Source organism: Microtus pennsylvanicus, chromosome 14 (assembly GCF_037038515.1).
Source record: "Microtus pennsylvanicus isolate mMicPen1 chromosome 14, mMicPen1.hap1, whole genome shotgun sequence".
NCBI lineage: Eukaryota > Metazoa > Chordata > Mammalia > Rodentia > Cricetidae > Microtus > Microtus pennsylvanicus.
In genome coordinates, this window is record NC_134592.1 from 15,588,304 (window position 1) to 15,845,793 (window position 257,490).

At 49.3% G+C, this 257,490-nt stretch overlaps 4 protein-coding genes and 1 pseudogene across 6 annotated transcripts; 2 read left to right on the top strand and 3 right to left on the bottom strand.

Annotated features, from left to right (window-relative positions):
• The first annotated feature begins 428 nt into the window (after positions 1–428).
• Itpk1 (inositol-tetrakisphosphate 1-kinase) lies at positions 429–134,819 on the top strand. 2 transcript variants are annotated; one of them, XM_075947667.1, is made up of 11 exons: positions 429–665; positions 32,455–32,479; positions 78,828–78,953; positions 97,831–97,948; positions 113,500–113,598; positions 114,075–114,115; positions 117,504–117,669; positions 121,231–121,356; positions 122,465–122,532; positions 128,434–128,596; positions 132,906–134,819. In XM_075947667.1, the coding sequence occupies exons 1-11, from the start codon at positions 571–573 to the stop codon at positions 133,262–133,264; spliced, it is 1,386 nt and encodes a 461-aa protein (XP_075803782.1). In that variant the 5' UTR covers positions 429–570; the 3' UTR covers positions 133,265–134,819. The 2 variants fall into 2 exon arrangements, with proteins under 2 accessions (XP_075803782.1, XP_075803783.1); XM_075947668.1 differs by lacking the exon at positions 121,231–121,356 and having other exon boundaries at positions 432–665.
• A 3,715-nt stretch (positions 134,820–138,534) lies between these two features.
• Positions 138,535–150,218, bottom strand: Chga (chromogranin A). The gene is made up of 8 exons (XM_075947805.1): positions 149,867–150,218; positions 149,102–149,148; positions 146,790–146,883; positions 146,009–146,077; positions 143,470–143,601; positions 141,684–142,085; positions 140,734–141,194; positions 138,535–138,973 (listed from the first exon to the last, which is right to left on the bottom strand). The coding sequence occupies exons 1-8, from the start codon at positions 150,132–150,134 to the stop codon at positions 138,890–138,892; spliced, it is 1,557 nt and encodes a 518-aa protein (XP_075803920.1). The 5' UTR covers positions 150,135–150,218; the 3' UTR covers positions 138,535–138,889.
• Positions 150,219–203,068: 52,850 nt separating this feature from the next.
• Golga5 (golgin A5) lies at positions 203,069–239,490 on the bottom strand. 2 transcript variants are annotated; one of them, XM_075947410.1, is made up of 13 exons: positions 239,373–239,490; positions 236,366–236,927; positions 233,186–233,413; positions 231,797–232,016; positions 231,088–231,211; positions 228,632–228,835; positions 223,675–223,845; positions 213,402–213,530; positions 212,037–212,135; positions 209,444–209,669; positions 207,360–207,465; positions 204,683–204,746; positions 203,069–203,489 (listed from the first exon to the last, which is right to left on the bottom strand). In XM_075947410.1, the coding sequence occupies exons 2-13, from the start codon at positions 236,904–236,906 to the stop codon at positions 203,409–203,411; spliced, it is 2,193 nt and encodes a 730-aa protein (XP_075803525.1). In that variant the 5' UTR covers positions 236,907–236,927; positions 239,373–239,490; the 3' UTR covers positions 203,069–203,408. The 2 variants fall into 2 exon arrangements, with proteins under 2 accessions (XP_075803525.1, XP_075803526.1); XM_075947411.1 differs by having other exon boundaries at positions 236,366–236,924; positions 239,373–239,480.
• LOC142835191 (protein DEK pseudogene) lies at positions 218,876–219,511 on the bottom strand (annotated as a pseudogene).
• Positions 238,232–245,605, top strand: LOC142835233 (uncharacterized). The gene is made up of 3 exons (XM_075948544.1): positions 238,232–238,244; positions 239,047–239,721; positions 245,492–245,605. Exons 1-2 carry the CDS (start codon positions 238,232–238,234, stop codon positions 239,643–239,645), a joined length of 612 nt encoding a protein of 203 aa, XP_075804659.1. The 3' UTR covers positions 239,646–239,721; positions 245,492–245,605.
• The last annotated feature ends 11,885 nt before the right edge of the window (positions 245,606–257,490 follow it).

Consider the following 257,490-nt stretch of genomic DNA (forward strand, 5'->3'; position numbering starts at 1 on the left):
AAGACTCAGCGGCTCCCCCTGGCGGCCGCTCGTGCTTCCTCCTTCGGGAGCTCTGCTCCAGGCCCCCGCGTGTGCGCGAGCACCGGGGCACGGAGGGCGGGGGACGCGGCGGCGCGCGCCCCGTGGGGTCCACGCGCGCGCGAGAGGCACGCGCAGGGGGGGGGAGCCGGCGCCGCGGGAGGGCGTGCTCCTCCTCGGGCTCGAGGCACGGGTGCGGTCACGGGCCGCGGCCCCGGGATCCCTGGAGCCCTCAGGCGGCGCGCGGTGCTGCGGGGCGCACGTCCCGGCGCAGGCGAGCCCCCCGGGGGAGGAGGCGGGGCGGCTACGGTGCGCGCCCACCCGCCGGGCCCAGCCAGTGGCGCGGCGCGCTGAGCCTCCGCCCCCCGGCCACTGCCCCGCCCCGGCCCGCCCCGCCCGCCGCCCCGCCCGGTAGGACCGCGCGCTATAGCCCGCTCCGCGTCCCCGCCGCCGGAGGAGGTGCCCGCACGCTCGCGGCGCGCGCCGGCCCCACACGCTCGGCCTGTGGGCGATTTCCTCCGGACCCAGGCTCCCGGGCCGAGGAGGAAGAAGATGCAGACCTTCCTGAAAGGGAAGAGAGTTGGCTACTGGCTGAGCGAGAAGAAAGTCAAGAAGCTCAATTTCCAGGCCTTCGCAGAGCTGTGCAGGTGAGGAGGGACGCGGCTCGGGGGACCCCTCGCCGCCGGAGCCCGGCTGCTCTCGGCGGGCGCGGGGCAGGCGACGGCGACCCGGGAAGGAGCGGTGCGCCCGGAGGCTGGTTCCGAGCAGCCGGGGGACCGCGGGGGGCCGTGGGCTGTGTCTGAGTGGAGCGTGGCCGCTGTGGGCGATGGACTCGGATCGCAGCTCTCAGGTGCACCGGGGTCGTGCCGGGAGCTCCCCGATCGTCCAGGGCGGCGGAACCCGGGAAATCGGGGAGTCCACGCCGTCAGTCAGAGGCTTGAGGGTACTTTTTGGACCGGTGTGTTTTTCTTCCTCCCTTTCCTTCCCCTTAGCAGATCAGGGTACCCGCGTTTGTGTGGAGCCTACTACGTGCCTCGCGTGTGCACAGCTCCTGAAGCTGTCATTGCATATCACCCGGTTTAAACCCAGTTGAAATGAGTAGCGATACTTGACTTGTCTGAGTTGATTTGCTGTCTCATTAGAGCCTCGCAGTAGTCTTGCAGATCAACCAGGGTGGTGATTCTGGGCCACGTGTCTGAGAAGAGGGACACCCATCAACAGAGAGGTGGGGTACCTGCCTGTGGTCCCAGGGCCAACGAGTGGCAGAGCGTAGAGAGTGATGGGCGGACCCGTGGACGGTAGAATTGTCCTCTGCCCTCTGGGCTGACCGCCTAGTTCTCACTGTATCGGTGCTTCGGTGGCAGAGACCGGGAATTTTGATAGATCTTGTTCTTAATACATTACAGAGGTGCAGAGTGCCTTGAGTCAGGTGTGCCTTGCCTCTCTGAATAGCCGCTGGTCACAGTCTCCTTCCAAAAAAAAAGCCTAAGAGAATCCAGTCCCCGAAGCCTTCTGCAAACTCGGGGCGGAAGCCCTTTGTTAAATCATGTTTCCACTTGGTAGATTTGACTTTTGAAAATGGACTTCAGTTGTACTTTTATTTCTGGTGGGCTCCCGAATCTTGGAGAATTGAGCAGTTGGTGTTCCTTATCCCTTGGTGCACAGAGGTGAGTAGCAGTCTGGGCTGGCACAGAGAGGCAGGCCTGGCAGCATTACTTTGCCCCTCATAGCTGTCCAAGAGCCTGCTGCTCCCCCCTCCCCCAAGATGGGATGTGCCTGTTTATAAGGGGGCCCTGGTTCTGCACCCCTTGGTCCCCTTGTGGTTTTGGAGGAGTCTCCCAGACAGGCCTCTTAGGAGAAAGCAGGCTTTTCATGGCTGGCTGGGCATTCAGTGCATCCCAGAATTCACAAGGAAATCAAGAGGAACTCAGAGCCAGAGCTTTGGAAAAGCCCAGGGCTTATGGACCATTTTTTGAAAGGACAGTTGGACGTTTGTACCGTAAATAAACACAGTGTGAAACGATGCCCTAGAGAGCAGAGAATTTTGGAGAAGCCCCTCTGACATGTTCTGGAAGTCCAGTTCTGATGTGAGGGGACCAGAGCTCCCCCTGCTGCCATATAATTCTTGGGAAATCTCAGTTCATCCCTTGTACCTTGTTTATTGATAGCAGGAGGGGTCACCCTTCATCTACACCTGAGGCTTGGCCTTGACCTGGCCTGTTTTACTCTGAAATTAGTAGACTGCAGCAAAACAGTCCTAGCTGAAGCTTAAGGGTTAAGTACTCACTGCCTGACTTGCAGTTTGGCTAGCTCTTCTCCTGGGCTCTCCTGTCTTTAAAGAGGCCAGGGGAACCCAGGGCACCCCAGGGTGTCAGCCCATTGCAGGAAAATGTTCATCAAGCCTTCATTTCTCAGGAAGGGTTGTGAATTCGAGGTCTAGTTGCCTTCCTTTGCCCCAGTATTGGCTTCAGAGAGATGGCAGAAGGTCCCCGGGCCCTTCTAGCAGTCCAGGAATGTGGGTTTTTTATTAGTATAGCCTTAAGATGCTTTGTAGCTGAAGCTTAAGAAGGAAAACACCAGAAAGAGTTTTTCTGTTGCTTCGGTACTTTCAAGGCAGTGCCCCCTAGTGGCCGTACCTTTAACTAAACAACTGTTGAGATAGTGCCCCCCCCCCCCCCCCATCCCCTTTACTGTGTTTTGTTTATTGTGAATGCAGGAGTTGTCTGAGTGGCATCGGAGACATTGTGAACGGGCACCATCCTGTTCCTGACATTCAGAGGCTGGAGGGCAGCGCTTCTGTACTGGCGGATGGTGACTTGTCTGTGAATTTCCTGACGAAGAGGGCTGGGGATGTTGGGAAAAGACTTGAACTCTGTTCCAAATGTTTGGAGCAGTATCTGTGCAGGGAGGACTCCTAGGCTGCACTGGAATGAGTGGTTTAATGGCAGGCCTTGTAAAAAAAATCCTATTTCGGCCAGAGGAGATCGCCTCCTCCAGCCCTTATTTTACAGACAGGGAAGTGGGTGCCAGGGGGGCAGGGTCCATACTTCTCTTTTTCTTTAAGAGCTCACAGTCCACCCTGGAGACCTTGCGCCTGGCTCAGAGGGCAGAGCCTCTCCTTTCAGGCACTCCTACCCTTGTTAATGTCCAAGGGTTCAGCTGCTGCTCGTAGTCTCTAGGGACACTTTTCCTTGCAAGGCTGAGCTGTGTCCTCAGCAGCTGACACGGTCTGTTTTTCCTGAAGGGGGTGGGCAGGCCACTTCCATATCCTGGGAGGTGCCCCACCTGTCATATAGGCAGGTATAAAAGTCAACCTTTTAATTATCTGTCCTGATAGGATGGGGCCTCTGGCTGGCCAGCAGATGAGCTTTGGACCAACTTGTTACGACGGCCTTGTTTATTCCCGTTGCTCCGGAGTCTTTTCCCAAGCACAGGAGCGTGCTCTGGTTGCGTCTGGTTGCCCTTCCACCTGCCTCTCTGTCCCTCACCTAGGAGTGCCTGGGGAGCCCCCTCATCCCTCCTCTCTATGGCTTTTCCAAGATGTGCAGCTGAGGTTTCAGGGGAAGTGAAGAAGAGGAGCTGGCTTGGGCCTTGGGCGTGTCCAGCTGAGTATAGCTACCCTGGGTTTCCTTCTTTGATGCATAAGCCTCTCCTTCGGTTCTTCTCAGTCTTTCTCCAGGGGACTGTTGTAGGTAGTGGAGGACCCTTTGGTGTGAGGTCGTGGTGAGCCTTGTCTGTGCTCACTGCCATTCTTGTTTGGTTTGAGACAGCACATCACTCTACCAGACCCTTCTGGTCTCAGACTCACGAGGACCTTCCTGCCTCAGCCTCCTGAGTGCCAGGCTTAGAAAAGTGAGCCACCACACCCAGCTCCACTGTAGTTCTTAACGATGTGACTTAGCTCTTGCAAGCTTTCTAGTAGAAATGGGGAAACCGAGGCTTGAGAACTGTGAGGACCCGTGCCGCCAGTTGGAAGGTTTCTGTGAGCCCAGGCTACCCTCTCTCCCTCCCTCTTTTCTTTTGGGTTTTTGAGACAAGGTTTTTCTGTAGCTTTGGAGCTTGTCCTGGAACTTGCTCTGTAGACCAGGCTGACCTTGAACTCACAGAGATCCTGCGATCTATCTCTGCCTCCCGAGTGCTGGGATTAAAGGTGTGCGCCACAACTGCCCGGCTAAGCCTAAATCTCTCTCTCTCTCTCTCTCTCTCTTTATTTGTCTATTTTTTCCTTTCTTTCTTTTTTCTTTCTTTATCTATCTTTCTCTTTCTTTCTTTCTTTCTTTCTTTCTTTCTTTCTTTCTTTCTTTCTTTCTTTCTTTCTTTCTTTCTTTCTTTTGCATACAATGTGCTGCTGGCAAGGAAGACACCAGGTCGGGAGCCACCATGTGGTTCTTGGGAATTGAACTCGGGACCTCTGGAAGAGGAGCCAATGCTCTTACCCTCTGAGCCATCTCTCCAGCCCAGTCTAAATTTCTTTATTGGAGGATGCAATCTCCTTGTTTGCCCAGTGTCTCTTCCTTGCTAAGCAGGGCCTTTTTGGAGGCCTTTGCAGTGTGTCTGGGAGGCTCTTATCCTTGAGAAGCCTGGAGGCCATCGGGGCTAGCTTAGCGTTTAAGGAATGCGTTTATGGGAGACATCTCAGACCAAATCATCTCACTGTCCTTACCCACCAGGGCCCTGTTTATACGGTTCTCGGGAAGGACCCAGGAGTTATGTGTACCAAGCGCTTTCTGGAGTCCAGGCTAGGTATCAGGCAGTGCAGTGGAGTACAGTGGTGTTCATAGGGCTTGGAATTTGGTATCAACTCTAACTTAGTCCTGGAGAGTGCTTTTAGGCCTGCCCCTTCCCGTTGGGCTCTACATCCCTCCTCCCCCTTGGAGACAAAGTCTCACTATGTAGTCTAGGCTGGCCTTAAACTTGAGTTCCTAGCCAGGTGGGCGGTGGTGGAGCACACCTTTAATCGCAGTACTGGGAAGGCAAAGACAGGCAGATCTCTGTGAGCTGGAGGCCAGCTTGGTCTGCAGAGCTAGTTCCAGAACAGACTCCAAAGCTACAGAGAAACCCTGTCTGGGGGGGGGGGAGAAAAGAAAAAGAAAAGCAAACCAAAACAAGCACACAGAAACTTGAGTTCCTTCTGCCTTGACCTCCTCCTTAGTGCTGGGGTTACAGGTTTTCCAAGAGTACCTTGCAGTCCTTGTGTTTATGCCGGAGTGCTGCTAAGCTACACCCCAGCCCTATTTCATCCCTTAAAACAAGGCCATCTGGAGCTCGCTCTCTGCTGGAATAGCTTAGTATTCTGGGCTGGGATTCTGGGAGACTGCAGGACGACTGAATGAGCTGGTCTGCGGCTCGGGCTCGGCTCTTTCCCGTGTGTTTCAGTGGCTGGCTCTGCCATGGTCTCAGAGCCGTGCAGGAGGGAAGCACCCTGAGTCAGGTTCACTTCCCAGCAGCACATGAAAAATGTAACCCAGCCTTGCAAATCAACCCTTTCCCCCCAGCCCTTCTCTGTTGACCTGCTGTGGGGGAAGACATCCAGTCTTTGATAAAATTGCCTAGGCTTCCAGGTCTGACTTCATAATTCACCGCCCATGTGATGATGCCCGTTTGACTCTGTAGATTTGGTGATTTTGGATTTGGCAGTTTGCCGGCAGGGTCTGTGGTATGGGCTCACTGACCATCTTGCTAGGGGATGGGGTTGGTGTAACTGAACCTCCGGTTGTTGGATCAGGTCAGGAGTGGCCCACTCTGCCTGATGGCTGTTCTTTGCCACTTGGCTCTGGTTCTTACAACCCCCTTTGGCAGGCTGCTGCTGCCTCCTAGCTGGAGAATCTGAGAAAATTATGAATGCAAAGGAGGTAGTCTCATTGTTTTTTTTTTTTGGATTGGTCATTCAGGAGAGTTCATTCTATGCGTTGTGAAAATGCCATCTTCATTAATAATCCTGTTACTATTATTATCTAACAGTCCTGATTTTCTCCTTTTTAAATATTTAGGACATGAGACGAAGCTCAGTCGGTAGATGGCTTACCTGCCTAGTATGCAGAGTACCTGGGTTTGTTCTCCAGCACTGCATAAAATGGGGTGTTGTGGTTTATGCTCCCATAACCACAACACACCCAAGGTGGAGGCAGGGTGATCAGAAGTTCAAGGCCAGCCGTGTAGCGTGTTCAAAGCCAGCCTGAGCTATATAGCCCTGACTGACCTAGAATTTGCTTCGTAGTTCAGGCTGGCCTCAAACTCACAGAGATCTGCCTGCCTCTGCTTCCCAGTGCCGGCATTTAAGGTGTGCGCCACCATTCCTCCCCTCCCCCGCACTCCTTTTTAAAATACAGGCACATGCTGCAAAATTCAGAGGGCCTAAAACACATCATGAGAAGCCAGCCTGTTTTTTCTTGGCCCCGAGTTCAACTTCTCAGGGAACTCAGCAGGCTGTCTCCATGGGTGTTGATGTGACCAAAGGGACGCATGCAGCCAGCCCCCATTCTCACAGTGGTTACAATTGCTTGGTGCATGGGGTTGTGTGTCTTGGAGAAATTCCACATTGCTGCTTCCTTTGGGGCTTCTGTATCGTTGCATGTGTGTGTGCGTGTGTGTGTGTGTGCGCGCGTGTTTGTGTATTAATGGCAGTGTGGTTCAGCTCTTCAAAGAATGGACATTCTTCTTCTCCTGGGGTTGGCTTCTGCTGGCCTGGCCAGTCTGACAGTGGGTGCCCCATTCCTTGTCTGCCTGTGCATTGCCAGAGGAGTGCTGCTGGGTCAGAGGTCACAGACGCTCTGCTTTTTCTTGCAGTTCTGAAGCAGTTTTACTGTTTCAGTTCCAGTGGGTGACAGGGTGGGCGGGGACACAACCCACATGCTTGCCGAGTGCACAGTGCCTGGCCAGAGGCAGGGGTGAGAAGTGCTGTTCTGAGTTCGCCTCGTGAGACTGAGGGGTTTAGCAGGCACGAGGCACAGCTGGGCTCACCACCCTGGGTGTCCCGTTCCTAATCATCAGGTCTCCCGGGCTCCACTGGTTTCTGTCACGTGAATTAGCAGGTTTGGGACGGTCTGCGGAAGCTTTGTGGTGTGGTTCCTGACTGGATGTAAGGAGGGGTTTTGTTCTTGTTCGCTGTGGTAAACAGGCTTCTGAAGAACGCTCTGGCACATCCTTTTTTAAAAAAGTAATATTCTCTTTAGAAAGTAGATCCTTCGCCGGAAGAGCCGTGTTTTGACGGCCTTCTTCCTTTCTCTTGAACCGGGTCTACCCCAGCCTTCCTTCTCAGTGCTCCTGAAGAGTGGGCCTTAGGGAGGGTGTTGGCGAGAGAAAGCGAGACCCGCTGGGCGAAGAGGGTGGTACCAGCGCACACAGTAGGCCCTGCTTTAAGGCCCATGCCCCTCCTACCAGCTGGAACTACAGTCTCCTAGCAAACAGGCCCTCCCTGGGAGCTGGGAGGGAGGGTGTAATTGTATGGGAGCAGGTCTGGCCATTCCCATTGGGCTATTTGAATTTGTCTGGGGCTTTGTCTTGCCTGCTCTGAGCCTTCTCAGAAAGCAGCCTTTGTGGCCTGCACCTCCCCAGCAGGGCCTCACAGGCTGGTGTCTGGGCCCCTTATGGTGCCAAGCTGCAGACTGTGATACCCCCTCCCCCATCCCATAGTACCCTCCCACCACCTGCTTTGAAGGTTCAGTAGGGTAGATCTGTCTCCAGATCTGTGAAGATTTGAGAATCACTCCCAGGAGGGACTCCCCCCCACCAATTCTCAGCACCTCTGTGTCTTTCTTAATCACCTCCCCATCCAGGCCCATGCATGCTGGGTGCCACACCCTCTAAACCGCTCAGAGTGTCCCAGGGCACACCTAATGGACTCTGCTAAGCCTCCAGTTATCCCTGGAGGGTGAATCAGAATCCACGAGCCAAAGGCTTTCCCCGAGAGCTTCTGGGAGATACTGTTCCTCTTTCATGGCATCTGCTCTTCCGTGAGCACCCCCAGCCCCATGGCTAGGCTTTGCATCTTGTCTGTCTCTTTAAAAAAAAGGAGACTCCTTGAAGGGAGAGATTGGGGTGCCAGTAAGTACAGCAGCGCTCATGGTTACTCAGAGGAGTAAGATGGGGCCTCTGTTGATCTCTGTGGCTGAGCTGAAGCTTGTGACCCTGAAGTACTCTGGTCAGGAGGGAAGCCCCAGAGGTGGGACTGTGGAAGGAGGAAGGGATAAGGCCTGGGTTAGTTCAACAAATCCCGAGTGTCTGCCCAGTGCACCTATGCTGGATTCTGCTCTTTAGCCGCCGGTGCCTGCCTGCGGAGTGAGCCCCCTCTCAGGCATGTCACACATTGCAAGGTGCCCTGAGAGCCCGGATGCTTGCAAACTGGATAGGATTATGCCGGGTAGCTGAGGCCACTTAGTGCTCTGATAAGAGAAGGTGTCTCTGGGGAGGTGGTATTTAGTAAAAGGGGCTGAGAGGCCCCCGGAGGAGGAGACTAAAGACTCACAGAGACCAAGTCCCCTGCCTAGGAGCTACAGATCTGGCTGCTTTGGTCACGGCTGTGAGTTCCACTTGACAGAAGGGAGTTATCTAGGAAAAAGCGGGCATCTTTGGGTATCATTGCAGGCTGGTGCCCACATCCAGAGCCTGTTACTTGAAAGTGTGATAGAGGCCGTGTGGTGTGGCCGTGTGATCTTCCTACCGTCTGAAGGAGCTGCCACCATGGTCTGGGCTGAAGACAGGAGGGGGCACACTCTCCTACAGTTTGCCTCAGTTAAGCCTTTGTGTTCAGGAAATCAGGAACTGTGTGTGGGTCCAGGGGTGGGATGGGTGAGCTGACCTTGCACAGAGCCGAGGGCTGGTGGGAAACCCAACTGATGCTTGCGCCTTTTGGCTGTCATTTATTTGCTACTGACCAGTGCTTGCCCAGCTTGCCCAATCAAAGACATCTGGGCTGTTGGGGAGACACATATATCCACATCTTCATCTTCATCTAGCCTTCTCAGAAGGTGCAGCCTCTCCAGGAAAGCGGGCTGGGGATCTTCTTGTGGATGCCCTGGTGGATTCTTCTGGAAGATGCAAGCTGTCATCTTCTGTGTTACTGGACCTCATAGCAAAACTCTCACATATAGGCAGCACTGGGCTGAGTAGGCTAAACCAAGACTGGGCAGGTCCCTACTTCTTGGGACAGAGGGTTTTCAGATGGGCACATTGGAAGCAGAGGTCGCCAGGCAGGTGGTCTGTGCACATAGTCTTTGACAGTGGGATCTTGATGCCTGGATCTCTCTGTCCCTGCTGGGTGCTCACACGAGGTCTACCACGAGCTCAAGATCATTGAGATCTGATGCCTTGCTGGTGCCCTGGCCCACGGGGGAGAGGCCAGGAGGGTTACCAGGCAGGTTGCCACATTTTGGGAAATCCATTCTCCACACCTTTTAAGATTTCTTGCCTTTGGCTGCTAGTTTGCCTTGGAGTGTACTGGTGGGGCCGGAAGGAGACGTTCCTGGGGCCTGGCCCTGGCCACATGTAGTACCGGATATCTGAGGAACCACAGGGCTTGGGGGGGAGGCGGAGATGAGAACACAGCCCCAAGGTGTTTTCCTCTGTAGCTTCCAGACGCTTGGCCAGCTGACTGTGTGGTTGGTATTCATGTGCTCTTCGACCCAAGCTGGGAAACTGGGAGGGTTGGCTTTGGGCATGTGGCTGCCAAGCCTCTGAAGGGCTGTGTTTTATGTACCTCCTCTCTTCTCCCTTATACACGAGCAGCTCACGTTAGATCTCAGAGGTTGCTGGGAACCTACGCAGACCTGGCGTGATCGTAGATGGAAAACCGACTCTCCCAGGTGCATGGTGCATCTGTGTTTGCTAGATGAAAATTTAGATTTAGGGAGAGTCGGGATTCCCCCTTGGGGCTGGTTGACTCTTGAAACCACATTGCCTCCACTCCGCCCGGTCACCTTGCCTGAAACACAACGTCTACTCATCCACCATCCACTCCACTCGGTTGTGAGCTGAGCATCCTGGGTGTGCATTTGCTCTCCCAGAGGGTGGTGGGCGGTGGAGACGGCACTGAGTTCTGAACTCAGGGCTTGGCCAGCTGGCTGTGGTGACTGCTTGCTATTTCTCCTCCCTGTCTCTGCTCCTGCCGCCAGGGCTGGCGAATGTGGCAGGAGCTTAGTGCAGGAAAGATAGAGTCTTCTCCTGGGACTAGACAAGAGGCCTGCGGACAGGCAGCCCTCACTCCTGCAGGCTTTTTCTGGGGGCGCTGTCCACTGTTTTCCAGGGGGCTGAGCGTGGCAGGTGGGTACCGGGGTCAGGGAGGCCGCTTCCTTGGTTTCACTTTCATTTCTCTCCTGCCACTGCTCTTTCCACCAAGCCGCCAGGCCCGGGCTGTGGGGGTGCCCAGGGGGATGGGCCTGACGTCCTAGGGACCCATAGCTACCTGTGCATAGCAGCCACCCCTGGGGTCAGGACGGCTGAGTGAGTCCTTTTAGGGCCATTGTTTGGCCACAGCGTGCCAGGCTTGGGGCCTCTTAGGACCTGGGATCAGGGTTTCTTTACAGAAATAAAGCTTTATGGGCCTGTTGGTGTCTGGCTGGATGAATTCCTTATTGCCCTGCACGTCCCTGCCTGTCTTTGGGACGTGGAGAGGATTCTCTGAAGGATCGAGTAGTTAGCCCTGTTCTAGACTCAGCAGGCAGGGAGCTCAGATTCGAGCCTATCTGGGCTCTGATGCTACAGCTTGAAGATTTTGCCGGGGGGCTGGAGAGATGGCTCAGAGGTTAAGAGCACTGACTGTTCTTCCAGAGGATCCGGGTTCAATTCCCAACACCCACATGGCAGCTCACAACCGTCTCTAACTCCAGTTCTAGGGGATGTCACACCCTCACACGACCATTCATGTGGGCAAAAGCACCAATGCACATAAAATAAAAAAAATAAAAATTATTTTTTTAAAAAAGATTTTGCCAGGCTGTAGTGGGGCACACCTTTAATTCCAGCACTCAGGAGGCAGAAACGGGTGGATCTCTGAGTTCAAGGCCAGCCTGATCTATAGAGTGAGTTCCAGGACAGGCTCCAAAGCTACAGAGAAAACCTGACTTGAAAACAAAACAAACAAACAAAAAATTACTAGGTTTCTAATATTCATCATGGGATTCCCGGGGCCTGCTGCCTCCATCCTGGGGCAAGCCTGGATGGTGATGTATCCCTTTCCTCACCTTGAACCAAACTCAGCCACATGGTAGTCTGTGTTCAAGGAGGTTTGGGTACCCAGTCCCTTTAAGTCTCTAGGGGAAGGCTGAAGCTGTGGGCTGGTTAGAGAGGCCCACTTCCAGCTTCTGACTTTTGAAAATCTGCAGGTGCCCCAGTTGGTGGGGTGTGGTTCCTTCTTGGGGTGGTAGAGCTGTCATGGGCCGCATAGAGTGCATGGGGTCAGAAGATCTTCCTGTTAAAGCCACGGGAGCTGAGCTTCCTGGACACATGGCAGCCCTCTACAGAGCCTTGCCTTGCTTACTGCCGTATGAATGGATGTTCACAATGCCATCCACTGCTCTCTGTCTCTGCGGAAATAGGCTCAGAAGGATCCCTTTCTGGGGCTTTATGGTTGGTCCCTCCAGTGTGTGAAATTTGAATGTCAGTATTGGCAACTCCATAGCCCACATCCTTGGCTATACATTGCTTGCCAGAGGGTGCCAGGTGCTGATTCACCTGCACTCACTCTGGTGAGGGTGCTGGGTCTGCCAAGGAGCCCTGCCAGCTGTCTGACGGACTGTCCTGTGGTGCCGAGCTGCCCTGTTTGTAAATGCTGTTTTAAACTTTGGCCTGGGTAGATCCCAGTGTCCTTACCTGCCATGCCCTGAGCTCTTATGTACAAGGCTATGAGATCTACTCTCCTTGTTAACTTCTCTTCATGTGTTTTCTGGAGGCCAATTTTGGGGACCCTGGAACCGTATCCACTCGAGCTAGATCCTTAGAAGGTTTGGGAAACCGTTTACAAAGATCTCCCAAATCTGGCAGTCTCTTGGGACTGTTTCTTTGGGAGGGTCGTTCCTGGGGCCTCAGAAGGGTGGCTGAGGGATTCCTATGTGTGTTTCTTTGGGACAGATGGCGTGGGTGGGTGAGGGCATCTTCTGGCCAGCCTCAGCCAGTGGGAACTGTTACACACAAGCTGACCTGAGACGGTGACTGCTTCCTGGAGCTGTAGCTCCAGTATCCTTGGAAGGAAGAAAAGATGGGACAAGGGAGGGCTGTAGCCTCAGAGGCCTCTTGGCTCGGTTCCTGTCAGACCAGGGGACAGTGGGCAGCTTGCTCCTTGGGGATCGCAGCCCCGGTGTTCCTCCTCGGGTGACTCGGCTGTGCTTCAGTCCTCTCTGGGCCTTCATTTCCTCCCTGGTTGGACTTGCTCCTGGTTCCTGTGCATCAGAGGTATTCAGTACGTATAGACTTCCCTCCTCTCTCGTAGACCATAGACTAGCCCAGGAAGGAGCTGCCCCTCAGGCAGCTGCTTCACACGTGTCTAGGTAACCTTCTTCTGCAGGGTGAAGGGTGCTTCGAGATAGAGGAATATGGTTTAGGACCTTTGAGTTATGAAGGTTTTGGCAGATGCAAGCTCAGAGGGGCTTCGTCTCTACAGCTCTGGAGCCCTCAAGTATCCCTCTTTTGAATTGAACAATGCTCAGTCAGGGTCAGTTCTGTTTTTGGCCATTGCTGGGGGCTGGAGAGCTGGGTGGGCTGGTGGTTTTCTCTGTGTACCTAAAAGGTCATGCCCCAACCTGGTCCAGCCTCTTAAAGGTCATTGACTGAAGGAGGTTCCCCATCAATTTATGGGTTATTTTTGTTGATGTTCTCAAGGTGAGTGGTATCCCTTGCCTCAATCTAGTGGTCTTTCTTTTGGCCTTGCTGGGGATTCTTTGATTTTGGGGTGTTCTCATGGGCAGGGAGGATGTGGCCGGTTCTGTGGGTGCCTCGAACCAATAAGTATGATGAGTTGTGGGGATGGGGTGATAGTCTAAGGCGCAAGTTGATAGTATGGCCAGTCTTGCAAGCTGAAGGGTGGATCGGTTCTGAGAGAAACCTGGGTGCTGTCTGGGTCCTGTGCTAAGGGGATGTGCTGGCTCTTGTGGTATTTGATTCGTGGAGAATCTGCCTTCAGGACCTCAAGTGATGGTCCTTGCTGCCTGCCTCCTGTCTGTTTCCCCGCTGTTATCTACCTCGTTAAATCTCAGGCCCACACATGGTGTGAGGTGAATCCGCACAGCTGGCTTCTAGTTTGTACAGAGAGTTGGACTGAGTTCCTTAGTGTGTTTCCTCATTTGTCCCATGTCACAACCCTGTGAAGGCCGTGTTTTCAGTACCCTAGTTTCCTCATTGAACTTGCCTGGGGTCACAGAGCTTGTGGGTGTTGGAACTGGCTCAGAGTTGGCCTTGCCAACTCTAGGGCCCCACTGGGTCCTCAGATCCAGGTTCACAGGGATGGGGATTCATTGTGACCTGTCCTCCTGAGCCATACACTGTGTCTGAACCAGGCCTTCACCTAAGGAGTGATGTATGCTGGGGGTTGGGGATGGGACATTCCCGCCATAAGGTCTCAGTGGTGACAAGGTGAACCCCCAAAGAAGCTGCTCTTCCTAGAGGCAGTGGGATGAGGTGGCAGCCAGGTGGGGGAAGAGCCTCTCTGTTTCTGGGGTTCAGTTGCCAGCCATGTGAGGACAAGGAGTACTATATCAAGTCTGGGACTGTGAAAACCCCAGGTGAGGGCCTTGTATTTCACACACACTGTCTAGAGCCTGGAAACTTCCTAAGGGGAAAAGGGTGAGTGCCCCCAAAATCAGAGCCCAAAGCAGAGCCTCAGGACTGGCCACTTGTGTCTTTAAATAGCCTGGTCCTGGTTTGTTCTATGGTCAGTCTACACAGATGTGGCCAAGGAGCTGGGGTCCAAGGTTGGTGGGTGGACATCCTTGGAGAGGGGCTGGAATCTTCCTGCCGAGCTCACAGGGTCTTGGGGAGGCTTCCCCACACCTCAGAGTGCAGGAAGAGGTTGCTGTGCGGACCTTGGGGTGTTGGCACTGAAGTGTTTTGGAGTGAAACAGTCCATGTGTTCTGTAAACACACCGGCCTGTTGCCATTTGGCTGTGCTCTGCTTGGGGAGAGTTGAGCTGTCTATCTGCCAGGATCCCTGAGGATCCTGTGAGCCAGGAGCAGCTGTGACCAATCAATTGGGTCATTGGATCCAGAGGGATTGCTGGTCTAAGAGAGGGGGGGACCTTGACCTGTCCGGGCCTCAGCTCCAGTGATGTGTCAACCCGGTCCTGGTGACTTGCTACTGAACAAGTCCCATGGGAGCTGTAGGAGCTCCTCTGGGGACATCTCTACCCAGAAAAGTGAAGGCAGTGGTCACCAGGCTGCTGCTGGCCACAGACCCCAGCCGTCTCCCCACCCTTGTGCAGGGTGGACAGGTAGCAGGAGAGATGCTTAGTCCAATGGGGCCTGGCCAGGGTTTGAGGCCTCATGGTCCTTCCTGGAGCCAGGGGAAGAGGAGACCTGTTTGGAGCCCATCCCCAGGCTTGCTCAACCCCTACTGGGTGCTTCTCCTGGGTGGCCCTGATTCCTAGGTGTGGACCTTTGTAGAACAGCCAGGTTCCACAGCTATGTAGGGGATGTGCTGTGGAAACTCTGAGAAGAAGGGCTTCTCCAGCCCTTGTCGCTGCGGTCACCACGGACATCAGGACTTGCCTCACCTTTGTCCTGACCTCAATCCTCTTGGGCCTTGAGCTGCCCAGGGAAGCAGAAACCGGGGTCAGAGCTCAGCCCACTCCGCGTCTGGCTGTGTGGGGATGTCACAGGTCCCCTGTGAGGATCCAGCTCAAAGGTCCTGGGAAGTGAGTTCTCCTTCCACTAAGCTTCTGCTTAGCTGTGGCAGCCTGAACAACCAAAGAACCTCAGGGCAGGACCAGCCCTGACTTAGGAGGCCATGGGAGGTCATGAAGAAGTCATGGGAGGTCACGAAGAGGGTCGTTGGTTAATCAGCTGATGAAGTCAGAGCTCTGGAAACTGAAACCAGGCTCGGTAAGTCGGTGCCTTGACCCATGCAATTCTGAGAAGGCTTTGGGGCCTGGCCCTGGCTCAGGCAGACTGTGGGAGATAACCCACAACCTTGGTTAAAAGGTCCTACCCACAAAGAAGGAGAGATGGAGTGGGGGGTGACACACTGACAAACCACCAGAAGTTAGGTGTGGTAGTCCGTGCAGTAACCTGGGGAGGTTGAAGCAGGAGCATCTCCAGTTCAAGGCCAGCCTGGACGATATAGTGAGACCCTGTCTTACAGGAAAAAAAGAGCAAGCGAGGGAGGGAGGGAGTGGGGGGAAGAAGGGAGGGAGGGAGAGAGAGAGAGAGAGAGAACAAACTCCCGATGCTCCCAAATCAAATGGCACCAAGGTCTTGTGGGTAAAGTGGGTCCCCTTACACTAAACCAGTTCCCGGAGGCAGTTGTGTTGCTACTGTGTGTGTTTGTGTGCTCAGACCTGGTCTTTGTTTTTAGAAGCAAACATGAGAATGGACATGTATGCACTCATGCAGGCACCCGAGGCTCTTCTACATTTTTTTCTCTGCGTTGACTTTGAATTGTCGGTGCTTAGGAAATAACACCAGAAGATAGGTTACCTTTGCTATCCTTGAGCAACACTGGGCTCTTGTCGGTCTCCTTCAGAGGCTAGACCTCCCCCAGCACTCACAGTGACCCTTTCCCCTTGTTTTAGCCAGCTTTGACTCCTGTAACAAATACCACAGCCTTGGGACTTCAGACAGATTCTGTCGACCCACTCAGAGACTCGAAGTGCGGGGAAGGATTGCCGAGCTGGCTCCTGATGAGGGCTTTCTTCCTAGCTATAAAGGCTCTAATCCCACGTGGGAGCCCCATTCTTATGATCTCAGCTAAACCTAATTCCCTAAGATCTGTCCCCAAATATTGTCTCATTGAAGAGTGAGGCTTCAACTTGTATGAGTTCTTTGGAAAGACACAGCCTTCAACGTGACCCCGCACTGCAGAGGGGCTCCATAGCCTGAGCTGGTGCCCTCCCTCATCAGGCTGGGAGGGGCTTCAGGATCTGGCCTTCACATCAAATGGGTTTCAGCTTCCAGCTGTGTGCATTTGGGGATGACGAGGCTCCTACCGAGTTGATGGAGGTGGGTTCTAGCGTAGTGAATGGTATGATTCTGATTTATTCTCATCGAAACTTTTTTTTTCCCTAGCTGAAAGTGCATTTGAAGGCTGATTGTTATTGTCCATCTCAAGATTGGTCTAGGGCAGGTGGCTAGTGTGGCCCTTAAGCAGGAGGGGCCTGATCTTGGGCCATGACTCTCTCCTGTCTTATGTTAGGGTGGGGAGCTGAGGCCTGTGGAGGGTTGAGAGCGCCTAGGAGGGATCTCATGTGGTTGGTGAAGACCCAGCAAGGCTGACTTCCTCAGTGTCCCTCCCCCATTTCAGCAATGCTTCCTCCTCCCATTTGCTTGTGAGAAGAGCCCCAGATGCCCTGGCTTGCCCTGAACCCCAGTTGAAGAAGACAGACAGGTGTCATCTCCTCCCTGAAAAAGAGCCCTCTGAAGACAGCTTCAAGCCAAAATCTGAAGAGACTTCTCCCCCATGCCTGCCCGCATGTCTTTCTTGTGTGTTCTCTTTGGTGTGTGCTTGTCCCGGACGCCAAGCCATTGTGCTTGTAGCATTTTGGTTTCTGATTTCTACACCTGTCAGTGTGGTGTAAACAGAGTCCATATTTATACTTTACACTGTCTGTAACCCTGTCTTGCTCCCCTGACCTCTTCTCTCTTCCTCCCGCCCTCTCCTTTTGGTGTTGCTGCTGGTACATTAAGCACACGGTCTCTAATAGAGAATGTCTTGGTGACCAGAGATCTACTGGCCTCCCACTGAGCACAGCCCCCAGACCCATAGAATTGTCTTAAAATTTTTATTTTGGGGGCTAGGTATTGTAGACTTAGGAGGGAGAGAGGCAGGTGGATCTCTATGAGTTCCAACCTGGTCTACACAGTGAATTGGATCTAGAGGGATTGCTGGTCTAAGGGGGGACCTTGACCTATCCCGGCCTCAGCTCCAGTGATGTGTCAACCCGGTCCTGGTGACTTGCTACTGAAAAAGTCTCATGGGAGCTATAGGAGCTCCTCGGGGACATTTCTCCTGGAAAAGCGGAGGCAGTGGTCACCAGGCTGCTGCTGGCCACATAGCAGGAGCTACATAGTGAGTTCCAGGCTAACCAGAGCTACATACAGAATGAGACCCTGTCTCAAAACAAAACAAAAAATTGCTTAACAAACAGAAGTTTTATTTTGCTCAATTTTTATTATAAAAATTTCTAACATAGCCAGGCAGTGGTAGCACACGCCCTTAATCCCAGCATTTGGGAGTAGAGGCAGGCGGATCTCTGTGAGCTCGAGGCCAGCCTGGTCTACAGAGCGAGTTCCAGGACAGGCTCCAAAGCTACAGTGAAACCCTGTCTTGAAAAACTTAAAAAAGAAATTCAAAACAAATAATAGAAAGATGAATAAAATTGGCACTGTTCCTCACTTCCCCCTTTAGTCTCTAGCAGGTGCTAACTTATGCCTGTTTTTATTTTATTTATATTTGAAGCAAATCCTGACGTCTAATTTCATATATAAATTTTTTTTTTGTGAGAAAGTATAAAACTTCCCAGAGGATAAAGTTAATAGAGAATGGCTATTTCTAACTGCTGTAGAGTGGATCTACATACTACCTGTGTTAGGATTTGTTGAGCTGTAATCTTATTATTGAGTTTTTAGGGTTCTTATTGTTTTCTTGCCAAGGTAGATAACAGTACGCACACATCACTATGATTCAAGTATCTTCCTTCATTTTATGACTCCTTTTAGTTAAATTAAATAAAGAAGATTGCTGGGTGGTGGTGGCACACACCTTAAATCCCAGCATTAAGGAAGCAGAGGCAGGCTGCTCTGAGTTTGAGGCCAGCCTGGTCTACAGAGAAAGTTCCAGGACATCTGGGGCTACATAGGGAAACCCTGTCTCAATGAAAAAAGGATTTATGTTTTTTTTTTTTGTTTTTTTTTTTTGTTTGTTTTTTCGAGACAGGGTTTCTCTGCGGTTTTGGAGCCTGTCCTGGAACTAGCTCTGTAGACCAGGCTGGTCTCGAACTCACAGAGATCCGCCTGCCTCTGCCTCCCGAGTGCTGGGATTAAAGGCGTGCGCCACCACCGCCCGGCTTAGGATTTATGTTTTTAATTATGTGTCTGTGTCTGTGTCTGAGTGGGTGTGCACACATGGAAACAGGCGTCTGTGGAGGACAGAGTTGTGAGTGTCCCATGGAGCTGCAGGTGGTTGTGAATCTGGCTGCAGCTTTACTCTGGAGGCAGGTGGAGCAGAGAACAAGACTGTTGAGAAGTTAAGGGGGGAGTTTGGGCTGGGACCAGGAAATGGACAACAGAGATAGGAGCCTGGGGGCAATCCCCACTGCAGTCAAGAAAGGCCTTTCCAAGCACTAGAGTTCTGGCTGCTCTCTGAGCAGTAGGAGAGGAATTAGCTTCAGAAAGGCTGGAATGGGGCATCCCAAGCCTCAAATAAGTTCTAAAGCCTGAGCTATGTCAGGGGAGCTGAGAGCTTGTGGGGGATGAGGTGATGTGTTGGAACAAGGTCTATGGGGGGGGGGCTAGAAAGGTCGGCAGAGGTCAGTGCTTAGGAGATTTCAGACCGTGGAGTACCTGAAGGGCAGAGCAGCTAACCCTATAAAGCCGGCCGTTCATGGGCGCCTGGTGCCCAGGCCCTGTGCGTGCTATCCCTCGGGATAGTAGATACCAAATGAAAAGTCTCTCAGCATCCTTGGTCCTGCACACCCTCAGTGGGTGGTGCTGTCCTGGAGCAGGCCTCTCTCTAAGTGGGTGGAAAAGCCCCCTCTCCCTGGCACGAGATTCCTTTGCTCTCAAAGCAGCCTGGGCTCCAGCAGCCAGGAACCTAGGTGTGTACTTGGCTTTTACACTCCCACAAAGCTGTGGCTTGCGGCACATCGTTGAGCTTCCCCGAGCCTCAGTTTCTACATCTGGAACATTAGAAAAGCCCTTCTGTTTTAGTCGCTGGTCTATTGCTGTGAAGAGACACCGTGACCAGGATACCTCTTACAAACTTACCTAAGTATTTTCAGTTTTTGGAAGCTGTTATGAATTGGTCCCCCCGCCTGTTTCTTTCTTATTGGTATGTTGAAAGACTATTGGTTTTTCCATATGTTGAATGTTTACCCTTTTACTTTGATGAAATATGTATCAAACATATGAACTTCTTGGTGGAATTACCAGGAACTTTTAACCAGGATCATGTTATCCACAAACAGTGGTTCTTTGAGACACTGAGCCTGCCATGGGCACTTAAAATCTCATCCAGGGGCAACCCTCCTCTACAAGGCGGCAATTCCTAATCCCTTATTCCTTTCAAAAGTTCATCCACTCACTGTGGCTAAGCATTCAAATACAGGAGCCTATGGGGGCCATTCTTTTTGTTGTTGTTGTTTTTGGAGACAGGGTTTTTCTTTGTAACTTTGGCTGTCTTGGAACTCTCTGTAGACCAAACTGGCCTCAAACTCACAGAGATCCACCCGCTTCTGCCCCCTGAGTGCTGGGATTAAAGGCGTGTGCTACACTGCTCAGCTACAGCTTCTTAATGCATACAGTGGAGTTGATAGGCATAAAGCCCCGAAACTTACTGCCTTGATCACAAGGAACGAGTGCACCGTTGAGTCCCCTTCCTGAATGTGGGTGTCACATAATATTTGACAAAGGGCATGGAGTCTGGAGGTGGCTTCCTGTCTTGGAACCTGACTGCCCTGCTGTGGTCAGGTGGCGTCTCAGGTCCAGTATGAGACCAGTTGAAATGTCCCTGGATAAGCCCGTCTTAGGAGCTGTGTCTCCTGGATAGCCTCTCCTGGCTAGCTGCGGCATCCACAGGCTGGCCCTGGGGCTGCCCCAGACTCCCCAGTTGGCCCATGTTAGTTTCTGGGCAGGTGACGTTGAGGATTAGTTTAATATTGGTTTTCTTTCTTCCAGAAGTTGCTTGACCATCTCAGATCCTAACTTGCTCCCCTCCCCCAGGGGACTGTCCGTAGGGAGAGTTAGCCCTCTCCTACACAATTGAGGAAGTAAGGCTTCTCAGAGGAGTTGAGTGACCTCTGTTGGCCCCTAACTCCCATCCCACCCCATGCAGGGAAGGTGAACTGGCAGGAGTATCCTAAAACAAGGAAAACTTGAGTCTGCTTTGAGCTTAGCTTTTGGGGCAAGTGTTGGAGTGAGCCCGTTACACAGTATCTCACCACCTTGGCTGTGGTCATCCTGAGCCTGGGGCTTTGTCCTGTGAAGAATGCTGCAAGCCCGGAAAGCCTGTTGCCCCTGGAGGGCAGCTGAGAAGACAGCAGGACTGGGGATGCGTGTCACTGCTGTGTGTGGCTCGGGCAGTGAAGTCTAGATGTTGAAGTGGCTGCCGAGATGGACTGAGGTTACTCAGGGTATCATCCAGGCAGGCTCCCTTAGTACTCAGAGTTCATGAGAGCTACAAAGTAGCCCCACACCTCCTACATAGTGTCCCCACACCTCACATCCACTGGCCCAGACAATGACTGGGCGGATGGGTCTGTGTGCCCCGTCTGTGCTGAGAAGCCCAGAGCGGTGTTTTCCTAGTCTTCAGAACCCAACAAGGACCCAGTGTGATGGTAGCATGGATTTAGATTTGGTCAGACCTAGGCTGTATCTGTAGCACAAATTCTAGTAGGTCTTAATATAAAACCCAGAGTCAGATATAGGGGCTAATGCTGAAGACCAGAGAATCAGAGAGAACTAGAGAGTTCTTTTACCTCTACCAATGCTCAGACCTAAGGGGACGATCCTGTCCTCAGACAGTATCTCCAGACTCTGTCTCCACCAAACCTCAGATTGCACGGAGCTCCTGTCTCTTCCTGCCTTATATTCCTCTCTCTGCCCAGCCATATCACTCCTGTCTCCACCTCCCCAGTGCTGGGATTAAAGGCGTGGGATCCCAACTGCCGGCTTCATTTTTGTACGATCTCTGTTTCTCTTTCAGATAGATTCAACCTTGTGCAGCCCAGGGTGGCCTAGAACTCACAGAGCTCCCTCTGCCTATCTCCTGAGTCCTGGGATTAAAGGTCGTGCCACCACTGCCCGGCCTCTAGAGGCTTAGCTCTGCTCTCTGATCTTCCAGCAAGCTCTATTTGTTAAAACACAAACAGAATACCACTATATGCATCTGTCTGCTTGTCTGAGCTGATGGCTGCTTAGCCTTCACCTTCTGCATTTGAGTACCCGTCACTCCTCTTGTGGAAGCAGAGTGGGAGGGGCTGGTGGCCCTGAGTGGTCGCTCCTTTACCTGTCAGTCCTCGTTCAGCCTCCACCGGCATCTTGAGCTATCCACCTCTAGCATACCCGTTTTTCAGATGGAGAGACTGAGGCATAGAGCACAACCTGGCTGTAGGAGGCAGGTGGTTGGGGAGGTTGCCCTTCTTAAGGTCTGGCTGCTGGTAGCGTTTAAGCCTGTGAGGAAGGGAACAGGAGGAAGAAGGAAGATTGCCAGGTGCTATGTAGGGAAGGCCCTAAGCTGGATGTGTGTTTCTCCTCAACTGGTGGTGCTTTCTCGGGGCCACTGGAAGCACTGGTCTGGGTGCCATCTGGCCCTGGCCGGCTTCATTGGCTCCGTTCTTTTTGTCTGCAGGGCGGGGCTTGGGCTGCTGGTAAAACATTTGTTGGGCTGATGGTGTAATCACTCTGCAAGGACACTTGCAATTATATCTGCATTTGGGAAGCTAATTTTCAAGAGCTTTTTTTCCTTCCTAATTATGTGCAATCAGCCAACCAGTGCTCTTGGGATCCTCTATCCTTCGGCTGAGAGACACCTGCTTTTCTCTTCCTGCCTTCCCTTCCAGCTCTGGGCTGCCAGGACACCACAGAGATGAGAGACACAAGTAGGAAGGAGAATGGGCCCAGCTCTGGCACGGCTCCAGGTTGGAGGCTGCTGTCTGTCTTCCCCAGTAGGCAGAAGCTGATGGCGGAGCAGCTGATGGCAGGTGACTTCTCAGTTTGGATATGGGGCAGCAAGTGACAGCAAAACCCGTTCAAATGAGTTTAAGGCCGAAGGCGAATTCCTGGATCCTTGCAGTCTAGCCATAAAAGGACTGGCTCCTAAGGCCTCAAATTGTTACTTCTGTCCTTCCCTACTGTGGCTCGGCCACTGGGGATCTTTTCTTAGGTCCAGACTCTTTCCTCTCTTTCCTCTCGCTCCACCTCTGGATCCTCCTGGTTTTGGAAGCTGGTGCAGCCCTGCTCCAGTCTCTCCTGGTCCTACCCTGTGCTTATTTCAGGGTTTCAGGGCTTGCATGTTTACCTGTTGTTTTCACTGTTAGGTTCCATTGGTGAAACTGCCTGGCACCTGGTCAGTCTTCAGAAGCACGGAAAACGTGAATGGTTGAATGAGACAATCTTAGTAGAAGGGGGCTGAAGGGAAAGCCAGCAATCATCCGGAGGACTTTATTTTGAGAAATCGAAGGTAATTAATCGATCTGTTGTGAATTAGCCCCACGGCTCCCTCTTGACATGGCTTCTGACATCTGGGGTCATTCTTGCACACCCACCGGCTTCCTGAGTGGTATGCAAGTCACAGCTGACCGTTGCGTGGTCCTTAATGGAAGAGGTAGGTCTGGAGCAGGCCTCTGGCTGATGGCCTCCGCAGGCTCCTGGGCTCCATGGTAGCCCCACTCCTGCACCCTTTGAAGGGTCCTTCCTGGGACAGGATTTAGCGGTCGATAGGAAAGGGTGTGTCTGCCGTTGGAGTAAAATACAGGCAGGTGGTCAGTGTGTGTGGGAACCGGCCTGTGGGTAGGGCACAGCAGACAGGGTGTGGACTGTGGGTGGGGTGGTGACATCTGTTAGGGGCCTCAGTGCCAGGTGGTAAGAGAAGCTGCACGAAGGCATGATGGGGCAGGACAGCGAGGTGAGTCATGCTTCTGAAGTGGAAGGTCATTGGCACGAGGTGGACAGGTAGGGCAGCAGGGAGACCATCTAGAGACTGTCTGTTGGCCCACAGTACACAGGTATGTGCCTCTTGCATACGTTGCTCCCGGTGCCTGGCAGGCATTCCTCCCTCTCCTTTCTCTACTTCTACTAGGAATAAGATATTCCTGTTTTTGCCATTTCTTCTGCACAGGGCCCTGGCTCTTGGCATTGCTGTATTGGCTGCTGTGACCCCCGTGTCGGGCTTGAGGGATTATTGCAGATGTTTGGGGCCTGTTGTCATGACTCCCAGCTGCAGAGCCTGGCAGGGCATGAGCACTGGGAAGGAGGGAGGTGGGGGGCATGTGCCCGCCTGCTGCGAGCTGGCTCTGGAGCGTGACTCTGGGCAGTGGGGTCCTCTGAGGCCTCCGTGTCACTCTCACTTCTTCCAGAGGCCTTCCCATCCGTGCCATAGGAGTGCGATGCAACTGATTTTTCTCTCATTAGCAGATGCAGAAGCCTTTGGAGGTTGGGTGGTATTTGCTAGATTTTTTTTTTCTTTTTCAAGACACGGTTTATCTCGGTAACCATCCTAACTGTCCTGGAACTCGCTCTTGTAGACCAGGCTGGCCTCAAAGTCACAGAGATCCGCCTGCCTCTGCCTCCCGAGTGCTGGGACTAAAGGCGTGCGCCACCACCGCCCAGCCTATTCTGTGGATTTTTGTCGTGTCATTTTTCCCATGCACCAGTCTCCTCTCCTGACCGGAGGTATCTAGAGCCTGCTTGGTTGGATTCCTCTCTGCACAGGACACTCACCTCTTAACAGACAGTCTTTTGCTCTGAGAGCCAACCACCTCTTTTGTGGCTTAGCAGACATCTGCTTTCTCATCCCTTTTGTTTCTTTGAAGGTTCCTTTTGCTTGGAAAGTCAGCCTCGTGCTGAGGGACAACCAAGGGGACCCAGGCTTATCCTAATTCTGGACCTTGGATGCTGTAGGGCATGTCCAGGCTATATACTCCCAGATGTTTGAGTGAGGCCAGTCATACCTTAGGGAGTGTCTTCTGTGCCCTTGATAGCCTCAGTCAGGGCTATTCCTCAGGTGTGGAGGACTCTTCCCCCTTGTGAATCCAGGCTCCAAGAGAGGATTTTAGCCAGGCTTGGGGCAGGGATGGGCTGAGGGACCAGAGCCAGCTCTGTCCTTAACACTTCTTCTCCCAAATGTCCCAGAGTTCTCCTAGCAGACCTGAGCTCCATACAGCCAGGTATATAGCCCCATACAGACCACGGTACATGGCTGAGTTTGAGAGACAGTGCTGAATTTAGACCACGGCTGTGCTCTCTGCTTGCTCCCAGCCTTGGGCAAGCGTGTTAATGACTCTGAACTTGGCACATGAGTGTGTGTTGGTCCCATGCAGCGGGGAGGCTATGGGAGTGTTCAGTGTATGAGCAACGCCTGGTACTCACAGGCACCTCCTTCACCTCGTCATCATCCCCTCCTCCCCATCCCTTCTTTCCTGTGGTTTCAGGGAGCAGGCTGAGTGGGGATGAGACAGCCCAGGTACTGCAGGTGTTGGCCTAGCATTTGGGTCATGCCCAGGCCTTCGGAATCCTCTGGAAACTGGAGAGTCTCAGACAGCAGATCAAGTTACTACTTTTTGAGTTGAGGTGCTCCGTGCATTTGGGATAGGGACTGGGGCCGGGTCCCTACACCCCCAGAAGAAGCCTGACTGGCCCCTGCAGGGCCCTGGTGTGCCTGGTGCTGGCACAGTTTTAGGTTCCAACTGGCTCCACGTTCTGAGAATCTGTTACTACACACAGCGCTTGGCAGAGTCCAGGGTGGGACCTGTTTCTGAGCCAGGAGTTGGGTGTGGCTGGCCTGGGCATCTTTCCTTGACCTCAGTGTGACCCTGGAGTCAGGATTGTCAGCCTTCTTCCCAATTCATAATCCAGGTCTGAGGCCTGGGTCCTTACGTTTCCAGGGTCCCCTTTCCAGGCCTGCTGTTCTCATCAGGGACCCTGGAAAAGCTCATTGACCCCGTGGGTACTGTGTGAACCTGAGTGCCAGTTTCTTCTTCCCTTGGCCATCTAGATTCCCTTTGAATTTGTGGGCAGGTTTTCCTATGTCTCCCCACCCTGGGCACTTCAAGGAAGTGTCTGGGCGTCATAGGGAGGCAAAGCCGCTGAACAAAGAAACCTTGGTGCTGTAGCCGGTACAACAAGGTGCCTAGCAGAGGTGGCCACGTCCTCCTGTTCAGAGGGCAGGGTGTCATCACGGGGGCGGGGGCAAGGGGATCCCGAGGCGGGGAAATTGCCCTGGATTAGCTGAGTGAACCCAGGGCAGTGACCAAGGTCCTGATAAGAGGAAGAAGGAGTGCCAAAGAGAGGAGATGAGGCAGTACAGTGGAGGCCAGTCAGTGATGTGGCTGGGAGCCAAAGAGTGTGACAGTTTCCAGAACCGGAGAGGACAGGCCAGGGTCGAGTCCTCCCATCCTGGGAAGGGAGAATAGGCTGACCCACACCATGGAAGGTTCCATGTGTTCAGTCATTCACTGTGTGGATGGAATGCTGTGCTCGTCCACACTGCCCATCTCAGGCTCCGGGGTGGCGCTACAGCCCCAGAAAGCAGTTTCGGGTCAAGGTCACAGCTCTCTGTGGCCAGGCGGGTATCAGAGCTAGGCTTCTTGGCTCTCTACCGTACCACAGGCCAGTGCTCCTTGGGATTTGCCATCCCGAGGTGCCTGAGGTTTGGCAGTATTTAGACAATTCTCTGAGATGGGAACAGGGCGCGCTCTGGCCCGTGTTTGATGTAAACCCTCAAGTGCCTCCTGCTGGTGAGGCTAGTGAGGACATTGGCTCAGCTTGGGCCTCCAGGGCGCACACAGCAGCTCCTGGTTTGTACTCCCCCACCTTTCACGTGGCAAGGCCTGTGGCTTAGGTGTTCCTCTGGGCCAGGGTTCCACAGAGAAACCCAGCACATGACAGTGACAGTTGGATGGGGAAAATCTATGTCCAAGAGAAGCCCCTTTCCCCAATGTCTGTGGCTTCAGGATCCCCTCTGGTGGTCCTGTGACTAGGGGCCAGGTTGAGGGGTGTGTGGTTGCTCAGGAGGCAGTTTGGTTACGGGTGTGCAGCTTTTCTGAGTGTCAGTGCCTTGCATGCATGCAGCATGCATGCAGCATGCATGCAGCATGTATGTAGCATGCATGTAGCATGCATGCTACGTCCAAGCCGCACTGCTGTGTAACAGCACAGCAGGTGTACCCTGAAGGCTGCTGTTAGGAAAGTGTGGGCCGACGTCTCCCGTTTAGAGCCCCTGCAGCTTGCCTTGTTCTCCAGGCCGAGACCAGGCTGGGATTCTTGCATTCTTGGGACTCAGAATTCTGCATCCAGGGAGCAGGCTGCATTGCAAGCCTCAGTAAGGTCGGCTGGTAACCAGGTTGGAGGAGGCCTATGGGTAGCTCTTCTTATAGTCCGTCTCTTCCACTTGAGGGCCCAAAAGACTTCAATTAGATTTTCTTTACTCTAAAGAGGTATGTCAGAGCTTTGAAGGGTCAGGTCTGATACCTTCGTGGCTCACCCCAGCTCCATTCTGATTCTGCTCTGGAAACTGAAGAGTGGCTTGCACGGGCATTGTAGCCCCAGATGTCTCCTTTTCCTGAAAGAGCAACAAGGGTGAGTCACTTGCTCTGCCAGCCAGTGTGGGTTCACTAGGAAGAGCCACTTCCGGGGCCCTGGCTTGTTCAAGGTCTGAGGGGTTGATGAGTCAGGTTGCTTGTCTGTACTGAGAAAAAAATAACACCTGGGCCTGCCTCCCTCCCTTGGGTGGGGCACCTAGTGTGGGCAGGGTCTTCAGGATGCTGACCTTCCAATTAAGGGAAGGAACCCTCCTACCCCCCCATCCCATAAATAAAAAAGGACATATGGCAGGTTTCAGTTTATCTGGTTTGTCTCTGGTGCTGTCCAAACAATTCATATGTTTGTACTGGCTTTAAAATTCTGTTCATATGTTGTCTTTATATCGGGCCATTTCAGTTCCTGGCACTGTTAATAGGAGGAAAATCCAAATCACAGAGCAGTCGGCAAGGAAACAGGGATTCCAGCGAGGGAACAGGCAGCACCTTGCAGACTGCATTCTCACACGCGCGTGGCCAGGACTTATTAAAATTCGGGGGCATGTAGATAGGGCATACCCCTGCTCCCTGAGGAGCAGGTGTTAGTCAGGACAGGCTAGGTCAGGCTGCAGGGACGGACGTTCAAGAGGGCAGAAACGTCAAAGGCCTGGCTCAAACTTATACAGAGTCCACTGTGGATATGCCTACTCCATGTTCCCTCGGCAGTGGTTCAGTGCTGTGTTCCTTAAGCCACTGTGGTCTCTCTAGACACTGTGGTTACTTTAGATCAGGCAATTCTGTCCTGTCCATTACAGAGCCCTGTTGTCCAGATGCCTGGGACATGCTTCCAGTTGGCAGTGTCCCCTGTTCTCATGGATGGGGTTGGGGGAGGCCAGTCTCAGACTCATAGTCTTCCTGCCTCAGCCTTCCACATACTGGCTGTGGGTCCTCCTGGTGATTAGCCTCTTCCCAGACTGGGACCTTCTCACCCTTTATGTCCTCAGGTCAGGAGGACTAGTTGGAGGGTCTGGTAGTCACAACGGAATGCTGTTTCCTGAAGTACATGCTAATTCAGTTCATGTTTCGTTAGCCAAGGCAATTACTGTGGGTGTGGCTGAGCAAGATGGGCATGAGGGATAGGCCGTTGTGGCACTTAGGCGTTCAAGAGAGAGGGCTACTGCTGTGGACGGTCACCGTCCTGAACCAAAGGAGGGACCGTCCTTCCTCTCTGCAAACCGTTAGTTCCTATTCCTTCAGGGTGCACGCTCCCTGGAGTTCTGGGGAGGGGCCCTCCTGTCATTGGTGTTCAGCCGGAAGACAAGATTATGAGTTTGAGTAGACCTCTGCCCCAAACTTACTAGTGCAGATTTTATCAAGAAAGTGAAAATTGCCCCTAGGCACAGGCTTTTTAATAACATTTAAATTATTAAACTTTTTAACTCTTATTGTTCCCTTTCCCGTATTGTTGAAAGTAAATAAATTTGCTCATGACAAAAAACAAGGACGTGGCTCTAGGTCATCCACTGCTGTGCTGTTGTGGTCCCCCCTCCCCCACTGAGCACTGTAGCCTGGGCCCCTGTGACCTGCCTTCCGAGGACCCAGATGTTGACACTGTTCTACAGTCTCAGTGTCTAATGTGACCATCGTGTGACCCCACCATGGAAGGACTTGGGAGCCCGCCTGATGTTCCATCCGCCCGCTGTCAAGGATGCAGTGAAAGAGAAGTCTGCCTCCTCTCTAGCCCCTCCTCCAAGCTGCCCTTGCCCTTGACCTGAAGCCTCACTGAGATCATTTTCTTGTGGTACTTAGGATTCATTTTGTGTGCACAAGTACCCATTCTCCAGGACATTGCTCTCCACAGAGCTGTGTGAGGCACCCGGGGTTTCTGCGCCCCCCAGGCTCTCCTGTGGCCTTGGAGTTGTCCCTGCAAGATCCTGCCTTCCTGGTCCTCTGTGCTGCCTTGTGCTGTTTCTTCAGTGGCATCTGGCTTCTTGGTGGTGCGTCTCCTTTCATGTAGTCTGCTCTGGTCTTCTGCACTCACGGACAGTTTGACAGCTGGCATCCCAGAGCCCGCAGCATTCATACGCCTGTGTCTGGGTGGTGCGGTAGGATGAGGGAGTCACTCCACAGCCAGATCCCTAGTTTCTCCCCACTCCCCTGACTTTCATAGTCCTCTCTTCTCCCACTCTTTGGGGTCATGATTTCCTTTCTGAACTTTCTGGTTGCAGCAGGATTTCAGAGTCTACACCTTGGGACTTCCTGATGAAGAATTGAATTGAGTCCGACAGGTTATTTCCCTTGAGGTAAAAGCAGTAGGAGAAATGGTTTCTATGAACCTTCCTGCCTCGCCTCTTCTCTAGTCTACAGAGGGCTTAGGGGCTCAAGATCTGTTGCCCAGAGGATGAAAGTTTTTCTTGCCTCCCTGGGGTTATGTCCAGTTGTGTCGCACCAGTTTGGGAAACTTTCCTGAGCCTTTGAGCATCATCCTGTCCCAACTTCAAGTAAAGGGGTAATCCGGGCCCCCTCCTTGTGGGCCTGCATGTTGCCAGTGAACAGTGAAGGGCCTGTGGTGTGTGTGCGTGTGTGAGCGCGTGCGTGCATGTGTGTGTGTATGCGCGAGCGCGTGTGCGCTTGTGTTCTGAGGGGACACTCTAGCAGTCCCCAAGTCCCCATTTGTCTTCCCCCCTTTTTTTGTCCTCCTTCCTAGAGCTCTGAGCTGGATGACCTGCTGGGGCTCTTAGAGGAGCTTGGCCTTTGTAAGATTTCAGTCAACCAGACGTTCTCAGTTGCTTTCTTGTGGTATGCATCCCATCTGTTTTAAAGTTAGAGACCTCCCCATCTCTTTGAAAGGATTGGGGTGATGTAAAATGAGGCCCGATGGGAAGTGACTGCAGATGTCTCAGCAGGTAAGGACCACATGTTGAGATCATCTGGATATGAGCAGATTTCCCCATGGGAATCTTGACCATAGGGAGACTAAAGGCTGTGGAGAAACTGGTCCTACCAGGTGTAGGTGATGTGTGCCCATGATGTCTGCCTTTCCCATCAGGTCCATGTTTTGTTGAGATTTGAGAACCCACCTTGAGCAGCTTTAGGCTGTGTGACCTGGGCCAGGTTCCCTCGCTCAGGACAGTAGCTATAGTTTTCTTCTCTCTCCAGTTGTGCTGGAATGATCTGGGAAGGAGACAGGTTCTCAGATTGCTGAGCCTCCTCCTGATGCGGTGTGTCCCCTTGCCTTGGGCACGGGTGGCCTGAGGCCTTGTTGCCATGTATCTGGCCTCTGCCTTGTGCGGTCATGGGAGCAGGTGACGCTGGCTGTCATTCCGTCAGCAAGTACAGGGAGATGGAATGAGAACCCCCGAGCTATCAACCATAGCATTCTCTCATTGGGTTCTTTGGGGCCAGCTTCTGTTGGAGCCTAGGGCTGAAGGAAGGTTAGCCACATGTTTCCTCTGGCTGACCCAGATGGTTACAGTGGTCCTCATCCCTGCTGTCTGCTGGTTCCTCTGTTGGACCTCGGGAAGCATTTGCTAAGCAAGTGGCGAACATGTAAGAAGTGAGGACGATGACGTCAGCTGAGGGAGATCCTGCCTGCTTCCTGAGGCTGCGAGTACCCAGGCTGGCTGTGGCATTTATTGTGCCAGGGCTGGGAGCTAAGCTGCTTTTCCATATTTATAGCTCTACTGGACATCAGCCCTTTATGGACAGCTGTTGGCGGGTGGGCACCAGAACTTGGCCAGGGGCACAGTTTTTAATTTTACACAGTCCCTGTTTCAAGGAGTCTAGGTGAGTGAACCGTAGGTCCCCGGTTCTTCCTGGACCCCAGCCTTCTCTGGGCCCTTTCCTTGGTAAAATACACACATGGGCTGCTTCAGTTCCTGCGGGCCTGGTTTGACTCTTTCTTCCTGAGCGACAGCAGGGGCTAAGGGCTGGAAGAATGGGAATCCAGGTTCATGGGCGTGTTGTGTGAGTGTGTGGAGGAGGACTCGAGTGAGCTGAGTCCTGAAGGTTGGGGATGGCAAGTGCACACTCTGGAGAGGGATAAGACAGCCCTGTGTGCCCCACCCCAGGGAGGCGGGGCCTAGCTGGGCTTGCAGTAGAAAATGCGAGGCAGGTCATTGAAGGAAGGTGGGTAGCCAGCAGGGAGCCTTAGTGTGGCACGCTCTGGAAAGATGTCCACGTAACCCGTGAACTCAGATGGGACGGGTGAGACGAGTGTGATGGACAGTTGGCCGTGGGACCGTGTGGGAAGGTGGGGGAGAAAGATGGAGGACGCAAAGCCCAGGCTAATTCCACAGTGAGAGAAAACATATTTGTCTTCCCGAGTCTGGCTTATTTCATTTAGCACAGTGATCCTTAGTTCCATCCGCTTCCCTGCAAACGCCATAGTCGCTTTCCTCTTTACAGCAGGCTAAAATTCCACGGATGTGTCTCTTCATGCGTTACTCCATGGGCAGAGCTTCAGTCTGGTCCCATACCCTGCCTTGTGTGTGAATGCTCAGCAGTAAACATGGGCATGCGGGAACGTCTGTGGTGTACTGACATTATGGAGGGGTAGATGAGGGGAAGAGGAGGGGAAAGTGCAGCCTCCATTTACAGGTAATGAGGGCAGTCGGATATGCGTGACATGGAAGCAGGAGGGTGGGGAGGAAGGTGACCAGCAAGGGGCCGGCATGAAGAAGGAGTAAGAACAAAGGATAGTGATGTATATGTATTAAGTGTCCTGGTGAAGCCTGTTTCTTTGCATGTTAAAAATTAGTAATAAACCAGGTGGCAGTGATGCACGCCTTGAATCCCAGCACTTGGGAGGCAGAGGCAGGCGGATCTCTGTGTTTGAGACCAGCCTGGTCTTTCGAATGAATTCTAGGACAGGCTCCAGAGCTACACAGAGATACCCTGTCTCAAAAAACTTAAAAAAAAAAGGCTGGTGTGGCGGTGCACGCCTTTAATTTCAGCACTTGGGAGTCAGAGACAGGTGGATTGCTGTGAGTTAAAGACCAGTTTGGTCTCCATAGCAAGTTCTAGAGCTGCACAGTGAGTTCCTGTCTGAAAAACAAAACAAATAAACTCAAACTGAGAAAAATCTTGGAGTTTTGTCAGGTAGCGTAAGCACCCCTCCCCCAAACCCAAATACCTCCCCCAACCAAGTTAAGGGTGAGAGGGATATGGGTTTGCTAGAGACCAAGGATGGTAGGAAGGATGTGGTGGCCAGGAGTGGAGAAATGCAAGTGGGAAAGTGGTTAGCTGGTGATAGGCAGACCCGTGGCCCAGAACAAGGCATTCAGAAAGTGGTTAGCTGGTGATAGGCAGATCCGTGGCCCAGACCAAGGCATTCAGAAAGTGGTTAGTTAGCTGGTGATAGGCAGACCCGTGGCCCAGACCAAGGCATTCAGAAAGTGGTTAGTTAGCTGGTGATAGGCAGGCCTGTGGCCCAGAACAAGGCCTTTGGATCATGGCGAATGTTTTGGGGTTCTATCTGTGATAGTTGAGGGAAACAGGGGAGTCTTGGGGCTGTCCAGGCCAGAGGTTTTGTTGCTGAAGACCCAGCCTGGCTCAGAGTTAGAGGGCTCGGGGACTGATAGTGGTTGCCAGCTCTACAGGATTCCAGCCCAGTTTCCCTGGGAATCAGCTGTCTCTTCTAGGTTGTGAAGAGAACTAGGGGCTCAGGGCTCAGTAACCTTGCCTTCGAAAGGAGGTCCTTCTAAGGCTGCTGGCCGGAGAGGCCTGAGCGTTGAGTGTGCCGCTCTCTCGGTCAGTCCCACTCTGGCTCTCGGCTGGCTGTGGGGTGGTCTGGCGAGGATGCTTCTGCTGGCTGCAGTAACACCTGTCTTCTTTGTTTTCTCCGCAGGAAGCGAGGGATAGAGGTCGTGCAGGTGAGTACAGATTACATCTCCACGTTTCTTCTGTGTGGTGACCTCAGCATGCTTAATCTGTCTTCTTGAGAGATTGGGTGGTCGGCCGCTTTTTATGGGTGCCTGGATTGTGACATCCCGTCGAGATCTGGCAGCTTCTGTCCCCAGCTGGGTCCAGACTCAGGCTGGTGGCTGCCAGCGTTTGGAGAGTTTACAGTGTGAGGAATAGGCAGGGCCGGGAGTCCTGGGGATCATGGCACTTGGGTTGGTGTTAGGAAGGGCGAGGGGACAGTAATGACTGGCTGTGTGTCCTGCCATCCTGTCCTCTGCTCAGTCTTGGGCTCCTTGGCTGGAGAAGGAAGAAGGCTGGATGGAGGAGAATGAACGATGGGAAGGGAAAGAGAGTACAGACAAATGAAGGAGGGCCAGAGAAGAATGGGGGGATGGCCCTGAAGTGGCTATCCAGGCACCACCGCAGCCGCCTCAGGAAGGTCGGCAGGTTCGATCTCTCCGAGAGAGCTTGGGCATGGGATTACCTTTTGATATTCTGGTAAAAGACCTTGGCCCTTACGGTCATGTCTTTCCAGGGATGGTGGAGTGGTGTTTACCTCCATGTATGCCCAGAAATACAGACCCACAGTGAAGGGCAGGTTATGACAGGTGCACCAAGCTGTGCCTGATTCCCTGTGTCGCCTTCGCCGTCCCTGCCAAGATGAACCTGACTGTCCTGGTTCTAGGCTGTCTGCCCTCCCGTTTGCTTTGATAGCAGTATCTGCCTGCCCTGCAGAGAGCGGGTCACCCAGGATGGGGACCTGACCAAGGCTGATGGCAGACATCTAAAGGAAGCGTCTAGAAAGCCTGCTGCAGAGTACTTAGAGCCCTGGTTTGTTCAGTTTCAGGAGGTCCCTGCTCAGCAGCTGTAGGAAAGGGTTTCCCCACCCAGACAGGCTCTTCCCTGGCATGCCTGAGATCTCTATACTCTGGCTGGGGGTGGAGCGGGAGCCTGGAGCCGTGATTTAGCAGGTGCCAGGCAAAAGGGCTCTGAAAGCTTTCAAGATGTGTCTGTTGTTCATTTGGGTGATGATTTGAGGGGAGGAGTGGTGGCTGGGGACAGAGTGAAGCCAAACCCGGTACTTTCTACTCTGGCCTCTAAAAGTCCATGGTGAAGCCTCTCCCCGCACCTCCTCTTGGCATCCCAGAGAGTCGCGAGAACTCTGAAACACGAACACGAACACACCGAGGGAGACTCTGCAAGAAGCTGGAAGCCAAATACCTTGGCTTGGTTTCCCGAATCAGCTGGGCTTTTGTGCACCACATCCCAGTGAGAGGTAGGCAGGGCGCCAGTCACTGGGTTAGGTGAGAGTGAGTTAGAGGATTAGGGGGACCATACCCCACCCCCTCAGCATCCATCTCCTTTGTCAGGTCCTGATTTTATGGGAGGGGGTATCTCACGATGTTGTAGCTTTGGAGACGACAGCTGCTTGGTGGTGAAGTGAGGATGAAGTTTGTCTGGCTAGCCTGCTCTGTGGTCATCTTTCTGTGTTAGTGCATGACCGGTTTACAAGCTACTGCCCTCCTGGTGTTGCTGGTCTTTCACTATTGTCTAAATGGATAGGCCTTGGGTCCAGGACCTAAGCATGAGGAACCTGGGGAAGATCCTGCCTGTTTATCCAGGTCCCAGAAGTCATTTCTCTTTCTGTTATCTCTTGGCAACTGCAGCAGCATCAGTGATGGACATTTATGGGGACTGTGGTGTACCCAGGAAGTGGCCCTTTGTTCTAAAGAAGCTTTGGTGTGTAACCTTTCCCAGGCGTGGGTGTGCACACGTAGTGTGCAGCAGCGAGAACTAGCAGATTGCCTCAGCTACTCCTGCCAGGGAAGCGTCTCTGGAGATGAGGAGCAAGGCAGCCGGGGCAGTCGGCAGACCTGTCCCAGCATCGTGGAGGACTGAGTCAGTCCAGGTGACAGGCTGGCACTGGGCCTGGCAGGCAGAGGCTGGTGCCCTGAAGACCTGTGCCCAGTGTGGGACCACAGGACACAGCCCTCCGTCATCAAGGGAGGCAGCAGGTCGTTGTAACCCCTGGCAGTAATGACTGGAGGTGGATCCATGGTGCTAGTAACAAAAGTGAAAGAGGGCCCGGTGGAGTTGGCTGCTGGCTGGCTCACGGGTGATGATTCATCTCCCCTCCCCGTGAGTTTTAACACTTGTTCCTATAAAAACTGAAAACTGGAGATAGAATTAAAACTCTAGCAGTTGGGAAGACTCATTTGTGGTTGCGGGAAATGACTTTTTAAAAAGTCCCATCCGTCTCCTCAAAGTTGCACGTCTAATAAAGTTTTCTTTTTATGCATATCATTTGTTTTGAGCATATGTTGGTCATGTCGATCAATTACTGATAATGATTTAGTTCGGAGGAAACTTGTGCTGTATGTGAGAACTTTATGACCGTACAGAAAGCCTTTGAAGGGGGAACAGTTATATACATAGCTCAGCAGTGTGGTAGAAAAACACGTGAGAAACTTTCCGTATAAAATACCCTGACAGCTTAGCCATCTCCAAGGGAAGAGGATTGGAAATTAGTCTAGAAGAAAAAAGAGTAGTTTTTGGTTTCGAGCTGTCTGAGAAGGCCCTGATTATGTAACCTGGAAATAGATGACAGTGGACTGCAGATCACCAGGGTATTTAGACCATGTTGGACCATTTAAAAGAGAAATAGTAACAGTTTTATTTTCTAATGTTAATATTTATATCATGTTGGATATGACATCCTCTGCAAGTATTTAAACTTACGGGACATTTCAGATGTCAGCTTAAAAACGTGCCGATGGAGACAGTTTTAAACATTAATTTTGGGGTTTGGTTTGAAGGCTGTTTACATCTCAGAACCAGGTACTTCCTCAGACAGGGATGGCGACAGGCCATCGAGAGGCTCTGCAGGTCCTCCTAGGGGGACTGGTGAGCTGTCCTTGGCTGCCTGGCCTCTCCTGATCTGATTTGCTGTGAGTTCTGCCACTCTCTGTTCAGGTTAGCTCAGGAGCTCAGGAGGGGGAGGAGGCTGCCCGTGTGCCCCATGTGGGTCTCAGGAGGAGCAGGAGCCTGCTTTGTGTTGGTGCGAGGCACTGGGCAGGACCCAAGGGATGAGTACAAGGTGAGGACTGAACAGGCATTGCTCTCTGTTTGACAGCCTGGACACCTGTGTGGGCCAGTCTACAGTAGGTGACCAGGGGCCCAGAGGGGCAGAGATATTGGGACCTTCACCCCATTTGTCAGGAAGTCTTCCAGGGAAGGAGCCTGACTGGTGGGGGTTAGTTGTATGTCCTATCTCAGTAGGGCCTGTCTGAGAGGCATGGTCCAAGCCCACAGACCCATCAGGACTTGCCTACCCCCACCCCTTTCTGAAAGGTTCTAACATAGTCAGATAGATGCTAAACTGGCCAGGTGCTAAGTACTGAGCGGAGACAGCCTCTGGGGATGGAGGTTACTGGATTCAGGGTGGGTCTTGGGCTTCTCTGAGGGCTCATTAGAAACCTTGTGTTTCTTTGGTCCGGTCTGTGACTAGTTCAGGAGAGCCACTTTTCTCTGCAGGATTTCATTACCCCAAACTCAGTGTAGCAAGACCCGAGAAGACCCTGCCCACCTGCAGCTGGCGTGCTGGCAAAGCCCCTGTCCCAACAGAAGCCTGGCTTCCACCCCACGGGTCTGTTAGCCTGGGCTGTTATTTTCAAATGCAAATGAGTAAGCCACAAGTGTGAAAAGTACAGTAGCCAATTGTAGATTCCTCCTTCCAAATTCTTGGCAGATTCAGACATTGTGAAACCTCGTCTTGGGGCAGCCACTGTTTGCCAGGCTGGCAAGTAAGTTTTCCCCAGATGGGAGCAGGGCCTCTCTCCGAGTCCTTCCCAAGCCATCACCCACTTGAGATACTTAATTTATTTTTTAAATGTGTCTGGATGTTTTGCCTGTACCTATGTCTGTGCGCCACATGCATACAGTGCCTGCGGAGGCCAGAAGAGGGCATTGGGTATCCTGGGACTGGAGCTACACATGGTTGTGAGCTACCACGTAGGTGCCTGGAACTGAACTGGGGTCTTCTGGAAGAGCAATCAGCCTGCCCTCAAAGCTGGCAGACATCAAGCATCCAAGGGAAGGCAAGACTGAGTGAGAAGCAGAAGCTAGCCGACCATATAGCTCCAAGGGGGCAATGTGCTCAGGGCTGGAATAGAGCTTTGTGCCTTGCTGGTGCAGTTCAGGGGTGGAGGTGTAACATGGGAGTTGAGGGGCAGGCCCTGTGGATGGAGCAGGCTTTCTGTGGTCTGTTGGGGCAGTGAGGGGATGAAGCAAGGAAGAGGTAGGCGGCAATGGGAAGGCCCTGTAGAGGAGGTGATAACCTCTTCATGAGGAGTGATTGAGGCCTAAGTGTTATGAGACATTACTAGGTTGGCATCATGGGACATAGAATAGCCTGCATCCAGACTTGGAGGCTGGGAAAGGTGTCTGTTGGGGATTAGTAGTCTAGGGAGATTGGGCTTTGGGTCCTGAGGGGGTGGACAAGAGGCTGAAGAGAATGGGAGAGTCCAGATCACCGAGGAGCTGGGTGAACTTTGGTGGGGGCAGCGTCTGGCACTGAGGGGCATCGGATGGGAAAGAAGTGCACTGTGATTGAGTGTGGGGGGGAAGAGCTCCCTGGAGGGCACAGGGAGGTTCTCAGGAAAGAGCCAGTCTCTAGCAGGAACCTGGGGTTACAGCCTGTTAAGGGGAGATGCAGGCTGGCTGTAGTTACTATGGCAACAAAGGGCGGTAGGCCAGGTGGCAGATGTGGTACCCGAATGGCCCCCAGGTGTTCCTTGTTCCTAGGTTCCAGGGTTCCAGGGGCAGGAGGAAGGACAGCCAGGGAAGAAAGGATGATGACAGGCAGCTGTGCTGAATTCAGGGGACAGAGTTCTCCGATTCGGCAAATGTTTTTTTCATTGTTTGGTTTGGTTTTTTGAGACAGGGTTTCTCTATGTAGCTCTGGAACTCACTCTGTAGACCAGGCTGGCCTCGGACTCAAAGAGATCCGCCTGCCTCTGCCTCCTTAATGCTGGAACTAAAGGCGTGCGCCACCACTCCCTAGTTCAGCAAATGTTACTCATAGAATGTTTTTGCCTAGTTTCGGGTGTATTTTAATAGGTTTATTAAAGGTATAGATTGGTCAGCCCAGTTAGGTTTCCTCTGCTGTCTCATTCTCTCCAGTGTCCCCAGTGCCAGGCCGTGTTTCCAGATGGAGATGCCGTTCCTTTAGCTCTTCCCTTTTCCCCGTGCTCTGGAGCTCATTTCAGTCTCTTCCCTTAGAGCAGGAAAGAGCCTGTGGGAAGCTTCTGGTCACTCCCATTGTAGTGACTTTCTGGGGACCACCTGACCACAGCTGACCCTCAGCAGACCAGTACCTCCAAGGATGACCACCACAGGCCTGGGATGTTGGCGTTGAACAAGAAGGTTCATGCGGCCATCAGAGGCCAGTAACGGACAAGATCTGGCTCTCTGAGGAGGTCTAATCCTGGGCCATATTTTCTGCCAGTTTGATTTCTGGGTGTGGGATTTCAGCTTCTTCCTCTTTAAAAGAGGTCGATACTTGGCACCCTGACAAGTGCTGGAGGAATAGTTGTCACTTTACGTCACCTTCGCAGTGAGCACGGTGGCCTGTGAAGGGGCAAATGTGTTTTGGAAGAAGCTGGGCTGCCTCACCAGAGGGAACTTTTGAATTTCTAATTATTAAGGATTTTAGCTTGCCAATTTTTTAAGACAAATTTTATGTGTTTTGTTTCAGTGAAGGTATGAATTATTTTTTTATAAATGCAGAAAATTATTTTCACTCAGCTACTTATTTGGATATGTTAAGTAACAAATTTATGATCATCATTATGTTTTTTTTAATAATGACACATGGGGTGGAAATGTTATGTAAATTAGTGTCTGTTTGTACCAGGTTTTTGTAGCCATAAAAAAAAAAATTCTTATTTTGGAAGACCTTTAATAGCAGCACGGTGGAACAAGGGGCAGGCAGATCTCTGTGAGCTCAAGACCAGTCAGGGTTACGTAGTGAGACCCGGTCTCCATAAACAGAACAAAACAAAAAAATCCCATCTTGGAAGACAGTGTGAGAACATTCTAAAGATGGCTGCTGAGTGGTGTTAGCATTTGCCAGGCGGCTTCTGTTCTAGTTGGGGTGTTTGTGTGTGTGTGCATGAGTGTGCATGTGTGTGCGTGTGTGTGTGTGTGCGTGTGTGTTTTGCTGAGGATGGACACGTCCTAGCAAATGCCCTGCTGCTGAATTACCCACCATGCAACCAACTTTATCTTAACCCTGCTTTCCCAGGCTTCCTGGAAGGGACGCGTACAGTCCTGAGTGGTCCTGAGTGGCTAGCAGGTTTCAGCTCTGTCTAACCTTTCTGTTCTCCAGCCTCAGACTCACTGAGTCACCAGGAGAAATCCTTAAAACAGAAAAGCTCTGCTTCCACTGTCCAGATGGGAGAAGGTGGCTAGGGAAGCAGGCTCCCTGTGCCTGCCTTGTCTGCATTCACAGGCATCCGGAACCCGGGTCTTCCTATGCTACGCTGAGCTGAGCTGGGACTGGGCGTCCACAGGATCTACTTGCCCCTGGTCTGCTGTCAAAACTGTCCTTGAATGGAGTGTGGCAAGCAAGTGTGTCACATAAGACTAAAGAGAAGCAAAAGGGGAAATAGAAAGGGACGGAGGGAGCATTTGGAAGAGGCGGAAGCAAGGGTATGTTGGAAGGTGGCCTCCAGTTCTGGGGTGAAGTCACTATTCTAAAGTGGTTCTTGAGGTGCCATCCACCATTACTGGAACTGTGGGAGGCTTTGAATGCCCCAGCCCCATCTGAGTCTGTGATCTTGGTGCATCCTACAGCTGGAGACATTTGGTGCAGACCGTATGAAGCCACATGGGACTGGGGCACCATTATGGTGAGCACAGGGGCAGACCTGCTGCTAAAGGAATGGTGTATTGATGTGACAGCTGTCTGTCACAGTTGCAGGCAGGAGGCATGCATGCATGCATGGTCTTCTGCTTACCTCCAAACAACACCAAGTACCTTGTCTTTCTATTGAGTAGGAAGGCTGCATCTCCCTCCCCAGCCCCGCTGCTATTTCTCTGTGTGCCTTCAGAGCTGCTCAGGTATCCTCCTGCCTGTGACCCCTCCCTGCTTCTCCTGCAGATGGAACTGCCTCTTAGTTGTCTTCCTGAGGCTGGAAGTTGATGGTTCTGGGAAAGCTGCTGGGTCCAGCCTGTGCCCTGTGCTTGCAGGATGGGTGAATAGAGAGTCAAGCCATTGCCAGCACTGGTTGGTTAGCAGCAGTTCTAGATTCTTCTCTCACTTCTGAGTAGCGTGTTCATGTTGGATGGATTTCTGGAAGTAACCTTACCGAGTTTGAGGCATTTAGATCCTAAGGTGCCACGGTGGCACGGTTTGCTTGCATTCTGAGTGCTCCCACCCAGTGTCTACCACAGTGTCCCTCATGCCTGGGTCTGTACTAGAAGTAGGGCACTAGGCAGCCCAGGGAGGCCCAAGGCGGTTCTAGGATGGCTTGTGGTCACCCTCTCAGCGTCCTGCCTCTGGGTAATGACCTTGATGGAGCACACATTTTTTGCTGTGGCATAAAATTCCATGTAAATTTATTCAGGTCCTCATATATAGTTCAGATAGGCTTATAAAATTGTCATTTGTGTTTTAAACGAGGAAACAGAAAAGGCAAGTAGTTGCCTCAGGTTGTGGGGAGGGGAAGGAGGAGAAGTTGTTGAAGGCAGTCGGTAAGATTCTAGTTTTGTTTATTATCATGTTTAAAGCTTTCTATTATGGGAAAACCACACAGCATTCCAAAGTTGGGAGAGCATAGCCTAACGCGTCTCATATGCCTTCCCCGGAGCTTGCGTGTGTCCACATATGGCCAGCACCACTTCAGGGAGACCTCCCTGCCGCCAGGTTTCTATGCTGTCTCAGTGTCCTGTCACATCACCTAGAGATGTTCTGATAGAGACTGAGACTTGTCCTGCCCTCCTGGGAAGTCGATTGGAAAGGGTGGGCTGCCAGGTGGCCGGGCTGTATCCCACTCCTCCTGCTTCTGCCTCTGCCTCTGGGAGGCGAGGAGAGGATGGTGCCCAGCTGTAGAGTCTGGGCCTTTGGAGTGGTACTCAGACATGTGGCTGGAGTCACTGGGCCCAGAAGGCTTGTTTGCCATGATATCTCTATAGGAGCGCTTGCTGTCACAGAGATGTGGCCACAGGAAATGTGCACATTTATTTTGGGATCTTTCCCCCAGCAATTAGCTGGGATTATAGACACATGCCACTACACCAATGAATTCAGATTATTATTTTAAAAAATTATTTTCAATTTACTAGGTGTGTTTGTGTAGTGTGTGTGTGTGTGTGCGTGTGCGTGTGTGTGTGTGTGCGCGTGCGTGCGTGCGTGCGTGTGTGTGTGTGTGTGTGTGTGTGTGTGTGTGTGTGAATGCAATGCTGGTGTGCCAGGGAGTGCTTGTAGAGGTCAGAACCCAGATCTCAGGAGTTGATTCTCTCTTACTGCCTTGTGGAGTTGTTGGGCCTGAGCATAAGCCCCTCCACCCACTGAGCCATCTCTTAGGTTCCTTAATTAATTTATTATGCTATATTTACTGAGAGCTCACGCGCGTGTGCATGTGCGTGTGTGTATGCTCACTCACATGTATATATGTATGTGTGTAAATCAGGGCCTTACGTAACTGGGGCTGGCCTTGAACTCTGATCCTCCTAAGTGGAGATTACAGGTGCGCACCACAGTACTTGTCTTGAGTTTGCAAGTTTAGCCTTTTCCACATTAGTGTAGGCTGGCTCAGGTAGCACAGTGTCCTCCACGTTGTCACCTGACCCTTAGACTCCACTGCTGGCTTTGTGTCTTTCAAAGCCAGTGCTTTTCTGCGGTCCCGTTGCGCTGGGGCATTGTGGTCCCTTGCCTGCACTGGGCCCTTCTACTGCACGGCTATTAGGTGTCCCTTCTCAAACAAGCCCCGTGTTGTTTCTGTTTGCCATTGTGCCAGGGCATAGAGTTCAAGGGGTCAATGAAACCCTTGTAGTTGATCCTTGCTCCAGGAAACCCAGCTCCAGTCCCAGCCACATGTGTGACTTTAAAACACACTGTACAGAGCCCTAGTGTCCCTGAGTCTCCCTGAGACATGCCCTGTTCTCCAGACATTCTGCTCTTGCAGCCGGCCACATCCGCCCCTCTCCCATCCGGTGGGCACACGTTGTTCTGTCAAAACCAGGCTCACAGTCACCAGCTCCTTAAAGCCTTCTTGGGCTTTCCCTTTCCAGGGAGCTACCCCGAGCACCCAACCTTGCAGGCATCTGAGCTCTCTCATCTCAGGGTCTCATCAGGCTAGGGGCTTTCCCTGCCCTTTTCTGTAAGTTCTTTAGGAATATGGGTTACATCTTGTTCTTCTGGGGGTTTTGGCTGCCTAGTGTACATTCTGGCATTTAGGAGCATTTTGCCAAGAAATCTTTGGAAATCAGCAGGAAACTGATTTAATATTACAGAAATAATGACTGGAGACCGTCCTAACTGTCTCATTTCCTCAGAGTGGTTACCATTGCCTTCTGCTTTCCTGTACTTTACTAACTTATTCTTTTCCCCTTTCCCTCTCTGGTTCTGTAACACCTATTTTATGGTTTCAAACTTGAGGCTTTCAGGGTTACCACGCTGGTTGTGGGGAAGGTACCTTTCATTGCTGGGGATAGTGGTGATGCATCTCTGTGCCATGGAAGCTGCGTGATCTATACTTGGTGGTGTATGTAGCCTGCTGTTGGGCGAAGCTTGCTGTTGCTTTCCTGGGCATGGGCTGATGTATGTTTGGCATCATTTTCAAAGATCCGTCATTTGGGAGACTGATTCCAGAAACGCCGGTGGGTACCAGAATCCCTTGTAAAGAGCATATAGTGTTTGCACGTAACCAGTGCACTCCAGCCGTCTCTGCCTGCCTATCACATCTAGTGCAGTGTAAACACAATGTCGGAAATAAGGAGTAAGAACAAACATAGTCTGTTTGTCGTAAGCATGCTTGTAATATTTCTTTCAAATATTTTTGATCTGAAGTTTGGATCTTGGATGCAGAACCTTCCAGGCACAGAGAGTCAACTGCATACATGAACTGGAAATAATTTTCTTTCTTTAAAAAAATTTTTTTTAATGTGTGTGTTTGCCTGTATGTATGTATGTACACCTTATGCGTGCAGTGCTTCTAGTGGCCAGAAGAGTGCATAGAGTTCCCTAGATGTGGAGTGACAGATGATTGTGAACCACTTTGTGGGTGCTGGGAGCTAAACCCAGGCCCCCTGCAAGAGCAGCCTGTACTTTTAACCACGGATCCATCTCCTTAGTCCCCATTTTCTCTCTTCTTTTACAGTACTAACTTGTGAGGTAAATTGCCATTTAATTGTTCTCGGAAAGGGGTGGCTGAGTTTTTGCAGTCTAGAGTGGCAAGGTTTCTGGTATTTTGTGTGTTTTACTTTTTACCTCCTCCTCCCAAGGAAACTCTAGTAAATAAGGTGGTTACAGGCAGCGACAGGAGAACACCTCCGCTATGAGAGCACACGGGGCAGTTCTGAGCCTCCTGGCAGCTAGTGCGTATGGGAAAATGGGATTAGTTACCATGGTGAAAGTCCCCAGGAGGGAGAATAAAAACCTTGGATAGGACTTGGGTGCTGGCACATGCCTATAATCCCAGAAATCAGGCGGTGGAAGTGGGGGAGATTGTAAATTCCAGGCCAAACAAACAAACAAACAAACAAACAAAATGACAGGCTGTTTCCTCAGCACGTTGAAGAACCATGTAAGTGTTACAGAGAGGAAGTTTTAACCTGGGGAGGAAAAGAGACTTAGAATAGAAACAGGAGACGGTAGCCAGAGCCCATCTGGTCCCAGCCTCACTCTCCTGCTCTGTCTGGCCAGCTGCAATTCTCCAACGTCCTGCATCTCCGAAGCTCTTCTAGGGGGACTGGTAGGATTGTATTCAGCTGTCAGTAGGGGACTAGAAATGTCAGTGACCAAAGCAAACATGATGCATTTGTCTCCCACTCTAAAGATGCCAGAAATAGACAGCACAGAGCTGTGGGGGCTCCAGAGTGCTACACCATTGTCTGTGACATCCCACCCTCGCTGCTGGCCTTGTGTGGCTTCATGTTGTTGGAGCAGCGGCCACGTTTGTTCTCACTCTGAGCGGAGGAGGCAGTGTGGGAATAGGCCCCCTCCGAGCACTCACCCAAACCTGTTCTCATTTGGTTGCCTTCCCAGAAGTCCCTGTGTTACTGCTTCTGCCCATGCCTGGGTCAGAATCAGAACTGAGCCTCACCTGGTGTCAGTGGGCAGGCAGGGAGTGTGATGTTTTCACTGGGCACATTGTCACCTCCAGTGACCTTAGGATGCTGTTACTGAGGAGAACGCGAAGGCGTGGAATGGGCTTTAATTGGTGAGCCCCCTGAAGTGAAGCTCACTGGGCCTCTCTCTTAAGAAAGGACAAGTTACTCACCTCCCCGAGTTTCCAATTCCTCCCCTGTAGAATGGGAGTATTGGTTGACGACTCACTCTCATGGTTTCTAAGCATTGAGATAATGCCAAGTAAGTGGGCACAGAGCTTGATATGTGGTTTGTCTTGGAAGCAATAGTCCAGTACCATTTGCAAGTTCTAATATAGTTGTCATTAGTGGCCTGTAGAAAATCCAAGTATAGGCCAGGCGGTGGTGGTGCACGCCTTTAATCCCAGCACTCGGGAGGCAGAGGCAGGCGGATCTCTGTGAGTTTGAGGTCAGCCTGGTCTACAAGAGCTAGTTCCAGGACAGGCTCCAAAGCTACAGAGAAACCCTGTCTTGAAAAAAAAAAAAGCAAGTATAAAGTGTGTGTGTGGGGGGGGTGGGGGATGAGCCACAATGAAGGGATCAGACACACCGGTCAAGTCTACACTCTTTTCACTTTGCTCAGAGTAGGGCTGACCAGAAATGATTCTCCGTAGTGGTCCGACTTGTGGTCTCTGCTTCTATTTGGCAGCCCAGATCTCGCCCCTGTTTAAGGGTGGATGCTGTGCGGTCTACAGTACCTTTGAGATAGGAATGGGGTACATTAGTGGGCAAAGGCTGATTCAGTTCTCTTTCAGCAATGATAGGGTGCAGAGATGTGGATGCTAGGCCCTAGTTTCAAAAACATCACTTTTCCCCAAACCCAGCATGCCATTTATGGTTCTCTGGGGAGGTCCTAGGGAGTCCCAGGCACAACAGTTAATTGTCTTTTCCAAAGGGTTTGCAAATCTGGAGTTATAGCTTGGCTCTGCCTCTCTCTCCCGACTCCCTCGGGAACCAGAATGGCCCTTCCTTCTCCACAGATCCCAGATGCTGGGTATAAGAGCAGGCAGGGAAAGCCTTTCTGCAGATGCTCTGGGGACTTGAGCTCTCCAGCATCACTGTCTGCATCTCTCTCGCTTCTCTTGAATTTTGTAGAATGGCTATAAAGCATGCCCTATAAGGAGATGCCGGCTTGCTGGGGCCCAGCCAGCAGCCGCGTCCCAGAAACTTGGTGTTGTGGGGCTTAGTCACCCTCCAGAGCTGCTCAGGAAGCTATGCTGATCCAGTGGAAATGAGGTGCAGGGCCTGGGCTGGGACCTTGTTCAGGGCATGAAGGGACACCCTGAAGGAGACAGCACTGAAGTCTGGGAGCTGAGACATACCTGTGGAGGAATTCCAGAATGCCTTTGTCATTGGGCCGTACCTTCATGAACGAGCCCTGTAGCAAAGGGATAGGCTCTCTTTGCCTTCCCTTGCTGGCTGCTTTTGTTAGTAACCCTTTTAGGCAAGGCTCAGGCTTCCCGTGTGGAGCCACCCTTGCTATGTGCTGCCCAGTGAGCCAACAGCGGAACTGGGCTGGGTTTCGGAGGAAGGTGCTCCTCTGTGTCTCACTAGCCACTGGCTAGGATTCACCCCTAGTTCCAGCTGTACCCTTTTGTAGCTGTGCAGTTCTGGGCAAGTGGATACACCCTCTCTAGGACCCATCGACCAGATGGGGGCAGGCTGAAGCTTGAGATGAGGCAAGAACAGATGGGAGGAACTTGTGTATCTCAGTCCCACTGCCATGAGGCGGCTCAGGTGGGCATTCTGGACTATGCTGGGCAAGGACTTTATAGCAGCTCATCTTCTACCAATATGACTCTGGTCTTATGAAACCCACCCATGGCTAATTGAGAATTTGGCTTTGACTGGTGTGTCTCCACTCAGGTGGGAGAGGGGTGTGGTTTCCTGGTGTGGAGGAAGTCCTTGGTTTCCCTCCTCCCATCATTCCCAGTGTTTGACAAGGTCAGTGGAAGCCAGGTTGGGCAAGGATGCCTCTGGGACTGAACTGAAGGCCCAGGAATAGGGCAGAATCAGCCTTACGTGGGGGAGGGTGGTGGGGCACACAGTGATTGAGCTTGGGAGACTAGTGGCCTGGGCTACTTCTCAGCCCAGGCAGCAGAGCCTAAGAGAGTAACAGCTGAAACTATTGGGTACTTGCAGGATCTTCTGGGTCCATCACTCAAGGGGATTCTGCAACTTTGATATATGTGACTTCAGTGTCTTTTCTAAGCCAATGGGCATAGGGACCCTTGCCCATCCATATTCTAGGGAGAAGATGAAGTGTCTTCGGTCCAATGGCCGGAACTCAGCCTTGACTGTAAGCTAGGGAGTCCCTACAGCTGGACTGTTAATGGTCCCCTTTGCATTTGAGACAGCACACAGCTGCTGTAGGATCAGGGCTCCTCTGGAGCTGCCTCTCTCTATGTGTTCTGACCTTCTAGACTTTCTTTAAATGGCTTTCTGGAAGATCCATAACGTCCTATGTGGCCTAGAGGAGCAGAATCCATTTCTTCGCACTCCAGGGATCCAGTGGTCACACATCCTTCAGTTGTAGAGACAGACTGTTCATTGACACAGTTTAAACAAATTACGGCCCAGATCCTGGAATCTGCTCTCACAGGGCACCTAGCTGCCGTGAGTGCTGCCTCCTGCTCTATCTGTCTGTTGTGGTTATTTGATTCTCTAGGTGGGTGTTGGCCCCAGTTCTCCTCTGTTGCTGTGAGTGTCCAGCTCTCATGTTGTGGGGGCAGGGCTGTGATAGTTACTGTGTGTGCTACAGAAATATGAATATTTGTTGGTTTGTAGCTTGTTAAAGTAACCTATACTTCCTAGGGGACACGTAACCTGGGCATCTGGGGGAATAGTGGAGAGTGAACACTGTGTTGGATGCCTGTGTCACGTGTGCTACCGGGATGAACGTGACACATGCTTCTCTCTCCTCCTTCCTGTGTCACTCACAATCTAGCTGCTCCTCTCTGTCCCCTGGGGTTGGCAGGTTGCAAGGCAAGGCGTGAATGTGGACAGGGAGGGGTGGACCAGGGAGGGGCGATTGGCTCCCTGCAATACTCCTGTTGCTGGAATTTACCCAGGACTCATTGCCAGGCTCTTGGCTGTCCTGTGAGACTCTGACATGACCAAGCTCCTGACTCACTCTCTTCACCTGAGGCTTTGGAAGATGGATGGCCGTATGATTACATTGTAAAGATGGCAAGAAGGGTGGTTCCGGCCTGATGTTGTCTCCTGCCAGGACCATGTGGCACCTGCTCTCCCATCACTCTACTGACCCTCAGGTCATGATCCTTCTCCCCACCGGGCCTGACAAGAATGACCTACTGCACATCTTTGTCTCCCACAGAGAAGGCCTCAGTTCAAGGCTATTGGTTCCCTGACTGCCCCACAGCCTATCCACTGCCATTGCAGTGTGGGCTGCCCTGGTTGCCTCTCTGTAAAGAGATTGTTCTGTCTCTTGGGTCCCATCTTTTTTTTTTCTTTTTACTACTATACTAACGAGGATCTTGGGTCCCATCCTTGTCAGCCTTTCCAGAGCTCTGACTCTTCTGAAAGTGAGGGATCTCCCCACGGAACCATCCCTTCCTGTTGCCCCAACCTTTTATCTCGATGCCGTGTTCACACTGCAGAATCCTGGGATCTTAGCCCTCCACCCTGTGGGTGATGAATGTGTGAGAATTTCTTGATCTGCTCGAGGCTAGCCCCGTGGAAGATCTCAGTAGGGCGGATTGCCCGAGAATTCAGCTAGCTCCCCGCATACAGCCTCACTTACGTGTGATATTTTTGTGTACATTAGGTTGTGTGCATGCGTGCAGGAGCTTTGGAGTTGGGCTGACCTGCAGGTTTGCATCTTGCTTCTGACCTTGCCTGACCTTGGGACCTAGTGTCAGTCCCTGTTCCATTGGCTGACTGCCACGGTCACACACACCTGAGTTCCTCATCCTTGCCTCGCTGTGGCCCCCCTGGCTTGGAGAGGATCAGGTGAGAGAGTGCGGGGGAGGAGCAGGCGCATGCGCACTGTAGCGTGCTCTTGGTGTGGCGGCCCAGGAGGCATTCCCCACCAGGCCAGCTTTTAGCCTCACATCATCATGCTCCAAAAATGCTCGCACACAGTTTATTTAACTTTAAGTGGGGCAAATTCTGAAATGGGTTGTTTATTGTCGAAGTTGAAATTTTAATTTCTCATAAATTCCCCACAAATTGCTGTAGTACATTTATATTTATTGAATCTGTCAGGGTTGTTTGTAGGACTGAAGCCCGGGCTCCCCGTGTTTGTGGGCTGTTGCCACAGCAACACTGGGGTCTGAGGCTCTGAAGCAGAGGCCTTGTTCTCATATGGTTAGAAGGTTCTGGATTGAGCTCTGGGTGGAAAGTATTGCTGTAGCCAGCTCTGGCTGGGGTGAGCTATTTAAGATGCCAGATTGTGTTTTAACTTTGTTCCTCTTGTCTGTTTCCCCTTCCCTCAGGGTGCTTTGCCTGTCACCTCATTCTGCTCCCCAGCTCTTGAGGGATGCAGATTCCCCAGGAACCCGGCTGTTTTTCCACAGAGACTTCTCACTGTGGGCATGGTGAGGTCCACACCTGCCTCACAACCTTGGATGACCTGAGGCCTTGTCCCGTTGTTACCCTACCCTGTAGTCTTTCTAACTCCTTTCCCTTTCATTTTTATCTGCTAGGAATGGGTTCTGCTCAGCTTTGCCACACCCAGTCCAGTCCCAGTAGCTGCTTGTACTGGCCTTCTCTTTATAAGAGCTTTGGAATAGGCCACCATAGAGCTACCACTGCCATGAAAGTCTCCCTGTTCCCTCAGACCAGGTCAGGTGCAGTTTCCAGAGCACCTCACCGAGCAGGCTCTCTGCCTCTCCTTCTTCACTGCTCCTCCCCTGAGTGGGTGCTCTACCAATCTTCTGGGTGCTCAGCCACCACGTGGTGATCAGGAAACCCGAGGCTGGACTTGTCTCAAGAGCCACTGTGCTTTCTCTCTCTCTGTCCCAGGGACTGCAAGAATGACCGAGGTCCCTCAGCTTCAACAGAGGCCTCGCTGGCAGCAAGGTCTGCTTGATGAGGTCAGAACCTTGGGCCTGGCCGTCTCTGGGAAGAAGGCCTCTTAGCGGGGAAGGAACCCGAGGGACCCCATAAGAGCCCTCGCTTGTGTCTCTAGCTATCCAGAGCTTCTGCTGCCTCTGTCCTGGGCAAAGCAACACCCAGGGAACATAGCAAAGAACCCTGTCTTCTTGGAGCACACATGGATTACAGGGCAAGAGACCGAAACAGTAATGAGTGTGGGCAAAGTGTGAAGAGGGAGACAGGAGAAGCCCAGCAGGGCATGGGGCTCACTGGGGTTAGAGAGTGTGGCTTGGTCAAAGCTGAGCACAGGCTACCCTCTGACTCTGTGGTTCTGCCATAGAGAGGGGGAATTGGCTGCTCTCGGGTGCAGCACATAGCTGAGTCTCACGGATGTACCTAACAAAGGAGCTAAGCTGAGAAGTGTACTCAGTGTCCCTCCCTTGTAGGTGAAGGTTGTGGGGAGGCAAATCTGTGCTCTGGAGGTAAGGGGCAGGCCAGAGGTGGACCACCGGGGGGATAGGGTCCTGGGTGGGTACACAAGACAACTGCATGCATTTGTGTCTCAGTCTCGGCCCAGGGTGTCCACTTACACTACCCTTTTCCTTTTTCCCCCTCCTTTTAAAAGATCCCCCTTTATTTCCATGTAGTACTGGGAGTTGAATCCGGAGTGCTATTCTTATCGTATGTTTATGCTTTGGTAAAAAGCTTATGGAGAATAAAGGCAAGACAATCCTTGGAGGCAGAGCCTGCTGCTTTCCGTAGTTTGTACTGCTGGGTTCTCTGAAACAATGGTTCTCCTGCAGCCAGGACCAGCAGAACAGGAGTGCTCTCTTCCCAAGGCTGCTTGCTGGGAAGGCCTCTCTGCTCAGCAGGACCCAGGCTTCCCATAGAAGTCACCTGCTGGAAGCCTGCAGTCTCTAGGCATCCTTGCTCTCAGCTTCTGTAGTTGGAGCCTGGTGTTTGCTTGGGAGTAAATGAGCCGTATTTACAGGATGAGGGGATCCGTGTCCCAGTGACTTCTGCTACTTTGGGGAGCGTAGGCTCCGTTCTGGCTGGGCAGTACAATACAGTCCCCCCTTTGATTTCTGTCCACCCTCCGGTTCGGAGTGGTTGTGGCAGGAGCTGAGGCTGTCTCTTTGATGCTGCATTCCCTGCAACAGATGCAGGCGCTCAGACCGCTGTCAGGCATTCCGAACACGGAAACTGCGTGTGCCGTGTGACCTTGTGCCTGGCTGAGCCTCATTCGAGCTCAGAGGTCAGACCAGTGCACACCAGCACTGGCTCAGGTTCCATACCCAGGTGGGCCCTAATGACCCCATGGGGAGTAAGTCCCCAGGCTGTGCCAGGGAGGGATGAAGGCCACACAGGAAAGAGCGCGTCAGATTCAGGATGGGAGCTTTCAGAGAAGGTATTTTCCTGCCCTTGTTTTTCTTCCACCTCATCCTTCTTCCTTTAGCCACCAGGTTGACTTTCTCTTCCTTCCGGAAGTTTCTCTGAGTGCCCATGCTGTTTTACCTGTTGTCCTGTCTAGACTCCAGGCATTGGTCCAGGATCCTCACACAACCAGAATTACAACCACCTGGGAGATTGCTTTATTTATTTTTCAGTTTTTAAAGAAAAGCTCTTTTGTTAGCATAGGCTAGCTTCCAGTTCATTCTTTAGCCAAGGATAGATGGCCTTGAATTTCTGAATCTCCTGTTTCTACCTCTGAAGTTTGGGGAGTGTGGGTGTGTACTACCACACTCATTTTATATGGTGCTGGGGATTGAGCCTAGGCAGACACTCTCCTGAGTTATATCTGCAATCTTTGACCCGGGAGGTTTAAAAACAACATGTAAATTTATTTTAGCAGCATTCGGAAAGACAGTGCAATATGCAGTTGCCATATCCCTCCTCCGTATACATCCCTCACTGCCAAAATCTCCCCAGAGTGGTGCATTTGCTGCAGCCATCGAACCTTCTTGGACACATTATTGTCATTCAGAGTCCATAGTTGGGATCAGAGTCCGTCCTGGTGCCGTGCCTGCGGCATGGGCAGTCTGCAATGATATGTACCTGCCATCTTGGCGCTGCACGGAGCACCTCCTCTGTCCTGAGCATCCTCCATCCTCCAAGAACATCTAAAGAAGCTTTGAGGGGAAGACACTGGTAGAATGCTGCTTTCTGGGGTGCATCCTGACATTGGAGTGCTCTGAAGTTCTCAGGAGGCTCTGACTGCTATGCAGCTGAAGAGGGGGCACGGGTTGAAGCTGTGGTTCTGAGTTGAGGGTGTGTCCAAATGCCCAGAGTGTACATTCAGATTGGTGGCCAGGCTCACCCATGCACCTGCAGATGGATGGTGTGTGTGTGTGTGTGTGTGTTAAAATATGTGTCCCCTGTCTGAGTTGCCCTGCTTGAGGACAGTGTTGAACAGTGATGGGGAGGGATGGACTCATGTTCTGGTTTTTCTCCAAAAGAGACCATATTGACCCCCGAGTTCTCAGGCCTGGTGTCTAGAAGCTGACCCTTTTTCAGATCGCATTGCCTGCTTTCAGTAGGGGACCAAACCAGTGGCATTGCCTGCACCACCAATCTTGGGGGGACTTGCTTTGGCAGGAGGGTTGTGGGAGTGCAGACTGCATCAGGTGAGACTTAGGTTGTACTCTAGCCCATTCAGTCTCTCTCAGGGCATCTCTGTCCTCCCTAGGGACAAACAGAACTTCTAATATAAAGACAATCTGGATAGGTCTTCCCAAGTAGAGGTGGAAGTCAGGAATTCGCAAGACCTAGGCTTTACACAGTGCCCAGGATCCGACAATCCCGTGGGAGAAGCAGCCTGTTCCTCAGCCAGGCCTGCCCAGGGTGCCTGGCATCAGTCACAAAAGCCCTTGAGTAGAAACCGAGTCGGCTCCTGGGAGTCCAGCAATAAAATCAGTGTAAATACAGCTAACATTTGGGAGAACTTTATAAAGTACTTGAAAAAAATCCCTCGCATAAACCCAAAGCCAGTTCTACAAGCTGTAAGGACAATTAATGCCCTACCTTTTGGCTGTAGAGACTGAAGTTCAGAGTAGTTCAGTTGATTTCAGAGCTGTTAAAGGAGCAACACTGGGATTTGCACCCAGGACTCTGTTGTTTCCTGCTCTCTCAGCTCCCTCTTTGGTGGCACCCTCCTGCCCGTATGTGGGCTCCTCCCATGTTCTGACTACAGAAGGGTGAGGGGGCTGGTACTCTCCTGCCTGGAATATGGGAGAATTTCTTGTGACCCACTTCCTGAAGTATGTGGTGGTGGTTCTTGACACTTATCTCTACAGAGAGACATGGAAGTGTGTCCTGGTGTGGGTGGGGGCTCGGAGGTCTTTGCACGGACCAACCAGCTGAGGAGTCTGCCGCCTCGAATGTTCTCTAAGGTCCTTAGATTAGGGGTATTGGGAGCCTTGACTCTTATCAAGCACACTGGGGGTCCTAGAGCAGGCACCTGTTCTTGGTGTCCCAACCTTTATTTATTTACAATGTCAAGAAGGACACACAGTTAGAGAGTATAGGACCCTCTGGTGTGGAGTGGGATCCTGGATGCATGGCTTCTCTGTGCAGGAGATGGGAGGTCCCTGTGTGTGCCGAGTGCTGGGAGCCTGCCTGGTGTCAGACCCCAGAGAATGGCGTCTGTGGTATGGAGAGACAACAGACTGCCTCACCCTCTTCCGCCAGGCGCTTCCACTTTGGTGAGGAGACCAGATGTCTCGGGTGAACTTGGAGCTCCCTTCAGTACCTTCTGGACAGTTTCACCAAAGCATTTTGCCTTCTGCTCCCTCACAGGTCCTCCTGAGGGGGCAGCAGAACTCTTCCCCTCGTGTCCTTTTTGGTAACAGTCTCTCAGTTAGCTGACTTGTCTTCCTCTAGCTGAGCTTAGCCACCTGTGCTGAGACTTGCCGCCTTTCTGACTGGGTGAAGGAGCTAAGCAGCTTGCAGGAGCCCAGGCAGGCCCTCCGAGTGTACTCGAATGCACTGGGAGGCCTCTTGTCGCCATTCAGTGCTGGCTCGAACTCTCCTGTCTCAGAAAGGAGGGAGTCGCTTGCCTGGGGGCTCTTGGAGAACCGTTTGGCGTGTGTTGTGTGTTGCTTAATCGCTGTTGGGTGGCTCGTGGTCAGTGTGCACAGACAGCAGCAGGTACTTTACTGTGGATGTGGAGAGCAGAACCTCCTCGGAGCTCTGTTTTATGGCTGGCGTAGGTGGTAGACCAGCATAACCACTGGGCTTTCTTTAAAGTGCTGCAGCCCGCAGCCCATCCTCCCCTGCAAGCTCTCCACCAGCCCTGGCTCGCTTCTATTTAAGGCAGGGAGCGTACTTCCTCCAGCCTGCTGCCCCTGGCCTTTGCTTGGTCCCAGGAAGCGTTCCTCACAGAGACCTTTTAGGGCTGGGCGAGGCAGCTGGGAGCTGCCTTCTGGGGAGGGGGCTTGTTTGGAGGCCTACTACTCCTGGAACCCTCACGTACCTGGGTTTGGAGGGGCTGAGCCAAGCAACTCCAGAACCACGGTGTCCCTGTTTGCGCGCTGTCCTCGAGCCACCTTGGCATGCTGCCACCTTCTCCAGACCCAGGCATGGGGCATACCAACTCCCCTGCTCCCTGGCTGCTGTGTGCTTCCTGTGCCAGCCTCAAGAGTGCTCTCTCTCTGCAAGTTTTGCGGGCTCCTGGCACTCACCATAGTACCTAGCAGAGGCCCTGGCACAGAAGAGGTATTGGAAAAAGATTCCTGTGAACTTGTTTACTCTACCCTAGCGCCAACTTAGAAGTTGCAGAGTTATTTTTAAGAGGATTTCAAAGGGCTAGTAGGCTCTCTTAGTCTTCTTTTCTTGCTTGCTTGCTTTTCCAGTCTGAATGGTAGGACCCAGGACACATGCAAAGCAAATGCTCCGAGCTACACCTCAAATCCTTTTGTAAAAATTTGAGACAAACCCTCATGAACTCACTCTGTAGCTCAGGCAGGTCTCGAACACATGATCCTCCTGCTCAGTGTCCTGCGTAGCTGGGATGAGCAAGCCTGGTGATTCTCTTGTCCTTCGCTGTCTGTAGACTTAGCTTCCCACCCTGTCTTCACTCTTACCTTTCACTGTCTCTGTTTGTTCGGGTGGCTTTGGGTTGGCCCAGGCTATCCATGCACACACCACTTCCCTTGCATTCTAGTCTTCCTGGCACTAAGGGTCTGTTTCACCTACTTCTGACCAATGAGATACCAGGGAAAAGAGCATCTACTCTTTTATAAAAAATACGTGTTTGGTCATGTGCCCTTCCTTCCAGATACCCTGTTGTGGGTATTTGGAGCTACGACGGTCATTTTATGACGATGAGGTGGACCAGGTTCACCCATGGTAAACATGACAGAATGGAGATTTGGGGAAAAAAAGAAGCCCCAGTTTTTGCAAACATCAAGCTACTGAAGCACCTCACATCCCTTAAAATCAAGCACCTCTTTACTTATGATTCTGAACTTGGAGGAATTGGTTTTTTTTTTTTTTAAGTCCAAACTTGGCAAGGTGATGAGCACACCCTTAATACCAGTGCTTAGGAGGGAGAGGCAGGTGGATCTCTGAGTTTGAAGCCAGCCTGTTCTACAGAGCAAGTTCCAGGACACCCAGGGATACACAAGAAAAACCAAACCAAGAAAGAAAATTTGAGTGTGTCTTTAGGATGAGGATTAGCCACCACAGAAAAGAACTTTGAAAGGTGAAGACTCTGGCCATGGAGAGCCTGGCGCCTCAGGATCTCGGTACCTGTGTGGAAAGCTTAGGTCCCTCAGGGGATGATCGCTGGGTGTCGTGTTTCTTCAGACATACTTTAAAGCAGTGGTTCTCACCCTTCCTAATGTTACAACCCCTGACCATAAAATTATTTTCATCACCACTTCATAACAGAAATTTTGCTATTGTTAAGACTCGTAACGTAAATGCCTATGTTTTCTGTCGATCTCTTTGGAGTCGCGATCCACAGGTTGAGAACCCCTGCTAGAGGCATGTGATGCTCACGTATGAGAAAATGTGAAGGCCCTGGAGGGCATTAGATACCTTGGGCATAGGTGGAAAGATGGAGCAAAAGCTTCAGGCGGGGGCACACCCGTGTCCCCAAGGGTCCAGAGGTAGTGCAAAGACTCTTCAGGTTATTGAAGACTCATGTTGTCTCTTTGGAAATACTTCCTCGGGCTCGCTGAGAAAGTTATTTCAGGTAGGCCCTGCCAAACCATGAGAAGATGGCTGCCAGCACTGTATCCCCTTGGCTTATCAGCTTCCCTGAGCCAAGACACAGCTTGAAGCTTGGGGCTGGCTGGGGTAGTTGGCTCTGGTTGATCCAGCAGGTCCTGCAGCTTTCATCTGAGACTGAAAAGAACTGAAGCTTTTTCTCAGCTCCGGGGGCTAGGATGAAGTCAGGGTGTTGACAGGACCAGGCTGCCCCCAGGACCTCCTGGAACAGGCCCTTCTCCAGCTGCAGATGGTCCCATGGTCCCATGCTTTCCTGACCTGCGGCAGCATGGTTCTAGACTCTGCTTCCCTCTGTCCCTGTCTTCCTGTGGCGGCGACCTTCTGTGTGTATGTCTGTGCTGTCATGGCTTTTCCTCCTGTGTGTGTGTGTGTGTGTGTGTGTGTGTTTGTGTGTAGGCCAGAGGACACCCTTGAGTGTTAACCTCAGGAATGATAGCTATCTCCTTTTGAAGGGTGGCCTTGACAGAGCTGGGACTATAAACGCAGGCCACCATACTTTTTTCTTTCCCCACTTGAGTTCTGGGGATCCAGCTGAGGTCTTCGTGCTTACGAGGCAAGTGCTTTCCTCTGAGCTGTCTCCCAGCCCCGACCTTTCTTTTTCTGAAGATCAGCAGGACCATGGTGACATCACTTACTTTAGTCTGATGCTATCTGCGAGACCCTGTTCTCCAAACACAGTCACAGACGCAGCTTGTCTTGCTGAAGGACACCGCTCAACCCACGTGTCAGTCATCAGTCTGTGCAATGTGATGTCATTGGCCAAGCCAATTCTCCTAGAGCTTTCCCCTCCCCCACTTCCATCCTCTGACTTGGTGAGAAAAGGGTGGTTAGGAAGGAGATAGCTGGAAGAAAGAAAGCTAAGCCAACAGCAGAGGCCTCTTATGTCACTCCCTTAACCTCACTGTGTCCTCACTGGCTGAGACTTAGCCTGAGGCTAGCCTTGATGCTGGATGTGCATGTGTAGACACACACACACACTCATACACACACTCACACATACACGCACACACATGCATACACACTCACACATGCACACTCACACGCACGCACACTCACATACACACCCCTTACAGAGGCTCCTCTGAAGAGCACTGTTATAGTACAGCTTTAGTAGGTGATGTCATCAGAACGCTGGAAACTGATGGACCCTCCAGTGCTGTTCTTATTTATTGACAGGTTTTCCATCTACCTTGGGAGGCAGAGAGGATGTCGTGAGGCAGGAGAAGGTGCACAGGTCATGGAGAGATGGTGGGAAAATCCAGGTTCCCCAGTTTCCCCAACTTTCCAGTTGGCCACTCATTTGCTGATGCATTTGACTGCTGGGTTTTTGTTTTTTTCTTCTTCCCACCCAGTCCTCTGTGGAAGGTCCTGGAAGCCCCAGAGCGCTTGGTATAAAGCCTGAGAAATGACCTGGGCTCAGCATGCTCACCACTTCCTGTATGCTGGCCTTATCGCCTTTGTGACAGGGAGGTGGCTCACAGTTTCCTTTTATTTAGGACACATGGGGTGACATGTGGTAGAAGAAACTGGAACCAGGCTGACCCCACGCAGATCCTGGTGCTACCATGGGGCCCTGAATTCGCATTCTTTCTCTGAGCCTGTTTCTTCCCTATGAATAGGAAATGAGAGTAGCCCCCAGCCTGTGCAGTGATTGTGATGTCCCTGAGCTGATGTCCCGCAGGCTGGTGGGTGTCCATCTTAGACCCTGAACCCAGGCCCCAAGAGCCTTGTCCCAGAAGCTGAGTTCATAGCACGCTGGGAGGGAAGGGAGAGGTGTGTGATGGACTGCCCTTCACTCTGGACCTCTCCGGTGGAGGGCGCGGTGTGGAGGCCGAGAGCTTTGTGGAGAGCCCGAACCAGGTGCCCAGACCAGGAGTGGACTGGTCTGACCAGAGAAGTGAGCCGCTTTGGGAGGCAGTTAGGTGTGAGTATGGAAGGGAGCTAGAGGGAGCAGTGTGCCCTCCTTTAGGGCAGTGGGGAGTCGTGGAAGATTTTTTTGAGTGGGTGAGAACATTTTCAGAAGGAAAGGTATTTTGGCAGTTCTTATTCAAGGTGGGTTGGCTTTTGCCCAAGTTGGAGACTAGATTCTGAAGTTAGTTCTGAAACAGGAAAAAAAAAATAGAAAAAGCATAAAGAAAGTCTGAGCTAGAGGGTATAACTACTACATTTTAGTTCCGGTCCTCTGCATCGGCTCTCTGACGGCATGCAGGCAGAGACCCTGGTGTTTTTGTAGATTTTGAGGATTACAGTAGGTCCTAGGCAGGCCCACTCTTTGCTTTTCTGTGACCTGTGTTCTGGTCATTGGTTATGGAGCCCTGTGGGAGCGGCATAGGAAACTCTGGCCTCCTTGTCCTTGGCAGGACTCACAGGGGGCCTCAAGGGAGCTGAATTAAAAGGCCTCACTGACTTGGCCCCGTGGCTTCCTGGCTGATCACCTGGCTCAGCCCTCAGTGGGGCTCTTCGAGACTGAGCATTGACAACTGGCAAAGACAGAGGACCTTGAGGTTTGACCACAGAGGGAACTGGTCCCTGTTTACCCTTGAGTAGAAGCCCTCAGGTCTGGCTGGCTGTGCATGACGAGCTAGGCCCTGGTGCCTGGCAGGCTCCTGTTGGACTTGGACCGTGAACCTGCTGGACATTGAGCGCAGGCAAAGGCTCTAGGCATGGGCTGTGAATGCAGGGTTCTGAAGGGAGGTAGATCTGTCTGCTCCTGCCCTGCCTTAATAGGGGTGGATCCAGGCCCTGGGTTACAGTGTCAGAGGGCTCCTTAGCTGCTGCTGCATGCTTAGCCTGGGTCTCTCTCCTGGCTAGACTGAGGACAGAGACCACGCCCTTCTTCGTACCCTTGGGCAGCTCCTCCCCTCCTCTTCCTCCTTCCTTTTTCTTCTGAGATCTCTGGCCCCCAGATGGTGGTGCTCAGCCAGACCCCTGGTCAGTTACTGCTTGGGTCCTGAGTTTGCAGGGCCCCGTAACTCCAGTTCCAGAGTCTCCATCAGCTGTCAGTCCTCCTGCAGTCCCTCAGCTTTGCTAGCCAGGGCTGTGAGTTAACTGTTACGCTGCCTTTCTCAGTAATTACCAGCCTGGTTTAGTCACGGTCCCCTTCCTTTTGACTGGGCCTCAGCTTCCCTTTTCTGTGAAGAAGGGGTTGGACTCCATCACAGACTGGTGACTCAGATGTAGCCGGCCCTCTCCTAGCTCCTGGGTCCTACCTAAGGGTTTTACATTTTCCTTTAACTCCGTTGACAGTATGTGAGCCTGTTTTCCCTTTTCTTGCACTGGCAGCCTCATGGCCGTGTCTTGTGTGGACAGTGCAGGTTGCATTGTCTGTGTGTGCTGAGGCTCCCCTGTAGCCTCTGGCCCCGACTCCCAGGGTGATGAGGCAGTGAAGAAAGAAGTGAGGAACTGATTGTTTCCCAGAGTGACTGTAGCTGAGGACCTGGGCTTGATGGAGGAGTCTTTTCATCTGACCCACACTTAGGTGTGGGAAGGAATATGGGTTAGTGGACTTGGTAGCTAGAAATGTCTTAGGAATAAAACAATCAGGATGGCAACAAGGTGCATTTTGGGGGGCCACTGTGAGAGAAAGAATGAGCAAGCAATGTGACAAGAACCTCCAGCATGTTGCCCTGCAAGGCTCAGCCAGCACACCAGCTCTCTGCTGCAGGCAGGTTCAAGTTGTGGCCTAGGGTGTCGCTTGGAACTTTGGTGTACTGTGGCCTAGACCTAGCTTTGGCAACACTGCAGCCTTAGGGGTCAGATTTCCATTGAGCCCCACATGGTTCTCGCCACCTCCTACTTAGCTGAGGCCACCCAAGTGTGGGCACATTGTCCACGTGTGGACACAGTCCTCTGGTGTGCCCTTGTTCATCTAGGCAGCACGGGGTGGAGAGACACTTTGCACCCCTATGTCATTGGCTGTGTTCCAGGTGTGCGTGGATCTCCCGTCGGAAGTAGCTCCTAAAGGAAAAAAGTGGTCAGAGGAGTGAGCTTGAAGCCCTTCTCTGTGCGTACCGAGATAGAGTTGCATCCCTGCACCCCCGCTGTGGGATCTGTTGAGCTCCTGCTCAACACCTCTGCGTGCTCAGAGCTCACCTGTGGCCCACTTGGCCACCCAAGGCCAATATTTAAATAGATGCCAAGAAGTTTCAAAAGTTTTCCTCAAAGCACAGGCTCTGGTGGGAAGCTGGCCATGGCCGCATAAGAGAACACAGGCGTCTCGGGCTTCCTGCAGTTCAGAGCTGCACAGTGGTCTTGAGGTGAGCCCCTTCGCTACTCAGGCCAGCCCTGTGAGTTCTATCGCTTGCGTTCTAGATGCAGGACCCCTAGGATTTAGAATAACACTCGCTGTGCACAGGCTACCCTGCTCAGAGAGAAGAAATGCCTCGGCTGCCAGCGGGGAGGATCCTGGAAGGGTTTTAGGAGGAGGAAATGCTTGAAGTGGAGTTTTGTGGCTCAAGGGTTCGGAGCTCCAGGGACGTTCTGGAAGATGCTGGACCTTGTTCAGTGTTCTGAAAGAATATGGAATCTACACATACAGAGGATTGCTCCTTTCATGGGCTTCATTTGCTCACGGAGGTCATGGAGCAGGGTCAGCCCCCCCCCTTACATACATTCCAGCTTGCCAGTAATAGCCTGGCCCTGGCCCAGCAGCTTCTTTGAATCTCGCTCCTTTCAGTGAATATAAACGACAGTAGTGTTTGAGGGCTGAGGCCTTGGGAGGAGAGGACACCTTTGAGTATGGAGCCCAGGCTCAAGAGTCAGGCCTCACACTTGGCCTATTGGCCCCGCATGTCTGCATGGATTGGGACAGGAGGCCAGGGGTCGGGGTGCCTGTCTTATCTGACTGACCTACTCACACTTTGTGAAGTGAGCCAGCGTTGTCGTCCATCCAGGTGAGGGTGTGCAGCTTTTCCAGGCCAGCCCAGCCAGCAGCCGCTGTGAGGACTGTGTTTGGTTCTCCTGCCTCCCAAGCCCGACTGGTTCCCACCATTTCACGGCCTGACCCGAGTGTGATGGTCACAGAGAGTGAGCGTGGCAGGGATCCAGGGTAGGCACAGAGCCACTTCCTGCTCAGGGAGTGCCAAGTGACTTCCTTCTTCCCAGAGTGCAGGGAGCATTTAAATGGCCCCCAGGGAGGCAGGGTGCAGAAAGCAGGTGAGAACTGGAGGAGGCAGGTGTCATTTAGGGGAAGTCCTAGGCCTTGGCGTCTGTGGTAACTGTGGGACGGCTGGGCAGGAATGGTGGGCCAGAAGCTGCGCACTCAGGTTGACCTAGAACTCACTTTGCAGGGGAGTATGGCCTGGTGGGCAGAGATCTGTTTGTCTTTCCCATGCCCTGTCTTGCTCTCACACCTCAAGAGGGTTGTGCTCCCTCAGACCTTGCTTTGAGAGAAAACAGCAAGTCTTGCTTCGTGAAGCCAGTCTGAGCCCAGCTGGGCCCTCTGTTCTCTCATATAGGTTCCCTTAGTCCTCAGTTTTCCTGCTCTGTGAAGTGGGTGTGAATCCTGTATTGTACTTTTCCTCTGGGTAGTGAAGACAGATAATAGTTTCTAAAACGAAGACGGTTCAATCTCAAAGGAAGGTGACCTTGTTGGGATTCACAGATAGGCCAGCACCGGCCTCTGGTCTGAGTGGGAGGAGCAGCCCATTCCTGCCCTAACCCCTTCCTTAGCCTCTCCCTCTGGTGACAGGAGGGGGCAGTGTGGTTAGGGTAAGGTTGGGGGAGAGCCTTCTCAGACACAGCCATGAGCAAAAGGCAAGGCCTGAAGGGAGAGGTAGGTGGGTGCTGGTGTCTGGCACCCAGAACCTTGGCTTTTCTGTGTAAGAGAAGGCAAGTCTGTGGTGTTGAGCATGGTGACGGACTCTGACATCTGGGGGTGATAGGGCCTGGGCGGTGATCAGGGAATTTATTCTCAAACTTGGGGATATCCTTAAGGGCTCATTTCGGAGGTGGGGGTTGGGCAGGAAATAGCCCAGAACTTTTAGGAAGAATTCTCAGAGAACCTTATTTTCTGGCCTGCCCTAGAGGGAGCCGCCCCTGTCCCCTGGGACCAGGTTTCAGGTGGCTGCCTGAGCCGGGCCCTTTGTGAAAAGTTTTTCAGTCCTAAACTCACCCTCTCTCCGTCCCCTCTAACAAGGGCATATGGGTGTAATTTCCTTTTCCTGTGTTATAATTGTACCATTAGAAGCAGCTCAATGTTAAATAGTGGGAATTGGTTCAATAAATGGGACTGTATTGACCTTTTGCTGGTAATGTTTTAGCAAACACGAAGTAGCCTAGGAACGAGTTCCTTATATCATGTTATTTAAAAGTGGCATCTAAATTTGATTCCCTCATCTTTGGGGGGACATTTAAAAGAGTTAGAAGGATGTGCAACAAAATGCTATCAAATATCTCAGAAATGAAGTTGAGACTGTTTGGTATGAGTAAATGGGGATTTGATTTCTTCTAGTGAGTGTAAGTTAAATTGATAAGGAGAAAAAGATAGTTTTTGTCAAGTGGCATGGGATTCTGGCTCCCCCAGGCTGCCAGTGGAAGTGATCCCCTAATCCTCCCTGGCTGGAGCCCTCAGACCTGCCCGTATCTGGAAGCTGGGTTTGAATCTCAACCCTTAGCATGGAGTTTCAGCTCAGCCTTGGGTTCCTGAGGGGACTGGGGACTGGCCGGCTCCTCAGATGATTGCCCAAGTAGACACAGAAGGCATTCTCATTCCAGGTTACTTGGGCCGACCACTAGGGCCCAAAGCCTTGTGGGCCTTTAGTGTCTGGCTGCCATTTCCTTCCCATTGTAAGAATCAATCTCTGTGGGTCTTGGAATACTTTAATAATTTTTAGTAAACTATAAATTTTCATTGGAAGTCAGTGTGAGTTTGGCTCATAGTCATCTCTGAAAGGAAGGCATATATACCTGTGCTCTGACCTGTCCGTCGGTTTGTCTGTCATCATTGTTCCCCAACCCAAACTCATAGAGATCTACCTGCATCTGCCTACTGAATGCAGGGATTAAAGGCGTGCGCCACTGTACCGCAGCTGTGACGGTTTTATCATCTGTCAGCACCAAAAGGCAGGGGATGGCTTCTTGAAGGGTAAAGCTGGTGGCCAGGAAGTTTGCTCTGGATAGGGACTTCTTCCGTATTTCCCAGTAATTAGAGCAGTAACCACCCAGGGAGCAGGGGAGCAGGTCAGCAGCCTTCAGGGCTCTCTGGTCTGGTAGCCTGGTCCTGCAGACTCCTTTGACAAACAGGAGTCCTATCAGAAAAGGAGCATTGCTGATTTTACAGCCATTGCCAGAAGGAGACTTCTCCAGCACTTCAATAATTGTAAGGAATTAGCTAATAACAGCAGGTCCCTTGTGACTGCTAGTGTCTTTCAGACCTAAATCCCTCTCTCAAACCTCCCCTCCTGGACCTGCCTGCCTCCCCGAGTACCTAGCAGGAGAGAAGGCAGCTTGCTGTTGGTGATGATCCTAGAGTGTCAGAATAGGGCAGTGTTCCCTGGGGAGAGCCCTCAGCTGGTCCAAGGCTGAGTCTGATGAGTCATGAGCCACATGGATTTTAAAAAGCTGATGGTAGGTTGCGGGTGGGGAGCATGGGGAGACTGTCACCAGCAATGATAGGTCTCGGCCATATGGGGCCCGTATCCCTGCCAGCGTCTTGGGAAAAGTCCCGTTTTGTTTGGACTGTGTTGGTACGAAGGGAGCTGATATTGGGAGCCAAGGCACGTTGCTTTCTCTGTATCTTTGGTCTTATCTTGATCTTTGAGAGATGCCTGCAGTTCTTCTCATACTGTCTTAGAGAAGCAGCCCTGGTTGCTGCAGGTGACCTGGGTCAGGAGCGGCTGCTCCCAGCAGTGACTCTATGGTTCTGTCATCTGCTCCCACAGCTCTTTGGTCACAGGTTCCTCTGGGAGGGCCTGGTTCACTCACTGGGGCCTGGTGAATACCTCCCAGCATGACTGCCTATTTCCAGACTCTAAGGATATTACTTAGGAGGGAGAAAATGTTGTTAGGCACCCTAGTGCTCAAGGTAGGTAAGCTAGGACAAGGTGTCCACTTAATTTCACACGCCCATGTCTATCACTTGCAATGTGCAGCCCACTGCTCACGTGACCCGAGGTGCTGGCCTTCTCACCTGCTGGGAACAGTGGGGCCGGCAACTGAAAGGGAAGTTCTGGCAGAAGGCTACTCCAGTTTAGCTGAACCTTTCCTGTCTCTTGCTACCAAGTAGGACTGGTAGTCTATGGTGCTGCCGGGTGCTAGGTTCCCATTAGCTGGGCCCACCCTCTACAGGGTTAGATGTCTCGGGTAGACTGCGGCTTCCACTCACAGGGCCCACAGCAGCCGTGCGGAATTGTGGTGATCCCAAGTTATTCTTCCTGTTTCCCAGGCAATACTGCCTTTTGACTCTCTCTTGACCTTCCATTCCTCTGGCTCCACATGCAGGGTTCCATAGAGTTTGTGCTGTTTGTTTGGGACTTTATGCTTGTTTATGTTCAGTTATATTCACCTCCTCTGAGTGGGGGTACACTTGGGCCATCCACCTCATTGCCCCAATGATGCACCGTGTGTGCTCTGAAGCACCCATCCCCCCATTATCTTGGTGCTAATTGTGGAGTAAGCATTGGCCACCCGGTGTGAATGAGAAACTGACACATGGTGACCAAGGCTGGAGGGCAGAGGAGCAGCCCACTCTCTTAGATACTCTAGATAGCCCAGTGGAAAGAGAGAGAACGGCCCCAGAGAAGCCACTGAACTAGACTGAAGCCTGTGACGTGGCCAGGGGTCAGTGCTTCTGGTCCAGGGGAGGCCAGTTAGGCTGAGGTGATAAAGTGGCTGGAGGGTCAGAATGCTAGGGTGGAGGGGACCCTGGAGGCTGGGCCCAACAGTCCAAACCCTTGAGCATTGGTGTTGCTCACTGCCCATTGTGTTGGGCAATGCCAGCTGTCCCTACTGCCATCCACTGCTATGATTCCCATTTGACCCTTTGACCCTTCTTGGTGGGTTATTATATGTCTACACAGCCGGCAGAGACATTCCTTGTGTCCCCACTTACTGCATGACATGAAGGGTCCCAAGGCATCCTGGCAGCAGACCTTGTCCTCCAGAGGAAAGCACAGTGCCCCAGATGGCCAGCTGCCTCAGTTTCCATCCTTGGGGAGGGCTCTTGCAAGCATACAAGTGAATGAGAAGGTAGAGGTGGGAGCTGATAGAGGAGCTGCGGTCACCTTCTGAGGAGGCTGCGGGATCCCTAGAGAGATGGATAATATTTGGCAAGGAGCATTTCTGAGTCCGAATTGGGAAACTTGGGAACCCATCTGCATAGTGGTGCATGTGATGGCTTTGCCCTTGATTGCGTGGACTTTCCACAGTCAGCTTGCTTCTGTAGGGCCCTGGAGGGTGGTTGCCATAGAAACTCTTGGGCTCTGTGGGTGGCGTGTGGCTGAAGCCACCTCCCAGTTCATTCCAGTATGAAGGGGGGGGGGAGGATTCTGAGAGGGGCCATGGGAGGAAGGCCTGGGGCTGGGGATGAGGAAAGTGGAAAACACTGATTTGCTTTTGGATGTGGACTTGGGACCCCAGCATCAGAGCCCATCCCTCTTCAGTCAGTTTCTGACAGTTGGAGAAAGTCAATGAGCCAGACCATACCCCCAGCCCTGAGTGATCCAGTCCTGAGCTCCTCCACACTGTCCCCAGCCCATGGTCTGGCCATTCAGCCACTGTCTGCTGTCCCTTTCGGTGTCTTCCTGTCTGTTTGTGTTCTTGCTCCAGGCCCATCCTTGCTGCAGAGCCCCTCCTGCCTCTTCCCCAGTCCTGCAGGGCATCTCACCTGCTGGCTGGTCTAGTTCTGACACAGTATCCTCCCTGGCTCCCAGCAGGACACCCCTGCTGGACCCCGCCAGCTTCTGTAAGGGTCCTGCTCTGGGCCTTCCTCCCCTGGAAGCCACTGTACTCACTGCAGCGGTTTTCTCTGGCCACTGTTGGCACTGGATGGGAAGGCAGTCTCTTTTTGACAAGTGAAACCCACAGGCTCTGTGGGATGTTCCCCCCAGTCCCACGAGGCACAGCTCTGCTGATGGGTCATGGGTGGTTCCGTCCATGAGAACCCCTCCACCCTCTCCCTGCCCACCCTAGGCTTAGTGAGATCAGCCAGGGTCCCACACTTCCTTCTGTGATTGTCATGATGACAAATGACACATAGTCACAGGCCTCTGAGAGTAAATTAGGGTCCTGCGTGTTGAGTATGTGGGTGTCACTTGTAGAGACCTGGTGAACCTCAAGCCTAGCCTGTCTAGACGGTCCAGGGTACAAGCACCTCCGTTGCCATCATCCCTGGGTCAAAGCCTTCTTAGTGACTCACACTGATGCCCAGGGAGATGGAACCCTCCAGGCCCTTTGCCAAAGGCCCCAAGTCCACTCCAAGGGAGAGGGAGTGGCTTCCTAGGGTATAAAATTGTTGCTGGTGTTTGTCACCTGCTGCCCTAAACTCTCAGCAGCGTCTCATGGCTGTAGAGTGCAGACACCCTCCTTCTCACAAGTCTTAGTGATTTGCCACTGTCACAGCTAGAGCCAGGGTGACACAGGTCATCTAGGATGAAGCTCATTGGAAGCTGCTCTCGCATCACTCTGTGTGTGTGTGTGTGTATGTGCGTGCGCGCGTGCATTTGTTTGTCTATCTGACTGCCTCTATGTGTGTGCGTGCCTGTGTGTACGCATATGTATGTATGTATGTATTATGTATGTATGTATGTATGTATGTGTGTGTGTGTGTTCCACAGGGATCCTCACCTCAAGAGGCAGAGAGGCGAGGGTTTAGTTGGATCCCAACATTTTTTTGAATTCTGTGTCATTCTCTGGAATTCTCCCAGGTGAAGGAGGCAGGTTTTAGTGTTGCCTGTCTCTAGTGCACCAGCCTGTTAAGAGACCTTTAATACTCCTTCATATTATGAGAACTACCAAGTTGGACATGGCCCCCAGGGATGCTGTCTTTGAACTGAGAAGTGAATGTAGAGAGAATACCACCCAGGGCTTTGGAAGAATCTATGCAGGCTTTGTGGGACTTAGGCTCGGAAATTTCTGCTTCTTATTGTTAAAGAGGGTACAAGGAGATTATTTTAGGCTTGGAGAATTCTCAGCCACTGGTGGTGGGGGCTGCCAGTTGCCATTCTGGGAGGAACAGGGAGATAAAGGAAGCATTGAGATGCTGAGATGTCTTTCCTTGTCGCACAGAAAAACATCCTGGGCCCAAAGCCAGGGCAGAAGAGAAGGAGGTTTGGAGCACAAAGTATGGATCTAGCTGGGGGTGGGCAACTGTTCTTAGACCACCAAATCCCCAGACCCAGAACATGGGTCCTCATCTTCAAACTTAGACCTTAGCTTCACACAGGGACAGTGGTGGCCCAGGTTCACACAGAGACCCCTGCCCACTGCTACCTTCACAGCCTCATGGTTTGGGGGTTCTTACCCGAGCCCCACACTCCATGGAGCCATAAAAGTGACATCTCTAAGCCTCGTGTGTTTATGTATCCCTTGAGACACAGATCACATGTTGGTTCTTGAAGCTTCCAGAGTCATCTTGTGTAACGGGGATTGTCCAACACCTTGCTGAGCCACCAACATCTTCCCACCACCCTTGGAATGTTAACTTGTAAATACTTTTTTATTTAAAGTATTTTATAGGGCTAGAAAGTTGGTTAAGAGCCCTTGTTCTTGCAAAGGACCTGAGTTTAATTCTCAGCACCCACATGGAAACCCACCACCTCCACAGGTACCAGGCACACTTGTGGAGCGTAGACATACATACAGACAAAACCCTCGTACACGGATGTGTGTGTGTACACATGGAAAGTCAGAGAACGACTTTCAGGAGTTGACTCTCCTTTCACCTTGTGGGTCTTGCAGGTCAAACTCAGTCATCTCTCGGGCCTACTTTTTTATTTTTTGAGACAGGGTCTCACTATATCGCACTGGCTGGCCTTAAACTCAAGGAAGTGCTCCTGCCTTCGCCTCCCAAGTGGTAGGTAGGCTAGTAGGTACCACCACGTTTGGCTAGCCAGCTTCTAATCCCATTCCCTCAGGTCTGAGCTCGCTTCTATGCTGCCCCTCTTTCCCCTTGTCTCCCTGCTCTGGAGCCTACACCGCTCACCATGTTCCCCAAACACCCAGATGCACCCGTCTCTCCTGGGTCATTCTCTTCAGGCCTTACTCCCTGTTGCCTCCTTGGGTTGGGGGTGGGGCTGCATTGCTTGGTGGGGATACTGTGACAAAGTGCACAGTCCGAGTGGGATATCACGATGCTCAGGATGCTTAGTGCCTGGCAAGGTGATTTTCCTGAACTGCAAGGGGGAGTTGGTGCCGGGCCCTTTCGGAAGCCTCTGGAACTCTGGCGGATCCATCTTTGGCCTTCCTTGATTGCAGATGTACCTCCACGATCTCTGCCTCCGTTGTCAACTTGTGTTCTCCCACTTTGCAAATACTCAAATGTCTCCTTCTGACAAGGACAGCAGTTCTTTTGAAATGAGGGTCCACCCCACTCCAATATCTTATCATCCTAATTATATATGCAACGACTCTTTCAGAAAAGGCCACATTCTGGGGTGATGGAGGTTAGAATCTGAACGTGCTGTTTCTGTGGAGCCAGTTCCAATTGGATCAGGCCTTCTGTGGCGAGTGGCTGCTCTCCCCACAAGGCATGCCGACTCTCTGACCTCGGCCCTGACTTAACCATATTTCTTTGTTCGCTGACGCCCTCCCTGTTGTGTTGCTGGACCAGAGCCGTGCCAGCACTAAGCAGCCGTTCAGGGGTGGCACTCGGACTCAGGAAACGCAGAACAGAATAAAGAGCCATCTTTTGTGGGTGATTTGTTGAAGGAACAGTGTGTTTCTTTTCTGTACATGTTAGACAAAGGACGGGAGCGTAGAGGGCCGCTGTGAGTGCTTGGTGTTCTTAGCGTTCGTCAGATGTGCACACTCTCCAGTCTGCTTCGTTGAGGACAAACGTGTCCTTTTGCACCGGGTGTCCCCTTGACCTCAGGGTCCACACTTCCTAGCGAGCTAGAATGAGTGTGGTTTGACTGAGCCTGCTGAGGACGTAATCTAATGAATGGGAGGACTGCAGTTAGCCTCTGGGAGGGTGGTTGGGATCTGGACCATCCAGCCTCATCCCACAGTGGAAGATGCAGGGAGGGTGGCCGTCTTGTATGGAGTGGAGTTTGTATGTCCCAGTTTATCTGGCTAGGAGCTCAGGAGTGCATGCTTCACCATGAGCCACGGGTTCACTTTGTGTGGCACTCGGATATGGTGAGGGAGCGGATGCCTCAGGGACTGTCGGCTACTTCTTCTGATACCCTTTCTTTATGTGTAGGACTGTCCAGTCTTCTAGATGGATGCTGAGGGGGAGGGTCCCCAGATAGTCACGACTCTCTTGGAATGAGCCACACTGATGGTCGCTCCTTCTGCCTCTTCTTTGGTGTCTTTGGAAGCCATGGCTCCTTTAGTTTTCCAGGTCATGGCTGCTGGTGTGGCCGTGAGCACAGCTGTAGGAAGTCCCTGGGTCTCTTGAACACCCTGTGGCCACCTCTCCTTCCTAAGGACTTCTGCAGGGCTGGAACCAGGTAACTCCAGGGCACTTGCTTCTTCTATAGCCCAGAAAGCCCTGGGATTCTCTTCCCATGCTAGGACAGAGTCTGCAACTTCCCCCCTGAGCCACTTGGACTTGCAGATTTTGTTAACTGGATGCTTCTGTGGTGGGACTCAGAGGAGTACTCCTCCCCACACCGAAGCCCAGCACGGAGGCCTAGATCTGGGAGCATTATGGAGAGAGTATAGGTAGGAGATCAGAAGGTATGGCTGCGGGGAAGGCAGTGGGTGAGGGTTTGTGGTCAGAAAACATTTAGGCCTGTCTCTTGTGGGGCAGTGACGTTTTATGACTGACCTAATCCCTCTCAGGCATCATTCTCCCCCAGTGCAAGAGAGGGTAACGTTGGTTTGGAGGGGTGTTTGTGTAAGTGCCTAGTACCTGTTATGTGGAGGGGTGGGTGGCATGATGAACGGGTGGGCCGCTGTTGCAGAGCCCTCTTGTCCCCAGGTGCTTCTTCAGGGCATGTTTGCTGCTCTGGTGGGAGCAGACGATGCCAGGCAAAGCAAGGACGAAGGGAGAAGCAGGACACAGTCCTGACCTTGGAGAGGTCTCAAAGACGGGCCAAGAAGTTCTTTTGCAGCTTACCGTGGGTATGATTGGCCAAGCCAGACTGTGTCAGTCCCTCTGAAATAGGATGCTAAGGGTGCCTGGGAGCCGGCGTCATGCCTAGGCCCCTGAACCCGAACCTGACACTTCCTGTTGGTCATCGGAAGTGGTGGCTCCCCCAAGAACCGAAACTAATGAAGTGTTAGGGAAAGTGAAAGCAGAGAAGCCCCAGGACACGACCTGGCATCTCTGCGGATGGGGCCTCCTGAGAGCCTGCTCGGCTCTGGCTCGTGGCTGAAGCTTTTCCAATATCGCTTTGTCCATTGAGAACTGTAGGAGCAGATGCCAGGGCTCCGTCAGGCAGACGAGGAAGCAGTCTCAGGTGGGCTGAAGGTCACTGCTTATGGCTGCCTGCCCTCCTTCATCAATCACAGTCCCAGGATCCAAAGGCCCCCACTGTCATGGGATCCCAGTGAGAGACCCCCCTTCCAGCCCCGCCATCTATTAATGCAGTAATTCATGTTCCGTGCTTACAGGTTGGCCTGACATAGAGCAGCTGCTCAATGGATGTTAGCCACTGACTAGATTTGAGCCCAGGCCTCTTTGCTTCTAACCTTGTCCTCTGCACTGCTAACCTGGTTACTTAAAGTCAAAGAAGTAAGATACTGGGCTGGTCGAAACTCCCAAGTAGCATAGCGTACCGTAAGAAGACTCATCTCACCTGGTCCATAGAGACTCCTGTTACTCCCCCCTAGGGGAGATTACTGCTTATATCAATCCTTTGGGGGGTGCACTGAGATGCTATGGGCATAGGCAGGGAGATGTCTATAGTCTCTGCTCTTACACTCCGCAGTGTACTACACCGAATCATTTCCTAAGATTTCCTATGGCAATTTGATATCCCACACATCCCTTCTTGGTGGATTTGATTAATCAGTTTTGGGTGTGTTGGCTTGCTAGCAGGATGGAGATACCCTGAGTCCCATGCTTCAGGATGCTTCCATGGGCTGGGAGTTTGGGGGCCTTGTGCTTCCTGATGAGCGATCAGGAAATAGCATTTTGCTGGAGAGGTCAGTTCCTCCTACTGGAGTTTCAGAATCTAGAGCTGTAAGACTGACTAAGACCCCTGTGGCCGAGATGCCCAGGCAGACGCTCTCCCACAAGTAGGCAAGAACTCCCTAGGATGTAATCTATGGCCACATTGTCACCGCCTGTCACTTCCAGAAGTGTCTGGCTAGTACCCTTCTGAGGAAAGCAGAGGGGCTTTGAAATTGCATCTTGGAGCACAGGGACAGAACTGGAGTGTGGCCACTCCCCTTGCTTACTGGCCGTCCAATCTCAGCTCATTGTTTGGCCTTCTGGAATCTTCTTCGCCTCACATGTAAATGGTCACCAGACCTCAGCTGCTCCAGACTGGGAGATTAGGGGAAATAATGTCTGTGATTTGCTCAGTTCGGCACCTGGTATGGGACTTAGATTCCTACGGCTCTGGGGAAGGGATTGCTTGGATCATCCTGGCGGACAGCCAGCAAGAATTAAATAGAAGCTAGAGAAAATCTAGCCTCACGTGATCTCGGCTGAAATCCCTGCTGCTGGCTCTGCTCAGAGGGATTACTTGATGTCTGGGCGCTGCTGTGTGCTATGAAAGGGTGTTTACTTGTCTCTGCTTTGCAGGTGAGGAAGCCAGTCTGAGGGTGAAGGGTGCTCTCTCCCTAGGCCTAGGCCTGTGCATTCAGACTCAGCCCCATTCTCTAGAGCATCTTTTGGTTTTCCCAGGCGTGAGGTCGTCCAGGAGGAAGATGTTTGTTAGGGAACTGAGTCAAGAGGACCCTGGGAGCCCCTTTCTCCAGTCCCAGCATATACTGAGAGGACAGCCAGGTTTTGGGGTGTGGCCTGTGACTCCATTGTATGTTGGTCCACTTCTGCCGGCTCTTGTCTGTCTTTATTTGCCAGTTTGTGAAGTGTGCCTCTCGTCAGGACAGGAAGACAATGCCTGGTGGTAGGGCGGGGTTACTTCCCATCCTGCTCTCCTGAGCCCTGGGGCACCACTGTATACAGTAAGAAGACAAGCAGCCAACTTGGCCAGCCTGGCTGCCTTCAAGGGACTTGTGGGCAGGTGGAGGGGACTCTAGGATCTCTCCTGGATGTTCTCCTGGAGAACAACCGGGTTCCTGTGTGGCTTATTCAAGGTTTCTGCCTAATGATTCTAAAAGATCAGGAAGTATTTTTCCCTTGCAGGGTAAATCTCTGTTGGTAAATTCTATATAGAATTGAAACTATAAAACTATAGTTTAAAAAGCCCATCCAGGGGCTGGAGAGGTGGCTCAGAGGTTAAGAGCTCTGACTGCTCTTCCTGTGGTCCTGAGTTCAATTCCCAGCAACCACATGGTGGCTCACAACCATCTGTAATGAGATCTGGTGCCCTCCTCTGGCCTGCAAGTGTACATGCAAGCAGAACACTGTATATGTAATAAATAAATAAAGATTTTTAAAAACAAATAATAAAAGCCCATCCAAACCCCACCAGGGCTCATTAGCTAGCATTTAACATGATCTTTGTCTCAGTAAATGAAGAAAGATTTGGGGTAGGGGAACTTCCTGCCATATCAGTCACATAAATGTGTGTTTCTGGGTTATCAGGTGACCTGGTCCAGGGGACTGAAACAGTGACATCCACCTATCCCCACTCCTTTCACCTGTCACAGGGCCATCAGGAAAGAGAGAGAATCTCTTTCTAAAGGGAGACATGGAGCACTTCCGCCACAGGTCCTAGCCAGAGCGCATCACACCTGGTTGCTGTGGAGCCGGGGACGCTGTGTTGACCTGTGTCCCAGAGAGTGGAGCTTTGCTTTCCTCCTCCTCCCTCCTCAGTTCGCAGCAAATGTCTCCACTGGGACTTCTCTGCTGCCATCTCAGCGACTTCCGAATATGTCCTTGAGGTGGGCATGCCCATTGTTGTACCAACAATCCCCATCTTTTCACCGGGGTCTCGTCCACATGGGTGTTTTCCCTAGACATCTAGGAGTGGACTTTCTGAGACAAACGGCTTGGCGTGAGGGTTTTCAGTCTGTTCTTCACCTTGGCTCCCAGGCACTGGGCTTTGGCTGTCCTTTTTCTTTTTAGTTTTTTTGGGTGACAGGGTCTCTATCCATAGCCTTGACTGTCCTGGAACTCACTCTGTAGACCAGATTGGCTTTGAACTCACAGAGATCTACCTTCCTCTGCCTCTCAAGTGCTAGGATTAAAGGTGTGTGGCACCATACCCTGCTATGCTTTTGCAGCTTTTATGATTACTGTCAATTGTCTTTGTTCCTCGTTCTCTCTCTCTCTCTCTCTCACACACACACACACACACACACACACACACACACACACACTCACTCTTTTTCTGTGTGTATGTCTGTGTGTGTATCTGTGTTTGTGTCCTTGAGCACGTGGAAGACAGAGGGAGACGTCAGCTGCCTTCCTTGATCATGCCCCACCTTATTTTTGAGGTAGGGTCTCACTGAACCTGGGGTTTGTCCATTCAGCTAAGCTGACTGGCCAGTACGCTGTGGGGCTCTTCTTGCCTGCCTAACTCCTACCTGTAGCCCTGGAGTTACCCACGTGTGCTCTTTACCTGCCCTTTACATAGGGTCTAGGGATTTGAACTCAGGTTGGCTTATATAGCAGGCACTTTTCAGACTGAGCCATCTTCCCCTGCTGCTCAGTGCTTTTATTTTTTTTTCCTCCCTCTTCAGTTTTAAATGTGTTAATGACTGTGATGTAATTGGAGCTTTCAGGGGCAGAGTCTGGACTCCAGCTTCCAGCAAGCTAGGTTTGCCCACCCACCTACTGATTAGACCAAGGAGTAATGATAAAAAGTAGAGAAAGATTTCTTTGTGGCCACGTGGGGGAGAAGAGGAAGAAAGAGGTCCAGTGACCATTCCTGCCCCCTCCAAAGTCCATCTCCAGGGTTCTGACCTGAGGTTCAGGTTTAAATATCAGGTAAGAAGTTTGCATAACTGAGCAGTCCTGGCCAAGGTGTGGCTCCACCCATCATTGTCTTGGCCGCAGTCTCTCCTAGAAGCTGGCCCGACAGGCTGTTAGTTAGAACTGTATAGAATCTCTTCACAAAAGACAAGTTGTTTCTCTGACGGGCACTCATCAAGCTCAAGCCATGTAAAATCCTGGCTTGGAGAGCGGAGGTAGGCACAAAGGCCACCCATAGCTTTTGGTGATTGATAACCGTCGGGCGAAGTGTGTGGCCTGTGGTAGGTTGGGCATGCTTCAGTGGAAGGTCACACATCCCAGAGCCTGTGGGCAACAAGAAAACTAATAAAATGAGAAAAAAGACTTACAGTCCATTGTTTTTTTAAAAAAAAATTAACTAAAAAAATAACCTGTGTGCCATATTGTATGATGATGTAACTGCCCTGTCAAAAAGGAAAATGGTTAATACAATTCTTTTTTGTTGTTCTTAATTAGTTACTTCATTTTTTATTTTATGGCATTGGTGTTTTGCCTGCATCTATGTCTGTATGAGGGTGCTGGATTCCTCTGTATCTGGAGTTACAGACAGTTGCGAGCTGCCATGAGGGTGCTGGGAATTGAATCTGGGTCCTCTGGAAGAGCAGCCAGTACTCTTAACCACTGATCCATGCTGCTGGATGACCCTATCTCTCAGAATGTTGCTGGAAATGTTAAGGTCAGAGCATGGACTCGGGCAGGCCTGACAAGCTGTGCTCACAGTTCCTCAGCTGTTAGTACCGTGAGGCACTGTGCTTGTCTGTTCGCTGTCTCAGTTGTCTTAGCCCTCCTCTGGGGTAAAGTGTGGTCCATTCCTCTGCCTTAATTGAATTTTCCCATTACCCTAGTCCCTAGGAACAGTCACTGGGGAACTGGGGAATTGGGTCAGGGGATACAGGCACCGGCCTGCCTCTTTGATCTGGAGCAGAGGCCATTGAGATGACCAGTATCTCCCTTGGCTTAGTTTACAAATTTGGGTGGCCAGACTCAAGCTTCTGATGGAGGGACGACTCGTGACACTCCTTTCTGGGTGCTTATTCAGGAAGTGCCCATGTCCTCCCTCCGACTGTTTTTGGAATCAAACCCACAGGAAGACCCTGCTGTCTCTCCCTACTTTGGGGTCTATCCATGAAAGGCCCAGTGCTAGACTGCAACCTCAGGGCAGGCTCTTCTGCCAGATCCCAGGACTCTCAGAGAGCTTGGAGATCTGCATCAGGCCTTTGATCCAGGCCATTTGTCCCACTCAGCCTTGGCTTAAGACAAAACTTTTGATGTAGTGGATCCCATTTGAAGTCACAGCTGAAACTCCCTCCCCTCCCACCCCCCCAGGCTGCATGCAGGGAGGAGAGGTGGAAGAAACCCCAGGTACCCAGCATGCCCTTTGGTGTGAACAGAGCCTGGTGTCAGCAGGAGAGAAACCTGGGTTTCGCCGGAAGCTCCGTGCCCTTGGGCATGTCACTGAACGAACCCCTGTGTGGCTCAGTGTCTTCATCTGCACCCCATGTGCTCCGTGCTTGTTAGGAACACAGTGCGTAGCTCCCCAACAGCACCGCGTGGGTGACAGTTGTCATTAACAACCACAGAGCTGAGGTGTGGGAGCACACACTTTGAGGATGTTACTGTGAGCCAGCACCCGTGCTGACTTCTTGTGACATGCTACAACCGAAGGGTTGGGGTTTCTGTGTTGGTCATAATACAAACAGTCAGGAAAGGGAGATAAAACACCTGACCTTTATTGAGCCTACCTGGTAACCAAGCTGGGTCCTGACACTGCCTCCATCCCAGGTACCAGCACCTAGAACCAGCTAGATGAGAACAAGGCCGGGAAACCCACCTAACCTCTTATCTCTGGGTAGCCATGAGCATCTAAACCACACTGTACTTCAGTTTCCCCATTCATAAAATGAGGATGCTGTTAATTAACTCTTCCACGTGCTGCCCAAGGCTGTGATTCTTGACTCACCTTGCAACCAACAGGAAGAATTCATACAAACAGTAAGGGGAGGGAGATAAAACAGCAGACCTTCATTGAGCGGGCCATACTCGTTAGCAAAGTACCATTATCGTGAGCAGGAAACTGCTGCCCTGGTGTTCCTCTGCGGGGAATTTGGATCTCTGCGTATAACGAGCAGGGTCTGATCACGTATACAGCAGCTGTGTGTGCTACGGGCTGGTGAGGTTTCTTTAGGCAGTTGAAGCTCTGAGAAGGCAGTAGCCATGGAGGCCGGTCCTTGTACCTGCCTTATTCCTTCCTACTCCACCTCAGTTGTAGCTTTTGAACTTTGAAATCAGGAATACCCTACCATGGATGAAGCTTAGCGGCCCCGTGTCTTCATGGCCCTGTGTTGGGGACATGCTTTGCAGTGAAGAGCCCCTGAGGGGCCCAAATCAATGAACAATCCACACCATGGGCATAGGGAAGAGTAGCCCTGGGGAAGCAATGCAAAGTCAGGGGGCGGTCCTGTGGGAATGGGTGACTCAGAAGGGAGAATCAGAAGGATGCCAGCCAGCAAGTTCGAGACTAGCATGAGCTATAAAAAAAGAAAAGATAGGGGCTGGAGAGATGGCTCAGCGGTTAAGAGCACTGCCTGCTCTTCCAAAGGTCCTGAGTTCGATTCCCAGCAACCACATGGTGGCTCACAACCATCTGTAATGATATCTGGTGCCCTCTTCTGGCCGCAGGCATACATGCAGACAGAATACTGAGAATACTGTACACATAATAATAATAAATAAAAAAAAAAAAAGAAAGAAAAGATAGCTGGGTGTCAAGGCTCTGAAGACAGCAGCGTGCAGATCTCTGTGAGTTCAAGGCTATCTTGGTCTACATAGAGAGTTCCGGGACAGCCAGGGCTACATAGAAAAACCCTGTGAAGAGGGGATTTGGAGGGGGGAGATGCCATGGCAGGAGGCGGGCTGGCCATGCTGCAGAGTGGAGCCTGCCAGGCCTAATGTGTGTCCCAAGTTGCTGTTCTCGTGAAAGGGCTTTACTGGCATAAAAATGCTTGGAAAATACACAAAGGAAGGTGGCTGGCTTCCAGACTCAACTGTTTACCTTTTGCAGAGCAGCCAGGAACACAGGGAGCTTATTTTCCAAACAGCCCCCGGTTGTCAGGTCTACAGCCCTCAGGCGGATGCCCACCTCCTTCCCCGAGCCTCAGAGGGTCCCTGACTTTTCTCTGGCTGGTTTCTGCTCCTGCAAACTCCAGTGGCCCAAGAGCCATCCCCAACCTCTAGAACAACAGTAATTAACATAAGCATGCCCTATGCAGTAATCAGTTTAGGCTCTGACACTATGCCCACTTCCCCAGTACATTCCAGGGAGGACTGGAGATGTGAAGACCAGCATGGTAGTTCTGTCTGAACTTGGGTATTGTGCCTGCTGTTACTCTTGGGATCTCTCTTCTTAGTTGTCATGATCTGTTTGTGGTGTCTGACACAGTGGAACCCAGCAGGCATGGCTGTAGTTCCTTGGGTGCCTCTTCTTGTTCTGGTAGCTTCTCCACTTCCTTCAGATCCTGTTGGGGTTGGATAAGAGTGTAGTGTGGAATCAGTGTATAGAACCAGAGAGGCCCTTTCAGTTTTCTCAGAGGAAACTGAGGCCGAGGGGCCGACACTGGCATTTCTGCTGGGCCTCAGTCTGCTCCCAGCTACACGATGTGGTTGGTCCTTTTGTCTCCCTAGGTTCTTGGTGTTCTGGTCCTGGGAGATAGGAATGTCATCCCCATCTCCTTGCCTTGCTGTGAGGTCTCAGAAGACACCCAGGAGGCAGAGTCAGGTGATCACCTTAAGTTTGAGACCAGCCAGACCCAATTTCAAATAACAACAAAAGACGCTTGGGCTGCGTCCTTTCCGCTCCTCAGTCTGGTATCTTGGCTGTATTTGTTTTGTTTGGTATACAAGATTGTCACCATGGGAGGGAAGCATGGTCCTTGATGAGTTCTCATTGGGAGGTCTCTGGTACTTTTTTTTCCCCCCTTAAAATAGGAGTGACCTTTTAACATCTGTCCTGGCAGACCATAAAAAATGGAGCTAAGGTCAGCAGGAAAGAGCTGGCAAATTCCAAAGGCTTATCAGAGAAGTTAAAATATGGGTGTATCTGCAGCAGGTGTGAGTGGGGCCTGAGGGGCCGACAAGACAGAATACATAGTATGAACAAGTGTGGGGAATTGTTACCATCCATAGGCCTGCTGGGACAGGGCAGCCAAAAATGTAACTATAGCCACAGAAGATGGGCTGTGCAGAAATACCAGGATTGAAGGTGGCATGAGGCCCAGGTGCAGGGACCAGAGTCCTAACCTGCCTTTCTTCTCGCCCTCCTCCAGGGCCCCTAGCTGTGATTTTGTTAATGGACAGCAGCTATGTGGTTGTGGGTTTTGAGATCGTGACAGCAGGGGACAGAGTGGACAAGGGGCAGAGGATAAGGGTGGGCCGGGAGATCAGATCAGTTGCCTCAGGTCTTACTTTGCTTTCGAGCCGAACTCTTTTTCACCCAGATCCATTTTAAAATTCTCTGCCCTCACTTGCTTTGTTCGTGGTACCCTTTCCCATAGAGGTTGGGAATAAAAGGAGACAGATATGTATGTCATTAGTGTGCCGTCTCTTCAGAATGACCATTTGTAGCAGCTTTGTGTCATGAATGACGTGGGCACAGCCAGCCCTGAATCCTGGAACTAGCTGCACTTGAGGATGGGGCTGGCCAGAGACGCCTTGCTGAGGCCATGTGGGGGGTCAGCCAGGTGCCTGCGTCAACTTGCCCCCAGAGTCTGGCCTTGCAGGTGGTGGTGGCTGTCTGCTGGCGGCAGACATCTGGTGCATCAGGAAGCGCGCGTCCTCCGGCCGCCCCGGCTGTTGGCAGGTGCTCTTGGCTTGGGGTCAGGTGATACTGAATATCAACTGGTCACTCCGGCTCTCTTGAGGCTTGATCTTCCCAGCCCTGTGCTCTTGAGAAAACAAACACATTCCTCAGCGGAGCAGGGCACACAGCGCACAGCCGATCAAGGCAGCTCTGTGCTCGGGCACCCCTCCACTGTGGGTGACACAGCCCGGTCTCAGGGTGGAATGCAAGTGCCTGCCTTCTCAAGGCAGCGACTCCCACGCTTGCCAAGGACATCACTCCTCCTTAGAGGGGAAGAACGTGTGCTTAGACGGAGTTTTGACTGACTGGTCATTTCTCTTTATCGCTCTGGTTGCCCTAGTTGGTTGAGCCGTTGAGGTGTGTTTAATAAATGCTTTCTCCGTACAGCCAGGGTATGGCATCCCCTGCTCGTGTGTTTTCTCCCTTTGGGGGATCCTACGTATAAACATGGACCTACATGTTAACATCCTCAGCTACCACGAATGATGAGTAGTGGGCCCATGAGCTCTCGTTCTGTCGGTCCAGTTGATTGCCCTCTGGGGTGCTACCGAGACCCAGGGGTCCCAGATGTGGACTCAGGCACTGAAGCGCATCTTATGTTTCCACCTTGCAGCTGAACCTCAGCCGGCCAATCGAGGAGCAGGGCCCCCTGGACGTCATCATCCACAAGCTGACCGATGTCATCCTCGAGGCTGACCAGAACGACAGCCAGTCCCTGGAACTGGTGCACAGATTCCAAGTGAGTGAGGGTGCTGATGCCTGGCTATGGGGCCTGTGGGGGTTGGGGAAGGCCAGGTTGGCCATGCAGCTTAGAGCTGTGGCGTCTGTAGAAATGGCTCTGCCCCCGGCAAGCTGTGGTTTCCTGAGCAAGTGCTCAGTTGCAGGCTGGACCTCAGGCTTGAGTGTAACCCAGGTTAGATATCCTGATCATGGTCAGAGAGCTGCTGAGCCCAGGAGGTTTCTGTGTCTTCAGGGCAGGTATGCTCAGCACTGGCTGGTGACTCCATTTTGACCCCAGGATGGGACCCCTCTTTTGCACCTGGGGTCAAAGGTTCCTTAAAATCTTCGAACCTTGTTCTGCGTTTGTGGATAACGCCCCTGTATAATTTGATATTGTGTATGCCTTGCTTGACCTTTCTCATGGGCCTGAGGGGTATTCCCTGCTCCCTACCCGTTTCCCCAGCAGCTCCAGATCCTGACCCCTGGATGATCTGCCTGTCACCTTCGGGTTTTCAAGTGGGGTGAACTGCTGCTGTTGCCACTGCTGGCTTGCTCCATGTGTCCTCTTTCCTCTGGCAGACAGCTCGGGGGTCATGAAACAAAGTCATATTATCAGCAGAAATGCAGCTGAAATAGTGGCCGTTCTCGGGCCTCCCTAGGACACGGGTGCTTGAACCAGCAGTTTTCATCAGCAGCAATTGGAGGCTGGAGAGCCTTTCTTCGGCCAGGACAAAGGGACTGTTGTCACACAGCAGCCATCCTGCTGACAGTGTTCCTCTCTGCCACGTGTTCAGGGTTGGTGGCCTCAGCCCCTTGAGCATCTCACGGCTCTCGCCCACTTCCTGGAGACCTCTTGCAGCTACTCCTTGCCCTCTGTGTGCATTCTAGGGCCGCCCGCAGTGAGGTAGGGATTGTCCCCACGGGCCTCTTTAAAAAGTCCCTCTCATTTGCTGAGCTCCATCTTCTCATAGGCTGAGGCTGTGGCCATGGTCCTCCTCCCCTTGTGGAACCTCAGTTTTCTTGTTTGTAAAATGGGTACTTGCAGGGAGGAGCAGCTGGGCAGTGACAGAAAGTGCTTCCGTGCACGGTCCTGGAGGGTGCTCGCTGCTGGCACGTGCTGTGCTTACTGCCTGGGTTTCTGCTGTGCAGTTACTTCTTCAGGCCCTTCTCTAGAGTGAGTCAAGCAGGAAGGTTTGCCCTGACTGACCCCCTCTCCGCGGCATGGACTTAGCCCAAAAAGCAGCCAACCTGAGCCCATTTTATCTCTCTATCCCTCAGGGCAGGTCTCCTGGTCTGCTTTGTTTTATAACCAGGAAACAAAGGCTCAGAGGTGTGTGGGGTGTGGCAGGGTCAGGGCTCAGAATTGACTTCCTGAATCCTCCGCTTGTTCCCTGTGGGTGGCTTTTACACCACCCTCAGTGACCAGGTATTCTTCTGCCTTCACCACCATCCTATAGGTGCTCTGGTCACTGAGTGAAGCAGCCACCTTTGTCACCCCCCCACTCATGCCTCCTGTCCTCTAGGAGTCTCCTAGTGGCTAATTCCTATGCCTGCAGCTCCTTAGGCACTGCTTCACTGGAGAGACATCAGAGCCTGGGTAGTTGTGTAGACCCTTGAGGCCGAAATGTCTGCCAGTCCCACAGAGGACAGTGCTGGCACCTTGCAGGGACCCTGCCAAGTCTTGTCTGAGAACAGCAGGCCAGGTATAAGGAGAGCGTTGACTCCAGCAGGAGATAGTCACTGCCACACCGTGTGGGCTCTGCTGTAAACTACCCGACTGCTGTAAACTACCCGACTGCCTCCAGGTGAGGAAGGGGGTGCAGGTTGGGTCATGTGGGACTCACTTTTTTGTTGCTGTGGAGACACCACAACCAGAGTGACTTACAGAAGGGTTTATTTTAGCTTCCTGTTTCAGAGGGAGAGTCTGTAGTGCCGGGACAGCACTGCAGTAGATGGCAGCCTAGCGGCCGGAGTAGGGAGCTAAGAGCTCACACCCTCCACTCAGCTATGAAGCAGGGGTGAACTGGAAGTAGATGAGGCGTTGCATTCTTGAAGCCCACCTCCAGCCGCATCCTTCCTCCATCAAGGCCCTACTACCTCAACCTCCCCAGTGACACCATGTATTCATGTGCCCGAGACTACAGGGGACATTTCTCATTTAAACCACCACAGGTATCTCTCTCAGGTCCCTGCAGTTAGAAAGTGATCGGGTATCATTGGAATCATGGCTGGTGACCTTGCTGTCCCCCTGCCCTGCCACTTCTCCAGAGACAAAGGAGAGGAAGGGCTCCATAGTTTAAGCACACGGAAGGTGGAGCCAGCCTCTAAATCCATGGGCCTTGTAACCCCGACAGTATACATTTGTCATCATTAGGATGGCACACTGGAGCTAGAGGGGGCTCTGTGGTTAAGAGCACTGGCCGCTCTTCCAGAGGACCCAGGTTCGTCCAGCACACACATGGCAGCTCACAACTATTTGTGAATATTGTTCCAAGGAAGACAAAGCGCTCTTTCTGGCTTCCATGGACACCAGGCACACATGTGGTGTACAGACATGCATGCAGGCACAACAGACATATGCATGCTGCTGCTGATAATAAAGTTCTTTAAAACTAATAATAATAATGAGGAGAAGGAGGAGGAGGCACCTTCTTCCTGAGCAAGTGTGACCCAAGTGCCTGTGATTTCCCGGGTGTTGCCATGGTCATGTTCATTCCCATCAGTTTCGTTTTTCTGTAAAGGCTTAGTCTGGCCAGTATTTAGCTCCGTGCCCCTTCAGGGCACTGACCCCTCCCCTGTACTCCAGATACAGGAGAGCCCTCAGCCTAGGGCAGCTGCCCTAGGTGAATGAAAGAACATTCCAGAGAACATGTGCTTATGGACTGTCTCGGAGGGAGGGTCTTGGCTGGTCCCTGGAGCCTGACATTTGGGGAGCACACACGTTGCTAACCCCTTGTCTAGGATGGGTATTTCTGGGGAAAATTCTTAGAGCAGTCTGTTTCAGCAAGAAGCCAGATACATGATAAAGGCCAGGACAGTCTTCCTGGGGAAGAGACCAGCTCTTTTTGAAAAAGCATCAGGCTGCATTCCTCAGAGGCCCCAGGAGGTTAGCAGGAGTGTACGTGGTGGTGGAGGGGGTGCGCGATGGGATGATAGGGACACAGTGACACCAGCCTAAGATAGATTGAGGGACTCAGGATGATATCTGGGGATTAGGACTCTTGGGGCAGGGTGCTTGGAGCTGTCAGTACTGACCTGATCATCTCCCTGAGAGGCACAAGGTCAGAAGCCAAGCCACAGGGACCTGGGATTTGACACTTGACCTTGACCATGCCACAGCTTTCATTTCCAAACTCTTGTTTAATTTTGTCTGTTGGACATTAGCAAGAAGGCATTGGCTTGGGACCCAGGAGGAACAGGGATGTCATAATAGGCATATTGATTTCAGGAGCAAGAAGCGGCACCCAAAGCCCGGTGTGCAGAGAGAGAGAGAGAGAGAGAGACCCCTCCTTAAGTGTGTGTGCAACATAGCCAAGTAAAGGGGCCCTGCCCCAGTCAGGGCTCTGCCAAAAGGGCCCCATCTGTATTCAGGTCCCCAGGGAACCGTTGTGGAAAATGATGGAGTTTGGAGATGTTCCTGATAGCCCTAGAGCACAGTGTTCTGTGGATGGTGTCCCGAGCCTCTGGTCCTCAGGGAAGGGAGGTTTGTAACTATGGCCAGCTCCCTCCTTGTGTCCAGGTAAGCAAGTGGGCGGGTGTGGGCCTGGTGTGTATGCAGGCCAGGCAAGTTGGTTGCCATGGGAACCACTTCCAGTCAGTTTTCTTTTTGGATTAACCTCACAATGGAGGATCACTGGGATGAGTCAGTTGTTTTTCTGTTCCAAGGGTCATGCGGAACCTGCAGTCTGGCGCCTTTGCCCACTGCCTGAGACTTGGTTATCTGTGCACAGACATGGGCAAAGGTCCCCCAGGGCCCTCCTGGGCCAGTGGGGATGGGTGTGACTGGTACAGAGGGACCTTGGGCCTCTTGTCTTTTCCTTCTGTCTTGTCACTTTTGATATCAACTTTCTAGTATGATTGCAAGGGTATGGAGCCTTTGGGCTCCAGAATCTCCCTAGGTAGAGTATGCCAGTTGTCACCCACTAGGCATGTGGCTCTTTCGGGGGTAGTCCCTAATAAGGTTAAAGGGGAACCTGAATCCAAACTGATGCTTTTTCCCCATCATTTGTGTGTGTGCGTGTGCTCGTGTGTATGAGTTTGTGGGCATGTGTGTACATATACATACATCGTGATGTGACTTTTTTGTGTTGATTCAGGGTCTCTCTTTGGCCTGGAACTTGCCAAGTAGGCTAGATTGGCTGGTTAGCCAGCTCTAGGGATCTGCCTTGCCAACACTGAGATTTTAAGTATATGCTGCCATGCTTGGTTCTGTCTCTGTCTGTCTGTCTGTCTGACTCACTCACTCACTCACTCACTCACTCACTCACTCACTCACTCACTCACTCACTCACTCACATCCTTGGGATTGAACTTAGGTTCTCATTCATTGTAAGGTGAGCATTTTACCAATTTGCCTGACTCCTCAGCCCTTCCTCTCCATATTGATCATCTGGAAGGAGGTCAGTTGTCTCCAGTATTCCTGGACACCATCTGTTTGTCTGTTTTTTTTTTCTGTTTTTCTTTTTTTTTAAGACAGGGTCTCACTACATAGCTCAGGCTGGCCTCGAGCTCAGCAATCTGCCTTTGTCTGCCTCCCAAATGCTAGGATTAAAGGTGTGCGACACTTTGCCTGGCTCTGAACACATTCTTTAAAGTCAACCTCATGTGGTCCTCCTAACTCTTCCTTGCCACACTAACTTTCCACAACAGCTGCTCAAGCCTGACTCTTGCCTGCCCTGTGCGCAGGCGTCTCTTACAGCCAAGATCCCCTTCCTGAGGACCTCCTTCCTCCCAATAGTAGATACAGCTCCTGTCCCAAGCCCTCCCCACCCTGGCCTTTACTTCCCATCATTTGGAAATTAATAATTCATCATCTGCTGTTGTCCCTCCTGGGCTACCTGCTGCCAGGACCTTTGTTCTCACTACTGCCCTCTGCACAAGTTCCAGATATGCCTGTGTGCTTTGACAATGTGTTAGGACTGTGGGGAGGGGCTAACTCGGCGTTGGAGTGCATAGCTCTATTGGATGCGGAGAAGCAGGGAAGAAGGCCAGAAGGTTTGTGAGGTAGGAGCTGCCGCCTGGCACGTATGGAGGAGTGTGCCCCAGAGCCAGCAGGCTGGAGTGTAGGGTGGCAAGGCCAGAGCTCAAGAGAGTTTTGGGTCCAGGTTGTGGAACTTGAACTTTGTCATGCAGAAAGATTGGGAAGCAATACGATAGTGATAATAAGGTCAGATTGATTAGCAGAGAGAGGCCCTGTTCAGGAGTTTTGCCAGTGCAGGACACTAGGTAGTCACCAGAGCTTGGATGTCTGGGCTGAAAATGGACATGTATGCTGGAGGCCCAGCAGGGCTCCGTGCTCAATCCCAAGTGTTCCCTCCCTCAGCTGCCAGGACAAGACAAAAGCCACACCTCCTGTGGGTCTTCAGTATATAAAGGGAGTCTGGGTCAAGAGCACTTTAATCACCTCAAGGATTCGGGAAGCAAATTTATTACCACCACCACTCCCTCCCCCATATTGGTCCCTTGGTTCTCAGTCAGGTGCCAAGAGCTGTTTATCACCTATAGGAACCCGGTGGCAGGCAGCAGGAAGCAGGTGCGTCTGCACTCAGGCAGGCGGTACGGCTTGCGTCTAAATGTTGAAATTGCCAACCTCTGGTGGCTGGCAGAGAGCATGGTGTTCAGGGCTCCTCCTGCTAGCTAGCTGACGCTCTCTTGGGTTTTTGGGACCTCAGATGCTGGAGCAGTCCCGATTGATTATGGCAGGGAGATGAGAAGGTGGCAAAGCTAATGCCTGCTCTCAGTAGGTTCTCCCTGCAGGCAAAGGACTGAGCTCAGCCCAGGACTCTTGGTTTTTCGATACAGGGTTTCTCTGTGTAGCTTTGGAGCCTGTCCTGAAACTCTCTCTCTGTAGACCAGGCTGGCCTCGAACTCACAGAGATCCACCTGCCTCTGCTTCCCAAGTGTTGGGGTTAAAGGCGTGTGCCACCACTGCCCAGCAGCCCAGGACTCTTGTTTCCCTTTAAAAATTAAAATAGACCACAATGTTTTTGTTAGCATAAAATATATGCACATGTGCTTAAAACAGTGCCTGGCCTGGGATGAGTGTGTGTGTGTGTGTGTGTGTGTGTGTGTGTGTGTGTGTGTGTGTGTGTAAGCATCAGCCACCTTCCTTGTTGGTGTTTGGTGTGTAGTAGTCGCAGTCCATGCAGACCCTGTGGTCCCTTGGAACACTCAGGCATGCTTCTGGTAACACCGTTACTACAGTGACAGCAGCCCTTTGCGCCCAGTCTTAACTGTGACCTCAGCCAACTTAAGAGTTCCCTATTGTAATTGGAGTCAACAAGGCAGTGATTATGAAAGTGTCTCTTAGTGGGAGGCATGCCTGTGAGGGGCCCCTTGGAAATGTGGGCTAAGAGGAGGTGGTCAGAGGGACTTGGCTGTGGTCCCTGGCTCTGCCCCTCACCCATCAGCCCATGTGGATTCTGGTCATGCTGCCTGCCACATAGGGAACATGTGGGAGGGTACCTATGACAGTGACCTTGGATCAACCCTGTCTCGTTCCTAAGTGTGACTGACACCTCTCAAGCCATAACTTAACTCACCCTTTCCCCTCAAGTACAGATGTAAGAGCACCACAGGCACGGAGTTAAACCCAACAGCCTTCAGTGCTGAGTGGCCACTAGCAGAGGGTCTGCATCTTGCTGGGGGATGGAGGGGAAGGCCAGGGACAAAGGTTTTCTTGTTCTTGGCCTTCCAGCCCAATTAGGAAGCCAGCGTCTAAACCCACAAGAAGTTGTGTAACGTCTAAGTTGAGCTTCTGTTGGCTTGTATGTGGGCCTCTGGGGTCAGAGTCAGAGCTTGGGATCCAGTAAAGATTTTTGTATTGTCACAGAAGATCCCCTGCAGAGTCTGCCTTTGGCTAGTCACAGACCATGTGGACACATTGTCTGGGTTCTGAGTGTCTCTCACTAACTATTCCTCATCTCAACCATTGAGATAATGGAATTAGTTATGCATTTTTCAGGCAAAAAAACTAAAGTCTGAGAAAGCCTGTCACCTGCCCAGTGTCGTTTAGCTTGGTTGTGGTGTACAAATATATGTATGTGTATATACATAAATATACACATTTTTTAAACATGTGCCTGAAGGGCTTACTTTGGACAATAGCCAGTGGACACCCCTTCTCTTTCCCACAGCTGGCTGCACGGTCAGTGGCTCAGGGTCTCCTAGGAAACGATCATTTCCTTGGATTACTTCTGACCCAGCTGATGCCATGAGCTGATGAAATATCGGCTGGCAGAATCCAAGGGACTCAACTGGGCCCATCCCAGTCCCAGAGCAGCAAACTCGGTACTGGGGTGGCCATGAGGCCAACCTCAAGATGACTGCAAGTCTGGGTCACACGGCCAGTCCTCCCGTGGTGGAGATGGCCACACAATCTCTCCATTGTTTATTTAGGTTGAGCCAAGTGGTGGGGCCTGGGCACTGTTCTTCCTGCCGAGGGAGGGAACTCCATCTCATGCCTTCGTCTGGTAGTAGGCTACCCTGCCTACCCACCCCTACTCCCTGTCCCTTGCCTACAGTGGGAAGAAGACCCAAGCCCTGCCACTTAACTGTCCAGGATCTGAACCCTGACATCTGACAGGTTTAGGGTTAGGCTTGGGGTAAGGGTTATGGTGCATGCTGAATTTTAGAGATGTGTTTATTAGCGGAATATATTGGTAAGCACCGATCCCCTTAGCACTTGTAAGCTGGAGGCAGAAGAACCGGGAGTTCAAGGTCATTTTTAATGACATAGTGACTTTGTGCCCAGATTGGGTATAAGAGACTGTCTCAAGTCAAATGAACAAGCAAACAAACAAACAAAAGATGTTTCTTAGTATGTTTTCTGTCATAGGGGTTACACACCTGTAACTCTAATACTTGAGGGACTAAAGGAGGAAGATTGTGAGATGCTGCCTCAAAAATAATCGAACAACACCACGAAGTATTGTCTAGAATTGTAAAAAGAGCGGTTGTACTTATTATTCTACAGTTTCTCAGCTGCAGTACCGTTGACAGCTTGAACTGAGTAATCTTTTGTTGTTGGGACCTGACCTATGCTAGCCAGGATGTTTAGTGACCTGTTTGATCTATACACTCTAGATACAGTAGTACCCTCAAACATTCCCTATTGTGAGGACCAACTATGCCTCCAGACACTGCCATGGAGTTGTTGGGAGGTGTCACCCTGCTTAGACGCCATGGTGCTCTTTAAAAAGATATTATTGTCATCTTTATATCTAGATATGTGTCTGTGTGTGTGAGGGCATTGCCCACAAGGCCAGAAGTGGGCACTGGTCCTGTGCTGGAGTTCCTGGTGATTATGAACTTCCTGGCATGGCTGCTGGGAACTGTATTTGGGTCCTCTGCAAGCTCTTAACTGCTGAGCATCCATCTCTCCAGCTCCCACTGTGATTCTTAGGAGATGGTCTCAACAACTCTGTGAGAGCTCTTTTGTGTGTATGCCAAAGCCCCAAGGGGTCTGCTCTCTGGGCTTGGGGATGGGCTCCCAGTCCTAAAGGACTGTCCTGTCCTGTGGGCTTCTTTTCATGACCCTTTTGGGGCAGAGTGGTGCCCATCTCCATCCTCCTAGCTCATGTAGGGGTTCTATATGCTGGTTTGTATCTGTGCCACCCATGTGGGCTACAGTTGTCAAGCTAGAGTGGTTGGCTTCCCTGGACCTCATGTAACGAATAATGTCAAGGCAAGTGTGAAGCTGATCCTCTTGGGATGGACAGAAGGAAGAATGAGGCCATCATCCTTTGAGGCCCCTCCCTGCATGTCTATGTGGATGACATCTACACCCCCAGACTCAGGCCTCAAGCCCCAGGTCTACCATCTCTCCACTGATTGTCATTGTCATCAAATGACTGCTGGAGTCATTCATTCATTCAGCAAGTCCTGCTGTATGCCAGGATTCAAATAACATTGAAGGACCACAATAAACTAGTCAGACTGGGTTGATACAGCATATGCCTCATGGACTGAGCCAACATGTGTGCCTGTGTGTATGCATGTGTGTGTTCAGAAATGGTACAAACAAAACATGTTAATAGAAGAAAAAGGAACATAGCTCCAGGTAGGGTAAGGACCGGGAGGAGGACAAGGCCTGTGATAACAGGAAGAGAGTCTTTGAAGACAAGTGACATTGTGTGTCCTCTTTCTGATGACCTTGAGTTGACCACCAACTGCCATTTTTATCTTTGCAAGCCGTCCAAGGGAAAGAGAGAGCACACTGCCCGCCCCCCTTCCCCGCACACTGACTGTGGCAGGGATTGGTGACATGAGTAGGTGCACACTTGTTGACAGAGCAGTTCCCACCTCTGAGCTTGCCTGGGCCACTTGTCCAAAGCGTGTGGCACTGGGTCCATTGTCTGCAGCACCACATGCCAGGTAAGAGTGTCTGGTGGCAACATCAGAGAAATGCAGATCAGAACAACTCTGAGATTCTACCTTACACCTGTCAGAATGACCAAGATCAAAAACACTGATGACAGCTTATGTTGGAGACGATGTGGGGTAAAGGGAGCACTTCTGCATTGCTGGTGGGAGTGCAAGCTGGTACAACCCCTTTGAATGTCATTGTGACGATTTCTCAGAAAATTAGGAAACAACCTACCTCAAGACCCAGCAATACCACTCTTGGGTATATATCTAAAGGATGCTCAATCGTGCCACAAGGACATATGCTCAACTATGTTCATGGCAGCTTTGTTTCTCATAGCCAGAACCTGGAAACAACCTACCTCAACCAAAGAATGGATAAGGAAAATGTGGTGCATTTACACAATGGAGTACTAAACAGCAGTAAAAAAATAATGACATCTTGAAATTTGCAGGCAAATGGATGGATCCAGAAAAAAACATATTGAGTGAGGTAACCCAGACTCAGAAAGACAAATATAATATGTACTCACTCATAAAAGACTTTTAGATATAAAGCAAGGAAAAACCAGCCTACAATCCTCCACAACCCCAGAGAACCTAGACAACAATGAGGACCCTAAGAGAGACATACATGGATCTGCATAGGAAGTAGAAAAAGACAAGATCTCCTGAGTAAATTGGGAGCATGTGGTCACCGGAGGGGGTAGGAGGGGAGAGAGGAAGAAGGAAGGGGAGCAGAAAAAATGTATAGTGCAATAAAAAAATTTTTAAAAAAGAACATCTGGCAGCAAGAACCCCCTGTTCTCACACAGCTGGAGCCTGTTGGACACCAGAAGGCTGGAAGGCTGCATCTGTAGGTGAGGAGCTCAGTGTCCTCCCCAGAGTTCAGCAGCTCCCGAGACCTGCTTTTCTCTGCAAGTTCAGGGTGAAGCTCTTGAGATCTGGCTGTGGGTCCCAGCTGCAAAGCAGCAAGGCGCAGAGGGCAGGGAGCCCATGGCCACTAGGAACTCATTGGCAGTCCTGCAGGCCAACTTGTTGAGGGCTGTCTGTACATTGAGTGGCTTTACTTCACTGACCAGGTAGTTCTTCCTGGCCTTTAAACTTTTCTGACCACACTTTGGAAGTAAGCTGCATACCCTCGTACATGTTTCCTTATGCACGCGAGAGAGATCTGTAGGATGAATATGTAGAGACTCAGTAGAAACACTGAGTCTGCAGCTTCCATTTGCTTTCTGTTCAGGGTCTACCACTTTCAGTCCCTCCTTCAAACGCTCCTGCATTTCCTAATGCAGCCTGGAGCTACCTCCTGCAAAAGGTGTGGGGTCCCAGCAGTCTTGTCTGCTGGTTTGCTCCTGGGTACTGTGAGCCCTGGGAAGGGCTGTGCTGGCTGATCTAATGGACTTGGCTGGACCACTTTGTTCCTCACTGTGCTGAGGGGATCATGCATGGCCTGTCTTTTCTGCATCCTGTGTTGTCAGACTCTGGCCACCCCACCTTGCCCTTGAGAGTGAACACGGCTGAGGAACAGGGAGGGCTCAGATGGATTCTGTTGTCCTTTCTGTCAGTTCTCCCAAATAACAGGAGATGGTGTTGGTGTAAAAAGTCAGCATCCAAGAAACCCCCAGTCTTCTGTGAATGTGCAGTCCAGCCCACATGTCCAAGGCCGACACTGCATCTCACTTACTACCAAGGCTTGTTTTTCTTGCACGAGCTGTGACCTTTCAGAGTGCTAGACTGGTCACTGTAATAATTTCTGCACCAGAGGGACCTGGCCGGTGAGAGCCAGAGGCTTCATGGCGGGCGAGAGACAAATACACCATGTAGACTGCTTAAGTGGAAGTTTATTGAGAGAAGGGGGAAGAGAAGGGAAGAAGGAAACAGAGGCAGAGACCAGCTCATTACAATAACAGCGGGAAGAGAGCGGGATTGGGCGGAACTTGTCTCTTAAAGGGACCTTTTGCACCTATGTACAGACTACGTAGTGATATGGCAGCCAAAGGACCCTGGGCTGGCTAGGGTGCGTCCTACTCGGTCACTTCTCTCCCCTAGGCCAGGGACCGTATTGCTTTGTTCGTTTGTTTGTTTGGGACAGGGTTACTCTATAGATTCTTTGGTGCCTGTTCTGGAATTAGCTCTTGTAGACCAGGCTGGACTTGAACTCACAGAGATCCACCTGCCTCTGTCTCCCGAGTGCTGGGATTAAAGGCATGTGCTACCACCATCACCCAGCTTTATTTCTTTATGATCAGGTCCAGACTCCTTAGCTCTTCTGTTGCTAGGACCTTGGCCTGAACTTTTCTTTGAGACCCATGTCCACCCCAGCTGTGCCTGGTTCACAGATGTGTTAAGTGTCCTTCTCCAAGGCATCAGCCTGAAATAACCTTTTGCTCTTGACTTATGCCTGACTCTTCAGCATTGGTGGCCTCAGAAGCCCCCTTCCCCCATATTCCCTCATGGCCAGACTTGTGCCCGCCCCTCACCGTGCATCCCCCTGTATCAATAATCCCTGCCCTATAGTCACCGCCATTTAGGATTCCTTTATCTCTATAATGGTAGGTAGGAAGTGGCTATTGTCATGTAGTTTAATAGGTGGAAATTATACCCTCCCCCTCATCCTAGGGGCTGGCCTCTTGTCCACCAGGAGGCTTTAGGCTGAGTGCTCAGACTCGAGAGAGCTGTCAGGAATACAAATGTCTGCTTACCGGAAGCTGAACTCTCCCGAGAAGCCTTTTCAGAGAGTGGGACAGGAAGCTCTCTGCACATCAGACAAGACCAGAGTGTGTGGAGATCCAGAAAAGACAGCTCTGGGCATGGCCTTGTCTGGCCTCATGTCTGTCACTGAAGGACCTTGGCCTTGCTTTCTGTGTGTCCCGGCACGTGTGTGAGCTTACCTAATCGGCTCACAGCAGGGGACCCCAAACCACACGCTTTGTGCTCCCAGGGTAACAAGGCCACAGGCTTCTGAATCTGTACGCCTTAGGACTGACTCAGCATAGGGGCCCAGGAACCTTTTCTGGTTTGTTCTGCGTATTACAACCTAAATGTCTGGATCCTAAAAATAAGTCACTTAAAACTTTTTACTGTGCAGCTATGGCACCTGAGAAACCACTAACTTAGGTTACAGGCCATTTTTTTTTTTAACTCCACTGTTCTCTCAGACTGAATGGTGCCTCTGGGTCCTTGTGTTAGGCTGGGTCCGGGCTGGGTGCTGCTGGGCTGAAAGACGTGATCTGCAAATGATTAGAAGGCAGAAGCCTTGGCCAAACACCAGGGACTGGTAATACAGGCCGCATACAGGGTCTGTCTTTGACACTGTGAATGACTAAGCTTGGTGCCTTAACCCCTGGTATATTCTGTGTGCAGCCTAACTGTCCCTTGGCTTCTGAAAGCCTGGCTCCAGGATTTAACTGTATATTCCAAGGTTCTGGCCTACACTAGGCCTGATGCCAGCTGGACATGCCCTCCTGCACCGAGACACTTGCAACTGTGTGAATGTCTTGGAACTGTGGTGAACAGGCAGGTGATGGGAAAACACTGCCTGGGGGATGTTGATCTTGGCCTTGGTTGGTGTCAAGTCTCTCAGCAGTGGGTTGACTTTACAGCTTCATTGGTCTGCTGGAAGATCCACTATTTGTCCTCCCGCAAAACATTGTGTGCTATGGCCTAAGTCTTCAATCTCACATGGCGTTGGCATCCTGAAGCCAGGTTTCCCTTTCTATAGAACCAGAGTGCACCTTTGCAGCATGATGTCCTTCACCCAGCTGGAGTCCCATTGTCTTCCCTCCGTGTGGTCTCCTTATTTCTCAGTATGTTTCCGTTACTGCCCTGCCCATATGTATGTTAGTCCTGTGCCTCAGAATCCCGCACAGGTCCCTTGCCTGTGCCCTGTGAATCTTCCTAATAATTACCAATCTGGAGTGCCACTCACTAATGCAGTCTCCCAAGGGCTTCTGTCTTCGTTTATGTTAGTCTTAATCCGGGGCTGGGAACCTTGGCATAGATACTACTTCCTTTCTGAGAAGACAGACTGGGCTAAGGGATCCACAGGACTCCCGTAGTGGGAGAGAAGACGCAACCTCCCTGTGCATTTTTTCCCTGTGGGCATTCTTTTTGGCTCATGCTGACATGGGAACATTTCAGTTTGTACACCCACTAGGCTGCAGGCCACAGCCCCGTTGCAGCACGCGAGAAAGCCTTCCTCCTTGGAATGAGCTGAATAGTGTTGGTCCAGATGCAGTTGAGCTGTCCTTCCTGGAGCCAGGTTCTCTTGTGAACCTGGTGTCAGAGCCAGGATCCCATAGGGACCTTCTTTCACTGAGGTGCTCTGAGCCCTGGTTTCTTCGTTAGAGGGCTATGAACAGGACCTCTGTGGTAGGATGGGTATGAGAGAAGCCTGTCTATATGATCTTAGGAGTAATTCATCATGGAGGTAAGTCCAGGTCCAAAGCTTTCTTGGTTCTCACCCAGCCTGGGAGGAGTACAGAAGAAGGCCAGCCTTTATGACTGTCAGAGGAACAGAGAGGAGGAAGATGGCACCAAGAAGGCCCAGAGTCACCTCCTTTTCATAAAGGCTCCCGTGAGAGTAATCTTCAGCAGTTAAATGGAAGTCAATTCAGCTCTGCTTGGGAGTCACTCCTGCCGTTCCCTTGGTGGTCAGGTGCTACTGAAACACTATCTCCTGATTCCTGGGAGCCCATGGTTAGGACCTGTAGGCCAAGATGCCCAGTGTGTCTCCTCCTGGAGCCAAATGAAGTTCTGGATGCTAGCCCCTGCTAGATTGAGCCATGGGCTGGTCTCTGCAGGAGTTGTCTCTGCAACAGCACTCGGTGGGATTATGCTCATATATGTCCTTCGGAGCCTGGGACCTCTTGGGGAAGCTCCCCAGTGCAGAGCTGGTGATCTTGAGAGTCTTCAGGGTAGGGACAGGGTGAGCCCAGAGACTTGAGCCCAGAGGTTTGCTGAGTCCCATGTTGCAAAATGCAGAACATTCCTTTATTCTGTGTTCTACCCGCCCTCTATGCATTGATTGTCTGCTGACCCCAGCAGCTCCCCAGGGTTGCTTTATCCAGAGCTGAGGTCAGTCACATCATGGGACTGCAGGCTTGCTTCCGGGCATGGAGGATGTGTCCTAGTTCCCTCCTCTTGCTGTGTCAAACACCATAGCCAACAGCAGCCTGAGAGCAGGCTTTGTTTCCAGTTACAGTTACCGTCCATCATCCGTCGTTGAGGGAAGCTGAGGCAAGAACCCAAAGGCAGGAGATGAAGCAGCAACCATGGAGGAAAGCCACTTACTGGCTTGTTTTCCATGGCTTGCCCAGCTACCTTTCTTCAACAGCTGAGGCTCATCTGCCCAGGGATGGCACCGTTCATGGTGGGATGCCCCCCCCCTTTTGTTTTTCGAAACAGGGCTTCTCTGTAGTTTTAGACCCTGTCCTGGAACTTGCTATTGTAGACCAGGCTGGCCTTGAACTCACAGAGATCCGCCTGCGTCTGCCTCCCGAGTGCTGGGATTAAAGGCTGTGCTACCACCGCCCGGCTGGGATGGGCCCTCTTATGTCAGTTAACAATCAAGATGTGACATTGCTTCCCCAGGCCAGTCTGGTGGGAGCAAGTCCTCCAATGAGAACTCTTTCTTCCCAAGTATGTCTAGGTTTGTATTGGGTTGGCAAAATCTAACTGTAACACATAGGCCAGATCTGAGTTTGGAGCTTCTGGTGGTACTTTCTGTTGGAGAGCAAGGTCTGTCTCCCTGCCAGGGGACTGCAGAGATGTAGTACAACTGGTGCTCCCCCAGTCCGCTCATTTTCTCAGATTGCAGTGGGAAAACTGTCTTCTCCCACCCATAGTGTGGCACCAATGCCCCTAAGGGCATCATCAGTGGCCCTGGAGAGCCTGTGCTCCGAGTGGGCACCTAGTTTGCCTCTGCCTCCTTATCCCTCTGACAGTGGAACTTTCTGCCTCCTCCAGACCCTACTGGGCCCAGGATGTCCATTTCTGTGGAAAGGCCAGACTCCCTTTCCTCCCTTTCTCTTCAGGATCTCACTCTGGTCCCTCGTGTCAGGCCAGCTCCCCAAGGGAATGGGTGTTTACCATTTGCCATGGCGATGATTTGAGTCTTTCTTCCAGCAATTTGTTTGGCAATTCTGAGAGACTTGTGAAAAGTGCGTGCAGCCCTCCGTACAATAGATGAGCTGAAAAGCTCGGAGGAAAACGTGCTGTGATCGCAGGGAAGCTGGGAAAAGCCTTTGCCCCTCTCCGTCTCCAGAGAGATCTGCTCTCCCGGGCAGAGATTCTTCTGTGTGCAACGCTGCTTTCATCCCAGGCCCAAGCTTGTTGGCGCCTGCTTGTCAGATTGTTTCCCTCTCTGGTTTCATGTGGCTTCTTTCTCTTGTGATTTTGGCTTAAATTCCTGCCTCGGTGATACTGAGTTCTATTTAAAGGTTTCTGTCCTGGTGCAGGAACGTGGGGCCACATGAGCTTTGTTGGGGCATGGAAACGCACATCTGTGTTTAGGTGGCTTCAGTTGCTGGGGAGAACAGGTCATCATCCCCTGGGTGGTGAGTCTCTGGGACAGCAAGTGCATGCAGCCCTGCTGACACCTGCAGTACTACCAGAAAACAGTCTCTCGCCCTCTCTAGGGAAGTCTTATGTGGCCTTGGAATTTTGCTCCTCAGGTTTCTCTAGCCAGCAGACTCCTGGGATGTCCGTACAAGAACCTCCAGGGTCATCCGGGTATATCTTGAGAGATCCTGAGAAGCCCAGCGGCTGGCTGCCTAGGTTCCTGTCACGTGTTCTTCCTGACACACCAGGGTGCTTCTGGAAGCAGTGGCCTGGGAAGGGGTTTGAGGGAGTGGGTTTTTTTGTTTTTGTTTTGTTTTAAGTTTTTCAAAAAAAGGTTTCTTTGTTTAGCCTTGGCTGTCCTGGATCTCGCTCTGTAGACCAGGCCAGCCTCGAACTCACAGAAATCCTGCCTACTTCTGTCTCCCAAGTGCTGAAGGACTGACTGGGACTTTCAGGGCTGGCTAAGACTGTGGAGGAGTTGGGAACCGGCTGTAGAGGTTCCTATTCACTGGGGTGTCTGCTGCACCTGGAAGACACCCCAGCACTGGCACTTGAGTTATGTTTTGAAGTCTCTGAGCAGGATAGGGAGGAGGGGGGCCGGTGAGTGGTGAGCTTGTGTGTCAGCATGCTTCCATGAGGAAAAGCAGTGATGCTTGCCCACGAGAAGCCCCCATGGGAGAAGCAGGGCTCAGGAACAGCACCTAGGTAAGCCAAGACTAGGAGAGAGTGGCAGTGGGCAAAGCAGTGCAGCCTATTGGCCATTCTTCATTTATCTGCATAGCAGCTGTATAAGCAGCCACGGGGCAAAGGGCGTCAGTCTCAGGAGTGGGCACTGATTAGACTCTATACTAGAGTTGGTGCCAACACAGAGGCCTCCCCAGGTGGCGCACATCCAAGGGAGAGAGGGAGAGGAGAGGACAGAAGGGAAGTCCTGTGTGAGTTCATGGGAAGGACAGTTGCAGACCAAGTGAGTATGACTCCGGCTTTGCCTTAGATGCTCTCGAAGTGATACTAGGAACAAAAATAGGCTCTCTTAGAAAGCATTCAATGGCTCCTTCTGTGTTGATAAAGCTTATTGAGAAGCAGCATTGTGGGTATTTTCTCCTCTGACCTTTGCTAACCTCAGCCTGGGGTGTGGACCAGGGTGGGGCTGGCTTGAAGGCAGCGGTGATAAAGTGAACTTGTGTGATTATTTTTTGGGGGATGGGGGCAGGGCTGTCTTGACCATAAGCCTGGTGACTTAGCAATTCATTCTATCATAGTTTGGGCACTGAAATTCTGAACTCAAGATATTAGCAGGGTTAGTTCCGCCTGAAGGCCAAGGGAGGTTCTGGCTCATACTCACACATACTCAGTACGACTGCCCACTAACTTGATAATGGCTAAAGACCCGACCCCATTTCCAAATAGGTCCTTATTCACAGGTGCTGGGAAGGGCTTTCCTTGAGCCCAGCCTTTTTACTGAAGCCCTCTTCAGCATCTTGTAATTATATCCTTCAAATTATAAATGTGAAGAGCCAGAAAGGACAGTCTCATTTCCATATGTCAACAGTTGCTCTGACTCATTCTGCCTAGGGCTCATGCAGTCACGACAGAGTGGCTTTTCTTGTCTATTGGTGGGTGTATACACATGTGTGCATGTTTGTGTCTCTGTACATGTAGGTGTGCATGCGTGTGTGCGTCTGCATGTGTGTGCGCGTGCATGTGTCGGTGTGTGCATGTGTGTGCATGCGTGTCTGTGGGTGTGCATGTTTCTCTGTGCATGCGTGTGTGTGTCTGTGTGCACGCACATGCGTGTCTGTGTGTGCGTATTGTGTGTGCATGCGTGTGTGTCTGTGTTTGTTCATATTGCGTGTGCATGTGTGTGTGTGTAGGCTAGAGGCCACCCTCAAGTGTTCATTTGAAACTGCCCACCTTGTTTTCTCTTACTCCTCTGGAACTTGCCGAGTAGGCTAGGCTGAGTGACCAGCAGGCCCTAGGGATCTGCCTGCCTGCTTTCACCTGACGCGGGGATTAAACTCAGATCCTCGTGCTTGCATAGCAAGCCCTTCACTGGCTGACCCATCTCCCCAGCCCCTCTGCCTTTAATTTATTGAGTTGTCTTATAGCGTCTTGTCTCCCATGTAAGTGTCGGCTCCTTCCAGGATGATGGCAGACTCTTCAAAGGCTGTCCCCTACCCTAGTTTCCCTTGAGATCAAAAAACGGCTCCATATTGGAGGGGAAGTCCTCCTGGCTGACACCTTTCTAACAAGGTTGAACACCTAGTGGTACGGCCGGAGTAAGTGGCATAGTCCTGTTCGTCACACATTTCCTTATCCATTGGTGCGGTAGGCTGGGCTGGCGCTCTGATGGAGCATACCAAGCAGATGGACCAAGTCTGGATTCAGACAGAACTCTTACCAAAGGGGCACATGACCTCATCAGAGCACAACTGCTCTCCCCTTCTGCGCTCGGGCCTTAGGTACACTCTGCTTAAGTTTCCATTGTGCCTATGCACAGATACACACCTCTGTGCTTCTTCCTTCAGGAGGCAGAGAAGAATCCCAGCCAGACCCCAAGCCTGCCTTTGAGTAGACAGATGCAAGGTCATATGTCCTCTTCTGGGCATTTATTAGTTTAATCAAAGTCATGTCATGGGGGAAGGAGGGAGAAGGGCAGATTCATGGAGGATTGTGGGCGCACAGCCCTGTCATTGCTCTTGTTGCGGCCTCCTCCCCCCTCTAACCACAGTGGGCTTTTCTTTCAGGAGTACATTGATGCTCACCCCGAGACCATCGTCTTGGACCCCCTCCCCGCCATCAGGACCCTGTTAGACCGCTCCAAGTCCTACGAACTTATCCGCAAGATTGAGGCCTACATGAAAGGTATGGACACATGTGGCTCGGCCTCCTCTGCAGTCATGGGTTATTAATGTCCGAGGAAGGGCAAGGGATCTTGTCTTGAGCACTTTGGCACAGGAGGGAATTGAGTTCTGGGGGCAGCCATCATAGGTAGGGAGGAACTATGTTTTCCTTTGCAACCAAGGTTAAGAAATACAAGCCAAAGAATGCTTCTCGAGTTCTGACCGCTGCAAAGGGTTTTGCTGTGCTGAACCCCTGGGGGGAGATGAGGTGTCCTGATAGCACTGTGGTCAGGGAACAGGCGTGTGTGCGGAACCACTCACGTGGAGTGGAGTTATGTAACAGGGCAAAGGAGACAAGGGGAAACCAGGTCTCTAATCAGATGCAGAGAGATGCTGCTGAGCATCATGGGGTACAGGCTGTTCCCCTGGGCGGAGCCTCCCCTGCCTGTGGAACATCTGCCAGCTGCTGGTTCGTCTCCAGAGGTCTTGTCTCTCTGTCCCACCTGACCCCACTGGGGGAGCAGAACAGCCCCAAAAGAGAGCAGACGGCCATTACGAGGTGTGTTTCTGTAAGAGCGACATTCTAGAAAGACCCTCATGAAAGGTAGCTGCCTAGTCTGTCCCCGGCTGAACTGTTTTGTTTTCATTCTAAGCAACAGAGTTCTTTCTTTGCTGAACTCCCCACCCTCACCCCTGACTGCCCCTCACACAGACCATGTCTGTGGCCTAAGCTGACTTGAACCCTGACTCTAATGGTCCTTTGCTGTGGGGGCAGGGCCAGTGAGCTCAGTCCGGTAGACAGGACCAGAGGTAGTACTGAATAAAGGGATTGGGCTATGGGAGCATCCATTTATCGGGTAAGCACCACATGCTTGGCCTGAAGCCTCCCGTATTCTGTCAGCGCTGTTTGCTGGGCACAGTGATCCTGACCATTTTCCAGATGAGTCCTGGAGCCCGCATTAGACAGCTTTTTGTTGCCATAGCAAAGTACCTGAGCTAAGCCTTCTGTGGAAAGGGAAGGCTTAATTGCCTCATGGTTTCGAAGGTGAAGTCCAGGCAGTGCAGTGCAGGGCTGTTCTTTGGCTGTGTTCCCTCGTGGCAGGCGACACTGGCAGGGACACAGATGGACTTGTTGGAGACTTTAATGAGTGGGAAATCAGGGTCCCTGCACCCTGATTTCAAGGACATCTCAGGGCTGGTTCGAGCATGCACCTCATGGTCAAGGAGCCAGGCTGTGGTGCTGAAGCTGCCTTAGGGAGCCTGCTGGGAGGTTGCAGACAGTCTGGTCTGAAGATGTCTGGGGAGTGTTCCAGGGAGAACCCAGTGGTTAGGTGACAGGGTAGCCAAGCCCCGGGTGGATCCTGCTGCTACCTGGGGCATTCCCTATTGTGCCCCCAAGATGGTGGTCTCTTTCCTGAGCCTTTGGGACATCCTAGCTTGTTTCCTAGATAAGACTTTATTAAACACCGCTTTCTAGTGCTTATGTTTCTGTCTAAGATGGAAGTGGGCCTCAAGCCAACAGTTCAGGCTTCTTCGTGAATGACAGTTCACCCTGCTGGGGCGGGGGGGCGCTTCAGTGGGCTGAAGTTCTAGAAAGGCCAGCAGTGGGCCATCTGCCCAGAACTGCTCTGAGCGTTAGGCCGGGCCTTCTTGACCTCAGGAAGCTAACTCTTTGTTTTACTACAGCAGCAGTTCTCAACCTGTGGGCCGTGACTCCTTTGGGGTCAAACAACCCTTTCATTGGGGTCTCCTAGGACCATGGGAAAACACAGATATTTACGTTATGACTCATAACAGTAGCGACATTACAGTGATGGCATAGCACTGGAGTAATTTAATGTGGGGTCACCACAACACAAGGAACTGTACTAAAGGGTCGCAGCGTGTTAGGAACAACAGCATCAAGTACGGAACTGTGGGCTCTAAGAGTTTTCTGGGGTGGGGGCGGGACACAGTGACTTAGATTCAGAGGAATGTAGGAGGACTCCTTTCCCTAGGTCCCTGTGGAGAAGAACCTCTCTGAGTGGGCAGAGCTGGGGTAGGCAAGGCCTGAGCATGCCGTGGGTTGGCCTGCAGACGAGGGTGGTGAGGGCATTGAAGGAAGCTGGCAGATGGTGACTTATGAAGGACTTTGAGAATGCTAAGCCAGAGAGCAGAGTGGGAACTTGGTTTTTGTTTCTAGACAGTATTGTGTTGCTTGAATGAGCGATATGAAATTCTCAACAGGTTGGTATAGACACACTGAAGCAGCTTTTAACCGTCCCCGTGAGGGACACCTAGGTTCTAGACCTTTTGATAGTGGCTCACATCAGCACACGCTTGGGAGGCTGGAGACAGGCCACTGGAAGGAAGACACCAGGCAGAAGCCATTCTGCTGGATCCGGAGCCACAGTCCCAGGCATTGTCTCCTAGAAGCCACAAGATAGGGGGATTTATGTAGGTCCTCCCAGGCGGGCCTGGCCTGCCAGGGCTTGTGAGAACCATTGACTGTACCCTAAAGCATGAATGGTTCTGGACTGGCAGGAAGTATTGAGCGGGGAGGCTGAGTGCTGCACCCAGAATTTTCCTTATTGTCTGCACCAAGCTAGCTTGTATTCTTCCAGGAGGGCAATGGGCCCTGGCCTTTCTGAGCCCTTTCCTGCTAGCAGGGGGCGGCTCCACGGCAGTGCCCCTGGTGTCTCCCCGCTGAATCTCTCCAGCCCCTCTGCAGGTGCAGGGACCCTTCACGGGAAGTGCATCCTTGTGCCTGTGCCCCAGACCCAGCTTTCCCGTGGAGGAACACATCCCTTTTTAGGCTTGCTGTAAACGACCATAATTACCCCTGAAATTCCCTCAGATAATTATAGCAATGCAAACGACAGGGCTTTTGTTTAGAGAGAAGGGGCTTGGTTAGCCCTTCCTAAGCTGCCAGCACCCCCAGGCTGAGGCGGCCCTCCCTGTTCTCTGAGACCCAGCCTTCAGGGAAGCCAGAGCTGGGAGAGGCTGCTGCAGAGCCTTTGGCTTCCCTGGACTAGGGAAGGAAGATGGCTGTGGCCCCTGGGGAAGACGCCCCAAGAATAACATAGTATCTAGGCCAGTGTCCACACGTATGTGGCTATCATCCCCATGCAGAGCATTCCCTAGGAAAACCATGCCCTAAAGGGTATCAGGGTGACAGGAGGCCTTTGGCCTCAGCTGTCAGAACACCAGACCATCTTACCGCCTTTATATAGTCAGTGCCTTGTATGGGCTCAGCCTCACCTTCCCAGAGCTCATGTCCTAGGGCTGGGAAGGGAAGCCAGACAGATGGTTCTCTGCCTTATGTCCGCCAGACTCAAACCTAAGTTGCTATGACAGCAAAGCATAAGTAAAATAGGGCTTCCCTTGTTCTGTGTAAAGGCCCAGAGGATGAGCACACAGGCAGCTTCAGAACCTCATTCTCTGATTGCATGGCCCTCCTGGTCCACAGCGGTGGCTGAGCCTTTAGCCGTCACATCCTGAGATCTAACTGTTAGGATGGGGATCAAAAGGGAACAAACCCTACTTTTCAGAAGGCTCTGGAAGCTGCAAGATATTGTTCTCCCAGTGGCCAGAACTAGCTGGATGCTGAGCTGCAAGGGAGTCGGGAAATAAGTCTGGGCAGCTGTTTGCCCAGCTGAAATCTAGAAGGGCTGGCATGAATCTGAGGGAACACTAGTTCATCTGCCAGGCCACACCAAAAATGTGAGCTCGTCCTTTGGAGACCTGCCTTTCTCATGGACGAATGGCATTTGGAATGGCCCTTGAGCTCCTGGCCCGTGTGGGATGTGGCCTCTGCCCCTGAGCTCAACAGCAGTTCCCTCAATGAGCATGTGAGGCTGGGCGGCTCCTGCATGACACATCCAGGCCTAACCCAGGACTCATTCCTATAACTATCCGTGGAGATAGTCACTTGGCGACGGGCCTACACCTGTGCCTGTATCCACCACCACTCCCACCCCTCGGGCAGAGGCACAGGCCACCCCGAGCCTTATTTCAGCTTAGACTGATGGTGGAAGCTCCCAGAAACATGACATTGCCTGACGCAGGCCGCGGGGAGCTAGGGAGGCGGAGGCCGCGATGACAAACCATGCATGCATTTGAAGGCCAGTTCTCACAGGGACAACCCACTGTGCCACACAGGGCCAGGGTCCAGAGACACAGTCCCCAAAGCCAAGGCTTGGCTCTGCTTGCCAGGCTGAGCCGTTATAGGCATAGCTCTAGCCAGTTATCTAATTGACTGAAGCCATGTGTGAGAAACGTCTGAGTGTCACTGGATGGCGTGGGTTTGTGTCCTTGTCCTCAGGGATAATAGATATGAAGGGTCTTGGGGAAAAGGCTCCTTTTTAGGTCTCCGAGGACATCTGGGTGAGGTTGGCCTTTCCTGCCCTCCTTTTCCCGTAACCTCCCACATGAGCTGGGGAGGTGACAGATGGCCTGTCCCGGACACTAGCCTCCCCAGGGAGGGGCGTGCGTGGTGCAAGCAATCTTCTCTTGCCTGTGGTTTTATGGGAATTTAATCATGGTTCATCTTGGAGGCAGTTTGGAAGCAGGACTGAAATTGAGTAATCTTGACACCAAGGGGAAAGAGAAGAATGTAGCTTAGAGCTCTGGAAAAAGTGGCTCTCTAAAGAGGGGTGGGTGTTGTGGGTGAGGGTGCGTCTGTTCATCCTAGGAGAGCTACCGTCGTCCACCCGCTCTGAGCCATGAGCCATGCTTCAGGCGGCCGCTTGGCTGCTCGTGTGTCTGACAGCGTGGTTGGTGGCTCTTCCCGAGATGACTCTTACAGGAAGGCTTGCCCGTTTTAGGGACGAGTGCACCTGTGTATGTTGGGCTGGATGACTCGGGGTTCCAGGAAAGCCGGAGGCAGGTTTGGGGTGGCGCTTTTAGCCAGGGTTCCTGAGCCTGGCTCCTAACCACAAGGGTACTTTGGCTCCTGCGTGCCTGCCCAACTCTATAGCTGTTAGGGATAGTGCCGTACAGATGCTGGGGTCTATGGTTAATAATTCCCAGGTCATCCGATTGGGCCCCTGCCACCTGGTTCCTAGGAGTGAGCACCCTCTAATATAAAAAGTGACTCTGACCGGAGAGGGCCCCAGATGTCCACTAGATGCTCTACAAGTGGTTGGTTACCAAATCCCTGCCCTCTGTAGTTACTGGAAAATAATATAATTTGTTCTTTGCTGGAGCAGCCTATGTTACTGCAGGGAGCAGGGCTTTGGCCCTGAGGCCAGAGTACACTGTGGATAGATCACCTGGGAGCATAGCCTCAGGCTGGCCACTGCCACCCATCAGGTCCAAGCTGTGCCTGTTCACCAACCTGGTGGAGTCGTTGTTCATGGCAGCTCCCATTGCCACCCAGGTTCAACAGGAACCAAAGAAGGCTGTGTTCCTTCTGTGTTCTGTGTCCCCCATGTTAAGGGCTGTAGCCTTGCGGGAGGGGAAAGACAGGGAATTAAAATGAGACTTGGGAACAGAAAGCAGAGTTGAAAGAGTTTTAAATACCGACAGTCTAGCCAGAAAAGAAGCCATTTTAAAGTTTTGGTTAGAGAAGATGAAGTCGCTAGAGAATTCAGGGCTATAGAAAGAAATCGGTTGTGTGGGGATGAAAGCGCAGACACTTGCTCCCCATGATCCCCAGACCTGACTTCCGCAGCACCAGGGCTCTGGACAGCTGTGTTTGCGGCTGTGACACCTGCTGAGTTGTCCCTTGTAGCCCCAGTGCTGCACCCTCTCATTCACTTGGTGCCTCGGGCGGTGCCAGCAGAGGGGGGGGTGTCAGATGTGTTGGGTCTTATTCCAGGAGTGCTAAGTGAATTGTGACATGACCCCTATTATGAGATCCACCTCGATTTTGTAAATGGAAATATAGAAAATCAATAAAATAAAATATAGTTATTCTTAAACTTTTCTGTCTAGCCATCTACGTAGTGGTCCCCACCTCCCCCATTTTGTGAAGCTTCTAGCAAGAGCTCCACCCAGTACACTCGAAAATTCCAGACAGGTTGCCCCCAAAGGTCTCCATACTTCCAGCAATAGACATCTTTTCTTGAGTTTTCTGTCAGCCTGCAGGACCTTCCATGCTGCTGACTCAAATATTTTTTCAATCAATTATTTTGTTTTATGCATATGGGTGTTTTTCCTGCATGTATGTCTGTGCACCGTGTGCATGCGGTGCCCATGGAGTTGCAGACAGTTGTGAACTGACATATGGGTGCTAAGAATCAAACTGAGTCTTCTAGAACTAGTGCTCTTAACATCTCAGCCAACTCTCCAGCCCTAACTGCTCTTCAGAAGCAGCCGCTACCCTGAAATCCATCATTCCAGGGTCTTCATGATTTGCAGAAATATGTGAGATCTATACACATTTAAAAAATAGGCAGAAGCCGGGTTACACTCACATACACTGCTACAGCCTGCACCCCCTTCGTACCCTTCTTGTCATGTTTCTGAGTCAGTGTTAAAAAGAGGGAGAGCGAGCCTACCTTTTCCAAGCAGCATGATATTCCAGCGTTTAAGCCACTCAGTCATCATTTGTTTGAATATTTGGGTGCATAGGGTTATCCAATTTTGTTTGGACTAACTTTTTTTTAACGATGTTTCTCCATATTTCTGTAAAAAGTATATCTCCAGAAGTGGGATTTCTGGCTTGAGATTCCAAACGTGCTCACATTGGCAGACCTTGCTGTATTACCCTTAAACAGTTTGTCTAACCAAACCAGCCTGTCTCATCTTAATACCACGATTAGACGGCTTAGCACCTCTTCTTGTGCTTCTTGGCCATTGGTATTTCTGTTCGAATGAATCCTCCATGGAGTTTCCTCTTCTCTGGGGTTGAGAGAAGAGTTGTTGCTCCTTTTCTTACTATTTAGGATCCCGTTGGAATGGAGAATAGTGTTTAAAAATACCATTTTGTTCATGGCGAGCATGGTCTCTGTGCTGCGGCCAACCTGACATCTCTGCTTCCTGGAAGAATCCTGCAGAGAGAGCACTCGAGCATTGTTTTATGTGTCTTGGAGACACGGGGGCTGCAGCAGTTCGGGAGTTGAAGCTGGGAGCAGAGTGGGGGTAGCCCCATTTAGGGTCTAGGAGGACCGTAAATCAGTGGGGACAGCTGCCATTGAGCTAATCCACATTTCCAGCAGCTGGTCAGGGTTCAGGAATGTCTGGCCCTGTCCCAGCCGGTGTCTGGCTCCTACCCTCCTGGGCTCTGAACATTCTCAATGCAAATAGCTGTATGGCTCCCAGAGAAGGAGTCAGGTCACCATCTTGATCTGGAGGCAAACCTCTCACCCAACTGCCTGTGGCATGCTTCCTCAGGTCACACTGCTGGGAAATGCCACACCCTGGGCATTTGTTTCCTCCGTCCTGCTCCCTCAGCTGCAGTGGCATCCCCCCCCCACACATACACAGTAGCTTACCTGTAGCCAGGGGGCCAAGTTTTGCTGTAGTTGTCAGTAGGGAGGGAGATGGAGCCAGAGGCCTTAGGGCCTCTGAATCCTTAGGGAGCAGAACAGCAGCTGTGGCCGCGGTGGAATGCTCCCCCTCATCCCCGAATGGCTCCAGATGACCCCAGCCAGTTGCCCTCCTAGGAGTTATAGTGACTGCACGTATAGGAACTAGTTCTCAAGATAGCCTGTGCTCTTATCATTCGGCACCTCTGCTCTCTTTAAATTCTGAGGCAGCGTCTCTTGAGCTTGTACTCTGTCTGCCTCAACTCCCTGAGTAGCCACTACGCTCAGCTCTGAACTCCTAAGGATACCAGTTCTCTTGAACTAGGGCCAATTTTGGTGACCCCATTTTAGCTAGATACCTCATTAAAGAGATCCTCCCTGAGCTGAGAGGATTGGGGCTTCCATGTGAACCCCAGGACTTGGGCACAGTCCTTTAGTGTGAGCTACCTCAGTAGAGAGAGCTTGAGAAGCAAGCTGAGGTCTCCAGCTATAGGAAACCTACAGCAGCAAGGCATTGCTGGGAGGCCTCAGATGCCAGGGAGCCACAAGTTGGGGGCAGAGGATTGTGTGAAGAGAGGCTGGCTATGGCTGGGAAGAAGTCCAGGGCTAGTCTCCTGCCCTAGCAGAGCAGGCCTAGATAATAGGGTGCTGTGTGAGCTGAAACAGGGCACCCCGGATGCCCTCTAGAGGGTGCTAGCATATTGCAACTGTCTTCTTGACAGTTCCCAAATGCCCAGCATGAATGTGTAGCCTCCTGTGACCCATCAGCAGGCCAGGAGGTGAGGGACGTAACTGTCCCATCTTACAGATGGGGGCCCAGGTAAGAGAGAGGTGTGGTGACCTGGCTGGACGCACAGGTGGCCGTCACAGGACTGGCCCTGGGGCCTCCGGTAATGCTTATTACCACTGCCACTTTTTATTTTGGGGGATCCTTCTTCCCCCAGATGGCTTGGTCTCCACAGTTTCCCAATCCTGAGCATCAAAGAGGTCAGTGCTGAGCATATCCACTGCCCTCTCTCCTGGGAGCCTAGTGTGCCTTCCCTGTGCCCTGGAGGAGCCTGAGGACAGACCACCAGGCTCTGCCTGCTGACTTGTCTCTTCTATGTCACACACAGCGCACTTCCTCCTCCAGCTGTACTGCAGCTCTGCACACATACAGGGGTGACTTATTGTCACCCCAGGCGACTGAGCAGGGACCCAAGCTCTGGCAGGCTGCCTGGCCTTCACTCGGGAGGCAGAGGCAGGTGGATCTCAGTGAGTTCAAGGCCAGCCTGGTTTAAAGATGAGTTTCAGGACAGCCAGGAATGTTACACAGAGAAACCCTGTCTCGAACCTACCCCGCATCCCCCCCCCCCAAAAAAAACAGATACTGCCTGAAGAGGGGACCAGCCAGGGCTGGGAAAGCATGGGCATTCGTGGTTGGTGTCACAATGTAGTACTTCCATCCGTTGGGGACACAGTGTGGAAGAACCAAAGAAACGTCCATTCCCGTGGACCCCCAAACCTCACTCCTGGGAATTCAGTCTGTAGAAGCAATTTGCCACATGTAAGAGCCACATGTAGGAGAGATGTCCCTGACGTTGGCTGTGATAGAGAATAATCACTACGTGTCGGGGGAGGGGGGATTTCACCAGTCAAACAGCCAAAGATACAAAATCATAGGAATGGAAGGGATGGCAGTGTTCTATGAAAGCAGAAATGAAAAAGAAAAATTCATGTATTAAAAAACAGCAAAGATGAGAGCAAAAATACACTGAGGCCAGCCAATGAGAGCTGGGCTCTTGACTTTGAACTCCGACACCTGACACGCCCTGGGAACCTGGGCATGGATCAGTGAATAACCATGACTTAGGACGTTGTGTCCCCCCCAGCTGGGCACGGGCTGTGTGCTCCTCACAACCCAATTCTGCTCGTTCAGCATCCGCCAACGGTTCACCTAGTGAGTGGTTTGGCTCTGGGTTAAAGTCAAGCTGGCCAGCTTGAGAGCGGTGCCTGTGACATCCTCTGTGCCTTCTCCACTCACTTGCTACCTGCAAAGTGGACAGGACACTGTGTGTGACCTGGGTGCCAGTGCCGTTCCTGTGTGAGTTTCCTCTCTGGGCTGGTGAGAGCCAGCAGCTGGGGCTAGCCCCTCCCCAAGGGCCCTCCAGCCTCGTGCTGTCTGTGTGAAACAGCAGAGTGGGAAGCTGGGAGCCTCAGAGCTTCTCAGGGGCTGATGTTACAGCCCTTACAGGGAGACAACCCACCATCTACCCAAAAAAAGCAATCCCGTCCAGAAATAAGACTACAGATAAATCAACAACAGTACCCTTCCTCCGGGAGCCAGAAATAACCTCTCCGGCTCCCAGCACAGACTTACCAAAAATTCTTTTATTCAACCCTCACGTTGGGGAACAGAGCCACTGGTGAGGACACCCGGCATTTCCCGTGACTGAGCCTGGAGAGCCTCTGCGGATGCTTCCCCTTCCTCCGCCAGTGGGTACATCTTTGGGAACTGAGGAGGTGGACAGCTAAAACTCCTGCCCTGATACTGCAGGGCCTGGACCCATTCTCACCTCCAGCTCAGCAAGGGGTTCTGGGTTCACCTACGGACTGATCCCAGGAGCATCCTTGTCATTGGCTGTTGCTTCTGCCTGGGAGCCCATTACTGTGTCTCCCCAGCTCTGTTCAGCTAGGCTCTCCCTCATATTGGTCATGTGCACACCCTACCTCCAGGGACACCTCAGCACTCCCCTTAGGTGTTTTGTTTCCTTCCAGCCCCCTGCACCCCCCACCCCCCGTATCTGACCTCTGTACCTGGGTACCACTGTTTTATCTGATGCTGTATGTAATAGAGGCTATCCTTTGCTGTGCTGGATGAAACCAAGATGCAAATAGTAATGGTTTCTAGTCCACCATGTGATTTTACAGGTGCGCCGGAATGACTCTGGCCACCAGGGCAGTACAGGATGAATACTCTCTGGTGTCTGCTTTGCAAGACTGCTTTCACTCAAGACTGATCTCGTGGTAGCAAGTCAGCAGCTGGGCCCAAGCTTATGATAGGAGCCCCTACTGACCATGGCATTGGTACAACCTTGATCCCAGTGTCCTTTCCCAAGAGGAGGCCTAGGACAGGTAGCAGTTCAGGGTGTGGATAGCCATCTCCACATTGGCTAAATGAACTAGAGCATCAGTAGGTGAGTGTGTCTCTCTTTCTTGGCCCCTCGTCCTCCCCAGGCTCACCTCTTACCTATTCAGGAGTTCCGAAAGGCAGAACTAACTGATCTGTCCGGTGCTGGATGTGGCCTGTTTTCTGTGTAGTTCATCTGAACTTCAAACACCTCTGGGAAGAGATGGATGCTCATCCTTTCTCTACCCTCACCTTGGGTTCAGTGGGGGTACAGAAACCCCTTCTGCATCTTGTTCATTGATATTTTTACCATGAAGACTGTTGGGTTTTATCAAATGCTTTTCTTAGCTTTTATAAGTGTGAGCGTTTTGCCTGTATGTATATGTATGTCTTTCGTACCACATGCAGTCCTGGTGCCTGTGGAGGTCAGAAGAGGCATTAGGTCCCGTGGAAGTTTAGTTACAAATGGTTGTGAGCCACTGTGTAGGTGCTGGGAACTGAACCTAGCCCTCTGCAGGGGAGCCAGTGTCTTAGGATGTCCATCTCTCTCTTGCACCTCAGATGCTTTATAACGACATCTGTCGAGATGATGGCATAGCTTCCCACTTCTGTGACAGTCCCTAACCCATGGAAGATGCGTTCTAACCACCCCCCAGCAGTTGGCTGAAGCCTCAGACAGTGCTGGGCACTGGGTTCACTGTGGTTTTCCTTATTCACACACCCCTACAGTGCACTCTAACATACGGTCCCAGGGGTAAGGCTCAGTATCAGAGTACTGAGCCTTTGTGAGTCCCCAGGTTGATCCCCAGCACCATGAAAGTTTAGTTTATAAATTATGTATAGTGAGGGATAAATCGTAACTCTCTAGTGAATAGAACAGTCGTGACAACAGCTACAGTTAATTGTCATTGCCCCTTTTCAGAAATTACATTTATTTATCGTATGTGTGTGTCTGTGCACACACATGCCTCAGCACATATGTGGAAATCTGAAAATAGCTTGTGGAAATCAGTTCTCTTCTTCTGCATGAACTCCAGGGATCGAACTATGGGAATTAGTCTAGGTAGCAAGAGTCCTTACACACTGAGTCACCTCAAGCACTATCCCCTCTTTAAAGACAGGGTTTCACCATGTAGCCCAGGCAGCCTTGAACTCACAATCCTCCCACCTTGGACTACCAAAGACTGGTAGGTGTATATCAGCGCACCCAAAAGTGTCCGTAGTCTTGCACTTTGGACCTGTTTTAAAGAAGAAAAGTGTTTTGAGACACAACAGCCAATTTAATAGCCAAATTAGCTCCTGAATGTATGCAGCATGGGGCACACGCCTGGGCACAGGGACAGTTCAGGTTGAGTCCCACTGCAGCGGATGGGCAGAAACTCCGGGACCTCGGCAGGGCATACAGTTTAACCTGTGTGAGTTACTCTTCTGGATTGTGGGGAACTGAAGGGGATGGAGTCCACAGATCTGTGATGGAAGGGGTTCTGTGGAGTAAAGAGTTGGTTTCCATGGATACATGTTGAAGCAGCCGTCTTGGGAGACTTGCACAGGGTGGGGATTGTGCTGTTGGACACATGGATTGGGCTTTCAGTGGGTACTTCTTTTAAAAAAACATTTTAATTAATTATTTGAGATTTCTTAAGAACGTATTTTGATCATATCCATCCTCTACTCCTTCCCCTAACTCCTCCCAGATCCATCCCCATCTGTCTCCCCACCCCACCACACCCCAACTTCCTCCCTCCTCTCTCTCTCTCTCTCTCTCTCTCTCTCTCTCTCTCTCTCTCTCTCTCCTCACTGAGTCCCGCGTTTGCAGCCGTGTACTCATGGGCATGGGGCTCTCTGCTGACATGTATGACCTACTCTTGACCACGCCTGTTACTCCCTCCCCCAGAAGCTGTCACCTGCCAACACCTATTCAGTTAGGGGTTGGTGCTTGTGAGGCCTCCTCCCCTACTCTTGACTGGCTGGATCTCATCTAGGTCTTGTGCAGGCACAGCCACCGTGAGCTCCTAAGTGCAGAGGCCCTGTTTTGTGCAGAAGACACCGCTGCTCAGTCCTCCGCAGCCTATGACTTTGACAGTCTTCCTCGGTGGTCTCGGAGGGGGTGACATCAGTGTCCCACCTGTAGCTGAGCACTCTGCTGACACATTCTCTGTACTTTGTCCAGTTGTGAGTGTCTGAGTCAGTCGTCCTCAAGGATACGTCTGCGGGCCGGTTGTGATCAGAAGCTCAGACCTGGGGGTCGAGCCACTGGCGTGAGCCCCCAACTACACTGCTTGCTCACTGTAGAGCTCCAGGCAAAGAGCTTCACTTCTGTTGCCGGTTTCTCATTTGTTAATGGGGTGGCAGGAGTGCTTCCTTAGGGAGCCCTATGAGGGTGAGTGTTTCAGTTGCTGTGAAGAGACACCATGACCACGGCAACTCTTATAAAGAAAACATTTAGTCAGGGTGGCAGCTTCCAGTTGAGAAATTCAGTCCATTATTGTCATGATGGGAGCATGGCAGTGTGCAGGTAGACGTGGAGTCCTACATCTTGCAGGCAACAGGAAGTCAGCTGAGACTCTGGGCGGTATCCTGAGCATAGGAAACCTTAAAGCTCACCTCTGTGGTGACTCACTTCCTCCAGCAAAGCCAACCTCCTAGTAGTGCCACTCCCTGTGGGCTTATGGGGGCTGGTTGCATTCAGACTACCACAGTGAGTGACTGTGGAATTGTGTGTGGCACAGAACAAGAGTTTATGGAGGTGTTGCCATAAAAAGCCTGAATGGGCCACAGCAGGGAAGATGCTGAGATCTCAGAAGGGCAGGCCGATTCGCCAACTCTGATAGCTCTGCTGCGGGGAGACCGTGCACTCTTAGAGAACATGGCTGGTAGGTTCCCAGCAGCCTCTGAGTCTTCCTGAAAGGAAGGAGGGGGCCAAGTCCTGGGCCACGGGTGTGAGCATCCCAGCCATGGGGCACAAAGCCCCCGGTATAGTCTTCATCCTCCCTCCACAGCTGTGGAGGGAAGGGCCTTCCGGTATGGCCGAGAGTAGGCCGTACACTTCAGTGGATAGCCCCGTACCCGTGGGCCGCTAGGTCAGCCTGCTTTCCTGGGACTGTGCTGCTCCTGTACAGAGCATTTGCCAAATCTATTCAGCCAGACTCCAGGTACCACAGGATGAAGGCGAAGGAGCATGAGTAATCTTCAAACACTGGCTCTAGATCGCCTCCTAGGGTCCCCAGGAAATTGCACCCCCAAACCATTGCGTCTATTTGGAGTTTGAACTTTGCCCAAGGAGAATGAGCTGAGGAGGAGGAGGAGGAAAACACTCTTACTATGGCCCGTAGTGGTGTTTTTCTTGAGGAAGATGAGCCTGAATCTTGATTTACCATGCTGATGGGCCATGGGGCCAGGTGCTCTGGGACAGCACTTGCTGGCTTGTTTTGGACTGGGGTTCCAAGTCTGTGGGGAGTGGGCTACCCTTGCTCCACTAACACTCAGCCTTCCCAAGTCCCTAGGCCCTGTCCTGAGTGATCCCACCTCCTGAGAGCTCATGGTCTTTTCAGGGATGGGGACTGACAAGAAGCAGCAATAACAAACAAGTAACTAAATAATCAGTAGGGATTGAAAATGTATTTGCTTTCCTACCAGTCATGAGGAAGTATGAATACTATATAAGCCGGCTTCCATGACTTTGCCCCCAGTCCAACAGTGTTAGAACTCATGGAGTGGCGGGGGGGGGGGTGGGGGCAGTGAGATCAGGTGCCTGCCGCCAAGCCTAAAGACCTAAGTTTGATCCCCAGAACCCACATAAGGGAAGGAGAGAACCAATCTGGGAATGTTGTTCTCTGATCTTCACACATGTGCACCGCATGTACGTGCCCTGTTCCACACACATAAATAAAATACTTTAAAGGATTCCACAGAATGAGCATCAAAGATGACAGCCACACCCTCTGGGACCCGTGGGCATAGCAGGTGCATGGTTTGGCTATCGAGAGGTACAGGGAGAGTAGGAGGTTTGTTGTAAAAGGAGCGGCGGGCTGCGGCCCAGTTCCCGGCTAGCTTTACCCAAAATAATTACACAGAAACTGAATTCATTTAAACACTGCCTGACCCATTATCTCCAGTCCCTTATTGGCTAACTATCACATATTGATCTAACCCATTTCTAATATCTGTATTGTCACGTGACTGTGGCTTACCGGCATGAGTCTAGCCACCGTCCGTCTTGGGTAGGAGAAGTATGACGTCTACCTGACTCTGCTTCTTTCTCCCAGCATTCTGTTCTGTCTACTCTGCCTATCTAAGCTGCTGTCCTATCAAAAAGCCAAGGCAGTTTCTTTATTAACCAATGAAAGTAACACATGATGACCCTCCTACATCAGAGGTTGAGGAGGGAGCCTGATGCATCTGTGTGAGGGGCTAGCCTTCCATCTGACTTCAGTTTCCTCCTTGGAGGGTGACTTCGCAGGCTATAAAGGTGTTTGGGATGCCATCAGCACAATGCAGAGCCTATGTTCAGAGCTAACCCCGTGACATCGATTGTCTCTGATGGTCAGGAAAACAAGAAACTGATGGGGGAAAGGGCTACCGAGCTAAGGAGGCCACAGCAATGCATCAGGTTAATTTTCAGCGTACAAAATGGCATTCGGTTAGATAGCTCTCTGTGTGTAAACATAGACTCAAAGACTTAGAATTTAGTAATTATAGCTGTAAAACTGCGGGAGCTTTCATTGCACCTCACATTTTCCAGTTAGCTTATAAGAATTTTATACCGACAGAGCACTGGAGATATGGTTCAGCCGTTAAAGGCTAGGCTCATAACCAAAACATCAGGGATTTTTGTATTGGCAGAAAATGTGAAAAACGACACCGGGCTTATTGTGCACACATGCACACCGGGCTGTAGAGTGGGGAGACTGTCAGAGTCGGGGACTGGGGGTGGGTGAAGTGGGTGGCTGTGGAGGGGTGTGCTGTAGTGGGTGACTGTGGAAGGGTGTGCTGACCAGACTCCCTCTGCCCTAGATGACAGGATCTGCTCACCGCCCTTCATGGAGCTCACAAGCCTGTGTGGAGATGACACCATGAGGCTGCTGGAGCAGAATGGCCTGGCCTTCCCCTTCAGTATGTACACCGTAAACTCCGGGGTGGACATCCCTTCTGTGGGAAGGAGTAGTGTTTACAGTTCCCTTAGTATTGAGCTTGCTTGAAGCAGTCGAAGGCCCTGGATACAAGAAGAGCCACAGCCCTGGGTCTCAACCTCTACCTGTACCTTGAGAGGGTCCTTGCAGGTTGTGGGGAAGGGGCTCTTCCTATCTGGCCTGGGTCCTCTGTCCATGTTACCCTGAGCACAGGCACTGCTTGACACAGTGACTGTCATCTCCTTAGGTCCCACCAGCCCTTTGTGCCTTTTGCCTAAGGCATCTTTACGAGTTCCTTACCTTCCCTATTGCCCCCCAGACAATAGCAGGATCTAAGCAAGGCTGGGCCTGGTTAATACTTAGCTGGGAGGTTCCTATCCAGAGGGTCCCAGTCTCCCTTGTCTGGCCATGTGGTTACAGCCCTGTTGATTCCTCTCTGCTTCTGTCTCTCCCACACAGTTTGCAAGACCAGAGTGGCTCATGGCACCAACTCTCATGAGGTAAGTGGAAGACTTTCCTGTCCGCGCTTCACTGTCGCTCTCCTGGGGCCCTGCTAAGCTCTGTTTCTAGAGCCGCACCTGCTGCTGCTTGCTGTCCTGGTTTGAGTAGCGACACCTAGGGGATGTAGGTCAGCAGAAGAACCGCCATGGCTCTGCCCTGTCTTCCACTTCCTGTCCCCAGTCCTAAGGCTGCCTTCCTCACCTTAGACCCTGGCTTAGTCTGCCTGGGATGAGGCTTCCTGCTGGGCAGCTTACACAGCAGACACGCCTCCCAGCTCAGAAGGCCACAGCCTGGTTCTGGTGAGAGCATCCATCGGTTACCCTCTCGGTGTGTCCTCCTAGGCTTTGCCTGTGCGTAGACGTGTGAGAGGGGAGATAGTGAACTCTTGTGAGGGCTCTCAAGAGGGACCCATCCTTGAGATCTCATCCAAGCCTTACCACCTAGATTCCATCACAATGGGGCTAAGGTCCTCCACATGTGTATTTGAGAGACACACACCTGCAGTTTGTAGCAGAGCCTACAGAAGTCACCAGGCTAATGAGTCCTTGGTTTTCCAGCCTCTAGGAGTGTCTCAGGGCTGCTGCTTCAGCTGAGTTCGAAACTAGATCCCATACCTTCGATGTGCTGAGGCCCTTCCTTCTGCATGGGTCCCCTCCCTGCCTTGGTGTCAGGGAGTCCCAGTGCCAGTACAGAGTCTCTGGAGAGACAATGCTTTGGGGATGATGGGGCAGTGAGCCTGTGAGGACTTGGGTAAGAAGGGCAGAGGCTATGCAGAAGGCCCTTGAGTCCCTGTAGTCTTCTTAGCCCCTAAGGCCCCACATTCTCAAGGCTGAGCTAAGTAGCCCTGTGGGGACAGCCCACCCAAATAGCCCTGCCGTCAGAAGTACTTGCCAGGAGAAGACTAAAAATGGAAGGCCAGATGCCATGGCTTTTACCGTCTCCTGGCTGATGTTTATGGGGAGATGTCTGTAAGCAGTGTCAGAACACCAGGGGACAGGCTATGCCAGGGGGTGGCCCTGCCATGGCAAGGGAGTCACCACCAGCTGCAAGGGCAGCTGTCTGCTAAGGCCAAGAGCCATGGGGAGGGGGACTCTAGCTGCCTGGATTCCCGGCCGCAGCTACACCCTGAGGTGCAGCTCGTGGGTGAGCCAGGGAGGGGGCAGGCAGGCTCCAGAGCAGACGCAGTGCTGTCCCCTGTCACCACCAAGGAGCTCCTCTGTCTCAAGGACTTGGTAACCTGGGTCAGGAGGGGACAGGGGACACAGCTTTGGGACAGTGCAGAGCCAGCACTCCTGCCAGTGCTGCGTGGAACCTGCTGTGCACCTCCAGGCAGTCGCTGTGCCTCTCTGAACCTCTGCCCATGTTTATAATTGGGGATTTGACAGTTGTCAAATGTGGTGAGGGAGTTGCTGTGTAGTTTGCCGTGGAGCCTGGCCCACGGTGATGATTTGATTATTATAGGAACATCTGCTCTGTGTTGGGATTTATGGATTCAGATTGGGGCAGGTGTCTGTTGAGTCTCCGGCATTCATCCCCTAGGTGTGGTCATCAACCCCCAGTGAGGCCAACTGACCCCCAGATGTATGCAGATACATGCCCTCTGTTGCTATCCTAGCACTGGGTGCTCTCCCAGTTTACAGCCAGCAATGTGCACCCCATCCTTGGGTACATGAAGGCTCACTGCACATGGGGGTGCAGGAAGTTAGTTACTTTGACGACTGTCTTCTGTGGAGTAGGAAGGGTGGGGACCAGCGCTTCCTATCTGTCAGGGATACCCACTGACATCAAGTGCAGCCAGGATGGAGAGCACACTGCGCTTAGAGAGCCGTGGATATCAAACGGGGCTTTACATGGGGTCTTCATTGGTAGCTCAGCCTGGTGAACCATGCCCCTGCCTCTTCCACCGCCAGTGTCAGCCCTCGCCGACCTGTTTGCTTCTGTGGACCTGGAATCTCCAGGCATTTGTAAGCCAGTGCACACACGTGAGCTCCACGGGGCAGCCAGGCACTCCTCCCTCACTTCCCACTCAAAGAACTTCCATAACCCACAACTCAGCAAAGCCCCATGGCCACGTTTGCTGGTGGACATTGCTCATAGCAAGGAAAGTGAGACCTAGACCGTTCTTTCCTGTATAGTGTGTCGGCACAAGAGGTTTCAGTGTGCGTGTGTGCGTGTGTGTGTGTGCGCGTGCGTGCGTGCGTGTGTGTTTGTGTGTGTGTCTGGGGGGGGTGCGGGTCCATAGAATCTGTCCCACACGGATCCTCTCATTCATATACGAAGGTTGAAAGGCATCTCTTGCCATTCCCACCCCAACACACACTGCCTTTTTTACGCGGCTTGGGAACTGGCTTCTGTCCTGCCCAGCTGAGCTGTGTCGGCAGATGTGAGGCTGACATTTGGTTCAGGTGGCCATCTGTCCAGACCCATTAGCCCTGCTCAGCAGGCAGAATGTGCCTGGGTTCTTTGCGGGCCATGTAGTGACCTAACTCAAGGTACTACTTCAGGTGGGTAGGGGTCACCCCTTAGTCCCGTCATCTGCAGGGCAAGTCATGAAGACTCCAGACCCAGCCTTGGGGTGGAATAGAAGAGGGCACAGCTGCCCTCCCCCGACACACTCAGCCCCCATCAGAGTCTTCTTCAACACGTTTGTCCCTAGAAAGCCAGGGCCAGGTTGTACTCTAGTTCACTGAGTATCATGAGACTGCAAGAGGGCATGAGAGGTGCCAGGCAGACCGAGTTCCAGCCCAGCCTCTCACTCGCCTGCAGATCACTCACTACCACGCAGGGCCTCGGTTTCTTTATCTGCAGAGGTGTGCCAGGGTGCCCATCTCGGGCACTGTGAGCGTAACGCCAGAGGACCCAGTGCTTTGGTGATGTTATAACCCAAGGTGACTCTGGCCCAAGGCCTCCTACTCCTGGCTCGTCTCGGCTGCTTCCCGTCTTTCCCTCTTGGATCTTTGTGACTCAACCTAGAGGGCCCCCATTCCTTGGGATGACAGTGAATAAGGTTCTCAGGAGTTTTGTACAGCAGACCCAGTGGGTACCGGGTTTCTCAGCGCCACCCCATCCCCCACAGCATGAGCTGCCCAGTTCACAGGTGTTCCTGCCCACTGTTCCACTCACCCTGCCTTGAACTGTTCTTTGGGAGTCCTCGAAGAAGGACTCATTGTCCCTGAGGGTCTTGGAGGGACCCTCTGGAGAGCAGCCTTGGACTTGGTGGAGGAACCCCTCATATGGTCACCTCCATCCTTCCTGAGCACCAGCTCTTTGTCATAGGGCCAGGGAGCGGTCGTGGTGGTGGTGCCCAGGAAAGTGACAAGCCCCCCACTGTGTCGGAGGCAGGAAGCTGATGGACTCTGATGGAGCCTTTGGTCTTTGTTTCCCCAGATGGCCATTGTGTTCAACCAGGAGGGACTGAACGCCATCCAGCCGCCCTGTGTGGTCCAGAACTTCATCAACCACAACGCAGTCCTTTACAAGGTGTTTGTGGTGGGCGAGTCCTACACGGTGGTCCAGAGACCCTCCCTCAAGAACTTCTCTGCGGGCACGTCAGGTAATCCGCTGTCCCTCGTATTGTGCTCGGGGCAGGGCCATGATGGATACCCAGGGTCTGTCCCCGGGTATTCCTTGCTATTTCTGGGTGAGGGAAAAATGACTTAAGTTGAAAAAGTTGTATACAGTAGATGGATTTAAAAGGTCCTGAAGAACCAATGAGAGACCATATGCCATAGGCACTGTGGGGCTCCAGCCCTCAGAGCCACTGCCAACTTTAGCGAATTTCTAGAAGCTTCCTATCCCTCAAGAATTTTCCTGGACCCATCCAGTGATGATACTCAGGAGTATGCCGTGGTTGGTGTGGCTAGGCAGGTGTGGGAAGTGAGGGAGGGAGGTGACTACCAACCCTTCTGCATGCTTTCCAAACGAGGACTCTGAGTCTGAATTATCTGCAGCTTCCACAGCTGTCAAGTATATCAGGGTTTCCAAAGAAGGCAGCAGCTACGGAGTCACAGAGGTCCCTGTGGAGGCCCTCAGGCAAGTTCCAGTGGGCATAGTCACTACTGCCATGCTGCAGTGACCTCCCCCTGGCATCCCTTGGATGTCACGTGGTAGAGGTGTTTGCATGACTCATTGTCATTGTCCCTGAGGGCCTTGGGGATGCTCTGGAGAGCAGCCTTGAACTATACATGCTCACTTCCATCTGTCCTGGGTACCAGCTCTTCTGAGCCGTTCAGTTAAAGATGTCCTGACACTGGAGCTGCTCATAAGAATGTTCTAGCAGTCCTGAAACCCCCTCTAAGGCAAGTTCCAGAAGTTTGTGGGTCAGGACAACATAGCTCTCCTTGAGGATTTCTTGGACACTGGATTCCCTGGTGAGGCCAGCTCCAGCAGAGTAAGCAGAGGCCTTCCTCAAGGCCCCTGGAGGGCCCTTTCCTGGAACTGACTGTCACCATCCCTTTGGGGCTTGTTGCAACGTCTCCTCCTGTTGTCCCCTCTGAGGCTTCTTTTCTGGGTCGCTTTCCTTTCCATTTAACACAGGAGAGGGCAGGCATTTTGCAGCTATGTGTGGATTCTCATGTCCTTGCTGAGACCAGGTGGTTTGGGACAGCCCCATCCTGACACTGGTCATGTGTACCAACAAGAGATACTCTTGCAGGCTGTGCGACAGATGAGACCAAGGCTTTCACAAAACATTTATTTGCCTATCAGAGTATTTCTTAGCACAAAGGGGTCCAGTTTCCATCCCCAGTACCCCCTCCCCCCACACCACATGTACACGCACACGCCACACAGTTCTGCCTTGCTTATGACACGCCCTTTCCTTTCTTCCCCAAATCATCTCATCTCTGAATGAAATGTGGTGTCTGATCTCTGTTCCTGCTCCCACAAAGGTGTGTTTGTTCACTGCTTCCTCCTCTCCTTCCTGGTTGTAAAGCACCAGGGCCAGTTTCCGCCTTGGCACTGGGAGCCCGGAATGACGAAGGCAAGAACCTGTCAGTGGGTCTTCTCTCGTGACTGTTTCTAGGCCGCGAAGCGCCCTGAGGCATAGCATTCGGAGGTGGGCTGGGCATCAGAGTGGCATTCAGTGTGTCTGCCTAATCCGGAAGTGGCATGGTTTCAACTTTGGCCTGCCTATTCTCAGCCTGACCAAGACCTCAGGCTTCAGCAGCACATTCTCCTGACTAGTTGGGAAGGGGGTTTTTAGGCTCTGGCTTCTTTCGAGAGCCAACACAAACTTCCAGCCCAGGCCGCATAGTGTGGCAGGTCCCTCAGCTTCCCATGTCCTCCTTGGGCTCAGATTTCCTGACTTGAGATACAGACAAGGCCATCTTCACGGCTGCTGTTCTCCTCTGATTCTCACATGCATTTCAGTTCTTTATGTGCCAGTGTCTAAAGTCATGTGTGTGACGTACTTAGCCATGGCACCTTACAGGTACCTGGACTGGAACCCAAGGACGTCTCACTAAGAAATATACAGCCAATGTGCTCATGTTCTCTGCCTGTGGTTCACTCTCGTGGCTTTCGGCTCCTTCTTCCTGATGCTCTTTCATCCTGCACCTTGACCCTGAAGCCATATTACCTTGTGCTTCTAGCTTTGTGTAAGGGTTCTTTTCTCCCTCTCCTGCCTGGTCCTAAGGATACTGAGAGAGTGGTACCCCTTGCTTCTTTGAAAGGATGACTAAGTATTTCCGGGGTTGTCCCAGTCACTTGATGCTATTGCAGGGTGAAAGCGATATGCAAATGAACAAGTGAGGCTGTGCTCTCCAAGGAGACTTTGCAGATGCAGATAACCTGGGTCTGTAGTTTGCGGAGCTGACTCCAGGATGCCTGAAGTCATAAATGCTGCTTTTATTGCACATGGCTGTAGACGCGCCCTGGGTGGTATGCTAGAGGACCAGCCAGGAGCCGGGCAGGTTCATGAGCAATCTGAGGAATAACACAGGGGAGACATAACCAGAGGGACAGTTTTATTGGAGATGACATCTTCAGGGAGCAAAGGTTGGGGATGGTGAGAGAGCTCTTGAGGACTAAGCAGGTAAGCTGCAGGAGCTGGCCCCTGTGCAGGGTGGTCTTCAGTGACAGGATGGCAGCATGCAGCATAGGGAAAGATGGGAGACTGAACACAAAGGCTGCAAAAGCATGGTCCTAGCCTGCATTGCTGAGATGTCTGAGCCAATCTGGTTGTTCACCCTCCTTGCAAATCTGTTTTTGTTCTCTCTCCTCTCTGAGAGCAAAACTACCCTGTGACCACCCCTTTGACCCCCCCCACTCTTATTGGAAGTTGGGTGGGTGGCCCCCATGCTGAGAGTTTGGGCGACTAGTCTAGCAGCAATCCCTGGCTGGGACTACCAAATCATGAGTGCTCCTGGGAACAAGAGCCTTGCTGCTAAGGTTAGGGAGCAAGGCTCAGGCCCCTCCTGTCTGTTAGCAGGACCAGCTACCTTAAAGCTTTCTAAAGAGCCAGGCACCAGGGTTCTTTGGTGGGACCAGACCCCTGCAGCCCATCTCACTCCCCGCAGTCTCTAGATGACAGGCAGTGGCTAGAAGCTGCTCACTCCCTCCGTTTGTACATGGTGAGGTGCTGGGCCTGTGCCTCAGCCTAGGACATCTCTTGCTTAGTAGTCCTTAGGCCAGCGTGCCCCAGGGCTGCTGTAGCAGTTGGGGTAGAGGGCAGGTTCCCTTTAAGATATATATACATTTTGTTTGTCCATATGAAACTGCTGGGGACATAATCTGCCCAGTGTAGTGGGCATCACAAGTCCCCGGCATTCTTATTAGACCAGCCAAGTGCCCATGGGCACAGCTTGCAGAATCCTATAGGTTTCCCAGCATCCCTGAGCACTGCTGTAGCTACCTGCACTGGTGGCCTGTCCTCACACCACATGCCTGCTCTGCTGTCCTGGCCTTTGCTCTTGGGGACCTATAGAGACTTGGGTGGGAGGTCCCCTGAGTTTAGGAGGCTCTAAGAGGAGAAGATTGACAGTGCCTACAGAAGGCCAGAGAGCCATGCTAAGTGATGAAACCCTGCCACCCCTGAAGGTTCACTGTGCCCGAGAGTAGGCCCCCAGAGTGGGCGTGCTTGACACAAGTCCCGCAGGGTGTTTATTTTTCCCAGGCTCCTCCCCAGGACCATCTCTCATGCCCTCCGTCTGGACTGGCTCTGGTCGGAGCAGCGGGAGGACTGTCGGGCACACCGGGGTGGCCAGGGGCCTCTGTGCCCCGCTAGCGGGAAGGATGCCAGGTACTTCAGCGCCTGCCTGCTTGGCTCTGCCTGAATCACTTCCTTGTGCATGATTTTTATGGCGCCATAGAGTCGTGAAGCTGCTGGGGGTCATGGCAGCCACAACAGGCACCTGAGCCCTGGCACACAGGCCCTCGGCCAGTGCCCATCCTATCCTGATGCCTGGGGGCCTGGGTCCCAGGGGTGATCACTGTGTCCTGCAGGGTGGGGTCCATGACACCTCTTTCGCAAGAACTTGAGCGGGGGCTGTCAGGATCCCTCCGGGGCTTCTAGTCCAGAGTGGCCCTGTGCTGTTCTTGGTGGGGGTGGGGCGATAAGGGGGTAATGGCCAGAACTCAACCCCTAGGTTTGTGGTTGTGTGATTCTTGCTCTATCGTGTCCATGCTTCCAAGTGCTTGAGATCATTGCAAGCTGTCTACCCAACATTACTTCTCCGTGGACAAATCGTGCCTCACACCTCAAGGACGTTTGTACGGGGGGCATAAATGAATGCACCATCCCGTTCCTGGGACTGAACTGCCTCTCTGGTGTCCTGTGGGGCTGAGGGGGAGTGGGTGGCAGCAGCAGGAACAGGACATGTGAACTGGAGGAGACTGGGATATTGCAAGGCTTTCCTGGGGGAGCCTATGAAAGCCCTCATCCAGGTTCCTATTAAATCATTGGGAACCAAAAGATCTCTTTGGTAAGCTCATGTACCAGTGGCCACCTGACTGGAGCCACCTGGACCAAATGGCATTTATTTTAGTAGGCTTCTTCCCTTAGGATGGACCTGTGATATCTGGGTGCACAGAGGGCCACTCCTGTTGCCCCTTCTCTCCCCAGCCTTCTGAGCACACATATGCCTGCCCAGTCTTAGGTCTTAAGGAAACCCACATATGGTGCTATAAGATGGTGGTGAAGGTGTCCCAGGAGACCATTTCATTATGTGTAGGAGGACAAATTGAAACTGGGGTGGCACACATCCATCTGGGATGCAGTTGTGGGTGCCTAGCTCGCCAGAGCCCTGGGCTCAGCCAGAAGCCACCTAGAGCGTGCCTGGGGTGGTGCTGCCCCCTGGTGTCGGCGTTGCTGTCTCCAGGTCTAATCTGCTCCCTGTCTCTTTTTTCAGATCGTGAGTCCATCTTCTTCAACAGCCACAACGTGTCAAAGCCAGAATCGTCATCGGTCCTCACCGAGGTATGTCTCCTCTCCATGATGGCCTGGCATGAAGCCATCTGAGCCTGAGCCCAGATGAGAGTGTGTTCTGCCCAACGAGTGTCCCCTGCAGAACTGTCTGGCATGCCAGGGTGGCAGGAAGAACCCTTGTCCTCACATGACCAGCCCACACAGTCGTGTCAGTGGGCATCACGGCCACGTATGTGCCTGGCATGGGAGCACAGTGGGCCTGTGAGGACTGCTCACAGTGGGGCAGCTCTCCCATGGGGTGCCCTCACTCTTGACATTATGGCTGGGGTTGAGTGAGCATCTGCGTCAGGTTTAACGGAGGCATTGTAGCCTCGCAGCAGCTTTGTGGACACGGAAAGGATGTCTCTGAAAGCTTGGGGACATCACCAACTGAGCTCACATAGGCAAGCAGGGATTTGATCCCCACCTGTCTGATTGCAAAGTTGAATCCTCTAGAAATATCATTCCTTGCTAATGACATAAAATACCTTAGGGCCACAGTCTTCTCTGATCCTCCCCCTCCTAAACCCTCCCCCACCCAACTCTGACCTCCAGTGGCTTCCCACCATACTCTGAACCCAGAGCCTCTCCTGAGGTGCCACCAGGTGTTCTGGAAGCCCTGGGTGGGTCCTTCTTCCTCTCATGGTTGGACTCAGTAACAGAAGCTGCCAGTGTCTGATGCCTGACCTGGTTTCACGGCCCTGGCTGGGTGTTGTGTTCCAGACTACTGTCTGGAGCAGCCCAGCAGTTTCTTTGTTGTTTGGTTCAGGGTCTCACTGGGTGGCTTTAGCTGGCCTTGAATTCACAGACCCACCCACCTCTGCCTATCTAGGGCCGAGTTTAAAGGTTTGTGCCCTTAGCTCAGCTAGTTGCTTGTGTTTCCTTTGAAGATGCAACTCTATGCTCAGAAATAAAGTGTGGCATTGACAGGGACCTGGAAGTCAGAGGACCGCTTGGTAGAGTTGGTTCTTTCCGTCCCTATATGTTATTCTCATGACTGAACTTAGGACTTCAGCATGGCAAGCCCCTGTCCACACTGAGCCATTTCATCCGTCTACCTGTACCAGCAGACGCACAGAGCTGGCTGTGCACCCTGAGAGGTATAAGTAGCATCTTCTGTGGGTGAAGGCTTTCTTCCCCACGTCTCAGGATCGCTGGCACCCTGTCCCTCCCATTCAGCCACTGGAAACCCAGCTCAACAGGGTGGCAGAAGGGAGTTGACCTTGCACAGCCTTCCTGAGGGGCTGTCCTTGGTGGTGTCCATGCACAGTACAGGGCTGCCGGCCACTGGAGCCATTAACCAGTGCCATAGGAACCCTGTGAGAGCTAGAAGCAGTGAGCCACCTGAAGTCACCTTCTTGAACCATCACCTATTGGCCAATGGCCTGTTTCTTCATCTGAGAATGGAAACGGTCTACCTAAAGTACAACAGGAGTAGAGTCCCCCGTATACCCGAGGCCTGAGATCACCCACACATCCACTCAGTGCCCCGAACCCTTCAGAGCTGACACCTCGTGAAAGGAAAAGAATGCAGAATGCCAAGCACAGCCTTTTCCCTGGGGACGTCACCCTCTAGGACACCTTCAAGCTGGACTGGCAGTTGATTCTATTCCCAGAAACCAGTGGCCATGACACTCATCCTCCCCTACCCTGAAGAGTACCATGCGACACCTCTGCTAACCTTGACAGGCCCCCCTCATCCCCAGACAGTGCCTTTGAAAATGGACCTAGCTTCTCCCTACACTTTCAGGGGACTGTTAAGCATAGTCTCACAGTGGCAGGCCCAGGGTCACACACACACACACACACACACACACACACACACACACACACACACGGCCTTAGGATCCATCCCCAGTGCTGCCATAATGGGGAAGGGGAGTTCTCATCGGCCTTGCCTGAGGTCTGACCTGAGTCGCATCACCTGCCTGAGCCTCAGTTTCTTCATCTTGCCCTAAAGTACCTGAGATCTGTGAGTTAACTAGCAGTGCCTGTGCCCACTGTGTACATCTGTAAATTTAGCATAGGAGTTAAGGGTCACCAGGTCAACCCGCAGGAGCGCCTGCTCGACTATTCTCTTCCTCCTTTCCCAGAACCTCACAGCTCAATTGGCTTGGATCCACGGGCCCATTTCTATGCCTTTATCTAGTCCTAGGCCGGCTGTTTGGTTTTGGATAATCAAATGGCTTCAGGAGGATTTCTGAGATTCCTCAGCTGAGCTGAGAAAGTACTTTTTATAAACAGCGTGTCACGGGGCTCTCCAACAGGCAATGGCGAGGGCTGCCATGCTCCCAGACACCATACCGTGAGCCTCAGATATCAACTGAGCCTTATGGCCTAGGTATTTTTATTAGCCTATTCATTGGGGGTGGAAAAACAAGGTCCAGGAGGGCCATGTGATTGATCAGGGCCACATAGCAGAGACAGGAAGGCCAAGGCTGGTCTCTGACTTGGTTAGAGCCATGGGCTGGGCCAATCCACTGACCCATGTGGCCAGGAAGCTCAGGCAGAGCTGAGTGCCCATGGTAGCCAGATGGCAGCTGCCCCCGAGGAAATACTTTCCCTAGGTCAGGCACTGGAAGGGCCCTGATGTCTATTTTAAGATTCTTTGTATTAGTGGCCGGGACTGTTTTATTTGTCTGTTGTCCTAGTTACGGATACTGTTGCTATGATGAAACACCATGACCAAAGCAACCTGGGGAGGAAAGGGTTTATTTGGCTTACTCTTCCAGAGCACAATCCATCATGAAAGGAAGTCAGGACAGGAACTCAAGCAGGGCAGGAACCTGGAGGCAGGAGCTGATGCAGAGGCCATGGAGGGTTACTGTTTACTGGCTCGCTCAGCCTACTTTCTTAAAGAACCCAGGCCACCAGCCCAGGGATGGCACCACCCACAATGAACCCTGACCCCATCAATCACTAATTGAGAAAATACCCTAAGGCTTGCCCACAGCCCGATCTTATGGAGGCATTCTCTCAACTGAGGCTTCTTCCTCTCCAGTGACTCCAGCTTATATCAAGTTGATATAAAACTAGCCAGGACAGTTGTCTTGTTTTGAGATAGGGTCTCACTTTGTAGCTCTAGCTGGCCTGGAATTCTCTATGTAAAGCAGGTTGACCTTAAATTCACAGAGATGCCTCTGCCCCAAATGCTGGGATTAAAGGTGTGCATAACCACACCCAATGTTTTCTGTTCTTTTTAAATTGAGATAAAAATCCACATGTATAAATATTTTCAAGTTTTTTTAAGATAACTTATTTTTATTGTATGTTTATGAGTGGTTTGCCTGCATGTATGTCTATGCACAACATATATGCAGTGCCTGCAGACATCAGAAGAAGGCATCAGATCCCAGGGAGTGCTGGCAACCAAATCCATTTCCTCTGTAAGAGCAGCCAGTGCTCTTAACTGCTGAACCATCTCTCCAGCCCCTGAGTGACCAATTTAATAGCAACAGTCACACTCCCAATGTCATATAGACACGTCTATATTTCCAGGTCATTTTCCTCACCTGTTCCCATGAACACTCAGTCCCCATGCCTCCCAACCCAGCCCCTGGCCGCCTTGGGTCTGACCTCCATCTGCATGGATTCAAACTGTGCTGGGCATTTTATATATGCGGGATCCTGACTGATTCCTGTCACTCAGCACAGTAAGGATAGACCACATTTCTCTGTGTGGAAAGCTACAGTTGGTTCATTTGTCGACTAATGGGTATTTAGGCTGTCTGGAACCTTTGGCCACTGGACAAGCGCTGCAGTGAACTGGTGTTCAGGGGGCTGTTTGAGTGCTCCTTTTAAACCCTAAGTAGACTATCTGAGTCCTAAGGTGTTCTGTACTTAACCTTCCTCCTTCCTCCTTCCCTTCCTTCCTTTTTCTTTCTTTCTTTATTTGGATTTTTGAGCCAGGGTTTTTCTGTGTAGCCCTGGCTGTCCTAGAACTCGCTATGTAGACCAGGCTGGTCTTGAACTCACAGAGATCCACCTGCCTCTGTCTCCCGAGTGCTGGGATTAAAGGTGTGCACCACCACCGCCTGGTTTAAGAATTTCTCTTCCGATTCATGTGCCTTTGTGTGCGGAGGTCAGAGGACAGTGTTCAGGGGTCAGTGCTCTGCTTTGCCCATGTGGGTCCCGGGGGTCAGACTCAGATCACAAGGCTTGGTACACAATCTTTTACCTGCTGAGCCACCTCTCCAGCCCAGTGCACTTAAAGCTTTTGGCACAGTTTTGTTTTTCACTTGGGCTTAAGCCTGCCCCATCCCCCATAACTTGATGGAGGAGGGTTTATTGGTTAATAAAGAAACTGCCTTGGCCCTGATAGGACAGAAAATTAGGTAGGCAGAATAGACAGAACTAAATGCTGGGAGGAAGAAGGCAGTGAGGTAGATGCCATGTCTCTCCTCTCCAGGCAGTTGCCATAGCTCTCCTCTCCGAGATGGATACAGGTTAAGAATCTTCCTGGGGGCTGGAGAGATGGCTCAGAGGTTAGGAGCACTGCCTGTTCTTCTGAAGGTCCTGAGTTCAATTCCCAGCAACCACATGGTGGCTCACAACCATCTGTAATGAGATCTGGTGCAGAATACAGTATATATAGTAAATAAATCTTTTTTTAAAAAAAAAAAAAAGAATCTTCCTGGTAAGACATCACCTCGTGCTGCTACACTCATTAGAAATGGGTTAATCAAGATGTGAGAATTAGCCAGTAAGAGGCTAGAGCTAATGGGCCAAGCAGTGTTTAAAAGAATACAATTTGTGTGTTATTATTTCCGGGGTTAAGCTAGGTGTATGGGATCTGAGCGGGAATGTAGCCTGCCGCTCCTTACTACAAGAACTCAGTGCTTACTGGCAGTTAGTGTGCACACTATTGTGAGTGACTTCGACAGGAGGCCGTGTAGTCTGTGTCCTTGTATTGAGGAGCCACACCCCCTCACAGCCAGACCTGTGGCGTCCCCTCCCTAGTATCCCTTCCAGCAGATCTAAGATGGAGGCCTGATCAATCCCATTGTACAGATACGCAAACGGAGGCACGGGCCTGGTACTTTCCCCACATCCACAGAACTGAGAAATCTCTGATGGCGTTTAAATCCATACCCTTACCCTGCGGTCCCTCTCTGGGCCTCCTCTTCCTCGGGGGTCCTGGCCGACAGCTGTATGTGAGGTCACATGCCTTTCCCAGGCCATCCACACTAGAGCAGAAAATGTGTGACACTGGAGATGTCGTGGGCAGGGCAGGCTGACTCAGACTAGAGGCCTGTGGAGAACTTTGCAGGAAGCCGGGCTTAGAGTCAGGCAAGAGCATCTGCCAGCAGCGTCTTTGGGAGAGCACTGGTCACGTGGGATGGGATGTTGTTTGCAGATACTTAGGTCATCACAGCTGGGAAGAGAAAAGCACATGGCTGCTTGGGTTCCCTAGGCCCTCAGCCTTACTCCTATAGGATGCCGGCAAAGATGGCACAGTACTGTGGTGCTGGTCAGTACCCCTGTGCCCCATCTCTCCCTGACTGGTTCCTGGTCTTCTCTGCCTTCAAGCTCTGGCCCCGGTACTCTCTTCACCTCTGTCTGCTTCTGTAACAGTCCGTCTCCTTTCTCGCTCCCGAAAGGACTGGGTTTTCGAAACCGAAAATCTGGATTCAAATCCTGCCCTGTACTTCTAGCTTCTGTGACCCTGGACCAGCCCCTGGCCCCCTATACTGATACCAGCCTCAGTAGTGCGTGAGCACTAAGCACCCTGCTTCATACACTAGCCGTAAGCACCCTTACGTAGAGTCCTTGGTCTTCCAGACCCTGGCAGGCTTGGCCGTGGTGGGTTGGTCCCACCCGCTGGCCAGAAGGACGGTAGGTCCTCTCATGAGAGGGGACTACACCTGTGTGATATCTTAGCCCCAGAAGCCTGACTTGTGTCTGTATTGACAGCTGGACAAGATCGAGGGTGTGTTCGAAAGGCCCAGTGATGAGGTCATCCGGGAACTGTCACGGGCACTGCGGCAGGCGCTGGGAGTGTCGCTCTTTGGCATTGACATCATCATTAACAACCAGACCGGGCAGCACGCCGTCATTGACGTCAATGCCTTCCCAGGTGAGCAGCAGGGCAATGTGACCCTGCGCTGGTGATCCCCTGGCTACCTGGTGTCTTCAGGGGGTGGGAAATGAGTCAGCTTGACTGGAGATGGGAGAGCCCACCTCATTCTGCAGTCTAGAGCAAGTGCTACCTTCTGCAGTCTCGGCTCTTAAGATGCTGAGATCAGTGAAGCCCTGGATGGCTAACTGTGGGGGCACGCCCATCTAAGCACCCTACAACACTGTATCCTCTCACCCCCATCTTTCGATCCTGTCGTCAGCCTTAGCTGGGACTGGCCTAATCAGCCCATCCATTGGCCCTACTAGACCCAGAGGAGTAAAAGGAACTTGGAAAAGACTCAACCCCCTATCATTCACGGGTAGGGAAATGGAGGCCCCTCCAGTGGAAGCATTCTTCTGACGTCACACAGCATGTAATGGCAGGGCCAGCCCCTCCTGGGCAGGTGCTGCTTCCAGTGTCCTGAACTGCAAGGCTGAGATCCAGGCCCACGCCCTGCCATGGCTTTCCCACTCTAGTGCCTGCTGCCACAAAGACCGCCACTCTCCATCCCCTCCCTGCTCTCTGCTGGAACCTCACCCCGCTGAGTATCCCTCAGTCTCCACTCAGTCAGGTGCCCTGGGGAATAATACCAACCGAGCCCTATTCTAGAACCACTGGGCTGGCTGGGAGAGCAGGTCTAATGTCCACACCGGCGCTCACAAGCTCCTATGTGTCCTGGAGACCCTAAGACCGGTGGCCTGTGCATCATCGCTGCAGCTGAGAGGTCTAGAAGTCTGCCAGCACTTGGGAGGCTAAGGCAGAAGAATTGCCATGAGTTTAAAGCCATCCAGGGCTACATAACAAGACCTTGTCCTAGAATCCTGGGGTGGGGGTTGGGGATCAAATGAAAAAGACTTGGAGTCTAACTTTGGGTCTCCAAGGCCTCAGAGCAGGGCCTTGTACTTCTCCAGACCCAGGTATCCCTGCCTCGGTTGGCCCTACGCTCTCAGCTCATACCCACTTCCACCCCTCCAGCCTCCTGAGTAGCTGGCAATTTAGTGTTCCTGGCTATTCTTCATTTTCTTGATGTGGAGGAATAGCAAGCTCCTCCTTGCTGCCCAGGGGCATGTGTGACTAGGAAGCCACCTCACCAAACCCCAGGCATCCTGGGTACTCAGTGCCTCTATCCCCTTAACTGCTCAGAGAGTACATGAGCCACTCCACAGCATCACAGTTCACAGCAGAAAACTAGGGACCCCAAAGAGCCCAACAGCTCCGACATTCAGCTGGCATCTGCCAGAGGCTACATGTCCTGCAGTCAGCCCTCACACCACAGTTGGGAGGAAGAAGATGGAGAGTAGACCCGCCGGTGGCTGCTCTGTCATGTATGGGTGCCCAAGAGTTCCACAAAGGGAAGGAACCGACACTGCAGGTGGACCAGCTTGGGTACCAGGAGGGGTGAAATGGGACGGGACAGGGTCAGAGGGGAGCCTCTGGGGCCTGGATCCAGCCAGCATACTCAGACCCAGCCCATTGAGTTTCCCAGCTCGTGGGTGGAGGCGGTGGAACCTCTGAGGAAAGCTAGGGTATAGAGTGGGGAATATAGTGCTGTGTCAGGAGAATCGTAAAGAAGTGAAGATGTGGGGTGATCCAAGAGCGCACAAAGCTCACTAGTGGGTTGAGGGTGAGAGACAGGGCCACTGAAAAAGCCTTGGGAGGAGGGGGGTACACTCTTCCACTAGTGGTGGGCAGCCCCTCCCAGCTCAAAGAATTCAGTGTATCGTAAAGGCAGGAGAGCCTCTACTGTGTTCAGGGAGACAGTCACCGAGAGCCAGCGTGAAGACAGAGTCTTCTGCCAGGGGACCCTAGGGTTCGATTGTTCCAGTGGAATGTGGTACAGGGGTGGGTCTGTGACTACCAGATTGATGGTAAGCCTGTGCCGAGGGATGGCCGAAGGGTCCTATAGTCCCAGGGGCCTCAGGCAAAGAGAAGCTAGTGTCTGAGAGGTGACTCGGTTTACAGTCCAAGGTGTAGAACCAGCCCTCTGGGCCCGGCAGAGGTACGGGCTTGGTCCTGCTTCTTCTCGGAAGCATGTGGGGCACTGGGGTAGGTGGAAGCTCTGTCGGAACACCCAGCTTGGGAGATGAGGAAACCTGAGTGGCAGAAGCAGCCTGTGCTACTGGCCCTGCTGTGTTCTGTGGCACGAGGAAGCTGCTGTGAGCTCTGCTTTCCCATGAGAGGTGATGCTGGGAGCTAAAGAACCGCATCCATGGTTACAGTCCCCACAGGACTAGGACCCATTAGTCCAGAGCCTCCACACCGACCCTAAGGCCTTTGATGTCTTACAACACCGGGGTTCTGATCTTGACCCACTTCTTCACTGTGATGGTCTAGGCAGCCTCACTTTAGCCCCTACTTTCGCTTCTGTACGAGCGAGAGCATTTCTCATGCTGCAGACAAATAGGTTTGCATGGTGCTGGGCATGGAGCTGGCACCCTGCCCTGCTAGTTTTCACCTCCCAGGCTGGAAAACACCAACCTACCTCAGCCTGTTTATCACAGGCCCCCAAGGAAGTGGCTGTTATACTCTGGGACGTTTCCCCTCGCTCACTGATCTAGTCTACCTGGTCCCCCGGGCCTCATCTGGGAGCAAAAGCAGAATGGTTACTAGGGAGCAGCCTCCTCGGTTTCTTAGCAACTCGACTGGGTCCTCCCTGTATCATACCTAGCCCCATGTCTGTCCTGCCCTTCACCCTCACTCCCAGAGCTAGCAGCATACTGAGTCCCACAGTGGGGCCTCTCGGTACTAGGTGTTAAAAACAGATAATATCAGAGGATCTGGGTCGCACCACAGTTCTGTCACGTAGGAGCTTTGTAACCTGGAGCCTCACAGAGCCTCCAGGTCTCCTGTAAGATGGGCTGAGGAGCATGGGCAGTGAGCCAAGGACCATGAAGCTCATAGCCCAGTGATTGGCACTCTGACACTCTGGGAACACCAGCACAGAAGTGTTGCCATCTTCCCCTCCATGGTTGGCACTCCTTCATCTCCTGTCTACTTGGAGACAGAGTGTGAAGATGGCATTGACATGTGTAATGATGTGTTGTGCCAGCCGCCTTGTTAGCGTCACCATGAGTGCCCTTGCTTTGGGCTTCCTCAGAATCACAGGGTGGTTTGCCAAAAGACACAAGATAGCCCAGGGGCCAGGCCCCCACACAGTTGCCACCTCAGCTTCTACCAGTTCTCATCGAGACACCTCTTTCCGAGAAGGTGAGAGATCTCGCCTCATATCTCTTTGGAAGTAGTTTGTTGGAAGTCACCAAATCCTCACCCCAAATCTGAAGCCTGCTGGGTAATTCCTGGGGTCTCTTTTGGCATTGTGTCTGCAGTGTGCACACATGTATGAGTGCATGTATGTGAAAGTGTACTCCTGTCCCCATGGTTACCATAAGTTTCTGTCAGAGACGGTGGACTTGGCAGTCTGTTCCTAGGTGCTGGTCCTCAGAGTCTGGGACACAGATTGCATCCCTGAAGGTGTTTGGGGCAACAGGGAACAGATTTGGTTTGGGCTGTGGCTTCTGGCTCAGACCCACCCAGGTCTAGCCCTCCTGTGTGGAGAGCTGGCCTCCTGTGTTTTGTGGACAAAAAAATTGAGCCTCCAGATAGGATACAGTGACCAGGACCCAGGTCTGAGGCCAGACTCGCAGTTTATCAGTAAGCGTATGAGGAATACATTCTGGCGTTGCCATCTGACTGCATCACGTCAGTGTTGGCTGGTTATGTGCCTTCGTTTTCCATTACTGGAACAAAGTAGCCAAGATGATCAGCTTAAAGAGGAAAGGTTATTTTAGTTATTTGGGTTTTGAAGGTCTCAGTCCATGATGATTTCTCTCCATTGATTTGTGCCTGTGACAGGGCAGATATATGGGAAGTACTGGCAGAGGCCACTGGTTACCTGAGGGGAGAGAAAGTGTGTCTGAAATGGCTAGCCGGTCTCCTTAGCGGGCTCTTCCAACTCCTCCCAGCAGCTCCTTGAGCTAATAACTAATGTTTTAGCATGTGGACTTTGGAACGTGCACTACTTACCCAAACTATAGCAGTGGGTGAGCCAGGGAAATGCCCAACGAAAACAAGATTCATCTTTATCAGCTGGAGCTGTGGAATTTCACACTCAGGGATTGGACAGTGGTCAAGGGCACCAGGTTCTGTGGCTCCCACCACTCTGCGATACTGAAAATGCCCCCCAAGTCCCAGGAGCCCGTTACTTCTGCTTCTTTCTCCTCTCATATTCCCTGGCTGATGCCCAGTACCTTCTGTCTCTCCCCTCCAGGCTATGAGGGTGTGAGCGAGTTCTTTACCGACCTCCTGAACCACATTGCCACAGTCCTGCAAGGCCAGAGCACAGGCGGAGCTGCCCCGGAGGAAGTGGCCCCGCTGAAGCACAACAGGCTTCTGGCGGAACAGGCGGGCAGCCTGGCTGGTGAGCGGACGTGCAGTGCCAACCCTGGCTGCTGTGGCAGCTTAAAGGGCCAGGACACAACCTGGAAGACTGAGACCGAAGCAGGCAACATGGGCGCCGGTGGCTCTGCCAAGCTGCCGCATCAGAGACTTGGCTGCACCACCGGTGTGTCACCCAGCTTCCAGCAGCACTGTGTGGCCTCCCTGGCCACCAAGGCCTCCTCACAGTAGTCACAGAGCCCAGGACCCAGAGGGGCGGCGCAGAGCGTGGGACACACTCACTGGGCCAGCAGCTCCGAACGGGAACACTACTAAGAATTCCCAGTGATCTGATGCTTCTCTGTTTTAAATTTTTACCTGATTTTCTGATGTTATGATCGGAATGAGAGGGGGGAGACAGAGCAGAGCACCAAGTGGTCCAGCATCGAGGATGCCGCCTGAGTCCTGTGCAAATCTCCTCACTGAGTTTACACACGCTTGTGTTCTCAACACTAGGTCTGAATGTGAAGTGGGGTGTGTGCATGTGTGTGCGGTTGTCATGCAAGTGTGTGTGTGTGTGTGTGAGAGAGCATGTCTGTCTGTCTTCATGGCTGCTGTGTGGACCAGGCTTCTGGGCACCCTGGAAGGAGCTCGTATCTGGCCAGGCTGTTGCAGCTAAGCAGGCAAAAAAGGATGAATGTTTCCCCCATTCCTCCCCTCCCCACATCTGCCCACACCGACCTCACCGTCCTTTTTTCTCAGATGTGGTCTTCTCCAAAGCTAACCCTTGCCCCTGTGCAGCTGACCCTTCTTCTCCAAAGCCAGGGAAGCAGTTGACCCCTTGGGAGCTCTGTACTGGGGGTCTGGGCTGTGGGAAGGGAAAAGAAGCCTCCAGTGGGTGGAGCCAAAGCCCCCTAACTATTGCCAGTCTTTACTGGTTCTGTAGAATACACCAGGCTACTGTACTCTCCAGCCTGGCTCTATTGCTCGCTGGGACCCAGGAAGGAGGCTACCTAGCTAGGAGTCCAGGGGTCTGTCGGGACCCAGGGTTTGTGCTGGGATTTTGAACAAATCATTCCACGAGTCTCCAGGCCTCCACCTCCTCATCTCTTCGAGGTGGCTGCTGAGACAGGAAACTGAAGAGCTGACCTAGTGTTCTAGCCCACGAGGATGCCTGCTTTTCCATGCCGTCATCTGGGTCCCTCTTTTCAGGTGAGAGGAGGCCGTCGCTAGGGCTGCTCCTGTACACACACACCAGCCCCTCCTGGTACAGCAAGGCCCAGCGCAGCCCTGCTGTGTCCACAGCAAGTCCCTTGCACCGAGCACTAGGCAAGCCCCCAAGGGAGCTGTGCCCCACTTCAGACTCACTCTGTCCCCACAGCAGCTGGCAGACTACCCACTGGCCCCAGTGCCCACAGGAAAGGATACCTGTGGAGCCCTGGATGATCAGCCCAGGGCCCCCCCGGGGGTGATCTTGTGTCTTAAGATATCAGCTCACTTTGCAAAGAGAACTAGGCCTTTGGATTGTCCTTAGGTCCAGATAAGATGGAGGACACTAGAGGAAGTACCCTGCAGCCCTGGGGAGGCTACCAAGTAGGGCCATGGTTGAGCATCCTTCGGGTGAGGAGGGGCTGGTTGGCTTTCTTGGGAATGGAACCCCGGAACGAACCACGTTTACAGGACCTGAGTGTTGAACCTGATGTCTGTATGTCGCCTTCCCAGGCCTGCCTCTGAATACGGGGGTGGGAAGTGTGGCCGGCTCTCGCACTGCTTTGTCTCCAGAATAAACTACTGAGATCAAACTACACTTCATACGTGGTCACAGTCATTAAAGAAAAGATGTTTGGTAAGACACATTGGCTTTTCAGCCTTCCGAACAGGCGGGGTGAAGACAAGGGTTCCATTCCCTGGAGCTCCTCCTCCAGGGTCACACCTTGGGCGGTGTGGCGTTTTCCACAGGTCTCTGCGGGTATTGGGGACAGTTACGCTTTTCCAGGAGTGGAGACGGGAGCAGGGACTTGGGGCCACATTCTTGCGGGTGCTTTAAAGATGGAGAAATGTGACTTCCCCCAACACGGTGCTGCAGAACACTAGCCGCTGGTGCCCATCCTCAGAGAGATGAGTGGGGTCTGGTCAAGGTCATTGCTGGTTCACAGAGTGTCTAGATTTGCCACGCACCGGGTAGGCTAGCCAGCAGAACTGGATCCACTGAATCCTCAGATTATTTAGGGGGCTATGCCAGGTGTGAGCCCCATCAGTGGAGGAAAAACCACCCTGAGCTCGGTAGATTGATGGGGGTGCTGGAGAAAACGGTAACCGAGAATGCTTGCTGTGCCGTCGTGACACAGGAGTTCAGAGCTCAGCGCCTGTGTAGCAAGCCAGGCATTCAGCTTGAACTCTTAACTCCAACTCAAAAGTATAGGGAATAGGGGCTGGAGAGATGGCTCAGAGGTCAAGAGCACTGACTGCTCTTCCAGAGGTCCTGAGTTCAATTCCCAGCAACCTACATGGTGGTTCACAACCATCTGTAATGAGATCTGGCGCCCTCTTCTGGTCTGCAGCCATACATGGAGGCTGAACACCGTGTACATAATAAATAAATCTTTTTTTTAAAAAAAAAAGTATAGGGAGTAGAGACGGGACCACTGGGGCTTGCGGAGGAAATATGAGCCCCGGGTTCAGGTCCTACCTTGGAGTGGGCAGAGAGTATTTGAGACAGATACTCCAACTGTCTTGACTTTTGGTCTCTGAGCATTTACAGGGTCCCCACACACATACTTTTTTTTTTAAGGCCACAGCAAGAAGCTGAGTTTAACAGCTGGGGCAAATAGGCATTCGGAGACCGAAGAACACAGCCTTTCTACTGGCCCTTGTCTAGAGCATTCACACCCTGCTGACTCTAGAGCTGATGCCCTGGGAGGGCCTGCCGGCCTTTTTACAGTCCCAGTGTAAGTTAGTCACGTGACCAGTAGGATCCTAGCACTGCTCCTGTCGTTCCAGAGCCCTCACGCTGGTCTGAAGGAGCCCACCTCTAGTATGGGTGGGAAGGTGCCATGGCTCCTGGTGGGAACTTCTGGGGTCGAGGGGCTCCCAGTTTTAGGTAGGCCTACTACAGCTACTGCTGCTACCATGCTCCAAGGCTCCTCCACAGACCCTCCCCTCGTAAAGGCCTGAGCCTCAACCCTTCTCTGCCAGGCCAGTGCTGGCCTACTCTCCTGTGCAGAGGAAGGCTGACCACCACAGCAACACCGCCCCTTCTACTCGGGTCCTCTTCCCTCTGCTTATGACCGGGAGGTACCTCCCACACCTCATGAGGTACCTTTCTCAGAAACGGTTGAGTTTTCTTTGCTTCCTGGATCTAATGAAACTTGGCATCTTGGAAGGGCCCCTACAGGACATAGGAGGTGACATCTCCCCGAGGCTCACTGCATTGAGAGCTCACCCAGGCTTTTTATGGCACTGTCCTACCTGCGGAGCTAAGCAGTGACCACGCCCGAGCTTTGTGACGACTCCTGCTTGCCCCTCCCCCCACTCCACCCCGCACCCGTGTGTCTTGGGCACATCTGCATGCCAGATGCTCTTGGACAAAGCCACTGCGCACTGGCTCCTGTCCAGCCTCTCTCTTTACTTCCTGTGGTAATGACAATGCAGGGGGCTCATCTTTGGGATGGGGTCTTCTGGTGACAAAGTGTCCCTTTGTTCTGTTGCCACTTGGTCTTGGTGCTGGATGGTTTTGGTCTCTGGTAGCCTAGTGGGAGTTCGTGTAATTACATAACTGTCAAGAGGTGTCTGAGCCTGAAGAAAACCACGTTTTAGCAGTGACCTCATGCAGGGTGTGCCTTGCCTCAGGGGCAGGTTGCTGCAGCGGTGAGAAGCTAGGGCTCGCTGGAAACATTTAGGCGAAGACCTCCTGCCTCCTACCTCTGTCCTACCAGGTCCTCTGCTGCTGTAGGAATTTGGGGTCTGTGCTGTCCCACACAGTCAGGCCCTACCACAATTCAGTACAAACTGAATTCCATACTGGGAAACCGAGGCTCTGGGAGGTTCAGAAAGGCTGGCCAAGCACTCTAGGTAGTGAATTGTAGCATGAATTCTAATAGATACTGATAATAAAAACCCAGAGTCAGGTATTAGGGGGTGAAAGCTGGGGGATCAGAGAAGTAGCATAGCTAGCCACTAGAGAAACCTTTTACCTCTACCCGATCCTGTCCTCAGACTGCGTCCTCAGACTGCAACTGTCTCCATCAAACTTGCGTATGAGCTCCTGACTCCTCCCACCTTATATTCTTCTCTTCCTGCCTCCACCTCCCTAGTGCTGGGATTAAAGGCGTGGGACTCCCAAGTACTGGGATTCAAGGTGTGAACTAACACTGCCTGGCCTCTAGTGACTTAGCTCTGCACTCTGATCTTCAGGCAAGTTGACTTATTAAACAGAATATCACCACATTGAATACGGGTGGACTGAGGCAGGGTTTGGACCCTTGGGACCTGGCTCTCAAATACCAGCTGGGACTCTGGAATTGGCTCTGCCTGGGGTGGCAGTGATGTCCCTGCCCCTTGGTCAATGCACATGCTCTTACTAGGCAGACTGCTAAGGCCGAGCCCAGTCTCCATCATCCCCACCTGGAAGTCCCTCACCTGCTGGCTTTTAGCTGAGGTGCACAGGCGGAGAACATGAAGAGATAACATTCCCGTCTGAAGCCAGCAGAGCCACTCGCCAGCCCAACAATCAGAGGTTGCGTTGACTGTAGGAGGATCTGACTTACCCCGTGAGACATCGGGTTTCCGAAGCCAGGGTTTCATCGCAGGTCTTGTGTGCAGGCGTGCTAGGCCGCATAGACATGTTTGATGAGTGATTGAATGATTGGTCCTAGTAGCCTGCACCCATGGGTCCAGCACCACATCCCAGCCTGGCATGATTGCATGACCTACAAAATCCTCATGCCTAAAAGTTTGGTGTGTCAGCTTCATCTGTGACTTCAATGTGCTATTTCATCTTCCCTACCTCTGTTTCCCTATTCTCAAAACTGGACCTAAGACCTGTTATGTTCTAGTATACTCTTCCTGCCCCATACGTCAGATACCCCATGGTCCCATGCCTGTGGTCATTGACACATGAGTAGCACAGAAGCCATGGTGGGGAGTCCAGCATTGCCCTGGTACCTGTGACCAGGCAGAGGTATTATCCTGGGGCCTGTCAACCTCTGCCCAGCACCAAGGCAGCTAGATGACAGCCCAGAAGGACAACCTCAGCAGAAACTGCCCAGCTCAGGCATGGCTGGGAGACAAGTGAGCAAAGGGTGATGGGCCCCGCCCTGGGGTGGTGACCATCCTCACGTCCCATCTGGGCAGTTCAGCACCTCCATCTACAGATAAAACGGAGGCTCAGTGATACAAAGACGCTTGCCTGTAAATGGCCCAGAAAGGAGTACCCCAAAACACACACTCAGCCCAGCCATGAAACTACCCAGTCCTTCTGCTCAACTCTGAGTGGAGGGGGAAAGAAAAAAGTCACAGAAAAGGAAAGAGCCCAAAGCAGGTTTATTCTGTCAACAAATTTTATCTGGAATATCGTAGTCAGGAGTTCTCGACTTTCACCCAAAGGTCAGAAGTTATTGCAGTTGTGCCCCATGGATAAGGTGGAAGAGAAACTTCTAGAAAGCTGCCTGTGTTCAGAGAAGGAATCTGTGTTGACAGTCAGAGCTGTCCTGCAGGAGTGTCCAGGGCAGGGGCTGAGAACAAGAGGGGATGAGGGGCAAGAGGGCAACCTGGGCTCTGGTGGCCAGAGGCAGCCTCTCTACTGGGAGCTGCATTCAAGCCACAGGACCAGGGTCACAGGGTGCCTTGAAGCCATGGCTGCCCTCACCAGCCGGTGCCTCAGCCCCGCCGCAACGCTTGCAGCTGGTGAGCCACTTTCTCCAGCTCTGCCTCGATGGCTGACAGGCTCTCTAGTTCCTGGTCCTAGGAGGGAACAGACAGGGTCACTTGGGACTGGCCCAGGCTGGAATCATCTACGGCACAGTCGGTCAGACTGGCCCTGCTGTTTGTTAGCAGCTGGTCTCAGACAAGTGGCTTGTGTCTGAACCGTGGGGGATTTCTCGGCATTGCAGGCACAGTGATGCCATCCAACAATGCTGGGATACTCTGGGGACCCTCGTGGGCTCTTATTCAACCCCCATTTCATCCATCAACTATGGACCAGTAGGAATTTGTTCCTTCAGGGTACATGGTTCCATTTGGGTCCCTTCCTCAGTCTGGATACCAGTGCTGGCTCCTGGGATGCAGCCAGTCTGGCTTGATCTGTCTCCTACAGCCTCTGAACCTGCTGGGCTAATGGTCAGAACTGTGTCAACACAGACCTGCTCAGGGCTGGGCTCTGACATTTGGTCCTAACCCTAGAATCTCCCACGCTCCGGTCAGGACATTCAGGGAAGCAGGAAACCCTCCTCTCAGCCTCTAAGTCTCAAATTTACTGCCTTTCAGCGCAAAGTCTGCAGGACACTGACAGAGACTACCCTGGAAATAGGGATTCTAGATCCTTCTATCTGAGAACAAGCCATGGAGGGAGTATGAGTTCTTTGTTGCTGACGTTTCTAGCAAGACTACCCCCACCTCATCCCGTCTATAACACCCGGGGTCCCGGCTTCTTCACTAAAGGTTCCCTTTGTTCATGAGTAAGAAGCTTTAATGGGTGGGCAAAGGGCTCTTAAATCTGCCCATCTTGTCTGGGACCAGGGCAGGAGGGGTAAGTAGCACAGAGCAGTTCATGTTACCCTTCCCCCACCTCCAAGGACTCCAGACCAGTGGCCACTCCTAAGAGGAACCCATTGCTTTCAGATCTCAACAGGATCCTGCTCCGGTTGGAAGATGGGCAGGACCTAAAGAAGGCTTCTGGGTGAGCAGAAAAGAGCCTTGAGGTCCGGGCTGAGGGTAGAGCAGGTTCCCCATAGAATCCCAACTCCCTCCACAGCACCAGCTTAGCCAGGTCCCACAAAAGCTTCCTCTAGCTCAGGAGGCATCCTGCCTGCCGAGAAGCCCGGCTCTCACCTCCTGTGGGGTCACGTCCCTGGGTTCCCATACCACCCCTGCAGCTGCCCAAGTGGCTTTGTGTAGACCAGGGTTTTGTAAGTCATGTTGTGGTGAGAATGAGGTGAACTAGAGAGACTCCATACTCCCATTTCACAAATGGGGGAACTAATGAGACTCAGAGAGGGAAGAGACGGACAATGACCTGCCCAAGGTCACACAATCAGGACCAGGTGGAACCCACATCTGCTGGCACCTCCATGCCTCCCTGTCTGCTCACCAAGGTCCAGCTAGTCCTGCCTCTGCTATGCCATTGTAGGCTATATGTGAGTTTGAACCCAAGAGGAGGTGTAATCGTATTGCCTGGGGACCGGGACAACATGGCCACCAACAAGGCTGTCCCTTAGCATCCCTTCCCAGTTCCCAGGAATACAGGTGCCCTGAGAGGCCCCAGGCCAGTCCTACTAAGCTCCCCATCCACATGCCTGATTCCCCATTACTCCCATGTCCTGCTCACACACCAGCAGAGGCAATGTCCCCACTCTGTGTCCCTCAGGCACATCTAAGGCCACTGTCCACCTGGCCCGGTAGCTCTATTGTAAGCAAGTGTCCCCTATCCCATGCCCATCTAAGGGAACCATGTCCCCTCAGTGGGGGAGGGGATGCTGGGCGCAGCTGCCCTTGGCTATACCAACCTCTGCTCTGCGGTTGGCGCTGCCTTCCTCTTCCTTCTTTTCCTCAAAGTCGCCTCGGGCCTCCACACTGTCTTCTCTGGAAGATGGCCTCCAGCCCCGGCGCAGCTGAGGCCTGGGGTCCCTGAAGCCATAGGCCCGGGCCCGGAAGGAGAGCTTCATGGAGCGATCAGGATCGTCCTCCCCCTCCAGCCGCTTCTCTGCCGTCAGCTCCTTGGCCAGCTGGTCCATCCTGCTCCACCGCTTGTCCTCCCATTCTCTGGGTAGATGCTCCTCTTCCTCCTCCTCCTGCTTATGCTCCAGCTCCTGGCTCTTCCTGCCTGGAAAGAGACCTTGGGGCAGCCCTGCCATCACGTCTTCCCCGTTGTCCTCTTGCCGAGAGAGCTCCAGCTCCCCCTGGGGTGACAGAGCTTCAGAAGCTCCAGTCTTTCCAGCTCCATCCACTGCCTGAGACTCCAACTGACCTGGAGTGGGTGGTGGCAAGAACTTCAGGAAACGGTTGAGGAAGGGCTGCCACTTCCCCAGACCCTGTTACTCCCTCAGATCCTCTGTGCAGCCACTTCTAAGGCCAAGCTCAGCCTTCGAAGTCCAGCCAGCACCCCCACAGCAGCCCCATCGGAGCACAGAGCAACCCTGTATTGTGCTTTGCAAGGCACAATACAGTGGGGGAGCCCCTCACTGAACCTCACCCTGTCTTCCCTGCATTCTCCAAGCACCTACCCGAAGCCCTTCCTCCCTCTTAGGTGTTTTGTTTAGGAGTCAGACAAACTGCAGTTGGAATCATAGCTTTGATTGCTAATTAGCTATGTAGCCTTAAGCAAATTACATGACCTCTCTGAGCCTGCTGTTCTCCTGGACGGTGGAGAGGACACCCATCTTTCAGCGTTGTTATGGAGGTGGCATAAGGCCACCCTCTCCCAGACACATCAGTGAGGTCCTGTCACTGTACATACCCTCATCTTTCTGGATCTCCTGGTATTCGGTTTGGGAGTGGGAGCTGGATGTTGCGGTGGGGGCTTCTTCAGGCCCAGACTTCTCTCTAACCTCCTTGTGCTCTTCCTCCTCCTGCTTGGCGTTTATGGCTTGTTGCTGGACACTCAGGCCTGTCTCGCTGTCCCCCGTAGCCTGCAGGTCCCTGTGCTCCTGTTTGGGGAGGCTGGCCGGTGGCTGGGGGTTGGTGGCTGTGTCCTCCTCAGAAGCCTGACTGTTCTCCACCATAGAGGACTTCTGCCTGGGCTCTGGGACAGCTTGAAGCCTGGGTCCCTCCGTGGTTCCCTCAGAGCCATCCTGTTGCCCCTCGTAAGAGTCCTCTCTCTTCTCCACGGCTTCCGTAGACGGAGTTTCTGCTGTAGCGTCTGTGAACACAGAAGGAGAGAGTCAAGCTGAGGACCCAAGTTCAAGCCTGCCGTCAGATGTCTTGGCTTCCAGGAAGCCCACCCTATGAGAAAGATTGGGGTCACCCTTTCATATTTTATGTTTAATTTGAGGCTTGTTCTGAGGTCAATTGAATTGGGCTGCTTTAATTCTGCCTTTCCAAACAGGATTGGAATTTTGAAAGCAAAAATGGAACCCCAAATCAAAATAAACATAATTTAAAATGACCCCAGAAGATAGAACCCTGAACTGTGAACTAGGGCAGCATCTGGACTGCGGTGTGATCTGGGCGAATCATTTAACCTGTCTGTGTTCAAGCCTATCCCTGCACATCTTGAGCGCTGTGTGACCAGTACAGGCTCCACTGAAAGGTGTTTTCTTAAAGACAGGCTTTTAAGAGTAACAGTCCCTCCTGTTTTTGGATTGGCAGCTGCTGAACAGAGCACCACCAGGCACATGCTACTGTCACCAGGGCTTCAGGGCGTCCAGTCCACAGAACTCAAAACGATCTTCAGAAAGCCAGGACACCTGTCATTGCTCAGACTCTGGAGACCCACCTTGCTCATTCCTCCAAATGCCAAGCTCGGGGTCTCCGCATTAAAGCTTTCAGCTGTGTGTGCGTGCGCATACACACACACATGCATACACACACACACACACATGACACTATTCCCTTCTCATAGCACCACAGCAATCTCGACGCTTGTTCCCATGGGAGCAATATGTGGGAGTCTGCGCACCATGACAAGCAGCCACCAGGGTGACAGTGCAATTGATGCGGGGTGCCTGACACCAGCTGATGTGGGGTGCCGGGCACACCTTTATGTGTCCATAGTTGGCCCAGAGGATGACCATAGACAAGTTTCTGGGAATTGGCCTTTCTGTCCACTTTGGACACAAAAATCCCAGCTCTGCAGTTTGTCGCACTTCCATGGTGGGAAGCTGGTTGACACTGCCCAAGGATGCCTTTTTTACTTCCGGGTCAATGACCCAGGTCAGTTTGTATTTTGAACCCACTCCCCTGGACCCTCCTTGCACACCTTCACCTAAGGTGGTACCTAGTCCCAGGAGGACGGGAGCAGGAGACAGGGGCTTTGTGGCAGGGGCTATGAGGTTGGCCCAGGGTTACTCCTGCCTCTGGAGCAGGGGACTGGTGTGGGGCCAAGTTGGGGGCTTTGGATAAGAAAGAGCCAGGTTCAAATTCTGTTATGGTATGAGCCCTGTGCAAGGGACTTAACCTTCCAGGCCTTGGTTTCCTACTTGTAAAGGGAAGGGAGCAATAGCTGCCTTCCTGCTCTGAAGAAGCAGTACCCCCTGGGGACCACTGTTCTTGCGACCCCTCCTCTCCCAGCTGGCCACACTGACCTCCATGCTTGGCCTCGGGGCTCTGGTTCTCGAACATTTCTGAGAGCTCGTCCTCGAAGCTGCTGTGTTGCTGCTGTTGTTGCTGTGGCTCCTCTTGCTGCTTCGGCTGCTGCTGGGCCCGCTCCTTGGCACCTGGTAGGAGGGGACAAGGGGAGGTCCCATGTGGCCTGACATATCTGTCTATGACTCTGTAGACCTACTTCAACCCTGTGAACATCCTGTGTTCTTAGAGAGAAGCTGAGGGTACAGGTTCTCAGCTGGGGTCCATCAGGCTACACCACCTCTCTGACTCAGTGTCTCCAGTGGGGAAGGAGAGAAAGTTCTTCTTGTACCTTTGAGAGCAATAAGGGCCCAAATGGAATAGAAGCATGTCTATTCCAGCAGGAGAGCAATGAGAAACCCTCAGGACCTATGGCACGACAGCAGCCCTGGGTTTCTCATGGGCTCTCTTTATTCAAGAAACTCCAGCTCTGGAACCCCAAGTCTGGTCCCCAGAGAAGGTGGGTGCTGTGCCTATCTCTGAGCCCAGGGCTGTCCTACCTCGAAGCCCAGAGTCCCTTTGCCTATATAGCCCCTGTTGCTATTGCTGCTGCCCTGCTGAGTATCCTGCAGCAGTGTCTGCATCAGGACACAGCTCTGCAGCTATGCAGTCAGTGCAGGTGAGGAAGCTTGTCCGACTCAGCTGCAGTGGGCTTCAGGCCTCCCCTGGCCATGGTTTTGTGACCTTGAGCAACGAGGGCTCCTCAAGGTCAGATGCTCATTTATAAACAGACTTGCAGTAGATGTTAAGGCAGAGGTCCCAGGGCAAGAATATTATACAGAACCCAGGAAGGGATGGAGGAATGGTCATGTGCCTTCATAATGGAAAACTTCATAATGTAGATACTGTGTGTTATTAGATACATATGTATAAGGGTATAGAGTAGGGCCCATTCCTCTCTAACAATCTCTGTTGAAATAATTTTTAAATGGAATATCCATCCAATATTTAATCTTAAAATTATCATTAAAATATCTAATGTTTTGTTTAAAAGCATCACCCTGGAGACCTGGAACACCTAACCTCCAGCCATACTTTAACCCTGGCTACCTCCTGAGGAACGGGTAGTGCCTTGTGCATGGACCTGGTACGGTGGGTGTGTGGAACATGCCTGCAACCCCAGCATTCCAAAGGCTGAGGCAGTGTTAGCTACAGAGTGAGACCCTATTTCAAAACAAAGACAGGACAAAACTGATCATAAATACCCCAGCGCCAGCCACCATCCCCTGCATGCCAGGCGTGGGTTCTGGGGCTGGGGCTGTTCAGTTGGCGGAGTGTTTACTTAGCATACGTGAAGCCCTAGGTTCCATCTCCAGCACCACATAAAACAGTGTAGTAGCCCACGCCTGAAATCCCAGCCCTCTGGAGGTGGAAGATTGGAGGGTCTGAAATTCAAGGGCGTCCTCAGTTATACGGTAAGTTTCAAGTCAGACTGGGCTACATGAGATCCTGCCTCAAAAAAAATAAATAAATAAAACATGGGAGGTTGGTGTTTATTTCCAAAACAGACCAGCAAATGAGAGGAAAGGGGCAAACTCCCACAGAGAAGAAGGATTGCTAGGGTTAATTTTTTGTTTGTTTGTTTTTCAAGACAGGATTTCTCTGTGTGGTCCTGACTGTCCTGGACTAGACTGACTTTGAGCTCACAGAGATCCGCCTGCCTCTGCCTCCAAGTGCTGGGATTAAAGGCGTGCGCCACCACCACTGGTACTAAGGCTAATTTTTGCTTGCTTATCACCCAACTCTCTCTTTATTTTCACACACAGCTCTCACTGCCCCCAAAGACCCCAGGGTGGCCTTGGTTTGAGTTGGGCAGAGATGACAGATTCATGCACAAGGCACTGAGGGCGTATCTCACAAGCCTGGCTACTTTCCTCAGAAGGCAGCTGGGGCAGAAGCAGAGCTGGAGCCCGGCCCCTCCAGGTCTCCAGGGCAGTACTTCACCCTCCCTCAAACCAGGAAGTGGCTGGGGATGGGGCTCTGAGAAGAGCTTAGCTCTCTGTCCTGGCCGGCTGGCACTCCCTCAATGCTGTGAGCCCTCAGCCTCAAACCCTGTCTGAAAAGCACTGGATTTTCTTAGTCACCTGGGAAAAGTCACCTCCCAGTCTAAGACACACTGTAAGTCTGGTCTGTGTTGGAGGGACTAGCAAAACCTTGCCTCCCACATAATCCAAGGAGCAAAGAATCACAAGGAAGAGAGAGCTTTCTCTGTGTGTGCTCACTTCTGGGTCCGCAGAGAAGAATCCTTGTGGCCTTCCTGGATGACCGCCCTCCAGAGGCCAAGGAGTGTCAGCAGAATCGTGTCTACTCTGAACAGGTGTACTCACTGTGTGACCTTGGGGAAATCACCCAGCCTCTCTGAGCCTTGATCTCTTTAGCAGTCTGGACCATAGAGTCACGTAGCATGAAGCACCCCACCTTTCTGCTCAGCCTCCACCCGCGTTCTCTCCTGCTCTGTTGCTGGCTTTCCCCCCAAAACTGTGTGTGGTGCTGAAATACCTTGGAGAGCCAGGTCTTGGAGTTCCTTCAGCAAATTCTGGTGTCGCAGGATGGAGAGGACCCTCTCATCTGCAGGGAGAGGACACAGTTACCGGCGGCTTCCAGAGGACAACCTCTAAAGATTAGCATGGACGCTTTCAGCTAGCTCAATCATTTATTCTGGAAACTCGGCACCAGGAGGCAGTGGGAAGCCTGCATCTTGGTAGAACACTTTGGGAATTCCCCATATCCAGGACATCAGTCACCTCCCTGCTGCAGCAGAAAGGTCACCTGCTGACTCTACGCCCAGCCCCCACGGAAGGGGCTGTGGGCATCAGGCTCCACTGAGCCTGAGTGTGTAAATACTTCCCACTTCCATGTTGCCTGCCCTGTCTGTTCCTCCTGACATCCTTCATTTTCTACCTGTCCATCACCAGTGCTATCAGGTGTTAGACAAACTGGATTGTCATCTTGGAAAGATGTGGTCCTTCACAGGCCCACTTTATACCCTCTATCGCAGATCCAGAGAATGGCTACTGGTGTCAGTAGGACTCCAAACGCTGGGAATACAGCCCACAGAACCTGCTGTTCCAGGCCCTTCATTCTGCCATGTGTTCCCTCTGAAAATCTACATGCCCCAGGATCAGTCCCAGGAGCTGTCACCTCCTCATGTGTGCTCCCCAGATGCCAGCACAGACCAGGGCACTAAGGCAATGACTGCTGGAGGAGATGATTAATCCTGTCAAGAGACACCCACCCGCACCCTGGCCTCCCAGTCCCTCCTCCAGCCTCTTGCTCCTACCTCCTTGGAGGATCTCCAGACACTCAGAGCTGACAGGCATGGGGCTGGGCTTGGACAGCGAATCAGAGATGACCTCCACGACACATTTCATCACCTGGGAGACAGCAAGGCAGGCTGTGGCTGGTACAAACATGGAGCTTAGTCCCTGAGGTGCTAGGGCAGCTTTCCCAGGAGGGCAGAAGAAGAACATTTATGTTATCTGCAAGAGGCCCTGGGGCTCACCTCTGCTTCCTTAACTAGACCTTGTAGAGCCATAGAAACAGAACACACACACACACACACACACACACACACACACACACACACACACTGTGAGCCAAACCAATCACATGGGCATGCCAGCAGCATGTGCCTCCAGGGGACCACTGCTGAGGGAGAAAGGGGGGTATATATCTGCCATCTTCTCCCTCTTTGGGTAGTTCTCTAAGGATGGTGCTGCCTTTGAGACCTAAGAGGACCTCTGGGGGTCCAGCAGAGTCCAAAGGATCAGCTCCTCCAAGATGTCCTCCAGGCTGTCCAGTGAAGAACACAAATCTACCCAGGCTCGAATTTGCCAGAAACAGGACCACGTCTCATTCTGCAGCCACACTATGTGACTCCACATTGTTCCATAGGGAAAAAAAACCTTGGCTGGATGTGGGATGCCAACTAGTTACATCTCAATGCTCATGCCAGCCCAAGACATGTATGTCTCCGAACGTTGTATGAGGCGCAGCAGGTAGAGAAGCCCATGGCAGATGACTGGTCTCTGAAGACGGTGTGCACCGTGTGGAATGCTAGCTGTGTGATCTGGAGCAAGTGACTAAGTCTCTCTGAGCCTTGGTTTCCCCATATGTAAAGCAGGGATGAGAATGCCCACCCAGTGGAAAACACTTCATCACGTGGGAAGTGCCACACACGCTTAGGGAGAGAACCACATCAGACCTGTTTCCATAGCCTGTAGCTGGGTGGAGGAGCAGGAGGTGCCAGACATGCGTTAGGCAACACTGGCAGGGAACGAAGGTGTGGGAGGCTGTGTCTATGGGATGTGGAGACATCCAACCCATGGTTCCAAGATAGCAAGTCGGCAAAGGCTGTCGGAGTGTGTAGTCATAACAACCTCCGAGCAAACACGCAGGTCATCCCTAGCTGCTGGTACCTCTGACTCCAGCTGCCAAGCTATGGTGGTGGGAGCAAATCTGGCAAGCAGCTCCCAGGAGCATGTGCCCTTTCTCCCCAACACCAGACTTTGCATAGAGAACACCAGGAAACCACCAGCTTTTGAGGGCAGATACCAAGAAAGAGGAGTTGGGTAGGGGTCTCAAGAATACTGGGAAGCCGGGTGTTGTGGTGTATATCTTTAATCCCAGCCCTCGGGAGGCAGAGGTAGGTGGATCTCTTTTAGTCTGAGGCCAACCTGGTCTACATAATGAGTTTCAGGACAACCAGGGCTACTGTCAAAAGAGACCCTTTCAAAAGTAAGTAAGAAAGAAAGAAAGGAAGGAAGGAAGGAAGGAAGGAAGGAAGGAAGGAAAGAAGGAAGGAAAGAAGGAAGGAAGGAAGGAAAGAAGGAAGGAAGGAAGAGAACATAAAAAAGAACGATGATGATAAGAAGGAAGGCTCTAGGGAAATCATTGAGGGCATATGAGGTTCCTGTGGCTTCACCCATGGATCGAGACACTTACAGAAGCTGGATTTTCCGAGGTTGCACAGCTAAAATGATGGTGGAAAGTTAAACACTGGCCTGTGTATAGTTACCAACAAATAAACAAGAAAATACAACTGAAAAAATAAACAGTGAGCTCTTGGGTGCCTTTTAGCTGTGGCCTCTCACAGAAGACGGCCCTCAGACCACGGAGAACAGAATTCTCTGATGCCCAGATGGAGACATCCCGATCCTGGGAAAACAGCCCTGGTTCTGATGAGGACGCAGTCCAAAGATTTGGTATGGCTTGTTTCTCACTGCCAGACAAGTCACTGGGCAGAGGCAGGAGGCAGAAGCAGGAGGCAGAGCAGGGAGTCTGAGTGACAAGGTGAGGGCAGAGCCAGGCAGGTCTGTGGACATCTAGGACAGGAGAAGCTATAGTGCTGGCTCAGACTGGTGTCCCTGGTCCCAGGTCTCAGCAGGTGAGATGTGGGCCCCTTGGGAAGCCACTGCAGCAGGGCAAGCAGAGATCCTTGATGTCTTCTTGTGTAAGCTGTCCCCAGCTCAGCTGCTGCAGTGCTGCCTTTGGCTCTATGCCAGCCTCCCTCCTGCAGATGCCCAAAAACTGGCCAGGAGGTGCCCACGGGGCATCCTCCCTCTCCCAAGGTACCCCAACGTTCCTTCTTACCTTAGTGTCCCCTTTTGTCATGGGGCTGTTCACAGGGAGGGCAAAGACTGGAAAGAGAAAGACAGAGAGATAGAGTGAGAGACTGCTAACTGGGCTTATTTCTCCACACCAAGGAAAGCCCAGTTCTTCCCTATTGGGGGGGGGGCACTTGCACTTGCTCTCCCAATACTCTCCCTTACACCGATGCCCCAAACCCAAATAAGTCACCAGCACTGATTCCTGTTTCCCTTCCCTGCCGCCCCAGCGGGTGGCCCTCAGAGGCTGTACTAAAGAACCTCAACCCTTCCCCACCAGAGGAGGGTGCATGCAGAGCTGAAATCAAGTTTACTCTGAACAAGACCAACCATATGGTGGGACGGGGTAGGTAGGAACAGAGGCATGCAAGGGGAGAAACCCCAGAGGTGGTGGCAACGATCTGGGGTGGGGGAAGAGATCAAGGGCAGACTAAAGGGTGGAAGGACGGGAGGATTGGGGAACTAGTGGCAGTCCTTTATCTCCCCCAGTGACCTTGGTTGCTCAGAGCCCCACACCGGTGGGTGACGTGGAGGTGGGTGGGTAGGGGGAGCTGCCCCGCTGGGTTGGGTCAGACTCCACAGTCCCCACAGTCCATACGGGTGTGGTGGGAGACCGGAGGCCACACTGAGTCTAGCGGTTAGAGCTAACCCGCGTCCTGACTGGGTGTTGTCCATGGTACTGAACCCTCGGGCGCCGCAAAGGACCTGGGGTAGGAGAGGGGACCCTGCTACAGAGCCTAAAGCAGCTCACCTTGTCCAGAGCACAGCAGAAGCGCCAGAACCGCGGCATAGCGCATGGCGAGTCGAGTGGTGCCGGTCGGGTGGATGAACTGCGGCAGGAGGATGGCAGAAGTGGGTCTATGGTCTGTCATCTCGAGCTCTTGCCCCAGCGGGATGACTGCGGTAGCGGCGGTGGTGGCGGCGGCGGTGGTGGCAGCAGCAGTAGCAGCAGCAACGCTGTATGCCTCTCTTTTATACACACCACACACACGCACGCACGCACGCACGAGTGCGCGCATACACACACACACATACACACACACACACACACACAGGCACACACCCAGGAAATTACGTCATAGGACCGCCCCCTGAGTCCTTTCCCTACCTTCGGGTCCCGCCCCGCCTCCAGGCTCACCTCTGGCTGCCTCCACCCTGCCCCTTGCTAGTGGCAGTGAAGAGTACCGGCTTCTGAAGGGGGCCCAGCTGAACTTCCACCTGTCAATTTGCTGTGTATCCGTGGGCAAGTCACTCCTTTCTCTAAACCTCCCATTCCTCCCCAGTTCACCGAGGTTCCTGTACCTCTTTCTCCAGGTGCTGAGTTTTCCTCTGCTTAGGTACTATTCTCTTGATTTCACCGCCTGGAGGCACGTTCACGTTTCAGAACTTCCTGACCCCTGCCTGAGTGAGGGAGGCCTCTCTTTCTAGCAAGCCAGTTTTGTGCCTCACATCCTGTCACTGTGTGTATTTAATTGTTATTTGATAGTGGCCAGTGGTCATTGCTTTCACAGTGCTGAGAGCCCCTCTCTGTGGCTTCACCCATGTTCAATGTATGGACTGAAGATTCAGCCCACACATGGCTGGGTCCTGAGTTCACAGCTCTTAGGCAAATGAGGCAGATTGGGGGGGCAGTTTTCACCATCAAGCTAAAACAGAAGTGATCCATCCTAGTCCAGTAGCCCAAGGACACCTCTACCTCCTACCAGCCTCGCCCCTTCCTACATGTTCTCAAAACCTGGATATTTTAGGTGCAAAATTTGTCTGCTGCTTTTAGACAAAGAGAGCAGAAACTAACCTCATGCCCCAGAAGAGCAAATTAAGACTCAGAAGTGGACAGTCCCGTGGCCTAAGTCACACAGCATATCCACAGTGGGGTAGGAGGAAAGCCAAGTCCTTGGGTCTTCCTGTGTGGACAAGGCTGATACTGGGTAATGTTGCTGGAGTGTGAGGTGCTGCCAGTCCTCTCCCAGAGGCTCGGTGGCCTGGCAGGGGCTCATTATGAGCATGGACTCTTTTAATTTTTCTTTTTTTAAAATTAATTTATTTTTATTTTATTGGTGTGTAGGCAGTTTTCCCATCCTAGAGGCCACTTCCAAATTACCATACAGAAGTTCATATTAATTATCGATGTTTGGCGATAGATCAGGTTTGTTTCTGACTAACTCTTACATTTAAATTAACCCATTTCTATTTATCTATGTATTGCCATGTGGCTTATGGCTTTACCAGTCTTCTAGTATGTCTTGCTTCCTGGACCCCTGGCTGCTGTCTCTCCTGACTCTGCCCTTCTTCCCCCAGCAGCCTCATTCTGGTCACCTCACCTACACTTTTTGCCTGGCTACCAGCCAATCAGGGTTTTATTAACAACAGGCATAATCCACAGCACTGGGGTCTTGTCTGTATGTCTGTGTGAGGGTGTTGGATCCTGGAGTTACAGTTGTGAACCTCCATGTGGGTGCTGGGGAACATGAACTCTTTCTCATAGTTCCACTAGGGTCACTTGGAACTGAGCCAAAGAGACATTTCATTGTTCGCCAAACACTCCTTGAGCAGCTACTGTGTGCTCTATGCCCCATGCCTGGAATATACCAATGTGGAAGGAAGATCAGAACTCTGCTGTCTTGGAGCTTAGCTAAAGTGAGAGACAGACAACGAGCAATGAGCCGTAACGACAGAGCACATTAGACAGGAAGTTAGAAGGCTGTGGTGGCTATGGCAAAAAGGAGAGCCTCTGAGTAGGGCGAGGACCCTCTGAGGAGGGCAAGGACCCTCTGAGTAGGGTGAGGACCATCTGAGTGGGGCGAGGGCCCTCTGAGTAAGGTGAGGAGCCTCTGAGTAGGGCGAGGACCCTCTGAGGAGGGCAAGGACCCTCTGAGTAGGGTGAGGACCCTCTGAGTGGGGCGAGGGCCCTCTGAGTAAGGTGAGGAGCCTCTGAGTAGGGCGAGGGCCCTCAGAGTAGGGTGAAGGCCCTCTGAGTAGGACAAGAATCCTCTGAGTAGGGCGAGGGCCCTCTGAGTAGGGCGAGGACCCTCTGAGTAGGGTGAGGACCATCTGAGTGGGGCGAGGGCCCTCTGAGTAGGGTGAGGACCATCTGAGTAGGGTGAGGACCATCTGAGTAAGGTGAGGACCATCTGAGTAGGGCGAGGGCCCTCTGAGTAGGGTAAGGAGCCTTGGAGTAACAGGCAGTGAGATGGTCAGGCTTCCTGATGGTGGCAGCTCGAATGAGGACTGGGAGGAACTGAGAGAGAGAGATGTATATATAACAGATGGAAAACACTCTAGGGAGAATGGGCAGCTTGTACGAAAGCCCAAGGGTAGCCCTATAGCCAGAAGGGGTGAGGCAGAGAAAAAGCCAATGTAACCAGAAGGGAGCGAGCCTAGCAGCTGGTGCCAGAGGGGAGATGGTGCTGAGTGAGGGTCCTGTGGAAATGGACTTTGGTTTTTAGTCTGAGGGAAAGGAAGTCATCAGAAGAGTGGCAGCAGAAGGCACCAGGGGCCGTGGTATTACGTGGATATAGCCAGTTTCTGCAGGGGCCGTGGTATTACGTGGATATAGCCAGTTTCTGCAGGGGCCGTGGTATTACGTGGATATAGCCAGTTTCTGCAGGGGCCGTGGTATTACGTGGATATAGCCAGTTTCTGCAGGGGCCGTGGTATTACGTGGATATAGCCAGTTTCTGCAGGGGCCGTGGTATTACGTGGATATAGCCAGTTTCTGCAGGGGCCGTGGTATTACGTGGATATAGCCAGTTTCTGCAGGGGCCGTGGTATTACATGGATATAGCCAGTTTCTGCAGCCCTGACACCCTTCCACCCTCATCGGGCCAGCTGCTGTTGGTGAGCAGTGAAGCCCTTTGAGCAGCCCCCAATCCTAGGTAATGCTGGGCCTCTCCCTGACTGTGGCTCAGGGTGTCTTCATTCTGACAGGCCCTGTCAGAGGTCCTGGGAGGAACAACCCTGCCAATACCCCAGGGAACGTGGCAGCTGCTTATCTGGTGGCAGACACTGGCATTGGGCAGAATCAGCACTCTCTGGGCCCTGCTTACAAAATCATATTTTTCAAACACACAGCCTCACCAAGTCTCTTATCAGGCCTCTGGATGGAAAAACTCTGTTGCCTGGCAATGAGGCTTTATCTGTGAGGTGCGCACCAAGGACCGTGTGAGGTGGTTTCATTAGATCTCCTCCCATCTGCCTCTGCAAACAACCCTGGAGGCCTCCAATTAAGAGTTTGTTGTTTTTTTTTTCTTGGTTAAATGTTTGCTTTCCTTTAATAAAGGTCTCAGAGGGTGGGTGCTGTGCGCCCAGCAACTTGGGTGGGTGTGGCAAACGGAAGTGCCTTATATCCCAAACCCTGAGCCCTGAGGTTGGTTCATCATAAAGATGTTGAGCGTAGCAAGACAAGCAAACCTGGGAAAGCTTAGAGGCTGCAGGAATCTTCCCTCTGTCAGGCCTCCTCCCGACTTCCCAGTCCTTATTAAGCCCACAGCTTCCCCTGCAGCATCACCCTCTGGAGTACACAGTGCCGTCTAGGGTGATACAGCTAGATTATGGGCTTCAGTAGCCAATCAAAATCCTCTAATGGGGGCTCTTCTGGGGATCCACAGGAAGGCGTTGTGGCTGTGCTTTGAGGTGAAAAACCCCAGGACACTTAGCAGGTTTACTTTGGAGGGTGCGGCACCAAGCCCAGTAGTGGACACGGATGTCGCTGTCCTCGGTGCTGAAACGCTGGTCCTGCCGGGAACGCCAGGCTTTAGTTGGGACTTAACTAACAAATTGGAGAGATGGTAGGATTGTAGTGTTAAGACACTATGTTCCTCTAATAGCTTAAACTTTAAACAAATCAATAACCATTACAGAATAATTAGGACTGTGTTTTTTTCTGAAAACAATTTGTGAAGCTTTACAAAATTCCCAAGAGCTGGTTGTTGATTCCCTCTGAGAAACAGAAACCTAGAGGGATCCGCTCTCCTCATCACACCCCTTACAGCAATGCTTTTATGGTCTAAAGACCCTGCTTTCTCTACAGGAAAATCATTGGCGCTCTTGAGAGATCGGGCCCTATGTAACCCAGGTTGACCCCAGACTTGCTGTACAGCAGAAAGCAGCCTTTAACTCCTGATTCTCATACTTCTACCTCAAATGCTGAAATTACAGGTGTGTGCCACCCTGCCCCCTTCCCCTGTGTTCATTCCAGTAGTCAAAACTTCCAGACTTTCATTAATATTTTTCATCCATTTGAATTGGGTTTTTGTACAGAGCGAGAGGTAGGGTTCTAATTTCAGTCTTCTACACGTGGGTTCCCATCTTCCCAGCACTGTTTGTTAAAGAGGGCATTTTGTTCTCGAGCAGATGTGTGTGGGCATATAGGTTTCTTCTTGAGTTCTCTGTTTTATTCTGTTTGTCTGTGAGTCCATTTCGATGTGAATGCCATGTTACTGTGGCTCTGTAGGTTGTTGCTGTTGTTGTGACAGAGTCTTTTCACGTGGTTCAGACTGGCTTTGAACTCAAGACCTTCCCACTTCAGCTTCCAAGTGCAGGGATTACAAGCATGCACCACCATACCTGGTCGCATTAGCATCATTTTGCATCATTTAATAAACATTGTCCCAGCTCTACCTCATACTAGCTAGATGACTTTTGACAAGTCAATTCATGCAATTGCATTCTTTCTCTTTAAGATGGGGAAAACAGCTAGGTATGTAATTATAGTAGCTGTAATGCTGAGGAAGGAGAATCATGAGTTTGACTCCATCTTGGGCTGCATAGTGAGATGCTGCCTCTAATTAGTTAGATTGATTGATTAATTCATTTATAAACTGGTAGAAGCAATGGAAAAGATTTAAAATGGAGAGGATCTCCAGATTCCTCTCTTCGGTGACATGTATTCTCTGGTTCCCTGGTCCCACTTCCCACATATCCACAAGTCCTCTTCCTAAGCTCTCCACAATAAGCCAGAAAATCTGGGGAACTTAAGAGATGGCTCAGCAGTTAAAAGAGTTTATTGGGGTGGCGCACGCCTTTAATCCCAGCACTTGGGAGGCAGAGGCAGGCGGATCTCTGTGAGTTCGAGACCAGCCTGGTCTACAGAACTAGTTCCAGAACAGGCTCCAAAGCCACAGCGAAACCCTGTCTCGAAAAACCAAAAAAAAAAAAAACCAAAAAAAAAAAAAAGAGTTTATTGGGCCTGGGTATGGTGGCACATGCCTTTAATCCCAACACTCGGAGGGAGGCAGAAGCAGGAAGATCTCTGTGAGGTCCAGGTCAGCCTGGTCTACAGGAAAGTCAGAACTAAACAGAGAGATCTACTTCAAAACACACACACACACACACACACACACACACACACACACAGAGAGAGAGAGAGAGAGAGAGAGAGAGAGAGAGAGAGAGAGAGAGAGAGAGAGAGAGAAGAGACAGCACTTGCTACTCTTGGCAAAGACACTGGTTCTTCTTCTGTAATTCTGGTTCTAGGGGTTCTAGTCCCCTTTTCTGACCCCCATGGGCTCCTTCACAAATACTGTGCTCATAAACTCACACAAGCACAGACACAAACACGTAAGTAAAATTGATAAAGAAACTCTCATTAAAAAAGATTTTCACATCATATCTGGGCAGTGGTGGCACACGTCTTTAATCCTAGCACTTGGGAGACAGAGGCAAAAATATCTCTAAGTTCAAGGCCAGCCTTATCCACATAGTTCCAGGACAGCCAGGTCTACACAGAGAAATCCTGTTTCATTCCTTTTTCAGATAGGTCATGCAGATGTTCCTCCCTAAAGCAGTAATCTTGGGACAACAAAGTCTACTGGGTTAGCCTTAGAACTGGGGAGCCTGCCACCTTGGATAGCCCCAGAAGGCTTCAGCTGTTGTCACCCTTGATGAGGGAGGCCAGAAGAAGTCAAATGCTCCTTCCCCTCAGCTCTAGCACACATGGTTCTGGTCCAGCGGTGAGATAGGGATCTCAGAACACTAATCCTGGCACCCTGCTCCTGAGACGATGAACACTAATAAATAACACATACTAAAGTCAACCGGGGACAGTGGCAATGAGAGGTTAAGGACATTTCATACAGAAGGAAACCTGAGTCTCAAGTCCATTGTCCTGGAGTCACAGGCCTGGGAAGGTCCTTGGTAGGTCACCTGTCCCCTATAGTTTTTTCATAGCAAGAAGTGAGAACGAGAGCACACACAGAGAATTCTAGGACTCTCTGAGCCCTACCCCGTATTCCAGCTAAGGACAGGTGGAGGGGGAGAGGTGTGGGGCCCAGGAGCTGCTATGAGTAGGGTTCATGCTGCAGCCTAAAACACACACACACACACACACACACACACACACAAGAATTCAGACACATGGGATTACACATACAGACATAAGTACAATATACATGCAAAATAAATCATTTTTAAGAATTAAGCATATACCTCCTTATGTCTCTATATGTATCTGTGCCTAGATATTTGCCCAAGGGGGACAAAGCGTTCAAGAACTTGTACATAAATGCTGACAGGCATGTTTTTGGTTAACACTTGCCCCTTCCAAATGGATGTACTGGCCATGGTATGCACACTGGTAATCTTGGCACTTGGGAGGTGGAGGCGGAAGGATCAGAAGGATTCAAGGCTGGCCTGGGCTACATGCTTGTCTCAAGCAAACAAACCAAACAAAACCAAAATGTAGACAGATCAAATTATCTGCCAACAGACAGGTGGGAAAACAAGCTGCAGCTTTCCTTATAATAGGTCACTGTTTGGCAATAAGAAGCAGGAGTGTGTCTGTGATCCCAGCCCTCAGGAGGCTAGCCAGGAAGATTGGAATTTTAAGGCCAACTTGGGCTACATAACAGCGCCTTGTCTCAGAACAAAAACTAAAATAGCAACAGAAAAACAAAAGCCAACTAGACAAACAAACATGTAAGGTGATACATCTATTCGCAGTTTTGATTGTGGCTCTGGCTGCACAGTTACACCTGCATGTAAGATCTCACTGAACTACTGGGCGGTGGTGGCACACGCCTTTAATCCCAGCACTTGGGAGGCAGAGGCAGGTGGATCTCTGTGAGTTCGAGGCCAGCCTGGTCTACAAGAGCTAGTTCCAGGACAGGAACCAAAAGCTACGGAGAAACCCTGTCTCAAAAACCCCCCCAAAAAAAAGAAAAAAAAAGATCTCACTGAACTGTATAATTTAACTATGTACAAATATATGTCAAATAAGGTTGTCATTGTTTTTAAAGCCACTGTAAGAGCACAGGGATTATAGATAGAGGAGTCTCCAAGCTTCAGTTGGTTTGATTGTTGTAGGAGAAAGCAGCTGTTTCTATCTGACCCATGCAGAACCAGGGGCCCAGAATGCTGAGCACTAGTTATGGGGTCAAATGGTCAGCTTAGTGCAGAGCCTGTAGCAAATTCCACATTCCTTCTCTTTGTTTGGCACTCCCGTAAAGTACTGGCTGTGCTCCCAGGAGCCACCAGGGCCTTTCCCCACACCCTGAACTCAGGGACTGGGTGTCCTTTCACCTGAAGATGCCATCTCAGCTCCCCGCCCCTCCATTCTCTCTCCACTAGCAGCAGTCCCTTCAGACTGCCTCGCAACTTCATCGTGGAGAAGCCGTGTCCAGGGGAGAGTGAGATAGGGATGAATACAGTTGCCTAATGTTCTGATCTGCATAGGGAAGGGCAGCCTTGCCAGGGATTCCTACCCCTGCCCCAGTGTTCTGAGGAACCTTCCAGGGCCAACATCCCAGGAAAGCATGGGACAAGGGGTCATAGTAGAAGCAAGAAGGGTTGAAAGATAGTAAAGATTAGGGTAGGCTTCCAGGCTGGCCTAAGCACCCATGACTCTCTGTCCTTTGTGTCCTATCCCAGCTCTGGGCATTCACACAGGCGTAGAATGCAGAGCAAGGGAGTCAACAAAAGACAAACAAGGATAGGCTCTGCATGTGGCAGAGCTGGCTATGTGTGTCAGTATCCTGCCTGGGGAATGGTTAGTGCCGTAATGACCTGCACAAGGCTCAGCTGACACCAATCCACCCCTGCTCCCGTCACCTTGCTACCAACACCCTTCACACACTGTAAAAACCAAGGATGGGACAAGGTGAGCTGAAGAAAGAGACCTTGAATCCTGTGATGTGGGAGTGTCTTCTATCTATCTATCTATTGCTTTCATTGGTTAATTAATAAAGAAAACTGCTTGGCCTGATAGGGCAGAATTTAGATAGGCTGAGTAGACGGAACAGAATGCTGGGAAGAAGGGAAGTGAGACATTCGCTATAGCTCTCCTCTCCAAGATGGACGCAGGTTAAGATCCTTCCCGGTAAGTCACCACCTCGTGGTGCTACACTCATTAGTAGAAATGGGTTCATCAAGATGTTAGAGTTAGCCAGTAAAAGATTAGAGCTAATGGGCCAGGCAGTGTTTAAAAGAATACAATTTGTGTGTTGTTATTTCAGGTATAAAGCTAGCCGTGCAGGAGCTGGGCGGGAATGCAGCCTGCTGCTCCATCTACAATCCTGGGGATGGATAGGAGAATGAGATGGGAACAACTGGGCCATCTGCATTTACCGGGTACCTACTGCATTCTATGTTTGAGTCAAGCCTTTCCAGACTTTAAGTCATTCAGTTCCAGCAACTGCCCACTGTCCATACTACCACCACCAACATGAGGCCTCACCTTACTGGCACTGGTCCAAGATCACAAAGCAGAGAAGCAGGACAGGCCTTTGCCTCAGGTAAACTGACTCTCAAGTTCATGGCCTGTGCACAACACTATCTACCTCCAACCCATGCAGATCCCAGATCTTCCTGTTTCCCAGTCTCAGCCCACTAGAAGCTCACTGAGAAGTTCCATGATCAGATTCTTCCTGCCCCTCTGTCCACTTGAGCCATCCTAGGATTCCCCCATGAGTGCACAGCACCCAGCAGTTTGTAAAGAAGTCTTCCGTGACTTATCTAGTCAGTGTTCCCAAACTCTTGGGTGAAGAAAGTTGTGACTATTGTCCCCACTTCAGACTTCAATGGTAACAACAGTGGGGTTCACTTTCTTGGAGACACATGGATATTTACAAACAGGGGCCATTTTATCTGTAGGACAGTCCTGAGAAGTAAATGTGATTAGAATCAGTTAACCCATGGGACACGGAGGTCTGAGTTTGCAAAGCAAGTGAGCAGCTGGGTCATTGCTTCTGCCCAGATTTGACTGACCCCAGTGGCCCAGCTCTCCTGCACCTTGGCATTGCTCTTGATCCTGAGCTGGCATTATCCTACAGATGCTGCGTTAGTCCACTTCAGGAGGATGGTGAAATCAGCTTCCCCAGGCCTCCTGGAGGGAGGCTCCTTGTCTAGTGTCTGCACCCTTGGTCCTTCTATTTCCCACGTCAATCAACTGCATTCCTTCACTCAACAGGAATGGCTGAGCAATGGCTGCCTCTCGGCAAGCTCTGGATGCTCCGCTCCTGAATGTCTGTGGAGCAGACCTTGCTTAGTGGGGAAGGAAGAATGAGGTGGGTGTCCTTTGTACATGCCAAAGAACAGCAGCCCCACCTCATTTCCTGTGCTCAGCACAGAGAAAAACCTATTTCAGGTATCGATAGTCAGCGGTTTCCATGGATACAAGATCATAAGAACTAGACTGAATCAGGGCAAATCAAGTGTTTATGTCAATCTTTGATACTATCCACTTCCAACCTCTAATCCACTTGTATGTAGAAGTGTCTCAACTCGTTCAGTGGCTTTGGTACCAAAATACATGAACTGCAACAATAATTGCAGCATCTAAAAATAAGCCATTTATTATGATTTATTATGAAGAATATATCGTAAGCACTATCTCAACACAGAGGCCCTTTGAGGGGTCTGCTGTTTTTATCTACTGAACAGGTTGAGATGGTTGCATTGGAGAAATAGCAAGTCATTCTAGGAAGAGAATCTGACTCGGCATGATCCAAACGTACTCAGTGCGAATAAAGATGCTCACTCCTCTCTGGACTGCGGTGGTGTTTTAGTTGGCACAGAGCTTACCTCGCGAGCATGAGGACCCAAGTTTGAGTCCGCAGAACCTACATCTTGAAGAGTGAGGAGGTGTAGTGGTGCTGGGGAAGTAGAGACAGGTGGATCCCTGTCCTTGCTGGTCTGCCACTCAACATGACAAACTCCAAGCTAATATACGTAAGGCTGTCTCAAAAAGATTAAGGTGTTCAAGGTGGCTCGTTCCTAAAGAACAGCACCCAAGGCCCTCCACAGACACCTGCACACACACACACACACACACACACACACACACACACACACGCACACTCCTCTGGGGTGACTTTCCATGATCCATTTAGCTCCAATCTTTGTCAGTTCTGTATCTTTTATACATGACATGTGGCCTGCACTCAGAGCCTGACCGCACAGGCTCACACACGCAGGCCTTCCTGTGGTGCCCACCCCCCCAGGCTCTGCCTTTGCCTTTGTTTTGGAATCATGAGCTCAGAGGAGCTTGGGACTGAAGTCCAAAGGAGCTGGTTCAAGTCCGCAGTCTGACGCCCTGCAGGCAAGAGCTGTGTGGGTCTGACCCTCCAATTGCAGGTGCCTCATGTGTCGAATGTGATACTGAACCCACCTCTGGCAAGGCCAAGATCCTGTGGTTTACTTGCGTACTGATTTTTAAATCAGACTTAGGTAGGGGGTTTGGTTAGCCATATGTCAAGACTTAAACCTAAAGCCTCTGTTCCCAAAGTGGGGATTCTCCTGCCTGCATCAAGCTGCCTTTGCTGTGGGGAGGCTGCAGGCTCCAGAGTCCAAGCCTGGTTGTTAGGAATATTTCTTAATATTAGCTCCCTGAAGACACAAAAATTCCCAATCAAGCCAAATCAAAACAAGCCAAATTAAAAAATATCCAGATTTACTGGGAGATCTGTGCTCTCAGGTGGCCCCGAGGAGGAACCGAGAAGCCAAGGAAATGCGAACCCGGGAGGAAGAAAGAGAGACCACGTGTTCCTCTTTCGGGAGATCCCTTAAGTACCCTGGGGAGTGGTCCTGACCCCATCCCCAGGAAGGAATCAGAATCTGGCCTACTGGGATTTGGAGTCCAGACCAGGCCTGGGGGCTGGGATAGATGTGAGGGACTGGGGCCTACGCTCTCAACTTGACACTGGTGTCTTCTGTTTCCAGGGCCCTGGAGAAGGCTAGCTGCAGCAGGTGCCTAACAGACATGCATCTTTGTCCTCAGGTGTCCTGCCTTCCGTGAGGAGCATGCCAGAGCCAGCAAGCAGCCTCCCTCCCACGCCACATGTGACCACCATCGCCACCGTCTCCCATATGGAAAACTGTTGCCGCTTGCTTACTCTTCCCCCTCCTTTTCCAGCGGAGGAGGTCCTTCCTTCCAAACTGGGAAAGGTGACCAGAAGAAATGAGTTTGCAGTTGTCCTGAGACACATTCGCCTCCAGTGTTTCGCCAAGGCTGTTTGTGGGGGAGTTCCATATGGACCATGACAGCTGTTGTTTCTCAGCTTCAGCCTCGGCACCCCTCAGTCTGTCACCCCTTGGGTCCCTCTGACACCAGCTGCAGCCTCTGCAGAGAGTTATTACACTCACTGCTGGCTTCCCACCTGGAGCCCCGCCCCCCCCACTCCCCACCCCCCACCCCCGTGCCGTGTCTCAGCTCACCCGCTTCAGAGCTTGCCCTGGTGGAAGGCAGAAGTATGAGAGTCTTCAGGGATGAACCTGTCAGGTGACAGAGATCATGTCCCAGCCTCCCCATCATTGAGCTGTGCCTTTTACACACTTCCGCAAGGAGTTTGAAGGAATCAGTGCCCCAATGTCCACGTCAGTGATGCCTTACAACACGACTGAATGGCTTGTCCTTCCCTGTCTCGCTGTCTGCTCGCCTATGCTAGTCTCCAGAGACGGCCTCAAAAAAGCGAACAACAACAACGAAAACCTTTGATCTGAGTCTTTGCCTCTGCTTCAAAGAGAAATCAAACCAAGACCAAATATGAACTAGACTGGCAGAGACTGTAGAGTGGGGGAGAGTGACCCTACACACAGGACTAAGGAGCCAGGAACCCTGAGCTCCCATCCCCCACTGCTGTTTCACCAGCACCAGGCACCAGATGGACGAAGGAGAAGGAATGTTGGCAGATGTTATTTTATCAACTCTGGGAAAGAGTGGTCGCTCATCAGTGTCTTGGCTTCCATGATCATTCTTGGTGATGACAACCCTATGCCCGTGCCTTGAACTGGGGGTGACCATAGGACTCAACCCTATGCCTGTGCCTTGAATTGGGGGTGACCATAGGACTTTCTTGCACAATGAAATATGAGCAGAAGCTGTGTGTTTCAGTTCTGGATGAATGTGTGTTAGGAGTCAGGGTGTGCTGCTCCCCCTCTACCCTAGAAGGCCCCTGCAGTCTGTGTATGAAGGGGAAAGAGCCGGCAGATGAAGCGTCTTGATTGTTGAGCCACCTCATAAAGGACAGGACCCTGGAGGTACTAGGCCACCAATTCGTCTGTTAAAAAAAAATACAACTTTTGTTTAGAGTCATTGAGATGAAGGAGGTGCTTGTTACTGCACTATAACCTGGCTCATCCTGACTGATATACAAACCAAGCTCCACAGAAGGCTTGGCTGCAAAGGTGGGTTTAGAACTGGGGCATTTCTCATTTCATGACTCTTGTCTCTCATGGGGAACTGTGAACACTGCCCTGTGTGTAGATGGGAGGAAATCAGGGTGGCTGTTTCCATTCTAATCAACCTCAAGTGAAATCCTTCTGTGTTCTGTCTCTAATTCATTGTTATCTGTTTACCTATGTATATAAAGAAGAAACTGGATGCAACCAAGGGTTCCTTGGAGGTGTCGTGGATTTGGTGGAAGGCATGCATATTCTTGTCGTCTTCCTATGCTCTTGGGAGAAGACAGCTGCTTGACGAGTTCAGCTGGAAGATGGAAGCATCTCATCCCAAACCCCTAGATATGGACCTCACCTGTCCCTACCCATCCCTGTCCAGATGTGGACGAGGGCAGCAGGAAGATGGAAGCATCTCATCCCAAACCCTTAGATATGGACCTCACCTGTCCCTACCCATCCCTGTCCAGATGTGGACGAGTGCAGCTGGAAGATGGAAGCATCTCATCCCAAACCCTTAGATATGGACCTCACCTGTCCCTACCCATCCCTGTCCAGATGTGGACGAGTGCAGCTGGAAGATGGAAGCATCTCATCCCAAATCCCTAGATCTGGACCTCACTTGTTCCGACCCATCCCTGTCCAGATGTGCAGGTCCGGGACCCTCATCCCTGCCACACCACCATCCCACAAATATTCAGGTCCCTGGTATGACCAGCACAGGCTAGACACTCTACACATGGCCGTGTGCCCAGGTGTGCGAGCCAGCATTTCCCCACATAGCTCAGCTGGCTCACAGAACCAGCCTGATGCCCCTCTGTGTGAAGGATACAGGACCTGAGACTGAAGGTGATGACTCCAGCCCCAGTTACATTCTTGTCTCTGAGCTGTCTTTCCTGTAACTCAAGAGTGGCCCAGCATTGCATTGCCCTGCTTGGACATGACATAGCAAAACCACTTCCGGTGCAGAGTGGAGGAGGTGAGGGGGTGGGAAGACCTGGGAAAAGTCATATGTTGTGCAGGGCTTGAGAGCAGACTTCAAAATGCTAGGAAGCCCTAACAGGAAAGGAGAGATGGGTCTTATTTTCAATTTCCTGTTTATCTAACACACTCGCTTCAAGGTGACAGGATTAGGACTTTGTCTTGCTTACTTTTGTGGCAACAATAGGAGTGTGTATGCAGTAGGTGCTCACTAGATGCTTATTGAAAGGCTGGAAGTGTCACCTGGAGCTTCCAAGAGAGAAATTTCTGGAGGAGCCATTGATTTGTCTCTGTACTGTCTGAGTCAGCTACTTCCCTCTTAATTAGAGTCCAGAAACAGACTTCCTGCCGCTTGGGGACCCTGTGGGTCTAATCAGAAGCAATGGAAAGTGGGTGTAATTGCCTGGGAGGCTGGAGGAGGTGGGTGGCTGCTGAGCCAGACTGAGGTGCGGGCAGGGTGGGGAAGGGACTAGGAGGAAAAGTGACTCTCCTGGTTATATACCCATCACCCAACACCAGAAGCCACGAGAGCGCTCGTAACAGCAGCTGGAGGGAGGAATGGCAGGCATGGGGACTCACTGCAATCACAAATTCACATGAACCTCTGACAGAAAGGGGGCCTGGGAGGTTAAGTGTCCTGCTTTGTCCTAGAGATAAGGCAGACTTGAGTTGATTCCACCACTCGGGGTAAAAAAATCCCAAAGTCAGGGCCATTTGGGGTTTGTCATCCAATGTGGGTGGTTAGTCCACTGTAGATCTGGCTAGTGAAGTCTCACTGGTCTCCATTCTAGGGATCAGAGACCTGGTTCTTAGCCCAACACCCTCCGACTGAGCCTGCTCGGACTCCATGTGCCATAGCTAAAGGCTTTGGAGCCACACAGACGCAGGCTCAGAGCCTGCTCCATCCTTCACAACCCTGAGCTCCACAGTCTTCCTGAGCTTCACTTGTTAATGAGGTCCCCAGATGGCCAGTGATACTTCTCAGCCTTGCTACCCAGACCTGAGACAGGGCCTGGGGAGATAACTCAGCCATTAGGAGCGCTTGCTGCTATCGAAGAGGACCAGGATTAGGTATTCGGTTCACAGCACTGGTATCAAGCAGCTCCCAACTGTATGTGACTTCCGGATCTGCTCTGCCCTCTGTGTGTACCTGCATGCTCTCTCTCTCTCTCTCTCTCTCTCTCTCTCTCTCTCTCTCTCTCTCTCTCTCTCTCTCTCTCTCACACACACACACACACACACAAACACACAGACACAGGAGTAAATAAATACAATTATTAAAACAAAAAGATCTGAGATAAATTAGAGGAACCCAGGCCTCTCCGGAGGCATTTTGTAGGTGGTCAGCGTTGTTCAACACTGCTCAGAACATTAACACTGGGAGGGCCCTTTCAATGCTCACTTTTTCCTTCAAATAAGCTAAGGTATTGAGATGCTAGATGATTTGACCTTTTGATTGACAGTGAATAGATCCTTCTCTATGCTTGGCTGCCTTGAGCTTCCCTGACTCAACAGAACCCACAGGTGGCTGCATGCCTCTCCAGGGACTAATGAGGCGGAACCTCCCCTACTCAGCCTCCCCCACACCCCTCCAGCATCTTCAGAGGCTCAGGGAAGCCTGGCTTTGAATCCTGGCTCCACCTCTTATCAGCTGTGTGGTCTGGTCAAGTAACTTCGCCTGTCTGTGCCTCAGCTCCTCATCAGAACGTGAAGACAATTCCTACCCTCCCTACTACACCATAAAACTATGTCTTGAAACCATGGCAGAGTCCTCAAGTACAGGCAAGAACACTCATGCACATTTCACTGTTTTCTTTAGACTTTAAAAAATATTTGTTTTACGTGTATGGGTGAGTGTTCGGCCTGCATGTATGTCTGCGCACAGTGTGCATGTCGGGTGCCTGAGGAAGCCACAAGAGGGCATTGGATCCCCCGGAACTAGAGTAAGAGAGAGTTCTGAGCCACTGAGACATGGCTGGTAGGGCTAGAGCGATGGCTCAGCAGTTACAAGTGCTCACTACACAATCATGAGGATCAGAGCTCAGATTCCAGCACAAGTGACAATCTGGGGCTCCCACCCCTGCTTATAACTCCAGTTCTGGAGAGGGCAGAGACAGGAGGGTTGCTAGAACTTAGCCCTGAAAACATGAGCCCCGGACTCAGAGAGAGATCTGGCCTCAAAGCAAGAGCTGAAGAGAGATTAGTGGATGCCCTCTTCTGGGCTTTCCATGTGCAAAAGGGCACACACGCTCTCTCTCTCACACACACCTGTGTGTGTGTGTCAGATGCCCTGGAGCACAGTTGCTGGTACTGTAAACTGCCCAGGGTAGGTGCTGGGAGCAGAACTCAGCTCCTTAGGGCAGCAAGCACTAATATTTCTAGTCCAAGCAAAACCAAATCTTTTTAAAAAAATTGTCGTGTGTGTGTGTGTGTGTGTGTGTGTGTGTGTGTGTGTGTGAATATGACCAAAATACACTGTGTGAAATTCTCCAAGAATTGAAAGCATGGTTCAGTGGTCTGGAGAGATTGCTCAGCACCTCAGTGCTGGTTGTCCTTGCAAAGGACCCAAATTCAGTTCCCAGTAGCCCCATGGTGGCTCACAACTGTCAGTAACTCCAATCCCAGGGGATCTGATGCCCTCTTCTGTCCCCGTGGGCACTGCATGCATGTGCTGCACACACACATACATTCAGGCAAAATATTCACACACACAAACAAGAAAATCTACTTTCGGAAGAACTGAGAAAGCTAACAGTTATGTCAGCCTGCACTCCAGGGTGCACTTGCCTCCCCTCTACTCTCCACAGTGATCTAGCTAAAGTTGTGCGTTTTTAAACATTATAAAATAAGAAACTGGTCTTTCTTCTATTCAAAAAATAATATTTAACATTTTAAAAAGAAACTGGTATTGCTTCCACTGAACCTTTGACAAAGCCAAGATGTTGCTTTTCTTCACTGCTGGGCCTCAGCCCCTGACAGGAAGCATGGGAGGAAGGCTTTCTTCTGGCTCTCGATTTGCAGCCACTGTCAATCACAGAGGGGAAGCCATGGCTCTAGCAGTCTGAAGTTGCCTGCTTTTGTCTCCACAGATTAAGAAAGAGATAAGACAGGAAGTGGAATCAGGCTATAAAGGTCAAGGCCTGCCCCACAGCGACACACTTCCTCAGAGAGGCTCCAAATTCCTAAAGGGTCCACAGGCTCCCAATATAGCACTCCTCACTGGGGGGAGCATTTCACAATCAAACCCTAGTACAGAGCCTGCAGGCTTGGGCTGGACTGTGCAGGCCTGGGACAGAGGAAGGGGATACCAAGAAACGGTGTGAGCATGACCGGTAACCCAGGAAAGATTGTGATCCTTTGGGCAGAATGTTGGAGTGAGTCGGGTAGAAGGGATGAAGTGGATAGTGGGGCTCCAGCTAGCAAGTTGGTTATGCAATGAGGGGTGACGGACAGCCTGGAACAGGGTGGAGGCGGTGAACACTGAGACCAAGCGGTCGGAGGTGAGACTGGAAGGAAGTCAGGATGCGGGGGCAGGGACTGAGTGTGGAGCTGTGCTGAAGGGAGGTGTCCCAGTTAGAGTGGCTATTGTGGTGATAAAACACCATGACCAAAACCAACTTGGGGAGGAAAGGGTTTATTTGGCTTACACTTCCACATCACTGTTCATCACTGAGGAAAAACAAGACAGTACTCAAACAAGGCAGGAATGTGGAGGCAGGAACGGATACAGAGGCCATAGAGGAGTGCTTCTTACTGGCTTGCTCCCTGTGGCTTGCTCAAACTGCTTTATTATAAAACCCAGGACCACCAGCCCAGGGATGGCACCCCCCACAATGTACTGGGCCCTGCTCCACCAATCACTAATTAGAAAATGCCATACGGGCTTGTCTACAGCCTTGTAGATGTATTTTCTCAACTGGGCTCCCTCCTCTCAGATGACTATATCTTGTTGACATAAAGACTAGAAGGTGGGTTTGGGGTAACTGAGGCCAGTGTTGGTGCTGGCCAGTAGCCTCGGTGGACAGGGATGGCTACAAGAGACTGAGTAGCGCTCCAGAGGCAAGAGAGTGAACAGGAGCCAGGAGGATGGAGAAGCAAGCTTGAGGGATGGAGACTTGAGGCCAGGTAGAGGCCTGGCCTTCTTCTGTCCTTCTGCCCAGAGATAAACTTCAAACACTCTCTGTAGAGAAGAAGTTAGAGGTTCAGCCCTTCCTGGTGCCAGCCCCTGCCTGTTCACCCCTCACTCTGCCCTTTGTAAACCTGAACCCCACCTTGACTAAGATGGCAGCATCTGTCTGTCCCAGGCACAAGGTCTGCAGAACTTATCCCTCTCCCATTTCCTAATGCCTTGGAGCCGAGCGAATTTCCGTCTTTCCTACCTGAGGAGATGCTCACAGACCCAAGTCCCAAAGCTGCTGTGTGTTAGGTGTTGCTCTTGAGTTTTCAAGAAAAACTCGTTTCTTTTAGAGATTTTTTTCCAGAGTCACCCAGACTCTTACCATTGCTCAGGCTAATCAGCTTCTGCATGCGAACCCTGTCTGTGTTCTTGACAGTTGAGTGACTGTCTCTAGGAACAGCATTGATCGCTTCTGCTCAGCTCAGCTTCTGAGGGACAGAAGTCCAGAGTAGCAGAGTAGGCTAGGGGCCGCCTCCCGAGGCTCTTCTTGGGGTACTAACTGGACTGCGATCACCTGAAGGCTCGATTGGCGCTGCAGGGTCCCCTCATGTGCGGCTCATCATGTGATGGAATCCATGCCAGCTGTTGGTGGGAGACCCCAGCTCCTAATTGCATGGATGGTTTCTTAGGCTCCTCGTGACGTCATGCCACTGGTTTCTTCAAGAAAGAATGAGAATGATCCAACAGAGCACCCTGGCTTCAGGTCTCTTAACAGCCATTCCTGTCACATCCTCCTGAGCACACAAGACAGCTGTGTCCAGCAAATGCACAGCAAGCCAGGCCTATTAAAAATCCCTTTTAGGGCCAGCAAGACAGCTCCATGGCCCCTGGTGGTGGTGGCACACACCCTTAATCCCAGCACTCATGAGGTAGAGGAAGATGGATCTCTGTGAGTTTGAGGCCAGCCTGGTCTACAGAGCGAGTTCCAGGACAGGCTCCATAGCTACCGAGAAACGATGTTTCAAAAAACCAAAAAGCCGGGCGGTGGTGGCGCACGCCTTTAATCCCAGCACTCGGGAGGCAGAGGCAGGCGGATCTCTGTGAGTTCGAGGCCAGCCTGATCTACAAGAGCTAGTTCCAGGACAGGAACCAAAAAGCTACGGAGAAACCCTGTCTCAAAAAAAAATAATTAAATAAATAAATAAAAAAGAAAGAAAGACAACTCAGTGGCTAAAGTCAGGTGCTTCTGAGCCTGAGTATGAGTCCAGGATTCACACTGTAGAAGCAGAGAACCAGCTCCCACCATGGCGTGCAACACACAGACAGACAGACAGACATACAGAAAGACATACAGACACATACAATATATATAAATAAATAAATATAGTAGCAATTTTATTTCCATTTAAATAAAACAATGTGGGATTTGGGCATGGTGGTGAATACTTATAATCCTAGCATTTGTGAAGCAGAGGCAGGAGGCTCAGGATATTCTTGGCCACATGGTGAGTCTGAGATCTGCCTGGAGCACAGGAGGCCATCTCAAAAAAAAAAATCAAAGGAAGTGAAAGTGGAATGGAGGGAAGGGAAAGCAGAGGGAAGGGGGAGAAAAAAGGGGAACAGAAATGAAAGAAGATCTGGAGGGAAGGGAGGAGGAGGAAGAGGAGGAGGAGGAAGGTCACATGCTGGGGAAGGGCAGATGGGCTCAGATCTTGGCTCTTCATCTTTGGTAAAGAATATTCTGTTTGTCTGTGCCTGGGCATGGGGCAGCGGTTGTGCTGTCAAAAGACAACACGTGTAGGCGGGAGTCTCACTGACTTTTTTATCAGTGCCAACGCAGAGCTAGCATTCCTATTTGGTGAAATGGCGGTTGAGTGGGATTGGCAGTGGAGGACTAGGAAATAAAGGGACAAAAATAGGCTACAGTGAGCTGCTTTTCTGCTGTGTGTGAAGCCGAGGGGACTTCCTTGTTTCTCTGGCTCAAGTGGACAGGAGCCTCCTGTCTTCAAGCTGGGCAATTCTGGGGTGGATCTGATTCATTAAAGCCCTACACTATGGTGTTAGCCTGAGAGACTCCATTTTGGCCAGGTGTGCCAAGTCTTGGCGCTTAGCTATAAACAATGAATGGCCTCCTGTCATCACAATAGCGGCAAGGGGGCGCCGTGTCAAGGTCCCAACATACCCCAGACTCTGAGGTACATTTCTATGGTGTTAACTTTCCTGTCCCCATCCAAGAGTCAGGGCAGGGAGGAAGCTAGAGACTGAAACAGGTCTAGGTTTAGCTCTGTTGACCTCTCCCTCCCCATGGGCCTTCAGAAGCCACTGCCCCCTCCCTGGGCACCATGTAGCTCTCCACGGCATCCTTAAGCCACTCCCAGAGTTCCTGCAGGACCTAGAGGCTCTTGTCCTGATGAGAACCGTGCTGGAGGAGGAAGAGATGTCAATTCGGGTTGCCCATCTGGGTATAGACTCACACAGTGCTGCAGCCCATTCCTCATAGTCCCACATTCTTTAGAGTCTCGGCAGGGCCTGCTGGGCTCCTGGCATCCCTTGGGAATGGTGACTTAAGTGGCTGGGTCCTCCAGTGAAGTCTCTTTTTGGATCAGAGGTGCAGAAAACAAAGGCCCTGGGAGCTGGAACAGGTAGGAGTGACTGTCTGGGGAATGGACTCGTCCCCTTAGAAGCACCATGCCCTGCAAGAGATGCTCTGGGTACCTGGGTGCAGGTGGAGGCAGCTGTTTGCTTTGGCCTCCACCCAGAGTCCAGTTTTCAGGTTGCTTGGCAACCCTTGTTCATTTAATCACCATTGACTCTGAAAATAAAACTCAATTTCCTTTATGACGTGAGCCAAGGGACCAGATGATCTCTAAGTTAGGCAAGCCGTGTTACTGCCCAGGCTTATGACAGCAGGAAAGATTATAGGGGAGACCTGGAAAGCCTACCCAGGGTGCGATCCAATGAAAGCCTTCCGTACAATAAAATATTCTACAGAAGAAGCATGATAGCGGAGATGCAGGGTCCCGACAAGGTCATGTTCTTACAATGTACATGAAAAATGGCAAACAGCTTGCAAGCCGTATGTATTGTATGCAGTTGTTTTAATTTTGGAACAACAAAATGTGTGTGCCCGCCTGTGCCAGTGAATGAGAACATTCTGGAAGGACACATGGCAAAGCAGAACTTTCACTGTGAAACAAAATTGCAAGTCATTTTAATTTTCTATTTTGGAATCTGGAGAGGTGGCTCAGTGGTGAAGACACTTATTCTTGCAGAGGACACAGGTTCGATTCCCAGCACCCAAAAAGAAACTCATAACCGCATGTAACTCCAGTTCTAGAAGGTCTGACATACTCTTCTGGCCATGCATGTGGTACACAGACATACATGTGGGCAAAATGCTCATACACATAAAATAAAAATAGCAACATCTAGAGCTGTTAAAAATATTTTCTATTTTTATTATTAAATTTAAAAATACATGTGCTCTTTCTTTCTTTTTGAACTATGCTGCCTTGTCCCTTTTAGCACAGAGAATTCCAGCATTAGGAATTCAGGGCACAGACCTGCAAGGGCCCACAGGGGTTGAAACTATGTGGACAAGGTCTCAGTCTATTCATGCTGCTGTGAGAAAATGTCATAGGTCAGGTGGCTTAGGAACAACCTGCTCACAGTCCTGGAGTCTGGAATATCCAAGACCAAGGTGCTGGCCGACTTGATACCTGGTAAGGGCCTGCTTCCAAGCTTATAGATGATGCTTTGTGTTTGTATTTTAATTAAAAACTGTATTCTATTTATTTATCTTGTGTGTATATGTGCGTGCACACATGTACATGGGTATATGGGCACACACATGCCATGTCACATGTGGAGATCAGAGAACAACTGTTGGAAATTGGTTCTCGCCTTCTGCCATGTGGGTGCAGGGGATTGAACTCAGGTCCCTGGACTTGGTGGTATGTGCCTTTACCAGTTAAACCATCTCACTGGCCCTTAGCAGATGCTTTCTCTCCTTGTGTGGTAAAAAACATAAGGCATCTCTCGGAAGTCTCCTTTATAACCCAGTTCTTCTGTCCCAATGATCTACTCACCTCCTGAGGCCTTGAATGTAAACACTACCACTCTGATGATCAGGCTTCAACATAGGACTTTTAGGAGACCTTAGCAAGCAGAGAGGGTCAGGCTGAACAGGGAGCAGGTGGAAGAAGGGAAGCTGAGACTCCCTCCAGGGGTAATCTGTGCCCCTGCACACTGTGATGGTTGGTTGGCACAACCTAGAGACGCTTGAGAAGAAAATCTCACCAGGGGATTGGTGGGTGATTACTGTGATTAGGATTGATTGAGATGGGAAGACCTGCCCACTATTGGTGGCACCATTCCCTAGGCGGTGGGTCCTGAGCTGTGTAAGATGGAAGAAGTGAGCTGAGCACCAGCATGCATATTAACTCCTTAAGGGTGAGGGTCTGAATATTTGTTCCCTCCAGAAATGCGCTGCCTGGAAATGCAAAGTGCCAGGAATACCAAGGAGTAGATGTCAGAGTTGCAGTGTCCCACAGCAAAGGGGCTGTGCTGGCCATCCTCATGTGATCAGGATTTCCATGGTGCTGGCGTGGAGCCTTCTCTGCACGGAGCGAGCAGTCAGGAGAGAGACCAGACAAGCCGTCTGGGTAGCAGCTGGCAGGAGGCTACATCAGAGATGGAGCAGCTAATTCATTAGTCACACAGGCCCACTGAACTTCTGCCATTATCCCTTTCATCTCCCTGCCACTGCGTCTGACCAAGGCAATAGAGAGTAATTTGGTGAGTGGCAATCTAATCCAGCCTGCAGCAGCCCAGAACCCTTTGATGCCCAGGACTCCAGTTGGCCTGGGTCTCTGCTTATCTGGAAAGCAGCTTCCTGCTAAAGTGGTTCTCACACCCATCTTCCAACTGTCACCCACCAACTGGTACCCACCACCTGTCCGTCCTCCATCCCCAGTCCTCACAACAGGGCTGTCTAGGATGGAGGCAGCTCAGGCCTCTTGTGGGGAAGGGCTGAGAGAAGGAACCCAGTGATTTTAGAGAGGCTTCTCAGTTTCCTGAACAAAGGGTACCGGCAGCCCTTCATCTCAGCCAGGCTGAGATGCCACTCAGAAAGGTGACCTTGCTTGCAGCGCAGGAACCTTCATTCTGAGCCTTCCTGTTCCTATCCTTTCATCTCCATACATTGCTCTTGCCATCTGCGATCTGTCCTTGGGCAGCTCCGTCTTTCCACTCCATTCAAATCTCTCTCAGCCATCTCCTCCTCTGGCCGCCATGGGGCCACCAAGTTCAGGCCCACATAACTTCATGCCAGAATTGATGCCCCACCCCCGACCCTCATGGCCCTGATCTTGATGTCCTCTCTTTTCTGCTGTGTCACTGGGGGAATCTGTCTACAGAGCTGATCTAGCCAGATCTCCCTGTTGCTGAAAACCTCCAGTGGCCCCTATCACCTGCTGCTGCTTGGAAGTTCTTTCTAGAAGCCTCCAGGGGAGGTGTGTAAAATGATCAGATGAGCACCAGGACTGGATCACAGCCATTGGTACTACAGTGGTCTGCCTCCCTGTTGCTCACGGTCCTACCATGTTTTTTCACTATGTGCAGGATAAACTCAAAGCACATGTGTAGGATCCAAAGCCCTCCACTCTTCACCCTCGGCTGCCTCCCTTCCACACAATGCCCACCCACTATCTGCCGTGCAAACACGCTTCCATGCCTCAACGTTAACTTGCCTCTTCTACCCACAGGTCCCTTGCACACGAAAGTTGCTCTGCCTGAATCTTGCTTCCACATACTCTTCCCATACTCTGGTGCATCTCATCACCTAGACTCTATTGATAGGGGCAGTTTCCTGTTCTGCACCCTAAAGACATGACTGCGCTTCGTGTTGTTAAAAAGAATCAGCACGTGCATGTTATTAATAGCTTACCATGCACACACTGTTGATGCTTTGTTCTGAGCTAACCCCTTCCAAACCTGGCGCCCCACAGAGCACAGGGTTGACACAGACTAACACTAACTAGACTCAGCACTTCAATAAGTCTGAACCCAGACTGCCACAGAACGGGAAGAGTACGAGAGAGGATGACCAGAGAGGCTCAGACATCACAAGTCTCACCTGACCTGAAACAAAGGATTGAGCTCTAGGGTGATTGACAGCCTTTGGGTCCATCCCACCCCCTTGTATAATCTACTGGCTGGAGATGAGGCAGGAAGGCAGATTATTTTTATGTTGATTCACTGTCTTCCCTCTGAACAAACACATATATGTGCGTGTGTGTGTGTATCCTGATATATATCCTGATATATATCCTGATATATATATACACACATATAGATATATCTTATATATATATATACACACATAGATATATCTTATATATATACACACATAGATATATCATATATATATGTCCACAGAGGTCAGAAAAGGTAGTCAGACTCCCTGGCGAGCTGAAGTTACAGGCAGTTGTGAGCACCCTTACTTGAGTGCGCTGGGAACTGAATTCGGGTCCTCCGGAAGAGCAGCAAACCTTCTTAAGTGCTGAGCCAGCCCTCCTTCCTTCATTAGATACTTTTACTCAATAAAATTTGTCTTTAATGGCCCTAAAAGTTAAAAATGTAAGGAAATGGTTTAACATGATCAAGAGCAAATACCTCTGGTTTTATGTTCCTGTTGCTGTTTACAGTCAACAGCAGTGGGTTCTCTTCCAACCCAGGTTAGGATGAAGTGGTCTCTATCCTTTGATCGGGCATTAAGCTTGTGAATCACCAAGTACCCCAGTAGCAATAGGTTACACCAAAAGAACGGACATTTTCTCTTATGTCATTTCAAAAGTAGACAAACCCAGGACATTGGTACTAGGAAAGATAAGGCTTCTGTATTTCCCACCGTCCCCATGTCCCATCCTTAGGTATGTATGTGTGTCCTTTTAGCTGCTGTAACTAAGAACTATAGACCTGGCCATTCAAATCAACACAGTTCTGGAAGTCAGAGTTCAAAATAGGTCAGCCTGAGCTAACCTAAGGGCCACATTTCTTTAGGAAGCATTTGCCAAGGACCCATTGCCTTGCCCTCCCAGCTTCTGGAACTTTCTGAACTGTCTATGACTTCTCTCTTCCAGCTTCCAGCACATTGCCTTTTATCCCTTTCTTCTCTCTGACCCTTCTGAGACCAACCTAGGCTGCATGAGACCCCATCTTAACAAGACAAAATTAAACCAAAAGCAGTTAGCCTTCCCTCCTGGCCTGTGCTTCTCTTCTGTGTGGGTTGTCCTTCCGCCTCTCTCCAACACGGGGCGGTGACAGCTCTCTTGGTCCGTATTCCCCTACCTTGTATTTGAGACATTGCACCTGCTGAGGGCTAGGCATTTCCCTTTAGCACATCAAGCTATCATGGAAGGTTATATTTATGAGATTATAAAATACTCTTCCAGCCTGTATTGCTGAAAGTCTGGTTTCCTTTGTATATAAGTTGTCTTTTCTTTTTGTCCTTTGAAGACCTCTCCTAACTCCAACTGAGTCAGTTTCCCTCCAGTGTGTCTAGTGTGGGCTTGTGTCTCTTCTGCTCAAGGCTCTTCAGATTACTTTACCTTAAAGCTTAACTCCCTGCCCCCCCCCCGTATCCTAAGAAGTTGTCATGGTTACCTGATAAACAGAGCATCCACGCCACCTTGTAGAGATCAACCAGTAAGGTCTGTGTCACCTGGAGGGAGTGGAGGCTGCTTTATTGTGGAAATTATAATGTCTCCCCATAGAGAAAGCCATTCTCAAGTCTTGCCCTGGACTTAGAACAGAAACAGTTATCTGTGTCCAGTTTATCTCACCAACAGCAATACTGATGAGACTGCCCAGTGCTTGCTTCCCCAGGCTCTGTGCCAAGAGCAGCATTACTACTCTGCTTTGGTGTCATTCTGAGGGAAGCTCGGAGTCAGGATTTACAGCACAAGTCCCAAGTACTGCTCCAGGTCAAACCTCTCCTAGCCCAGCCAGGGATGAAATGAGGTCTTGCAGGCTAGGATAGCAGATGTGGGTTTGAACCCGGGTCTCCTGAGCCCCTCCTCTGTGTCTTAATAAAGACGACCCTGCAGTAAGAAACAGGGTGTTCTGCAGCTCCCAAGGAGAGGATGGCCCTTGCAAGCCCGAGGCCGGGGCCCTGTGGGTTTTGTTACGGAGTAGCACCCCCTAGCGAACTGGAAAAAATTACAAAACTGATTTTTAAAGAGGGAAACAAACCCCAAACACTGGAGGAGAGAGGAACAGAAGAGGAACAAGGTGGGGGCATGGGGGTAGGAACTTATTTTAAGCCCTGTGGTGTGTTTTAGACCCTCTGCCTGGTTGTCTTTGGTGTTACTGAAGACAGACCACCATTCAGCAGGGGATCTAAGGACAGATGGTCAATAAATGTGACCAGAGGTCAGGTGGATCTAAATTCCACAAGAAGTCTGTGAATCGAGCCAGCTACCCAGTGCCCATTCCAGGGTCTGACTGAGGCTCTTCAGAGAGCTAGAGTGTCCTTGTCCCAGGAAAGCCAGCAGTCCTGATGGCTGGGTGGGCCATATTGACCCTCAGGGCTGCTCCTCTGCGAAGTTGGCTTCATGGAGGAGCTTTGAGACTTCCTGCCTGTCACCTCCACTTCCCCTTTTACCAAAGTAACTGTACTTATTCAGATCCGCTCACCCCGCAGACCAGGGCAGAGCTGGGTCTGTTGACTCCCATCCCTACTGTTCCCGTGAGCCAGTCACTTCTAGCTCTTTCCCAAGCCTCTGTGATGGTTAATCTTTCCTTTTAATTATTAGTAAATTATTTTATGTGCATAAGTGTTTGGCTTGCATGTATGCCTTGTACCTGCAGAGGCCAGACTAGGGGGTCTGATCTCCTGGAACTAGAGTTACTAGTTTTGAGCCACCATGCAGGTGCTGGGAATCAAACACAGGACCTCCGGGAAAGCACCCAGTGGCCTTAACTGATGACCATCTCTCCAACCCCATGGTAGTCAATCTGGATGGCCAACTAGATGTGATTTGGAATCAGCACAGAAACAGACCTCTGGGCATGCCAATGAGCAAGTGTTTAGACTGGGTTTGGAGATGGAAGACACACCCTAAATATGGACAACATCCTTCCATGGGCTGAATAAGAAGGAGAAGCCAACTGAACAAATGCATTCATCTCTCTCTGCTTCCTGACTGTGTGACCGTGGATGTCATGTGACCAGCTGCCTCAATCTCCTGTCACCATGACAGCCGCCCCCCCCAAACATATGGATTGTACTCCTTCAGACTGTGAGAACAATTAGCTAAATTAACCATTTCTTTGTATTGGGTGTCTGATCACAGCAATGGGAAAGGTAGTTAATATTCTCTCAAGGGAAGTTCACATTTAATGATAGGCACCACAGTACGGCTGTCTTTGGATTTTATACAATTCGTGATTTAACTGCTGGTTTGTAGGAAGAACGGGCAACAAAGGAACACTAAACTATAAAAATGCAGCTGCAAAATGTCAGAATCAAACCCAAACAGAATAAAACTCAGGACAAACAACTTTATTTCTTCCACAAATAAATCGCAAGGATCAAACTGAGGGAGGGGGAGCACAGAGAGATTAAGACATGTATTGTCTTAGTCTGTGCTGCTGCCACAGAATACCTGAGACTGGGAGATTATGAAACATAGAATTAATTTCCTACAGCTCTGGAGGAAGGAGGGTTCTAAGGTCAAGGCGGCAGCAGGTTGAACATCTCATGAGAGCTTCTCAGCTTCAAGATGGCATCTTGTTGCTGCATCTTCCTGAGGGGAGGAATACAATGGCTTCACACGGAACGCAGAAGAGCCAAGGAACAAATGCCTGTGACCTTTGGTCCCTTCACGAGACACTGACTGCTTCATGAATGTTGTGTCTTTATGATTTAATTACTTTCTACAGCTCCAGTGTGTGTATGTGTGTAGTGATGAGGAGTGGCGGGCTGTGGCCGGCTCCCGCACGGCTAGCTTTACCCAAAATAATTACACAGAAACTGTATTCTTTCAAACACTGCTTGGCCTATTAGCTCTATTCTCTTACTGGCTAACTCTCATATCTTGCTTAACCCATTTCTAATAATCTGTGTAGCACCACGAGGTGGTGGCTTACCAGGAAGGATTCAGCATGTCTGACCTGGCATCTGGCTCCCTGCCTTCTTCCTCCCAGCATTCTGTTCTGTTTACTCCACCTACCTAATTTTCTGTCCTATTAAAGGGCCAAGGCAGTTTCTTTATTAACCAATGAAAGTAACACATAGACAGACGACTCTCCTCCATCATGTGTGTGTGTATGTGTGTGTACATGTGTGCAGTGCCTGCAGAGATCAGAAGAGGGCATTGGGATCCCCCAGAGCTGGAGTTAGAGGCAGTTGTGAGCCACACCACATGGGTGCTGGGGTATTGGGAATCGAGCTCAGGTCTTCCAAGAGCGGTAGGTGCTCTTAACCACGAAGCCATCTTGCCAGCCTAACTCTGCCTTCTCTTAAAGGCAGAGCCTCTAGATGAGCCTGTACGTGTGTCACTGATGGTCAGACTGGCTGAAGCGCTCCAGGGCTCCACCCAGCTCAACCCACCCTCCTTGGCACTAGGCTTATAGACACACACTGCAGAAACTGGCTTCTTCCATGGCTGCTGGGAATCCAAACACACATCCTCATGCTGTGCAACAAGTGCTTTCCCCGTGGAGCCACTCCCCAGACCCCATCTCAAATTGTTAGTTAATATTATTGAAGCTTTTCCTTTACAAAATTCGAGGGACATAGGAGATACAACCTGTGGCAAACAAATGCAAGGTGTGCACTTTGCTTAGATGCTAGCTTGACCAAAACTAACTACGGGAAAACAGGGCATTTGACTAGAATTCCCATGGTCTGGAGAAACCTGTGCTGTCTTTAGGAGTGCTATGATATTACGGTGATGTTAAAAACAAACAAAGCACCTTTTGTAGATATGAACTACAATGTAAAACATTAAGTGTATTCATAATAACATGGGAAGGAGGCAGAACTGAGTCTGGGGAAGAGACCAGAATTGGTAAGTATGTGGGATTCTTTTTAAAGTCTATTTCCACTGACTTTATGTATTTAACTATATTTTATAATTTTCAAATTAAAAGGTATTTATCCTGTGCATATGAGTATTTTGTCTGCATGTATGTCTGTGAACCATGTGCATCTCCATAGAAGTCAATACTGAGCATCGGACCCTCTGGGACTGGAGATAGAGATGTCTGTGAGCTGCCATGTAGGGCTCTCAACTACTGGGCACTGAGCAATCTCTCTGTCCCGTGTGTGTTTAACATTTATCTCAACAGAAACAATGAAGACAGGAGAGAAAATGTGATACAAAAAGCCAAGCGAAATAGGGGGTTTTATTTTCTTATCTTTTCCTTTTTATGACTACTAGAAAGAGTGATAATTAATTCAATAAAAATGTGCATACGAAGTAGCAATGGGACCCTGACAGTGTTTTCTGGTGGCCCTGGTAGATAGAGCTCTTTTCCCCAGTGGCTTTGAGTGCACAGAGTTTTCTATCTTTCTGAAGTCCCCACAACCCTGTTCAAGGGACGAGGTAGGTTGGCCTGTGTGCTAAACTGTTCGGGGTTGAAGTCACAGCCTGTCCCCTGCAGGCACCCTGGGAGCTTTCCCATGCTCCACGGTCCTCTCCCAGGACTGGACACAGATCAAGCCTTGGACACCAGGACTGGCTGCCACAGACACTGATGGATAGCACCCTCAGGGGCTGCTGGCTACCTCTGGCACTCGGCAGGTGGCCTCTTGGAAACAGAACCGGAGCTGGCGGAGCAGCCTATACTGCAGGAAACACTGAACCCAAACAGGAATTATTAGCGTGTGCGCCCCGGGAAGGGCAGGTGGGGTGTCTTGGCTGGAAGTGGACAACTGTTCTATTTCAAAACCCTGGCAAGAGGCTGATCTGAGGGGACGGGGCCAGGGCAGCGGTCGTCCCTCGGTCCCTCTCTTCAGGCTTAGAGTAATGTTTATACAAGTCAAGCCCGAGTGCTGATGTGCTGGGGGCAAGTCAGGAGGGTGGAGGAGCAAGGACAGCAGCAGAGGACACCGTGCGCTGTGTGCGCGAGGGACAGGCTGGGCATTTAGCTAGTGGAGTGCTTGTTAGAGCTGGGCTCAGTCTGCAGGCTGGGCGGAGGAACAAACGAGAGAGGGCAGGGGGTTACATCAGAAGAAATATTTGGCTTTGTCAGAAATGAAACCAAGGTACCATTTTGGGCCTTTCAAGTTGGAGAATAAATCAAAAATTGATAATGGTCCAGATAAAAGATGACCCAAGAGACATACCAACTAAACGCAATGTACAGTCCTACAGTTGGACCCTAGGGTAAAAGAAAGGACATCACTGGAATCCTTGAATTCTGAATCTGGATTGTGGGTCACGATCATTTCTGATTGCTCTGTAATTGTGTGTTGGCGATGAAAGAGGTCGGTAGGAAAATGCACTTTGAAATCAGGACAGGTAAAGGACTGTGACGGCTAGAGTTTACCCAGATCCAGAAGGGAGGGGGACGGGAGGAGCAGCAGATGACTTGGTTCTTCTTGCACTGCTCTCTCGGGAATGCTTTGCAATGCCTGCCATGGTGGTGCGTACATTTAATCTCACACATTAGGAGGCAGAGGCAGGTGCATCTCTGTGAGTTCGAGGCCAGCCTGGTCTACAGAATGAGTTCTAGGCCAGCCAAGGCTGTGTAGTGAAAGCCTGTCTCAAAAGAGAAAAACTGTGTATTTTATTTCTGTAAAGTTTAAATTATACTTCAAATTCTATGAAATTTAAATTTTTCATTTCTAAGACAGTTTTTATTTTAAAAATCCTATAATTGAGCTGGAAAATAGGTCAGTCAATAAAGCGCTTGTTGGGGACTGAAGAGATGCCTTGGTGGTTAAGAGTATCTGTTTCTCTTACAGAGGACCCAAGTTCAGTTTCCAGGATCCACATGGAGGCTCACATATACTTATAATTCCAGTTCCAGGGGATCCAATGCCCTCTTCTGGCCTCAACAGACACCAGCCCTGTATGTGGTGCACAGACATACACGCAAGCACTTAAACCCAAAGCATAATAAAATAAATGATTCTTTAAAGTGCTTCTTTTATAAACATGAAGACCTGAGCTCAATCCCTAGCACCTCTGTAAACACCCAGTGTTGGGGGGACCTCTCCTGTAATCCCAGAACTACAGAGATGGAGACAGGAGGATCCCCAAGAATGGCTGGACAGTCGGGCTAGCTGCGTCAGCAAGTCCCAGGTCCCAGTGAGTGACTTTATTTCAAAAAACAAAGTGGAATCCTGGCAGTGGTAGCTCACATCTTTAATTCCAACACTCAGAAGGTAGAGGCAGGAGGATTTCTGAGTTCAAGGACAATCTGTTATACAGAGAGAGTTCCAGGACAGCCGAGGCTACACAGAGAAACCCTGTCTTGAAAAACCATAAGATAATCAAACAAGCAAAACAGAGCGGACAGTTCCTGAGGAAGGACAGCAGAAGTTGACTTTTGGCCTCCACATCATAGGCATTACATGCACGTGCATACATGTACTCATAGCACATACATGAGCATTCATATTTCCACATACACCCATATATTCTCTGACCCCAGACCACTCCCACCCCTAACAACCCACCACCCACTCCAGCCAAAGCAACTTTATAATGCTCAGTGCAGAATGATACTTTATAATGGCCAGGTGCAGCAGATGAAAACTCTTACCCTAAAGACAGGAAGCGGGCCTCAGTGTTTTAGAGGAGACTTGGGCAATTGGTAGTACAATGTTTCACCTACCAAGGTCACTTCTAGGTACTCGGTTTGCAGAATTTGGCTGTAGTGTGGGCTGCCCTTCCCGTGGAATGTCACTTAGTCCTACTAAGGAAGGGGATGCTGACACAAATTGCAGCACGGAGCGACCCTGAGGACGTCAGGCTAAGAGCAATAAGCCATCCACAAAAAGACAGGTACCATCTGATTCCCTGAGGACATCACGCTAAGTGCAATAAGCCACCCACAAAAAGACAAGTGCCATCTGATTCCACCTATATCAGTGACTAGAATGGTCACAGCTACATACATAGGAAGCAGGAAGCTGGTTCCCATGGCCTGGAGGGATGGGGAAGAGTGACCTGGTGTTTAAAAAGACATTTCAACTTTGTAAGCTCCAAGAGTTCTGTGGCAGAGTCACACAGCAACACGAGCACACCAGCACCCCTGGGCCATACACCTAAAAATGGCTAAAATTCTAAGTTTTGTGTTACATATATTTTGCTACACACACACACAAAAAAAGAAAAGGATGTAACCATGAATGTGTGCAAAGACCCTGCTTTGCCTGAAGCAGTCTGTATGCAACCGAAGATTAACTTAGTAGAAGATTAACTTAGTAAGTGATGTCCCATTCACAGAGCTGGCACCGTGTAACCTTGGAGATGCTGTTTTGAAACAATGTCTAAATCCCATGGCAAGTGTTCTTTGTGCATTGCATGGAAAAATGTTTCTAAGACACCGTGTTCAGTGCCAGCTGGAACCAAACTCTTACCTGTTGGCACATTCGCGGATGCATCCTCTCTAAGCTCCCTGAGGTCCCGGTTCACTGGCTGTTGTTTGCCTAGCGCAAGGACAGTACTGACACCCAGTGAATAATAACGAGGGTTTGTTCAGTGACCGAAGAGAGAACTGAGGAGACAGGACCAGAAGGTTTACTTCAAAACCTCCAGCTGTACTTCTTTGAGATGTCATGCTTAATTTCCTTCTTCTCGCCTGTCTGCATGATCTAAGAGTTCCGCACAGAACACTGATCGCTTTTTGTAATAAAGTGCTTTAAAAACCATTCAAGCAGCTACTCAAAGCAAGTGTGGATTATTATTAAAACCACAAATGCATCAAAATACACTGTATGAAATTCCCAAAGAATTAATAGAAATTTTTTAATTTATTTACTTGTTTGATTTTTGGTTTTTTGAGACAGGTTTTCTCTGTGTAGTTTTGGCTGTTCTGGAACACACTCTTATAGACTAGGCTGGCCTCGAACTCAGAGATCCACCTGTCTCTGCTTTCTGAGTGCTGGGATTAAAGGTGTGCACCATCCTCACCCCCTTAAAAATATTGTTTTTGAAAAGCCTACAAATGCAATTACTTTTAAAAATTGTGAATTATTTAAAATGATAAGCAAACTAAAATCGGGAGGAATCAGTGCCTTTGGGGACAAGATCTCTCAGGCCAGGGTTCAAAGTTCCCTTACACCACCTGGGAACTTCAGCTGGTCGTCAAGATGCATGCCCATGCTCAGCCACAGGGGCCAAGTGGGAGGTGTGACAGCGTAAACATCCTCTTTGGTCTCTGCCAGCTCCTCTGAAGGCAGATACATTGACCATGAGCCTCCTCTTTTAGTTTGCCATGGGCCTGGAAGGCATGGCCAGGCTGGGAAGGAACTAAAGATCATTGCCATCACTTGGCAGACAAACAATTGGCCTCAGGATGCTGGAGCCAGTAGAGTTGTCGGGTTATGGAAGATTTCTTTGGTTCTGTACTCCCCCTCTCTGCCTCCCTGTTTCTGCACGGCCGGGTTCCAACCACCTGGGGACAGATTGCTGAAGGAGGCAAGGCCAGCGAGCATCTGCCGTCCATCGTCTGTCCGGGGAGCGCTCCACCGAGTGCAGTCCCCGCCAGGATGATGGACGGCTGCTCTCAAGGCCTGGCGAGAAGTGCAGCTTCTCTGACCGGGGATGAGTCTCAGATGAGCCTCTCTCCCAGAATAAGAGCCTTCCCAGGCCCGTTGGAAAGAGCCTGTGGCTCGCTCATCCCGTGACAGCGGCTGACAGGACCCAGACTCTGCTTTCAGCCAAAAGCGAATTGAGGATGTGAAGAAAAAAAAGAAAGAAGAGCAGACCTTATTTTGGAGAGCAATTTTAGGTTTGCAAAAGCGGAGCAGAAAGAACAAAGTGTAGCGATAGACAAGAAGAAGGGATGGAGACCAACTGCCGTGACACAGACATGCGGCCTGTGCCCTTCCCTTCCTGAGTTCCCTGTGAACACCGTGTGTCCTGTTGTGCACTCATGACAGCTGCTGAGCCAACAGGGTTCCGTGATCATTCTTGATCATTCCCTAAAGTCTGCGATTACAGAGCTCCTTCCTTTTTAAAACTGATGAAATATAACATACACTAATCTCACCCATTAATCAGTGCTGGGGTCTGACTTCCGACACCCTCCCGGCACTTGTCATTTTCTGGTGTGTTTTCATTTTTATAAGTTCTATTTTATTATTTTTTAACTGTGTGTGTGCTCGTGTGTGCGTGTCTGCGCACGTGTGTGAGTGTGCGTGCGTGTGTGCGTGTGTGTGCACGTGTGAGTGTGCTTGTGCGCGCGCTGTGTGTGCTCATGCGTGTGTGTGTGCTCATGCACGTGTGCACCAGACCTGGAGTTGCAGGCTATTGTGAGCCATCTGATACGGGTGCTGAGAACTGAACTCCAATCCTTAAGGGTGGTATGCACTCTGAGTTACTAAATCATCTCTCCAGCCCCTTAAGATATATATTTTTAGCCAGCTATAGTGGCGCACGTCTTTAATCCCAGCACTTGGGAGGCAGAGGCAGGTGGATCTCTGTGAGTTTGAGGCCAACCTGATCTACTAGAGCTAGTTCCAGGATAGCTAGGGCTGTTACACAGAGAAAGCCTGTCTCAAAATAACAAAAACAAAAATTAAAATTAAAATCAGTGTGTGTGTGTGTGTGTGTGTGTGTGTGTGTGTGTGTGTGTGTGTGTGTATTTTAAGAACCATAAGGAATTATCCAGTCAGTGCTTTCTACCCTTGGTACATTTCATTTGAGAACATACTTCCAACATATTTTTAAATAAGCAAGAGATATCTGCCTGCTAATGTTAAATGAAGTATTGCTCACCATCACTGCGATTCAGGATCAGCCTCAACGTCCTTCAACAGACGGATGAATAAAGACAATATGCCGTGTCTACACCATGGGGTATCCTTCAGACACACAGAAAAAGAAACACCGTCACTGCAGGAAAATGAAGGAACGGGTGAGGAGCATGGTAAACCAAACAATGGGAAGACAAGGATGATGTGCTTTCTCTAATATGGGGCTGGAAAGATGATTTAGTGGCTAGGAGACCTTACTGAGTTTGCAAGGGACCCACATCAGGTGCTCACGACCACCTGTACCTCAGGGATCTGATGCTTCTGGACTTTTCGAGAGCCTGCACTCAAATGTATGTGCACACACACACATGCACACATGCAAACATACACACACGCCTGTACGTACACACACATACGCACACACACACACACACTTCTTACAAATAAATCATTAAAATAAGCAGACACCCTCAAATCAGGAGAGGGTTTACTAAGGTCTTGGAAAGACCACTGATGGGAAAGGGTTAGAGGGCGAGGAGGAAGGGTAGGTGGGTGGGTGAACACCGTCAGTGCTCAGTGCAAACTTGTGTGGTGATATAGCCGTGAATTCGCCAACCTGTGCAATTGCTGTGTTAATGATAATTTTACAACCTCATTCTTTTGGGCCTAGCACGGCCAGTTCCAAGGCTTCCTCACGACTGAAGGCTGGCAATCCCCACTTTGCCCTCCCTTTCCTTATGGCCATGCCACCAACCTGCCACCAGAATGGGGACAGGGCTTTTGGCACCGTTCCTGTTGCTGCTTCTGGCTAACAGCTGGCTTTTGCTCGACTTGATTAAGCTGGACCCACCTAGCTTAGGCTGGCTGGGTTGTGACTCGGTCTCTCTGTCTCTCAGTGTCCTGTTCCTCGGCTCCTCCAAAGCTGAAGCTGGATGCACCCGGCCAAGGGACCTGGGCTCCTCACGGTGCAGTCAGTGTGAATCCTTTGGGATGCCCTGTGATCTGAAGACAAAAGAGCCTGAATAGCCATGTGCCGGTTGACTTTAGTGTCAACTTGCTGCTGATTAGAACTGGCCCAGTAGGGAGCCTCACCCAAAGCCTTGCCCCAATTTGACGTGGGAAGCCCCACTCCCAAATGTGGACATCACTGTCTGGTGAGAGCCCAGATCAAAAACGCCATGGCGATGACTCCTTCACTGATATCAGGACCAGTTTTCCAGGCTTCCAATGCTGACTAAGAACCAGCGGCTTTCCAGGAGCCTTCCCAGGTTGGGATTGCGGTAGCCTCCAGTGCCAGCTTTCCCGGGTTGGGATTGCGGTAGCTTCCGGTGTCAGGCAATGCCAGGGTTCTCAGCCTCTCAGGTGTGAAATAACTTGTTACTATTTTAATATAAGCTGAATTTGTACATTCTTTTAATCTACGTATTCACTCTTTCGGTTCGTTCCTCTCGAGAACCCTGAATAATACAGTCCACTTCCTGAGAGACTACAGTTTAAGACACAGCTGTCTACGGAATTCGGTACACAAGGACACCTACTGTCTTACTGTTTCAGTAAAACTCAGAGAATGTGCAGAGGCTTCCCATCTACACCCTCTGCTCCTGGACATTCAGTTTTCCCCACCATTAACATCACTAGGGAGCTGCGCTGGCTAGTGGTACAACATATCCTTTCTGCTACCATAGGCACAGTCTTCCTCCCTCTCAGCATCCCTCACTAGACAGCTGTATGGTTGTGACTGGCGGTGTATGGTGGTACAGTATATCCCGTGTGTTACTACACAGGCCACCTTCCTCCCTCTCGGCATCCCTCACTAGAGAGGTGCACTCCTTATGATTGACAGATGGCCCCCATGGTGCACAGCTCACACCAGTGTGCTAGGTGGAGCCTGTGGATTTAGACAGGTGCATAATGCAGTTCCATTATCCTAAAAGTAAACTTCCTTGTAAGAAAATATTCTTAATGTGCTTGCTAACTCTGTGTGTGTGTGTGTGTGTGTGTGTGTGTTTAAGTGGGGGAGAGGACTTATATTTGAATGTGCTTACAGAGCATTTATGGGTGTGTCATTTTATACTTGTTTATTCTATTCATATAAAATCTTGCTATATAGTTCACATTAGCCTCAAACCTGCAATCCTCCCCGTGGGCCAGGCCTACAGGCCGGAGTTACAGGTGTGTGCCATTACTCCCTGCTCCTTTGCATATTTCAATTTGTATTAATTTATTATTAGCGCATGTGTGAGGTCTGTGTGTGAATCTGAGTGCGCCCATGCCGCTGCTCCTGCGGAGGACAGACAGCGGGGGTTTCCTTCCTTTGCTGAGGTCAGGTGTCTTCTTGCTTCTCCCAGGCTCAGTGCTCCAGGGTAGCTTGCACACGAGGTTCCAGGTGATTTGCCTGTCTCCCTCCCCCATCTCACTGTGGGGCTGCTGGGATTACAGATGCACATCACAACATCTGGCTTTGTACGTGCGTTCCAGAGACTGAGCTTAGGTCGTCAGGCTTGCTTGACTGAGCCATGTCGGGTCCACGCTTTTTATGCATTTTGATGTAGAACCATGGAAATCCATTGCCTATTCAGAACGTGAGAAAATAAACACCATGTAAAAGCTTCATTCACTTTTTCCTCATTGTATTGTAACTGAAACAAGACCTGGCCAGTCTTCAGTGTTAACTCCCTGTACTAAAAATCAACCAGTTGAGGGCAGAACCACTGGGGTTGAGCCCTCCCTGTGGCCTACTCGTACAGGGGTTAGCTGGGCCACAGCCTCCTTTTGGGGACTCTTGCCCTGTCTGGTCCACTAGGCCCAGGCTAGGACCAGTTTCCATCTGCCACCGAAACAGGCAAGCAGCTCTTTGAGTTTCTGCCAAGTGAGCATCCCAATTACACGAGAATCACTAATTACCCGTGGCGGGCTCTTCCCCGGTCACAGGCATTAACTGGAGACAAACCTACCAAGCTGCACCGTTCATTATCCGTTCTGGCTGTTCCAGGATTTAATTACACTCTGGCAGGGAGAAACAAACCACATGAGACGACTGAAGACGGGAGTCTGCAGAAACCACTCTTCTAGAAAACCCTGGAAAAGCCGTCCCCTCCCAAGCACCTAGGATTTCCCCAGGGAGCAGGGGACACCAAAGAACGGAGCCTGTGTTCATTCAGCCAGCACCTGCTGCGGGCCAGGCAGACTCAGGCATTCTCAAATCCGTGATCTCCCCTAATCCTCGTAATCACGGCTGAAGATGGCTCCTGTTTCGCAGACAGGAAAACAAATGGGAGAGGCCACACAACTCGGCAAGCTGTGTGAGCTGCAGGCTCGCCCGTCCGCTGCCGCTGCCGGTGGCTGAAGGGCCGTCCTAACGATGGTTTGCCTCCCTAAAACACCACTGGGTGTTGTTTCTTCTCAGCATAGGATTTTCTGAGTAAGAGCTGAACTGTCCAAAGCCTAGAAAAATTGTGTGCACAGTCACACACATGGGTGTCCTGGTCCCAGCCCCATAGGCAGAGGAGCAGTGTGGCTGGCTTTCAAGAAGCTGGCCTTGGTGCCACTTCGCCAAGCTCATTCCTGACCTATTAACTCCCAGCTCTCTCACTTGCCTCTGGTTGCTTGAGATCTCCCAACAGTGCATGGCAAGGGATTACACGGATCTCACAAACGGCATGTCCATAAAGAAAGGACATGTAGCTGGATAGAAGCTCCCTAGAATAGAACATGGTACCTGGGAGTCATCATTTTTATGGGATTTTTTTCCAACTACACTGGCTTGTGGCTTTTTTTTTTTCAAAATCACTTTGATAGACTAATTGAAAAAAAAATGTCCAGTGACTTGCAAGTCCCCTCCTGCCTTTCCCCTGTCTTTCCTGTTTCTTTCTTTAAGAAGTAGAGTCTAGTTGAGCAGTGGCACATGCCTTTAATCCTATCACTTGAGAGGCAGAAGCAGGCAGATCTCCGTGAGTTGGAGAACAGCCTGGTCTACAGAACTAGTTTCAAGAGAGCCAGGGCTGTTACACAGTGAAACCTTGTCTGGAAAAAAACCAAACAAACAGAAAAGCAAAAGTGTTGGGGGCGACTGCTTTTTCATTTCCTGGCCACCCAGGAAATAATCACACAGAAACTTTATTATTTGCAATACTGTTTGACCAATAGCTTAGGCATATTTATGACTAACTCTTATATCTTTTTAATGCACTTCTATTAATCTGTGTGTTGCCATGTGGCTGTGGTTTACCATCAAGGTTCTGGTGCATCTGTCTCTTGTGGGTGTCTACATGGCTTCTCTCTGACTCTGCCTACTCTCTCCAGATATTTCTTCCAGCCTGGCTTTACTCTACTAAGCCATTGGCCAAAAGCAGCTTCTTTATTAACCAACAGCAATAAAACATATTCACAGCATACATCACCTCCCACATCACAAAAGAAGAAGAGGAGGAGGGGGAGAGGGAAGGGAGGACGAGGAGTCTAGGGATAGCCAAATGGCTCCTCTGAGTTCTATCCCTAGAGCACACATGGTGGAAGGAAAGAACCCTGGTTATCCTCTGACCTCCGCATTGGGACCATGATATATTCATGTGTGAACAAGTGTGCAAACAAACACACACACACGGTGAAACAATTAGAAGTAGAAGCATAAGAAGTCTTTCTCTCTCCTACCAGTCAGCTCCTAAATGATGACATGGAGATTTATTATCAATTATGAAAGTTCAATTTTAGCTTGGATCTGTCCCATGAGATCTTAAAGCTTAAATTAACCCTTATTTTTATTAATCTACATCCTACCACGTGGTTTTTACCTCTCTTTCATCTTGCATCTCCTGTTTCCCCTACATATCTGTCTGGCTTCTCTGCCTCTCTTCTTCCCAGAGTTCTCTCTGTGCCTGGAAGTCCCATCTATACCTCCTGCCTAGCTATTGGTCAGTTAACTCTTACTAAACCAATCAGAAGACACCTTGGAAAAGACACATCTTCACATCTACACTTCACAAAGTGTACAAAAAGATTATTCCACAACAGAGAAGGGGAAGGGAAAAGGAAGAGGAAGAGGAGGAAGAAGAAGAGGAGGAGGAAAAGGAGGCTGGTTTTACACAGTGTAACTGAAGGGAGAAGACAGAGGGGCGTGAGCCTGTACCCGGTTTGATTTTGTTCCTGCTGGCCACAGTTTGTGCTGAAGTTCAAGTAGCCCATTGGGTAGATGGTGAGTGACATTCAACTTGGTCACCCTCATACCAAGGGTAAGACCACATAAACCAGTCATTGCCCAGCAGACCTACCTATCACTTGAGAGGCAGAAGCAGGCAAATCTCTGTGAGTTGGAGAACAGCCTGGTCTACAGAACTAGTTTCAAGAGAGCCAAGGCTGTTACACAGTGAAACCTTGTCTGGAAAAAAAACCAAACAAACAGAAAAACAAAAGTGTTGGGGGCGACTGCTTTTTCATTTCCTGGCAAGCTCAGCCAAGATCAACTGGCTTGGGCCTGATGACCAGAGCTTTCTACTGGCCTAGGAGCAATAACGTGTTTCAGGTCACTGAGCTCGAGGCGTGACTTTTGTCAGAAAACAGTACCTTATTGATGGGGTCATTTGTGCAATTTATTCTCAGGCGACAGCCATGTTGGGAACAATATGTTCCCAGTTTCTACTGCCCAGGAATGGACAGAACAAGGTGGTCCCAAGCATCCTGGAAAGGACCTGATGGGGAGGACACTCCTCTTGCTGTGGCTCCCAGGCTGCAGAGCTGGCTACTCTGGGGTGGAGTCACTCTTCCTGTCCCCCAAATCTGTGAGGCTCTGGCTGACTGTTGTAAGTGGCTCTCAGATGTTCCCCACAAGCTTACACTTCAGTGGGGATGGAGATCACTCAAGCCTGGAGCCAAGTTCAAGGAGCAGGACCCTGGGAGATGCTTCATCTTAGACAGCTGTTGGCCGTGAGGCTCTGAGAAGCCTCCTACGCTTTTCCGAGCTCCAAAGCTTCCCATATGTGAGGTGGCATGTCTCAGTGTGATGGAGCTGGAGAGGCCCAGGCTTTCTATTTGTTTCAGCTGAAAAGCGTACTCCCTCTGTCAGACAGATGGCTCCGCCTGTAACGGCATTTGCTGAGAAGCCTGATGACCCGAGTTCAATTCCTGAGACCCGCTTGGTGGAAGGGAGATCCAGCTCCCCCAGGCTGTCTTTCTGACTTCTACATGTGTGCCATGCTATTCATGCATGTGTTCCCACACAAATACATAAGTTTAATTTTAAAAAGTTTTAAACCCCATACTTAACCAGGGCATCAGACATCAGTGTTAAGGATTCTTGGTGACTTTCAGACAGGTTCCCACCCCAGGCCCAGAGTAGGAGCCCATATCTACTTGGGCTAAGACACAGCCAGCTACACATCTTAGGGTATCACAGCATAAAAAAATGACTAGGCAGAGGCCCCTGGGCTAGGGTCCCAGCCTGAGCTACTGGCTCTCAATTCTCTAGCCAGCTGCAGAAAACTGAGCGGAAACCCCATTTCCAGGCCTGTTACAATGAGGGATTTAGGTCAGATGGGCCACTTGGCACCCTTCATGTCCTCAAAGGCCCCCTGTTAGGTGGAGGCTCACTTTCGGTACTGTGGAAATGCCAGCGAGTGGCCCTATGATCCTGGAAGGGGTGAATCTCACTAAGACGGCGGAGTCTGCCTTCTGTGGAGATCAAAGCTGAACCCAGCTGTGTAGGGTCTGCAGCCTCAACCACAGGAAAGAGCTGGATTCTACCAGCGTGGCAGCCTACTGTCCTCAGAGACCAAGGTAAAGCCGGCATAGTCTGGTAAAGGCTCTAGGAGGGTTGTTCTCTCAGCCAGAGAGAAGATCCACCCTAGTCTAACTTAGGCCTCCTGCTCTGGGATCAGCCATTGCCAGAACTTCTGAAATACTCACTCAGCCCTCCAGATTTCTAGTTAAAGCAGCCAGCTTTTGTAAAGTTTATTCAAGGAGCAGACACAAAAGATTCTACCTTCCTCCACAGCCATAACAGACCTGTGAGGCCGTGAGGCGGCATGCTGTGTGTGGATGCGCCTGTCTTTCTATTCCCTGTTGTCTGTGGGAGCAGAGAGCACCTCACTGCTAGTGAAAATCCATGCAATCTTTCTGAAGGGTAATCACATGACTTGCAACCCAGTGGGCTTTGATGTGCCCTGGCCCCGCACTTTTTCGTTAAAGCCAAGGGAAAATTGGAGCATCCAGTTTTTCATGACAGCATTACTGTAAATGGTGAATTTCCCTCTCCTAAGCATCCGATGTTAGTGCAATGGGGAAACTTGGTACAGCAGTGGCTGAGGATATAGAGAAACAATCTTAGGTGGTGCGTAGCCGTTTTAAGACTTGCATAGTGTGCTAGGTCGTTGTTGACACAAGCAAGGGTCATTTCAGAAGAGAATCTCATTTGAGAAACTGCCTTCAGAGACTGGCCTTTAAGCAAGTCTGCAGGCAGCTGAGGCATTTTCTTGATTGATGACTGATGTGGGGAGGGCCCAGCTCACTGTGGGCAGTGTTGCCCCTGGGTTGTATAGGAAAGCAAGCTGAGCAAGCAATGAAGAACTAACCGGTAAGCAGTGTTCTCCCACGGACTCTTCTTCAGTTCCTGCCTCAAGATTCTGGGGAAAAGGCCAGACGAGGTAAATTAGGGGGGAGTTTCAATATCAGTAGACTGTGAAGATAAGGAATTTCAATGAAGTGAATTTCAGAGAGAAATCTGAGAATGAATAATGACAGCATTTAAAATGGGGACAGAACGAAAGAAAGGGGCCTCTAATCATACAAGAAGGATCGCTAAGACACTGTAAAATTATCATTTGCAGCTATCGACGTGATAAGCTGAGTGAGCGCCATCTAAGCTTCCACACGCCTGCTGGACTTTGTTGCTAGTGGGAAATTCGCATTATCTTTGGGTATCACCCTATCCATCAAGCGTTTTAACAGCAAAGAGGAGATACAGAGTGTGTGTATGCATGGCATATATGCATGGTGTCAGCACAGGCCTGCACAAACCACGGGGGCCAGAGGAGGACGCCAAGTGCATGGTGTCAGCACAGGCCTGCACAAACCACGGGGGCCAGAGGAGGACGCCAGGTGTCCTGCTCTATCACTGTCCACCTTATTCTCTTATTCAGTGAGGGCCTCTCACTGAACTTGGAACTAAACTAGCAACCAGAAAGCTTCATGGAGCTGGGCGGCGGTGGCGCACGCCTTTAATCCCTGCACTCGAGAGGCAGAGGCAGGCGGATCTCCATAAAATCGAGGCCAGCCCTGGTCTATAAGAGCTAGTACCAGGAGAGCTAGGACACACACACACACACACACACACACACACACACACACACACACACACAGAAACCCTGTCTCAAAAAAAAAAGAAAGTAAGGAAGGAAGGAAGGAAGGAAGAAGAAAGAAAGAAAGAAAGAAAGAAAGAAAGAAAGAAAGAAAGAAAGAAAAAGAAAGCTTAATGGATCCTCCTGCCTCCGTTCCTTTCAGTGCTCGGATTACAGGTGCATGTGTGGCCGTATTCAACTTTTTATATGGGTGCTGTGGATTTAAATTTAGGTCCTCGTGCTTGTACAGCAGACATTCCTACCCGCTAAGTCACTCCCCAGAGCCCAGAGATTAATTTTATTGCAGGATCAAACAGCCTCATTGATGTCGGTGACTCTTGAACTGATGTGCTGTCCTGGAATTTCCTATGGGACATTTTACCCCAAAATGTTGATTCTGTATCATGGGTCTCCAGAGCTTGTCGCCAGGCAGTGTGGTTAAAACAGTGAGTTCTGCGTTAGGTGGGAGACCCTGTCTCCCCTCCCCAAAAGGAGTAGAACGGTAAAAGGCACCCACATTGACCTCTGGCCTCTATGCATGCACACAGCAGTGAGCATACACATGTGCACAAGCACGTGAGCATGCACGCACACACACACACACACACACACACACACACACACACACACACACAGTTGTGTGTTCACCTGGATGGATAGCCACCGTGGGTAGCTATTGTTTTTACTTAGCCTTCATCTTGCCTTCTTTGTCTTTTAGGCCCTGCTGCGAATGGAATGCAGGATATCACACATGCCATTCAAATGCACCAAGCTACACCTTTGACTGTCACCTAGACGGGAAAACTTCACAAACCCGCCACAGCTACCATCCCTGCTGAACACCGTAGCTATCCTGTTTCCTCCTAAGTCAACAGAGTTGTCGCTAGGAAATGGGGCTTGAAATTTTACAGTGAACATCCATTTGTGTATTGTGTATTGGTGTATTGTGTGATACAATTAAAATGGAAATTGTGGGCTGGGGTGGAGCTGTGTGGTGAAACTCCGCAGGAGAGGGCGGGGGAAAGAACTGTGTGTAACATGACTTGCCCTACAGCTTTTCTTCTCGTGCTTCTGGGCCTTTCTACAGATATGCATACACAGGTGAAGAAAAAAGCCTGGAAGGGAACAAACAGGCCAAAACGTTGCCTGACTGAAGTGAGTGAGTGGGCCTGTGAATGAGTGACGGAAGTCTTCGAACTTGTGTCTTCCACAACCAAGGAATGCTACTCAAACAATCAGGGTGAGGAACCCACAGGTCTAATTTCATGGCTGAAAATACAGCAAATAAATGCTCTCGTTTACCTACTTTAGGAAGGCCATTTCCTGCCTGGGTGGTTGGTGTCTGTTCCTAGAGTCCAGAGACATGGATCAGACCTAAGCGGGACACACCTGCTTCCTCTCACCCTGCCGGGGGGCCATCACCCCTCATCAGAGTGCACCTGGCTCTGCCCCAGGACTGTGTGTCATTTGAAAGAAATATGGCAGCTTGCCGCTGGGGACTAAAAGCTATGGGAAGGTTCTAGCCAAAGATGTGCAGTTGAAGGCCACATGCCAGACAGATTTTAGGGACTGCTTGTAAGGAAGTCGTCCAAAGCCATGGCCATGAGAAAACAGGATACATGTGATCCTGACAGCGAGTAGACAGAGGATCTTGGTGGCTGTCCAAGCCTGTCTGCATGTCTGTACATTTATGGAATCCAGGGAGAGTATTTGTCCAAGCCACCTGTGGTCACAGTGAACTGAGCGCAACTCTCGCCATCGGCCATGGGCGGCATCACCTTGAGCAAGGACAGAGCTGGGGGGGGGGGATGAGGTCCGTGTTGAGTGGGCAGGGGAAAGTCAATAGCAGAGGGTTCTTGTCCAAAGCCGGGGGCTAGCGGTGCCTGAGAACCATTATCATCAACTAGAGGGCAGGTCCCTCAGTGGTCTCTCAGCAAAGAGCACTACCCAGTGGGATATTTAGATGTCTGTGTTCCTGAGAGTGGCCTTACCAAGGTCCCCTCCAAGGGTTGTGTTTGTTCCACAGGGCGGTGATAACTGGTTGGCAGTGGGGCAGACCATTTGTACTTCCTGTCTCCTCCCAGTTGAGAACAAACCAAGCAACAAAACTGACGCCGAGTGGGCTTCACCACTTCAAAAACACCCTTTATGACAGTGCCGTTCTCTCCATTTCAATAAATGAGAGCAATGGGGGCTGGAGAGGCCGTGTCTCGCCAGACTCTGCAGCCTGTGCCCGCCAGCCAGACAGTCGTGCCTGCCCTTAGCTTCTGGTCCTTTTGTCACTCAAATAGTCCTGGTTTTGGGGGAAAATTTTTTTTCTACAAACCTGTTTTTTTGAATTCTTTTTTTAAAAATGAATTTAAAAATGAAACCCAAAACCAACTTTCATTGCATTTATTTACATTTATTTATTAGTGGGGAAGGCATGTGTGTGTCATAGTTGTGTGTGGAGGTCAGAGGAGAGCTTTTGGGAGCCAGTTCTCCCTTCCAACATATGGGTCTGAGGATCGAACTCAGGGCGGCAGGCTTGGTGGCAAGCTTCTTCATCTGCTGGGCTATCTCACTGGTCCATGCCTTGAGTTCTGAAAAGCGTCTTGCGCTACACTAGATTCTGGGTACAAGTGTAAGGAGAGGAGAATCTGAAGGCTGGAGTTCAGCTGGAGCAAAGGAGCCTTGGTCCAGTGATAAGAGGCTCCTGTGCAGTGGGCCCGCATCACCAGGAGGGATGCTGGTAGTGTTCTTTTGCTGCCGTAGCTGATTACTGCAAATTTAGTGACTTAAAACAATATAATTTACCCTATAGTTCTGGAGGTCAGAGGTCTGAACCGGGCTCACCAGGCTAAAGGTCTCGGCAGGACTCTTTCTTGCCCAGGACTTTGGAGAGTCGAGGGGTGAATCCATCCCATGTACCTTCCAGCCTCTGACTTGCCTGTGTTCCTTGACTCCTGGTCCCTCCCTCCACATTCAAAGCCAGCCCTATGCTGCTCTGTCTTCTGCGTTCACCATCAGGCATATTCCAGCTCTTCCGCTTCCCTCTTCTGCCGTTAGGATCCTGGGACTCAGGGAAGTTTGCTAGTTCAGGTTAATCCTATTTTATGGTTTCTCAGTCATACCCGAAACATCTCTTTTTAACACCGGTTACAGAAATGAACACATGTGGATGTCTTGGTGGGTGGACGGGAACATTATTCTGGGTGCTGTTGACTCCTAACCTGGGGTTTGTTTGCTTGCTTGCTTGCTTGCTTTGTTTTTCCTTCTTGGGTGGGTGGAGCCTTAGCTTTGGTTTCACCGAGAAAGTAGCAGCTAAATCATCAAGCTGGGGTATGCCAGGGAGGGAAATATTTTAGCAGAGGGGATGTCTGAGTGAAGAGCAAGCAGGGCACATTGCTGGATTTGTTAGTTATTGATAGATTTGTCACAGTAAAAACCTGGGGCCTTCATTCGGGCTTCCCCCTCACCCCCACCCCACCCCCGTGCATCTTCCCCTAGGAGGAATGGCACGTGTGTGCTCACTGATATTTCAACATCAAAGCAGGTCAGGTGTCACGCCCAGCCTCAGGGGCACAGAAGCCAAGCTTTCCCACAGCAAAGGCAGCAAATGGCTGGCACAGCATAGACCGCTACAGTGAGGAAGTAAGTTGAGCGTTGGCTGAAGCTGGAGGTAGTGTGGCCAGACCCCATCCGCCCTGAAAGGCCAGTTCTTTCTTAAGCTAGTGGTCAGCTAGTGAGGGAGGCGCTGGGTCTCTGCCTTGTCAGTGGAACCCCCTGACATTGTCACCCCCCACCCATGGAATCTTAATATCACAACGCTGTTATGTACTGGTATGTCTAGGCTTCCTGTATAAAGGCAATACAATAATTTTGCCCCCCTCTCTGTCTCTCTGTGTATGTGTGTGTGTGTAGGGGGTGAATAAGGCAAGGACATTGAATCCAGTGTGGACGGAGTTACAGGCAGTGGTGAGCCGCCTCACATGGGTCTGAGAATTGAACTCAGGCTCTCCACACCATGCACACTCTTAACGGCTGAGCCAGCTCTCCAGTCCTGCTTTGATAAATTCTTACGGCTCTCCCTCTTGGGAACACCCACATACCTGTCTACTTTGTTTCTCTTCATTGCAGTGGCTTTAGAACCCAGAGAAGCCGAGTGAATCTGAACAGTGATGAGGGGTTAACCTTGAACACGGAGATTAAGATTAAGAAGGGGGGGGGACTTTTGATTTCCTGGATTTGGTGTTATCTTTATGCAAGACTCCTCCCTGCATGGTCATGTACTGGGGGCTTGAGTGCAAGCTGCTAAGATTTTGGGAAGTGAGTCCTGGGGACCTTGACCTAATAGACTGATCCCTTGATGGATTCAAAATATAGAGGTGCTGCAATGGAGAAGTTGAGGTCTTGGGGGCCACAGGCCGCCCTGTCCTCTGCCCTATCCACTGTATATCCCTCTGCTTCCCACTCCACTGTGCTCCGTCCCTCCCCACCATGCACTGATCCTTCTCAAACTGTGACCCAAAATACCCCCCCCCCCGAAGTTGCTTGTGCAGCTTTTCTGTCACACCGATGAAAGTCAGTACATTTAGTCTTTCTGGTTAACACACGTGGGCAGAGATAAAGGTGTAGCTGTCTTCCCCTCAGCCAACCAATCACCACCCTGGGAATGCTCACACTGGGCAACTGTAATCTCCAGACCCCAGACAAACACGGATTGCTGAAGGTTCTCTCTGTTCAGAGGACAAGGGATCACTATTCAGACATGAAAAGAGGTTTTGAATCCTAAGTCCTTCCCTTGGCCCACAGTCTCTTGGCCTGGATCTGCAGGTTCCCCCTTCCCCCTGGCTCCAGTTCTGCCCTGGCCACACTGGCTCCTTGTGGTTCTGAGCATACTGTGTGCGTCCATCCAGATGTTTTGCCCACTGACCCTCCAGCAGAGAAAGGCCACCCCATATCCTTCTTTCCCCAGCTACCACAAAAGCGCCACCTCCCTGCTGGTCACTTCATACCCATGGCCCACTTTCCTCTATTCGGTGACGGAACTCTAAATGACAGTTACAGTTTGCCTTCCCTGCTTAGCTGTAAAATCCCTGATGGCAGAGACATCTGAGAAATGGCTGGGACACAAAACATTCATAAATTCAAATTATAGCCTTACTACCATTTAAAAGAAAATTATTCCAGATCTTTTTTGCTTGTTAAAAATACAAACAAACAAGCCCATGATGGGTACACCCACTGAAACAGTCTACCTGAGCTAATGGGAGCTCACCAACTCCAGCCAGACAAGGAAGGAAACAGCATAGATCCAAACTAGTCCCTCTGAATGTGGGTGACAGTTGTATGGCTGGGGCAGACTGCGGGGCTCCTGGCAGTGGCACCAGGATTTATACCTACTGCTTGTACTGACTTTTAGGGAAGTTATTCTCTTTGGATGGACACCTTGCTCAATCTAGATATAGTAGGGAGGACAATGTACCTTACCCTCTCTGAGGAGTGGATGAGGGGTGGGGTAGAGAGATAGGTAGAGGGAATGGGAGGAGGAGAGGGACAGAGAACTGGGATTGGTATGTAAAATGAAAAAGATAGTTCATTTTCTTTTTTAAAATGGAAAATAAAATAAATTTTAAAAAATACAAACAAGCATCAAACAAAAACTTGGAGTCTGATTTGAGGCGGCACATTACTCCTGAGCAAGGGGCCTGCCTGGAGTGTGGCTGATGATGTGGGATAATGCTTTGTACACTGTAAAGAGTTGTCGTTCATATTGGTTTAATAAAACGCTGACTGACAGTATCCAGGCAGGAAGTATAGGCAGGGCAATCAGACTAGGAGAATTCTTGGGAGAAGAAAGGCAAAGACAGATGCAAGCCAGATGCAGAGGAAGCAAGATGAGAAGGCCTTAATGAAAAAAAGGTACTAAGCCACATGGCTAAATGTAGATAAGAATTATGTGTTAACTTAAGTTGTAAAAGGTAGTAATAAGCCTGAGCAATAGTTCAGTTTTTAATTGATACAAGCCTCTATGTGTTTATTTGGGGCTGAATGGCTGCGGGTCCAAGCAAGACAGAAACTTCTGTCTACAGGTTGATATGCCCCATGTCACGCCATTGAAGAAAACTGGCTCCCCCATCCCGACAGCTATCAAGGAACTAAGAGGACTTGAGGGATTGAGAATATAATCAAAATATATTACATGGAAGAGAATGAATTTTTTTTAAATCTATTTATTTATTATGTATATAGTATTCTAAGGATTCTGCCTGCATGTATCCCTGCAGCCCAGAAGAGGGCACCAGATCTCATTACAGATGGTTGTGAGCCACCATGTGGTTGCTGGGGACTGAACTCAGGACCTTCGGAAGAACAGGCAGTGCTCTTAACCACTGAGCCATCTCTCCAGCCCAAGAGATTGAGTTTTTGAACAATGTTAAGATTGTTAAAGGCCAGGACATTTGAAGTCAGACCAGCTGCATTTTGCCTTGTGATATGGCCATAAACCCGTTGGGATGAAGGGCAGAGTATAGCCTGGACAAGAAATGCCCCCGATAGACTCACACATGTGAACATTTGGTCCTAGTGCTGTTTCTGAAGGTCATGGGTACTGGAAGTACAACACTGTGGATGAGACTGAGGGTTTGTAACCTTACTCTATTTCCTGCTCTTCTATCTGTGTGTGATTAAGATGTGACCTCTTGGGTTCATGCTCCTGGTGCCACACTCTCACCATATCTATGAACATCTAGACTTCTAGCCCTTCAGATCCAAATCCCCAAATAAACTTGCTGTGGGACAATGGTTTTATGCAGGGAGCCGGACAGGATCGCCATTACAAGATGGCGCCGACATCCTGTCTTGTTGGAAATAAACAACTCCATATTTGGCTATGCCTTTGGGAGCTGCATGTCCCCTGCTTCCCGCATGTGCGGTGGTTTAGAGTCCTTGAGCCTATCTTGACGCAGTCTAGTGTCAGCTGATGGTGGCAGCCAATCACAGGGCGACCCGTGTGCCTACTCCCTATATAAGCAGCTGCTTTAGTGCTCACCCTCCCTCTCGCTTCCTGCTCCCCATCAACCAAGGGCACTCCATTAAAGCGTGATCTGAGAAGAATCCTTGTGTGGTGGTTGTTCTTTCTCGCTGGTGGAGAAGTTCGCCGCAGTTTTACCCTGTAAAGATGTTTCTTCTACTTGTTTAATAAAATGCTGACTGGCTAGTAGCCAGGCAGGAAGCATGGAGGGGGCAACCAGGCAGGAAGTAGAGGCCGGCCTAGGAGAACAGGAGAACTGTGGGAAGAGGATTCAGTTTGCAGTCATAACCCAGCCGCAGAAGAAGCAAGATGAGAGCCACGTGGCTAACACAGACAAGAATTATGGACTAATATAAGTTATAAGAAGCCTGAGCTAGCAGACCAATCGGTTTATACTTAATGCAGACCTCTGTGTGTTTCTTTGGGACTGAATGGCTACAGGACTGGGTGGGACAGAAACCTTGGGCAACATAAACTCTTCCTTCTGATCATATGTATTTTATCGGATTACATATATCCTGAAAGGAATACCTGGAAAGGTCACTCTGACTTGTGGCTTGAGAGGTACCATCCTTCATGAAGGAAAGGCATCGCGGGGGCCATGCAGCCATGAGCTACTTGCTCTACATCCTAGCAGGTTAGGAAGACAGAGAAGTGGGGCTAGACTGTAGCCCAAGGCCTGCCCCTAGTGGCAGACTTCTGCCAGTCAGGTCTGACCTCTACAGTGCCACCTGCTGGGCACCAAGAGCTATGGAGGAGTTTGCATACAAACCTTAACAGAAGTAGCTATCCATGGCAGGCCAGGCTGGTTTTGAGAGTTCTGCTATACAGCTCTGTAGTTACACTGGCTGCTAGCCACCGGTGCAATTCGCCTTTCTCCTCAGACAGATCATTCCTTAGTGCTAAGAGACTGAAGTGGAGAAAGATCCAATGTTTCTCCATCAGGTTTCTCAAGGCCAATCACAGCCTCAAGCATCTTGGGCCATTGGTCCTTGACTCTCAGGCATCACCAGCTCCTTCCTTTGTACCCACACTGAGGTCCACTCTGCAGCTTCCAGCACTAAGTTGCCCCTGGCAACAGGGGACTGGAGCCCAGTGAGGTCTAAGGAGTGTGCCCTACCCCACAGGTAAGCTGGGCAAATGGCTGGACTCTGGGCCCTTCACATTCTACTCCCCAATGAGAGATCAGTCTCTGCCATGTGTTTAAAGTTCTTTCCTTGGAGCCTGGTGGTGGTGGCACATACCCTTGATCCCAGCATGCAGGAGGCAGAGGCAGGCGGATATCTGTGAGTTTGAGGCCAGCCTGGTCTACGAAGCAAGTTCCAAGACAGTTACACAGAAAAAAACCCTGTTTCCAAAAAACAAATCAAACCTAACAAAAGTCTTTCCTTGAAAAATTTTGTTAAGTGGCAGTAGAAATAGTGGTTTTCATAAAGGCCAATGTCTAGAAAGGGAAATTTTGTTTTTTGACAGGATTTCTCTGTGAAACAGTCCTGGCTTTCCTGGAACTCACTACGTAGACCAAGCTGGCCTTGAACTCACTGTGGTTCAATTTGGGACCTGCTTCTGCGTGTCCCAAATGCTGGGATTAAAGGCATGTACCACCATCACCCAGCAATTCGAAAGGGAATTTTTAAAATCATCTTGTTTCTCAACTGACACCTATCAATAATACAAAGCAGTCCGAGAACTCCGTGCATGTCTGGAATCCCTTTGAGTACATGTACTGGACCTAGAAAGACTCCACGGACCTTGCCTTACTGCGAGCCCTCTAATGAGGTCAGTTTCGCATTCCCTTGCCCAGTTTGTGAGTGGTCAAGAGTAACGAGTCTGTAACTCAATTAAAGACAAGTGATGGCAGAGCCACAGTCCCGGAAACACTTAGTCAAACACCACCAAAGCCAAGAATGTGCAGAGTGGACAAAAGACTCACAGATGTCACAACAAAAGCCCGGAGGACACAAAGACGGGAAGTCCGGCAACACAACCAGCGAGCATGTGCTGTTTTCCATTTTAAGGGTGGAACCTGGTTTTAATCATTTTCCAGAAATGTTTCCAAATTAGGAGAAAAAAAATCTTAAAATCCATTAACAAGACTGAATTTTCCCCTTCTGTGTCGGAGATAGACCTGACTCCACAGTTCAGACTGTGATGCATCATCCCCAGTAAGGCCCCTGCTATCCATCTCCGAGATTCAGTGCCAAACTCTATGCCAAGTCCCTGTTTATATGATGTGAAACACCTGCCCTTTTCATTTCTGCCACACTGAAAACAAAAGCCCAATCATACCTAATATGACCTCAAAAACTTGATTTGGGGGCAAGAAGTAGGAAAGAAGCATTCCATAATGTGCAAGGGTCTAGGGCTTTCTGCTCCCTGCAGGCCAGTTCTAGTCACGGCAATGGTGCCACCAAGGTTCAGCTGGCACCAAGTGGCCCAAGAAAAGGACTGCTCCCACTCACCAAGAACCATGTGTATTAAGTACATAAAAGAGACCACCAGGACCAGGGTGACAAAGCACATGTGACTCTAGACAAAGATGAAGAGGAAAGACAATTCAAAGATTATGCTGGTCATACGGAAAATGTCCCCTTTCAAAGGTTAACTACAGTGTCCAGCTATAGTGTTGGTAAACAGACATCTTGCACATGGTCTAAGCAGGGGCTACAACACCCATGAACTGACTCTGAGATAAATGCTGGGGAAAAGCAAGACAACACAGAGGCAGAGAGGAGCACAGCACGGGACCACTGCTGTCACTTAGCGACCGTGGCTGTGACTTCCAGCCCCACTCATTACTAACCATTGGAGAGGTCTTCTTTAAACAGGGATTAAAAATCATTATTTAAAAGAAAAATGCACAGTGAAATTTATTTATGTATTTAAAAAGTTATACCAATCAGGAATCTAAAATGTAAAAATTAAATATCTGCAGTTAAATATATGAAAATACAAAGCACACTAAGTTATTAAAAAGAAATCTTTTTATTTTTCTTAAATATAATTAGTTTCCCTGATTATAACCCATAATCAGTGTCACCTAAAATATAGAAATGTCTCTACAGAACAACCACCCCAGGTCTCTCTCTCTCTATATCTAGGGCAATTGTACTCAGAAAAAGCAGAGCTGAATTTGTCAAATTACTGTCTGCACTTAGAGACTCTCATGGAAATAAGGGAGAGTCAGACACCAGAGTAATAACTTAAAATTAAAAGCTGTCCACCATGAAACCATCTTGTGCACTATTCCAAGCAGTCTCAGGTGTTGGTCTTCCTGCAGATCCCAGCTCTGGACAATGGCTCGGCTCACTTGCCATACGGTTGGTCATGGTGCATTTCTGGTGAGTAAGTCAGCAGGACAATCATGACCCAGAGATGAAGCAAAGCCTAGAGGGAGGAAAAACAATTCATGTGTCAGTCAGTCTCTGTCTAAGGACTGTGCAGGGAGGACAGGGACCATGCCTTGTCTTTGTACCCCTCTAGGACAGAGTCTGAAACACAGCAGGGGCTCGGTACATGTTTACTGGCTGATCAAAGGAGCCAATGAGCTCAGGAACAGAGAGCTGCAGACTGCAGATCTCCTAGTTGACAGGAGAGGCCTGAACACCAAACACTTGTGACTCGCATGATTCTGCAGGAACAGCCAAGCAGGTGACTGTGCAGAGCTGGGAAAGCACTGTGAGGCAGACAGGTGTTGGCTGGCAAGTCCTGGTGAGAAAGTCAATGACTGGTGATCTGAGACAGTTTAGCCAGCTTTGGTGAGGAGATGGGAAAATACCCTTGACAGGAGCAATGAATCAGTGGCAGAGGTTGAATTTGTGACAAACTTCTGGCTCCCTCGGGACAGTATGAATGACATGAGGTTCCATTAGTTGGGATGTGTGAATTCTGTAGGCAGTACACACAGCATCTAATTCCGACTGGTACCCACAACACTCACGGTGGCAGGTGCCTGGACAGGCGGCCCCTGTGTGGTGCACTTTGAATCCTTTCTGATGTCCTTCCTGTTTTTCTTCCTCCCCACCCATCCATCTTTCCTAAACCTTTTTATTTGAGGAATAGCTCTTCCCTTTAGTGGATCACATAGAAATTTCTTTTCACAGTAGGCCCTAACCTCTTAAGAGATGCCCCACTTAGCACAGTGAGTGGCTTGTCAGCATAGCACACATGAACCAGAACCCAACTACTGCAGCTGGTTCTGTGCAACTAAACAGCCCAGAAGGAAACAAATCAGCCTTGAGATCCTTCTAGAAAAATAAAGTAAAACACATGAAAATAATCAAAGCAACTTTACAGCGTTAAGATAAAAATGAAATCAGTTGTTTTTACTGTATTTTTGTTGTCATTAGACAGGATTAAAAATGGAGGCGACAAACTACATTACAGCTAACTTTATCTTCAGAAAAAGCCTCTGAGCAATTTATGTTCTCAACATAATAAATGGCTAACTTAAAAGTTCAATTACCAAAAATGAGTTCTATTTTCTTTCAAAGTTAATTAGTAAAATATGAATAAGATTAGCAGCCAAAACAACAGACAGAAATCAAGTGTACATTACTTTTTCAAATAAATTTACTCACCATATAGATAATTACAAACACTCGTGCTATGGGGTATCTTCGGAGAAAAATTCCCAGGCGGATACTGTACAAACAGGTAAGAAAAAAAGGAATTATACTCAAAGCAAATCTTCTTGAGTTGACATCCTTTTGTGTGTTTGTTTTGTTTCAAAACAGGGTTTCTCTGTGTAACATCCATGGCTGTCCTGGAACCCACTTTGTAGACTAGGCTGGCCTCAAACTCACAGAGATTCACCTGCCTTTGCCTCCCAAGTGTTGAGATTAAAGACATGTATTGCCACTGCCTGGCTAATATCCAATGCTTTTGTTTGTTTATTTGGTTTTGTTTTTGCTTTTGTTTTTTTGAGACAGCTTTCCACTGTGTAGCCCTGACTGTCCTGGAACTTGCTTTGTTGACCGGTCTGGCCTCAAACTCACAGAAGTCCATGTGCCTCTGCCTCCCAAGTTCTGGAATTAAAGATGTGTACAACCGCCACCCACTCTAGCCGATGTCTTTTAAAAATCACTCATTCACACTATTCCTGTGACTACCACAGAGGAAATTTTTATTGTAGACTCACATGATCACACAAAATGACCAACAGGAAGGGCAAACAAATACTTCAATTGTTATTTGAAGTTAGCTATTAAAACTTCAGTACAAGCATTTATTTGGGAATGTTGATCTAAAAACTTCTGCATAGATACATTTTCCCAAGAGGACTAAACCATAGGAATTCAGGGAGGGCCAAGTTTGGTGGTAAGCACCTTTAATCTCAGTACTGGCAGGCAGACCTGTGTGAGTTTGAAGCAAGCCTGGACTACACCTACAAAGTGAGACCCTGTCTCAAACAAACGAAACAGAAAAAACAAACTCAGGCAGACACGTGCATGAATGTGGCAGAAGCAGTGTGATATCCACCCGCTCTGCTCACAGCTCTCTGCAGGCTGCTCCTTTCCTTCCTCTTATTGTCACTAGTGCTCACACACAGGGAAGTTTTCTACAGGTGCTATGCTGAATACATGTGCTTTATTCGGACAGTGACTAAAGTCCTGTGGCTTCAGAACTGTCTCTGTCTCTCTTTTTGAGACAAGGTTTCTGTGTATAGCTCTGGGTGTCCTGTAACTCACTCTGTAAACCATGTTGACCTTGAACTCACAGAGATCTGCCTGCCTCTGCCTCTTGAGTTAAAGGTGTGCACCACCACCCAGCTATTATTTATTTATTTATTTATTTATTTATAAATACCACTGCATAGAGGACCAAAGAGATGGCTCAGCAGTTAAGAGCACTGGGTGCTCTTCCAGAGGTCCTGAGTTCAATTAACAGCAACCACATAGTGGCTCACAACCATCTCTGGTTGTAATGAGATCTGCCACCCTCTTCTGGCCTACAGGTGTACATGCAGATATAGCATTCATGCATATAAAATAAATCTAAAAAATATTAAAAATAAATATTCTTTCAAAAATAGTTATATAATTAAAAAACAAAACAAAACAGCTCTATTCTGATTTAGAAAGGCTAAGAAAACATTACTCTTATCATACAATCCATTAAGACCAAGTCTAACTATAAACACTCAGTGGAAAATTGGCATATTAGAGGGTTTTTTAGATATGAAATTCATCAAGGTTCTAGATAAACTGTTAAAATATTTTCTTTATAAAATGGATGCTTGTGCTGGGCAGTGGTGGTGCACACCTTTAATCCCAGTACTCAGGAGCCAGAGGCAGAAGGAGCTCTCTGAGTTTGAGGTCAGCCTGTTCTACATAGCTCTACAGGACTGGCTTCATAGCTACTGAAAAACCAAAAAAAAAAAAAAAAAAAAACAGAGAAAAAAAAAGAAAGAAAAGAAAAGTGGATGCTTGCAAGCATAAAAAGTCTGTATGTAAATGCATAACATAAATTCTAAATATTACTTATGGGCATACATAAAACAAGTTATATCGTACACTGTTCAGCTCTATAGTGAGCATCTTCAAACCCACGATGAAGAACTGAATGAGACACCACAAGGACACTTTCAGTGAGCTGTTCTGAGGAAGTCTCAATATATGGTCCAAGCTGGTCTTGATCTCACGAGCTCAAATGATCCTATCTGTCTCCTTAGTGCTGGGACTGGTTTTAGTGAGTGATGACAGCCATAACCATGCAAGGTGGTGCACGCCTTTAATCCTAGCACTGGGAGGCAGAGACAGGTGGATCTCTGAGTTGGAGGCCAGCCTGGTCTACAGAGTGAGTTCCAGGACAGCCAGGATTACAGAGAAACCCTGTCTTGAAGAATAAAAAAAAAGAGAGAGAAAGGAAGGGAGGGAGGGGGGAAGGAGCGGGTAGGGAAGGAAAGAAGGAAGGAAGGAAGGGAGGGAGGGAGGGAGGGAGGGAGGGAGGGAGGGAGGGAGGGAGGGAGAGAGAGAGAGAGAGAGAGAGAGAGAGAGTGAATCTACCTACTGCTCTTGGTAGAGTTTGTTGGAAGAGGATGGCCAGGACTGAAAATGTTCAACAATGCTTAGGCACTGGCTGACTGCCTAAGACAACTTCACAGCTTGGGAGTATCACAAAGGAATAAGGGAACCGCTACTTTAAATATTAGGGCCAAAATAAATATTAGGCCAAAGGGCTCAGGGTGGCTGTACTACCTGGAAGACATTATTAAGATAGTTGAGGCCGTCATTCATCCTGAGTGGCAGTGCTTACCTAAACTGGTCAATGGAGCTAGCAGCTTTGCGAACTTTTCCATACATTCCTGCCAGATTAGTTTCTGTGTCATTAAAAAGAACAGGAACATTTCGCAGGCGTGTCCCTGTTTAAATAAGAGAACAGATTAACATACTGATAGCAAAATTGACTTTCTAAGAAAACTAGAGTTGAAAATGTACCATATTGTAAGAGGAAGAATTTCTCAAGGCCAACTTTCTAAGCACTGCCCTTAGAGTAAAAGAAATTATAACACAGATCAACTACAGAAAATGCTTCAATTTCCACAAAATTTTACTAGACACTAAAAAGTTCACAATATCTGGTGCTTGCAAGAAACAACATTCCTGGGCCTTGACTTTAAGAGAGGTCAGTGGTTCTGGACACCAAGAACGCTGGCTCCTAGATGGGCACTCCAGCTCCACCCCACTCCAACCATCCAACTATCTCTTTCTTCTGGATCACTAAGGACACCAACTCATGTACCAACTATGACTCCAGTCTCTTTCTCTCCATAGCCAACTCCTTTTCTTGGTGTCTTCCCATTCTGGTATATAACAATTCCACCCTTCCATCTACTCAAGCCAAAATCCTTCACTCTTTTTTTTTTTTTTGCAAGCTTTTCAGTAAACTCTACCAGCTCACTTTTCAAATAAATTCTCATATTCCCTCCATCCCCCACCAATCCCACTCTGACCAAAACTACCATCCCTTACATGGATTAATGTAAGGACACCATGGCCTCTCTTCCTGCTCTTAGCCCTCTGAAATTTAAGATTTGGGATGGGGTGTGGTCTCTTGTATGTTAGCAAATGCTGCACCACTGAATCACATCACCATGCCAGGTCTGTGTCGTCCAGACATCATAATACAGAACAAATCAGATCCCTACCTTACTTAGAGTGAAGTCTTTATGCAGGTCTATGCAGCCTTCTCCAAGTTCTCTGAATTCACCTTACACTACTCTCAGCCTCACTCCTTCCTGGTCCTGAATCATCAGAGACACACGCCCCCGATGCTTTTGCATCTATTCTTCCGGTTACTTGGAACACTTCCTCCAGGCCTCCTTGCAGTTCACATTCTCATCATTTGGAACTTTTTTGGTTTGTTTTGCTTTTCTTTTTTTTCAAGACAGGGTTTCTCTGTAGTTTTAGAGCCTGTCCCGGAACTAGCTCTTGTAGACCAGGCTGGCCTCGAACTCACAAAGATCACCTGCCTCTGCCTCCTAAGTGCTGGGATTAAAGGTGTGCACCACCACCACCCGGCTCCACTTGGAACTTTAATAACGTGTCGCTTTTCAACTGGATTTTTCACTGGCCACCCTACTTACATTACAACTGATCCTCATACATGGCATCCTCTTTAAATTTTTTAATTTTTAAAGGAGTGTTAAAGTCAAAGAACTGAGAAATTTGCTCTATGACTGCATATGGGTTTCATGAAGTCATGAGATTCAAATTCTGATATTGGGGGCTGGAGAGATGGCTCAGCGGTTAAGAGCATTGCCTGCTCTTCCAAAGGTCCTGAGTTCAATTCCCAGCAACCACATGGTGGCTCACAACCATCTGTAATGAGGTCTGGCGCCCTCTTCTGGCCTGCAGACATACACACAGACAGAACATTGTATACATAATAAATAAATAAATATTTAAAAAAAAACAAATTCTGATATTGGTGCTGATGTACTTATTTTGAATATGCATCTTAAAAATCTTCAGATTTTGTTATTATTAAAGTGCATGGACAAACATGCAAATTAACACAGACTTCAACACTAATAGCCATTTAATAAGGGATCATGAAAACACATTTCCTTTAAATGTCCTGAAATTTCTAAGCTACGGAATTCCTGCCTTGCTTGTCAAGTGTCTTATTATTCCAACACACTTCCCAATCCAAGGCCCTATTTCTCCAAGTCTGACAGCTGTGAGGCCTAAGTCCATATACATCTTTCTAAGGGTTATCCTAACAGCCCAGGAACCAGGTCTCACACCAGGAAAAGAATCATTACAGATCCTTGTAAAAATGGTCTTTCTGTAATTTTTCAAAATTATGTTTTGTTGCCATGTTCTTTCCAGTGTTACCTTCACCACTGTCAATTCCAGACATGTTAATGGAGGATCCGCTGCTGGGCCCGGTGGAGGCAGAGTGCACCTGCTGCTCCAGGCGCTCTAGTTGGAAGACTAAGGAGTTCTTTTCTGTGCTGAGGTTCTCTATCATGGTCTGCTTCTGGATGACTGTCTCTGTCAGCTGATGGAGTCGGCTTTCTAGCTCCGACTGGCTGCTGTTGCTTAAAGTTTTGTTGGTAAGCTGCAGGGGAAAGTGTTCACTTAATCAGTTCATAGGCTCAATGGTACATGGTATAGAAAGGACAAAAGGACAGGAACTGGGTCTTCAAATCTCTACAGTGATAGAGATTTCTCACTGGCTAGAAGTGATTTTTGAACTACATCAGTAGGTCGCACACCAGCAATTAAAGAATGTAACAGAGAATGTAATATTTCCTAGAATGTATATAACACATAGTATATATGTATTATTATGTTAACTTCTTTGTTATTAAGAGACCGAGTCTCCTTTTGTAGCTCTGAACTCACTACATAGCCCAGGTTGGCCGCAAACTCATGACCCTCCTGCCTCAGTCTCAGAATACTGAGGTTATAGGTAGGTAGCACCAAGCTGAGCTTCTCTTCTGGTTTTGCAGGATGAATGCAAATGTGATGAAGACACACTGTAAACTGCACTTCTTACTGCAGCTGACATGGTCAAGTTTACAAGCCACAGTTCAAACTTCTTCAGTGGGATTCCAAATCCACAGTTCAATAGTGTGGCACCCTGGAAAATGAGCTCTATGATCCCCTCGCCAAACAACTTTGGACAGAACAGAGCATTTCTATCACCAGACACAACCCACTTTTAAAAGTTTGCTTTTGCCTATTCCTGGGTTTCCTGGAAGTGGAATTTCAGGGGAATACAAAACAGACTTAGCTAAACTGCCACATCATTCTATACATTTTTATCTTTTTGTTTTTATTTTATTTCATGTGTATTGGTGTTGTGCCCACATGCACGTCTGCATACCGTATTCATGCCTCTGATCATGAGGGCCAGAAGAGGGTACTGGATTCCCTGGAACTAGAATTACAGATGACTGCTGAGCCACCATGTAGATGCCCCGAATTTGGGAGACTGAGGTAGAAGGACTACAGCGCATTCAAGATCATCCAGGACAAAACAGCAAGACTTAAATATTTGTCTTAAAATAGATAGGTAGGTAGGTAGTAGGTAGGTAGATAGGTAGATAGGTAGGTAGATAGATAGATAGATAGATAGATAGATAGATAGATAGATAGATAGATAGATAGATAATAAAATAAAGGGGGAGCCAATTTCCCCAATGCTGTGCAAAAGCCAGCAGCACGGGCTGCTTGCTCTAACCCGAATGCTGAGCCCCTATCTTGGGAGTGAGTGGGACACATCCTAGTTACCTGTTAGCTACTCACAAACTCATCTAACCCTCTGGAAAAGGTCTGTTCAAGTCTTTTGCCCTTACGGTGGCTGTTTGCTTCCCAGAGCTGGGCCATGTAGGACATGTCTGAGGAAGCATGAGGAAGGCTGAGGAGGTGCAAGAAGCCTCTTCTCCCAGACAGTGACTGTCCTCCTCTCACTTCTGTACGGCCTTTTTTTTTTCTTTTGTAAGCAGAAACTCAAATTTTGATTAATTCAATTTATCAGTTTGTTTTCTATGACTTGTGCCTGTTGTGCCTGCTCTAAGAAACCTTTCTTCTTAGCTGGGCAATGGTGGTACATGCCTTTAATCCTAGCATTTGGGAGGCGGAAGCAGGTGGATCTCTGAGTTTGAGACCAACCTGATCTTCAAAGCAAGTTCCAGGACAGCCAGGGCTACACAGAGAAACTGTCTCGAAAAACAAAAACAAATAAACAGAAAATAATGAAAGAAAAGGAAAAAAAAAACTTTCTTCTCTTAAGTTGCATAAAGGGTAGCTGGCATTTTCTTTCTAGGCCTTATAGTTTAAGCCTACTCCCATCAAAAAAGCAACTTTTTGAGGCTTGTCATTGTGGCACAAACCTTTAATTCCATTATTCAGGAGGCAGAAACAGACAGATCTCTATGAGCTTGAGAGGCCAGCCTGATCTATACAGTGAGTTTCACACCAGCAAAGTGAGACCCTGTCTCAAAAAAAAAATTCTTTTTTTTGTAACCTTTACAAAAGGGACAATGATTAAGGTTTATTTTTTCTATGTTTTTTCTTCTCCACAGAATAGTTATAAAAGCGTGGAAAGTATATTATTATTTTATATTATATATTACATTCTTTTACATTTTTAGAATTAGGAAAAATATCATGACTTTATAGATATACTACTAATTGATACTACAAAGATTAGTCAATTTTTTGTTAGGAAAAAGAAACCACATGATAATCAGCATGCTCAAACTGAGATCAGAAGTCATACAGTTTTGGAGATAAGTCCAGCCTCAGATGAAGGGGCTACTTCTACAGAAGAAAGCCATAGTGTATTGCAAATGAAGACTCAAGTGGTGTTAAGATGAAAAGTCTACAGCAGCTCAAACCCTCACATAAAATCCTGAACGACATGGAATGAGAAAGCCGTACTGAAGCAACTCAGGTCACGCACTTCCCTCATTCCTACCTGGTTCCTTAGTTTTTGAATTTCTTCCTCTCGATCTTTAATTCTGCTTTGCAGGGTGCTCTTTGTTCTATACAGATCTTCTTCCATGTAATGGAATTCCTAGTGTAAGGCATGAATAAATCAATGAGCATGCTCCATACCATCTCCAGAGCCCAAACCCCACACTGACTCATATTGAGCACTCATTCCATGCCACAACCACACAGAATGGACCAGGCATGGATTTGGATGGGTTGATGAAAACAAGTCAGCATGATGCTGTGAACACTGCCTCTGAAATACATGCTAACAGGATAAATCATCAGAAAATACAAGCTATTCTTACCTTACAGCAGTGAGAAAGACTGCACCATCATTTGTGAATGTAAGATTTATTACAGAATATTACTATTGATCATGACAACAAACTGAAGAAGATATTTGCTATCTATGATAAAGACTGATGCTGTCAGTAATTTAATGTTCATAAATGATTTTTAAAAATATGAAATAAGGGCTGGTGAATACAAGGCTGACAACCCAGTAAAGATTTACTAGGAGTGTTACAAGAATTCTTCCATGTTCTAGTCTTTACAAATTCAAGGCTAAACTTACTTAATAAGGTACACATTTAATCCTAAAATTAAATACTTTACATCTGGGATCTCTGATGAGTGAGTAGCCCGCAGCTATGGTCAGCTTATGCTCCTCTACTTCATTCTTTACAAATGGCATTTGAGAGGGTGCAAAGAAACATCTGTCACAATAAATCAAATGCATGAAACTGCTGATCTTTAATACATAGCAGCTCTTTGAATAAACTGAAATGCAATTCTGAAAGGACAACTAATCTTACAATTACATTACCTAAGACAGCCTGCAACACACATGCCTTGCAGGTCTTTGCTTGGTTTTTCTCTTAACTGTTACTTTTAAGTATTATTCCCATAATAAGTTCTAAAGAAAAATTCATGCCAGGCAGTGGTGGTGCACGCCTTTAATCCTAGCACTTGAGAGCAGAGCCAGGAGACCCTCCCTAATAAAAACAAAACAAAACAACAACAACAACAAAAAAGAAGGCTTGGTAGGTAATGGTGCTTACAATTCAAGCCTGACAACCTGAGTTCAATACCTAGAACCCATGCAAATGTGGAAGGAGAAAACCAACCCCACAAGTTGTCCTTTGACTTCCACAAGCAAGCAGTGGCACCCAGATGGCATGTATGTGCCTATACTGACACATCATGCATATAAACAATAATAATATCCATAAAAAAACTAAAGTAGGTGGGATGGAAAAGCAAAAGGAACTGGCAAGCTCCTACCTTCCACTAATACTTGAGCCTGTGCTATCAACTCTCCTGGGAAAGAGGTCCCTCTCCTTACCTGTTTCATCCGGTCCAGCTCCATCTCCAGCTCTTGTTTAGAGGCTTTCTGCCTAGCTATCTGGTCTTGCAGATCTTGTAACTGTTCTCTTGTTGATTCCGCTTCACTAACCTGCTGAGCCTCCACATCCTAAGAAGAATCATGCACACAAAAGCAAAAATTAACAGTTCTGTTCAACATAAACTGTACAACAATCACATGTTGTAGACAGGGCTCTGCAGCTCCCAAAGGGAATCAAATCAGCTATCTTCACTATGCAGTTTGGCTAGGAGTGAGGGAATGACCAGTATGCCACAGCTGTCTGGCCCACAAATCATCTAGCTTATTAGTGCCCGGTAGTTTGCTAGGCAATGCTTTCATTTAAAAGCGAACACTTCCAGAGAGCTGAAGTATGATGCCAAAAGAGACTTCACTACATTAGTTTGTAGAACTTTAAGACAATTCTGAAGCCATTTCTGACAATTCTGAGCCCTCTCAGATCCCCCCTGGGAACCAAGGACCTAACAAATTGCCCACACATGTACTGAAATGTTGGGAACTTTCCATCATCTCCCTGAGTCCTTATGAATGTTCTCCAAATAGAACTCAGTTATTGAATAGGGGCAAGATAACTCTTAGGTGTTGACTCAGTTACTGATGTTTTGACTTAGGCCCTGGGAAAGGGGCAAAGTGACCCTCAGATGTTTTCCCTTACCTCATCTGATCTGGCAACCACTCTCCAGCCAATTACTGGTAATAGCCTTTTTGAATAAGCTAATCATAATAGTTAAAGAACAACCCCCAGACACCCCCTTCCTTCTGTGGCTTTTTCCTTTAAAAAATAGCCTGTACCAGCCATTCGGGGTCTTTCTAGCCTCCTGAATGCTGAAAGACCCTGTCATGACAGAATTAATAAAATCCTCATGTTTTTACATCAGCTGTGGTGTGAGAGATGGTCTCTTGGGGCGACTCCTCTTTGGCGATTGGACTCTAGGGTCCAATAAGTTTCACTGTAAGTAGTGTGTGCACCACTAATCAGCACACAGAGAATAACTACTGACTTCACCGAGGTTAGTATGTGAGCTGCTTCCAGCTTTACTTCGGATACCCAATTGCATATCTCCCCATATTTCTTACTCTCACTTTTTCAAATTCAAGTGGAAACCAAGAGTGTTAGTACACACCTTTAATCCCAGCACTCTGGAGGCAGAGACAGGTGTTCTCTGTGTAACAACTCTGGCTGTCCTGGAACTCACTTTACAGTCCTGGCGGGCCTCGAACTCAGAGATCCACCTACCTCTGCCTCCTAAGTGCTGGGATTAAAGGTGTGCACTACTGTCACCCAGCTGTATACCTATTTTTAGTTAAAAAAATATTGTGATGCTTTTGAATGGTGGTAGTATGCCCATCACCATGTGTATCTACCTGTAAGTAAGAGGACAAGGTGGAGTCAGCTCTTTCCTTCCATTTTTTTACAACACATTTAAAACATCAATTTATTGTTTATTGCCAAGATTTATAACAAATTATTTAAAAGTAAAGGCCAATTTTTAGTCCCCATTTAGTTACTTGCTCCATTTCACTCTACGCATACTAAAGTCAAATATGTGAAAATACCTGTTAATGCTCAACATTACTTTAATATATCTGATTTATGATAAAAATTATATATTTTTTATTTTTTGAGACAGGGTTTCTCTGTAGCTTTGGAGCCTATCCTGGAACTAGCTCTTGTAGACCAGGCTGGTCTCCAAGTCACAAAGATCCACCTGCCTCTGCCTCCTGAGTGCTGGGACTAAAGGCGTGCGCCACCACCACCCAGCTGATGCAAAAATTATTAGCACTCAGTTAGTACATCAATTATCACTCTGTCAAGCAGCTTATTTTTATAATTCAGAAATAGGTTATTAGGACAGTCAAAGATGAAATTTAAATTCAGGGGCAGACCATTTTACTTGATTGATCAAAATTTAAAATCAAACAGCCTTCATTCTATAATACTTCAAAGAAATTTAATGTATGGTTTTTGAGAAATACCTACATTGCCAATATTACAATCTGATACTTTTAATCAGAGATATCTACGCTGCCCGTACACCATCTTCTAGCATTACATCTGATACTTTTAATCATAATTATTATAATGGTCAAAGAAGTTTAGTTACTAGTTACTATCAATTTACTTATACATAAGCCAAGTGTGCTTACCCTTTCCACCCTCTCCCAGTTTTTGAAACATTGATGTGTTGATTTTGGTTTATACTCAATATTAAATTCCTATGATAGCAGTCCTGATCCATCCACAGAAGAATCAAGATGTGACTGCCCTGCTGAATAAGGTACTGAGCCACACGGCTAACACAGCTAAGAATAATGGGATATACAAATTATAAGAGTTAATAAGAAACCTGAGATAATGGGCCAATCAGTTTATAACTAATGTAGAACTCAGTGTGATTTCTTTGGGACTTAATGACTGAGGGAATCAGGCAAGACAAAGAAAACATCAGACAACAAATGGTGCCCAATGTGTGGACAACTGCATCCACAAAAAGCCTGACAGAGCTTGGGAAGTTAATTCTAGATGGAAAAGAATAGAGTTAAGCATGACTTATTGATAGCAGCATTTTCTCATGTGGGCTCTGCTTGTTAGAGGCAAGCACTCACATTTAAAAGAGGCTTCCTGACTCAGCTTTAGCTGAAAAACCTTGCAACTCTTTAAAGAGGTCCTGCCACGAAACACTTAAATGGTGTTGATGAAGAGCTGACCGCATGCTTTCTGTTGGTGGCAGGGACCTTGAAATGCCATAGGGTTGTGGCAATAAACACATAGTACCTCAGCCATGAGGCTAGAATCTCAGAAAGCTAAGGAATAGGCTGGATCTAGCCATCAAATCCACGGCTTTAATCCTACCCATATTGCTTAGCAAATTAAAGACTCATGTGGCCATAAAAAGAGAAATATACAGTAAAGATAGATTCAAAGACAAAAAAAAAACTCTAAATGGTTTACAGTGTGTTTAAAAATATATGCAGGCTTGGGAGAGAAAAGAAAAAGGTTAAAGTCCTTTTAAAAAAAGAGAGTAGTTGGGTGTGGTGGCACACACCTTTAATCCCAACACTTGGAAGACAGAGGCAGGCAGACCTGTGGGTGAGTTCAAGGCATGGTGGCACTCGCCTTTAATCCCAACGCTTGGGAGGCAGAGGCAGACAGATCTCTGAATTCAAGGTGTGGTAGCACACACCTTTAATCCTAGCACGCAGGAGGCAGAGGCAGGCAGATCTCTGTGAGTTCAAGAAAATTCTGTCTCAAAAAGTCAAAAATTAAAATTAAAAATAAAAGAAATAGAGGTTAAAATAAAGCCACATAAAGATGAAAAAACACACAGAGAGTCTGGATACTGTATGTTATTATGTTCTCTTTGAACTGTTTGAATGCCGAGGAAGGAGCAACAGATGCTAAGATATTTGTTTATAAAAATAAATATATTTGTTTATAAATGCTGCTGAATTAATCCAAGATAACTATTTTGAAAATACCTTGACTTCAAAACTGAAGTCAAAAGATGTTACTTTGGAGAAGAGGTTTTGCTTTTGTTTTCACAGAAAATGAGAGGCTGTGGATTTATTCTGAGGTAAGAAAAATCAGGTTTGATCAAGGAAGACACCTGAGAAATCTCCAGTAGGAACAGATGGCCCAGATGTCTGAGTTCTACATCCAGAACAGATTCAAGACTGCTGCCTGAGATCAAGATTTACAGTATACTCCAATCAGGACTTGATCATAATTCTAAATTTCTATCGGTCCCCATAAGATTATCAGTGCCCCCAACCAGCAGGAAGTAGCCTGGAAAACTACACCCACATCCCCCCAAAATGGATTATGGATATTTTCCTTTGTTTAAGAAAAAAAAAGAGGGGGAAGTGGTGTGTGAGAGAATGGTCTGTATTCTGTCAATTATGTTTTAAATAAACGCTGATTGGCCAGTAGCCAGGCAAGAAGTATAGGCGGGACAACCAGACAGGAAGTAGAGGTGGGTCAAGGAGAACAGGAGAATTCTGGGAAGGAGGAAGCCCCATCCTCTGCAGTCCTTGCCCAGCCACAGAAGAAGCAAGATGCGACTGCCTCGCTGAAAAAGGTACTGAGCCATGTGGCTAACACAGACAAGAATAATGGGTTAATATAAGTTATAAGAGTTAATAAGAAGCCTGAGCTAATGGGCCAATCAGTTTGTAACTAAAAATTAAAAAAAATTTCTTTGGTACTTAACATACCACAAGTTGATGACACTTTCAGAGCAAAGCAGAACTGGACAATCCCCTTCAGTGCTTCCACTGAACTACTGAACTGACTGCTCCGTCATGCTACCTAATGAACACTGACGTTCTTTAGTTGCAAGCGTAAAGACATCTACCTACATGAGTGTAAAAATTGATCTGCACAAAAGAAATTATATAAAACAAATTGGTTTTTAAAAAAATACAAAAGTAACATCTGTCACTTCTGTCATGCTGACAAGTTGACATATATACACATGCAGAAAGTTCCAACTTGTCATCTGTGCTCTAATATGATGAACAAACTGCCACTATGTTTTCACTGTCAGAAAGTGTATTCAAAATATTTCATATACTAAATACTGCAATAGTCTCTGTACATATAAATGATGCTTATAATAGTTTTTGCTTTGATTAAAAGTGTCTTAAGCTAACATTAAGTACACTAAAATCCACAACAGTTCAGAAATCTATGACCTTACAATAAAGAAATCCAAAATGCACAACTATAAAAGCAAGAAAGCCAGGAGGTGGTGGTGCATGTCTTTAAATCCCAGCACTCGGGAGGCAGAGGCAGGCGGATCTCTCTAGTTCAAGTTCCAGGATAAGTTCCAAAGCTACAGAGGAAATCCTGTCTCGAAAACAAACAAACAAACAAACAAACAAACAAACCAAAAATAACCCAAGAAAACTATAAAACAAGGAATAATTACTGTCATGCAAGACTTAAACTGAAAATTGCAAGGAAATGCAATTTAAATCAGCAAGCTCAAATACACTCAAAAGGGTCAACAGTGAGGTCTACCAATAGCAATAGACTTAAAAAAGAAAAAAATTCTCTTTGCTAACATAAATCCTATCTTCCAATCTGTCCTCCAGTTGAAGAGATTTGCTCTTCTACAGTTGTTTTAATGAAATCTTTCTTCACAGTTAAGTTGTAAGCAGGATAGTTTTCATGTGCCTCTTGGCAAATCTGCTTCAAGTCTGCATCAGCCAGTAATTTCTTCACTGTTTCCTTCAACTCTTCATCTGTAGGTGTTTTTTTCAATTTTTTAATTTTTTTTTTTTTTGGTTTTTCGAGACAGGGTTTCTCTGTAGCTTTGGTGCCCGTCCTGGAACTAGCTCTTGTAGATCAGGCTGGCCTAGAACTCCCAGAGATCCGCCTGCCTCTGCCTTCCGAGTGCTGGGATTAAAGGCGTGCGCCACCACCGCCCAGCTCAATTTTTTAATTGTTCATCATCAGAACTATCTTCAGATTCAGATTCTTTTTGGAACTGGTTTGATTCTTCTTGATGGCGCTGCTATCTGCTTTCTTAACATCAGCACTCTCTACAGATTTGTTACTTTGAGCAGCACCTTCCATTTTGCTTTTTCTTTGAGAGCTGTCTTTTTTGATGGTTGCTCCTGTTCACATTCTTTCTCTCCATCTTCTGAAGACTCTTCCTTATTTTTCTTCTCATCTTCGTCACTACTGGATTCATCTGACAGAATTTCAGGACATTTGGTTTGCTTTGACTTCCTTGTTGTTCCAGAACTGTTCCATTTCTTTTTACTACCTTTGCTTGAAGATTTTTTGGATTTTGGCAATGGTTTGCCAGAAGGCTTTGGATGCATTAAGAAATTCCAGATCCTCTTCACTAGTTTGCAGTTCATGCCTGATCTAAACCAAGAGCTGCACAGATGCTCTTTACCATGGTATTTCTAGACTTTTTGGGTACTGCCTTTTTTAAACAGAAAGCCACTGAACCGACCTACGTTCTTCTTTAATGAGGACACTACCTGCTCTGTTGTAAAGCAGTTTGTGTAGATTTCTAAGTTCATCTGTTTTTTTTCTTACTCAGAAAGAAATGCATCCTTGAGGTCAGACTCCACAGCTCTGCTCTCCGGAGCAGACGCTTCAGAGAGACGCCATGCTACCTGCTCCAGGGAAGACGCACGCTATGAAGCTCCGACCCAGGATGGACTTAGGCTAGAATCTTCCCGGTAAGCGCACCTAGGGGCGCTACACAGATAATTAGAAATGGGCTAAATTAATATGTGAGAATTAGCCAGTAAGGGCTAGAGCTAAGGGCCAAAGCAGTGTTTAAATGAATACAGTGTCTGTGTAATTATTTCGGGGCATAAGCTAGCCGGGCAGGGCAGGCGGCTTGGGGTGTTGGGGACGCAGCCCTGCCGCTCATATTACTACAAATGGCGCCCACGTGATGGACTAAACCCACTTAAAAAACCTGAGAAGGCTTAAAAATAAGGGAGAGAGCGTTTAACACAGATTTTTGCTGTTTGTTGGTGGCGTGCTGTAGAGAGATTTCCTGATTCAGCAAGAGCAGCAGAAAAAAAGCTGCGTTATTTTAAAGCGCGGCTTCCTGGGGCTTTGCCGCCAGTGCAAACTCTGGCTTTATGTTTGTGTTCCCGCTTGGGATCGGAAGGAGAGTGCTCTGAGACCTTGACGATGACTCAGAGCTCCCTGCCTGCTCCTGGGCAGAAGGCAGAATCAGGCTTAGGCAGGCGGAAGAGCATGGCGGATTCCTGCCGCCATACAGAGACGTGTTTTCAGACTGCAGAGTGCTCTGCATGTCAGATTTGGATGTAACTTGGATGAAAAGAATTTCTGTGCTGCGTGCTCAGTCTCAGAATTAAAGTGCTGAGTGCCGCTCCTACCTGGCGGCCCCAGAGCTAGCACAAAATGGTACGTCCTCCATTTTGAAATTTTCCTGACTCAGCTTCAGCTGCAAATCCCTGCAGCTCATTAAGAGGTCCTGCCACGAAACACTTAAATGGTGGTGACGAAAAGCTGAACACATGCTTTTCGGTTTTCAGCCGTAGCAGGAAAAAAGCTGCCCGTTTAAAAATGCCGGCTTTCTGGGCCAGCCTGCCAGGGCAAACTCTGACTGTTTGAGGCAGGAGGGCCGGCTACCGAGAGAGGACTTGAGTGTTGTCTGTTGTAGCTCGCTGGCTGGCAGGGAACTTGAAACGCCAGTTGTGGCTATAAACATGGCTACAGCCAGTACCCCAGCCGTGAGGCTGGAAAGCTAAGGATCCAGCCGGCAAAGCCACGCCTTTAGTCCTACTGATATTGCTCAGTAATTTAAAGGCTCTTGTGGTCAGAAAAAGAGAGATACACAGTAAAGAGAGATTCAAAGACAAAGAAAAATTTTAAATGATTTACAGTGTTAAAAATATATGCAGACTAAAAGTTAAAATTCTTAAAGTAAACCTCTGTGACTTCAAGGTGTGGTAGCACACGCCTTTAATCCCAGTGCCTAGAAGGCAGAGACGAACAGATCTCTGTGAGTTCAAGGTGTGGTAGCAAACACCTTTAATCCCAATGCCTGGGAGGCAGAGACAGGAGGATCTCTGAGAGTTCAAAGACAGCCTGGTCTACAGGGTTATTCCAGGTCAAAGATATGCGCTCAAAAAGCAAAAAGTTAACCTAGAAATGTCACAGCTTAGATTCTTAAGCGCCTAGTGATTTAAAGGCGCAAATCAAAAGTGCTCCTGGATAGTAAAAAATTGCAGATTCACAATAGGACAGATTCAGACCACTAAATGAGTCACACTGTTGGTTGAATGTACGTAGGCTTGGGAGAGAGAAGAAAAAGAATATAGAAAATAAAGTTAATGTTAAAAAAAAAGGTAAAGTCTTTAGAGTACAGATAGTTAAGAGATTAAAAGAAATAAAGAAATATAAGCTGCGTAAAGATGGAAAATTCACAGAGAGTCTGGATTATGTACATTGTGTTTTCTTTAAAATTTTTGACTGTGAAGGAGCTAAGTACAGACAGACATTTCATTATATGGGCTGCCCAGTGGAACCAGAACGGATATCATGAGGGTATGATTTCAGAATTTGGATCTAAGGATATGATACTTTGGAAAAGAGATTCTGCTTTTGTTTTCACAGAGGATGAGACCCTGTTCATTTCTTCTATTCCGATTTGGTATGATGGACCACGTCCTCCTGAAGGGTTGCTGTGAACATCTTCAGAAAATTGCTTTGCTCAACTGCCAACTGAGATGAAACTAGCACACAGGTTATACCATGAAAGACCTAATTAACGACGCCCCCATTCAGCAGGAAGCAGTTTGGAGAGAAAAAACTGCGCCCATGTTCCCAAATATGGTTTATAAATGTTCTTTTACATTTAAAGGGGGATATGAGATAGGTATGAATAATTTGCATTAGTATAGATTTTGCTTTATTGATAGAGATTTACGGTCAATTTTTTATATGTATAAATGTTTCTGATGTAACTTTTACTTGATAACTGTTTTGTTATATGTAATTTTGCTATGTTAAAGTTAAAGCCTTTTTTTGTTTAAACCGAAAAAGGGGAAATGATGGAGGAAGGTCATTGGTTAAATTAAAAGAAACTGCTTTGGCCCATCTCATTGGTTAGGAGATAGGTGGGAGGAGTAAACAGGACAGAACGCTGGGAGGAAGAGGAAGTGAGGTCAGACTCCACAGCTCTGCTCTCCGGAGCAGACGCTTCAGAGAGACGCCATGCTACCTGCTCCAGGGAAGACGCACGCTATGAAGCTCCGACCCAGGATGGACTTAGGCTAGAATCTTCCCGGTAAGCGCACCTAGGGGCGCTACACAGATGATTAGAAATGGGCTAAATTAATATGTGAGAATTAGCCAGTAAGGGCTAGAGCTAAGGGCCAAAGCAGTTTCTTTTCAATTTCACAAAGTTTCCGACCCTTCCTTTGTGCAACTGTAAATGGCTTTGTAAGGAAGATACTTATATTGTCATCAATCTTTCTACTTTCTTCTTTTCTCTCTTGCCTTCCACAATGAGACTCTCTTCTCTTTCTTCCTTCTTCTCCTCACCCTCCTCCCTGGGGCCCCACATTTTGGGCTCCTTCTCAGACACTGGATGCGCTGGGCCATCCTCTCCCTCCACAGCAGAGAGCACTGATGCCCTAGGCAGCTGGAGATCTCAGGTGCTGGGTGCGCACGAGGAGGTCACTCTGGAGTGAGAAAGTGCGAGGGCAGAAGTTCTTGCTCCAGCTTCTCAGCATCAACAAGATTTTCAAAATGGCCATTCGGGAAGCAGAATGGGAATGCCTTTCCTTCCATTTTTATGTAAATTCTGGGAATTGAACGCTGGTATCAAGGTTGCACAGCAAGGGCCTTTGTATGCTGAGCCAGCTCTACTAACAGCTTCTTATTTCACTAGCCTACTACAGATTTTGCAAATTTCTTGCGCAGGGAAGAAGGTGGATCAGTGTCATTTATGATACTGGCATGAAATGTTAAAAACAAGTCATTTTTATATTCTTACCCCCAAAGCATCAAACAGACACGAATAAATTTAGCTTCTACACAATTTCTAACTAGATGTGATTGAATTCTTTGGAATTCATATTTATTTACAAATTTAAGTGATTCTATTTAAAAAAAAAGACTAGAATGTTCATTACCCTGCACTTAATCTCCTATCACCAGAGCCCTCCTATGCTATTTGTGTCAAAGACCCCATATTCATGTAGAATAAATGGCCTAGTTTACTGTTTTGTGTTAGGGGAATTGGACTGAGGGCTCCCACATGCTAGGCAATCAAACTATTACTGAGTCATAATCCCAGATTGTTACTTTTAGATTAAACACAGCCACTTATTAGACTATGCATAAAACTATATAATTAGTTTCTGAGTACATGCTAATATCAGGAAACATTTCGGTTTGATAGAAAACCCCGAACTAATCTGTTTTTAAGTGGCAGAATTTAAGATCCATACATTTAAAGACTCTTGTCTGTTTTCTGGTACAGTTCAGGCTTTTATGTACAGGGCAGCATGTGGTAAGTACTTCACCTGTGTTTGTTACTCCTTAGAGTTACAATTACTCAACAGACAGGACACTGTAGATACAGATTTACATGGTAGTTAACATTCTAGCAGAACAAAACACATTGTTTCAATATGCCAGTTCCCGTTAATGCAGAAGCATAACCCCTCAAACTGATGTGGTTGGGGTAAATGGTTGTCTGGGATGCTAAGCAGTGAGTGTTACCTGCAATTCAGATCTCAGCTGATGTATCTGGCCCTTCAGCTTCTGGATCTCCTCCTTTTGCATCTCCTTCTCATGCCGAAGTTCTTCTAGCTCCATGCTGCCAGCAGTATTGCTATCTAGGCCTTCAAAACTGGAGCCTTCCTTTAAACTGTTTATCAATTTTTCTTTAGACTGTTGTAAAACAGAGAGTATAATTAAGCAAAAATGATATCTTATTATTCTTTTTATGAGTATAACTGTTTTGCCTGCTAGTACGTCTGTGTACCACATGAAGGTCTGATGACCATAAAAGTCAGAAGAGGGCACCAGATCCTCTAGAACTAGTACAGACTGTTGTAAGCCACCACCTGGGCACTGGGAACTAGCTCATCTCTTAGAGTAACAAATGTTCTTAACTTCTGAGTCATCTCTCCAGTTCCTAGCTTGTACTTTACTTCATTTCATATTATTCATTTTTTTGTGGTGCCAGAGAATGAGCCCGGGGCTGCACACATACTAAGCACACTTTTCACTGAGCCTTATTCCCAGCTAGCTTATACAGTGTCATCTCACTACACAGAAACAAAGCCACCAGACAGTCATCCATAGAGGAAATCCACAAGTAATTAAAGCCACAGGGATAAAATTACAAGAGATCCTTACTGTATTAACCTTGGATCTTTTTATTTTGTTTTGTTTTTTGAGACAGAGTTTCTCTGTGTTACAGCTCTGGGTATCCTGGAACTTTGTAGACCAGGCTGGCCTTGAACTCACCGAGATCCACCTGCCTGCCTCCCAAGTGCTGAAATTAAAGGCACGTGCTTCCACCACCTGTCTCATCTTGGATATTAGAACTCAAGATCTTGTTATGGTTACAAATGTTTCTAAGACTTTTCTACTATTTTCTTTTTATCCCAATCATACTCCACTCAAGTAATGCTTGGGTAGCATCTAAGATGCGCTTGGCACTGTAGTGACACCAAGTCCCCTTCTGGAAAGAGCCCTCTGCCTCACAAACTAAACAGGAAATTAAAAGCACCCAGTAGAAGAATACAATGAACTCAAGCAAGGGGAAATGGTCAGATTAATGCAGAGTTCTGAGGAGGAGAGGCTTCACTTGAAAGTCAACGTTTACACTGACATTAAAATACGGCTGTTTTAAAACATACAGAGAAAACCCCAAAGCACAGTGGTGTGAGGGAAAGCACTGTGTGAGGCAGCTCAGAGTTTGGGTCAATTTGTAACGGTTTCAGATGCCAGGCTAAACTTTTATTTATTTTTGTTTTGTTTTGTTTGAAATGGAGTCTTGTACTATAGCCCAGGTGGATCTTGAACTTGTGGCAACTCTTCTACTTTAGCTTTCTAAGTGCTAGAGTAACAGGCAGGTGCCACCATATCTGGAGACCAAATTATTTCATTTGACTTGGTAGGCTAAATCAAATTACCAGACAGTGGGCAGGGGAGTGCTGTCACCAAGATGCATTTCAGGAGGGATGATCGGGAAGTACTGTATAGCAGGTGTCTAAATCATGGTCCATGGGTCAATCTGGCAGCCTGTTTCTGCATAGCTCAAAAGCTAACCATGTATTTCACATTTCTTTTTTCTTTTTTTCTTTTTTTGGTTTTTCGAAACAGGGTTTCTCTGTGGTTTTGGAGCCTGTCCTGGAACTAGCTCTTGTAGACCAGGCTGGTCTCGAACTCACAGAGATCCGCCTGCCTCTGCCTCCCGAGTGCTGGGATGTATTTCACATTTCAATAGGATTATAAGAAATAAAAACAAAGAATATACTGTGGCAACCATTTTAGCCCATAGAATATATAATACTTACTGGGCACTAGGTAGTGGTGGCAAACACCTTTAGTTCCAGCACTTGGGAGGCAGAGGTAGGCAGATCTCTGTGAATTCGAGACTAGCCTGGTCTACAGATTGAGTTCCAGGATAGGTTCCAAAGCTACAGAGAGAAACCCTGTCTTGAAAAAAAATTTTACGTTGGTCCTTTACAGAAAAATCTGTGGATCCCTGGCATGAAAGATGATCAAGAAGAAGAGATCTAAGACTTATAAAGATCAATGTATAAAGTGCCAATTCTCAACCAGTAAAGATCAATTTTTACACCTTGAATACAAAATTTTAAAGTTATTCTCCTTTCAAAGAATTTTTCCTTTTAAGTGGAGGAACTGTAGGCATTTTCATTTCTTTCTGCAAACTTTATTTTTCAATTTGAACATCACCATTTATATGCCACCTCCCATCCAATCACAAGACCCCAGCCTGGCAACTCTCACACCTGCATCCAGTCTTTGGCCTTTCATTATGTCGCCAGTCAAGCTGTTGTTGTCTTTATGTCTTTATCTCCCAGAGCATACCGAACCTGCCCTTTCTGAGAAACCCAGGGATTCCACAGGTCAAATCCAAGAACTCTACCTAGTCCTCATCACATCACAGAAGCTGCCTAACTGCCCATCATTGTCCTTAGGCATTCTCCCCTGGCCCAACTTCTTCCTGGTTCCCCAAACTCTGGGTGCTCTCTTCTTAGGAGTTTTCTTTGCCCAATTTGTACATGCTGATGTTTAGAACTGTATAATTAGTCCTAGGCCTTCTCCCCGCAAGCTACATGCCATTCATGATTGATTTTACCTACACCCCAATTGATGCTATCTCCTGTGGCTAATACCCAGACCTTCTGCTGAGCTTTAGGCCTGAATTTCTACCTTCCTGACGCGTTCACATCAATGCCCTATCAATTTTTCAAGCTCATAATTTGTCCTAATAGCCTTCAACCCTAACATGGCATCATCCCTCTTTGTTCCTTTCAGAGGACAAGAAACAATACCCTTACATGCAAACAGATACCCTGAGTCATCCCAGATTCTATCTGACTTCTTTCCCTTCCCTCTAATTAAATTTCTAATTTAAATTTCTCAAATATTCTATCTTCTACCTAGTAGCTATCCCATTAGCCATCCTCACCTTTACCCACCTAGATCAGGCCCTAACACGTCTTATAATCACCTGTTAGCATCTGCTTGCCTCTGCTCTCATCATCTCACTTACCCCTTTCATTACATCTATTGAGTATCAGATATTGCTTTAGGATGCAATGAAGACCAAGATGATGTCCAACTCTTACCTAAGTTCTTCACTGCTGCTATGCTTCTTAATTTCAAATCTTATAATGCTACTCAGTTTCTTTAGCACCTCTCCCCCATCACCTACAGGATAAAACCTGAATGGGCCTTCACAATCTGGTTTCAGCCTGTCACTGGGTTTTTTTCACCATCACCTAAACTCTGGCACTAGTTCCCTAGGCATACTGTGTTCTCTCTGGACCCCTGCTTCTGGCACTAGTTCCCTAGGTATACTGTGTTCTCTCTGGACCCCTGCTTCTGGCACTAGTTCCCTAGGCATACTGTGTTCTCTCTGGACCCCTGCTTCTGGCACGGCTTCTTTATCTAAATCTCTACCCTGTGTGAGCCTCCCTGCTCCCCCTTCACAGTTATCTTTATAGTGTCAGCTCACTGCAGTGAACACTGGCATCCCTTTCTCTCCAAATCCTACTGTACTACATCAATGACTTTACCCTGTAAATTATTTTGATTTTTTTTTAAGATTTATTTATTATGTATACAGTGTTCCGCTCGCATGTATGCCTGCAGGCCAGAAGAGGGCACTCGATCTCGTTACAGGTGGTTGTGAGTCACCACGTGGTTGCCAGGAATTGAACTCAGGATCTTTGGAAGAGCAGACATTGCCCTTAACCATTGAGCCATCTCTTCAGCCCCCTATTTTGATTTTTTTTAAAAAAAAATCTGCTAACCTGAATGTGCCCTTAAATCAAAAAGAATAAACAAATAAGTAAATAAAGTTTTGTAAACAAGTGTGTGTGTGGTGGGGGTGCATGTTTTTACTGCTAGCTGATAGCAATGTTTTCCAGGACAAAACAACAAAGAAGCTGGTTTGGAGTTGAGGCTCTCAACACCTAAAGAACCAAGCAGCAAGAACCTGAGGTCAGGAGGTGAGGATTAGAGGCATGCTTGAAGTCTCATGGGGGACAAGTATAAGCAGAGTGAGCAGATAGCAATACAAGGTAGGAAAGAGGATTTAGGACAGACTTAAAGGGACCTTTACTCTTTGGAGACTAGGAAGAGAACCCCAGAGGACTAGAAACAAGGACACGAGAAGACAAACTAGAAGGTAAGGTGGCTATGTTGCACAGAAGACTGGATCTCCAAGAAGGTGAGAGCTGACTGTGTCATCCAAGTCAAAGTCAAAGTGTATGCAAACACAACAAAATATAACAGCAAATACACATTCAGGTCATTCTAGACCTTTTAGAGAAGAAAAGTTCAGAAATGTAACAGATAGAAATTATATGATGGAGCAAGGAAAATAAGTTCTTAATAAGTAAAGACAGTATAGTCCTAACCATTCTGATGTATCTGACATTGAGACAAAACAGGGAACGGCTCAAAAAAAAAAAGGAAAGCAAAACATAAAACCAACTTAATTTTTCTTCTTTGGGAGGGGTCCCAAAACCTAGTTCTCAGTCTTCCATTAAGTGACCACACGCTTCCGTGAGCTAGGACACAGCAGCAGTAGTCACACACGTAAGAACAGCAAGATGTATGAGAAGCAACTAAAATGAAGCAGGTGGATGGAACCCATGCATTGATAGACAGACCACACTAAATAAAAGCAAAAGTGCACATTTGCTCTCTGATGAGAAGCTGAAGGCTACATTGGTGACTTTAGTTTTTATAGGAACCACCAAAGGGATATAACATACAACAATAGCGTTATAAGAGATAAAGGTAGCAAGCTGAAGATGTGAATCAGGCAGTGGTAAGCTCAGAATTTCTACCCTTTCCAAAAGGTCCTAAATGTAGCAGGGCAATGCAGCCAACACATCACCTCACAGTATCTAGGGTGCTGATGCCTCCTAGCGAGGGGTACATCAGAGTGTACACTCATGCTTACCTGGAGTATTCGTGTAGCTTTCTGCTTGTAGTCAGTCAATTCCTGCTTAGAAGACTCCAAGCTTGACCTGTGTAGCTTGACTTGCTGCTGGAGCTCATCAACCTTCTTCTTCTCCTCAGAGTACTTTCTTTCTGCCTGAGTAACCGCTTCTGCCAAATTCTGACGTTCCACTTCCATTTTATTAAGGCGTGCAGTGAATTCACTCTGTGGTAAATTTTACATTACACTTATCCTTATCATTTAGTTTGAAATATATTTATATCCATGCATTCAGATATCTTTAGGGATTTATTAGCTCTAACCAACAGTAAGGTGAAAAAGAATAGAAAAATATATAAAGTTGTAGCACCCAAGCACAGCAATGCATTAAAGTTAACTAGGAGTTTGTTCAAGGTGCAACAAGGTCTATTCTGAGGTTTAGCGAAATGGAATTTCCAATTTTGGTGCTGGGGATCTGTTTTCTAAGAAATGTGTGAGAAATGTACACCTAACTCTAGTACTTGGGAGGCAGAGGTAGGAGAACTGCCACAAAGGTGAAGCAACCCTCAGCAGATCAGTGAAAGCCACTATTTATTTTATTTAATTTTGAGCAGATTCTCTCACCAAGGCTAGACTGGCTAGCCAGAGAGCTCCACCCAGAACTGAGGTCACAGATTTGTGCTACCATACACACTTTTACATGAATCCAATTTCAGGTCCTTGTGCTGGCAAAGCACGCACTGTACTAAAGCCTCTCCCCAGCCTCCACTTCATTATTTTTTATGGCCTTAACAAGGTTTCCTTGTATGGACACGTCACAGGTTGTTTATCCCAGCAGCAAGAGACATTTGTATTTGCAGCTTTGCCCAGATACGAACACTGCTCTACACAGTCAGCAAGCTTTATGTGAACACACATTTTTAATCTCTTGGGGAGATATGTAAAGTAGAACTGCTAAACCATAGAAACTCTATGTCTCTATGTTTAGCTTCTTGGGGAACAGCCTGTTCTTAGAAAAACTTTTGAATATTTTTAGAACAATTAGGTATGTGACTAAATTTTAAGGAACCTAAATATAAACCAAGTATCCCTGAAGACAGTTTCAATAGCTGAGTGAATGAATTGCAATATGCTGTAAGTGTAAAGTACACCAGGTTTTTGTTTGTTTGTTGTTGTTTGAGTGTTTTTTCTTTTTCTTTTCTTTTTTTTTTTTTTGAGACAGGATTTCTCTGAATAACAGCCCTAACTGTCTTGGAACTAGCTCTTGTAGACCAGACTGGCCTCGAACTAACAGGGATCCACCTGCTTTTGCCTCCTAAGTGCTAGGATTAAAGATTTTTGCCACCACCGCCCAGTAAGTACATCGTGTTTTAAAGACTCAGAAGACAGAAGACAATGTAAAATATCTCATTAATATATATTTTTCTTCGAGACAGGTTTCTCTGTGTAGTCTTAGCTGTCCTGGAACTTGCTCTGCAGACCAGGCTAGTCTCAAAATCAAAGATCCACCTGCAATTGCCTCGTGAGAGCTGGGATTAGGACTGCACTGCCACCACCTGGCCTCTCATTAATATTTTCTAATATGAACTACAAGTTGAACAGGTTGTTTACCCCTTATTCAAGTATTTCATGACCAGAAGTATTTCAGAATTGTTTTTTTTTTTCAGATTTTAGAATGTTTACAGATGCAAAATAAGAGTTTGAAACCTTGACTGTCCAACAGATTCATCCTTGAGTCTTATAAAAACAAACCGTTAAACCGGGCATGGTGTTGAATGCCCTGAATACCAGCCCTTAGGAGGGAGAAGCAAGTGGACCTCTGCAATTTTTGAGGCCAGCATGGTCTACATAGTGAAGTCCTTAGTGACTTCCAGGGCTACATAGTGAGACTCTGTCTCAAAAACAAAACAAAAACAAAAACAAAACAATCCCCCAGCTGGGCAGTGGTGGTGTACACCTTTAATCCCAGCACTCGGGAGGCAGAGACAGGAGGATCTCTGTGAGTCTGAGGCCAGCCCGGTCTACAAGAGCTAGTTCCAGGACAGGTAGGGCTGTTACACAGAGAAACCCTATCTCGAGAAACCAAAAAAAAAAAAAAAAAAAAAAAAAAAAAAAAAGAAGAAAAGAGATGTAAATAGTACGTACAATTTTCTCTTGAAATAAATGAATCAGGTTAAACTAGAACTAGACAAGGTTAAATAAAAGTAAACAAGATACCCCAAGCTGGCATTTACTGAATTGGCAATGGTTGTTACAACCAAATTCAATGACAGATGCACAACTCTAATAAACATTAATCATTTTAATTTTCTCTAATATGTAAAATTAATTTAGCAAGGATTAAGATAATTTTTTCAAGTATCTAGGCTTCTGTTCGACAAATGCATGGTAGAATTCTGCTGAGGAATGAATGTGCTATGAAGTACAGAGGCAACCCCCTGCCTGAGCACCAGAAGAATGCAGTATCTCCTTCTGACCTGCATCTGTTTGTAGCTCTCCTGCTCTCTCTTCAGAGTGGCATCGGCTTCATGCAGCCTCTCCTGAAGAGTTTGCAGAGCTTGGTTCTGTAGACTACTGCCTTCATTGTGATCCTGCATTATTCTAAAAGAAAATGATCACATCAAAGAACACACTTCCACAGGGAGCAAGCAATCAGGTGCCATAATTCCTAGAGCATCTGAATTAGTCAAACCAAATAGGTGGTGTAAGTTTTTTCTTAATTATTTACTTAATTGACTGGTGTTTTGCTTGCATGTATGTCGATGTGAGAATGTCAGATCCCCTGGAACTGTAGTTACAGACAATGTGAGCTACCATATGGCTGGCTAGGAAATGAACCCAGGTCCTCTGGAGGAGCAGCCAGTGCTCTTAATCTCTGAAGGCATCTCTCCAGCCCCAATCTAGACATTCTGAACAGAATATTTTTGTATTTTTAGGACAACTATAAGTGCATACCACATATTAAATGTATGGATGGCACTATGCTTTTCAAATATTCTCAAGTTTTCTAATAATGTATCTCAATGGTTAAAAAATGAATCCATTTTAATCACTCACATTTCCAACATTACAAGAAATTTTCCCTCTTGTGAATTTCTAAGGAAGCTGACTGTTCATAAGTTGCAAACACTACAATCTTAGTGTCCGTGTTCTAGCTTGCCCTTCTTGACTAGCAAAACTACCTACCGTGACTTCTCACTCTGCAAAGCTTCCAGTGCTTCCGTGCGGGAACTCAGCAGCTGGTCAGCCTCCTGTAGTCGCACTTTGAGCACAGCCAGCTGGGAATCCTTTGCAGCCACTGCTTCAGTAAGGTCATCGACTTGGGCTCGTAGTTCCCGAGTTATTCGATCACTTTTTGAATGGTCAACATTCCATTTTTCAACTCTTGCCCTTGCCTTATTTAATTCTAGAAAAAATAAAATTTCTGTACTCAAGCAAAACAGAATACATCTTTTTATGATATACTTAGTGATACATGTAGTCTGCCACCAAAAATAATTTTAAAAGTATCGAAATAAACTTCACAGGGTTTCATGAAACATTAGTTTCAAAACATTTCATGTCTATATTAGTCCAGGCAAACCAAAGCTTTTTTTAGTCTTTTTAATAATCTTATTCTGCCTTCTTCAGTGCCTAAATAAAACTTCCCATTGTTCCATCACACTGCTGTCACTGGCCCTAGGAACCAGGGTAGACATTTCCTTTATCCTTTCTTCCTCAGCCAGTCATAGTATTCACATCCTCTCTGTCGCTACCACACCACAGACACGTTATTTGTTTTCTTTTTTTTCCCAAGGCGGGGTTTCTCTGTATAGCCCTGGCTGTCCTGGAACTCACTCTGTAAACCAGGCTTGTCTCAAACTCAGAGATCTGCCTGCCTCTGCCCCTTGAATGCTAGGATTAAAGGCATGTGCCACACCTGGCTATTAATTTTTAGAAAGAATTACGTTTACGTGTATGGGAGTTTTGTCTGCATGTATGTATGTGCATCACATGCATGGCCAGTGTACCTGAAAGTCAGAAGAGGACACTGAATCCCCTAGAACTGGAGTTAAAGATGGTTGTGACCCACCCTATTGGTTCTGGGAATACAACTTGGATCCTCTGGAAGAGCAGCCAATACTCTTAACCACTGAGCCATCTCTCCAGTCCCAAATGTTTTTTAAAATAATCATTTCTAAAGAATTAGGGATTATCTACTTGCAGTCATGTCACTTTTCACATAGAATTCCATGTTCATTTATGGTTCCTGAAGCGGCAACACTGTGACCCTGCCTACTAGAGTCTAGCACTTAACCCCAACTTTAGTTCATGACATAGTTCTCCTTAAAATCAAGAATAAAGTGAGTAATTAGATTTTATTAATATCTAGTTTCTACTGGCTCTTAAATTAATAATTTACACATATAAACCCAGTATTTGTTAGGCTGAAACAGAAAGATTGCTATAGGTTTGAGATTAGCCTAGGCTATAGTGTAACGTTGTCCCCCCCCCCCTTTTTTTTAATTTAATGATGCCTTAAAAATCTGAACTAGCCAAAATTCTGTTTTGTGCTAATAGAAGAACTGGTTCTACCTTCTTGAGTTTCTTTGGATCTCTGAAGTAGTGAGGCCATTTCCTGATTTAAAGACTGGACTTCATTCCTAAGCAACTGATTCTCCAGGCGGAGATTAGACAATTCATGTGACCTGTTCCCATCAGGGGGTGCCTGGCTGTGCTCCGTGCTGGGGGCGGCCTCAGATGCAGTGCTTTCCTTTGAGGACTCCTGGTGGCCTTCAGGCACTGAATCAGAACTATTCACTTCTGCAAAAAAAGAACACACTTGGGTACAATAGCACTGTCACTATGTAAGCAGACTCACTTGCTTTTGGAACACCTCTTGGTGAGTTGGTTGCTATAGTTAGTATCCCATAAAAATATCATTAGTTCCTAATAAAAATCTATTCTCATAAATGGAGTCTACAGACCTGCAAGGATCCTCAACGTCTGAACACACTGGAAGAAAAGGAACAGAAAATAAAAACAATTCTGGAAAGGAGAAAGCCAAAAATAATTTAAACACTGGATTTCCTTATTTCTGAAATGGTTTTGAAAAAAGGGGATACAAGTGTCAACACGAAAAACACCAAGAAGGCACAACAGAATTGCTGTGGGGTTCAAAGCAATAAGACTAGTACAATAGGTCACAGCAATTTATGATAACCAAACCGAAATCAAAAGGTCCTTCCAAAGGATGAGTTTAATCCATCTTGTTTTTAATTTCAATTAACTTTGATACAAATTCACACATAACTTATTTTGATTTTTAATTTTTTTGTTTTGTTTTGTTTTTAAAACGGGGTTTCTCTATGTAGTCCTGGCTGCCCTGGAATTTACTCCGTAGACCTGGTGGCCGCAAACGCAATGAGACCACCTGCCTCTGTCTCCCAAGTGCTAGGATTAAAAGTGTGCACTGCCACCGCCCCGCTTACTTTCATATTTTTAATGTGTACAAATATCTGTCTGTACACCTTGTAAATGCCCTGTGTCCATGGAAGCCAGAAGAGAGTTACAGACAGTAGTGACCCATAGCATCTTGTGGATGCTATGAATCCAATCCAGATGCTCTAAGACAGTCAGTGCTCTCACCACTGAGTCGTTTCTCCAGCCCCACATTTAACTTACTTTTTAAATTACATGGGCAGAAGGGAACTTTCCACAAGGTTAGATGGACAGTAATAACAAGGTGAAATCCAGGTGGTACATACTGTAATCCCACCTCTTGGGAGGTTGAGGCACAATGATTACTGTAAGATTGAGGCTAACCAGCCAGGTGATAGTGGTGCACGCCTTTAATCCCAGCACCCGCGAGACAGAGGCAGGCAGATCTTTGTGATTTCCAGGCCAGCCTGGTCTACAGAGTGAGTTCCAGGACAGCCAAGGCTACACAGAGCAACCCTGTCTCGGAAACACACACACACACACACACACACAAAATAAAGAAGATTGAGGCTAATCTATGAGATCAAGGCCAACCTAGCCTAGAATAGTTCTCAAAACTAATTCACAAATAAGATCCAGGTTTATGGCACATGCCAGTAATCTCAGCACTTAGGAGGAACTTAAGAGGATGAGGCAGGATGATTACAAACTCTAGATCTTGTCTCAAAATACCAACAAATAAATAAGTAAAGAAAGACATTTCCCCCAAATATCTGACTACAGGCTCAACAGGAAGAGGCTCTTGCTGCTAAGCCTGACAATCTGAATTAAATCCCCAGGACCTACATAGGAGTGAACGCATGTAGGAGAGAAACAAATCCTTCAAACTGTCCTTTGATCTCTATGTGCTTCTGTGCATAAGTGCACCCACACACCTACAGAAAATAAACATAAATATTTTAAAATATTGACAGCTCTTCAGTAGGTCCAAAAAAAGTGGGTTAAAGATCTGAAAGTATAATTTACACATTTAATGCAAGGATTTAGATATATGTGCATCTATGTGCCAGTGTGCACACACAAGTGCACATACACATACACACACACACACACTTGGACTTAACTGAAACTCACAGGCTATTTTATATGATTTCAAAGTTATCAAGTTAAAATTTATAAAAAATAGGAAAATTTCATATCTGTAACCAAGGGAAATTTTTTAAGTAGCTCAAAGTCAAAAGAAAAATCGTAATTAGAGTGTATTTATCATTTACACATAATTTGTAATAATCTACATGTTAATCAATAGATAAATTGCAAAACAAAGACTATAGGGTAGCCTAAAGATAAAAACGGTATTAAGATCTCAAAATCTCGCCCCTGCAAAAAAAAAAAAAAACAAACTCAATTCTTCTTTGGAGTCTTAAAGACACCTTTTTTTCTTCTTTTTTGAGATAGGGTTTCCCTGTGTAGTCCTGGCTGTCCTGGAATAGACTTGGGCTGGCCTCAAATTCAGTGATCTACATGCCTCTGCCTCCCAAGTGCTAATATTAAATGCATGTGCCACTAAATCCTGCTTCCAAATTCTTAAAAATATGATCAAACAGGAAATCAGAATATTGACTCAATATTAAAGAATTGTTAATTCTACTTTTCTATTTTGTAGTACTAAGATCGAACACCAAGGCTTCCTGCATTCCAAGCAAGTGCTGCACTATTTAGTTTTATACATAGACCTTAATTATTAGTTTTTATTTTTAGACAGGATCTCACAGAATTTTCCAGGTTGGCCTTTAATTCATTCTGTATCCCAGGAAGGTTTTGAACTTGTTATCCTCCTGCCTCAGGCTCCCAAGTAGCTAGGATAATAGGCTTACATACTGTGCCTGGACAAGAACTACTAAAATTTTAAGGTGATAAAAGTATGTTAGTATATTTTAGAGTAACATAGACAAATGCTTCATAGGGGAAAAAAGATGTAACATCTAACATAAAAAAGGATAGGAAACAGGATGGTGTAAACAGAATACAAGTAAAACTGCTGGGGATGCAGCCTGGTGGTAGAATGGCTGTCTAGTGTATGCAAGCTTGAGTTCAGTCACAGGTATGGCAAAGGTCAGCAGACAACATTCACAATCCCTACTCGAACACAGTATTGACTAATGTAGACAATGCTGTCACCCTCGTTTACACCACACATTGGCAAAGATCCTTCTCTTACACCTGTGAGGACAGATCCTACAATAGTTGGTAAAGAATATTATTCAAACATTTTAACTTAGGATGACACATCCAATCTGCTTGATTCTGAAAGAAACAGGGCTGATTAACTACCAGGACTTTGGCTCCCAGGATTCTCTTCAGTGGGCTTGGTGGTGGTCACACTTGTGTCCACAGAACTGACACTTGAGGACTGAGAGCTTGGAAAGACGGGCACCTTGCCCTTCTCTTTCTTGATCTCCACTCTCCCCATCGGCTCCTTCTGGGAGCTGTTAAGAAAATCAAACAGCAGCTCATCATCAGGCTCTGACTTTTTCCTTCGAACAAACTGTGACGAAGGCCTAGGGACAGATGCATGTTCAGTGGGATGGGAGGCCTCTCCGGATGGCCTGGATCCTGCTTTCACGTTTGCTGTGCCAGCTATGACGGTGGCTTTTTGTTGCCGGATGTTATCAGCAGCTGAGGAAATATAGTTAGCTTTAGGTCCAGTCTGGTATGTTGAATCTGTGTTTTGCTGGTGAAGTTCAGGATAGTCAGTATTTTTGCTATAAAAGATGTTGCTGGTATTCTCCTTTCTGAGAGCTGTTGCAGCCCCTTGATCAACTCGGTTTAAAAGATCTTCTGCCCTTCCAGCAAGATCAGCAAACCAAGACATGATGGCAGCAGGATAATCCTACTGATGAACATGTTAAAAAAAAAAAAAGGACAAGATATGATCAGTTTATCATCTGGAAAGAGTTCCAGGTTGAAATCCTAACCTGCCTGTTACTAGCCAGGCAACTTTGAACAAATTACTAATAGAAGATGAGAAACTTTACCTTGACAATATAGGACAGTAGGTACACTTCCTTACAGAATGTTTTTGTAAATGTTCTGTGGTGGGTTTGTGCTGTGCTGCCCAAGCTACCGTGAACAAACTGTCTTCCTATCTGAACTTCTATCTATAGTTGGGGCTACAGGGACTCATCACCATACTTAGCTCAGACTGGCTTTATAATCAAACAATAGAGGAAAATACTTTTTGAGATGCTTGGCATACAGTAACCCCCTCTAGTAACTTCCGCTATCATTATTATAACTACTACTATTTTCCTTATTATTTCAATGAAGGACAAACCTTAACATTACAAACACATATGTGAGAGACTACGTTATGTTCCCCAAAAGTCCATATACTTAACTCCAAACCTAGAGACCTCAGATGTGACTTTATGGAGGTGAGGTCTATAAAGGTGTCATTTAGACTGATGTCTGTATTAGAAGAAATGTATACGCAAACAGTCATAAAGAGAGAGAAGGTAAAACCAAGCTAGAAGATAGTCATCTGTAAGCCAAAAATGAATCCTCAGAAATCAGCCTCGGGCAAGACATCTGGGTTGGCAAAAGTGCTTGCCCTGAATCTTGACAACCTGAATTCAGTCCCTGGAACCCATAGGGGAACAAGACAGAGGACTCAAGAAAGCTGTCCTCTGGCTCACAATTCCAAGTGCACACACAACTAATAAGTAAATATATATACAAAATCAGCCTTGCCAACACCTTCATCTCGGACTTAGAAGAGTTAGAAAGATCAACTTTTATGGTCTAATCTATCCAGCCTGGGACACTTTTTCATGGATGCCTTAACAAATCCATGCAGGATTCAAACAACAAAGAATATGCTTAGCAAAATTCCACTACAACCAAATAAAACAGTTCTCTGAAATTTGTTTCAAAGAGCTGAACTTGGGGAGAAAACCCCTTCTGACAATTACAAAAGTTATGACTGTTAAAGTGATTTATATATGAATACAGGGGTCTCAAGTAAATTTTTAACTATATAAATACTTAGTACCTACCATGTGCATGTTAAGCTGAGTGCAAATTTTTTTAAATGACTATCTATCCAACACATTTGGACACTTATAGGTGCCACATAGGTCAAGGCAATGAAGTAATTAGCCTTCATGCTATAGTATAAAGTAAACTGCAAAGTCAACAATGACTGATGAATGTAGTTAGCGTTCCTTTGCCCTGGAAATGTCAATTCTAATGCTTTCTTCACTAGCATCGGAGTTATCTTTCCTTATCACCTAAGCTAAGCCTTTTTATTCCGTGTGCACGCCCTTCTTTTGCCTTACAGTGCTTCTGGTTATTATAGCTGTTGCTTTTAAAACATCTGTCTCTCGCTCTTGGGGGAAGGGGAGTGGGTGGCTAGACACAATCCCTGTTTGGCTCACTAATGAATTCCCAGAGTCTAGCCTACACAGGCACTCCTAGAAACACTACTGGGGCAATTCATCTTTATCTGCCAAGGGCTGTGCAAACACCATCACGGATAACCTTCTCAGCTACAGTATGGGGTAAATTGCAATATCCTCTAAAAAACAAACATGGATATAGTTTAGCAAGGTCCCAGAGCTTAGATGACACCTCAGATATTGAAATTTAGGTCAATTCAGTGTCGAGCCCACCGTTTAACCCCTTCCTCTCCACATCTAACCTCGTCATGGAGTTCACTGTTTAAACACATTCTTCAGAAAACTCATTAGGTGTGTATTTCAGTTTACGATAAGTCAAAAACGTTAACGTGACATGCATTCCGCCTTATAAAACTCCACACAAACGTAAAGTAAAATTTGGTGATGAACGAGAGAAAATTAACTCTCCCAACTAAAAAAAAAAGCCTAAAGACAACGTATCAATTAACGTCTTGCCTCCCATCTGAAAGTTAACGGGACTTTAAAACACGACCGGGGACCTTCACGTGGATTATAGACACCGAGCTAGGGCCTGGACTCTTGTCCTGGTGACAGACTCCAAGAGGGGACTTCGGTGGCGCAAAGCAACCTGGAAGGTCAGATGTCACACAGAGGCAGGGTCAGGGGTCAGCGGTCAGGCACGGCTGTCTGGCCGGCGGTCTGACCAACCCTGGGTGCCCGGCAGGCGACGACACGACCCACTGCGCCCCCACAGCAAGTTTGCGGGGGTGGAGGACAGTCAGCCTCGGTGGCCAGAGCCTACGGGACTGTGGCGTCCCTTCCTCGGTCCTGAGCGAAGACGAGCACGACGGCACTCGGGAAAGACGGAGACCGTGTCCCACATGCCAAGCCGTCCCGACCGCGGCCTGGTCGCGCCTCACCTGAGGAAGCAGAGAGACAAGGCCACTGCCTGGTCGCCCAACCGGGCCGCCACAGCAGCGGGCTCCCGGACCTGCCGGCTACCTCTTCCGGGAGACGTGGAAGGGCGGCGAGGACCTCAAAACAGAGTGGCCGCCCAGCTGCCTGAGCGGCGGAGAGCCCAGCGCCGCCGGCCGCCTAATAGGCCAATCAGGCGGCGGCCACGGCGTCCGCGGGGCCCTAGCCCCTGGCCACGCCCCTCTCCCGTTGGTCGCACACGAACACCGTGCGTGTGACGTAAGCACCGCCCACGCGGCTGGCACAACATTGAGGGTCACGCCTACGAAGGGGGTGTGGCCCGTCATAGGCCACGTAAGTGACAGGGGCGGGTCCGGACTGAAGTGGGTGGGATGTGAGCAAATGGTGAGCCCGCCCAGGCCTCTAAACTCCTCCTCCCTCTGGAATCCAAAAGTTTCATAGATGAGGATTCTGAAACAGGTTGGGAACACAGAAAACGTGAGCCCTGGGCGTGTGGGATGTTTCAATATACAAATAGTTACTCACAAAGGTGTAAATTCAGCCGGGCGGTAGTGGCGCACGCCTTTAATCCCAGCACTCGGGAGGCAGAGGCAGGCGGATCTCTGTGAGTTCGAGACCAGCCTGGTCTACAGAGCTAGTTCCAGGACAGGCTCCAAAGCCACAGAGAAACCCTGTCTCGAAAAACCAAAAAAAACAAAACAAAAAAAAAAAACAAAGGCGTAAGTTCCAGCCACAAAGTAGAAAGAGACACACGCACACACACACACACACACACACACACATTAAGAATATAATCTAAAATAGAAAACCTGACCTCTGATTCCATGGAGCTTGCTTTCAAGGGGCAGAGGTGGATATTAGCTAAACCAATGATTGAACAATAATTTCAGAGCATCACCAAGGTTGTAAATCAAGAAAAACAGGGAGAAATGACCAGAGGCAGGAAAATAAATCAGGCTGTCATTTGAAGAAGAGATAACTTGAGCTGAGACCTAAAAGACAGAGTACTTCCCATAGTACTATATTTATATTCTGCCTACAGTTCACAGACTCTGAAATCATTGTTCAATAATAAAATCTGTGTTCAACCATTTACTAGATGCTGTCTACTGGGTGAACAGAACAAGGCTAATATGATCCTAATGAAAAGTCTACAATATATTCTCAAGTGTGGGCATTCAGGCATTGAGGAAACTAAGGCTCAGAGATGTTAATCTGTCTAAGACTGTGTGTCCTGAAAAGGGGGTCCATCTCACTCCAAAGTCTGGGCTCCTAGACTTCACATTAAATATTAGGAGTAATTGCAAGCCATGTTCTTCCTGTCAAGTCAGTTTAGTCCAGCCCAGAGCAGCAGAAGCAGATAGTTGCTCTCTGTGTTTAGAGCCCTTATGCAATGGAGAACGGTTTCCGGGATCCTTGAGCAGAGTTCATTCAATTCTCACAGCACTTTCGGGATACACTGTTCTCACCGAGTGGCCGGTGGTACCACAGCTCTCAGCTAGTGAGCTGCTCTTCCTGTTAAGGATTATTTATCATCAGTGGTTGCCAGGTGATTGCAACCCATCCCAGGATGGAGATATCGTTTCCAGCTCCTCTGATGTTGATTTGATCATATGACCCATCTTTGCTGATGAAGTTGCCTCAGTCCAGACCCCGCCCCGAGAAAGCTCGCCGAATGAGAACCCCTCCCCAGAGGTGCTCAAGACTGCTCCCACAGGGTATTTAAACTGCCCTCCGAGAAAACAAACGTGGTTTTCTGGTCTTCCTTTCCCATCTCCTCTCTGGGGGGCTGGAAGACCATCCAGGCGCATGGTATTCATTAAACCTGGGCTTTATCTAATTCGGTTTGATTTGGTCTGACCTGGATTATTGTGTTGGCATAGAGACTTATCAGGGTGCAGAAACTTTTCAACTGTGATCCAAATTAAAACAGTTATTTTGGGGACTCACAGTTCCCAAGGGTTCGAGCCCATGGCTGTCATGGCATAGAGCCTGGAGGCAGACAGGTATGGCGCTGGTCCGGTAGCTAAGTGCTTACATGTTGATCTGAAAGTTGGAGACAGAGAAGGGGGGAGAGGGAGGGAGAGAGAGCCAGCTGGGAATGGGATGGGCTTTTGAAACACAAAAAGACTACACCTCATAATCCTTCTCAGAGAATTCCATCAGATAAGGAGCAAGCATTCAAAAAATATATGAGCCTATGGGGCCCATTCTCATTCAAACCAAGCACACCATGTCACAGATGAGATTTAAAATCTAGATTAGTGTGACCCCAGAAGTGCTTAAAGCAATGTTTTTTAACCACTGAAAGGTGAAAATGAAAACAGTTGAGGCAGAACCAAATCTTCCTCTTCAAAAATATTAGTGCCAGGCAATGATGGTTTCACACCTTTAATCCCAGCACTCGGGGAGGTAGAGGCAGGTGGATCTTTGTGAGTTTAAGGCCAGCCTGGTCTACAGAGTGAGTTCCAGGACAGCCAGAGATACACAGAGAAACCCTGTCTCCAAAAGCAAAAATATATATATTGGCAGTGGCTGGGTGATAGTGGTGCACATCTTTGATCCCAGCCCTTGGAAGTTAGATACACACAGATCTTGATGAGTTCCAAGCCAGCCTGGTCTACAGAGTGAGTTCTTGGACAGTCAGGGCTACACAGTAAAACCCTGTCTTGAATATATATATATATATATATATATATATGTATGTATGTATGTATATGTGTGTGTGGTATATGTGTGTATGTATTTTTGTGTGTGTTTGTATACACACAATGGACAGGCTGCCAAAAGAGTATGTCAAGGACTGGGGCTATAGCTCAGTTGATAGTGTGTTTGAATAATAGGCATGAAGCATGAAGCTCTGAGTTTGATCCCTAACTGTGCATAAATTGGGGCTGGTGGTACATGCCTATAATTCTAGCACTTGGGAGATGGAGGAGGAAGGATCAGAAATTCATATTCTCTTCCTCTTCCTTCAAAGTCAGGACATGCTATCTCTGGTATGTGTCAGGTCCAAAGGATTTCCCCAAATTCTGGTGATTAGGCAAAAGCCAGTATTCCCCAGGAACTTGTGAAGTTGGTTCCCCTCTACCAAAAGGAGCCATTTTCTTTATCACTGGCAGAAGAAGTAAATAGTTATTTGCAGTGCCCCTTAGCATACCAAAGTACTTGCTGGCCTCCAGGCTCCTTCAGTATCACAATTATGGTTACAGAGTCCATGATGGCATCCTAGCTCTTCTCACCTCCTCCCTACCCTAAACCCAGTTCTGGGCTTCCCTCCCCAACTACTCATTCTCCTTATAACCCTGCTATTTCGGCTATGCTCCCTCTTTGGCTGACTTTCTCCTATCTTTGTCTTCCTCTCTCTGTCTCGCTCCTACCCCTCCCTCTGCTCTCCTGCATTCTTCTCTCTATGCTCCCTACCCTTGCAGCAATGCTCCTGCTTCTCTCATGGCCTGGTTTAATCTTCTGGCCATGTTCAATCTATTACTTTCTCTCTCTGCTCTGGATTCTTCCAAACACCTCTGCCTGTTCTCTCTATCATATCTACAACAGAACTCTTCCCCTTACCCATACCACAGAGTGGTCATGGCATCAGTTTATACACTATGAGTCTGTATCTCTCCTAATGCTGTCCTAACCCTGTCCCACCTCCAGGCCTGACTATAACACCCCATGGTTTCAAGGTTCTCTCACCTTGGAAAGTTGATCCTGAAGGATATTTGTGTCAGCATCTTTCCCAAATTAACCAGCCGATCTTGATCTGACCTGTAACTGACTTAAAAAAATAAAGTGAAAGCCGGGCGGTGGTGGCGCATGCCTTTAATCCTAGCACTCGGGAGGCAGAGGCAGGCGGATCTCTGTGAGTTCGAGACCAGCCTGGTCTACAAGAGCTAGTTCCAGGACAGGCTCCAAAACCACAGAGAAACCCTGTCTCGAAAAACCAAATAAATAAATAAATAAATAAATAAAGTGAAGCAGCCATTTATTCCAGAAGGAAATTTTATGTTTGATTTGTTTTGGCCTCAGAACAATAATTTTTTAACATAAATATACACTGAGATGGGCCGGCAAAATGATTTTGTGTGTTGTCAAACCCAAGGACTGATTTAGATACCCAGGACCTTCATAGTAGAATCTCCGCTTTCCCTGACGAAAGGAACACATGACTACCTGTGGTGCCAATCAGTGATCAAAGCTCATGCTGGCCTCCAGGCTCCCTCAGTATCACAAGTTAATGTTATACATTTTATTTTATTTTAATATTTATTTATTTATTTATTATGTATACAATATTCTTTCTGCATGTATGCCTGAAGGCCAGAAGAGGGCACCAGACCTCATTACAGATGGTTGTGAGCCACCATGTGGTTGCTGGGAATTGAACTCAGGACTTTTGGGAGAGCAGGCAATGCTCTTAACCGCTGAGCCATCTCTCCAGCCCCCTGTTATACGTTTTAAAGACCATCTGACCAACTTGCCCTTCCCTCCCCCAGCTTCCCATCCTCCTTATAGTCCACATGATGTGTTCACCGTTCTCTCTCTATTTCTATTCCCACTCTTGCTTTTCTCTCATTCTCTCTCTATCCCTCGTTATCCCCCCCTTATCCTCCCCTCACTATTCTCTTGCTATCCTTTTTCTCACTGTGCACTCTTCCCCATCTATTGCTATCTTGCTATTTCCTCTATTCTCTCCTGCTCTCTCACTCTCTCAGTCCTGGCAATGTTCAATCTGCTTTCTTTTCTCTCTGTGCTGAACTCTTTCTGTTGCCTCTGGATAATCTCCCTCCCTTATTCATAATCAAAACATCCCAGCAATGGAGCAGCCATGCAGGCAGTTTCTTTACTACACCCCTCGCATACACTCTGCAAGAACACAAGAGCTCTTAACCACTGAACCACCCCTCCAGACGCAAGCTTGAATTTTAAAAATTAAGAATTAATTTTGAAATAGAGTCTCAATGCATATTCTTGCTATGCAGACCAGACTAGCCTTAAATTCACAAAGAACCACATGCCTCCTGGGTGATGGTGGTGCATGCCTTTAATTCCAGCACTCAGGAAGCAGAAGCAGGCAGATCTCAGTGAGTTCGAGGTCAGCCTGGTTTAAAGGTGAGTTCCAGGACAGCCAGGGCTGTTACACAGAGAAACCCTGTCTCGAAAACACACACACACACACACACACACACACACACACACGGAAAAATCTTAAAATGAGCCTCTCCACTGACGCAAATAATTCCAATCAGGCCAGATTAGACCCATGTTTACTGCAGCGCTCCCTGGTGGCCAGAAAAGCATAGCCGGGTGTAGGGGGGAGATAGAAGGGGGTTCACGCAAAACCCGAAGACCACGTGTTCTTTTTTTCAGAGGCAGCCTAAATAGTCTGTGGGTGTGGTCCTGACCCTCCCTGGGGAGGGGGCAGCACTTGGTGGGCTTTTCTGGAGGTAGAGTCTGATCTAAGGCAACTCCCAGGCCAAGGGCTGAGGGGACACTTCCCAGGCTCCTTGGATATAGTGGTGTCAGAGGGCTGGGATCTCACTTTTGACCAAATATCCCAGAGTCCTTGGATACAGGGGTGTTGGAGTGCTAGGGTCTCACTTCCAATCAAACAAAAAGAAAAGAAAAAGAGAAAGAAAGAAAAGAAAATTGAGGGAAATGAGGAGATGGATCAGCAATTAAGAGCACTTGATGCTCTTCCAGAGGACCAGAGTTCAGTTCCTGGCACTCCTATTGGTCAGCTCACAACCACCTATAATTCCAATTCCAATTCCAGGGCATCTGTGTGATACCCTATTATCACACACACACACACACACACACACACTAATAAAAAATCTTGTTTGTTCTCTCTCTCTCTCTCTCTCTCTCTCTCTCTCTCTCTCTCTCTTTCTCTCTCTCTTTTGAGACAGGGTTTCTCTATAGCTTTGAAGCCTCTCCTGGAATGAGCTCTTGTAGATCAGGCTGGCCTTGAACTCACAAAACGCTCTTTGTGCACTTCTAGCTACCAACAGCAGAGGACTCTCAATACTTAAAAATCCGTCTGTGCCTTCTATGGAGATTGCCAGGTGAAATAAGCCTTGTTCTACTCTTTTGTTCACAGATCACAGAGTACGTGTCCATGAGTGACATTTTACATTCCCAGATGTGACAGGTAACTCTGCTGCTTTCCTCGTGGCTAAACTGCTCTGAGAGACTCCACCACCGAGCCCCTGAGGAAAACTAGACCTACCCTGGTACTGTTCGTTCATATCTCTGATTCATGAGTTGGAAATTTAACCCCCAGTGTAACGATGATGAGGGTGGGCCCTTTAAGAAATCATCAGGTATACTGGCCTGCAATCACAGTTTTAGGAAACTGAGGCAGGAAGGGCAGCAGTTTAGCTATATAGCCAGTTCAAGACCAATCTAGGAGAGACCCTGTCTCAAAAACAAGTGATTAGGTCATCAGGGAAGAACTCATGGATTTATGTTTTTTGTTTGTTTGTTTGTTTGTTTGTTTGTTTTTTATCATAGGCATGGGTTAACTATTGCTGGAATCAATTTCTTTTCTTTTTCTTTTTGTTTTTTTTAAGACAGAGTTTCTCTGTGTAGCTTTGAAGCCAGTCCTAGAACTCACTCTGCAAACCAGGCTGGCCTCAAACTCACAGAGATCCACCTGCCCCTACCTCCCAAGTGCTAGGATTAAAGGCAGGAGCCACCACTGCTTGGCTAGAGCCAATTTCTTAAAAAAAAAATAAGTTTGGCTCTCTTCTCTTGCACCAATTTTTAGACTTTTGCCAGATTTCCTCATTCACGAATTCCCTAACGCATTCATTCCTTAAGCCTCTGTAAGACTTACCATGTATCGAAGTTGTCACTTTGCTTGCCTCTCCCAACCATTTAGGCTTTGAACTCTGGGGCCCCAAACTTCCCAGATTTGATGAGAATATTGATCTATTTTATCTATATCTTGACTTTGGTGTTAAACAGTTATGTAAGCCCTGGATACTGGAAGAAGCTGTGTGAACAGTACACTGGATTTCTGAATGTTTGACCTTAGACATCCCCGTGAGTTCATAGCCATCTCAGTTAGCGCCAGTGAGATGGCCCAGTGGGTAGAAGTGCTTGCTGTTGTTCTGAGTCCAATCCCAGAACCCACAGAGGAAGGAGAAAACCAGCTCCTAATAGTTGTCCTCTGACCTTCAGTGCATGCTGTAGTGTGCATGCCTACACTTATACAAAGGATAACGTATGCACACGCATATGTACACACCTCCCCACACAATAATTAATACAACATTTTTAAAAGAAAAAAATAAAATTATTTGCTGTGGAATAATCCTCTTGTACACTGTGAAGATGTGTTGCTCTCATTGTTCTCATTGTTACAAAAAGCTGATTGGCCAGTAGCTAGGCAGGATTTTGGGGGCCGAGAGAATGCTGGGGAAAAAAAAGGGTGGAGTCAGTGATTCACAAGTGTTTCGAGCCAGACTTGGGAGAAGCATCCTGGGAAGTTGATAGATGAGGTAAAGAAGCCTTGGGGCAACACGTAGATTAATAGAAGTGGGTTAAGTTGTGACAGCTGGCTGAAGACAAGCCTAAGCTATCAGTCAATCATTTATAATTAATGTCTTCCATGTGGTTATTTGGGAGCTGGCTGGTGGGACGCAAAAGTTCCTGATGCTATAACCATATCTGAGATTATGTATTTATAAAAGCTCATTTGGCTCATGGTTTTGGAGGTTCTGATCTTGACCCAGCTGGTTTTGTCACTTTGGGCCTATGTTGAGGTAACTATGGAGGCACCTGATAGAGTATAACCACTTAAATCATTGGCAGAGCAGAAAGGAGAAGTAAGAGGCCCAAGTGCCATAAACCCATTGAAGACATGCTCTCAGGGACTCACATACATCCTGATAGGTCTCCTGCTTCCTTAATGTTCCATCGATTGCCACTGGGGGGGCCACACTGGTGACTTGGCGATAGCTAAAGTCTAAGCTATACCCTTGCCTTTTAGAGACACATACTGTGACATTGTTTTTATTGAAATAATGGCTGGTACATTAGTTTTCTATTAATCCATGATCAGCTATCAAAACACAGTCGGCTGGGCGGTAGTGGCTCATGCTTTTAATCCCAGCACTTAGGAGGCAGAGACAGGTGGATCTCTGTGAGTCTGAGGCCAGCCTGGTCTACAGAGTGAGTTCAGGACAGGCTCCAAAGCTACTGAGAAACCCTGCCGTGAAAAACCAAAAGGAAAAAGCACAGAGTCTTACTACCACTGAAGGGACTCTGTCCTTGCTCTCCTCTCCCAGTCCCACTGCCTTGCTAAAAACTGTTAAGTTACATTCCTAAGGCTAGCCCCCAAGGTCTATTCTCTTATTTGGCCACTTCCTCCTCCAGAGGCTGACTGCCAATGTACAGTTATCAAAGTATTAAAATCTAGCAATCAAAACCCCCTTTGGTTCACCTAATTAATATGCCGAATCAGAATACACACCTAACAAAGACCTCCCTCCTTTTTATCTCTAAAAATGACACCTGCAAGGTCATTTGCTGCTGTCTGAAAGCAGCCACTTTAACTTTTCTTCCCGATTAAAAAAGAATCTCATGGGCGGGGGGTGGGGGTGGGGGGTGGGGGTATGGGGGATTGTGGGGGGTGATTTTCAGGCTAGATGTCTTTAATCCCAGCGCTTGGGAAGCACAGGCAGGCAGATCTCTGAGTTCAAGGCCAGCCTGGTCTACAAGAGCTAGTTCCAGGACAGCTACACAGAGAAATCCTGTCTCAAAAAAAATAAAGGGGAAAAAAATCTCTTTGTGAAAACAGGTGTTTGGTTGTGGTTTGTGCGTGACGGGGGTCTGGGAGGGAACCTGTGATGTCTGGGGGCAGTTGTTTGGAGGGGGGGTGTCTCTAGCAACTGTCCACAGCTTTTGTGGTCGAGAGGCTGCCTACCACAGGCCGCCTTCTAGTCGCCTCCAACTATTCAGTCCTTCTGACGTAAAAATCCCGTTCATCAGCCAGGCACGGTGGCGCACGCCTTTAGTCCAAGCACTCGGGAGGCAGATCTATCTGAGTTCAAGCCAACCTGATCTACAGAGCGAGTTCCAGGACAGCCAGAGTTACATAGAAAAACCCTGCCTCAAAAAAATAAAACAAAAAATCACAAACAACAGCCAAAACAGTTTGTTACTTCCCAGTGTTCCTCCATCTTGTATTCTTGCTGAGACCTTTTCAGGTTTAACTAGAATTTGATCTCCGTAATGGAGAACCCAGTGGAAAATTACCAAACTCTATTCTAGGAACCCGAGGTCAAGATGCCCTGGCCGTCTTCACTCCTGTTAAACTATCCACTTGGGCAGAAGCCCCTCTAGCTAGCTGCTCATCTTAGGTTCCCTTACACTGCTTGCTTCTCCAGAGGCCCCCTGCAGTCGTAGACCCAGACGCAAGGACTCTGTTTTTGTCTTCAAAAGCAGAGTCTGACACTCAGGGCTACACTTAGGTCCCGGAGGGCCCGAGTGCATTCTCAGATGGCTGGAATAAAGGCGCTCAGTTGGCTGTAAACTGCTCTGGGAGGTCATTTCTGGTGAGCTGCCCACAACACCAGTGTCCGTCACGGTGCGGGAGCTTACAATCTAAATCACATTAGCCGGGCGGTGGTGGCGCACGCCTTTAACCCCAGCACTCGGGAGGCAGAGGCAGGCGGATCTCTGTGAGTTCGAGACCAGCCTGGTTTACAGAGCTAGTTCCAGGACAGGCTCGAAACCCTGTCTCGAAAAACCAAAAAACAAAAAGCAAAAACAAATAAATCACATTGTTTCTTCAGAATGGTTACTCAACATGAAAATCCATGAACTGAAAAGATACCAGTTATCTGCGCTGGGGAGATGGATCTGTGGGTCTGATGCATAAACACAAGGCTCAGAAATCAAGATCCTAGGACCCCGTAACCAGCTGGGTGTGATGGTGCCTTCCTGTCCTCCGCGTGGGGAGGCAGGGACAGCAGAAGTCCTCTGGAGCTCACTGGTCAGCCAGTCTGGACAAATCAGCACATTCCCGGCTCAGGGAGAGATCTTGTCTAAAAAATATGGTGGAGAGATTAATAGAGGAAGATAATATCTCCCTCTGGTCTCCAACACATGTGCACACACTTGCATGCACACCTTTTATGCACATCCACATGAACACAAAGGAACTCAAGAAAAGGTCAGTTATCTGCTCTCACCCTGCACACAGTGGTGGAGCAAGCTACCGCTCGTTGGTCTAGATCTTCCTAGCTCAACACAGGACGTGGGGGAGGGGAGGGGGAACAACACGGATGCACATTGTTTGTGTCCCGATTGAAGCTTCTTGTTCTACCCTCTAAGTTATTATTCTCCGTGAAAAATAGCCTGACTTTACTGCTGGGAGGTATATATATATATCCTAGGAAATTGTGGAAATTGAAAAGCCCAAGAATATAAAATGTAGGTTCCAGAAATAGGAATGCAGAAATAGAAAAACACCACGTTGTAAGCCTGGGAGAAGGAGAGCAGGCTGTCAGCAGCTTTCTCAGCGATTAACTATTAACACTGGGTTACTTTGCTTTATCACCCATAGCTCCGTCTGAAAGGCTGAAGCGGCCCTCTGCAAACTGAGAGTCAGCTTTTAGATAACCCCCCTGGCTGCTCGTGACCAACAACTGATGTGAGCTGAGTTAACCTTTAAATGATGGGCTGTACTAGAGTTTTTGATTGTTCATTGTCCCATCCCCTCCCCTGCTACGCACACAACTGGCTGTGTCAGGCAGGGAAAGTGCAGAGCGTGGGGAAACACCATCGGAAAGTGCCAGAGAGAAACAATGGGCTAAATACAAACCCGAGTTTAACTGAAAAACCCTGTTAATGGAAATTTTTTAAAAAAGCAATTTGTATCTGAGTTTTCCTTTGACATTGTAAAAATTCTTTTATTCATGCCTAGTTCTTGCTTCTTGCTATAAAAAGGGAAGTTTGGAATCCACCCATTGCCACAGCTACAGCTCATCTCTGGCTGTGGCCACAGCAATACCTCATAAGCTTTGTGTTTCCCATGGTGATTTTTTTTCTTTTCCTGGAATAAAGCTTGCTTCTTTGGTGGTCTGGTCTCTCCCCCCTACCCCCAACATACACACACACATCATTGTACACGCCTGGACCTAACAGAAATCCAAAGGTTTATTTTACCTTTAAAAATTAATTCTTTTTCAAGACAGGATTTCTCTGTAGCCTGCCCTGGAACTCCCTCTAGACCAAGCTGGCTTCGAACTTACAGAGATCAGCCTGTCTCTGCCTCCCGAGTTCTGGGATTAAAAGTGTGCACCACCACCGTCTGGTTTAAAGATTATTTTTTTTAGAAGTGTGTGTACCTGTATATGTCTGTATGTGTAGATGCCCACAGAGCCTTGAGGTATTGGATCTCCCTGGAACTAGAGTTAACAGTGAGCTGCAAACCACCTGATGTGGGTACTAGGAATTGAACTCAGGTCCTCTGAAGAGCAGTACAGGATACTAACCACTGACCATCTTTCCCGCCCCTCTCCTCCTCAAAGACTTCATTTCATGGCATCCTAATGCATCTGAGGTATGAAGAAAGACAGGAAAAGTGAAGGAGTCACGAGAAGGGAAAGACACTCCTCTCTCAAAAATCTAGCAGAGAGAAACCAGCAGGACCGATAAAAAACAAAATTGCCAACAGAGACAGTGTTTGATTTTCCTGCGGACATCTCAGGCGCGAATGTTGAAAACAGCAAACTGTGTTTCTGCAGGGCCCAGTGTGAGCTGAGTGTGTGTGACCTTAGAACTCAGCTTTGTCAGCAGTCACCCGCTCATCCCTAGACACCCCGCAAACCTCGTTTACAAAAGAATCTATTAAGAGAAGCAGCCTGTACGTTTGTTCTTCATTTCTAAACTTTGCTTAATCTTTAAACTTGTACTTTAGGAACAATGTGACTTTTAAAAACACAGAATGTGTGTGTGTGTGTGTGTACACCAAATATGAAGATTATGAAGACACCCAAAGGCTCTCTCTTCTCTCCCTCCCTCCCCTGCCCCACCTGAAGTGTTTACTTAATCAACTCTGTACTCTTTCATTATGACTTGTATTGAAATTCTCTTTTTCTGCTGAGACAAGACCTCAGGCATCCCCGGTGAGATAACTGGTATACCTCACTTTACACTGGATACCCTGGCTTCACGCATACCAGGGGAGAGCTCTCCAAACTGAGTTTTAGCCTCTAAAATTCTTCTCTGTTGCCTTAGTTAAGGATCCTGCTTTACATGAAGGAAGATCCTCGGGCTGTTGCGGGCATTGTTGAGGTGTGCCAGGATACTTTGCTAACGAGGGTGCTGAAAGAAGAGTCAGCACCTGAGAACAAAATTGGCCTTCTAGGAGCTGCCCATCACCTGTTTTCCTCAGCACTCCATCCCTGTGACCAACAAAGAAGCCATAATGTCTTTGAGGGCCATCCTGGGAGTGAGAAAGCAATGCTTCTACTGCAGTCTACCGAGTTCACAGACCGTCCCCCTCTCTGGGCGGCAGGAGAATACTCCAGGGCTTGAGCGTCAGGATGAAGACCAGGCACCGCTCTGAGCACAGTACCACACGGAAGAGAAAACGTTAGTAACTGTCTAGAATACTCTGATTAGGGGAGATTTAGGGCGATACAGAGCCACCGAGTCGGAGCTGTGTCACCAGCTTTAGGACAGAGACTGTGTGAGCCCGACTAGGCTCTGTCACACGTATCAGAAGGCAAAGGGATAAGTAGTGGCGAGAGTCAGAATATGGAGACTTAATCAGCGTAGCGACTTCGGGAAGAGGAAAAGAAGTCCTCACCCCAGCCCCTGGCATCCATATACCCAAAGAGTCTGGAATGTTTGGGTGAAAGTTCCATCCCAAGTCCCGTCCCCTGGAGCTGCTTCAGTCCAGACTCCACCTCTGAGAAAGTCCGCCAAATGATGACTCCTCTCTAGAAATGCTCAAGATCACTCTCACGGGGTATTTAAACGCCTCCCCCACCCAGAGAACAATTCCCAGCAACCACATGGGGGCTTACAACCATCTCTAATAGAATCTGATCCCTATTCTGTCATGCAAGCATTCATGCAAATAGAGCACTCATATATATAAAATATACTTTAAAAAAAAAGAACTTGGGCCAGGCCCCTCTCACTCCCATATTCCACACGGCCTGCTTTAGCATGCTTGAGATTTTTCTCAATGATAACCTGAAATGAAAAAGGCCTTACATAGCAGTTGTGGATGTTCCAGTCAGCCACAGTGAAGGGACTGCTGCTCCACCAAGGTCGCCGTTCCTCTGGGTCACCAAGCTCCTTGACACACTTGCCTAGCTGGTCAAAATTGACAGGGGGCTAGCATAATCATTTTTATTTAAAAATAATTTAGGACTGTGGTGACGCATGCCTTTAATCCTAGCACTCAGGAGGCAGAGGCAGGTGGATCTCTGTGAGTTTGAAGTCAGCCTGGTCTGTAAAGAGAGTTTTAGACTAAGCAGGTAACCATGTTTTGAGACCATGTTTCAAAAAAGAAACACAGACAAAAACAAAACAATGCATAGGGCTGGAGAGATGGCTCAGTGAGAAAACCTTTTGCTCCACAAACATGAGGTCCTGAATTCAGATCCTTAACACCTGAGAAAAGGCTGGGTGTGATGGTAGATGCCTGATGTCCCAGAGCTGGGAAGGGAGAGCAGGAGGACCCTGGAGCTCACTGACCAAGTGTTTTGTTTTGTTTTGTTGTTTTTCAAAACAGGTGTCACTGTGGCTTTGGAGCCTGTCCTGAAACTAACTCTTGTAGACCAGGCTAGCCTTGAACTCACAGAGCTCCACCTGCCTCTGCCTCCTGAGTGCTGAGATTAAAGGTGTGCACCACCACCGCCCGTCTTGACTGAGTCTGTTGAATCAATGAGCTCCATGCTCTGTGAGACCCAATCTCAAACAAAAACAAAAACAAACAAAAAAAATGAAAGAAGGGAAGGGGAAAAAAAAGGAATATGTTTGGGGTAAATAAGGAAGATGCCACCATCAACCTGTAAAAACCACAGTTTATTTCTGGAGCCATTTTGAATGACCATGGCCTGGGAACATAGATCTAGGTTACCCCAAATTCCACGTCCCAATGTGGAAGCAGTTTTCACGTTTTGTTTTGTTTTTTTTGTTTTTTGTATGATTTTACAGAACAAAGAAAGTCATGAATCAAGGTGAGTTTACAATTCATTGGTGGGTGCCCCAGAGAGGCAGTATGGTGAGATGCGGTAGGTATGGTGAGATGCGGGAGCTAGTCTATAGATCTAAGCCTGACGCGTTCTTGGCTCTTGGCTCAGCAGAAGCTTGTGTAGCTTTGAAGAGGTTTGTTCTTTTGTAAATTTATTATCACAAGGTGTTAGTTCAGGTACAGAGTGGGGCAAGACATGGCTTTTCCAGAGGGCTAACACCAGCCTAAGATAATCAACCTTTAAACCTGCAGAATTCCACCCCCTCCACAGCACTGAATTCCGATTGGTCCCTCAGTCTCAGCAGACACAGCTACTCCTACCGGCGGCTTTTAGTTCAGCCACAGCTTCCTTTCAGGAGTTTTCATTTACAAATCCTCTACCCACACATGGACTTACACGCATGTGTGAACACACATGGAGATGCACAAATACACACACACACACACAATAAACGAATGTGTTGGACTCTAGCATCCAAACACCGAGGAGGAGTCGCCCCCAGAGACCACCTCACACACCACAGCCGATGCAAAAGCCTGAGGATTTTATTAATTCTGTCATGACAGGGTCCCTCAGCATTCGGGAAGCCGAGAGACCTCAAATAGCTGGCACAAGCTACTTTTAAAGGAGAAGGCCACAGAACCAAGGGGGGTTGTGATTGGCTTATCCAAAAGGGCTATTACCAATAATTGGCTGGAGAGCTGTTGCCAGATCAGATGAGGTAAGAGGTCATTTTGACCCCATTTCTCAGGGGACCAAATCAAAACATACGTATATGGGTAATTGTTCAGGAACTGAGTACGTGCATGTGTAGCTGTTAGGTCCTTGGTTCCCAGGGGAGGAGGGGAAGCACTATGGCAAGGAGGCTGAGAGGTTTCAGAATTGTCAGAAATAGCTTCAGAATTATCTTAAAGTCTTACAAATGGACAAAAAGTTACAGAAGGATACACATGGCCTAAATACATATAAAACAGGGGTAATTAGTGAACTGATTGATTATTTTACTTTTTAGTTTTTCGAGACAGAGTTTTTCTATAGCTTTGGAGCCTGTCCTGAAACTCAGTCTGTAGACCAGGCTGGCCTTTGAACTCACAGAGATCTGCCTTCATCTGCCTCCTGAGTACTGGGATTAAAGGTGTTTACCACCACTGCCAGGCAAATGAATTGATTTTTAAGAGTCAAAAACAAATAGGATACAGTCTTAAGATTCAATAAAACTGATAGTATATATATGAATGTTTGTAATTAAATAATTTTATTACTATTTGTGCGTGTTGAATAGTTTTATGGTAACTTGACACAAGCTAGAGTCATCCACGAGGAGGGAACTTTAATTGAAAAAAGCCTCTAGGAGCTGGGTGGTGGTGGCACATGCCTTTAATATGAGCACTTGGGAGGCAGAAGCTGACAGATATCAGTGAGTTCCAGGACAGCCAGGAAAACCAAAACATTTTTAAAAAATTAAAAAATGCCTACAACATGATCTCTTTTTTTTTTGGCAGGGGGAGGTGTTTCAAGACAGGGTTTCTCAAACCCTGTCTCAAGAAACCAAAAGAAGAAAAATAAGGAGGAGGAGGAGGAGAAGGAGGAGGAGGAAGAGGAAGAAGAAGGAGGAGGAGGAGAAGAAGGAGAAGAAGAAATAAAAAAAGAAAGGGTCCTGGAATTTGCTCACAGAGATCCACCTGCCTCAGCCCCCCCAAGTGCTGTGATTAAAGACATGTGCCAACACTGCCCAGTTGGTATTTTCTTGACTAGTGATTGATGAGGAGGGCCCAGGCTTTTGTGGGTGGTGAAATTCCTGTGTCAGTGGTCCTGATATGAAAGCAGGCTGAGAAAGTCATGTAGAGCAAACCAGTAAGCAGCGCTCCTCCTTGGGCTCTGCACCAGCTCCTGTCTTTAGGCCCTGTTTGAGTTCCTGTTCTAACTTCCTTCAGTGATGAATCTGGAAGTGTAAGTGAGTTCGAGGCCAGCCTGATCTACCAAGTGAGTTCCAGGACAGCCAAGATTGTTACCCAGAGAAATCCTGTCTCAAAATACTAAAAAAGAAAAAAAAAAAAAGAACTGTCAAATGTTTTAGTGCATGTGTGTGTGTGTGTATGTGTGTTGCACACACGAAGGTCTCATTTGTCTGGAGGTCACCAATTCAGCTAGACAGACTGTCCAGTGAGCCCCAGGATTCCACCAGTCAAGCCTGTTTTTGTTTTTACATGCCCAGTTGGTGTGAGGGTTCTAGATACTGAACTTAGGTCTTCATGTTTTCAAAGTCTTCATGTGGGGGGGCTGGAGAGATGGCTCAGCGGTTAAGAGCACTGGCTGTTCTGCCAGAGGTTCTGAGTTCAATTCCCAGCCATCACATGGTGGCTCGCAACCACCTACAATGAAATCTGGCGCCCTCTTCTGGCCTCAGGCATACATGCAGGCAGAACATTGTATACATAATAAATAAATATTAAGAAAAAAAGAGTCTACCTGTGTAGATGTGAACAGAGGCTAGAAATAGAGGAAGAAGCGTTTACTTTGGCTCATATTTTCCAGGGGCTTTAGTCCACAGTCCCCCGGCTTCATGTTTTTAGCCCAGAAACTGCTCATGGGGAGTGAAAGGCGGGGAAGTTGGGATGGGAGCGGGTATAGACAAGGGAGGAGAGGGGGCTAGTGGAGGAGAGAGTTGAGTCTGTGGTCTTGTTTTGAAATATTTCCCAATAACAAATGATTCCTTAAAAAAAAAAAGCCAGAACAAGCCCTGCTTACACTATTGTACCTGAAGCCACAGCCAACATCTAAAAGAAGAAAAACAAAAGGCATCAAATTGAAGCAAATCATCCCGGTATTGTCAAAGCATCTGAAGTAAGACCTTTCCGGGGATTTGCATAAGGAATTTTTAAAAATTAAAAAAAATTTTTTTCAACAACAGGAGCACTTGCTCAGGCTCGGGAATATGACAAAGATGTGTGAGGCCTGGCCTGAATGACGGAAGAGAAGGAGAGGACACTGGGTGTTTGCTACCGTAAAGCGTCCTTACTGGGTGTGTTGAGTCAGCCTACAGCAGCATGGGCTGTTGAGTTTCGTGTTGATTCAGGTCTCGCTGGGCTGAGAGTCTTTGGCTGAGCATAGTGCATTGCCAGACGTTTTCTGCTTCCTGTTTTGAGTTTGTATTTCCTCAGAAGTGCTCTAACTTTCAAACAGATGCTTGCTTTAGAGAAAGAAAAAAAAAGAGGAACTCAGTTCTCACGTTAACTATTTTATTTTTGAGCTGATGCTAGCTATCATGTGTGCATTTTGCTGAACACCACAAGCCAGTCTTACTACTTGTGCAATTTGGACACTGCTAGGGAAGTCTGGGTCCCAGTACACCAACAGAAAGCAATGAGGGGTTTAACCAGCCCTCTTCCAGCCCATTAAGGGGTTGGAAATGGGTAGACAAGAAGAGATAATATTGGTAGTAGTTCTGGGATGTACTAAAATCTAACTTTGAAAAAGAAGGGTAATTTTGGAGAAGAAAGCATAAGAAAAGGAGCCAGGCAGTGGTGGCACATGCATTTGATGCCAGCACTTGGGAGGCAGAGGCAGGCAGATCTCTCTGAGTTCAAGGCCAGCCTGCTCTACAGAGCTAGTTCCAGGATAGCCAGGGCTACACAGAGAAACCCTGTCTTAAAAAACAAAAAAACAAAACAATAACAAAAAAGGAGTCCTAGTGATAACAGGATCTCATCCACCAAGTCAGGGTGCGACTGCTCAGATTCTGCCTGGCCTCGCAGCTTCTTTTTCTCCTACCTTGGGGTGTCTTGGCTGTGAGCCAGCTGCTCATTAGGCCTTCACTGCTTGAGCCGAGGTAGCCTGTATCCTTCAGGGCTCAATTCGTGTGTTTGAAAAACCA

Bases quoted from the DNA above. Each gene is read 5' to 3' on its own strand.
- Golga5 (XM_075947410.1), bottom strand. From the start codon at position 236,906: ATGTCTTGGTTTGCTGATCTTGCTGGAAGGGCAGAAGATCTTTTAAAC. The intron at 223,846-228,631 runs GTAAGCATGAGT...GTTTTACAACAG, and splicing joins AAGCTACACGAATACTCCAG to TCTAAAGAAAAATTGATAAA. The intron at 203,490-204,682 runs GTGAGTAAATTT...TCCTCCCTCTAG, and splicing joins TGTTTGTAATTATCTATATG to GCTTTGCTTCATCTCTGGGT.
- Chga (XM_075947805.1), bottom strand. From the start codon at position 150,134: ATGCGCGCACTCGTGCGTGCGTGCGTGCGTGTGTGTGGTGTGTATAAA. The intron at 149,149-149,866 runs GTGAGCTGCTTT...TTCTCTTTCCAG, and splicing joins TCTGCTGTGCTCTGGACAAG to TCTTTGCCCTCCCTGTGAAC. The intron at 138,974-140,733 runs GTTGGTATAGCC...GTTCCCTCCTAG, and splicing joins GCGCCAACCGCAGAGCAGAG to GACCAGGAACTAGAGAGCCT.
- Itpk1 (XM_075947667.1), top strand. From the start codon at position 571: ATGCAGACCTTCCTGAAAGGGAAGAGAGTTGGCTACTGGCTGAGCGAG. The intron at 32,480-78,827 runs GTGAGTACAGAT...TCCACCTTGCAG, and splicing joins GAGGGATAGAGGTCGTGCAG to CTGAACCTCAGCCGGCCAAT. The intron at 113,599-114,074 runs GTATGTACACCG...TCTCCCACACAG, and splicing joins TGGCCTGGCCTTCCCCTTCA to TTTGCAAGACCAGAGTGGCT.